Source organism: Varroa destructor, unplaced genomic scaffold (assembly GCF_002443255.2).
Source record: "Varroa destructor unplaced genomic scaffold, Vdes_3.0 BEIS01000001.1, whole genome shotgun sequence".
NCBI classification, from domain to species: Eukaryota; Metazoa; Arthropoda; class Arachnida; order Mesostigmata; family Varroidae; genus Varroa; species Varroa destructor.
This window is the reverse complement of record NW_019211454.1, coordinates 21,443,010-21,695,932: the sequence shown is the minus strand read 5'-3', so window position 1 is coordinate 21,695,932 and position 252,923 is coordinate 21,443,010. Positions and strand designations below refer to the sequence as shown.

The 252,923-nt window shown below is 38.4% G+C and overlaps 16 protein-coding genes, 7 long non-coding RNA genes and 2 other non-coding genes across 64 annotated transcripts in view; 17 read left to right on the top strand and 8 right to left on the bottom strand.

The window, feature by feature from the left end:
- Positions 1-1,147: 1,147 nt before the first annotated feature.
- On the top strand, positions 1,148-6,554 carry LOC111255253 (protein argonaute-4-like). Of its 2 annotated transcripts, none has more exons than XM_022817017.2 (4): positions 1,148-1,306; positions 2,333-4,150; positions 4,385-4,666; positions 4,947-6,554. In XM_022817017.2, exons 2-4 carry the CDS (start codon positions 2,338-2,340, stop codon positions 5,831-5,833), a joined length of 2,982 nt encoding a protein of 993 aa, XP_022672752.1. In that variant the 5' UTR covers positions 1,148-1,306; positions 2,333-2,337; the 3' UTR covers positions 5,834-6,554. The 2 variants fall into 2 exon arrangements, with proteins under 2 accessions (XP_022672752.1, XP_086831904.1); XM_086975778.1 differs by having other exon boundaries at positions 1,151-1,348.
- Positions 6,555-9,693: 3,139 nt separating this feature from the next.
- Positions 9,694-17,651, bottom strand: LOC147758376 (uncharacterized). The gene is made up of 3 exons (XR_015318093.1): positions 17,500-17,651; positions 15,942-16,064; positions 9,694-10,193 (listed from the first exon to the last, which is right to left on the bottom strand). It is a non-coding gene; the product is annotated as an uncharacterized LOC147758376 (long non-coding RNA).
- Positions 12,529-30,561, top strand: LOC111242797 (uncharacterized). Of its 6 annotated transcripts, none has more exons than XM_086976042.1 (11): positions 14,793-15,181; positions 16,783-16,881; positions 17,254-17,479; positions 18,330-18,488; positions 19,032-19,215; positions 21,440-21,613; positions 22,778-22,936; positions 23,257-23,377; positions 25,269-25,533; positions 26,152-27,244; positions 27,568-30,561. In XM_086976042.1, exons 3-11 carry the CDS (start codon positions 17,283-17,285, stop codon positions 27,607-27,609), a joined length of 2,394 nt encoding a protein of 797 aa, XP_086832168.1. In that variant the 5' UTR covers positions 14,793-15,181; positions 16,783-16,881; positions 17,254-17,282; the 3' UTR covers positions 27,610-30,561. The 6 variants fall into 6 exon arrangements, with proteins under 6 accessions (XP_086832315.1, XP_086832168.1, XP_086832365.1 ...); XM_086976078.1 differs by lacking the exon at positions 14,793-15,181 and adding an exon at positions 15,202-15,218; XM_086976189.1 differs by lacking the exons at positions 14,793-15,181; positions 16,783-16,881 and adding an exon at positions 12,529-12,549.
- Positions 30,562-32,661: 2,100 nt separating this feature from the next.
- LOC147758375 (uncharacterized) lies at positions 32,662-36,088 on the bottom strand. The gene is made up of 2 exons (XR_015318073.1): positions 35,817-36,088; positions 32,662-34,148 (listed from the first exon to the last, which is right to left on the bottom strand). It is a non-coding gene; the product is annotated as an uncharacterized LOC147758375 (long non-coding RNA).
- Positions 36,089-36,094: 6 nt separating this feature from the next.
- Positions 36,095-53,019, top strand: Pcl (polycomb protein Pcl). 2 transcript variants are annotated; one of them, XM_022810320.2, is made up of 10 exons: positions 38,657-38,988; positions 40,823-41,435; positions 45,063-45,410; positions 45,629-45,845; positions 46,034-46,226; positions 46,605-46,846; positions 47,064-47,251; positions 47,754-48,417; positions 48,574-48,786; positions 49,159-53,019. In XM_022810320.2, coding segments are annotated over exons 2-10 (2,556 nt in total). In that variant the 5' UTR covers positions 38,657-38,988; positions 40,823-41,433; the 3' UTR covers positions 49,648-53,019. The 2 variants fall into 2 exon arrangements, with proteins under 2 accessions (XP_022666058.1, XP_022666055.1); XM_022810323.2 differs by lacking the exons at positions 38,657-38,988; positions 40,823-41,435 and adding an exon at positions 36,095-38,048.
- A 2,500-nt stretch (positions 53,020-55,519) lies between these two features.
- Positions 55,520-55,591, top strand: TRNAE-UUC (transfer RNA glutamic acid (anticodon UUC)). Its single transcript has one exon. It is a non-coding gene; the product is annotated as a tRNA-Glu (tRNA).
- An 874-nt stretch (positions 55,592-56,465) lies between these two features.
- On the top strand, positions 56,466-56,537 carry TRNAE-UUC (transfer RNA glutamic acid (anticodon UUC)). Its single transcript has one exon. It is a non-coding gene; the product is annotated as a tRNA-Glu (tRNA).
- Positions 56,538-61,597: 5,060 nt separating this feature from the next.
- Positions 61,598-70,411, top strand: Ate1 (arginyltransferase 1). The gene is made up of 8 exons (XM_022787908.2): positions 61,598-61,903; positions 62,849-62,975; positions 63,212-63,486; positions 63,713-63,958; positions 65,740-65,921; positions 66,099-66,365; positions 66,721-66,841; positions 69,904-70,411. The coding sequence occupies exons 1-8, from the start codon at positions 61,792-61,794 to the stop codon at positions 70,092-70,094; spliced, it is 1,521 nt and encodes a 506-aa protein (XP_022643643.1). The 5' UTR covers positions 61,598-61,791; the 3' UTR covers positions 70,095-70,411.
- Positions 70,412-71,834: 1,423 nt separating this feature from the next.
- On the top strand, positions 71,835-87,154 carry LOC111255394 (ubiquitin-protein ligase E3A-like). Its single transcript, XM_022817325.2, has 20 exons — positions 71,835-72,217; positions 72,542-72,621; positions 74,011-74,140; positions 74,685-74,859; positions 75,149-75,261; positions 75,607-75,803; positions 76,622-76,690; positions 76,965-77,066; positions 77,304-77,459; positions 77,692-78,013; positions 78,487-78,597; positions 78,931-79,088; positions 79,209-79,335; positions 80,395-80,550; positions 80,720-80,881; positions 81,060-81,184; positions 84,067-84,198; positions 84,435-84,524; positions 84,797-84,882; positions 85,136-87,154. Exons 2-20 carry the CDS (start codon positions 72,571-72,573, stop codon positions 85,320-85,322), a joined length of 2,649 nt encoding a protein of 882 aa, XP_022673060.1. The 5' UTR covers positions 71,835-72,217; positions 72,542-72,570; the 3' UTR covers positions 85,323-87,154.
- Positions 87,155-91,958: 4,804 nt separating this feature from the next.
- LOC111255373 (uncharacterized) lies at positions 91,959-115,223 on the bottom strand. 8 transcript variants are annotated; one of them, XM_086979284.1, is made up of 24 exons: positions 114,451-115,209; positions 113,514-113,638; positions 112,103-112,680; positions 108,625-108,927; positions 106,050-106,243; positions 105,603-105,744; positions 104,905-104,994; positions 104,581-104,747; positions 104,041-104,288; positions 103,486-103,614; positions 102,775-103,205; positions 102,336-102,504; positions 101,914-102,084; positions 101,530-101,662; positions 101,181-101,277; positions 100,803-100,988; positions 99,162-99,459; positions 98,330-98,628; positions 96,121-96,412; positions 95,755-95,874; positions 94,594-94,695; positions 94,066-94,158; positions 93,569-93,751; positions 91,959-93,183 (listed from the first exon to the last, which is right to left on the bottom strand). In XM_086979284.1, exons 4-24 carry the CDS (start codon positions 108,753-108,755, stop codon positions 93,016-93,018), a joined length of 3,843 nt encoding a protein of 1,280 aa, XP_086835410.1. In that variant the 5' UTR covers positions 108,756-108,927; positions 112,103-112,680; positions 113,514-113,638; positions 114,451-115,209; the 3' UTR covers positions 91,959-93,015. The 8 variants fall into 8 exon arrangements, 6 of the variants coding, with proteins under 6 accessions (XP_086835410.1, XP_086835408.1, XP_086835414.1 ...); XM_086979282.1 differs by lacking the exon at positions 113,514-113,638; XM_086979288.1 differs by lacking the exons at positions 112,103-112,680; positions 113,514-113,638 and having other exon boundaries at positions 108,625-108,786; positions 114,451-115,210.
- Positions 99,359-101,068, top strand: LOC147758374 (uncharacterized). Its single transcript, XR_015320554.1, has 2 exons — positions 99,359-99,496; positions 99,749-101,068. It is a non-coding gene; the product is annotated as an uncharacterized LOC147758374 (long non-coding RNA).
- Positions 115,224-116,563: 1,340 nt separating the features above from the next.
- LOC111255470 (ATP synthase subunit d, mitochondrial-like) lies at positions 116,564-119,630 on the bottom strand. 3 transcript variants are annotated; one of them, XM_022817466.2, is made up of 5 exons: positions 119,490-119,630; positions 117,981-118,076; positions 117,410-117,547; positions 117,111-117,237; positions 116,564-117,016 (listed from the first exon to the last, which is right to left on the bottom strand). In XM_022817466.2, exons 2-5 carry the CDS (start codon positions 118,071-118,073, stop codon positions 116,838-116,840), a joined length of 537 nt encoding a protein of 178 aa, XP_022673201.1. In that variant the 5' UTR covers positions 118,074-118,076; positions 119,490-119,630; the 3' UTR covers positions 116,564-116,837. The 3 variants fall into 3 exon arrangements, with proteins under 3 accessions (XP_022673201.1, XP_086835574.1, XP_086835571.1); XM_086979448.1 differs by lacking the exon at positions 119,490-119,630 and adding an exon at positions 119,426-119,444; XM_086979445.1 differs by lacking the exon at positions 119,490-119,630 and adding an exon at positions 119,314-119,332.
- Positions 119,631-120,462: 832 nt separating this feature from the next.
- LOC111255469 (STING ER exit protein) lies at positions 120,463-123,221 on the top strand. The gene is made up of 6 exons (XM_022817465.2): positions 120,463-120,598; positions 120,764-120,878; positions 121,493-121,592; positions 121,920-122,120; positions 122,403-122,516; positions 123,055-123,221. The coding sequence occupies exons 1-6, from the start codon at positions 120,481-120,483 to the stop codon at positions 123,100-123,102; spliced, it is 696 nt and encodes a 231-aa protein (XP_022673200.1). The 5' UTR covers positions 120,463-120,480; the 3' UTR covers positions 123,103-123,221.
- Positions 123,222-127,629: 4,408 nt separating this feature from the next.
- MAPk-Ak2 (MAP kinase-activated protein kinase 2) lies at positions 127,630-164,547 on the top strand. 4 transcript variants are annotated; one of them, XM_022805787.2, is made up of 8 exons: positions 127,630-127,918; positions 156,343-156,507; positions 157,298-157,462; positions 157,707-157,916; positions 158,204-158,369; positions 161,957-162,104; positions 162,494-162,653; positions 162,896-164,547. In XM_022805787.2, exons 1-8 carry the CDS (start codon positions 127,871-127,873, stop codon positions 162,953-162,955), a joined length of 1,122 nt encoding a protein of 373 aa, XP_022661522.1. In that variant the 5' UTR covers positions 127,630-127,870; the 3' UTR covers positions 162,956-164,547. The 4 variants fall into 4 exon arrangements, with proteins under 4 accessions (XP_022661522.1, XP_022661532.1, XP_022661513.1 ...); XM_022805797.2 differs by lacking the exon at positions 127,630-127,918 and adding an exon at positions 131,433-133,443; XM_022805778.2 differs by lacking the exon at positions 127,630-127,918 and adding an exon at positions 150,554-151,102.
- A 583-nt stretch (positions 164,548-165,130) lies between these two features.
- On the bottom strand, positions 165,131-204,434 carry LOC111255547 (Golgi to ER traffic protein 4 homolog). Its single transcript, XM_022817623.2, has 9 exons — positions 204,222-204,434; positions 203,590-203,735; positions 170,945-171,437; positions 169,932-170,049; positions 169,718-169,823; positions 169,120-169,380; positions 168,667-168,776; positions 168,402-168,536; positions 165,131-167,988 (listed from the first exon to the last, which is right to left on the bottom strand). The coding sequence occupies exons 3-9, from the start codon at positions 171,055-171,057 to the stop codon at positions 167,743-167,745; spliced, it is 1,089 nt and encodes a 362-aa protein (XP_022673358.1). The 5' UTR covers positions 171,058-171,437; positions 203,590-203,735; positions 204,222-204,434; the 3' UTR covers positions 165,131-167,742.
- Positions 171,855-176,408, top strand: LOC147758373 (uncharacterized). Its single transcript, XR_015320555.1, has 3 exons — positions 171,855-172,392; positions 175,111-175,187; positions 176,107-176,408. It is a non-coding gene; the product is annotated as an uncharacterized LOC147758373 (long non-coding RNA).
- On the top strand, positions 176,787-185,911 carry LOC147758372 (uncharacterized). The gene is made up of 3 exons (XR_015320547.1): positions 176,787-177,147; positions 179,380-181,474; positions 182,090-185,911. It is a non-coding gene; the product is annotated as an uncharacterized LOC147758372 (long non-coding RNA).
- Positions 185,975-199,079, top strand: LOC111243348 (D-beta-hydroxybutyrate dehydrogenase, mitochondrial-like). Of its 2 annotated transcripts, XM_022788748.2 has the most exons (9): positions 185,978-186,626; positions 190,562-190,657; positions 191,691-191,808; positions 193,848-193,909; positions 195,154-195,310; positions 195,970-196,111; positions 196,285-196,458; positions 197,108-197,323; positions 198,815-199,079. In XM_022788748.2, the coding sequence occupies exons 1-9, from the start codon at positions 186,591-186,593 to the stop codon at positions 198,981-198,983; spliced, it is 1,170 nt and encodes a 389-aa protein (XP_022644483.1). In that variant the 5' UTR covers positions 185,978-186,590; the 3' UTR covers positions 198,984-199,079. The 2 variants fall into 2 exon arrangements, with proteins under 2 accessions (XP_086835483.1, XP_022644483.1); XM_086979357.1 differs by lacking the exon at positions 198,815-199,079 and having other exon boundaries at positions 185,975-186,626; positions 196,903-197,129.
- Positions 204,435-204,521: 87 nt separating the features above from the next.
- Positions 204,522-214,255, top strand: LOC111243351 (uncharacterized). Of its 2 annotated transcripts, XM_086979471.1 has the most exons (4): positions 204,522-204,696; positions 205,210-205,371; positions 206,618-206,751; positions 213,879-214,255. In XM_086979471.1, exons 1-3 carry the CDS (start codon positions 204,675-204,677, stop codon positions 206,749-206,751), a joined length of 318 nt encoding a protein of 105 aa, XP_086835597.1. In that variant the 5' UTR covers positions 204,522-204,674; the 3' UTR covers positions 213,879-214,255. The 2 variants fall into 2 exon arrangements, with proteins under 2 accessions (XP_086835597.1, XP_022644492.1); XM_022788757.2 differs by lacking the exon at positions 213,879-214,255 and having other exon boundaries at positions 206,618-208,071.
- LOC111243349 (E3 ubiquitin-protein ligase RNF4-like) lies at positions 210,841-221,109 on the bottom strand. 6 transcript variants are annotated; one of them, XM_022788751.2, is made up of 5 exons: positions 220,874-221,109; positions 215,272-215,511; positions 213,866-214,052; positions 213,319-213,464; positions 210,841-212,624 (listed from the first exon to the last, which is right to left on the bottom strand). In XM_022788751.2, exons 2-5 carry the CDS (start codon positions 215,461-215,463, stop codon positions 212,469-212,471), a joined length of 681 nt encoding a protein of 226 aa, XP_022644486.1. In that variant the 5' UTR covers positions 215,464-215,511; positions 220,874-221,109; the 3' UTR covers positions 210,841-212,468. The 6 variants fall into 6 exon arrangements, with proteins under 6 accessions (XP_022644486.1, XP_022644485.1, XP_022644490.1 ...); XM_022788750.2 differs by lacking the exon at positions 220,874-221,109 and adding an exon at positions 216,370-216,524; XM_022788755.2 differs by lacking the exon at positions 220,874-221,109 and adding an exon at positions 216,312-216,468 and having other exon boundaries at positions 213,866-214,049.
- On the top strand, positions 216,841-229,909 carry LOC111243347 (uncharacterized). 5 transcript variants are annotated; one of them, XM_086979324.1, is made up of 9 exons: positions 216,841-217,283; positions 217,665-217,748; positions 222,915-223,168; positions 224,257-224,361; positions 225,530-225,799; positions 226,300-226,434; positions 227,998-228,143; positions 228,513-228,671; positions 229,230-229,909. In XM_086979324.1, the coding sequence occupies exons 3-9, from the start codon at positions 222,946-222,948 to the stop codon at positions 229,407-229,409; spliced, it is 1,218 nt and encodes a 405-aa protein (XP_086835450.1). In that variant the 5' UTR covers positions 216,841-217,283; positions 217,665-217,748; positions 222,915-222,945; the 3' UTR covers positions 229,410-229,909. The 5 variants fall into 5 exon arrangements, with proteins under 5 accessions (XP_086835450.1, XP_022644481.1, XP_022644479.1 ...); XM_022788746.2 differs by having other exon boundaries at positions 222,774-223,168; XM_022788744.2 differs by lacking the exons at positions 216,841-217,283; positions 217,665-217,748 and adding an exon at positions 221,480-221,622 and having other exon boundaries at positions 222,774-223,168.
- A 1,724-nt stretch (positions 229,910-231,633) lies between these two features.
- Positions 231,634-252,923, bottom strand: part of LOC111247653 (uncharacterized) — an 82,158-nt gene continuing 60,868 nt past the window's right edge. For all 3 annotated transcript variants that reach the window (XR_015320552.1, XR_015320551.1, XR_015320553.1), the window contains one exon: positions 231,634-233,386. This is a non-coding gene — a long non-coding RNA (uncharacterized LOC111247653). The remainder of the gene's footprint in view (positions 233,387-252,923) is intronic.
- Positions 234,206-239,017, top strand: LOC111247627 (uncharacterized). 4 transcript variants are annotated; one of them, XM_022798834.2, is made up of 8 exons: positions 234,211-234,568; positions 235,478-235,514; positions 235,834-235,942; positions 236,123-236,232; positions 236,446-236,637; positions 236,871-237,032; positions 237,496-237,630; positions 238,303-239,017. In XM_022798834.2, the coding sequence occupies exons 4-8, from the start codon at positions 236,167-236,169 to the stop codon at positions 238,411-238,413; spliced, it is 666 nt and encodes a 221-aa protein (XP_022654569.1). In that variant the 5' UTR covers positions 234,211-234,568; positions 235,478-235,514; positions 235,834-235,942; positions 236,123-236,166; the 3' UTR covers positions 238,414-239,017. The 4 variants fall into 4 exon arrangements, with proteins under 4 accessions (XP_022654551.1, XP_022654546.1, XP_022654569.1 ...); XM_022798827.2 differs by having other exon boundaries at positions 235,455-235,514; XM_022798816.2 differs by lacking the exon at positions 235,478-235,514 and having other exon boundaries at positions 234,206-234,568; positions 236,446-236,631.
- LOC111247643 (uncharacterized) lies at positions 241,289-250,084 on the top strand. 5 transcript variants are annotated; one of them, XM_086979465.1, is made up of 6 exons: positions 241,289-242,082; positions 242,548-242,637; positions 243,264-243,374; positions 244,430-244,506; positions 247,818-247,919; positions 249,817-250,084. In XM_086979465.1, the coding sequence occupies exons 4-6, from the start codon at positions 244,430-244,432 to the stop codon at positions 249,983-249,985; spliced, it is 348 nt and encodes a 115-aa protein (XP_086835591.1). In that variant the 5' UTR covers positions 241,289-242,082; positions 242,548-242,637; positions 243,264-243,374; the 3' UTR covers positions 249,986-250,084. The 5 variants fall into 5 exon arrangements, with proteins under 5 accessions (XP_086835591.1, XP_086835579.1, XP_086835587.1 ...); XM_086979453.1 differs by lacking the exon at positions 247,818-247,919 and having other exon boundaries at positions 242,548-242,601; positions 244,430-244,540; XM_086979461.1 differs by lacking the exon at positions 247,818-247,919.
- The window catches only part of LOC147758371 (uncharacterized), an 8,100-nt gene continuing 7,948 nt past the window's right edge, over positions 252,772-252,923 (bottom strand). Inside the window, exon 2 of the long non-coding RNA XR_015320560.1 lies at positions 252,772-252,923. This exon is cut by the window's right edge and continues 2,168 nt beyond it. This is a non-coding gene — a long non-coding RNA (uncharacterized LOC147758371).

The window sequence follows — 252,923 nt, the reverse complement described above, 5'->3', positions numbered from 1 at the left end:
CTCAGCTAGTTTCGACTAAGCTGTATGCATTCTCTAGTAGTGTTTTTCTTCCAATTCCAAGGTGCCTCAGTATGTGACTAGGTAAGTGTTTCTGATAAAAGTAGCCTTGAGTTACGGTTTAGAGTATCCGCAGCCTGGTTATCTCACGTTTCCAGCTATTGTATGTATACATATGAGCGTGTCTAATAGTGCTTAGTCATCCCTGGTTACTGGTAGACCAGCCAATCAATTCCGACCAGGTTGCTACGCAGGACCACTTTCGACAAAGGTATACAGCGCTCCTGTGCTTGTGTGTGTGTGTGCGAAAGTGCTGATAAGCAACTTTCGGAAACCTAAAATACTTATGCATACAGTTTTTATACGAAATTTTCTTAAATGCTATATATATATATATATATATATATATATATATATATATATATACACCTATATATATATTCGTTCGTAATCCTTCTTTGTGAAAATGAGACTCTGCGTTCAGTAGCTTGTTTCTTCTATAATATAGTTTTATATAATTATATATATATATAATATATATAATTATAGTTGATAAATATTGACAACATATATTGCATAGCCACATATGTTATCACAGCAGCTTAAGCATACTAGATAGTCCAGCAAATAAATCTATGAACAACACATATCGAACTTTAACTTTATAAAAATAAGAACTTTCGTTATTTGTTTACGTATATCTACAACATTTGGCGTAGTAATGTTCCATGTTTCTTTGAAGATGATTCAATTCTACGAACAACATTAACACTTGTATTCTAATCTATTATACATTTTTCTATTTACCTATTACATGCATTTTTTAGATTAATTAATGCCCAAGTCTACTTGGGCAAGATATTTAACCTAATCCGTTTACAGAGAGTTTAGTCACCTAATGTGTCGCAGGGACGTAATGACTAACAAATAGGCTATGACTAATGTGTAGACAAGTTAGAATTAGCTAGTCCATGGGCCCGCCCAGCAGCAGTGGAATGGGCGAAAACCACTATGATCACAACCAGCCAGCCAGTTATTGTAGTAACACGTTTACAGCACTATAGAAAGGGCACTATGGTAAGGGAATATTAGATTAGCTCGGAACAGGAATATTAGATGAAAGCGTACTACTACTGGCTGAGCCAACAAACGAAAAAGAGGGTTATCGTGTACTGTGTGGGTTTTTTTTTATTTCGCTTTGAAACTCGATAGGTGGCGCCACGTTACGATTCAGCGGTTTGTTGCAGTTCAAGCGTCAGACTTCCCAAATAGGCATCTGGTGAGCGGAGCACGAAGCTACGTGGAACAAGTGAGTTAATGTGTTCACTATTTGCGTACGACAGATACGAACGTAAGTTAAGAGAAACATGCATTGTGATGCAGTAATTAGATGTTTCGACTGGATGTTCGAAAATTCTTATGAATAAGCGGAAAAACATGTTCTTTATTCTTTATGTATGTATGTAGCCGTAAAGAAGGTACTAGCAGCTGTAATCGGCTGATTGGCTTATGCCTCTATTTCTCTAACTGGGAAGTATAGCTATCTGGCTTCTTGAAGTTAATAACTGAGGCTTATCTATTACAATTGACACTACAAGCAGACTCACGTTTGGTACAACCAAGTGTGGTGCTCGTTTCCGTATAATCAAAGTCTGTGTGTAGTTAACCCTAGCGTCACTTTAAGCGAATGGCGTCCTGCGTGGGTCGTAAATTATAACATCTGCATTTCCAAATTGTGTTTGTGACAAAATACTCGGCTAAGGATATGATTAGTTTTACGTTAGGTAAAGCTAGACTTCGAGGGGGCAGTGGAACAGGGAGCAGTGGAATTTTTTGAGTGGCTCATTTATAAGATGGGTGTCAACAGCTGTAGCTCGTTTGACTTGTATTAGGCTTAAAAGGAACACATCGAAGGCTTAAAAGGAACACATCGATACTCTTCCAACGTTCCTTATTAGCGTGACCATGTAAAGACATGGCCGTTGCTTTATTGAGGATATAAGCTGATGGCGTCTGTGTTTTTCCATTTCAAAATTCATCTTTCGTATCGATACTTGTGTTCGTAGATCAGTCCTGTTCCAGCAATTCGAATGGCTGCGTCAATCGTAGCTGGTTCCAACAAATATCCGCAAATACGAAGTACTGTGTAAATAGATTTAGATCTTGTTAATGATAAACCCCGTTACAGACCTCTGTCAGATAACTATTTTTGTCTGACAGTATGTATAGCTGGTGGATCCCACAGTTCTCTTGGAACAACTGTATTACGCCTTATTGATAGCGTTACCATTAAAAACAAATACTGACGTTATTGGTCGATTTTCTCCTTTTACAGACAAAATGGCAAACGGCAGAGGTGGTGGTAGAGGCGGCGGTGATTTTCACAATGGCCAACGAGGAGGAGGAAGAGGAGGAGGAGGAGGAAGAGGAGGGGGAGGAGGAGCAAGCGGAGGAGGAAGAGGAGGGGGAGGAGGGAATAGCCGTGGGCGCGGGCGTGGGCGCGAAATGGCTCCGAGGCAAATGCGCCAACCGCAAGAACCTTCTGAAATATGGGCAGGCCCCAAAATGCCCAAAACACCGCCTGTTATCGAGCCTTTGGCTGAACCTTCTCCAAGACTACCGTCAAGCAATGAACTACAGTTGGAAATTCAGAAACCGAAAAGCCCAGGACAAGTAAATTGTGCACAAATCACGTGTTTAACTAATTGTTTTCAGCTCAGTTTGGGCTCTAACATTAGATCAGCGTTTTTTTACACGGTACAGATCGAGCAAATGAGTAAGTCGAAAAAAGCAGGTAACCAGAAAGGTTCGGCGAAAAAGAAGCCTGCTTCTATAACACAAGAACCCTCGACGGGCCCGAAAAAGCAGCGCAGACTTAGTCTTAAATTAAACAGGTCTATCTTCTCAAAAATACCACCAAGCGCATTTGATAACCAGATGCTTGCTTATGATAGCAAGCAGCGTGCGTGCGGCCTTAAAAGGCTACCCAATGACAGCCTGGTTTATCAGGTAGAGTGTGATGACAGGTTTTGGCAGGTGACGCTTACCTATGAAAAAGCGGTAAATCTAGCCGGACTTAAACCGGGTAAAAACTTTTCCATGGGTGAAGAGTTTGAAGAGTCAATGACAGCGTTAATGTACATGCTGAATTATATGCCATCACTGCATTTGACGCCACTTGGCAGAGGGTTTTATGGATTACCTGATGAGCAACCCACAGTAATTTCAGGTGGGTTTGAAGTTTGGAGTGGCTATAGAGCCCATATTTTAGCAGCAGAAGACAAATTGATTTTGAATACTAACCGCGCCATTACCGCGTTCATAAGACCCGGCTACCTTGTAGAGCGTATGGCCGATCTTTTAGGTGTTGCGAGAAATGACGTTCCCACAGCTCTGCATAGAAAACAAATTTTAGAACTGTCCAAAAAGCTTTCACGGTGCAAAGCAGAGCTTACGCATCTCAAAAGACCTAAACATATTACCATACAAAAAATTACCCTTGAGCCTGCAAGCAAAATTTCATTCAGAGATCATGAGAACAACCCTATCCTTGTGACAGATTACTTCAGCAAAACCTATGGTTGCTTGAAATATCCAAACTGGCCTTGTGCGGAGGTCGGTGTTCGAGAACCTAGATATTACCCGCTAGAGGTTTTGAAAATACTGAGCGGTAATTCCTACCACGGAGAACAATCACGTGATATGGTGCGCGACATAATACGTTTGGCGGCCATTCCTCCGCGCAATAGGCTGGAAGAAATTAAATTCACCACGCGCTCGTTGATAAGTCACAAAGAGATAAAGGATGAGTTCGGTATGCATATTGAACCTATCGAAATGACGATTCCTGGAAGAATTTTGCCCACACCGATACTTACAGCAGGAAACAAGAAAATTGTCGGAGTTAACCCTGGGGTTATCGATTTCAGAGACAGTATGTTCTTTAAAACATCCAAGATTGATCGGTGGACAGTAATTAACACCGATGAAAGGCAGACACAGGATACGTTGCAGTGCTTTGCCAGAGCATTTCAGAACCAAGGAAAAAAAAGCGGCGTACTGCTTGCAAATCCTGTGCAGCACAACAACGAATTTCCAACCATAAGCGACCGTCAGGTGCTGAAAAACATCATACAACAGATCATTAAGATGGGTGAGATTTGTGCATGGGTTCTCGATCTTAAGATAATTAATCTTAAAATATTGCAGTATTTAGAAATAAAACAATATAAATAAAACGGCACTGTACAGCTTTGCTCTTCAGTCAAATCAATACATTTAATTAGATATAGATTATTTTATGAGATATCGATTATGTAATCTAACCTTTCCATCTGATATTAGTTATTTATTGCCATCGTACTAACTTCTGTTCTCGCTTTTTAAGTTACTGTGAACAAGCTTGACTTCATCATATTTGTGATCAGTAATTACACTGGCGTTCACGCTGCGATCAAATCTACATGCGATGTTACCCTCGGGGTGTCATCTAAATGCGTAAAATCAGATACGATCGAAAAAATCATCAGAAATGATCGCCCTGGCCCTAACCAATGTCTGGTTAACATCCTTTATGGATTGAACCCCAAGTTTGAGGGTGAAAACGTCGTCGGGATCAACACAGAGTTCGCGTTCAAGATGCTGACGAGCACTCCGACGATCATAATTGGTGTGTGATATATGAACATTTGGATTCCACTATGCAGTACAATTATGGCAATGGCGTAATTTTACGATCCAATGATACTTAATCTACGTCTACGTGTATTCTACTAATGTCTAGAATTCTAAATCAATTGACCGTAAAGGTGAAGTACTGCTACATCGCAATAAGCACTATTTACTAGTTGGCAAACAAGATCTACAGACGTGTACAACCACGCATTGATTTGGATGTACGATGACCATTTGGGAGAAACAAAAGAATAAATTCTGGTATTGTTTTGCAGGCCTTGACGTTAACCATGGACAAACAAGAGTATGCGATGGATTACCGAAGCTACCATCCACGATTGGCATTGTTGGAACGCGCAACGTTAATGCCACTTTGTACACGGCTGTAATGTCTGCGCAGAAAAAGCCAGAGGGAACCAGAGATCGGGAAATCATTCAATCCGCAAATTTGAAACCTGCAATTAAACGATTATTTATATCCTTCTATCAAAAAACTGGCCGCAAACCGCAGAAAGTCATCATTTATCGTGACGGTGTGTCCAATGGCCAATTTAAGTCCATTTTATCTGTAGAGCTGAGGGCAATAATTGAGACCTTGGAAGAAATGAGTGACGACAATGGTGGCAAATATAGGCCAGCAATGACATTCGTTACTGTCCAGAAACGCCACGATGTGCGTTTATTCCCAAAACAGGTAACTGTTGATAACAAAGGTAGGGAAAAACAGAACCCCATACCAGGTACAGTTGTTGATAGCGTTCTGCCTTCGCGGCGCTGGTGGAACTTTTATCTTAATAGCCATGAGGGTATCCAAGGAACGAGCAAACCCGCGCACTACATTGTGCTTTTCGACGAGAACAATTTCACAAACGACCAGATGCAGTCGTTGTCGTACTACCTTTGTTACTTATATGGCAAGTGCCCTCGTGCCGTATCCATCCCAGCACCCATATATTACGCACATTTGGTGGCGTTCCGCGCCGCTGAAGTCGGTGCGTTCCAGCTGCACAGTAGCCCAGAGTATAGCCCGTTTGATGCCCGTAATTCTGCTGGCGCATCCGGAATTGGAGCCATACAAAGACAGGAACAGAAAATATTAGAACTATATCAGAATTCGATTGATGTTAAGCAAGGTTACGCTCAAAAAATGTTTTTCCTTTAAGTATGAGAAGAGAAAAGTATTGTTTCTAGAATCGACGAAGCAGTCGCGCGTGCAACAGGTACGTTGATGCGGTCATCTTTTGGCCACCTAAATTTATCTATATACATACCAACTTTTATTATGATTAGTCCGTTTCATACTAAGAATAGCTATTGCTTGCCATGTTCTATTCACATTGTGCATGCTGAAATATTCATATTTAATGGCAACTTGCTTGACATATATGGCAAACACATTAGGTATAGTTGAAGGAGCAAAGCAAAAACAAAAGAAAAGAAACAGATTAACATTTACGGTATTTTTAAACTAAAAGAAAAAAAAATTACCGGCGTAACCAATGCACTCTTGAATAGCATAAGGCCATTAAAGATAACAATTCTACAAAATCATGTGAATTATCTATAAAACTTATATGGCATAGGTCAACCGATTGTTGTCTTTCTCTGTTATTTTTAGCGGCCAATTTAGATTGCTACCTTAAAAAATACGCTAAAAAATAAGTAGCACCATAAAACTTTCAGGTAAAATAGCTTAATACACACATGCTATCGCCGCAAAGTTCGTTTCCGTGTAAAGAAGTTATCAAAAAATAATAAGGTGAACTTGTTTTTGTGTTACATCATTTACAGTAGTAGATCCACAACTAACCACCGCTAACAAATGAGTGAAAGAAATATAATAAAATATTTGCTGCGTACAGTTAACGCAAAATCGTGTGAAACTGACTTTTCTCGCCAATGAAAATAGTCTATCACTTCGACTATAGCCCTTTTTATACTACTCATATAAATATATAGTAGTTATAATAATGGGACAAACAGAAAAAATAATATTCAAGGGACCCGTGGAGGAGATAGTTGATAACAGCTCATAAACAAACGTAATGACGAAATTTTTCTAAATTATGCTAGAGGGTAATAGGTTATAGACTGTTGGTGATTTCGACTTTGGGGTAGCAGTTGGTAACGGACATAAGAGGGTAAAGTGCATGAGCAACGTATGAGAACGTAGGGGGTAAACCGTAAGCTTAGGAGCAGAAACGTTGTCTACAGTAATGGGGATATCGGGAAGAGTATGCAGGGATCCGCAAGGGGGGACAAGACACGCACAGGTAACTTTAAAGATGGCATGTAGGGTATCGTTTCGTGGAACTTAAATGGTTTGCTTCATTTCACAGCTATGGTTCCACGCCCACATGGTTACGTAGTACGAAATAAAAGGAACAACCAAGTAGTTCTAAATTAGGGCTAGTATTTTGAAGGACAGCGTAAATTAGTATTTTCAAGAACAGCGTAAGTTACAATGGGTTTTGAACATCTTGCTAATTACATAATATAGGCTAATTTTAGATCGCGGATCGTTTGCCAACGCCTTATTACATCAAATATTTGAGTCAAATATTGAACGTCTGGTCGAGGAGAAACGCTGCATCTTGTGAAGAATGATATCCAGTGTCTGAATCTAAACGCTGATGGTGAAACGTTGGGTATTCATAATCTTACGAACTCTTCAATACCGACATTTGATTAGAAAGGAGTGAATGTTTTGCCTAAGTTTCATGGTTTGCCTGCGGCGTTGACCGCAGTAGGTACTTCAGACAGCATTAATTTGATTGACATCAATATGCAGCCCATAATTATTACGATTTTCTAACGAAAATTGTTCAAAGAACCTATAATTTTAATGCGTTTGCCGAAAGTTTCCTTACTCAATAATACATGATCCAACTTATAAAAAACTTCGAGTTAGTTTTAGCGTTTTATTCTGATATTAGTTCTAAGTCGAAGTTATAATTTTCGACGTTGTAATCGCAGTACACGTGAAATTTTTAATAAACAAAACTTCTACCATTTATTTTATACGAACAGATAAAATTCGTATTCGCTTAGTAAGTTATCTGAAGTATCCTTTTAGCCGGTTTGGTCCTAAATTGATTACCAATGCACTTGAAATATCATTGTAACAGAATTTAGCGATTTAATCATGAGAAGATGATAACGAATATTAAGATGACTGAAAAAAAACCGCAGTCGCGTTGTAAGTCTTGAAAAAGGTCATATTCATCCTCTAGCCCAACTTAAAGTTGATAGCCAACCTATAGCGCTTGGAATCATTTATCAAATATAAATTTAAAGACTCTCTGTAGTTGCACTTGTTAATAAAGAGAGCTTACGCTTGGAAGTAAGTTTCTAATTATTATAGCGGCGCAGAATCGTAAATTGCGTGTATCGTTTTCGAAAAACTCTTGATTATACATTTTGTCATTTAGCAACGAATAGACTCTTAGGCTGAAGTGTACCAATCTATTCGCAAAGGGCAAGTATTGAGCGACGCAGTAGATTACTAGGGTTTCGAAATGAACTTATAATCAATAGAAACCTTCGACTATATGTTGATTCTAGCGAAGTGCTTGACATAATGGGTTCGTTGGTTTCAGTGGAGAGTGCAACGGCATTAAATGTTCACTGGATAAAAAAATTTAACAAGTCAATTTTTTGGCAAAAGAAATGGGCTCGTTGAAAAAAATCTATGCGGAATTCCATCTGAGATTTTTCTGGAACCCCATTTTGGGCTCTACTATTGTTTGCATGTTATTCAAGAGATAAAGTCGATAATAATTGGAAGCGATTAAAGCTCTAAATGCAGGTCAAAGATACAACGACGGTTTAAAACCATTGTAGCAAGCGATCCATGGAGTCCAAGGTGGGGTATTACTTATATTAATTCTAGGATGCTTCGATTGAAAATCCTGAGTTAAAATGAATTTGATATATTCTTTTACATTTCAAACAAAAAGCAATTTCCTGTTTATTTAGTATATATAGATATTTAGGAACCGAGATGTAGCTTAAAGTTGACTTTTGCTCGCGTATAAGAAATTATCTGCATTTAACATCAATTATAATCGACAGGGCCTTTAAAAATAAATGGCCTTATGTTTACGACCAGTCCTACAGAATATTAGTCCCATTAAAATTGGTTCATTAATTTCAGACACTTTGACTTAGTGAATCGTTTAACGTTTTAAGAAAACGGGGCAGTATTGAACAGGATCAACTGGAAGTCAGTTCTGATGACGAACTCTATCTTTGGAATATCTTTAAGTTTTGCATAGTGTATTCGGTTTGAAGTTAACAAATGCTATCGCAGTGGATAAGCTTTCAAATCACTACAGATTGCCAGTATAGACAGGGTAAATATACCTGTAATAGATTTCCTTCGAGAACAGGTATAGGCTATGATAAAATTTAAGCTAGATTGTGTACCGTACCACATGTATCTAATCGTCAGCCGGAACAAATGGCGTTATACCGCAGTATTACACAGCAAAGCAGATCATGCCTAGTTTTAGTTTTTCAAGTAACCTATATATGTTAATATACGCGGAAAGAAGTGATTATGTATATAGTCCGAATCTCTAAATATATGCTATAATAATTGTACATGACTGACTTCATGATCAAAATGTACCTCTACAAAATAAAGACTGTGAAGTCAACCGAAGTTCTCCGGGAAAACCCAAACCAAAAATATTTTTGAGCGTTATGAAAAAATCTTCCCTGATATTTACCTAATGAAGATTGAACGAAGTATTCTTATTATAGACATCATGTAGTCATAACAAAAACAGCACTTAATCTAATGGTTATTTTTGTGCTAATTAGCCGATTTCTCTTAACCTTTTCCTTAAATAATTAGTGATATAACGATTCGATTTGGCATTTGCTTACCTTGAAATAGTGTAAAAAATTAAATCATAAAATAAAATTAATTTTTAAATTGGATTAGAAGACAATTCCAAATACAGTTTTACGGCTTTAGCGCTGGAATAGCTGCTGAGTCGTATAGGCAATATGGAATATAAACCGGCTTAACTAAATAGGTTTTTAATGAGACCCCAAAATATCAATTAACAGTGAATCAATGAATAATGTACTGATATAGATAAATTGCCACTCATATAACCCAATCTAAGTCAGTTACGATAAAGATAATAAGGGACGACAGTGGATGGTTCGATACATAGCTTAACTTTTCGTCTTTTTTTTTGACACAGCGAACGCTTGAATTTATAACTTTATTTCTAGCAATAACAGTTATTTTGTGTAGTTACTGCCATGAAACGCTTCGTCTTACACAAGTTCTCGACTGAGCTCGATTTTGTTACCCTAGCATCATAGTCCAGTTAGATAAACTAATTAACAGTTCGCCGCTGCCCTACTTTAGTATGATGATCTAATTTTTTTATGGCCTATGAGGTATCTACCTTTTCGCAGATGCCCTTCAGCAAAAACCGCTCGTGTATATTGCTTCACATAGGGCTTCCTCGTGCGCTCTATCACTATGTGTAACCGAGCCCCTGGAAAATAGACGACCGAAAATATATACAGTTCATCCATTCGATTATTGAAGCCATGAAATTCAATGAAAGGCTCAGTAACGCCGATCGCCGTAGAATTACAAGTAATTGAACCATTATTCATTTCGAAAATATGACTTTATGGAGTAATTTATTATGACAACCTTTAAGTGCCTTACTGCGATATTATAAGTTTATGAATGCAGTATATTTGCACCGACATATAATTAATTTTAATCGAATTTGCTCACGTCTCTTGGGTCTTAACGCTTACCACATTATCTCTATAATAGCAACCCTATTCTTCTAGAAAAGGATAAACTGTTTTTGAACGTAGCTTACGCTTGCACGAGGTTTGTGCCTGAATTCATAGGCGTGGACCAGCAACCCCAGTTTACGGGTCGTACACAAATCAAGCAGTTCGAAAGAAACGCTCTCTCGCCGCAAAGTGGAAATGACCCTTCTAAACATGTGTAAATATATCAATATTCTGTGCCTCACAGACGAACCAGCAGTCAAAATTGTCATCAGCCGCAACAATTAAAGAATCTTTGTACCAAAAGGTTTCAGTGACACATACGGGATGCTAAAATACTTCACTTAGTTATAGGCAGAGGTTAGTGCGGAGAACCTATTTGAAGCTGTAGAAATCTTAAAGGGCAACCTAAATCGTCGAGAGCAGATTCATCAGTTAGTATCTGGCATTGTTAGATTAGCAGCTGTTTATCGGAATATATTGAACGATATAGGGTTGGCTATGAAAGCTCGAAATCATCAGAAAAATCTTTACGATGAGTTTGACGTAAAGATCTATTCAAAAGAACTAACAAATCTTACTAGAACATTTCCATGCCCAAAGCTAAGAGCGAGTAGAGACAATACCGTTTAAGTGATTCTCGACATCATAGATTTTCGGATTAAAATGTTCTTTTGGAACTCCTAGATTAGTCGATAGATTGACAAACATTAACGTCAAAAGTTATCACAGTGCAAAGATCTTTCAGCTTCACGAAATCAAAACAATTCAAGAGGAATCTCCAACAATGAATGGCAAATTATCTATGAAGATAGTTGAGGAGCAGATTATAGAAATGGGTGATTCTTGCATGGGGCTATCATATGACTGACAGTTTCTTTACACAGTCGACTGATGTTATGAAAACAACATTTTTTACGAATACTTCTTTCTAGAATTAATTTCCATTGTACTTCTTTAATATATACTTGTAACTTGTAACTATCGACTACAGACAAGTAGGTCGGTTACATTTTTACAAATGGACTCGTTATTTCTGTGCAGTTTCTTTAAATATGGATGCACGAAGTGTCTTACTTTACTTTACGTTTGAGGTACATGTGACGTTTATTTTGAAATACATTGTCCAGGTTGATTGTCAATTTTGGGGGCGAATGTGGCTGACTTCAAAGCGGAATCCGCTTTGCGACGCTCATCTAAATTTCGAGTCTTGTCATTGGTACTCGGTATTCGAATTTGGTTCTTCCGAGTTCGCGGATCATCTTGTGCATAAAAAAAAATAATGATGTTGAACTTACGTGCCGTCATGTCGTTACCTTTCATCAGAATGCAATGAGCTTTGAGTACAATGGTGGCGCTAATTACGTGATATTATTTACTTTACTCTTCAGGGAGACACGTAAATAGTGGGCAGGAAACGCCTATGCAAAAATGTTGTCAACTATCGGCATTGCAGGTACCCGTAATTTAAACATAACTTCTTGCACTGTTTGTGAATGTGGACCACAAAACGATCCAGACTTTAGTTCAAAAGTTAATTGTTGGACAGCTGTTAAAATGATTTTTCGTAGAAAAGGATGATCGTATACCGTGTCGAAAGGTCAATTCAATGCCGTACCAGCAAATGAAATAAAAACCACCACCGAGGTCTGTGAAAGTTTGTTCCGCGATAGCACTGATATGGATCTATACCTGATATACGATCACATTCATAATAAATTAGAATTGCCATGATACGAGCCTATTTCTGAAACAAGTAACTGTCAATAGCCGAGAACCTGTAAGCAAAACCCAATGGCAGTTCTAAAGTAGATCCTGTTTCTTGGCGGCTGAGGCGAGGCCTTTACACGGTAGAAATTACCACGTCTAGGGGTCCACGTTCTAAAGAAATATTGGACAATGAAAGTAGCATAGGTAGCCATGAGAGTTGGCGCAAGCGCATGTCGCCTGGAAATAGCTCCGCTCAGTGGCTATAAGCCACTGCTAGATTGTTTTTATCTGTTAGTGCGGTGCATGCTTGATTAATGGAGAACAGGTGGGCGAACGAGAATGCAGATTTCATGTGATGGTGTCTTTGCCGAAAACGTCACACGCCATAAAGTAAGTGGCTGGCTGACCAGAACCTTCTAATGTCTTTGTATTCATACAATCGTGCTAAACTGAAAATGGGACAGATACCACAAAACTATTATGCTAATTTCAATATTGTTGTATATATACACAAGTTTATGTGTACATAAAGAATGAAAAATTGTCCACCAAAGCCTGATGTACCCCCAAAACAGAACAGTTTGGTATCGAATCACGTTGCGTACAAGAGTCATGTTTTGTTTCGCACACATACACACAATAGAGTATGCTGTATTTAAGAATGCACGTTTCGGAGGTCTTTTGTATGTTATTGTATGGGTTTTCTTAATGTAAAAGTATAACGGACTTTTGAGGGCATGATCAGCAGAATTCACCTATAAATAATCAAACACACTAATCTTTATTTCAGAAAAAAAAACAGCGAAAATAATCGGAAACAAGCCTACAAAGTAATCGATTGGCAACCATTTATAAGCGTTGTGATTGAATCTTCTCAATACCAGAATCTGTAAAATATTTATTCTTATCGAAAGGCCCATTTATTTAATATGATGAGACGCAACCGTGTTCGCTTACTCGAATTGTTTCACTAGCTGATCTAATTGGTTCTCAAAGCGGACTACAACCGTCTACATTCGTTTAACGATAGCATCGCGAACTACAAACACTTTGGGGTTTCGAGAGAACGTCGTCAATGTGGTTTACTGTAGTCCTAAGGTTAGATTAGGCTAGATTAGAGAAGTCTTCGTAGCTGGCGCAAGGAGGGATTTGTGATGAATGTAGCCAACCGACTCTGCCTATCTCAAATGGAGTTCGCAAGACCAACTAGCTCAAAATCGGATCTTCAGTTGAAAGAACACTTAGCCTAGTACGTTCTCTTGACAATCTATGCATTTTTTCTTCCTCAATAGCAAGTCGCTTCAAACGAAGAACACGTAAAGCCATGAAGAAGTATGTAATACAAATTAAGTAGTACGACAGTATGTGGTTCTTGATATGAGATCGATTACATAGCACTTACGTCTAAGTATGCTAGAAGCAATAACTCTTAGGAACTTTACGACGAAATTTACTGATTACTAAGCACGAGTTTACAGTAAATCAACACGACTTATCTAATAGATGTTTTACAAACACCGTAATTTTTGCTAGTAACTATTTTGAATCGTTGACGTGTTTGTTGTCTCTAAGCTTACTTAACTTCGATTTCTTCTTTAGACATTCGATTACAGAGGACGATATAGGACAAAAAAGTTTCTATTTATAACAATAATTCACATAATAATAACAAGAAGCCAGCGTAAAAATGTTAGGCAAATCTGGTAAAGGTTTGAGATCAAATTGGTCCAAATTTATTATAACGAGCCGTTCTCTCTCTCTCTCTCTCTCTCTCTCTCACCCTCTCATAATTCTATTCACTCTATAAACATTTACTAACAGAGTGTTTCCGATAATCTTGAATGTAGAATGTAGCTTAATCCCATTAAGATGTTTTTGGGTTCATCTGATTCGGAGATGTACATTTTTGGCAAACCTATTTTCTAAAAAGCTCACAATTTAAGTCTTTGTCATGTTATGATGTTTTATTGTACCTTAAAGTACATGCATATTTTTAAAACAAGGCATTTAATAACATCAACAGGATTATAGCAACGTGTAAGATCACATTAAATCCTTAAGTGTTCCATTTGTTTAACATTTCATTAATACAATTTTCTGTATGCTTCAGACTTGCGGTATTGATTTTTTCTAAATTTATAAATAGAGAAAATTAAATTTCTCACGTTTTCTTATATGCACATTTACGGTATTTGTCTATCTAAAAATATAAAAGCTGCTGTATTTTGCTACTTGTTTAAAATAAGTTATTCAACAGTAGACACTATTTTCTCTGCATAAATGTATGCGCGTGGTCGTATAGTCTATCGAGCTTCGATTTTTCTCACGTCTAGTCTATCCAAAGCACGTAACGATACGTCTAGTATCGTCCGAATAGAAAATACGAGTTCACCACTAAATAGAGTATCACATCGTCTGCTTGAAGTAATGATTACTTGCGTGCATACATAACATGTATTTGATATGATCGTTTAGCCAAACGAACGTCGCGCGCATCTATCAGAGTTATCATATGACATATGAATGTCTGCTCTACACGCTTACAAAGGCGTGAAACAACTTCGGTAATCATAAGTTTCTCATACAGTTTCTGCTACTACGCTGAGAAGAGATATCGATGTTTGAATTCATTACTCAATTACTAATAATCCCTCGATGTTTCGCGCCCTCCTACACGTTCGACTCATACAAAATAGCCACTTCATCGTCCATTAGGCATGGTGAATTGCAGACAACAACAACATTTTCAATTCACCCACATCTGCAACAGCGGCTGCCGTATGGTGTCGTCGTTCAATGACCTTTGTAATGGTCAGCTAGTGGACGCAAGATCTGCCTTCGTCCGCCGGGGTATATGTGTGCACTTCTATAAGTATGCCTGAATATGTGCAAATGTTGTTGACACCTAGTATTCGACTTGTCGAATAGAGAGGGAACGAACTGAGCCAGCTCCCTTAGAGGCACAGAGTCGGTGTACCGGTGTCTTCCTATCGATCACTGCTTCCCTGAGAACACCGCGCATGTAAGTTTTCTCATTGTCTGTCGTCTGACTCCATTGCGTAAGTAGTATGCAAATATTTTTGATACGTTTTTATTTTGCCTGTCATTATCAAACAACCCAATATGGCTGTTATTACCGATTTTTTTTTTTACCAGTGCGTAAATCCCGTGCTTTGGTCTATTCGCTTGCTATAGCTTGATTTCACCTGTGTACGTCTGAGCAGCTGACGGCACTTTCTGACGAGTCACCGCTACGATTTATCCATTCGGATTATAGTTTCTCTAGCCGAAAAGTCATGATTCAGTGATAGGAAACTTTAGAAAAGGCTTGCCAGCGAATTTTCACGAATATCAAAAGGAATACAACCTAAAAGCGAACGTGATTTCTCTCTTTAGATCAATGTGTTTTATGGAGACAACTATCTCCACATTAAAGACTCCGTGACAGTCTAAATTTACTAGACGTTGACCATTGTGTCTCGATCCATGCGTACGGCAATATGTGTATTCAAGGATAGATAGGTCCTAAATGACTATGGCTGTTCAGGTCCTTTTTGTTCCACCTAGTTTCTTGAGTTCGTTGGATCACCTTTGTAGGGTCCATCTTTGTTGTTACAAGGTAAGCAGGCAATAACAGAAGTATGTCATGGAAAATTTACATATAGAATTCAAAATCATTGGCTTAATTTTATAAGAATCCTCTATAAATATAGCTTAGTGTCGTTTACTTTTGTGCGACGCAACGTTTGTATTCGGCTAGGAGAGTGACGAACTTTACTTACTATTATAGACGAATTTTTTGAAAATAATTTCGACTTTAGAGACACGTTGGTTCCGAAGAGCGCTTGATTCCATGATCGTCATCCAAATTACGGCCAAAACGCAGTAAAGTTGCCTTTAATTCCCTAAAGATACCGGAAATATCCTAGCTTAGGAAAGTGTCATTGTCATAGAGCTCGAATATTTGAGGTACTTACACTTATTTCTTTTATCGTAGACACCCTCAATTTTGCTGTGTAGGAGAAAATGTGTGACAACTCATTGTCTCGCCGATTTAATAATCTCTATTAATTTGATTGGCGATGAAATAGCATATCTTACACTCAAACAATTTTTACCTTTAACTTACAGAGAAGCCTTATTTGAGTTCACAATAAACTACCCGACTCTTTTTTTATGTTCGCGCATGTACACGTTTTATGGCACATGCTGCCAACGTGTCAATTACATGAGTGACTAACATTGTATATACAGTACATGAGTATCATGACAGGTTTGCACACACAAGACCATAGTTAATCCGAATTTGCACCACCATTAAGTACAACGCTTCAAAATGCATTACCGTAAACGAGTATCCATGACAAGAGTCCGCTGCTTTTCCAAGCCTACATCATGATATAGTTTTGATAGTAGTATCTCGTAACTGGGCAGTTATAGTAAGCTGGTAATATAAATGGTTGTGTTTATCCTACTGTGTGACTGCTATGAATATCAAAGTATTTTCATTACCACGAGTGGTCACGGGTTGTTTCAACATAAGAATTAAATTTTCTCATAATTAACATTCCTAACAAACCAACAAATACAGTGAAACTGAAGGCTAGAACCTCATGCCCTTAGGAGGATCTTCAACGTTATATTGGAACAATGTCGAATTCAGACACGGACGTGTGCTGTCGCCAAAATACTGATTACTCCGTCGTGTTGATTGCTGGCTAGGTGCGTGTTGTTATAAAATGCATTTGATGCTAAGCAATTGAGCAGACTCGCCTGCTGGGCCTGTATGCTATACGAATATAGGTACTTTTATTAAGTCAAGGTCGAAAAAACAACGAGCAAACATACTATTTACTTTCTAATGGGGACACTTTTGAAAAAGTAATCTTGCAAGTCAGAGTAGATTTAGCATGTTGTAATATTATCACAGATACAAATATAACAACTTTTTTATGTGTATGCGGATGTTCACATGGCGCGTATGTGGGTACATCTCAAAGCTTTGTTGCTTGATTTAGGCTATGTCCATTATTATGGAGGACAATGACGCGAACTTCTCTACTAACGGAAACGATGTAACCCCCTTTTTATCAGGTATAGGACAGTACCAGTTTTAGGGTCAGATGTCCCGTGATCAAATCGTAGCGTCAAAAGAACGCCACGGATCACACAATGGAGTAATGCCACACAATGGTCACCACTACACGAACCAAGGACATCACGGCATCAGTCACCATTCTCATTACAACAATAACAACCAGCATTCTAACAACGATATGAACGGCCACGGAAACCATCACAACGGAAATAGTAACAACAGGTAACAAACTACGAGCTCACCTATGCTTATTAGAAATTTTCCATTATCTACCACGGTCATTCCGTGCGAAATAGAATAGGAAACCGCGGACTGCGTCTCGTCGATAATATGCAGCACAGAATCAACCACCAGTCTCTTGATCGAAACACAACTGATTCTCGGCTTCTGAACTGAGAAGCTACAGGCTTGATATTGGGCAGTCGCCAAGGTTAGCCTTTCTAAGTGTGTGATGTATAACTACTACATGTGTAGATGACGTACGAACGAATCGCTTTGATTGTGGCCAACAGGCGTGCTTCCTCTTTCCAACAGGTCGCAGCTTAATTTAACTTTCACACAACTTCACACAGAAATAAGCGGGTTACATGCTTACACTAAACCCGCATTGCGTTATTTATTTATTTAAGGCTTTTTTTTTATCTTAGGTAGCTCGTTTTATGTTTATATTTGGTTTGACACTATATACAATGCTGTTCCTCGACGCGATAAAGCTTCCCTACTTCCAGAAATGAACTAGTGAAGGCCATACATAGCCGATTATTTTTCCGAACATAAGCCTCCAACTGGAAACAGGTCTGAGGATTTGAGGAAACGGAAAGCGGAGTGCACGTATTTCGGGTGATACGATTGAAGAGATGCGCCTTGATCTTTGTAAAGTAAAAAGATTCGAGTCGGAGTTGAGCTCGGCAGTGCAACTGCGACGTAATCCTTCCTGTTTCGTGTGAATTTTAGCATGGTCGACGAATAAAAGGTCCAAAGTGCTATTTCGGAAAATTAGCTGCCGTTAGACTCAATCGTTGTTGCATTATTAACACTACAAGTGAGGTCAGTGTTACTTGATCGGTTTCAGAAATCAGGCATGGGGTTTCAGAGCCCGGGGGGCCAATCGGCCCCGTCCTGATAACATTGGCTCGACGCAGAATATTTACCAATATCCTCACTGCGTTGCGCGTTTCGGTGGACTGCCATGGAAAAAACCAGAAAGACAATACAAACCTGGAGTTGAAGGGTATGTTATTTTTTGATAAAATTGTCAAACGAAATGTTAACCGTCCAGTTCGTTTCAAGGAAATTATTTCATGAAGCACTAATCCGACCTACTATCCCGGTCAAGTGTCTAGAGCTTAATTTAATATACAATTTTTAACATTGGCTCTAAAATCGTGTGTCCTTTCGTTTGTGCGTTTTCTAATATGCTCTCGCACCGTGTGACAATTACGGGCAGATAAATCGCTGTAATTAGACGAATGGAGCAGAAAAGAGTTTACTAGAAATCCTAATTGGTATTGCTCGCATGCTTAGTAAAAGCTAGAAATAGGCGCAGATTTGTATTCGAACCTAGACTACCTCACATATTCCGTAGGTTAGCAGGCAAACACTTCGACGTTTCTTTAAGAAGCATGACAAAGGTAGACCTATAGTACCAAGTGTTCAGTAAACTATATTGTGACTGCGTATACGAAAATATCGAGCATTGTGATCGATGCTTCTCAGGTATGATGAAATTAAGTGACGGATTTTAAGTGATCTTTTTTTTTCGTTTAATTCGCAGACTAACAGAAGAAATAGAAGACTTTTTCAAGTACATAACTCCCACTAGCGAAGAGCACGCAGCACGAGAGTCCATTGTCAATCAATTAAAGGAACTTATAACGGCGAAATGGCCAGAGGCGGAGCTTCATGTGTTCGGCAGTTTCCGGACAAATCTTTATTTGCCAACGGGGGACATCGATTTGGTTAGTATAATAGCTGGCAGTTGTGATAAGATGCTGTAGAGTCATATTCTAATACTGACCTGATAATAATAATAAATCATACGCAATAAATATCGATAAAAAAAATTCACTAGGACTAACATGAAATTAGAAATTCCTTTCTGCATCACTTTGTAATCGAGTAGGAAATATATATTATGCTGTTGAGAGCTATCGTATATAACTAGTCCAAGCACTAAACCAAGTATTAAATCATTTAAGTTAAAACAATGATTTTCCATATATTCCTCTCCTTATATCAAAGATAAGAAAGAGTAGACCTAGGGTCGGTGACCATAGGATGCAAAACATTGGACTTCATTTTCGGACTTTTTTTACAAGCATAATCCGGAATGCTAGACTCAATAGTGTCTTATTTTGATACCATGTTAAGATTTGAGCATTTTTCCTGTTGCCGAGATTTTGAAAAAAAAGACATTTACTAAGATGATTGTCTGCTGAGCAGTCAAAAATCTTCAGCTTCAGCTTCGGAATTTTTGCCACCGTAATTTTTGTAGCATAATGTCGGACGCTGTCGTGTGCTATTAGTTTTGTTCACTAAGCCTGGTTACCTGATGAAAGGTTTGTACATCATCTCCTACAACTGTTAGCAGATCATTTCAGCCGTACTCGACGAATGAAGACTGATAGACTCACAATTTTAGTATTATGGCGGATAAAACCTGTATTAAAGCACTAAACAGAGATCATAAGTCTGCTGTATCGTTCATTTTGCATTCGCTCGTAAATGTGATGACCGTTTGCGATAATCCTAAAAAAATCAATATTTCATGTTGAGAATTTGACACAGGTATGTGTCACTAACTTAAGAGCAAACAGAGGTGCAAGCAAGCATCTCTAAGTCTTTATTTCTTAGCTCGCTCGAATCATGTGGCGCCTAGTAGTCCCATAGTCTTACGTTAATACTCTGACCGAGCTGAACTGGTATAGCATTTTTACATATAGCAAAATTAAATGTTAATACTACAGCTCTAAAAATTTTCCATAGGGCCTTTTACGAATTTTATTTCAGTTTGTGGAAGATTTTTTTCCTCACATGTTTTGAACCAACGGCTCACGATGCTTTTAGGTAAATCCTTCATCTTATAGAAAGACTATATGGTGAACTCTTCCTTCCGGTGTAGTTCTGAAATGGAATATTTGTAAATTGCTCGAATTTGCTGATTATCCGTAGCTTACTGTAGTCTGTGAAAAAGCTAAGTGACCGTATTCACTCAGTCTCAGATTCCATGAAGTTCAGGTGTTTCGAAAACAAGGTATCGTGAGTATGGCGCCATTGTAAAACAACACCATTTAAAATATGAGATTGATATTTCATTAAGTTCGTGCACACCGACCTAATATACTCAATTATTGTTTGCTATTACCACACATGTGCTTATAGTATCTAATATAAATGTTTCTGCGATTTCTACGATAACTAACAAGAATTGGTAACAAGTTACTATTGTAAAGTTATTTGCTACAATTTTTTTTCGGTTAAGTGGAAAAATGGTGACTTTTGGCTTAAGTGGTTCATAGTAATAAAATATCCACCGTATCCTCGACATATGAATCATAGTCTCCGATTGTGTAAATACTTTTTTAAAATTCAAGAATAGCTCCTTGCTTCCATAAAGGGGTGTAATGTTAGTATGAGTAACTTATAGAAGGATTGATGGAATATGAATTAACTAGGCGTTCGATCGGATGAATATCCATTTAAGGACTAATTTTAATGAAGAATTGAGATATGAGGAGATATTTAAATCACAAAAACGTTTCAACAGGAGATGAGAATAGGAGATTTCAACGGAAATGATTGCTGAAGAGCGTAGGTTAAGATGCATGTACAAGTAAAAGATTTTTTCTTTTTGGATTTACAGTGGACAATTTTAAAATTAAGTTCAGTTTTTTTTTTTTAATAACAGATTACACGTTACTGTATTCCCTAGAACCTAATAAGGAGCTTGCTTGAGCATATATCCTAGCCAACATCTGGAACAGAGTAATAGAGTAAACGATTGACTAGATCATTGAATATATGTGATTGCTGTATTTAGATAAGCGCAGCAGGCCACGTTGGACATGACACGAATCATAGAATACGCCAATACGATAACTGCAGCATGATGGTAGAACTGTTGGACCGTTCCAATATGAGAACGGAATGATTATAATAGACTGTAACTTTGTCTTCCGTCAGGTCATCCAGGGTAGTTGGGGTGATATCCCGCCGCTGTTTGACCTCGAACGCTTCTTGGTGGAGCAAGGATTTTGCGAACGTTCTACTCTCCGAGTACTTGACAAGGCCACTGTACCACTGATCAAGTTCCGGGATAGAAAAACAGATATTGCCGTAGACATCTCCTTAAATCAGGTAAGTAATGGTCTCGTGGTATGCAAGTTCTGTTCCCAAAAACAACTTCAACGATTTTTCTTTTTTTTTTGGGGGGGGGGGGGGGGGTCTCTAAGCCCAAAAATACGGACTAAACGCCGAGGACTAGAGAAGAGAACATAACTATTGTTTAAAACTTGGACATGATCAAGCCGCTCTTCACGAATTCGATACCTCCTCGTGCCCCGCTAATAATCAGGAACAATGACATACATGACTTTGCAAATATCAGTCTATTAAGCTGGGCCATAAGTAATATCGCTGTCAGCTTAATTAATAATCCAAGAGGGCGCTTTTTCTTCTGTAAGTGTTCAATGTATGACATAGTATTGTACAGTATGTCATATTGTACAGCCTACGTCGAACTCAAGCTATAAAAATGCATTTCCTGTAAAAATGTACATTTCCGACATTTGTTTCTTTTTTTTTTTTCGCTTTTTGTCGGAGTCAAGCAGCTGCCGGTATGGCCCGGCATGTTTGTCCTCTGTGCGCTAGCAATTGCAGGTTAGTTTGCACATCTCAATAATGGCATCTTAAAAAAACAGATTGAACAGACAGCGCAAATCATCGTCATCCACGACAATGCCTGCAGAGGTCGCACATGGCAAAGGCCGTGAACCGTCGTGCAAACGGCGACGAATCACCACTACCTTTTCCAATCACTGGCCAGTTACATTAGCAATGGTACACTGTAATAGTAGAGCTTGCATTAATTCTAGCGGGCTAACTAACTTCCAGAACAATATAGTAAAATAACTGCAGCATGGCAATAGTATATTTTACGAGAAGAAGTCTCTAAAAATTGATCGATTTCTCCACGTCAGACCGCAGGATTCCAGCCGACAGTTCAAATAATGGGAAAAGGTCCTAAAAAGTAATAACGAATGCTCGGTAAATTAATTTGATGGTAAAAGTTAGATGGAATGCTGTCTTTTTTATTGAAGGGAAGACTACGTTGTGTATATTCTTTATATGTTACGGAACAAAGTGCATGCTGAGCTACGAAGTTTCAGCTTGATCAGATCGATCGATTTCCAGCTCAGTCATGACAACAACGCATCGTCTCTAACTGCAGGTTGTATAATCAACTATTCCACACAAATTGAGTTTATGATTCTATGTTGTACTGTATTGTTAACATTTTAGGTGAACTGTATTAAGGCGGCGGATTACATCTTGGATTCCACCAAACGCTTCCCTTGCCTTTCGCCGCTCACAATGGTGCTAAAACAATTTTTGAGTGAGCGTAACCTGAATGAAGTGTTCTTTGGCGGATTGTCAAGCTATAGCCTGGTCCTTATGATTGTGCGTAACTTAACAAATTATATTATACAAACGGACGAAGCTCACGGTTCTTTCGTCTATTAGAGGTTCTAACGTGTATAGAGTCGACGTATGTTACTTTATAGTTGGCATTTTGCCCTCTACCTTACAGTTGTAACTCTGTGTAGTGTAAAGTGCCAAGTCAGATCAAATTAATTCGCTTATCTCTCCGCAGTTTTACATACCCCCTTCTGCTATTTTTATAGCATTGCTTTCTTAGAAGGAAAACACCTTACCAATTGGCACTATGTTGGTTGTTTAAGAGTACTGTATTGTTCATTTATTCTTCGATTTTTTGTCAGATAACCTTCCTTCAAATTCACGAAAAGCAGGAGATGGTGACAAGTGAAAAACCTAATCTCGGCCAGCTTCTGTTGGACTTCCTATATTTTTTCGGCATAAAATTTGAATATGAGATCTTTGGTAAGTATTCTACTGAATGTAAAGTATATAAATATAGGCAAAATAAATATTCTTAGGCAGATTATATTTCATACATTTAGTCCTCACAATAATTCACCATGCGAAAACGCTGGCTTGGTTTGCCGCGATAATGGGAATTATCGAATTTAATCTAAAGTGTGTTAATATTTTAAAGCCAAAAATCACAATGATATATATAGTACGCGACAAATAAACTTATGTCTCAATCATAACGTCTTTTACTGCCGTTAAGCATTAGTGCGCGAGAACTACGATTAAATAAGAGAGACATCCAAGAAACAGCATACAGGGTTTATGCGAGAGAATCTTTCCAAACTGATAGAAACGATCGTTGCTAACGAAAAATTGCAGCTCAGAAAATAGTTAACGTTTTTTTTTATTGTGTGATAAAATAAGTTTAATATTGTTATAAGTAATTTTTTTTTAATTACGAAATACGTATTACTAAAGTAGTCCGGGTATTAGACTTAATTTGCAATCCTTTTGTTTTGTTTCACTGTAAAAGAAATCAGCCTTTATATCACGAACTCCACGATGCACTTGATCTCGATGTTTCGAAAAAACCTAATCAGCTTAATAGGACATATCACTTTTCAATCTTTTTAAATGACGGCCTATACATTGCCAGAATGGAAGAGGTTTGTCACTGGAAGCGGGAACAGCTTCCTGCTTGCAGGCAAGCGCGTTTATCTATACAGAAGATTGTGCATTCTCAATAATATTACGGATGTACGGGCATAATTTTCACACGTAGAGTGTACTTCCAATGACCTCTCTTAGCTGAAAATTTTTGAAGAGTTTTCGATCGTGCTGCATGGAATTTCATTTGAAATATTTAGTTCAACGTCCGAAGATTCAATTTGTCACATTGATTTTTAATCTTAGACTCTGAGATATAATCCACAAAGACAACGAACGGTGCTGTCCAAAATTCAATTGACGTATTCGTATCATTGACGAAACTAAGGAATCGCACCTGAATTACCTGGTTACGGAATCCTCTATAATTTGCTCCTGAACCTTACTTTAATTGGTACCGTTGTACTTGATTTTACTAGACGTATATGGAGTTTCGGAGCATTGCTTATTTACTCTTAAGTCTGAGCTCCTTCTTAAATTGAATGAATTTTTAAATTTTATCGACATGTGCGAATGTAACTCAGTCAGGAAAAAGGGACTGTACTTGGCTTCAAAGTCTACGGAACGGCTCATTCTAGCCTGCCAACGGTATAAATACGTCTCAATAAAAAATCATTCATTACAGGCTCTTTTTTATTTACTTAGCCGAACATCTATGTCCCTTATCAAATCAACTGAAAATATTGAATGAAATGTTTGACTCAAAAGTGTTCTTGCTAAAGAATTATGCTCGCTAAACTGCTGCTGAAGACCTACTGTAGGTTAACTTTCTCGACAATATAAGTATATGAATGCTTATGTTATTGACAAAAACACCCTTTTAGCTGATGCTTAAGGCATCGTCGGAAAGGCCTGTGCTAAAAACTTGACTCTGAAGCAGGCATCCTCGCGGACACAAGGTAACTTCAACAAAGTTTCCTAATCGGACATTTTTTTTGTTCCCTGTTTAGGTTACTTAATGGAAAAGTCTCAGCTACGTAACGGCAATAAAACGAAATTTCCAAAAACAGACTGACCTACAACGGAAGATATCTCTATGATATATTTTCATGGCTCCTTATCTTCATGTTGCTTGGCACAAATGTTGCGCTCTAAATAAGGCCTATCTTGAAAATGATCAAAATTATTTGGATGTTCAGACCAATATTTTGTTTTGTTTGCTACAGAAGTTCACGAAATGTGCAGTAAAATATTTCCGCACGATATTTGCCATACGCGCATTACATTTCAGGCCTTCGAGTTAAGCAAGGCGGTAAACTGGTCAAAAAGGAGGATCTGCGTCGTGACATGGTCTACGCTTTGGCTGGTGCGATAAACCCAGCTCAAGTGGGCATTAATCCCTCTCCGCAATGCATGCTCACCATTGAAGATCCTGTAACGCCTGGAAACGATGTCGCCAGAGCCTCGTACTCAGTAGGCACAATCAAAGAGGAGTTTAGGCTTGCTTATAATTATCTCCAGAAAGGCGTTATTGAAGAGCGGGACCCCACTCATAGGTACTCTTGGTGTTATCAGATATATTCTAACAGACCTGCTCATCAACCTCAAATGTATAGAAGATAGATAGACACCCTAGGTATAAAAGTCCGTAGGTTTTATATCCTAATAAATACATCTATACATTCGTAATTTCAAATAAATGTTTTTCGAGTTTTACGTTCGTTGTTGCCGTTAAGCGCTGTTCTATTTGTAGATCCAAACTGCTATAATCAATTTTATATGTAGAAGCCTCTCGCCAAAAACCAATAATATTTCTCATTTGCCATAGCTCGCACTTGGTCATCTATCACTGACCCTTAAAGGGTAGGAAGCTGGATCTTGTCTTTCACCAGGCCGGCGAATCATGGTCCGTCCCCCGTGTTCCTATACCAGGATGTTGCGCATGCTGTCAAAATGTACACAAATATTTTTTAGGCACACGAGATTAATATATAATAAATATATAGAAAACATCACCCAATTATACATAATGGAATGAATAGAACTTTCCGTGAGGTGTGAGAGAAATCCAAAAGCTTTGAAAAATTATGAATTTCTCCTCTGCAGGCGCCTACTTTATTGTACCTCGTGCTTTCTTAGTATTATTAATTACGCTCTGCAACTTGGCGTTACAGCATACTGGGTCGTATTATCCGAGTGACGGACCCGGTGGTATACCAGCGTCTTCGTATACGGCACTGCCAACGCAACCCTGACTTGCGCGCAGCAGCCAATAACAACAACAACGGCAACAACAACAACAGCTTCAATCAAGAAATAAAGGATATGAGTCTCACATACGATAACAATATTGCCACAGTGACAACCAGTAATAACGCTTACAGCAGGATGAACAGTACAGGTAATCATAAAAATGGTGGAAACAACAGATCGAATGGAGTGCATAATGGATGTTCGCCAGGGCGGAAATCTGGGGTAGGCCCAAATAAAAGACGAAATAACAGTGAAGTGGCACGCGAATCAAGTTCATCGGCAGTGATATCACCGCATGATAACATTGCAGCTGGTGGCGATAGCCATTCCACCGTCTGTTCGCCGTCCGGTACCTATCGCCGTCCCGCTACGCCAACGTGTGGCCCTAAGGACATCGCTTTGGCTACTAGTCACCATCACAGCAGGCAGAAAAATAAGGATCAAAATAAAAATCTGTCAAAAAACCACGCTGTCAGCGAAGATAGTGATCAAACCCAGGACGGTGCATCAGTAGTAGAACGGGCAAATGAGCGATTTACATCCGATTCAGCATTTGCCACAGAAGATTCGTCGAAAACAGCCTCGGCAGCTTCTGGGCCAACCACTAATAAAAAGACAAGCAAAGACCTTAGCAGCATTGGCAGTTTCGATATTCAAAACGGATGCGCTAACGAAAAAAAAAATGAAAAACGTTCATCTCACTCCGCCAGTAACAACAACGACAAGCAAAATATCTGCGCTTTCGCATCTTCAAACCAAACGGCTTTTGACAGTTTAACTTCTGATTCGTCATTAAATTGGATAAATGAGAGCACCGTCGCGACTGGCTGCGACTGTGACGGTAGTAGTATTACTATTACTGCTACTGGCGGGGTTAGTGAAAGCGTCAACAGAACCAATCACCACGCAGCATCAGGCGTCGACCATCAGTTATCCACAGGTCTTATACAACATTTGCAGCATCCGGTGGAAACCATCCGGCGTACGCAAGAAAATCACTTAGAAGAACAAGAGGTATGCATCAGCGATATATATGAACACATAGTACATTCACGACTTTCAAGGCTCACACATCCTTAATACAAATTAGAATTTATGTTTAATATTACTAAAATCTGTATATATGCTGTATTTAGGAAAAAATGATAACCAGCTGATATATGCAACAATTTATATATATAACAACATAACAACAAAAATACAACAACTTCACTGATTGCATTACACTTGGCCTAGCGGGGTAACTACATGTAGTTTCCTGTTCCCAATGGCCAAGTACGTAATACTGCTATAAGCGAACGTTTAATTTTTATATTGTCTGTGTCTGCGTGTTTCAGATCTTTGACAGAATTATTCTCGGCGATGTAGATGAGCCATAAGTAGTTTTGTGCCAGAAATCTGTGAACATTTCGCTCCGATGTGGCAGTTAAAATGACCTGAGTTTCTTTGTTCGTCTTTGCCGAGACATCGTCTGCCCTGCTTCCTGGTGATAACTTGTATATATGCTGTATATAGGACCTAGAAGGAACGCGTGATAAGGAAACCAGAATTGTTGTTCGGAATTCTCGACCTTTAAACTGAGATTATTCTAGTAGGCCTTACGGGGCACACGGTTCACGAGATGAACAAGAACTCTATTATTATTATTATTATTTGAATATTTTAGTACCTTGTTGCTGGGTAACGTTCTCTATTGATCTAACAATATTATACTATTAGGGACTATAAATGAGGACAAAAAAGGAAAAAAAAATAGAACCTAATACAGAATACGACCAAATATTGCAGACACATTTAGCTAGCGTACATAAATTGTGCCATTTATCTATGATAGGGATTTCTCCCGGAGGCACACAGACATTCGAAAAATAGGAGGTGAAGTGTAAAATGGTTCACTGGCCTCAAAAAAATAGATTTATTATATATTATATATTATTATGTGTGAAAAGCGCCGCTTCGATAAAGAGGTTGATTGCCTGCAGTGATACCCATGACATGTTCGTATTAGTGCATATGCACACATATAATACAAACAGATAATAGTAATACTAACGGAAACGAATCGTGCTTCAACAGAGATAGTTCTGAAGTGCTGACATAAGTTTACCAACACAAAAATAACGATTCCAAGTACAAACAAAAAAAAAAAGTAGAAAACGTCCTAAAACTCGTTTGACTCATTTTCGTATTGATATTTTTGATCTATTAATTACTTAGTTTCTTTCGAGAGTGTTCGAAGTACCCGTCGTTGTAAATTACAATATTCTGCTCCTAATTCACCTTAATGACCGTGCTTCTAGAGCAGAAAGTGTTCTGTAAGGAACTAAAGAGACGGTAAAATAATCGCGAAAGGTGATAGGTCGTACCGCCTAAAACAAAAACGTCCCCCAGTTACCCAGAACATCACCTCTATAAAAAGACATGTCTATATAAAGACGATTTACCCAACCGAAGAGATGAAAGATGTATCGAATGAGATACCCATGCTTCTATATTACGTCATGATTACCTCGATATTATTATTATTACTATTGTTATTTTTTCATGATAGGTTTGCAAAACAGATATATAGAACATACTTGGCTGGCGTACATAACACAAACGCGCAAAGGAACGAATCCTAATATTTTCAAACGGCGTCTGAACATAGACAACATGTCATTTGTCAGCTTCTCCTTTTCGCGCTTCTGTCAATAAAGACCGAGATTTATAAGCGGTTAAATGTTATTGCCGAATGGCAATTAGATGCATATATTAGATACCTCTGGCGGATCCCCCCTTTGAAGGTCATCGTCAGCAGTAAATGTACACTAAACAGGAAACGTATGCAGGGCTTATTGTTTGAATTGTCCAATAAGTGTATGGAAACCCGATGAATTTTTGGCTATATGCAGAGGTAGCTAGGAACAATTTTGCCATTCATCCACAAGCGACCTGTTAAAGTTATTATTGTTGTTGTTTCGTAATTCAGAGGTTGTGGACGAAGCTGAAAGGAGTTGGCCACAGCGAGCATGCTCGATACACAATTGGTGACAGCAAACACGGTGGTGACAATCATCTACCGATCTATGTAGCAGACTGTAAGGATAAATGTAATGAAACAACAATAGGCATAATAATTCTAACGCAAATGATAAAATTCGACGTGGCGGGACAAAAAGGAAGCAACACAGAATTCGAGCATTGGATATACGAACAACGACAAAGCACAGAGACTAAGCTTAAGCAGACATCGCTTTGTTGCTTTTATGCAACAACAATTAATACCCAGACATAAATATTATATGAAAAGTACACAGTCTTATTTATATAGTCAACATAAATGTATTGCTAGATAGAAAATATAAACAAATCTGAATAAGGTCAAAAGTAGTTCATCTGTAAGTTGTTATAATGAAAATCACAAGCGTTCGTCTAATGCTGGATGTACACGCTAAGAAACCCTGTCTTCCGAAAAGTTAGGATAAAGGCTCAACAACACTACTATCGCTCAATTAAATGATCCATTGTGCATCGAGAAATGTGTGCATTGAAACGTAATGCAAAACGCAGACGGCGCTTATATTCAGGTTAACTAGTGAACCATCATAATATTAACAGAGATTAACTCTCAGAGGTAACGTTCGAATACGACCACATCTAACAAAAATATAATGGCAATTCCATTAAAGCTATATGCATAATGATTTTCATACACTGTAACCACATACAATATAGTATCCGTGTCCTGTCTCTGGTGCACATGGGAAACAAACACGTCGTCGTAAACACGAATTTAACTATGGGTAGGCATAGCTTGAAATTAATGGCCGGTTAGCTGTGTGTAGATGGTGCGTGGTGATCTAACCGAACAACTCTAATCAACGTAAAACGAAAAAAACAGATACGCAGTCAGCGACACGAGTAATACCATATGCGCACACAATATTATATGGTTTCAATACTCTGTTGTTTAGCGAATAAAATACTGTTAGAGTGTGTAATGATCACAACAGGATTCGGAAAAGAGCGAACAAAATGTGGTGTTTGACGCGAATTTTCAGTCAAAGGTTTTCTGCGGATTTCATTAAAACAATTCCCCCATCCGCAGTTTTTCCTTACCTAATGAGTCCATCTTGCGAGAGCACAAAGCTAAGAGCAAACAGGAACAGGAAACGAATAAAACGGAACATAACTAGCACCAAGACACTTTGGGAGCAGTAGAGCTATAAGAAAATGCACTTGGTTGTGATTAAGTTGAAAGTGAAATAGAAACAGAAAGAACAGAGGTGAGGGATGTTAAAAACTACATGACGAGCTGCAATAAAATATCATCGGCAGATTTCATCGTAGATATCGTGCTTTTCTTTTGTCAAGTCGTTTGCTGTGTAGTTATTGAATTTATAAGATAATATTTATAAATTTTGTGCTCAGAGAGTTGCTTGTGAAGCACGGAATACTTGTTCAGTGTATTTCTGTACTAAATAAGCGTGTCATCAAGGTCAAACTTTGCATTTCTTTCTTAAGATCTCCTTCATTCTGGAAACTCTCCTCGAAGATAGGACAGATATTTTATGTATAAACACAGGGTAGCCGCACAAAATTCGGGTTTTTTTTTCGGGTGGTTTTCTGAGGTTTCGCGAATTAGTTCAGCTAAAGCATATGCCATGGGATGAAAATTCGTTACAAGGAAGATGTAAACTAACTCGCAGCTGTAATGAAAAACATGCGTTATTTTTGACATCTGAGCAAAGACCGGCTACAATCCACTCCCTGGACGCTGGGCAAACCCCAGCAGGATTATGTTTTTGCAAACGCGTGTGGCACCGCATATGAGTATGCGATTGCAAAGGAGTAGGAGCAGGTTCTGACACAGTTCAACGAGAAATCTATGATACATAAAATATATCGCGAATCCACGGTTAATCGATGTTGTCCAAAAGTGAATTTCTGATAACCTTTTCTGTTTCGGTCAGATCGCTGGCTAAGAATTTTTATCTCGGTACCATTACCATTGCTTCCTACAATAAAATACTCAATTCTTTCTGAATTATCGACAGTAATTATTTATTGCATATCCTATTGCACTAATTTGTTCACCAGTTTCTTGCACAACTTTCCGCACTCTGCGCACTGTTTCGCGCGCTCTTTTTTTCCTGACCAGTCACGTAGCGTCTGCTTGTTGCGGACAAATTTTACAAGGATCACTCGACACGGTGTAGTGAGAAATCTGGCGCGTAATTTAAAGCTGACGATACACACCATCTCTACCAAAAGACCAAAACCCCCATATAATTTTCTCCTTTTTTGTCTCCGGAATGAAGCACGGCCACTGCCACCGTTTCGTGAGGACCTGTAATGCAGTAAAGGTTCTGTCAGTCTTTCTGCTAATGACCTAATTTGATTGTTTTTAAGAGATGGAAGAAACAGTCCTGTCGTTCCACAACCCTCTGGAGCAATATATTGTGATTAAATCAGGAGAAAATCTTCATCCTAGAAGGATAATGCGAAAATCACTTAGGTTAATATTAATAATCATGATATAACGTAACCATAAAACTATAAGCAATAGCATTGCAAGAATTCTTTACGATTTGAACAATTCTTTACGAGTAAAGAATTGTTCAAAATGTGCACTGAACAGATTGGGGACAAAAAGTGGAAAATGATACGGGTTTTGGTCTCCTAGTAGAGATGGTGTGTATTGTCAGCTTTAAATTACGCGCCAGATTTCTCACCACACCATGTCGAGTGATCTTTGTAAAACTTGTCCGCGACAAGCAGACGCTACGTGACAGGTCAGGAAAAGAGGAGCGCGCGGAGCAGTGCGCAGAGTGCGGAATTTGTGCAAGAAACTGGTGAACAAATTAGTGCAATAGGATATGCAATAAATAATTACTGTCGATAATTCAGAAAGAATTGAGTATTTTATTGTAGGAAGCAATGGTAATGGTACCGAGATAAAAATTCTTAGCCAGCGAACTGACCGAAACAGAAAAGATTATCAGAAATTCACTTTTGGACAACATGGATTAACCGTGGATTCGCGATATATTTTATATATCATAGATTTCTCGTTGAACTGTGTCAGAACCTGCTCCTGCTCCTTTTGCAATCGCATACTCATATGCGGTGCCACACGCGTTTGCAAAAACATAATCCTGGTGGGGGTTGCCCAGCTTCCAGAGAGTGGATGGTAACCGGTCTTTGCTCACATGTCAAAAATAACGTATGTTTTTCATTACAGCTGCGAGTTTGTTTACATCTTCCTTGGAACGAGTTTTCATACCATGGCATCTGCTTTAGATGAACTAATTCGTGAAACCGCAGAAAACCACCCAAAAAAAAACCCAAATTTAGTGCGGCTACCTTGTATTTATACATAAAATATCTGTTCTAATCTTCGAAGAGGGTTTCCAGAACGAAGGAGATCTTAAGAAAGAAATGCAAAGTTTCATCTTGATGACACGTTTATTTAGTACAGAAATAAACTGAACATGCATTCCGTGCTTCACAAGCAACTCTCTTAGCGCAAAATTTATAAATATTATCTTATAAATTCAATGACTACACAGAAAACCACTCAACAAAACAAAAGCACGATATCTACGATGAAATCTGCCGGTGATATTTCATTGCAGCTCGTCATGTAGTTTTTAACATCCCTCACCTCCGTTCTTTCTGTTTCTATTTCACTTTCAATTTATTCACAACCAAGTGCATTTTCTTGTAGCTCTACTGCTCCCAAGGCGTCTTGGTGCTAGTTATGTTCCGTTTTATTCGTTTCCTGTTCCTGTTTGCCCTTAGCTTTGTGCTCTCGCAAGATTGACTCATTAGGTAAGGAAAAATTGCGGATGGGGGAATTGTTTTAATGAAATCCGCAGAAAACCTTTGACTGAAAAGTCTCGTCAAACACCACATTTTATTCGCTCTTTTCCGAATCCTTTTGTGATCATTACACACTCTAACAGTATTTTATTCGCTAAGCAACAGAATATTGAAACAATATAATATTGTGTGCGCATATGGTATCACTCGTGTCGCTGACTGCGTATCTGTTTTTTTCGTTTTACGTTGATTAGAGTTGTTCGGTTAGATCACCACGCACCATCTACACACGGCTAACCGGCCATTAATTTCAAGCTATGCCTACCCATAGTTAAATTCGTGTTTACGACGACGTGTTTGTTTCCCATGTGCACCAGACACAGGACACGGATACTATATTGTATGTGGTTACAGTGTATGAAAATCATTATGCATATAGCTTTAATGGAATTGCCATTATATTTTTGTTAGATGTGGTCGTATTCGAACGTTACCTCTGAGAGTTAATCTCTGTTAATATTATGATGGTTCACTAGTTAACCTGAATATAAGCGTCGTCTGCGTTTTGCATTACGTTTCAATGCACACATTTCTCGATGCACAATGGATCATTTAATTGAGCGATAGTAGTGTTGTTGAGCCTTTATCCTAACCTTTCGGAAGACAGGGTTTCCTAGGGTATACATCCAGCATTAGAGAACGCTTGTGATTTTCATTATAACAACTTACAGATGAACTACTTTTGACTTTATTGAGAATAAATCTATGTTGTCTATATAAATAAGGCCGTGTACTTTTCATATAGTATTTATGTCTGGATATTAATTGTTGCTGCATAAAGCAACAAAAGCGATGTCTGCTTAAGCATAGTCTCTGTGCTTTGTCGTTGTTCGTATATCCAATGTTCGAATTTTGTGTTGCTTCCTTTTTTGTCCCGTCACGTCGAATTTTATCATTTGCGTTAGAATTATTATGCCTATTGCTGTTTCATTACATTTATCCTTAAAAGTCTGCTTAGATCGATAGATGATTGTCACCCCCGTGTTTGCCGTCACCAACTGCGCACCGAGCATGCTCGCTGTGGCCAACTCCTTTCAGCTTCGTCCACAACCTATGAATTACGAAACAACAACAGTAATTACTTTAATAGGTCACTTATGGATGAATGGCAAAACTGTTCCTAGCTACCTCTGCATATAGCCAAAAATTCATCGAGTTTCCATACACTTATTGGTCAATTCAAGCAATAAGCACTGCATACGTTTCCTGTTCAGTGTACATTTACTGCTGACGATAACCTTCAAAGGGGGGATCCGCCAGAGGTATCTAATATATGCATCTAATTGCCATTCGGCAACAACATTTAACCGCCTATAAATCTCAGTCTTTATTGACAGAAGCGCAAAAAGGAGAAGCTGACAAATGACATGTACTCTATGTTCAGACGCCGTTTGAAAATATTAGGATTCATTCCTTCGCGCGTTTGTATTATGTACGCCAGCCAAGTATGTTCTATATATCTGTTTTGCAAACCTATCATGAAAAAATAACAATAGTAATAATAATAATATCGAGGTAATCATGACGTAATATAGAAGCATGGGTATCTCATTCGACACATTTTTTATCTCTTCGCGTGGGTAAATCGTCCTTATATAGACATGTCTTTTTATAGAGGTGAAGGTGATGTTCTGGGTAACTGGGGGACGTTTTTTTAGGCGTTACGACCTGTCACCTTTCGCGATTATTTTGCCGTCTCTTTAGTTCCTTACAGAACACTTTCTGCTCTAGAAGCACGGCCATTAAGGTGAATTAGGAGCAGAGTATTGGAATTTACAACGACGGGCACTTCGAACACTCTCGAAAGGAACTAAGTAATTAATAGATCAAAAATTTCAATACGAAAATGGGTCAAACGAGTTTTAGGACGTTTTCTACTTTTTTTTTTGTTTGTACTTGGAATCGTTATTTTTGTGTTGGTAATCTCAGTGCTTTAGAGCCTTTTCCTTTACCTAATAAATCCATAAGGAAGCAAGAATAGAGAAATAACACGAATAAAACGGAAACATAACTAACATCAAAACACTTGAATAAATTGAAAACAAAATAGAAACAGGAAGAAAAAAGGTAAGAGATCTTACAAGCCTTATGACGAGCTGCAATAAAATATCATCGCTAGATTTCGTGGTACATATCATGTTTTTCTTTTATTGAGTCGTGTCCTATGTAGTTATTAAATTTATAAAAAAAAAAGCATAAACTTTGCGCTAAGGGAGTTGATTGCCACAGATACTTTTTTTAATTTAAAGTACTTTTTCTCAATCTACTTTTACACGAAATAAATGGGTCGTGAAGGCCAAACTTTTCTTTCCTAAAATATCTTTCATTCTGGAAACCTTTTTCAAAGACTAAGAAAGATCTTTTGTGTATATACGCAGGGTAGCCGCACTGAATTCGCGTTTTTTTTTTTTGGCTGGGCCCTTACGGTTTCATGAATTGGTTCATCTGAAATTGGTATCCCTGAGTAAAATTCGTTCCAAGGAGGATGTAGATAACCTCGTAGGCGTGGTGGGAAATAGTGCGGCGTTTTTTGAATTTGAGCGAAGACCAGTCATCGTCAATTCTGGACCCCGAGTTAACCTTCACCAAGATTATAAAGATAGGGCTGCTCCAAATCGAACGTGTATGGCACTGCATATGAGTAGATGGTACCGAAAAAGCATAGGCGAGTTCCAGCACAACTATTAAAAATTTACGATAGACAAAAATTCGTACGAACCCCGATTTAATCGACGCCATCCGAAAATGGGTTTGAAAAAGAGGTTTATCTGACGTGAACTGGTGAATGTGAATTTTAACTTAAACAGGTAGATTACATTGCGCCGAGACCGGTGCCCAGTAGTTCTCAATTCTTTCCTCATACTTTATTTTCACCATCCGACTTTTCAATTAACAGTAAATCTAGGAACGTTAGATTTTTATTCTTCTGTATAAACTTGTCTACTATTTTCAACACAAGGTCTTCTTCTTAAGGATTCTTCTCGAAAATTCGAGGCAAGCATACTGTTCTATTTTGTCCTGATTCGCGGGTGACTAAAACGGCGCGGATTGGTGGCGCCATCTATCGAGCCGGCCAACGACTATCGCAGCACAACAAGCAAGATGGCGGTATCGTGCGGGTGAATGAACAAGAGAACACGACTATGCACACGACTGTTAGCAGCCGGCGGAGCGGGTGGAAGAATAGCAGTAGCACCATCACCAGCTTTCAGTGAATGAGTAAACTAGTGATTTAGCAAAAAGTGGTTGGCAAGGGCTGCTGCTTAAGCACCGCTAGTAAGAGGGAATTGAGAGATGTATATAAACATCATAGAGAAAGAAGTCCGCGGAAGCGGCTGAAGCAGAACAAAGTGAAGTGGGAAGGAAGAGGGCGATACTATTGCTGCTAATGCTGAGTGCCTGAATGACGGCTGACTTGCTCGCTAAGTGAGTGAGTGATTCGCGACGACGACGACGACGGTGGCGGCGGCGGCGGAAGGATGACGATGGGATCTGCTCCTACTGCTGCTGCTGCTGCTGGTTCAATTACCACGGCTTCTGTAGCTCTAGCTGTTGTACTTCAGGCCGCTATCGCTCTATATGCTACTGTTGTTTCCGTCGCAGGAGCGACGTTGTTGGGCTCAACCGCCAGCATCACCATCAGGAGCCCCACTGGAGCCGTCGGAGCCTCGGTCGGCCCCACCACTGCTGCTGCCACAACCGTCACGTTGCTGTGACACCAGCCGACCAAAAGAACAGCGACAGGCAAGAAGCAAATTACCCCACCACGGGCATCTCGAACTGACTCGAGGTCCACCACGAGCACGAGCGCAAGCAGCACCGCTGCCGGCGTATTCAGTATATCTTCGTAGTAAGAAAAGCGATTTCAATAGCGTGAAGTAGTGCTGGTGTTGTTAGAGAGTGTCTGCGTGAATGCGTGTACGTGTGGGTGTGCATGTGAGTGGTATCGAGCTGCAGAAGGTAAAGAAGTGCTTTTAGCTAATCGTTGAATGTTCGCCGTCGTCTTTTAAGTATGTGAGTTACAAACGCCGCTTTTTCTACCCGTCGTGGGGAACGGCCATAGTCGACGGCAGCATACAGCAGCGGCGGAGGTGAAGGCAGCAGCATCAATCAGTGGAGATTAATGATACTAATAATAATAACAATAATAACAATATTGATATCGCTACCAAAAAAAGGACTAGTAGCTGTAGGCCCCATAGGAACAGAAGCAGCAACAGAAACGATTGTTGTTGTTGTTGTTGTTGTTGTTGTTGTTGTAGTTGTAGTAGTAGTAGTAGTAGTAGTAGTTCCCTTCTTCTTATGTGCTACGCGCTATCGCTGCCACTGCGTGTGGCGGCATCCTTACCCCCTCCCGCTGCTGCTGCTGCTGCTTCCGCCGCCGTTGCTCCGTTGTGCTCTATGCCGTTGCCGTCGCTGTTCAAAACAAAGTCGAGTCATAAAATTAGTCAAAACTCGCCTCAACTTGTGATATTGGTGGGGTTCGTCGATCTCGTGGTGGAGTTCACCTCGGTGTGCAGGAATGACCGTGAGGGATGTGTAGATGAACGGGTCGTCGATGCAGATGGGACTCATAGAAGTAGCTGTGATGCCAACTATAGGCACGAAACTTACGGTGACAATTATGATGAAGACGAAGACGATGGTGAAGGTGGCGATGTTGTTGTTGTTGATGAGTGGCTTCAGTAGTGAAAATGATGATGTTGATAGAGGTGTGATGATGCGGAAGTGTGCACAACGGTGGTGTGTGCATGGTTGATGGGTCAAAACGGGAGGCGGCCGGGGAAAAAGAGTGCTCCTGTTGCTGCTGCTGGATAGGCGAAGACCGGCCAGCCGGACGAAGGACAGAATCGGCCTCTGGCCTGGAAGGCTCGACCGGTGTGCGCTTTCTTGGATGGTTGGTGCTGATGCGTGGTGACTACCACAGAGTGCTCTTCGCTTAAAGGAGCAGGTATGTCGTGATGGTGTTTATAGCCATAATTATAATACTGATTAGTGAAAGAGAGGACTAGTTTAGATTCCAATCGGATGAAAATCAGATCACGAGGTAATTTAAAGTTATCATAACGCCATATAAGAGGTGGGACCTATATCAGAAGCTGGTAAGATGCTGATCAAATTCTTCGTTTCCACCATAAGCTTACTTAACCGTTTTAGGGTAGTGAGCTATGTTAAGACGTTCCGGTCAAACAGATATAGCAACTATACCTAATATGTTTAAAAATACGTTCAATAAACACTGAACTGCTTTTTGCCTAGTCGATAGGACAAGGTAAACAGTGACAAGTTTTCTCTGCGCTTCTTTGAACGTTAGTCTACTATGGTGATACATTATTGATCGAATTGAATTGTCGTTGTTTGTTTGATGTTGCGGTAATCATGGCGTGCCAAACAATGGAGACCCCAGTACCGGCAATCACGTTCGATTGCAACGCTATATTTATAGCATACGCCGTTTACTGCTGAAGCATATTAAATATCTCGAATATTTCACCTGACTTTAAACAAAGGTTAATTATTGTTGGTTGTTTGATAGCCAGAAAAACGTTGACATTGACCATTCCAATTCGACGACAGTTTTTCTACTTTCCGAATCTATTCGTGCTTGAATTCGAGGTTCGCTTGCTAACGTTAGATGCGTTCAAAATATACTACTTTGTACGCCCTGGTTCAACGTCTCAACTCTTTAACTCGCTCACCCAGTCAGCGACGATGAACAACAACAACAGCAACATTCAATTAAAGGGCAGCATCGGCAGAGTTAATTGGTGCAATACCCGGTCAATGACATTGTTTGCGCCGTAAAGCTGGCTAGCTCCGTCACCTCTTTACGCGCTGACTGCCTCCCTGGTGACCGGGTTTGCCCACAACAAAGCAGCATACGATGAAATGCAAGTAGAAATTTTTTATTCAATAACGTTGACCCCATCGCCGTGTTCTTTTCGTCCCTGTTTTTACGATATTATATATATAGTTTCCAAACATGGCTTGCTGTTACGATTGTTTTAGTATTATTCCAATTTCTCTAATGCCGCTGCTGTATTTAGTGCTATTAGTGTACTGTAAAAATATGTATTTTTGTTCCTGTATGTGTGTGTGTGTGTATACTTGCATTGTTTGCCGTTCGCAGACAAACTCTTCGGTTCTTTGTGGCAGTTGTTGTTAAACTTCTGAGACATTGTTGTTGGTTTGCTGCTAACGCTGTTCTTTCAATCTTTTTGTGTGTCGAGAATAAAAACGGAAGAAACCTTGCCTGGGTACCGCTAAAAGAAAACGCGTCGATGGTACTCCATTACGCCTCGGTGGTTGCGAAAAAATTCTCTTGCTGGCCGGCAGCAATTTTCGGCTCTTTTCCTTTATCGTGTTGATGAAGGGCCGTGGATCTTAGCGAATATGCTGCTAAGATCAAAGTAATTTCAAACTGCGGATTGTCGGCTCAAACTGATAAGAATACAGCTATCTTTTCAATTATTACTTGAGCGTGTTATTACTGGTCTGCTATTGATTTCATGGATTATTAAGTTGCTTGATACACTGAGTTTGATGACGTTTGAACCATACGAGAAACTATCTCTTCTTTTGTCTATTGTGCTTTCATCTCGCGTTATCAGTCCGCACACTTACTATCTATATTAAATTACACATTTACAGATACATTTACTTTACTATTTCTTTCGATTTTTTGAGAAATCCTTCATACGTCATTTATCTGTTGATTATTAATTTCTGCGAACTATATTCCCGACCACATGGAATGCCACATGCTTCTCTATAAATCTTTTCTAAAAAATTGTTCCCCATCATGATTTCCTGAAGAAATTTGCATATATTACTGTTAATCAAGTACCGGGAAAAAAAGTACCTGATTTACTTTTTGACAACTTTTCCTCAGTTCAGAGTTCTACCTTAGGGCTTATAACATTTGTGAAAATCAGTTTGCGATACAATGAAATAATCAGGCACCGCAATCGCCCGCCGTGTATTGAAATTTCTGGCGTTGCATTCATGCCGTTTATGATATGTATTGCATCTATGCGATTCTGAGTTTTAAAACGGAAAAACCATTCGGATTGATGAAATGGCTCAACGCTAGTGAATTGCTGGTGCTGAGAATTGGGATTTTTGTAGGTCTTTCTAGAAGAAAAATTTTCGAGGTAATCTTTAAGGTTAAGCCGATCCACGGTTAGGACAGAATTTCGAGATCCAGCTGGCTCGTGCTTTCAAATGATCTAAGCCCTCATTAAAAGAACGTAGTTTGTAGCAACGATAATATAGTAATAATAGCAAATGAATAATAATAATAGTAACAGTATAGCAGGTAAGAGCACTTTGCTTGCACGCAGTCTACTGATAGCTGCCACTGTCCAACTCAACTGATTTGCTTGATTCTATGTCTCTTTTTTGTTGGAATAATTGGTTTGTCTCCTCACTAGAACAGAGATAACTTAAAAGGCTTTTGATAAATGAGATGCTTTATAGATATGTACAAATGAAGGCTAAAAAAAATTATAATGCGCTTTAGTAGTTGTCAACTGATCAAGATAGCTGTGGTTTTTTAATAGTCAAACTATAACTACACGTCCATATATCTGTGCATATAACATTCATCGAAGTGGTAGTTATGGCAGCTACTAAGATTGGTTTTGTTGCTTTGCCAACTTAGTTGTATTGCGTTAGGTTTTATTAGCGTGACTTTAACGGTTACTGTCTAATGTCACTGACTAGAGTCTCGGCGGCTGAGGTTGCCACGGCCAGAAGGACTGAGCAAAAGGCTGATTGCTGCCGCCGCTTTTGCTGCTAATGTTATCATCGATGCCGCCGCTGTCTTCATAAGCTCCCGCGTGTATAGATGTTCGCCTGTGTACGTGCGTTGTGTCTGTGTGACTGCGATCACTTTTGCGGAGTACTGGCAACCGCTGCGACGGCCGTTGACCCTTTGCAGCGGCTTAGTAGTGGTTGTCCTGTTTACTATTTCATACAAAGCAAACCAGCCAGCGAACGACCGGCAGTTACCTCTGCCGTCAGCAACGGCTGCCGCTCTACTGTTGCGACTATCATTACTACTGCTGGACAATATTATTAGTATAGGTAGCACTAGTTCTACAATTCTTCGCGCTACTATTGTCTGCCATAGTGGGCCAGAACCAGCAGTACAGAACGAACAACGATGTCCGCGTTAACAAACCGGCAAGAACTGTATTAATAGATTGTCAAGCTGAAAATAACTAAATCCGGTGGAATTTCCTTGAGTGCATCAATGCAATCAATAATAGTTAAACTTGTTAAATCATCTGCAACAGCAACACTTCCATGAAGTGGTTGACAGTTCGCCACTGATGTGAGTTCGTAAAATATAGTTCGTATGTATAGTAAAGGTGGCTTGGTGAGTGAGCTATTACGATAAGTGCTAATAAGGGAATAGAACGGAACAAAACGAGAGAACTTACATTGTCAGAACAAGCCCAACGTGCGTGTAAAGAGAGAGCAAAAGAAAATATTGATGACGATGTGAGTGTCACAGTTGACATCACACACGATGCTTGGCAACATAGATCACCGCTGTTCTTTGACAACAATAAACTAAGGATAGAATAAATAAAACAAAAAAATTGAAAGAAAGTGTTAGGTGAGCGGAGTGTAATGAATCCTTACGTTCTCTCTTAAACATTCCCACTTTCAAAGCAAAATAATACTCTTATATTCATTGCCTTGATTTTTCCGATTCTGATAATTATACATTGGCAGCGGCACAGTCACAAGAGTTTTTGCTTCCATTTTTATGGCTGGTGTAAAAATGTATAGCTTAGAAAGCTCATATTTAATGCATTTACTCACAAAGATACTTGAAATAAACCTAGATATATATTACTCAAAATAAGTTTTAATTATTTCAAGACTTAATAATGCTATTTTTCTTTCCATATTTGTTAGGAGACTTGTCAATTTTTAACCTGTTGTTATACCATACATCTTCAGTCCTTGGAATACATTGGGTTTTCAGAAGAGTGTTGACCATTTTAAATTGAAGAAAAATTTTTTTTGAAGAAAAAAGATTTAAAAGCCCAAATTCAAGAGAATGTTGTTTATATTTTAAAATAATATTACTAAACTAAATATGCGCCACATTGATCGATGACCTTCTTTATTTTTTTGGTAACACCATAATGTCAAGCTCCTGTGGAGTCCGCGCGAAAAAATGACAAATTATTTTTGTATTTCTACATTAAAATAGAATTAAGGCCGTAAGAAGGTAAATAGAATCAACCGGGCGACAGAAATTCACAATACGCGCTTCCGGTCTAACTAAACTCACAGAATCACCTTCTTTGACGTCAGTCTGGGTTTTGCCGCAGATTACGAAGCAGATTTTTCTTTTTTTTCTTATTTGCACATTATTGCCGCCTGTGATCCACTTTTCATCACCCTTGATAAACCAACTTAGAAATTACTCGATTTCATTGCATTTATTTAGAGCTTCACAAATGGAGTTATGATCGAGTAAATTCGTTTGCATCGATCCGTGTGGCATTCAAACATACTTTTACATGTAGCCAGCTTTCTTTAAATCGTTTAAAATTGTTATGTGGTGGATGTTTAGTTCCTTGGCGATACCATGGCTACTAAGTCTCGCCTAACTTCCGTAATAATTTTATCAACTTTTCTGTACTTGGTCGACCACTACGAGAGGCGCATTTCACAACGAAAGTTCGGACGAAATATCGTAGGAATTTAAGGAGTTCATCTAGGACACGCTGCGATATTCAGTAGGTTGTGATAACGGGAGAGCTCGATTAAGGGTCGAGGTCAATGAAAGTTTATTTCGTCCTGTTAAGATGAATGAATGCATTGCTATCTGCTATACATGAAGAAGCATTGTGCTAAAACTTTGCTTAGCATAATTTCTTGGCATAGTCAGGTTATTTTACTTGGATAGTATTACTTAGCAATTTACATTCTCTTTCCGCCTGTGCCAGATGTTCAACCCACACTCCCATTTCCACTTCACATTACAGCTTGTTCTGCTGAGCAGTGCCTTAAGGACTTTGCTTATTGGGGAAGTTTCCAGAAACGTCGTACCAGTAACTAACACGATCTTATTATAAGATCGTGTTAGTTACACAACATCATAGCAGTGCTATATAAGTAAGGTATAAGGAGCCTTTAATGAATATTTGCAATAAAGTTCAAAGTTATATGCCAGATGTGGGCTTTCGTTTCCTTTTGTATGCTGATATTCATCTTTATAAAAAGAGAGCTAGTATAAAGACTCTGTATAGTAAAAATAACTTAAAAGTACTATATAGGATTATTCGGCATCAAGATTGTTTTCATGCCGTTGAGCGGTGAGGAGATAGCTGAATACGAAGTGAAAGTCCTAGTAAGGATCCGTAATGTGCATTTAGTTAAGTACTGTCAGCGTCAACATAAAGTAAACATTTTCTTTAGAAAAACGGATTTCTGACATATTTGATCACTTTTCATTTACCAGACATATCAAGACATAAATGAGTAGCACTTTTTATCAAAATGAATAAATGTTTCGAGTTTTACGCCTGGCACCGTCATTAAGCGCTTCATCAGAGGGCCGCTTTCTAGCATACAACGAAGCGTGTTTACGACCGGATTCAAACCTCACTAAAATTAGCGCTGATTATAATAAGCTTGCTTGTGCACCGTCTTCTAAATATCCTTTAAAGATGGTTGTTATAGCAGTCAAGACTGAAATTGGTTTCGTATTAAGACTTCGTTGGATTGCATTAGACAAGAGTTGTATCTCTGTTTAGCGAGAGCTACGACTACTCCGATTAAATGGAATGATAAGAAGTTTTCATAAAAATTATGATTTTTTTCAAAATATAAGATGGTTGGTATAGGTAGGTTTTTGGTGGGCATGAAACAAACGACTGAGCCTGCTCGGTTATTTCTGCTCGCCATTAATTAGGAATGACATCCATTTAGGTGGCGCTAGAGCATCGGGTTCTGTAGATTTGGATTTATGAAGAAATCGGGGAATAACTAACATGACAGGTTGAAGTCTGTTGAAGCTGAATACACCTAAACTATAGTACAATGCATTAAAGTTAAGAGAATGATCAAGATGAGTAGTGTTATAGAGGCTAAACTCATGCAGTGCGATTATCTTGATTCTGTCATAGCAAATACTTGCACATGTATTGAGACAGCTACGTCGCCTCTGAGAGTTAAATTATTTTCGTGGTGAAATCTTTATGAAAATGGCCTTTGGCTTACGAGATTTAATTAATTTTTATCTTGGTTCATCTTTCGGAAAAGATCACAGAAGGAAATTTTATCAACAAGGTACCTTTTGCGGGAACTAACAAATAACTCCATAAGCTATTCAACGACGAAGGCAGTCACACAAGAAAAAAGGGACTATCGTAATTGAACAGGCGTCATAATCCATTATACCGTCATAATCAACCGATTTTCGGTAAAGCACTCGGTTCTCTAGTTGAACATAGCAAATATGTTTATCACAACATACCTCGCTGTAATCGAGGTTGATAAAAATCAATCGGTTCTTTTTTAAATGACTTTGTTGGTAATAATAAGGACAACGATGCTCCGATCTTTATTTTCAGTCAGAGTCAATTTCAAATCTGACTGGTCCGATTCACATTGGTGCTGTAAGTACTACGCTCACTATACTTATTCAGGCTCCCCGGGATAAAAGTTACATAGTTCATAATGAAGTCTCTATGTTCCCATTAAACTGGCGTGGTTTTGAGTACCAGATAGAGGAAGTATTTATTTCAATGCCGGTAGTGTTACAAACAATCCTTGAAGCATTTGGCAGGTATATCAGTATCCATAGCTTTCAGCCCAAAAATCTAAATATGTCTAAAAAGAACCGATTTATACATTTATAAATACAGTATATTGAGTTCACATATGGAACACCACTAGTAATTTTTTATATACACGAACTGCTACGTCGCTTCAGGTGTGGCCCACGACGCCAGATATTAAGAATGTCGATGGGGAGTTTGGGCAGTCGGGGTGCCGCTTTCCTCAAGGCTGCATTGGCGGCCGCGGGAGCAGGAGGCGGCAAAGGTAGCTCCGCAGGGGCATCTCGGTCGTCATCTGGACTAGAGCAAGGTCTTGTACCCGTCAAAGGTGGAAGCGCGCCGACAGGCAAGAGAAAACGCGGCCGGCCTCCAAATGCTGTGATCAATGGAACATCGCAACGAAGAGGTAGCCTTCACTCAAAGAACTCTATCACTACGGACAGTCCACGTAGTGAGAGCACCAAAAATTCGGATAGCGGTAGCGCTACGGAAGAAGACACGTGGTATGTTGATTTTTCTGTGCATCTATTCTAAATTTTTGGTTAAACCTGGAAATCGAATTTATTTTTATTTATTCGGCCACACTTAGTTTACTGGGCGCATTCAACTTCATTTGAAATAATTTTTAAGTGGCGCAAAGGGCTTTAATTGTTATCGCCTAAATTAAACCTTTTATTATAAAAACACTAATTGATCTTTTCGCTCTCACGTTGGATACTAGCTTTACCCTTCGTTTGGTGTTGCCCTGTTCGGCGTGCGGAGAATCATCAGTGGATGGGTCACAGCACGAGTCTTCACCATCTATTGTGGTAGTTTGCTGCGAGTGTCGTAAGGGCTTCCATCAAACATGTCACTTACCACGGATTCCCCAAGTATTCATTGACGACTCGAGCCGGCTTTGGAGGTGTAGGAGTTGTGTGCCTCAAGGATCCGTCAGGGTATATTATTACACTTTATCACATTTAATTATCATATTTAATCTAATATATTAGTTTCGTTAAGTTAATTAACAAAGGCTGTTAACACCAGTACATCGTTTAGAGTTACAGAAATGAACATTTTCTGCAATCAATCGAAGAGGATGTGTAATTATCTACGTGCTCTCTGCTGTTTATCATTTCAACAGAAAAGTGCTAAGAATTTTCGGGCAATCACTCGTGCTTTGTATCAGACTAGTCTGCCGTACTCGCCTTCGAAGTTAGGTTGGGATCCCGAACATACTCACAACACAAATAATCGATATTGCTACTGCGGGAAAGACGGCGTATGGAAAGAGAAGATGCTCCAATGCAGAACTTGCCTTCAATGGTTTCACCAAGGTAATGTAATTCTGTAAAAAAGAATAGAATCGTTTCTTGTATAGGAATGTTTTTTTAGCTATCTTTAGGAATTTTTGTATTTATTCTGGAGATTTCCTTCAGCTCTTCTTTATATTGTAGAATAAATACCATTTTGTTATAATCACTTCTAGGATAAGGATTATTTGAAGGAAAAGTGTTGTTCGCTCGGTGTAAAATTATACCACTTTCAACCAATATCAGTAATATGGGTTTCGGAAAATACGGTTCTTTATGGGGGCTGTACAGCAGAGTTTAGGGTTGTACCACGTGTAACTGTTATTATGTGCAGTGTATGTATAGTGAATAGAGGTGCGCACAGGATGAATGTCGGAGTTCGTTGTTTTTTTTTATCGACAGAGTGTGTTCGGTGCCTTGAGTGGCCACTGCTGCGCGGTGATCTCTTCTATAACTATCGTTGCTCGATCTGTACTCGTGGGCCCGAGTACTTACGACGACTGAGACTCTCCTGGGTAGACGTTGCGGATCTACTCATGTACCAGCTTCACCTTACTCAGCCAAACAAGGAGTTCTTTCAAACGCGGTCCGAAATTTTTCCATATCTCGATTCAATATGGAGTTTACTGCAGGTCCCTCATGAGGTGCGTCCGCTGGAACAAAACTATAACTTCATGACCTTGGCAAAATATGGCTGTACACGTATAAAAAATGTTTTATACATACCAATTGCGTAAAGCTGCTTCTAGAGGTCGAGCTGAATCGCAAAGTCTTGTATTGTCATAATTCTCTACCTCATGATAAATCCAATCGAATAGTTGACGTAGAAGGGTTTATGTGGAATTCTTGTTTCATTTACAGTTAGATGCGTGCAGTACGGAGGAACGCCATAGTCACGTGCTTTACTGTCTTCGTCACGTCCGCCAGAGGTTTCGTCCCGTGGCATTAGGAAACGGTGAAGGTCATGGTGGACCGGCGTTTGCATTAATTGACCCGCAAAGATTGCCCTCGTTATCCGCACAACATTGGCAGGTCATCCGGCAAAGTTTGTAAGTGCGAAAATAAATTGCTAGCTGAGGTTTTAATTTACATACTCATTTTTCTTGCACGTAAAGGTATTTCCAAGCGGTGAATTTTTTTCGATCACAGATGCGCTAGTGCAACTTACTGACAATGTAAACCTAGACATAACTGAGTGCATTTGCAAAGTTATATGATCGATATTTTCTGATACGTGTACGCTGCTATAAACTGTAGTAAAGGTATGTTTAATTGAAACTAAGCGGAAAAGCAGGATTTCTTAGTGTTCCGTGACTGAAACAACGCTACATTTAGTCAAGCGGATACTCTAATCACGTAAATATCCTGAGTAGGTCCATTCGCTGGTGCTGTAAAAGTGTATGCATTAAGAAAGGGCTATATCGCATAAAACTCACGTAAGAAACGATGAATGAAAATAAGTGCATCATTCCTAATGTCTGAAAAATTTGATCAAACTCACCCGTAGTAGTTCGGTTGGAATTAATTTTGTATTGATCTTTTTTATTGCAGACGCTATAGTCAACCTTCAGTGTTGGACAAAAGTGGGTCACCATCACGAGGGGCTCGCTCCGGACGTTCATCTCAAATGGATGATGAGATCTCGCTTTCGTCGACAATCACTTCGTCTTCAGCTACATCGATTGCTTCCAAAACAAACTTTGATGATCTCTTCGATAGCCTCACAAGACCGCAACAACGTGAAAGCCAAGAGCAGCAACAAGCGACACAAACGCACCAAACATTAAAACATGAAGACGATAACGACGGCGATGATGATGAACGCGATGAGGACGAGGATGAACCTGATGAGGATAGGCGACGCTGCGCGCGAAATAACACGTCTGTTACCCTAGGTGGCGACGACAATGATGATGACGATGATTACTATTCTGACGCTAATGAACCTGATCATTCAGCTGTCAATCTGGAGCACTGCCAAACGGAGGCGAATAATCTAAAACGAGAAATGATACTACCTGCAGAGGACTATGAATGTCGTAGCAGGATGGTGGATGTTCAGAGAGAAATGGGTGATAGCGGTGATCAGCCTGAAGAAGCTGAGGGGCTTGACGACGAGCCGATTCGGAATAAGCTCCGGCCACGAACTGCAGTACAAGAACAGAAGAAAAAGCGAAAACGACGGGGGAAAAAATTACAAACTGGGCCAGATGAGGTTTGTCGAAATTACGTCTTTCTTTACTTGAAGTGATTGTGGATTTATTAAAGTGATTTTTTCACCACCAAGCGCTACAACATTATCACTAATACTGTACTACAGGTCCCTGAGTGATGGAAAACTACAGCATTTAAAAATCGTCTATTTCTTCAGATAACTCCAGAATTGTTGGACGAGAAGGTGGAAGAGCTGGTAGTAACGGCCTCTCTAGCGCGGATACCTATACCTGAAAGTTTCTCAGGCATAAATAATCCTTTTTATGAAGATCCTGGAGGAACGTCGAGTCTTGGGTCTTTTGGTTTGCTTCACACTGAGCCCGGTCCTAGAACAACGGTCAAAAAAAGGGTGCTACAAGCAAGAGATCTGGTAAGTTCAGTTACAGAACCCTTACTCTATTACGGGTCGAAAGTACCTCGATTGGCAAAGCTATTTACAGTGTCTTGTACTTGAGTTTGATTGCCTTGGAAGTCACTATACCGTATCTGCAGCACATATCTAAGTGGATGTTATGATATTCTTGGAAATTCGAAAGATGAGAACTTTGTTTTGAAATCATGCTAGCAAAACTTTTTGAGAATATGACACGTTGCGAAAATGTTGCATGTGCTAAGAGATCATAGCAATTTTAAACCTAAATCCATTAGAACTCGTAAGCAATACAAATACACCAGTGTTTTTAGCAGAACTCTTCTAATCTCGCGGTTATGTTTCTGACTGCGCTCTATATTATTTATGTAGGTGATCACCAAGGATGGAAAAATTCGCTGCAAACGTCTCCGACGTAGACATTCAGCAAAACTGGCGCTCCTGAATGCTTCAGCGGCTGTCGCCGATATAAGCGAATCGTCGAATTCAAACTCAATATCAAATCCGTCTCTTAATATGGAAGCATCAGCACTGAACTCTGGGCCAGACACGACAATCGTACTTGAGACAGAAGCTGGGAACGTCGAAGAGATGACGAGCGTGTTCGCTTTCAAAAGCTCTATGGAACAACAACGGGAAACACCGACCAGAAGCAGTGGAAGGTCTGCTGCATTAAGTGAAACAGGAAGAAGTATTACAATGGATATGTACGAAGGCGAAGCTGATGGTGAGAATGAACACTGCCGAAGAGTGGTTGCTTTTGCGGGGGACACAAGTCTTATAAAAATAGCATTTGGCGAAGCGGTCCTTGCCTCTCGGGTGTTGAGGGGTGGCGTAATGGAGTTGCTCCTAAGACGATGAAGCTGAAGAATATAATTGTGCCGACTAAATAGCTGTTAATGGGATGGTGTTGAGTACCTGCATGGGCAGAAGCAAGGCCCAGAGTATCGATTTCTCTAAGAGACCAGGCGCCAAAGTGGTAACATGGTACAGCATTTTTGCTGACGTAAGTCTAAAGTAGTAATTAAAGGCGTAAAGTCAGACAAGCGCAGGTTAAGGCAATGAGTAACAATTTTAGTGGAAAATAATCTAAACAGTTTCTCTACGTTAGGCGCGACTAATGAACATAATTGTTTGGTTTCCTATAACTTCGAGATTAGGCTAACTAACTGGGTTATATATAGTCGCTCAAGTGGGTCCGGGTTATCAAATATATTGAAGAAACCGAAATTTTGGCTTCTATCAACAGCAAAATCGGGCAGAAAACTCGGGAGTGTTCTCGTTGTACCCAAACAAGGTCAAATGACTAATGCAAAGACAATGCAATTTAAAATATCCCTTCAAGTACTTTATTTGGTACTCTTTCTATCAAGATATTTTGTCCAGGTTTCGCATTTTGATCCCAATCTCTTCAATATTTAATTAATGGAAAAACGATATTACTCAAAGAGTAACTCATATTGAAACTGTCGATCGTCAACAATCCTGTTACGAACGTAATACATAAAAAGTTTACTTTAGCACCATGGGACAACAAAGTCATATGAATACTGCGTATTGATAGATCTTTTGAACATCGTCTCCAAATGCATTAACTTTATACGAGATGGCTTACCACTAGCACGAAACAAGCGCACCTATTGCAAGACATTTTATATGTATGTTGCAAAGTCCTGTTAGTAAATCCGTTGCACCAAACACTAAATCGTCGCGAAGTGTGGTTCTAGTTAAAGCCATGGAACTACAGCCTCTTTCTTTGTACCTCTGGCCTATTGTGGCCCAGCAACCATATTGGCTATATTTTCTTTCCGCAAATTTTTGCCTAAGGTGCTGCTAACAATACCACCACAATCCCGGCAACCATGGGAAGGAACACAGCATACTGTCTATGCTCAAATGTACCTAATGTGAACTATAATAGCTGTCTACTGGATATTTCGGCTGAATTTGGTTGAGCCAAGTTGTCCCCGAGAATAATACCTAACCGACTGCCTAGACGAATTTAATTAATTCCGCAAATGGGTTGTGAGCGTACCTCAAAGTGCACTCACTTTTTCCTGAAACGATCAGCTGGATACAATGACAAAAAAAAAATGAGAATGTATTCCGTAAGCTGCCTCGCATACCTTGCTTGTTGTGTACGAGGAACATAAGCGCAACCAATGTCTGTTGGATATATAGCAGCACAATATTGACTGATAGCCTGAATCGCTGCCACAACTTATCGAGATTATCGACATCTTATTGAATCACAAACATTTATAAATGTATGTATCTATATGGATAATATAGACTAAGTGGCAATTCAAACTAGAAATATATTTAGAACAGAGTGAATAGGGTGCCGTAACCCCTGTGCTGTCTTGCTTATAATGATGATATAACTATAAGATGAAACAGATTTAAAACAATATAAACTACAAGTGTTTTTTGTTGGGCAAAAAGAAGTCTTGTGTGGCTTAGAGATCACGAAGAGCAGCATATTTACGCGGACTATATTATTATATTATACATGAGGGTCAAATGCAACGTAATTATTTAGTACTTTTAAACTGAATCGCGCCAATCACTGACAATTTGTGATCTCAGTGAAGTTGCGCTCAAGAAAAGTACGCGAATAAAGCAGAGCCTAACGTGCTGTATTTATTTGTAAAATTTTACATAAATATATATAAAGTTTATGATGCAATCCACGTATTAGTATAATCATTTTTATGAACAACACTGCCATTCCGCATTGTATGCGACGACAACAACTACAACAACAACAAGCAGACTATAAAGGAAACATTGTCTACGATGCTTAGATCAGCCTGAGGTAGTCGAGAAGGTAGCAACGTGGACACTTACTCAACTATATATGATGTATGTACAATGAACAAGTCTTACAGAGCACATGAATGAAAACGGGGGAGGGCAGAAAAATATAGGAATGTTAACATTACCTGTATGATAAATGAACAACATGTATTAAATAATAATATTGAGTTACGTGTGCGTGCATGTTCGCGTATACGTCTGCGCTGCTTATTGGATGTGTATGTACGTATCTTGATGCATTTTCAAAATGTCGAAAAGTCGTCGGCACCATCCAAGTTTTTTGACAATAAGAATACGTTACAGTGTTTACTGTGGCGCGATTCTACTTTTTTCATTCAAAAGCTGATCGAATATAGATTGAAAATAGTTTCACATTAAAGGTAATTTTTGACCAACTGAAAACATTTACACGAAGTAGTGATTGATTTTAAATAATAGAGTTAAGGGTCTTGTTCAATGTGTAAATCAAGCGAAACTAACGTTATTACTTGACCTTCCGCAAACAGTGAAACGAAGTGGAGTCTAGTTGCCCATAGCTGCATACCGTACTAATGTAGCTATAATTTGAACTACATTGTAGCAGGTCTAGGCGGGCGTTACATAAGTACATGCACGTGTATTATTATCATTATTATTATTAGAAACCAATCTGTTGATGATTAAAGGAACGGCTTTTAACGATTTGAAAGTTAAGAGTTTTTGCTGGAGTTTACTAACCACGTATTCGTCCTGATCATGTGTGTTTATGTAAATACTGAAACAGATGAAAATATCCAGTATAAATATTAATTACACAAATATAAATATCTAAAAATATGTAATAGTAGTATGAAATGATTGGTCGAAATGAATGAATAAATAAATGATTGAAGAAGAACCTCTCAATGATGAAATATCGACGACATGAGCTAGAAAACAAAATGAAAAATGTGTCTCGCCCCCTCTCATTTTGAACAGATAAGAAGTTTCGTTCTGTGATCTCCGCTGAAGCGGTTCTATAAATTCACTTCCCTACAATAGATACTCCCCGAATATTGAATATTTTCCTGTGACCCAAACATACTTTTTTGTATTCCAGTTATTCTTTCTCCGGTTATAGAGACGGAACAACTTTGTATCAAATAAATTGAACGCGTTTTAGTTTTTCAAACTGTGTGAAATACTGCTCCGATTATTGACTTGACCTCGACCTAAATCTGCTACAGTTGACATTTTTCTTATACATGAAAAAGAAATTTTGACGACAGTTTATGGCATTTAGAATGATGGGAAAAAGTTGATGAGACTGCAACATGTTGCTGTGTACGAGTAGACGTTGACAGTGTGTGTATGAGCTACGTAATATAACTAGTGTAAAAAAAAAACTGGGAACTGATGTTTTGTACGACAATAAAAATGGCTGGTATAAGTTTATTTAACTGTTTTTCAATTTTGGATCAAGTATACTTTATACGGTTTAAACAATATAACATTAAAATTGTGTGAGTTATTAATATCAGGAGTTACCTCTAAATATGATTATTTCCTTTCCCTGTTAAAATCATATATTGAAAATATTACTCACAACGCACTAAGCCTTTAGGGAAAATAGAGATTTAAGCCTGTACAAAAAAAATAAAAAAGAAAAATGTCAGCAGATTTTCATAGAGCACTTTCACATATGAGAAATATATTTTTATATATATGCGCGAAGGTAAGTAAAGTACGCGGTTTATATATTTTAAATAAAATTATATTTAAAGTAATTGGTGAACTGGGTGTGTCCACTGGAGTCGCAAAAAGAGATAAAATTACCAATACATATCGGTGGCTAGTGGCTGGTGTAAAGTTGGGAACTTCAAACTAACTACACTGGTTTAGCGGTCACAGACGTTGCTCTTATTGTAATGGAACACTGCTCTGAAGTTTAAACAAACTGCTCAAATGTTCCCGGCTTCATATATTGATCATTAATGAAACTTACGATTACCTTTAATCGCTTCACATGAAAGAAAATTCGAAATATAAAAAATATCAATATCAATCTCAGCTTGAAAGAAACTGAAAGTTGGTCAATGTTCACTTTGAATCCCTGTGTCTCGTTGCGTCACTACTCTTAGTACATATATATATTTAGAATCTAAATAAATAGATTATATGCAAGGTAACAAATTCAAGCACAAGAAAATAAGGCCTTGTTCTTCTTCTTATTATTATTAGCGTTTAATTCCAGACTTTACATCTAAATATATTGATTAGCTTATGAATCTTATGCTGTTGAGATGCCTTCAATGATTCAACCGTTAATTTCTACTTCATTTTTGTAGCCCAGGGTGCTTGAGGCTTTGGCAAGTTATCTTTGGGCGTACCTCCGTAAATTAAATTTCTAATTATCGCATATCTGTTAAAGGAACGTCATAGTCGCCAGCGGCAGCAGCGAAATTGCAACAATGGATGGCGAGAAAACCAACAACGACACTGATTACAAAAAACTCAAGACATACTCCTATGAGTCTCTTTGCTGAATCAGAACACACCAAAAAAATCCTAAGTGGGATCGTACAACAGACATTGAATTTTACTAGTTTCCTAGCTCATCCTAGACTAGTAATAGCGTTAAAAATTAACTCTGCTGCATTAATCACGAAAGTTTACAAGTCATGATGGTAACCCAGTACTTTTAAAGTTAAAAAATCTAGGGCCCCGATTAACCAGCGGATAATTTAATGATTGTTTCTATTTTCATTTTCTTTAACTTAATCTTTAAAGCTTGTTGCCGAGTTTTATAACAGAAAAAGGATACATTTGTGAGTGAGACTCTAAAGATGGCCCGCTGTCTTACACTTCTGTCTTAACCCCATTATCTTAAACATGCAATTTGACCTGTTGAACATAATTTCGTTGTGAAAAGTGTGGCAGTAGAAAATTAGACTGTAAGTCTTCGTTAGTAGGAGTGCTTTATGTAAGCAATCATGGACTGATAGTGTAATACGTATGATTCCAGTATCGTTAGATCGTAGGACTTCTGTCTTTTCAGAAAGTTTGCCGTACGTGTTTGGATAATAAGTAATTTAGTTGAAAGAATTATTTAACAGATCTCTCCTTACTGCTCACGATATAAGCTGGTGGTTTAAAAATTATAAAGAGTATCTATAGTAATAATAAAGATTTAGAAAAGCTTAATAATGATAAATCTATATCACACAATACCATGAATATTTGATATATAACTGTTATTTTATTCATGAATATTAAGTGTTTTATATGATAATATCTTTATGTAAGTGTAGATGGATTTAAAAATTCAATTAAAAAAGTAATATGCTTATTGAAAGATTTTTTTATAAGTTCCTGCAACCTTTACATAATATAATAAATAATCACGACTCTGTACAAATTAGTATAATACCTTATTGTCATCATCCTTATTCATGATTGATTTACCTTTTCTTTCTATTTATCAGTCTGACGTTAATTCAATAACTTTATTAAAATATTCAATTACAATATAAATTTCTGCAATCTTGATAAATAATCATAAATCTATATTTATTCTTTACAAATAATACTTTAAAATGATATATATATATATAACATAAAAATCTAATGGCTATAAAAATATTACTTCTTACCGTGTATAATGTAGCACTATAACATCGTATTCGTACGAAACTTCCTTCTTACCTAATTTTCAAATGGGTCAAAAGGACCGAATATGTAAGGGTTACCTAATAATCATAACTATGGGTAAATATGTTAAATGAGTTACCATTTATGAACATCTTATTTCGATATCTATAAGTTAATTTGATTAGAAACATACAACACTTATTTGAGTAAAATAGTATTTATAAGTAAATATGATGGTATCATATTTACTTATTATTATTTATCTATCAAGTTATCTAATCATTATATATTCACCATGGCATCGTCCGATATGGTCTAGTGGTTAGGATTCCTGGTTTTCACCCAGGCGGCCCGGGTTCAATTCCCGGTATCGGAGATTTTGTATTTTAGGGTGTATTTGCCAACATGTCGAAATTCGGGTTTACCAGTAAAATCTCGACAGAAGAAGAATGCAAATAACCGCAACCTTCACAAAAAGCGGGTTGCTTATCGTACCTCTCGCGTATTTTCAGTTTGGTTTGAGGCTGGGTATCCACTTTATGATTAACGTTTAACTAAAAATTATAATATTATCAATACGCGCTGCGCGCATCTTTGCGTTACTTGGCACTAAGCCTAGGTATTACTAAGGCTTAAGGGCGTCAGCAATCTGATGGAATGCCTAACGGCAATACCCGGACCTAAAAATCGGTACATAGAGGTTTAAGTCCTACCATAATTAATTATGAGTTTTTTTCAGGCTATATTTAAACAAACACAGGTATCCCAACATAATGTTTTTGCATATACTAAAGTCTCATTCTTGAGGACCATGTTTATTCAATGTGATCTATGTTCACCTCAATATATATTCAGTTATTAACAAAATTGAAGAGAAACTGATCTTCTATGAAACGCTGCAATTAGAGCTAAATGATCGTTAACTTGCAAGATATTATTATCGATTATTACGATTCGCCTACGGAAGGTCTATATAAAGTTCCATTGGATCGTAGCGAACCTTATGGGCCTCTTTTTCACCTAATTTACAAATGATTCCATAAAATAATATAAGGGTCATCCAATAGTCCTAAGTATTAGTAAATATGTTAAATGACTTACCATTTACTAAAAGCCTAATCTCCATAAGTTGGTAAGTAAAACTTTATTTTTTTAGAAACGTACAACAGTTCATATAAGTAAAACAGGTTTAACGATAAATTTAGAGCCTACGTACGTTATCTACTACCGGAGTAACCCCTAGATCAACGTCCGATATGGTCTAGTGGCTAGGATTCCTGGTTTTCACCCAGGCGGCCCGGGTTCAATTCCCGGTATCGGAGATTTTTACGTTTCATGACATATTTGGTAACAAATTCCAATTTAGTAATGAAGTCTCAGCGAACCTCAACTTTCCCATTGATTTATCGAAAATGAATACCGAATATACCTTACGAAAAGTTCGAGGCAGAGTGGGGCAAATGAGGCCTCAGAGACAACGATGCGGGATACCCGATGCAGTGGTTCGGGTGACCACCCCGAAGCATTGTGATCATTATATCGATATAGCGAAATAAGCCGTGAGATAAAAGGTCCGAGAAAGAGTTAACGTACCACTAAAGCTTGAGAAGAACCTCTCAAGGTTAGCAACACATATCATAAAGCGATTTAGAGCACTGAGGTGGTTACCGGACAACTTGTCGTGGACATAAGATACCTGCCGTGTATTCTATAGGTAACCTCCCATATTCGATATCTGCTGTTACAAGTGCGGTATTATATTGCTACACTGGAATACAAAAATGAACGTTATGGATGAAATTGTTGGAAACACTGGTATACTGTGATTTCCGATGGGATTGCCAGGGCTTTCGATTCCCTTTTATGAAAGCCATAGGACGGCGTTATTCACCTTATAAGTATTGTAACTATACTAAATATTATCTAGCAAATACTTCAGTGAATCAGCTGAGAACACCGTTATGCGATTGATTAGTAACCTAGAAAATATAGCAACATTTACGACCGGTTTTAAACATTTCTATGTATATTTTATCGGACAAACTGTATCAGAGAACCCTAGATTTACTTTTGTTATAATTTTAGTATCTGTTAGTATTTACTATTACGGTAGTATGTGATAATCCAACCAATTTGTACTCGTTTTTATCACGAAACTGGAGACTTGTTATTGAAGTATAACAAGTTCGTACATGAACAACACGTTCACAAGGTTAACACGATTGGCTGTTCAAGAATTGAGTGCATTAGGAACTTCACTGCACAATATGAAGCGTAAATACCGAAAGCATTCACGTGTCTTATACACTTAAGGAAATACTCGTCAGATCAATTGCTAAGTATATGCTTGCTTGTTTTCATTAAAGATGTATACTATTAATACTATACAACTATAAATAAATATACTATGTATGCTAATAAACATGGGCCAAGACTGTTGCTTCGATCCTTGTAGCGCGCCTTCTCGAAAAAAAAAAACATGCGAAAGAAAGAACAGAGACGGCTGAGTCCAGTGTTCTCCACGTAGTAAATTGAGAGAAAGATATTGCACAAATGTGTACACTAGAATGGCCTTGGGATTGTTTTCTTTATCCCTTTTCTTTATCGGCCCTGATACCAGCTTTTAGCAATATATATGAGCAGATAAATTTAAAAGACGATTTATAAATAATGTACTTACTTAAAAAGCCATTTTCTGGAAACATTTCTAAATAACACCAGCAAAACGACTTAAAGTCTTATTACATATGGTCGGTCGTATTTGCTACGCCTGCGTTGGTGGCCCGGCACGTTAGTTGTGACTTTTTGTCGCGAGAGTATCTACTCACTACGAAATAAACTGTGGAGTACTAGGTTTTCGTGCCGACCTGAAGTATTGTTATCAGATGCTAAGCTACTAACAGGGAGAAGTCATCGAAAAATGGCTTACTTGGGCTCAACGACGAAGTAGTTTCGTGCCTACAACTCCTACAGGACAATACATGATCTTGCACGATTATACTATTTTAATATGATTTAAACGTCTAACGTACTGGACAGATAGCTTCAGTTATTCTTAAAAACATCTTGCGATTTTCTAAAGAGGTGATTATAACAAAAGAGTACTGTATTATGTAAACTATATGTATAAACGAAATGGAGTGCAGCTGACTCTCTCGGTTTAATGTGCGCTCTACGTTCCTGCCGTGGGCGAACAAACAAATACAAAAATAATACGGTAGCAGTAATAGTGCTAAGGAAATTATGAATTGTATAATTAGGGTTTGTTCTGAAGTGTATTTGTATTTTGCTCGATTTGCTTTCGGCGATTTGTGATGGTTCTTGTCACAAATAGCTTTTCCATAGCAAAGCATACCTTCCTCAACTTTTTCCTTTGCGATCAGCTTCATTACGGAGTTGCAACGAATAGCTGTTGAGCTTTTAGTTTCTTAGCAATAAATGAAATTTTATGATAAGGTATTATGCCTTGCATGTTACACTAGTTAACTAAAGATAACAGACAATATTACCACCCTGTGAGCCATTTCACACGGACTAGTCGATATGGATCCCTTTACAGATAACTACAGCGAGACAATCTCTCTATACAACTTAAATTCTTGCCTTATTTATACACGCGTTAATTTATACCGGAGCATTAGCTCAATTTCTTCTCTTATATGATCATCCAATATTTCCTTCAGTTTGTAAACTCTGTCACCGAATAGATTTAGGATGCAGCCTATGACTTCGGATGGCTCAAAGTATCGTTTCAATGCGGCCATCCATTTGACGCCTTTCTATTATCTAATTAATAATATGAGTTGCAGTATAGTCGGTCGACCAGGATCGTGTCACTTGAACTAAAAATACATCGAAAATGGGTTTCTGAGACCTTTGGGGGCACTGGGTAGCTTAGTCCGGCAGGTCTAACGTGTTGAAACCATATATAAGCTCGCAAGGCGTCCTCCAAAAATGTTAAAGGCGATGTGAGCAGAGTGTTGTCAGATCCTGCTTCTAACATTTCCTCGTATTATAAGAATGTGATAGCAACTCTGGTAAGGATATTTAACACCAGAGATTTGGTTAATCGTTTTTGTAGTGGTACTTGAACGTCATTTCCATCCCTACAGACACGGGCCACGTTAATACACTTATAACGTGTTTTTGCAGTTAATCCTATCGCTGAGATCTTGCAAAGATTAGGGTGTCGAAGTCTATTACAGCCGAAACCTTCCAGAGCCTCCCAAAATGTAGGTGTCCGCATTTTTTTCCGGCCGCGCGATTCCGACATCTAAATCGCTGACAACGATTGTTGGTTTTTCTCCGTTTCCGGGTCGACAGTACCTGACCAGTGTTTCTACCGTTTCATTGATGCCCTCTACCCCGGAAGGACAAGTATTAATAATAATATTGATTCTTGTTCCATCAATAAATCTCCAGTTATCTTTTGTGAGAACTGATTTTATTGTACCCAGACGCCGATTGCAGAATATAGGGGCATTGCCTTTCCTGGCGTGACCACTATAGCCGACATGAGTGACAGCGCCCACGTTGATGTCAGGGTTAGGGTATCGAGCGTCTTCAAAACATAACTAGGCAGTAGAAGTACTAGGCAAGTCTTTCAGAAGGAATGCTTTCGCAGTTTCCACTATCATCTTGGCTTTCAGCGTCTCCTGTCTCTGGCATATTCTTCGCTTGGCTTGTTTGGCTTTGTTCAAGCACTGGAGAACAAGTAACATGAGATTTGCTAAAGTGACCTCAAAAGGCTTGAAATAACGTGTTAGAAGGCTTTTTGCAACCTATTCAAAAATTCGCCGCCAGCGAGTTTGTGGTTGATCACTCGAGTGCATCGATTGGGCGAGCGTTACCGGCGGTATTCTATGGCTCCTATGAAGACCCCAGGAATAGCTTTTATGCGTCTTGAAGAATCTGGCCAGTTTTAGTCTTCATCGGTAAAGAATCTCTTCCTTGGTGGGCAGGCAAATATGCGCTTTCTCAGTTTAGAATAAATGAAGGTATGCGGCTTAACTATGGTTTTCATAATCTAAATTAATAGAAGTGAGGCTACAAAAATCGGTGCAGATATTCTGGCTGTTTGCGCCGACGTTGTGAAATGTCCGTATTGAATCCTAAAGGCAATCATACTCTTGGACTATCAACTGTAAAGATAACAGTCAGCAAATAGTACGTCGTACAGTTTTACGATTACACCTCTACTACAAAAAACGTATTCGGGTAAAGCATTATTATTATTTTGAAGTTGCAACGGTAATCTGAACATCCCTGTGTAGAATTGTATTGTGTTGTCACAGTCACATAAAACATGGTTGTGTAGGTTTTCAAGTGCCGCGTTTACGTAAAATTATGCTAGGGTAAGGATAATTTTTTTTTCTATTGCACTGAGGAAATGGCAAAACGCAGTACTTATTGTTAACTTGTAAAATGTTGATACTGTTTGAACTTTTTATCACCTCACGATACAGTTGCCTCAGATCTACTCGATCAACGTTTCACTCTGTACTCGTAACAGACATCTATGAAATGAGTTCAAGAATCGCGAGAGTTATCAGCACTAAACTGTTTCAGTAAGGTATTTCACTTAAAAGAAAAAGGTTTCGAGCGTGGCACATCCTTCCACCACTAATTTAGTTTTCCGTTATTCAAGTTGGGTAGATGGGAAACGCGTCATCGGCCTCTGTCAGAAGATAAACGCTAAAAGAAGGAAATAATCGTATTATATGTTCATAATTAGAAGGTTTATTTATAAGAAAGTTAACGGAAACGCATTTTATTGCCCACACGCATAGGATGACCCCTACTCCTTTTCCTATTGCTTTCGGACTGCTTAAGCATAATGTGATTAATATTAATAGTAAATCATTATCTTGTACAGAAATCAACCATGAAGGCAAATTTTAAAGTGTCGGAAAACTTTTCCCTTAAGACAATTGAGTATGTGATCATACTTATGAAAAAAATATCTAATAAAACGTAGGTAATTTAGTAAGCCAGTTTCATCTCGACAGCTTTTTATTCAAGTACAACATGAGTGTATTAATAAAACTTGTTTGTCTTAATTTTATTTTTACAGTGCTTACTTTTCGTGTGGTTTTCGTGAAATTACCATGATCTGCAATCATAATAGTCACTTCACTAATCCGCGAAGAGTGGTCCATGCAAGCTAAACTCTTAGATAGACTGTGGTCTTTTACTATGCCACCACATTGTTCTTTCGAGCTTCGTGTTCATTTCTATTGTCATGAAGCATTTCTTTAAATAATAGGTCCTTAACCCGAAATTATTGCTATTAGTATTAACGCAGCCCAAGTGCGCTCTGCTTAGAGCGGCCCACCCTAGTGAGATTGCTGCAGCACAACAACGTCCTCTCCCGTTGCAGACGACAGTGGCATCCGCACCACAATAGTGGCCTTTGTCGTCGAATATTTTATGTCTGACTGTGTTACTTTTAGCAAACTTTACTAATTGTGTTTTAATTATTCACTCTGAATACTTTGTAATTTGCAGAGTAGATAGTCCAGTTTTAGTCTTATGTTTCTAATCTGTGTTTTGTGGTGTTAGTAATTCGGTTCTCATATGAATTATTGTATACGAGCAATGTCCGGAATAGTTCAGTATTTCGCCGGTGAAGATGATAACGGGCACCGATGTGGATACTGCCGTGGATCTGTTTCAAATTTCAACAAAGGTATGCAAGTACGCTTAACGAATATACGAACGATATGCAATACGCTTCTTTACGTTAGACTGTCAGATGCGAAAAAAACATAATATCTATTTTGCAAAAAAGCATGCATGATTAAAAACAAGTAACGAATTATTAAAGCCATAAACTTAGTGTCAGCTTAAGACATTAATGCGACTAAATTAAAGTGATAATTCAGTTAACAATAAATAATCTGCTATGCTTTACTGTCCAGTTACTATGCTTACTCCTCCTAATACAACTAAACGTGGGCAGATGTTTATGTAGATTTGAAAATCAAATAGATTAAGTCGTGTAGCCAATATTATACGTGCAATATCTCTAGGATGGTATTGCATTTAGTATAGCAATTATTGTATTATTGTTTTTCACAGTTGATCCACTTGTTAACTGTGAAGGCATGTTACAGCATGAGAGCCGCCTAAAAAGCTTATCCACAATATATTAAATGTATAATTACCTCGGCTGCAACCTAAAATATCTTCTTTTAGTCGGCTTAGGTTAACTATAACTAACAACTTGAAATAGGAGTTCAAAAGTCGCAGGCGACAAGACAAAGATGTATAACAAACTTAAATTTAAAAAATCTTTACCGTTGAGTCTGTGTAGGAAAAAGAGTTCCCTGAATGAATGATATGTTCGCCAAGTTTCATGGTCATATTGTAGGAAGTGACCCTAGCATGGTCTGGAATAGGCCGCTTAATGATTTCAATATGAAAAGAGTGGATGGACTGTTGCTGGGAGCTATAGAACTGAGCAAAGAAATCTCACTTGTAGTGAACATTTTACTTAATGATTTTTTATGCTGCTTTATGCAATGAGTTTCCAAGCTGAAACTTTTTAAAGCACATATTTTATAGATTTTCATGAGATATGACGAAATTACCGTACGTATGACGCGTACCGACAAAATTTTCTTCTATACAGGTATGTGGGCGTACGTTCTTACACCGCAGCACTACCAAGACCTTATCGATCGTGGTTGGAGACGATCTGGGAAATACTGCTATAAGCCCTGTATGAAAAAGACTTGTTGCCCTCAGTACACAATCAGGTAGTGTATAACTTTACAGATTATTCAATTGTTAATAAGTATAAAAAACAAATTATGTATAATTAAAATTTTATATTGATATGAGGAATTTGCGCTCATTTCTATTGCTAAACAATTTTATGTTAACTTAAACGAGTGTAGAACATATTTGAAAGGAAGCTTCATGGGAAGGACTATAGGCTAAAATTAGCCATCTCAGTAATCGATGTCATTGCGAACCGAATTATCGATTACAGGTGCGACGCGTTATCGTTCAAGCCAACAAAATCACAAAAGAAAGTGATTAAAAAAATGCATCGCTTTCTGATGAATGGGCGACAAGACACAGGAAAAAACGTCGGTGATGCAAACGAAGCTTTTGAAGGTTCTCGCGTGTCCGGCGGAGATCCGAAAGGTGACACTGATAATGCTCAATTTGATGGTGACTACAGGGATTTGGAAGAACCCCAAATGAGCGGACGGGGTGTCGGTAGAATCAACGACAAAATAAAATACGACACGGAAATCATTGGTTGGTGTAAAACCCTAAGTATCAGTTCCTCTCTTCGCTTACGCTATTCGTGAGATTCAATATCACCGACTTCCATCTGTGGATAATAATTCTTTAAAATCGGTTTGTATATCATATTCATGGCAAGGGCAATGTTGAGGCTACACGTGAGAGACACACAGAGTGCATGCATAAAATTGGAGGGGCTAAGAAAATCTGTCTTATGTTACTACCACCACAACTTCAGATAGTCGTATGGCAGATCGGATGGAAGAGTCGAAACAAAGTCGGCCCGTTTGTTTATCTCAACCAGAGATAAATACAGGAAATATGTCGAAAACACCTAGCAGGCGAGGTCCGAGTCTAAAGAAAAAGGACCTACGAAGGCAGAAGAGGGCTGAAAAGCGGAAGGCGGGTGATCCCTCTACTAACGTAGAAAGCTCGCAACCCAAAAATCGTGAAAAGACGCTCGATGAATGGCTGACGTTACCACGTATGTAAATATGCGGATTCGTATTATTTTTGTTATGAGCACCGGAAGCAAGTAGTTACTAACACCAATGCATGGCGTATTAACCGAAACCGAATTCCAAGGGATCCAGTCGTGCAATGCCAATGACCCTTCTTTCTTGTCGTCCGTCACCTAAATTCACTCACTTGTGGCTCAGTTTTGCGATCACATTCTTCGAAAAGTGATCCAAGTGATTTTCCAAGAGAAATCTTCTTCTTTTTTCTTTTGTTTTGTTTTCAAAGTAAAAGTAATTTAACTACGATATATAAACAAATTCTATCTACTTTTTAGGATAGTAGCTTCTCTTTGCAATATTTATAAACATCTACCGCGCTTCACAATTTTTTTACTAACTGTCAATAACAACACTTAGGATTTTTTTGACTAGGATTTTTTCTAATTCGCTATTTCCAAATGTGTGGTTTAATGATGGCTTGGTAAAATGTTCCTAACTCAATAACGACCATTGTTAGAAGAATTCTTACAGACATAATTTTCATTGTTTTCGTCGGGTCTATCAATATTCTTCTAGACACGTTTGTTTAAGCGACGTCTTAAAGGGCGTGCGCCCTGAAAAAAATATTTTCGGGTTGGAGAAGCCGGACTTAGTTCATAAAACCTATATTCAAGTCGGTCGCAGCTTTCATACAGGCCCTTAATTATTCACTAGTCATTTTTGAGATATTCCTCCTCTAATCAATAAATCACTCATTAATAGTAGCCGTGAGTTAAACAATATTAATACGTTTAAAGTCGTAAAACGTATGTTAAATATGCACGTTATAAAAACATCTTGCATAATTAAGTTTTGGACTAATAGCAGGCTTGCGGTCCTAAAAATTCAATGGTTTAAAAAATATTATTCAAAACCTGTGAAAAAGCTAAATGTTAGGGCTCGTCTAAACGACCTAATTGTCAGCAGGACATCTCTTCTCTACTATAGCTGCTAAATTCCACACTATCATATAATATCGATTCTTTGGAGCATTTTGGTGAACTGTTAAGCCATTTAAATGTAAGTTTTATTGTTGGGGACGTTTCACTTTGCCTCACGGAAACATCCGTGAATTTTTCGTGAGGCAAAGTGAAAAAAACACTAAAAATAAAAACAACATTCGTGAACAAAAAAGGAAATTCCCAGTTTGAACAACATTTCTGAAAACAACCTGCCTCCGCTGTTATAAGTTTACGGTTTTGTTCTAAAAGGAACTGGCCCCCTTCTGGTACGAGCAATTAGCGGGTTAATGAACGCTCGTTACGACAGAATTTCTCTGGATTTAGAAGAAATATTCATGTATATATAAAATGAATCTTCATCTTCAAACTGTCCGGAAACTTTTGGGACAGAATGTCTAGACTGTATCGTAGAGCTGAGTCGATCCGTATGGTACGATTCTTTACTATCGGCGGTTTCATACACTATATATATAATTTGAACATTACTTGCTTTGGAGGATAGGATGAGATATTTTTTTATATATACCTTTGAAGAATTCGTATTCTTTAGTATCTAATAAATTTGTGTTTTTGTGTATTTCAAAGTGGAACAATCCTTCATATAAATTGTAATTGGTACCTAGTGCATGTTGTTATAACCTACTATTTTTTCTGCTTTCAAAAATTATATTCTCATTAGGCATTTTTTTGCTTTTATCCTCCTTGTTTAAAGGCAGCATATAAAGACTAATATTTCTACAAAGGTAGCTGATTGTGCGCATAATTATCTATCGTCGTTATTTATGTCACAATGCGTTCTATCTTAGATGGCAAACATAAACTGGAAATTCGCCTGGTACGAACAGCTCCATACAGCCAAGAGGCGAAGACTTCAGATGAGGCTAGTCATCTCGTTTACACTCTTTATCAGATGAAGGTCCACGATTCCACTCAAGAAAAATGCCGAAAGTCGGACTGGAAGCAATTTCTTATCGACAGCCCCCTATTAGTAAGTTCTGCTTTGCTTAGAGTTTCAGTATGAAGATTCATGTTAATAACGGCTGCTCACTTACAATAATGTTATTAATTTTGCTCTCATATGAGGTGTTCACACTATACCTGTAAGGTGGTGGAAAAGTTAGTATATGCATTGACATGGCTGGTTCTGTTTTTCGTTTCTTTGTAGCCGGGTGCAAATCATCTGCTGGGTTCGTTTCATCAACAGTATTGGCTGGATGGGCGTTTGATCGCTGTCGGGATTTTGGATCTTCTTCCATCATGTGTTTCGTCAGTTTACTTTTATTATGATCCAGAGTTTTCGTTTCTCTCGTTGGGTACATTTTCATCGCTATGTGAAATCAAGCTAACGCGTGATTTGAATCAGACGCTACCGACACTCAGATATTACTACATGGGGTTCTATATTCACAGTTGTCCCAAAATGCGCTACAAGGTAAGTACGTAAACACTATTATTCATGCACATGCATATAATGTACATAAACAGGGTCACTTCATTAGTTTTTTCGGTATCTATCATTAGTATCTATTATGAACATGGAGGCGGGTGGGAACAGCTAACTAAAATGGAGCCACAAGAGCCTTTGGTCTCAAAATATTGGAGCATTAAGAATAATTGAAGCTTTTTTGGTGGGAAAATTAATAATAGGAACGAAACGTTACATTAGTATATTAGGAGCATGGAAATAGATATGTTTATTAGAAATATTTTAGTACATAACAGCTTGCTTCCTTCTACGAACTGATTCCTATGTGTAGTGCGATTAAGCCTTAATTAATTTATTCTAGGGGAGGTTACCCAATTCTGACCTGTTATGCCCTGAAACATATACATGGCATCCGATTGCTCGCTGTCTTCCTATGCTGGAAACAAGCAAGTACGCGAGATTCGAACCAAATAAGACTCTGAGTAAGTATATTTTTCATATTGATATATACATACACAAGCGTTTCCTACAGGTATATCAAAAGATTCACGTGATTTTAATCAAAGTTTAAGCCGTGAATTTATTTGGCGATCAGTTGCGGGCTAGATGAACCCAGATGGGTGGAGCATGAGGTCGAGGACAACTGACAGTAGGGCGTTAAAAAAAACAGTAGTCTTGTAATAGACTCCTGAGACGCAAATAGCAGTAACAGTTGTTAATACTGATAGATCAATTTAAGCAAACGCAGAGTCTAGCCGCCATCGAAAGACTTATAATTGGCGAAAGCATGAAATCGATGCCTAATTTTTACTCTGAGGATTCTTCTGTAATAGAACGCCAGGCCGAGCTTTGAGCTTCAAGCCTTTAGGTTTTTTTTTGCTGAAGCAACACAGAGATGTTCTTGACCGTTTGAAAACCGGCTGCCATTTGTCATATCTTAATAACAAAAAAATGTATCGATCAGTTGGGTATGACAAAATCGAATACCGTTTTTCTTTAAAAATGTATTGACCTTTTGCGGCCATGCCTGGGCTAGATATTTGCTGTCGAACCGAACCAAACGGTCTCTGTGCACTGCTTTTACATATATCACTACATTTGCCGTATACGTATATTATAGTTTCATGTCGAAGGCTCCTGCCAAAGTTCTTTTTTACGAACAATAATCGGGAGACTTGTTGATATATTTCTAAGCCTATTTTCAGAATCGAATTTCCAAATCGATTCAACCTGTATCTTAAGAGAAAACTCAGCAGGCACACAATATATATATATATTACATAGAGTCTCACATCATATTGTTGCGTTTGATCGGCCGAACAAAACATTAATTGAACAAAAATAGCTCATCCAACTATCGTAACAATATGAGTTGCTCTGGATTCGAGGTCAGTCGAAAACGCACTCCGTTAACCGGGCCATCAAAATTGTTTCATGTATTGTTTAATGTGGTTTTAGGCGTAAAACACAACGGCTTTATTTAGAGGATATCCCACAAATTTCAAAAACCTTTAGTGTCGTTCTGTTTTTAGCACTCTGCTTAATATAATAATTTATTCAAACATATATATGTCGTTCAGTTTGAAGAAATGCAATCTAAGGTACTCTACGCCCTTATACTACAAGGGCGTAGCTACAGTTTAAAACTTGTCCACAAGTAGAATTACGCAAAGTCACAAAAGTAGTGCCGATACACTAGGGCCTCCATAGTTTCATAGCATGCAGCACCTTATTTATCACTCGTTAAAATATTCTCGACGATTTCAGTAAGCCAAGCAAAAACTGCTACGTCCATTTCAAGAATCCAAGTAACTATTTTGTTTTTTGATTGAGTAATACCCATTAAGCTGATCGTGTGAGGTGCCTTACTGCGTGACCGAGCGCGCATACCTTTCGTAGTACTGTTCTAGTAGTTTTAAAAGCCGAGAAGTGTGAGAAACTCTTGATCGAGTTTCGGCCGAAGAGAAACCTATAAGATAGTGTACTGCAGAAGCGTTTCCAAGAGCGCGTCAAGATGTCGCCGATTCTAAGGGATTAATACGCGTCACCTTTTTATTAGGATTTAGGCTTCCGTAGCAAACACATTAGTACGGTTCCATCATTTTTCTTTACTAGCACTACTAAGGAAAACTAGGAATACAATAATGGCGTTCGATGGTACTCTCTGTGAGCAATGCTCTACGTCTTGTTCGGTCACCTTGCTTGGTGCATGGGCTACGCTTTTTGTGTGGATGAATAAGAAGCTCGAGTCGCTTCTCAAATGTGTGGACCGTGAAGTCTATGCGAGACAAACCAGACAGTTAGCCGAATATACGCAAGAAACAACGTATAAACGGAGCGCTCAACCAGCTTCTCTAAGCATAGGTGAAGTACATCCTAATTTCGAAAAGGTAACACAGTTTCTTATGGATTCTGGGCAGTGAACTGTGTAGGCAGATTGAGTCTTGTACTTTCTAGGGTATGCCTGGCTTGTTGCCTACAAACTTATAAGCCATCAGGCGCTGTCGAAACAAGGACATGAAAAGTGCCATACGGATACAAAAAGCTGTCCATTTTTATTTTAGTCGAGGGCTGTTGCTCGCTCTTGCACTGGTTCACGCCTATGCGGATTTTCTGTTATTTTCCACTGAAGCTTATTAAAATTTCTAGTTCAGGAAGGAAATCATTGCCCATGAGAAATTATAGTACTGAAGGTTTTTGATAGCTATGAGCAACTCCGATGAGGTGCCGATGTGTTGCTGCGGAGACTGACCTGCAGTTTTGAGCACCCGGGTAAGCGATGTGAATTGCAACAGCTGCAATTCCGTTAACAAATATTTTCTACTTCGTTAAATTCTCATTATGCAAATCGAACTCATACGCAAGACCAACTCAGGCTAGCAGGAAATGCTGTCTTAGTGTGGAATCGTCATATGCTTTTTTTGTGCAAGCACATAAGCCAACGGGATCCTTCGACGCCGTTTCACGGTGATCAGGCGAAAACTCTGTTCTACATAGTGTCCTATACCGGATGCCATAGCCAGATGCAACTGCTCATTACGCTACCCGAAGGCAGTTTTTCGGATCCATCTTGCCAGACATTAGAAGCACTAAGGTTAACATTTCTGCCGTATTTACGTGCCCTTGGAGCGAACCCTTACAGGGCGTCTGTGAATTAGCCATGTTTACAATGCTTGCAATACTTTTTCGTCACATCCTTTTAGCTCTCACAATTGGCGGTATCTCTCCCAGGTGAAAGCCGACGTATTAATCCTATCACAGCCGTTAAGTAAAGTAACACACAGGTACTGCTAGCGGAAAAGTGACAATAGAATCCGTTCACCGCACGCTAATATGTGCCCAAGTCGCAAATAAATTATAATATTCGCAAAGGACGTAACCAGTAACCCGTTTCGTAGCAATTACATATACGTATATATTAGATCGTACCTTGACGGTAAGAATAAGAAACTAACAGACAGCACAAGAAAATTACTAATCATCAAAAGTGTTTGTTGTTTGACATTTACTAAATGTAAAGTGTATCTAAAATGCGTTTTTGCAGGAGACCCGTTAATCCCATCTTCGATAACGCAGACTTCTATACTTTACGAACAAACCGGGATGACTGTAACCGAGTATTTTAAGCGCAAAAAAGTTAGTCATCGCGAACATCAGCAGATCAAAGAGTACTGCGAGCTCGTAGGGTCAAAGTTAATGAAAGAACTTTACCTTCTTCGATTACCTACGGACTAGATATATTATGCATTTTAAGAATTATCGAAATTTTCAAGTCCTACACTTGTGCACTGGGATGTAGTCAGCAGTTAAAAAGATTTTCGGTCATTGGACGACCATCGGCCTATATTGCCTCATCGCTTCAGGCTTTGGAGTCGCTTGGACGTCACCGCCATGGAAACCGTGAGATGGGCGCGTGAAACGGATTAATAGTTAACTACGGACTATATAATAAGCTAGGATTGGATATTAGGCTACGCCTATTTGCGGGTGGTTACACCGTAAGCTACTCCAGTTATTAGCTTATACAATAAATTCAAAAATGTTATTTGTGAGCCGAAATTTCTTGATTTTCGTCGAAAACGCTTAGATTTATTTTGTCTTTAAAATTTTAGTAAGGGAATGCCTTACAGTAGGGAATTTTTATTATGTAGTAAGTGAAATGATAAATGAAGAAGAGTAGGATCACAAGAATCGTGCATTTTCAACCACTTCCTACGCGCTCCATGCTTCGACTATCTGAGCAATATTCAAAGCACCTCGAAAATATGCTTTATATATTGAATTTATAAATACTGCTCGCTTACTTCATACAAATAGTATCTAAACCGGATAAAACATTGCTCATCGTAAAGCAAGGTACAGGCCTGTTTCTGGAGGTCGGTAAAATTGTTTGTCTTAATACTCCATTATAGGTCCTTAGTGTGTAAGGCGCTATGAAGGTTAATACGTAGTTGTCATATCATTGCCTGCTCTTTTCTATTATATTGTATATCTACCCTCGTCTTAATATAAAAAATGTAATCTCAACGTCACTACATAATTCATAGATCCTATTATATCTAATCGATAGCGACGATGAAATCAATTCCCGAGCTATTATAAAAACGCAAAGCGCATTAGGACACTAACTGATAAATATGACGAATTTCAGTCGACTGCAGGTAGTAGTGTGCACGAATTTCAATTTTCTTCTTTCATGATGAATGTGAAGGTATTAAATACAAATATTCTATAGTCAAAAGCTAACAGTTCTGAAATATTTAACATTTTCAGGAATGCACGATTTGTTATTAATTAAATATGCCAAATAGTGCATACGCTAGGCAACAAAGGCTACTAGGTATAGTCAGTATATAATAATGAAAAGAGGACCCTGAAAAGTATGTCAACTTAATTAAAAGCCAAATTGAAGACATTAATTAGAGCAAGTTATAGACTGTTTCACATTATCGTGAACCATAAGCGAGTCGGTTTGAATGGTTAAGTTTTCAACTGCAAGATCATAGCATTGACTTTAGGACGTCATGTACCTATACAGTAAAAGATGCCTTAGACAGAGTGACTATAAACATATCTAATAACCATTATTCACAATTGATAGATGTTTTTTGCAAATGAACAGGAAAATGCCTCAAAGACCCGAGTGCGCTAGTTTATCTACGTGAATTCTAATTTTAATTTTATTAGTCATACTGAGCGTGGGTCTTTGTAAAGTAGTCTGATTTATGTCAAATTATAAATAGCAAGCACATTTTGAATCGTAGACAGCGACTGTGAGTTTTATTTACGTTTATGCTACAAGTGATAGAAGAGTTGGGCATCTTAATTATAAGAATTTCCTCAATTAATCTAATAAGTCGCAAATTTTAAACTAAAAACGTATTCCAATTGTGCGGGCCAATTTTATTTCGAGTTGTTCCCTCTTCCTTCTCTTTCCCGCTGCCTACTAGATAAATAAAAATGCGTCCATCCGTCCAGTTGCTAGTCCGGCTCGAAAGGCTGCCCTCGATGATGTGTGGTCTTCCCTGTTGGTTGTGGTCCAAAACAGATGATCTTTTCCCGATGCAGGAGGCAAAGAGTGTGTTCCCTAAGGCACTCATCCTGCAGCAGGCAAACACGGGAGCCATTGTAAAAACTAAGACGCATATTCACGATTTGCCAACGTGTTTGATCGTTATGTGAGAACAATTGTGAGTGCAACTGCCTGTGCACACGGAAACAAATAATAAGAGAAAGCTGTCGTGACAGAAAGTTAGATAAGAACTGATTCGGACTTGCTGCACTGTCAAAGGAACCGGCGCCTAGATGGCTCTCAAAATTTTGTAGAAGGATATCCGCGGCCTTAGCGGGAAGTCAAGGTAATAGACTACGCAATCAGTAGTTCCACATGAACAGATATTTCCAAGTCTATCGACAGGTTTAACACCCTTATAAAATCGCAAGCTGACTCGCTCTAAATGACAATGTGTACCGGAGTAATAATTATACGTATTTTTGGGTCTTATAATGTGATAGTTGAAATTGTAAACAGCAGTCATTTTTGCAATGAATAATGCTCGTGCTTAGCCATTGACGATCAAGCTATATCATGTACCTTACTAAAAAAATGGCATTTTACGATAAAATGGTTAGTATAGTATTTGAATATAAATAGAGGACGTTCTCTGGTTTCATTTTTTCAGTCTCGATTTAAGAAGATAAAGGCTGTGAAATGAGTCATAATAGACGTGATGATGCAGTCCCTAATAGCGATTCGCCAAGGGTAAGTACCTCCCGTTGTTGAACTGTTTAACATGATACTTCTAAAAAATGCTACACTGCGCATTTGAGAAAATTCTTTACTCATGTAAAGGCTTTTTTTCGTCTTCGACTCTTCATAGTTATATTAGTTAATTGTTTCCTGATTTAACGAAATAGAATGGGCGAATCTGAGCGTGGCAGTTAAAGACCGACTGCGCTGAAACACTGCGTATCGTCGTCGGGCTTTCTTGGCCAACAACAACCTGTTTTCTAGCAAGATATAGATGAAAACGGCGTCCGCTACAGTCCCTAAGATCTTCTTTCTACCATGAAACGTTTCTTCGGGGTCTCTTTGTTAACGTACTTAATTTTGAGACTTACTCAGTTTCTAGCACAAACCGCCTGACACGCCGACAAGTTACAGAACTTGAAGGCGACAAATTAAGGTTATCTACTAAATCCTTCGCATCTGCGATAAGATCGATAATTAAGTATTTTTGTCAACAACGTCATTTTCCATGCCGTAATAACAAAGAAAAAATTGATATATTATGGATAGTGTCTATGATCTCCTTTAGGTCGACTTATCTGGCATTTTACCGTCCTGTTAACCTTACTGAAATCACAGCTCCTTTAAGCTGTTCACTATTCACTTCCGGGTAAAGTTGACTTGTGTCTTGTCCTTTATTAACCGCACGGGTAAGGCAAGTTGTTTACGTCTGCAACTCAGCAAAATACTCAATAATCCCACTTTTCGCACATGATTTTTTTCTTTTTTACCTGAATTTTCGGATTTTTTTTAATCAGTTATGAATACATTATACTCTGTAGGAATACATAAATATTATAAGCTATATTCCGAGTAATTGATACTTGACAGCTTAAATTTTGCTTTGTTCAAAGCTTTTTCACTAGCTCTTCGTCATAATATTTTAAGAAAACCGTATGAATTATTCATCTGGACCAGTTCGTGTATGTTTTTAGAAGTGTACAATATGTAAACTACGAGTTTTCTTTGCGTTAAAAGATGAATTAGTCCGTATGGCACCCAGCTTTCAGTTAACAAAGACTGTCTACTCTCATATGAGTATACCACATCGATTGTATTGTAATTTGTATTGTAACTGGCAGCAGCTAAAATTTTGTTACGAATTCTTCACTGGTAATCTATGAACATTCATATACGATTAGATTTAACTTAATCACTGTGACCTACATTTAGATTGGTACTTTGCACCTAATATCATTGTTGCACCACAGTGCACTGATTGCAACCATTACTCGTTCTAACTTTAATAAGCGTAATTTTACGTTTACAACATTAACATTTTTTTCTCGATTGTGGACTTCTATCTACGTACTGCCGGATGATCTTGTAATAATAGCTTTTGGCATTAAATTCAAACTTCAGGATTCTGCAGGCGGTATACTACTGGGAATCCGTGATGAAGGGTATGCCTTTCTCACGGAAGAAGCTGTTGCACAGATAGCAAGACGAGCCGAGACTACCGAATCGTTTTCAGAACTTATACGAACTTTAGGTAAATAAATATAAAAATAATAAAAAAACTTTCAAACACTTACAGCCAATATTATTGCAAATTAAATTATGATGCTACAGGTTGGAACAATGAGATCATCAATCAAGAGGTATAGACAGAATCAAAAAAAGACAAAAAAATATTACTTTATCTTTGTATTTTGAGAAACCATATTTTATATATAAGCGTTCTTCACGGATGAGTGTGAAAAGTGGCTAATTTTATTCAAATATTTTTATTTTTGGTTCATTAATTAAATATTTTAAAATATACTAATCTAATTTTATGTATGTATGTATGTATAACGTAATTTTATGTCGCACGATTTATAGACCATATATTTTAGTAAATTGAAAAAATTTTGTAAAAAATAAATGAATAAATCGTCTAAAATCTAAAAATAAAATCTATAAATATATATAACTATAATGAATGGAAGGTGCTTGTTAATAATAACTATTTTATTGTATCTTCTTAGATGCAGCCCTGTAGTGAACGATAATTTAGCTTTACGTAACTGCCTTGCTCCTTCTTTACATGACAGGACGGATTTATTCGGATTATTGTGCATTGAAACAGTCCTTTCAACGACCTCTGCCTACGAGATCTTCCTTGACAAATTTATGTTCAGAGGATTTGGCTGGCGCTGGTAAAGAGGCCATTCGGGCACAAACTGAAGATGAAAAGGACGTCGATTCATCTGAACCTTCACGTCGGAGGTTTGTGATATAAACGGTTAATAGTAATGCTTCATTTCGTTTCCGCGTGCGTTATGATTCATGTCTCACTGTTTTACATCGATATCTGCTGCGACAGCACGTCATTTTGACTGTCTAAACGTTTCGACCACTCGTGTAATTTCTCTCTTACTAAGTAGCAGCATGTTGAATTAAACCTGGGCCTATGACCCTGAAACCATATATTGTTAACGTTATTTTTGAATCGCGCTTGGCACCCTAAATGAGAAATAAATTTTCATTTTTAAATTTCAACTTCATATTTTTCTAGAGAATCGCTTACATCGATCGGATCTGATTTGGAAGACGCTGTTCTAGAGCAAACGGTCGATGTTGAAGCTGTCCGGAGAAGCTATGATATCCTCTTTAAACTCAAGGATAAGGGTAAATGTTCTTGTGATTAAGGTTTACATGTTTTACGTTTATATGCATTCATTCAAAACTACCTGTAACATACCATGCTGTACCAAAAAAGCAGATTCAGTATCTCCTTCTGATCCAGTTAGTGTATACTGCTTTTATTGAAAAACATCATTTTTTGTAGAGGACTATTTTGACAATAATGGCAAAGTAGGAAAAACACTTTTGGACTCAACAAATCACGCTGCATTGAAGACAATCAGTAATTTTTAAGACAACAATTATAAATCAACGCATTCTACTTGCCACTCGCGTTTAATGAAAAGCCACTGAATTCGATCATTTATTTCTTTTTATGTGTTCTTGCAGATGGCAGTATACCGGCAGTGCGTCCACTGACAAATACGCTGCCTTCTTTCTGTCAGTCCCTGGAGTTAGATCTCCGCACCGGTCGGGTGTCTCCAACAGAACCAGGATTTTCATCCATGATAATCCTCCTGCTCGAATTACCAATGCTTGAGATTCCAGCCCTTGCCAATGTGTTACCCGATCTCTGCAGTCTCATAGTTAGTATATTTTGGAATCATAAAATGTGCTTTCTTGATTAATGATAAAAAGTCTGGGATTATTTAGTAGTTGGTATTGAGTAAAGGGAAATATTTTTTTATGATCCTAATATATTTTGTGCAATATTGATTAAAACATATAGTATAGCAATGTCAAAATAGCCAAACTTCTGTTAGTGAAATAAAAATAACGAGAGCAGTAATCACTGGTATCATGCTGTATTTCAAAAGAAAAGTATTTCTTATGTGCAAGTTCAGATCACATACCTAGAAACCTATACGCGTAATATATTCCACTTTTTATGCATTTTTCACGTAAACATATTTTTTATTCCTTCATATTTAGCCATTCCAACAGATCTTATACGGCCGGTTACTCAAATTATTCGTGTATGAATGAACATACTAGGATAGATGGAAGTAGTAATAAACTGGAATAATAGCTACATACCTGTATCTGCACTGCCGTATAACAATCGGACTAAACAAGCATCAGGACTGTGAGTTCTTTATGCATATTGAATTTTTATACCATGTTCGTGTTTGGCACTTGAACTTAATGTATTCAAGGGCTTCGGCGACTCGTGTTATGAAGCCACTGAGCCCTTTTTATAGTTTGTGTAATGTCATGATTAGAATTCAAATTACAGGGCTTTACAATACACAGACATCAAGAGGCAGCCGTAAAGATTAAAAATGAATATACGACAGTTATCTAAAGTATGATTTGTGAAATACTGGTGCAATAGTTTTCGAAGTGGTTTCTAACAAACACTTAGTGACAAGTTATAACTAACGGCTACAAAACTTAATTTCAGGTGAAGTTACCTATTCCTGCTCAAGCTAAATTAGCAAGAATACTAGCGGTTGTATGGCGTGATTCACCGGTTTGTATTATTCCTGTGTGGAAGACACACATATTTAGATATAATCTCATTGAGGGGGTTTGGGGTGCTGAGAGTTTCACCTTCAATGAAACAAGATTTTTTTAGGGAAACAACACATACTGGATGATGTAATTAGTAAAGAGGTATGCATTTTCAATCTCAAGACGTAGTATTTTGGTTATGGGAAATTAAGCGATGGGACAAAACACATACCAAACGTAACGAAATTATTCAAGTGACTGCATGAGTTTCACTTTTTCTGGTATTCTTACAGAGTCGTTTTCAGCAGCTTGTGTATACAGTTCAACAGCTAATAACGACAAGATCACTAGGAGCAGTATTCCGGGTGGACTACATAACAAGCGAAGACCAAGTTGTTAGTACTTAACTTCAGCTATTATTAGAAACTAATTAATCGACTGGAACATTCCATAGGAGGAGTAGCGTACGAGCCTCGAATAAAAACCTTGTCGTGCTAGTATTTAAGTACCGAACAATGCATGCCTACCTTTTATAGTCCCAGCAGCGTAACTACTCATTTCAGCAGCCGTTCTCATCAAAACTAACCTTAGTTCGATAAACGAATTTATTTGTTCGGTCGCTTCGTCTCAAGATCTGCGACGCCACGCGTTTCCTGCGTGTTCTCTTTGCTGTGGATTTGTTAGCCGGAGATATGGAACCTAAGCTGAGCTTGCCCTCTGCGTCGTCTGGTCCTTTGAGGTCTGACGCAGACACTCTAGCTGACGGTTCTGTGGGAAATAGTGAACAGGTAAAAACATATCACAAACCGATGCCGCAATTAAAAATATACTAAAGCAGAAGCAATAGATTTATCAATTTTATGGATAAATATAATCTTATCTCTAGAACTAATGAAATCTCAATACAGCTTTGTCGTGCATTAATTTTACGTTTATTCATTTAAGTCACTTAACTAACACACCTCATTGTATACGTAAGAATAAAGCCTCGGTAATTTCTGGGATTTGCGTTTTTCATAGGATGCCCTTCTGCTGGTGGCCGGTCTTGAGCTTGAAGAGTCGGAAGAAGCGTCAGAAGATGAAATGCTTTCATCTCGAGAGGCTGGCGCAGATGCCCAAGGTAGTGCGTCTGCTGTCGGGGAGATAGTTTTAAACGGGACAGCAGAAAGATTAGCGCAAGCCGGACCAGTTCAAACTTCAAACGAAGCCAAACGGAGACGAAGAGGGGCTCCTGTTTCACGGGTCAACGGTAGTAATAGCGGCAGATCGGCAAAAGGTGGCCAAGGCGCTCAAAGTCACTATAGCACTTTCAGTCAGTCGGATCCGCTATTATCAGAGTTAGGTATGGAAAAGGCAAAAAAAGGCCGATTTGTTTGATGACTCTATAAGGAGTCACAAGTCACACGCTTCTATTTTCTAATCTTTCTGTATTTCGCAGTCATATATGTATATATCATAATATGATGAGCTCAATCACTATGACTTATATATTATGTTGCTTAGCTGGTTGCCGTGAGTAATATCGCGACATACGAACAATACAACTATCGATGTTACAAATTTATATTCTCATCTGAGCACGAATCACAAAGGTTAACCAAAAGAGTAAGTATCACCAAAGTGCACAGCACGTTCAGGTTAGGACAATTCTTTCTTAGAATCTTTGATTAGTGGGGACTCGAGTGTGCGGTCCTGCATAAATTGAACACCACAGATAACACTGCCACTTGTAAAATCAGTTTTTAGTATTGAGCTTTCTTAGCTTAAATATTCTAACTCAGCTTTGAAGCAAACTGTGATCGACTTGTTACTCAGGCATCGATGTGTTGGATTGCCGGAAGCCTCTAATCGACCTCGATGAATTCTATAATGAATTGCTTTCGGAACTACTCAGTATCGAGCACGACTACAACAACTATCGCGAAGGTACGTGATTTTAATACCAAACGAGCGAGCAAACTCATCGCAATATATTTAGTGTATGTATATATGTATGTGTTCAGTCTCCATTTGTCAGAGTTTTTACGATATCTTTACCTGGATACCTAAACAGGCTCACGTATTGTATAGTTTGATTCTACGATTCGATAAATAAGGGATATATGTTACCTTACGTATTATTGTTTGATGCCATTCTAACACCTGAGACTCGAGAAAAATGGATAAGGAGCCTGTTATGTGTTACCAAGGGTAATTAGCCAGACGATAAAGAAAACAAAAACTAATTGTAGTTCTGTTCGAAATGTTTCGTTTACACAGGGGCTCGAACAGATAAATTTTCGTTTTTGTCTTGTCCGTTCGTGCTGACTCCGACAGCACGGATCCAAGCTCTATATTTGGACAACCGCATGAAGATGAACGACCACAGAGCACTCGATTTCTTTTCAGCTCTCATGCACGGCGATGAATTGAATCCGGTAACTGGCTTCAATTCTTTTTTTTTTGAATTCTAAAGAACGTCTTAAGCTGGCGATTCTGAGGTTACATTACCTAGCAAAATGATATAAAGAGATAATTTTTTATATGTCGTCGTTTAGGTCCTTAAGCTTCAAGTTCGTCGTGATCATATCATTGAGGATGCGCTTAATAATCTACAACTTAATGCACTCGATAACCCTGGAAATCTTAAGAAGCAACTTGTCGTCGAATTTGAGGGAGAACAGGGTACGATAGTGCAGCTATATTCCCAAACGAATTTTATAAACTATATTCATGATATACTCTGCATTTCCATTTGTATTTTGCATGTGTATTATAATCCTCTTTCATAATATACAATTTGTGAGGTTCGCCTTCATGTACGTTTTTCAGAAAAGGTAGTGCGGTTTTACTGTAGGCCCATTGCGTCATTTCTGAAATGATGGTTGTTATGAACTATCACGAAGTATTTCCAAGCACAGCTCGTGATTGCCAGAAAGCTGATGTGTGTACTATAGGGAACTGAGCCACTTTGTAAAACTGCGTCGTTTGTTGCCTTGTAGCCATCCTGTAAGGTCCGAATATATTTTTAAGATAAGAAATAGCTTTCTTTGAAAGGTTTTAGGTTTTTCATCCAATATGCTTGTTCGTGATTTTCCCCTCTTTTTCTAATTTCTATTGACTACAAAACCCCGTGTCGAGACCTTCATATGACAACTTTGTATTGAAATTTTTTGGCCATTGTGAACTTTAGGCATCGTGAAACAAGAGCCATCCAACTAAGCCCGAATTATCATGTGATATTCGTATATGACGTTTCTTTTAAAATATGCCTGTATTTATTATTTACACAAGTGTATTTCTTTTTAATTGATACAAATTGAACTTTAAATGTGAGGTTCTGAGATTGTATGTTATATATATATATATATATATATATATATATATATATATATATATATAACGTACTGAAGAAAACTAAAAAAAAGCTTACTTTATTTGATCATTTTATATAATAAGCGATAACAATGCCATTACCAATATTGGATCGTAGTGATGATTATTTCAGTGCTATACCAGCGTGATCTAACTTTGGTCTGGTAACTTATAAATAAGTTATGAATCAGACATGGGATATATAAAAACTAACTTTAGCCTACATGTTTCATGTATTTCGTAAAATCTTGGCCATGAGAACTTTTGTCAACGACTCAGCTTGTAGGCAAATTTTGCCAGTAAGCAAAAATGTTTGAGTCAAATTTCGCGATGGTCTCGCATAATAATTATATCATAAATTCTTCACAGGCGTAGACGAGGGTGGCGTTTCGAAGGAGTTTTTCCAGTTGGTCGTGGAACAACTATTTAATCCAGATTTCGGAATGTTCACACTTGATGAGGAGACACGAAGTTACTGGTTTAATCCAACTTCGTTCGAAGCCGATGCTCAGTTTGGCCTTATTGGTACGTTTGTAAATAGCACCTATCAACATGATCGCTTATGTAAACGAAGTTCTATCAGTGAGTTTAATAAACATGGAGAAATGTTTCGTTCTCTATGATAACTTTATCATTTTGTCGTTGAATTGTTTATTTGAAGGCTTTAAATACCTTATTTTCTCGCTCGTTACAGGCATCATTCTCGGATTGGCTATCTATAATAATGTCATTCTGGATATCCGGCTTCCGATGGTGGTATACCGGAAGTTGTTTGGTGCTCGAGGAACCTACAGAGACCTAATCGATTATGATCCTAGTCTTGCCAAGGGTCTTCATCAAATGCTAGTTTATAATGGTTAGTGCTTGAGAAGGTGCATCGGTTGCAGTTTTTACTATCAAATCATTGAAGGGGTACAATTTATGGATTGGTTTTCCTATGGCAGACATTAAAACCTGGCCCTTAGCTTTGTGCTACTATCATGCGTAGACGTTCGTTCATGAACTAACACGTTTTCTATCCTCCCTCTGACTAGAACCGAACATTACGGATGTGTTCTGTCAAACGTTCCAAGTAACTTATAAAGATGTGTTTGGTGCCACGCTTACCCATGACCTTCGACCGAATGGAGATAGCATCGTCGTTGATCACACAAACAAGGTAACAAAAAAGATTATGTGGTAATAACAGACAGAGTTAGTATAAAGACAGAGGACGTAAAGACAGATGGTTACGTACCACTGGAAGGTTCCTTGCTATCGATGTTTTATTCGGGTCCCAAAATATTCCAGTTATTTTAATCTTCTTCCATGAAGGTCAATAGGCCATCGAAACGGCCCGGGATAAGTGTGAATTGTACGGCGAGGACTTTATAACTGACAGTGCTACTCAAACGCGCCTTGTGAGCAGCATCTGAGTATAGCTTTAAAAAATAGCATCTTCTACCTAAAGAGCGGTTTCCACTCGATTTTCTGCGCTGGAATGCGCTGAGTCTTTTTTCGTGAAGTATAAGAGGGGCCAATAAGGGGTGTTAGAGGAGCCAATATCTCTTAGTTAAGGAGTGCTCACCGTATATAGAACCAACCGATTACATCGTTTCCGTAGCTCTTCGGCATTGTAAGTGCCTTCTTCCGTAAATTTTTTCATCCGATATGCCTGTGTTTGGAAACCAAAAATAAGGTTCAATTTGTAATACAAGCGAAACAATTGCAACGAGATTGTACAACAAATAGAGCCTTTCCCCATATATAACATGGGGTTCATCAGTTAAGTCATAATAAGAAAGCCGCACGTAAAGGCCAATAGAACTTCCATTACTATATACATCTGTATTTGTAGATATTCGTACATGTATAGGAACTTAGTACACAGAATGCTCCCAGGTCGAGCAGGAAGAATGTAGCAAAATGAACGCAACAGCACAGTTTATGTATGACACTGCTTTTAAATTAGACAAACAATTTAAGTCCTTCAGGTACGATGAATACCATTTTCGATATCCGAGACAGAAGTTCAACTTATCCAATTACGTAAGGTCTAAATACTCAGTTTTACTCATAGGTTTCTCATTCACTGTTATTTACACAATCTTGTATGTATAAAAAAAAAAACTAATTTGACTTGGGAATAAGACAGAAAACGCGATTGAACAAGAAGCAATATCCGTGAAAAAGAAAGTTTCTCTTTTTGATGCTATGCGACTTCCTTTGAAGAACGCTTCTATTGAGAGCCATTAAAGTGTAACGGCTGTCCTTATGAGGTCAGCTCCTTATCCAAGGGCATACTTAAATATTCTGAGTTATTCTCTCTCGTGAGTAAGTGTTCCATTTTGTATTTCTTCGAATAAATTAAATATACAGGCATTCAACCATAAATAAGTATACACTTGAATTCGTCACCTGAGATCGCCCAAGAGTAATGCCATTCATGTATTCCATTCTGTATTAGCTTTTGCGTGTTCGGTAGCGATTCCTTACCTACATGGCATTTTATAGTGGGTTTTACAGTAGCAATATTGCTCGCTTCTCTACGGTCTATTTGCATGCTTAGTGCAGCTATGTCAACTATTATGTTCAAGCCCTGGTAGAATGGGGTTAATTCCTTTATTTCATAATATGTACAGTTTTTACTTGGCAGAAAAGAGATCAATAAGATATAGATCTGATTTTTGGCGTGTTTTATTGACAGTAGTTTTAGACAGTGTATGAATATGGATATGAACATGGATAACCGCTGTACCTGGTCTTTAAATCACTTACATCTTCGAGCAAAATGTATCGACTCTGAAATGACCGAGTTCGTTAAAGATTATGCTCTAGGTCAACCTATGCATTAACCGCTCTCAAGCGTCTCATTGAAGCGCGGCAAAACGTCGGTGCCAGATAAGTGAGGAAGTTCATGCGGCTTTTTCCTAGAAAAATCAGGCTTTCTACCGGTAGCAGAGAAGATGAACGCATACCCGCAGCAAAAAACCGCTAACCAAAATTTGTCCCAGTCGTCGTCGCTCTGCATAGCATATATATACTGTTAAGCTTAGCGAGAGGTTTGTCGGGTGGTCACGAATGTTGTGATTCGAAACGGGTACTGCTTGATGAAAGCCATAGCCGAAAACAGTGCTTCGTCATCGGAATATTAGTGAGTGTCAGTTATTGTCAAATAACTTTGTATGGAGTGCATCGCACCAAAATTCAAAACTGCATTTTTTTTTTACCCTGAAATCGATGATCTCTGATAACCATTCGGCTCCAAAAAAAAAATTGCCATGAGGCAAGGTGGAATATTCTGAATAAAAATCAGATTGAAGGGGTTCGGAAGTTCACCAACACGTAAAAAAGCCATTTCTTATGATCCGTAATATTTAAAACAGAATTTAGCGACTGTTTTCGTGAATATTGATCCTTAATTGGGTCATCCAAATAAGGTCTCATGGTTAGCCTATTTAAGAGTTGCAGCTCCATTTTGCACCTCTCAAGCTTATTAGCCATTTCCAGCCTTTGCGATTTTGGGACGTTTGGATTGTAACTAGCTCAGAAAATACTTCCGGTAGATTGTTTATATAGAGTATACGTAAACGATACCTTATTGAGTCCTCGCGTACCAATATCGCTTGACGCACAAGTGCTATAAAAGGAGTTACCTATGTATCACAAAAAAAGATCCTTTAAAAATGACCAGTGAGCGGTTTAGCCCCGAAGTAAGATGTTTATTTTCGTCTAGGTGGTTTTAGTAATAGTCTACACAGAAGAATCGTAATTTAATTTATCCATATACATATATATATATATGGAGAGAGAGAAAAGAGGAGGGATAGATTCTCATTTTGCGAACCTTTTTTTCTATTGTTTCTTTGTAAATAAAATCGAATTTATTAGAGAACATTTTATGGCAATACAATATAGCTATTGTGTAGATGGGCTTTTGAAGTTCCTCTTTTCCTAATCAATCTGTAATCAATAGATATTCGTTTCTGATAAAATGTATTCATGATGAAAAGGAGATAAATAACAGAAAAGTAATTATCGTCATGTTTGTCTTCATTCCAGGTGGAGTTTGTGGAACTTTACGCTGACTTTCTACTTAATCGATCTATCGAAAGGCAATTTAATGCGTTCCGACGAGGATTTGAAATGGTGACTAAGGACAGTCCTCTGACCAAGTGGTTCCGGCCTGAAGAAGTAAGCTAGCAACTAATAGCAGAGGATTCGATGAGTCCATGTGTATATGCCATCCTGTCATATAATGTAGAAGTATTTGTAAGATTTTACTAGAAGGAAAATCCACTTGCGCAACTTATTCAAAAGTAGAGTGATGATATTCTATCTCGATTATTTGAGCTTTGATTTGTCAATTATCTGATGAATTTAAGTACAGTAAGAGCATTTTGGTTTTTGAATGGTTTGAATGAATTTAGGTTGAACTTCTAGTGTGCGGTCAACAAGATTTTGATGTCAACGGTCTTCAGCAAAGCTGTGAATATGACGGTTATCAGCCTGATTCTGAGGTGATATACACCATTCTAAAAATTTTAGTAGCACTGTATTATTGTACAAATTGTTGTGTAAAATCGCAATGACTAAGGCTTTGGGCGTTTACCAATAGAGTACTTCAACATATAGATTTAACATATAGATACAAAAAAATGTGTATCTGCAGTAACCCAGCTACGTCACGTCTTCTTTCTCAAAGATAGAGTAAGATAAACACTACTGTGTGTTCTTTGCCATATACGAGTCTTACCAGCTAATCTACTGGTTTTTGTATGGGTTATTTTAGGTTATTCGATGGTTCTGGGAAGTTGTTCATGAGATGGCCGATGATGAACAAAAACTTCTGCTTCAGTTCACTACAGGAAGTGACCGGTATGCTTACCCGTGGCTTCACGAAATGCGTTAACTTCTTTGACTTCTTAGAGTAAAATGATGGGTTGATCAAACATATTCATTCCCGATTCAGACATCTACCGATCGAGCAACCATATATATGTACTAGTAGCTGGTACTATGAGGTTTGTTCTTCGGAAGCTTATCCTTTTCACTACTTAACTAAATTATTCATCAAATATATCAGGGTGAATTACTGTAGCAGAAAAGATGTGCATCTTCATAATTTCAGAGTGCCCGTGGGTGGCCTTGCCAAGTTGCGAATGTCTATTAATCGAAATGGCCCAGATTCCGACCGTCTACCATCGGCCCATACATGCTACAACGTGCTGCTTTTGCCCGAATATTCCAGTAAGGAGAAATTACGGGAACGACTACATAAAGCTATCACCTACTGCAAAGGATTTGGCCTCATGTAGGCATTACTGACGAAACGAAAACTGCGAAATATATGACCCATTCACGCCTAATGCAAATGATCATATCAAAGACTATACGGAAGATAATGAAAACAAAGCTATTGCTATATCATGCTGTCCGCACGACGAAGTATATCCAAAATGGATCGTCAAACAAAATACGGTGCCGCGCACCCTTCTGTTGTAACTTAGGTAGTGTTATAAAAGATTGTAGGCAGATCTATGGATCAGAGTAATGTCGACTCACGTAACATAACGGCACAGGCTACGAAGATAACGGGTGATTCATAGCCACTGGTGGAAAGGTTCATAGAGAATACGCTGTAGTAGTCAATATGGTGTACGATACAGATTACTCTAACGCAAGTTACCATGTTAAAGGAAAAAGAAAACACGACAAGTGAAACTTTAAAGTTGTTTGCTAGTGAATGGTGAAGAAATCGGATGATTATCTAATCCCGACAGTAGCTGTCGATTGATGGGCAACACGCGACGCTTATGTGAACCATTTTCTACAAGCCTCAACAAAGTGGACAAATTTTTTATGCATGGACATAACTCAATTATCGATTTGTTATTTAGGTAACTCCATGTCATTAAAAGATAGCACGCCTATCATTAACATGTCTGTTGTGTTTGTTTTTAAAGTATCTACCGAGACTAGAATTTTTGTAATTCTAAGTATCATTACAGGGTTGTAGGATTATTCAATATAAGATTTCTTTATGGGAAAGGAGAGTACAACCAGCGTACATGTGTCTATTGATTATTTCTAAAAAAACAAAAAAAAACAAAGCACGAATTAAAGTTTATTTGCTATATGTGTATGGTGAAAGCAAACGCCCGTCACTAATTAGACTTTATCGCACCTGCAGATTTTAGAGCCAGCTGCTGAAGAGTTTGTTTTTGTAGCACTTACAATCAATGAAGAAGCTAGTCTGTAATTACTGCGGTTTATTGTGATGTTTTGCTATACTTCGTCGATGATTTAGTCTGATTATTAACGTATAAGGGTAAATCAAGCTTCGCCCTTACCTTCAAAATGAAACAGTTTATGCCGGTTCAACAGCTCTTCATTGTTTCATGTCGTTACTTTTATCCCTTCCTTTTATAAACTTTGTTTTTTCGACACCCAAAAGCATTACAATCAATTGATCTTTGTATTGTGTTCAACAGATATAGCCTTTCACTATAGCGAACAATGAAGGAGCCTTCCGTTACCAACTGCTGTTCAGGATAAAAGAAATTACTGCTGAATTATTTTCGATGATCTCAACGATTTAAAATTTCGCAGACAGTGCTAAAAGAGAGTACGCACTGTATACTGGTCGAGTTAAAAATTGATTATTGATATTTCATTGATTTAGGAAGACGTTTTATTGTGAACAGTACTAAACAAGAAAACCGGCACTTAATTTGAATATTGTTAGTGACGATTGAAGTAAGAGATACAATATGTACCGGTTATGGCTAAGCACTGGTGCCGAGCTTTCCATGGTTAAATTTATGGAAAATCAAACGATCAAGACGTATAAAAGCCTTTCGTTGCTGAGAAGTTTTAGTGGAAGTGTGGCGTCTTATGTTTTACCATGGCAAAAGACGCGTCTTTCTCCCATTGTTTACATGCCTTTAACGGAGCAATAGGACTCAACACTGCGATGAAGTGTAGCAACAACTACGAATAAACGTGTAAGAAATGTCTTCATGCAGGCAGTGTTAAACGAAATATTAGCGTATAGCTTGTTATCTTAATAGCCCAAGAGCATATGTGCTGATAATCACGCTGGCTTACTAAATAGAAATAAAAAGACCTGACGATCTAAAAAAGACAATGCGAAACCTGTAATAATTTTATGCGATAACAGAAAAACCGTTGCCTAAACTTAATACCCATTTAAATCAAACATTCAGAACAATTTCGCCATGCACATATGAAACATATCCTGTAGACATCCAATCGATAATAAGCTTCGTTTGCCCAAATATTCATTTATTGGGCCACACTTTGCAGATGCCCAACATTTGTATAACTTCTCACATGAAACCACTTGCAAGCAGCTATCGGTCACATTTCTCTCTTTTCGAATTTGCGAATATTATGATGACAAATGTTCGCGAACTGAATATTGTGCCTGTTGCTGTTTTGGCATATACTTGAATATTTCATCAGACTTGACGGGAAATTGTTGAGTAAATTTATGCAGTTACTTAAGAAGAAGTTTTTATCGTAATACAAGTAGCGACCTGCTCAGAAATTTCCAAACGGGTAGAAAAGACTGAACTATTAGAATTTATTCAGTAATACCACAAATTAATCTCGTTCGCAACATTTATACGAGAGATCACAAGATGCAGCAATAGTAAAAGTAGAAGAAAAAAATTGCCGAAAAACTTTTACGGGCCACGATGTTAGGCCCATTTCTACTTCGATTTGCAATTTTGCAACGATAGTACAATTTTACATCACTAAATTTTTTCAAATTGATCCTGTGAAGATAAGGTTTATGGATGCTGTGTAATAAAAAGTAATAATCGAAAAGATCCAGTAAATTTAGACATCTATTTTATAAGATGGCTTCTGGATTTCGTTCGACTCTTTCAATTCATATGAAGGTATACAGATGAACGGACCTTTGTTACTTCAAACCTTGGGATATAAGCCTAAACAACGTTGCTTTTTAATATCCAGAAATAGTAATAACAATCTATAATTACATACAACACTCTTTTTTCATATGCGTGCTAGTTATTTTAAATACGCTCAAAGCACTGTGAGGTTAGTTCTGTTGCTGTTGTTGTTCGAGAAAGTGTTTTCAAAAATTTCACAAGGGTTCCTGAAAAGTTTACGATTATTTACGCTTAGCTACGCAAGATTGATTATATTTCATGTATCTATACCTGCATCTATTCGTGTAGCTCTAGTATTTTGTCTCTCTGAACAAATAGACCTAATCACCCACTAATTGTTTGTGTTGTTGATATGGTGGGGCAACTGATACAGTTTCTAGAATGTGTACAGAATAAGCGTAAATCATGTTGACTCCCTAAGTTGTGTTTAACGACAGTAGACGTCAAATGAGAAACATTTAGGTTTTGTGACTATGATCGTAGGGTCACATTAGGTCGATATGTTTATCAGTACGTAATAGTCCATGTGATGTAGGGTTTTGCGTCCCGGATGAAATACCGTCAGTCCGATGCTCACGCTTCAACTAAGAATTCTGTTCACACAAATCAGTGTAACAATTTTATCGTGGACTTCAATGAGAAGATTGAATCACCGAGCTAAAATGTTCATTGTGGCCTAATGCTTAAGACGGTATCGTACACTACACCGTATGCAGGCTGTAATTTCCAAGAGCTTTTTGCACCGTCTTGAGAAAACGTTTGAAGCAGCTCTGTTTGTATTGATTGCTTCACGTTTTAGTTACTCAAGAGCCTGTAGTATCTAAGAACACACTAGCGAATTCCATCACCCCGATTTTTCGCCGGTTGAAGACTTCCTATGGCCGAGACTGATTAAGCTTGATGTAAGCAAACGACACAATTATTGTGAAAGAAGTTGCCAAAACCTGCTTTCCCATTCCATACCGCATCTGCCTTGTTCATGCTATATGAGGCTGGGTTCTTTCCTGTACAATTTTTCTAAAGCAGAATTTTCAGAACGAGGCCTTCCATAAGTGGAGAGCTAAGCAAGCATAGGTGATAAGAAATGTTAGTCGTTTCGTTCAATATATGGAAAAAAGGTTGGTGGAAAATGTGTTACATTTTGATCCTGTTCAGAAGTTCCGAAATAATTACCCTGAATAGTATATATATTTAAACACGAATGACGAGCATTACCGTTTGTGATAATGTCCTGACGTTATGCCTATTGACACGACAAACCGGTGCCATTTACCCTTCCCCCAAACCTGATACACAGTAACTAGAATGACCCTTAACAGTTATGATTGACGCTATGACTATTCGCTTCTATATCGCTCGTACTGTCAAACTTATAAAATCGAAAAATGTTCTATATTTTATATTTTTCGTGTTGCTGTTGAGTGTGCACGCCCGATCAGGTTATTTTCTACGTAAGGAAACTTGATATACGTATTTGTCCCGTAGTGGTCCCTTGTATTGAGTTTCCTTTAATCAATGCACATAGCTCTAGACTTGCAGGGTAGTTACGCGAATTAGATGCCGGAAATTAGCAAAGATGTACTTGTTTCTTTACAATAATGGTAAGATCTTAACGCCAGTTCCTCGCTTGAGCTGCGTGAATATCACTTGACCTCCTTCCTGTTAAAATTCCTAATTAGTCATCATAGTGGGACAAACGATGTTGTCCATCGTGGGATCAGTCGTGCCAATACATTTCTATGATGGAAAATTCCACTGTATCTTGTAAGCGGTTTCGCCAAGGATTAGTCATAAAACGGGTCCTAGAAGAATCAAATTTCTCCTTAAAAGTCCTTATAGGCACATGTTGTTGATATACCCATGACAAAGTTGAATCAACAATTTTCTGCACTCAACGTACATTTACTGTCTTTAAACTTACGAAGTTCCGCCACGAAATTTTGAAATTGGCAGCCATCGGGTGAACTGTGGCCTTACATGGACCTGTGTGTACGCGATTTCTATTTAAACGACCTGTCATCATTATTTTATATTGCTAGATATGAATCCTCTACTTCGCCAAAAACGCTACTTTGTACTTTTGGCTAATTGCTTTATTACAAAATATGAAAAATGATTAACAACGTTGTTTTATTCTATTGCCTAACTAGAGAAGAGTAATTACATGAGCCTTATATGCTTCTATTATGTGCCAAGGCTACGGCATTTCTAAGCACCCCTTGATGGAAGTAGATCGCTGATTTTATCGTTGTTACAGAACCAGTCAGATAAACTTACCTTCCACAGAAACTAGATCATCTTTATTACGTACAAGGTTAGCTAGTGCAACTATTTAAACGCCCCCAAAGTGCTGTTCGTAACGATAGCTTGATTTCCTGCAGATGTGTAATACTAAACGATGTCCATAATGTATATCAGTGTACTGCTGAACAGTGCGTTGTCGTTATCTTGTGATGCCTTCAGTTGCTGCTATTGTGTATGATTGTTCTCATTATCATTTTTGTGGCACAGATTTAAGCTCTTGTTCCCGCCAAAAAATCCGCCGAGATGAATCTTGCTGGATATATTATCTAAGGTTTCTTCAACTTAACCAAACGGCATAGTATCCAATCTATCAACGTTAGATTTTGAACCAACGAAGGTTGCGTGTTTATGGACACTATGACAACCCACCCATAACTACAGAATAAGAAGCGTTTCTGCGCATTGCGTTGTTTATAGTATCTAGGTTACGTATGCGAAATCCCTATTGTATCCTCGGAAATAGTGTGTGTGTGTGTGTGTGTGTGTGTGTGTGTGTGTGTGTGTCTGTGCGTGCGTGTATCAGCTCATTCGGATGAACAAAAGTTAATTTCGTATCTCATATCTGAAATGGTTAATTGTTTATAAGCTTCAAGCAGGTGCTGACAAAAGGGCGGATAACTATAATGATTGGTGTAAGTTCCTATTTGAACTTTACTCTTGATTTGTACATAGGTTAAACATATTCCTGTACATTTTTTTCAGGTTCAATTATGTATGACGTGGATGTAGGTCAGCTTTTATCCATAGACTAGAATGATTACAAGACTATACTAAAAGATCATAGAAATTGTAATGATCCATGTAAGATCAAGCGCGGGAACTGCTTATTACTGCAAAGGGTAATGGGGTAAGATGTAAACATTAATTGACATAGAAAGTTGACAATGTTGCAGGCTAAAAAAGTAACCTTAAATATAATAAAGGTTTGTAGCAAAAAATGGAGTTTACGTTTTTTTCTAGACAACTAATAACAATAATAGTTGCCCATTATTTTTCAGATCTGTTAAGGAAAAGTCAAAACAATGTAGCCTGTGCGAAACCACCAATCACAAATGTTTACACTGCCGCTTTGAATATTAATACGCCTTTTTGTGACTGACACCAATATTTTCCGAAAACTTATTAATGCGCATTAAGAGTTGCTAAAAACCTGCTAGTTCGAGAATAAATATGGTCTAATTATGGATATTCTAAATAATTGTTCAATTTGAACCCTAATTGTCTTTATTTCAAATGCTAGTACGCATCAAGCGTTCTGTTTATGCAAAATGAATAAATCTATCCATGATACACTCTTCCACTGCTTCAATATAATCTGTTAGAGCGATGTTTGACAAATGCGAATCGACTTGTCTACATCAACTGATCACTTACCATGTAAGTTGAGCATATTGGTGCAAAGTTAACTCAATATTAGAGCCTAACATCGCATTTCGTTTTTAGTAGATAAATGATATTTTAATTAATTGACTTACACAACATTTAGATCATCAGAGAGTCATGTTCACTGCCAACTTAAATGATGGAAGCATTAATAACTTGAATGCATAAAACACGTGGCTCCAAGGGGCCACTTAATTAAATCAGTGCCCTTCTAATGCCTGAACTCTAGCGAATTCTACCTTTTTGATTAACCTGTATCTAATTTTTTAATATCTATGACAAAGAACAATATATCGAAGATGGTGACACCATAAACAAAAGTTATAAAAATCATCGATTTTCTTATTAAAGACCCACATCACAAAACGATATTTATCTATAACAGTTGACTTCACAGTGCTTTTTACTCCGCTAATTGCTAATCTTCTCGTTTCATCCATTGATAACATTGCACTCATTATTATCATACTTAAAATCGTACATAACTATATATATATATGTTTAGTTTTATTAATATAAACATACCCCTTCTTTCCGATAAAATATTGCATATCTTAAAGTTCGTTTTCGTTACATTTGTGCATGTCAAATATTGCATTATAATGTGCTTGTGCATATTTATGTTTACCTTTATTTGTATAGTAACGCCGTAGTCGACGCTGCGGGCGATATAAACCATAAGGGATGATCACGACAATAATATCATAGTATTTATCATATGCAGCGATCATAGACTACTTAATATTGCAGACGAATTACAAGTCTTCATGTTGGCAACTTAAAAAGAACCGCTTCAGATGTAATAAAAGTCTCTTTAATATCTCTATTGTTTCGCCAAGGTTTCTCAATATTTGTGATCAGAGAAAGGAATGAATTAGTACATAATGTCGACTCATATGATTTTTAATGAGCACGTATGATTTGGAGCCTACGGTTCGGCTGGAAATATAATAGAATTGGCACTACATTGCCGCCTGATAAATCAAGATATGGCCCGATATGGAGAATTGCAAACTGTTAAATTTCACATCTGATTATTATGCGCAATTCTATGAACGGCAAGGAAAATTTTGGTTCTCCAGACCTACGCCTCGTATGATCTTTCATCCGAGCAAAGGTGGTACCTCTTGAGCGGATACGACCAGAGACGTAAGTACGTACGCAGTAGTGAAAATAGTTGAGCCATAAAAATTTATGTTGAACACATAATACGCCGGTGTCATTTTCGGTACGCTATAATTAGAGGATATTGTACTTAAATTGCTGTCTGTTGCTTAATGTCATTAATACTCTTTTTTCTCGCGCTCGTGTTCTTTCTATTTATTTATTCGTTAATCTAACTTCGCCTTCGTTTTTTATCAGCAGTCATTTTCGTCGTCTACGAAGGCTTAGGTTGCAGAATCTGCATGAAGAGGCTGAGCTCTGTAGATACTCTGCCAACGCCCCTATGAATGGACATCTTGTTTCGGCAGAAGCGGACGAGTTCGCCAGCTAAATCGCCACACAACCATCCACGTTCCATCGCCTTCGAACACACATCACCCAGCTGAAAAATAGACGATAATGTATGTAGATAGATAGCTTTTTAAAATAAAATACCTCAATAATTAATCACGTTGAAAATCATACAACGTTCGAATATAGCAAGCCGGAATCCTTAGTAGCTTAGGTAGAAAAAATGATGGTTCGGATCTTGGATTTGACAACTTCACAGTCATCAGTTGAAGACTACAGGTAATTTTGCGCACTACCATGATATGCCGGGACCATAAGAAGTATCCATTTCCATTGTTGAATGCAGTAAATCTACATTGAATATAAGTTAAAATTAAAGATACGTTGTTTTTTTTCGTCTGCAGCTAAGCATTAGGTAAATTGTGAAAAACTGAATTAGTTTCAATAGCGTTTTAGCTTAAGCAGCTCGTTCTTACGTGCTGTAGCCTGGACTCCCCATGAGTATAAATAACGAGATGTGGTAATCCAGCGACAGACGCCGCGAGCCACAACGACAGCGCTTCCAGTTGAGCGTCCGTCTCCGACTCGGCGTCAGCTGTCCAGCGAGTACACGCAACTGGAAGCATTCCGCTTGGTCCTTCGGCCAACGACGGGGAGATCTGGAAAAAAACAGGCCGCACTCTTCTAAAGCAGAAAGGCCATTTTTCAAAAATGTGAAAGAAACTACGCTCTCTTACCATAACACGCGCCGGCCAATTTAGCGGTTTCCGACAATGTCACTTTTATTGACAGCAGGGTATCTCGAACGTATTCAGTTGGGTTGCTAGTAATTGCCCTCCATAGCAGACAATCATGTTTCTTCACTGTTGTGCTGAATAATAATAAAAAATATAGCCATAGTATAATATTTAATAATTTCAGATTGCACGGAGGCAATAAATTAAATGATGCAACTACGGTGTGTTAGGGATACCTTTTGGTTGAGTTCATTGTTCCGTTGCATTTCATGAATCCGAGAAGAATCCTGGCTTTCGGTCAACGAACGTGGCCTATTCTCCACTCTTACCTAGAGGGGACAAAATGGCACAACACGATTCCTTTACGTCTGTAGGTGATGTCCAGCTTTACTAACGATGGTTTCATTGTACTTTGTTAGATTTTGTACGAAAAAGAATTGTTTTTTAATATCTCGCTTTGGATTAGTTATTACTGCTATGCAAAACCACATATCGTAAGGTATAAAGTACAAATGGAATTAGGTTATTGCTCTTGCTTACGCATGTAAACAATGACTGTATAATCATTATGCATATTCTTTTTATTCATCATAAACTATGTTTGTTTGGAGCTAATATATTCTGTTGATCATCTGTCTTTTGTTGTGTAATTATACTAGGCCTCAGCTTCGGGCCATGACAAATAGATTTAACCGCATATTCAATATTTAGTATACTACATAATAGTGTTACATCATCATTCCAAACTCTTTAAGTTTATATACCACGCGTTTGATGTAGTCGAGGTCTTCTTTGGTGAGTGCGTGTCTGGAGGCCATATCGCATTCAGCGCTTGGGCTCCGCTTTTTTCGAATTCTGAATTTTGCCTATTGGACAGAAGACAAACGTTTCAATAAATCAAAGGAGATAAACAAGTGCAAGATGTTTTATATAAACTGTGTATACACGGATCATTCAATGAAGGATCGGTGCTAATAGTATGACGCTTAGCTAGTCATACCTTATACTCTTACCTACTAGATTTAAAATTATCATAAAAATAGAGTAGTTTGTCGGCGATTTGGTTTTCTGTTTGAGAGAAATGGTAGTATGACGTTCCCTTCACTGCATATTATACTTAGAACATAAACATTGATGGGACAACTTCTTTTACTTATAACAGGCATATCCAGTAGATTGCGAGCAAACCCACGGTCATCTTCGGCTGAGTTTTATATTGAAGATAAGTATTCTTTCGTTAGAAAAAAAATTGAAGACGAATTTCTGCTTTATTTTTGAGGGAATCGCATAGTAAACGACACCAACGAAATTTTTTAGTTTTAGTGGCATCCCTTTTTCCAAAAAAAAAAAGATACTTTTACGACGTATGGCGTGTACGTGAGGTTTTCGTGATATTTTCTTGAAAAAAAATTTCGTGAAAATTTCTTCCCTAACGATCTGATTGGAATGATCTTCAGAAAGACACTTTTGGATAGTGTCGATTAACTCTCGAGTACTATTTCTTTCTCTAACCTTAATTGTTCCTTGTGCTATGCTGAAACAGTACGCTTTTGCGATGTTGTACATAGTCAATTTGGGGTAGCTTGAAAAGTTTGGTGCGGGCTTGTCCCACATATTGAAATTGGAGAATAGCTAATTTTCGCTTAAACAGTGAAGGCAACATACTGTTTTCCATAATAATGATGTTGTTCTTTTTTCTTGTAATGAGGATAGTGGATGAACAGATACCCGTTACAACATATGATGCGACAAAATTTCCCCGAAATTTGCTGGACCATTCTTTATATGAAGAGTGTGCATATATGATGATAATGGTCCAAAGGAATTGTATACTTGACTACTATTAACAACTCAAAATCACAATGAAAGTTTAAAAAAGCCTTTGAAGGAAAACTGAAAGGAAAAGGTGTGCTTGTTCCGCTTACCTTAAAGGGGACCGGAAGGTTTGGGTTGACTCCGTCAAATGAATATGCCTTTGGCACAGGCCTTCCCCCTATGCAGATTGATAGAACCGAATTTCGAAGTCGACAACCACTTAGATCCGCCTGAAGAAACACAGAATAATAGGAAAATTACATTCAACGACATAGATAGGTTGACTGTAAACCGCTACTTTCATGAGACAATTTATATTCTTGCTTGTACAGCTTAAATTTGCGAAACGTTTACATGGCGTAATTCGATCAATGTATCTAGATATAAATGTGTACACATGAAATTTATAATCTATACGCTTAACTCACGGACGACGCTTCCAGAAAAGCTTAATGCAAACTAAAGTTCGTCCTCACCGTCAAATATATACATACGCGTGTTAAAGCTGTAGGCGGTATGCAATGGCCGTCGGCTGGGGCGGAACCGTCAGAGCGATTGATGCTACTTTTTGTTCGATTTGCGCGAAGATCACCTGTAGCAGTTGTAAAACAGCTGGCAGCTGCGCTTAGAGACAGATAAGGCTCCGAATTGGCTCTCCGAAAAAGAAGCGGCGAACAGAGCGGATGAAGTGGGTTGAGCATTGGACTCAACAGTTCTGGGTCCTCGACAATGTCTTCCATTGAACTTCCACAGCAGGAACTACACTCACTAAACGTGCAGCAGAAAGTATCAACGCGTACGCAAAAATAAGGAAAAATCTAAGCGATTCAATTGAAATAATATATTTCCGTGCTTAATACTTAGCGTTTCATGCGAACGCAATTGTATTGAATTGAGTAGTTAAAGTTGCTCGCAAACACTTTCAGTCTCTCAGTAAACGTTGCTTGCTTCAACCGAATGCATATATACTACATAATTTTTACTTATTTGCAGAGAGAAAAGGCTATGTAAGTGAATTAATACAAGCAAATCTATAATTATGCGTAGATTTATTGCTGCGTTCTAGAACGAATACTCGTACTCGTTCAGCTGGCATAGGGGAACTGGGCTTTGGGCAGGATGAATACTGATTCTGCCGTCATTCGCGGAATGAATGCACTGAATTCATTATAGAAGTTATACATATCGTAAGCTTTGTAGATAGATCGTATTAGGTATGTATGTGTTCGGGTACGTAGACGTCTAGCTAAACTCTGACCTGCCGTTAAGTTTTCAAGTGAACGCAGTCGTGCCTATCTCTCAACAAGTGGACTTCATTGGCTAGGTATTGAAGCAGCGTTTAATATCTATCCTGAACAGAAATGTCCCGGCAGCTAAGTAGACTACCGTGTTTCATGCGTTCCCAGCGCCTGCTTTTGATATGTACAACACACACTGGTACAACAAAAAGATAAAATTGCAGATAAATTTGATGCTTCCGCTAGACGCAATCTAGCGGTCGAATACTTTCAGAGGTATATTGAAAAATAAACTTCATAGAATTAATAGTTTATCGTTACTAGAGTCTTTCCGGATACCTTATAAGTGGGTCAAAAGCATATGTCTATAGTTAGTTAAGAACCCCTTGAAAACTACGGTTTATGAACTTTAGTTTATATCCTAACTGCATGAACTTGTTAGACCCAGTAAAAAATCGTCATCACCTGCCCTTCATTATGTTCTGGTTCTGATAAATTATGAATGGTTCTTAAAATGTATTATTTGTATTATTAACAATGTACTCAGATGATATAACGACAGCTGTCTGAGAAGACAAAACTGGTTTTATATTAAGGTAATTGCCATTACTTGTTGAAAAACGAGAGTCCGTTCTGACAAAATTTTCTAAAGACTGAAAGTAAATTAGTGTTATGTTTCCTCTTTCGAAATGAAACGTTATCATTATCAAATTAATGAATTTTTAATCACTATAGAACGCAAACTTGCGATTTTTCTAGAAATTTAACTATATGTATATGAAAATCTTAATTGATTTTAGTAGACTTCATTGAATCAGATTTTGCCATATATAACAAAACTTAATTGCCTTGTTTAAGTATACCAATACAAATTTTTAAATATACACTTTTTGCTTCAATCTTTAAACATAACTCATTCTACTAAGACGGATTTTTAAAAAATCGATAAGGACCTGCAGTAAGGTAGGTGTGGTTTCCAAACGCTGGAGAACAATTTTGCACCGTTTTTTTGCAATAAAAGATCACTTACTTTTCGATTTTATATTTTTTTTAATATTTTTTTCTATTCTAGAGTATTTGTTTGCTTCATATGACAGACTTTCCTCTCGGTGAATTTTAGGACAAAAGCAACAGGTATAAAAGCGCCGATTTATGCCAAATTCTACAGAATTTTGAACTGAGGAGCAGTATCAGATATAGCTTAAAAGCTTAGGAAAATGTACGCAATAAGTGTCTCTAGCCCTGTAATGAACTCGCCGCATCTTCAATAAGGAAGACCGCTGTAAACCATGTTGTTCAGAGGGCAAAAAGAGTTCCGTAAATCTGTCTAAAAATCATTGTGATTAACAGGTCTCGATAATAAGTTGAAATAGTGAAATAATGGCAATAGGCTTTTGTCATAAGCCTATTGCCATTATCAGTTTTTTCTTACCAAAAGAGGCTTTACCTTGAGTGTCTCCGGTCGAGCGATCGATGAGTGTGTGAGCGGCTTTTGCTAGATTGACCCTGAGTCACCCTGAGGCCACCTAGCTGACGGTGGTAGCGCCGACCTCCGCCTTTAAGGCGGCCTCCATTTGTGCAAGTGCAGTTATTAGAGGCCGAATCTACGCTCATAAACTGTGAATTACCACGCTCAGCCCTCTCCCGATAAAACAAGCGACCTGCACTAGATGCAATGTCAGAGTCCGAACGACGAGAACATCCCGATCGCTGTTCTAAGACAAAGCCTGCGCTGCCCGCAGAGTCCTGAAAGAAAAAAAAATATAAAGAAGAGAAAACTTGCCGCTCTTAGTTCTTCTAATCATGCTCTAAGTTTTCATCTATATCTATCTGAAAAGGGTGCATATCTCTGCCCCGGTATATACGACGCGGTATCAAGTCACACTTGCTGCTCGATTCATCAAACCGTGATAAATCAAGAGAATTGAAATCCAAATTGAGGACGCCTTGAATCGATCGCTAGATGAAGCAAAAATAATGAACAAATTCATTCAAGAGTAGGTAAAAATAACTAAACCATAAAAACATCAGTAACCGCCTTCTAGTTAACAAATCTGAATAAAAAGCCGTAATGGAATTTGAATTGAAAGAACACGTGAGAATAGGTAAAACTTCAGAGATCGAATCAAGAAGGTTACCAGCTAATTAGTCAAGTTACATTTAGTTACTAGTTGACAAATAGTGCACTGAAATTGAAAAAAAAGAAAAACCTTTGACCTGAATCACACCTAGCGTAAAGGAATACGCGATAGGATGCAAATGTACTATAATGTATTTACCTCTCGTAACAGATGTCTGCCAGGCCCTAACGGTTCTTTGGGATAGTCAACGGAAGACTGCAGAATCAATGGACCCTCCAGCTCAGAGTCAAATGTTCGACTCGACCGAGAATAGGCTGTTCGCCAACTCTTCTTTTTGTGAAGGCTTCTAACCTGTTGCCCAGTTGCTCCTTGCCCCATAGTCTTCGATACTTTATCTGGAAGAGCACGATCTTCATCATCTTCTTCGAATGACTCTTCCGCAGTGAAGTAATCGTCCTCCGCAGACACCTGACGACTGCAACGTTTAGATAATGTTCTGCGAAAAGAGAACCGTTAATCAGATCGTTCGTCAGGTACGTGTATCTAAGGTAAATATTACCATTAAATAGACAAATATGTTCATGCTTCTAATAGAAAAAAAAACGTTGTGATATTGCAATTGAGGTCAAAAACAACAGAATAGAAGTTGTCCCCAGTGTCGGGTGTTTGAAGATCCAGCTAGACCTAGCCATGAAGGACACAATGAGTATGAAAAACATAATAGCTAAAACTACGAAAGTATCAACAGATCTATCAAAAACAATGCTCAACGTCTGTCGTTTCAGGGGTGAAAAGAGAAAACTGCGGATAACGGCTGGGGAATCAATCGTTCTGTTTGAAACCTCAGTTCAGATGAGCCCGCACTTAACTTAAAATCTCAATCTATAGGAGGCTTTCTGAAGGTGCTTAACTCTGACCCTGAAAGTTTCACAAGCGTACCGAACTGTAGTACGCTGGGAGGCCTCGTACTAGCAGAAACTATCCCAGGGCATCGATCTAAAAGCTATAAAATGACAGGAGGCCCGTGTGGATCCGGCAGCAGGCGCAAGGACAAACTCTTTAAGCGACTAAGAAGACGAATAGCTTGTTATTTCCTTCCACGCTCCCGGAGCAGCTGTGGGGGAGATCATTATGGACTGGCTGGAAAGTTGGAATGTGAACGTATTTCCTAACGCTGGTGCTCACAGCGTACGAGCAGGTCCAGCACTATCTGCGCCGAATAAGGGAGGCCTCCTTCGAACGTGCTTGCATAGACAAAACAAGTAAAGGACGACGCATTTCACACTCTGCCGCCATGTAAGGCGCTGGAACTCACTAGAATGAGCTTATCTTGTACCAAGGTAAAAGGATCTTGATAGGAAGGCTGAGGGGTCACATAAACTACATATGCATACTTCGAGGGTGCTGGCGCAGGATGGATAAGTTAGCCGAAAAGATCTCTACAGAAAAGAAGTGCTGACCGAAATGGCGAGGCCAATAGTGGAGAAAGATGATGCTAACATGCCGATTTCGCAAGCAAATGAAAGAGCTACAACCCACTTCGTCAAGAATTTGAGCGTTAGGAAGCCCGGTTAGGGCGGTGTCCGCCCACAGTGCTAATGACACATATTACTCCCTCCTGCCCATCTATAGTACTCTCAAAAGAGAATCCGGGTCGATTTAGAATGAACTGTAGTAGCAAAACCGAGAAGCTGTGGGTCTAAACGGCTTCGTCTTCAACCGTTGAGGCTGAGCCCCACACTCGTCGTACGTGAAACTTTGCTTTGGTTGTGTCCAGTCGTACGCAAAATAGTAGTACGCGAACTCTTCTCAGGAAAAAAATCGTGCATAATAGACTACGTTTTAAATGATGAGGCCCGCGACGTTTTGGATAGTGAACGGTGAAGCTGGCAATTCGTATGAGTGCTGTCATGCATTCCATCTTGACTTCCATGACCCTGTGCTTTACGCGAGGGGCGGTATGCAAGAGTGCGTTGTTCCCCCGAATCCGTCCTAAACGAGCCCCTAGAATCCTCAGACTGGAGACTGTAAAAAGCAAAATATTATCAGTGAAAATTTTGTAATAGTCGAAGATCAACATTAAAATAGTTCAACTACTAAATCAATCAATGTTTCTTTGTTTTCTTACGTTCGGTCGGAGTGTACTCTCAACGCCTTAAGAGTATAACGTCAAGCAATTTCTGTATTACGATCTACTATGCCGTGCGCCATTATTACCTTGGTATGCGTCTTGGTGAGGAAACTGGAGGCGCAGAGAGAACCACCTGAGCGCGAGACATCAAAGTCAGGCTAGGAGGTCGCTTACCAATGTAGCCTGAAAGGAATGCATATTACTTTCACGATACAATTTATCTTCATTACCTGCAAATTTACTACAAAGGTGATTTCACTCCTGCAACCTTAATAGAACCTAAGGACTTTTGTTTTCTCTAGTCTACAATACTGAGAATAGAGGTATTAAAGAAAATTTGCTTTGCAGGCGTCTTTCCGCCGTGCCACCACACGTTAGCTCATTTTCTCGTGTGCGTCTTAGGCTTTCAATTAGAAAAATGTAAACTTCACTTACCCGGAAACACTGTGGTACTGGCGGAATTCGCCACTTTTTCTTCCAATGGCTGTACTTGAGGAGGAGATCTAGGCAGCATTAGCGGCTGGCCTACGGGTCGATTGAGCAGGGTTGCTTCGGAGTCGTCGGCGCCCTGAAGAAAATGCAACCTTTCCATTTAACAGGGCACTCAATGGTAGGTAAAGAGCTTTTCATTTACCATCATTTAAAAATCAAATAAAGAAAGAATCGTGAGATTTCACTACGAACTTGAATGCACCGCTTCAAAGATGATTAGTAACACCGATAACCTTAGACCTTCTGTAGAATTAGTCCAAAATCCTGTGAGAGCTGAAGCCGATGATTAATTTGTAAGTAGATAAACCTTTTAGGTAGTTATCTTACCGTACTGGTTGACCCACTAACGGTCCTCTTCCTTGGTCTGGGCGAGGGATGTTTCGGTAAGTTGAGCAATGCTTGAGTTTGTAAAAGATTATATGTGAGCAGGTGACGAGGAACACCGATTCCCGTCCCGCTGCCATTACGGACACAGGGTCTGTTGCCGCTTACCACCATCTGTCACATTAATTATCCAGTATCCGCAAAAATCAATTACGAGTAATGTAAACGAATACAATAAAAAAATTTTTACCTATTTTGTTTACTGTCTATATATGATCACCAGGCCTAGCGAGCGTTGTAACAAATTCTTCACTATGACGACATTACGAAAACAATACCTCAAGCTTAAGTTAACAAATATGACGATACAAGCACCACACGTTGCGGATGTTAAGATTATGCCTATAAAAAAGCAGGACAAATACCTTATTGGAATGTTGTTGGCGGCTTTCTCCGTTCTCTTCAGCCTCGTGACTATCTTCATCGGAGGGGGGCAGGGAAAACGAGGATGAGGTTGAACTTTGTGCGAAAACGGGAGACGGCGGCCGCTTGCTAACAGACGCCGACTCCGACGCCAATATGCATTCCGAACATCTAAAAATGAAAAAACAAATATGATATAAACAGACAATTTAACAATACGCTTAGGACTCTGACATTTAGTCATCCGAAAAAATATAATAGTTTTTCTTCCTATTCAGTGTTGGCACTCACTAGGGCAAATACAGGCAAAATAGTTGTTAATCATCGCTTGCTTTAATGATGGCATATAGCTGGTCCTTTTTTGCCTAAATTCTACATCATTTAGTTAATATTTTTCAAATGGAATTATAACGGCAATTTTCAGTCCGTGATTTTACTTACTTCACGGAGGTTCCAGCAAACTCGATTTTATCGGACATATCACCGATAACACCCTGCGTGAAAGGTGAGCTCTGACTACTTTTGTCGGGCGAGCTCCCTCCAGCCAAAGTCAGTGGAGAAAGGATATGCGGACATTTGTGGATACTGCTGCTACCCACAGATTGATTTTCACATTGAAGGCGTTGTTTCAGGTGTCCACTATCAGTCGTTTGAAGACCTGAGCTCCGCGTTTCTCCGACACTATAAAAAGTTGTGTGCGGCCCCATTTGTAACTGCTGAGCAGGACTCTGTTGGAAAGACAAAGTAGGTAACGGGGACGGTGTGGTCCACCGTGGTTGCCCTCCGGAGCATTGAGGGGCTACCACTTCCGTCGTTGTCGTTCGGTCACCAACTGAATCTTGGTTCACACCACTGCTAGCACTTCGGGTAGCCTAAAAAAGGACTCGCGTCAGACCATGCCATCTCAGATGAGAATATTTTTCATTTGATCAAATATTTTTTTATTCTACATGCTTCGAAATATACGTGTTACTTATGCACAATAAAACGTACTTGTTGTGTTAGGCTTAACTAACGGTACTTTATAATGTGCGTGTTATTGCACTTGCTATTTAAGAGCCAGTTATAACTGCGCTCTATTAAACTTCCGAAATGATGTATAGTGTATGAGTGAAGTTAAATTCGGACTTGCTTATGGTGCGACTGACTTACTTGTTGGAAAGCATTAAGGCACTTATTGAGGTTATAAATTAGCGTCTCATCAAGATATTGTCTGTAGAGAAATTCTCGATCAAATGTCATGACATCTAGAAGTCCTAAAAGTCCCAATTCCTCGCATGACTGCAACGTATGCACAGAAATTGTTATTCTAGGTTATACACATCGACATATAAAGAAAGAAACTAATAAGATGGACAATTTCGCTGATACTAAAGACAGCCATAATATAATAATAATAAAGGTAAGTCAGACCGCCATTGCTTGCACTACAATTTTTTAACGTTTGTTGAACTAATAATCCACTACAGTTTCATCTAAAAGAATGTCTTTAACTGTTACATCTTTACTGTTTTGAGTCACATCTTTAACAGTTATTTCTGAGCACCTTCTATCTGCTCTACAAAGTAATATTCTGAGGCAAAGTTTAATATAGTTCTCTACAATTATATATTATTATATCGCTTGTAGCCCAATAGATTACCTTCATTGACTCGTTTACTGAATTATGCAGATTTCATATATAGAGAGACTATAGAATTAACTCACGTTAAGACGATATTCTTCCGACGGAAGAAGAGGAATACCCCTGTGAGATGTCGACTTCTGGATAAGGTGGGTCGTTTCCAGTTTTCCAGGAGTTGATGCCTTGGATGACCCGCCTAATGTTTGTTTGAGCTTGCTTTGTACCCTTAGAAGTCGTAACCCCTCTACTACGAGGACTTCATTCTCCTTCAGCGCCTCACAAAACAGTTGCAGCACAGAAAGTTCGGGATGTTCCAAAAGGAACTCGTTTTCTATAATTCAAGTCGAATAATTTCTTTTTATTATGATCGCCCTAAACTTACCTGTAGGTGTCCAGCAAACATATATTATGAAATCAGCTGCTATGGCCATGTGTATCCAAATTACAAGCTATGATACTTGGCTAGATGTCCTTGGAGAGTACGCTATTCTAGACGTAGCTATAAGACATGGTAGCACCAGAAAATAATCGTACAACCTTCTGTCTTTCAATTTTCAAAGGAAGGGGGTGGTGGGTCCCTATATACAAATACAATCAAAATGTTGTGCATTTCTAAAACTTACCAGCACATTTGACATGTTTAAGGACAGCAAGATTTGCGTTCACAGGCAGTACACGGTAAAGATACGGCTCTGCGTCGTCCATTGAGGCAACGTGACGTACCGTTAAAGGACAAAGAGGGGCTGTTCCACATACCCATTCCGTGAGCGGTGGACAGCGCACCAGAATACTGTAATAAACGTAGCTCTTTTAAAGAGGGGAGAGAGGTCACGGTTGAATTAGACCGCCAATCATAAAACAAACAAGATTCGGCTAAGTAAAAAAAGTTATCTCTAAATTACTAGGAGGTTTATGCTTGTTTTAGTTGACCTATATATCTCGCTTACCGTCTAGTTACGCGAATATAACCGTCCATTTGGCTGCGTACTTCTTTGAAGTACCGCAGCAGGTTGGTTAGAAACCGCTTGTGTTGATCTCTGAAAAAACAGGATAGACAATATAGTGTAACTTATACATTTCTAGCCTATCAACAAAAAAACAAGGCGTCAATACATTTCCGTCATCAATCACCTTTGTCAATGCTTTAAAAATATATATATATATATATATATATACACATATATATATATACATCCTTTATTTTAAATTCTGTGTGGAATCTTTCATCTGCTTCTCTATTACCAGGCTTTGCTGGTAACGATACGCGTCTTTTTAAAAACGCATATTGTTATTAGCAAATTAGTTATTAGTTGAATTATTATTAGTAGGTTTTTTTTACTGAAAAAGTAGTCAAAACGTAGGTGTTAACGTTATGGGGATGGTTCTTAAGAACTCAATTTCATTATTCTAATTATCTAGTAGCTATTATTGCTTCAGCGCTCTTAGAATCTTCTATTTCATAGGGACATGAAAGGCAGTTTGTCCCATGCTGAGATTCTGCCGTATGAAATAAAGTTTAATGTCAGTACCGGACGTAAAGCTCGGAACATTTATTCTATAAAGGCATGGTGTACTTCAGTACAGGTAAGTTGAGATGAAGTTTAGAATTATTCGTTTCCGAGTGTCAATAATTGCCAGTACTCACGATGTGAGGTATCTGTAGGTGGAACATCGATTGAAGTCCTGCAAGGTGGGGTGACTTCGAAGGGTTCGCAGAGGGAACGTGGAAAGTAACGAATGTGCCAGTAGTGAGGCCACAAATTCGCGGGAAAGATTCCATGAGCCCTCTGAATTATATCAAAATGACACATTCATCATACACAGATCCGCAGATTCTTTGTTATTTGTGCATAAAAAAGCATAGTTCAATGTTATATCTTTATAACGGATTTAAACTGCTAAAATCTGCTGCAAACATAGTTTAACGATATATTCCTGCGAAGGTACTAAGAAAGCTGATAATTCATTCCTGATAATTAATATTTCCAATTATATTTTATTGGTATTACTCGTCCTTAACAGAGACAGTAGCCGAAGTCGCCAAAAATAAAATGGTCGTTTATTAAGATGCCCTCTGTTATCGTTGGCGTACCTTCTGCTTGCAGTGAATAGATAAAATGTTGTGGGCGACAGTCCTCGATTCTTCGGGCGAAGTCGACGACGGTAGGCAGAATAACATTAAGTAGTTGTGAGGTGTCTTCAAAATCTTCGAGGAATGCTTCGCACAAGTCAAACCGCATCTCGTCCTCAGATGCGCGGTCTTCATCCACCTGCTCCACAGCGGCGCTATTATAATATCAAGGAAATCGCCAGATTAGTTATGGTAGCAGGCTTGCTTATAGCTTCAGTCGGCCTCACTTTATCTCTTTTTCGAGACATTTGCTACTATTTTTTTTCTTCTGTGGCTTACTTGATCGATCGTTTCGCAACTGTACGTATCGGCAATAGTCTCAAATAACTAGTTACTAACGCGCGGGGTTCTACAGGGTTTTATCCTAGACATGTTCACATTTATATGGATGCCCTGCCTTCTACATCTAGCCTCGAAAAAATAGATTGTATGTTGTGTGCTTAGCGGACGATACTTTTTTAAGTACATTATCGTTTTTTACGCGCTCTAAGCATTGAACCACCGTATGTACAGTCCAAAGTAATGCCATTCGGACGATCTTTGAATTATTAAGGTTCGCTCAATCATGGCTTTCTTACTGTTTGACAGTTGTATATGTTGTATGCAAGCCTGTTGCCCGACGCACAAATCAATATAGGGGTCCATGTGAACGAAACTACATCCTATTTCCATCACCACTAGCCTTGTAGATATTCTATCAAAGGTGACCTTGAGACGTCACTAGTTCAATAAACTGAACGCAGAAACTTCATAATGAATTCTTTTAGCTATAAAAATCTTGAATCCTCTGGCACTCTTTATCCTTGCTTGAAAATGGAAAAGTATTCCACTTAGAGTTACTGAGATTTAGTTACAGAGTGGTTGACGTTAATGTTGTTCGTTGCTTTCACACAATAGATCTATCACACGAAACTTCTACGTTATTCTCGGTTGATCTTAATATTTGCAGACTGATGCGGTTTTTAGCCTTTTATATTTGAGCAAAATCGATTTAAATCGTGGAAAAATCAGAAATATATCATGTGTTTAGAAGGCTAGGTCCTATGTGAGTACAAGGCCTACAAGTCGTTAACTGCTCTTATAAAGCATTTGACACTACAATTTAGTCCCGTACTTAAGCTCATTAGCTCGCCAGGTGATAATTGCGGTTGAAGGTTAAATACGATCCAGTGAAGTTAAACGTGGCTTTTATTGATTCGGTTAGGTTCTTTAGTATTTTTAATAGGTTTGCCATTTTATGGATTACATATACGACATGGAGTAACCACCTCGCAACAAAATCAATAAATAATATACGAATATTGCGTAATAATATTGATCGGCTTCAGAATTTATTGCATGACGATGTCTTTTTCAGTCTATAGATAAAATAGTTCAAACGACTTACGAATTTTCCACAAGTCGGAGAAAACATTCCACACACTAGAATACGAAACAATTTTCTTACATATCAATCAAACGAATTGGGGGGGGGGGCAAAAGGGGTCACCAAAATTGAAAAAAATATATTTATTAACTTAAGAGAGCCTCGAACATTTACAAAATACTTTGCTTTTAAATATGTCGCTCTGGATGATGGCCATAATTCGAGCAAGATGAGCATTTTCAAAATATCACACCTTCAGAATAACTACCGAAAAACACTGCAAAAAAATGATTTTACTATTATCTAAAGTTAGGGTCACATCGCATGGCATACCTTCATCATTTGCATGACGTTCGTTGGCTAAATCATTGAGCTTGACCCTGAAGAGGTTGTTTTAGGGGTTGTTTAACTCTATACTACTTCAGGAGCTCCGTAGTAGTCTTGGTTCAAAGGAATAATAATAAGGCCCAAGTGGGCACTTACGGCTTACCAACACTAAAGACAATTACGTGAATTATATTCCAAAAGATTCAGGCTGATCACGCATGGCAATTCCTATGAGGCAAAAGTCTGTTTGATGCGGATCTACAAAAATCTATTAGAGGTATGCCTATTGCCATATGATGACCTCGGCGCTCATGCGTAAAATACTAAACATCAATTAGAAGATACCTATAGGGTATTTTTTAATGGACAACCTGTTCTGCTATCAGGAGTCATGCTGTTATAGTTGTTGCTGATCTGAATTCCGGTGCACACATTTCACCGAAAATATTTAGGGCCTTCACTGGCAACATAATCTTTAGTAATTTTGTAGATGGAAATGTTGTATAGAAATTTCTTAATATCATATGCTCTGTACTGCCCTTATGTTCTAAAAAATCCCATACATGCTCTTGAAAAAGAACAATTCAGACGGTTATGTATCTGCTAAACAGTAATGTTTCCTTGGCAGCGACGTGTTCAGCGGCTGCTGCGTTTTCAGGCCATAGTAATATGCAGGACCCAGGTTTCACAATGATTTTACCACGCGTAATCATATCTTTGCTGAATCGTGTACTTCACTTCTTAATTCTTCAACAAAGGTGCGTTTTAATTAAATTAAATCATCTGGATGGACGTTTGTTATTAAACTACATATTAATTATTTAGGTTATTCGACAGACGAACCTGCATATGCGGTAGATACTTCGCAGGACGCTGATCACCTGCGCTACGTCACGACTCCTTCGCAACGCCGATATTTGCGCCTGCACCTCTGGCCAGAACGGCAACTCGCACGGCAGTAGCACATGTGCCATTGAATGGCCGCCACGCCAACCGGAAGTTGAGCTAAAATCACCGCAATGCCATTTCGTTACCTGTATTGCATCTCGTTAGAGGCCAGTACTAAAGCCGCGTCATGAAGGCAGATCCCTGAAAGATCTCCACATCAGGTTGTACCCGTACCTGCATGTATCAAGCATCAGCCCCCTACAAGAAACCAATATAGTCATTATTATATCGCGCCAAGTAATAATAATAAAAGATTACATTTATTTTATATGCTAATTTGTCAATAGTATTTATAGGAGGAAATGCTTCACTAATTTATTTATATAGGTCAGCTTTAAAACTTAAAAATATATTATTACCCTGAATTACCGCTATCCTGCATAATACTTGATTTAAATCAGCTATGCGGGTAGGTATTTCCCTAATAAAACGTTTTGAATCAATCATTTAATTAGTTAATTTATTCAATAAGGCGAATTGTGCAAAATGATTCAAGAATGAAAAATCTAGCCCGTTTATTCTTATTTACTCTACCGTTTAGTTCGACACGGCGTGTGCCAGCTTAGCAGGCAAAATATTGATTATGTACTCTAGCAATACAATTTCATTCAATGTCTTATATATATAACAGTAATTAATGTGCGAGCTATTTTAAAGAAGATAAATTATGGTATCTTGTTACGTTTTATTCTAAATTACAAGCCATTTAAATGCCATTAGAACGTATTGAAGCAATCGTTGTATACTTGATCATCTTCATTCACATTCAAAAATAAATTTATCTCCTTTTAAATTTATGGTGGGAAATCTCTTGAAAAAATAATTTCTTAAAAAACTTTCCATGCTTTGCTAAATTTAATTAGAACCGTACTGCAGGGCCACCGTTTGGCGCTACCGTTAACAAGGAGAACATTACGATAGGCGATGTTACGAAACAATGACTATCGTAACATACCTCACGTCTAGTGAAGTAAATTATATATGTGATGATAACTAGGACAATACATTACAGGGAAAAAAACAACAACAATGCGTCATTGGATAGACATCGACGGCCGAAAATTGTTGAATCAAACGAAAGCTCCTATTTAGTCAGTCGCGGAAGATTACCGACTATAAAACGTGAAGTGCTTCTGCCTGTTTTCGGGCCGCGATGGCCACTGAGATGGTCGTTGTAACAACTCATCTGTGTAACTCGTACAGCGATACAGATATACGGCGGTAAACGTATAAATGCAATAACCTGCATGTACAAACTAATGACGACAGTGAATTGCTGAGATTTAATATGACTGTTCCAAGTTACCCAGATACCCAAATTCGCTATTTTCACGTAGGAAACCATACAACGGTTTCATCACGTTGTGAGCTTTCCGTTGACTCCACGGTCTTCAACATAAGGGGCTAACGACTGCTAAATCTTGTCAGTACGAAATTATATTGTAGTAGCACATTAGCATGTTAATTTCTACCTCTCGTGACGGAGAAACCTTCATTACCATTAATTCTAAAGAATTTAGATATTAGACTCGAGGCTTAACACACCTGTAGTACATTACAGAATAGTGTTGCAAGATGGCCCTCAAAGCCGAAACATAAAATTAAATTCAGCTACTGCAAATAATCTTTTCTTTGACTTATTTCAATGTATGTCAATGCTATGTCTCTGACTTGTTGGCATATCAAATTTTGTGAGTTTCATAATTAAAGGGAGCCAAACAACTCATCAAACTATAAATCTAGCATAGTCACTTTTACTAAAGTAGCTCTGACTCAGAACGACCAAACAACTGTACAATCTTTCGGTGTTCACTAGATTTTGCACTACCACTACGTCATCCGCTTACCCAGTTTGGGAAAGCATCGCGTTGAGATTCGACAATAAGCTCGAGGATGTAAGCAAGTGTAACAGAAGCATAAAGCTACATAGGCAGCATCGTGGAGAACTAGATTGCTACCACAAGCTGCAACCTCTGCTGTGTAATGTAATCGAGCTAAATCATGAATGATACTTGGACATATAATAATATATATATATATGTACTGGTATATACGGAGCCTGCACGTATCGTAATCTTTGTTTCAATGCATAACTATGCTATATAGATCCCAAAAAAGCTTACCAGTTTAGCGTATGCGTGTGCCGTGTGTATATTGCTTAGAGAGGCATGTGTATGTATCATACTATATATCATGGGTATGTGTGTGTTTACTTGTGTAAATGTTTTTGCCATTAAAACGGTCAAGCGACAGTCTTTCCTTCTATTTCGCTAGCGTTCGCATTGAAGTGGTAAGCACGTGCTCTTTGCCGAACGTATGAGTGGAACACTATCACCACTTGGGTTACCGCTGTGGCTGCAGCTACTGCTTGCAAACGTTGTCCTGCCGTTTCTGAAGAGTTCCCACAGCAATAATGACAATATGACGGCAGCCCTTGTCATGCAGACAAATCTATTAAAACGCATGGAGGATTTGTGATGCTAGTACTATGCGTATGCTTTATCGACTCTCTATAGGTTTATTCTGTATTAAGAGCGCCACTATTGAGGTGGCCAGTTGAATAGGCTAAACCACAGACAAGGATTAGGCTAAGGTTCACTATAGTCGTATATATGCTATCGTGCAATCGAGAATAGACCTTCCCGCTGAGAAACTCTTTGCCCCGATCAGCCTCGACGCACGGGCCATTTATTCAGCAGTGCTACCCGCTTCATGACGGCTATGGACCGGCACTTCAAACTTCGCTGCAATGTGTCTAAGCAACTGAGTCTCCTTCGGTCCTAGCTGGTCTAATGCAGCCCGGGTCTGTTTTAGCTGTAATAGTTGCGCCTACGACTGTTGTTGGGTGTGCTCTCTTGCTGATGCTTTTATATCCCGGCGACAACAACATTTTTTTTTACTATGACTACGACTATGCATTTCTGATTTCCCGCTGTTCACTACTTGCTGCTGTCTGCCACTCCTCACGTCCTAAGCACTCAAAGGCGAGTTTTGCCACCCTATATATATTGGATTGCCAGAAGGATATGATGAGAAAAAATATTATTTTCGAGGCAAAGTTTAAACAAATATTTTTATTTATAAAAATGTATTTAGAAAGTTATCATTTAAATAAATACACGTGCTTTTGCCTATCACGATAACCTTCTACTATCTTCTAGTTATACCATAAAACAAACCGCATTGAACTTTCGTAGTTTTTAAACGAAAAAAAGTGCAAGCGACTTGTGCATCCCTCCACTGAAACTAAGTTAATATTATCAAGGAACCTATAAAGAAACAAAACAGATGATAATTTAACAGTGAAGCGCCAGGGCTATACGGCTGATGTATCAAAATGTCCCATTCAAGCTCTCTCACGGAAGATTTTTACCTGATAACTGAAAGTGTACGTGGTCTGGCGTGGTAGTGGTGAAAGACGACGCCCCTTCTATTCTTTAGTTTGGTCAATTTTTTTCAATGTTTTATTGTAATCTTGTGAGTTGTTCAGTAATGTGCGAATCAATCGTTTTGCCGGGGGCAGCAACTTATAATGCACGATTCCTTTAGGATCTCACTAAACACATTCAATCCATTTTTGTCATTAGTCTGGACTGCGCACAGATTGTGGACCACATTTTACTTTATAATTTGCCTATCTTTGTCGTACGTGATCCATTTTTCATTACTCGTGATCAATGATCTTAGAAAGGGCTCGACCCCGCCCTGTGCTGTAAAGTATCGCAGATAAAAATACGATTTGCATCGATTCGAGTCGATTCACCCAAACTCTTTTGTCTAGCCAGCTTTTTCTGAATTTTCCAAAACTGTTTTGTGGTAAGTTTAATGTTTAGCTCCTTGGCGATGTCGTAGCTACTCATGTGTCGTCCCTGCTCAACGTCCGCAATAATCTCGTCAACTTTTTCTGTAATTGGTCGACCACTGCGTAGAACATCTTTAATATAGAAATTTCTGGAACAAAAACGATAGGACAATCTTTAGACCTTTTCCGCACGGACAGCAAACATTTTTTCATACCCCTGGCCACCGTGTGTGTTTTTATCATAATAAAATTGTAAAATATAGTGAATGTGCTCTGCATATTTATTATTATTATCAACAATTTTAGCACATTTACTATTGCCAAATATCAGTTTTTAAACGACACCAACGCCGATCCGACACGAGTCTCATTTCCTATGCTAAGTGACTTTAAAGCTATCGAGTCAGAAAAAAAAATCAACACTTTTTTGACAATTAGCAACCCACATAGAATAAAAGTGCGATGGAATTGGTAAATAAAATTGAAACATGTCAGTGCTGTTCCCTTTTGCCCTTTGCCCATTTACTCGCACCCTGACTGACCTAAATGTAATTACACACATGAACATTAAATAGAACGAAGAATCCAAATCTACAATAATAATACTAATTATAATAAAGCACAGTATTCATTAACTGACAAGATCTAGGTGTATTGGTATTAGGAAGTATACTTGCACCGGGCTTTTTGCCCATCGTTTTTGTCGACCTAGTTTCAATGTAGTTTATATATAATACGTCTATCTTAAAGTTGCACACTCAGCGCGCGCTTGTGCAGCAAATAGGAACGATAGCATTTCATCGCGCTTCTTAATCTAGCGACTGTCTAAGCGCTGGCCCTTCTATGCTAGATATGCTAAAACAAAGAATTTTATTTTCCAGTAGGGATTCTGCTACACGAAGAGTGGCTAAATAACTACATCTCTTAGGGAAATAAGTTGTTATCTCTAGAAAAACTTAACAACACATGAAATAATTGATACCAATCGTAACGCAGGCTGTGTTGCAGATGATTCAGCTACCCTACATTCGTAGGTAGCGTTTTGGTTTCTTTGTCCCAATAATGTAAGTCGTTCGCGCTCCATGGAAATTATAATGAAGTGATACCCTGTAGCATACAGAAATGTGCCACAGTCGTAGAGTACGTGCCAGTTTTAGGCACGAACACAAACTTCGTCACCTCATCGCAACTATTAATTGTTCAGGAAATAAATTCATGCTAGTCCCTCTCGCGCATTACATAAGAGTAGAGCCAATTACAATGTTAGAAATATCTTTACGCATAGCTTTTGGTAAAAATCCAGTGCTACTGATGTCAAATATCTTCTTTATTAGTTATTCGTTAATTAATAATCCGTTGTTTCAAAAATTTCATTACCCACATAATCTAGACATCTCGTATCCATAGTATTTATGCAAAAAACAAAGGATAGGTTCTCCGGATCAACGAGTCGTTCAAATAATGCTTCACGTGCCATGTAACAACACAACTAAGGACTGCAAGATCTCTTGTACTGAAGGTACTGTTCAGATTGACGCTTCACCTTCAATGGTAATCTTTTTTATTCATCAAGCGAAAACCAACCTCGAACATCATCCTAAAAACTAATTGTGGCCATTGTAAGCTGGCCATAGCTTACTAATATGGTAAGCATTACTTTTTTGCTGATAGGCGATGTTTAGCTACAAGGGTTTTTCTTTACGTTGGAAAGTTTGACAATGAAAAACAATTTTTCTTAGCAGCTCCCATAATCATTCTGGCATAATCTGGAGATCCTCCGCATAATGAACAATTGTGAAGAAACTGGTTTTAAGAGAAATTCTAGAGTAACCGAACGGTAATCCTATCAGCGCGGTAAATACGGTTTATTTGATACAACGAACAGCAATCTATATGCATTCTGTCTACTTTCCACTTACCATTATGTTTCTCTTGGCGACGTTAGAATATACTCGCTTGCAGATTACCCGCGTCGGCAAGTAGCATGAGTATTCTGAATGGATATTTGTATCAAGATTTCACGCACAGTCGATGATATTTACTATATTAGATTTGCAGCTCTTCGTAGATAGCGGCTCTATGTGTTACGCGTACGTAAAAGTAATCACCATCAATAGAATGGGAAAGAACGAAACGCCGCTAATCAGGTGGATTAATCGTTTACGTAGCACATGATTCATTGATTTAGTGATTTCGTACTGAGTTATAGCAGCATTAGCGTTTGGTGTAGCTGTCCCGAAATCCCTAGCCGCACCAAAAGGGTCCATTAACCAACATTCACTAGAGAAACGAATAACAATTATGAATTGCCATATCACAGCCTGCTTGTGTCTGTGGGTGAATTCTATTAGTGTTTTTTTTGCGAATGAAACTATATTGGACGACAAATAAATTCTCTTTGTCGTCTAAGTTTCGAGTACTCGTTGTGTTTATCTTAACGGTGGTAGTAGTGGCTCTGTGGTGATCGCGGTAAGTAAGTGAGTGCCAGTCGAGGTGTAAGATAGCTAGCAAAGGTTACAAATGTTTGCCAGTCATTTCCCTTGTATGCTACTGTGCTGATATTATTATGCAGAAAAGAACTGGAGTTCTTGAGGGCCGTATGAGAAAGAGGCAAACAACGACCTCTGTTCCAGCTCGCATAGCAGACGCGTTGCCTATGGAAAGGGTACCACAATAACAGCCGACCCTTCATTCTGAGGCCGTGGATTGCGAATACAGGAAGGGAAGCTGGGCAGATATTGAACCTGCTCACTGTTCGATATTGATGAGAGGTCTGCAAGCAGACGACACAGGGTTCCGCCCTTCGTTACTTTCCCTCATTAGGCTCTCCAATACGCTTTAAGTTTATTATCATATGAGTTAGCCTGAAAGAACCCATGCTAAACTGCAGCTACCCGTTGTGGAACGGCATCTACACTTTTGTATACGATGCTGGGCTGAACGGCTCAGCCGTGCAGTAACATAGCTAAACACGGTCAGACAGAAAACCATCTATTTAATAATCTTACAGATGCTTTTTCTTTTGCCGGTTCCTTCGGGTAATGTAATGAATGTTTCGGGTTTCATAACCGCTCCGTAAGACGTTAGTTATTACTTCAGACGACTGATTTCCAGCACGAAGGGAGGTGTGTTTACGCTTCGATTTGAACCCAAAACACCTTATGTACCCTTAGGTTGCATAGGTAAATACGTTGCCACTGGATTTTCATGGGGACCATCCTTCGAGTCTTGTTCCCTGTTAAATACTCAGACACCGTATCTTCTACGCTGTGAGTTGAGCGGCCACCCCCTTCACAACCGCATCGGTCTACCACGAAGATGAGACCGAATATAACAAATATGTATGTATATATATATATATATATATATGCAATCTTCAAAAGCACAAGATGAAGAAAAGTTCTTAAAAATCATGCTTTACCTCCTTAATTCAAAATTGTCGTTAGCTAAATCAAAATAGGAACATGTGCCCTGAAATACATAATGGGTCTTAAAAGCAAAACATTACATACGTTTTTCCACAAATGGTTTTGGTTTAAGTAAGCACAAAGCGTTTGCGGAGGTAGGACAACGACATTGGTAATTCTCTCAATTTCTCCTGCTGAAAGCATGCAGCGTAGTATCGAAGTGCACTAGCATACATATGTACCCCCATATTACTATTCAGTTTGTACTACAATGTTTAACTTACCTAGATGTTAAAAATCAGATATGGTGATAGCGTACTCGAAACTCTTGGTGAGTTATGATAATAATAATATAATCTATATAATATAGCTATTATAATAATAACTAATATAATATAATATAAAAGCAAGAACAAAAAGAGGTCAAAGCGGTGAAGCGATCATTTTACGTTATATTTACGTGTACATATTGTAAGATACCATTTAGGTCTAATGTTAATGAAACCTAATATCGTTAGGAACAGCATTAAGGGTTAAAATGATTGACTTGATAGTTCAAGTGAAAATTAAAATAACGAGATATTTGGACGTAATATTCTACTAACGATCTAATAAAACAAAGACGTTTTATGATTTCTATAACTGTACTTTATTTTCCTTACCTATATCGAATATGTTCGTTGGTATTATAGTTATCATTTTATTAGAGCGATAAAATCTTTCACACGGTTTTAATTCGTTTTCATTGTTTTCTTTAGGTTGTTACCTCATTATGCTTATCCTGATAGGCTAAAACAATTTCACGGCTCAAACTGACTAATGCTCAATCGTTTGTGCGTTCCCGCCCGTACAGTCGGTATCGCAGTCTGTATATCATATAAACTTTCTTAGTACGCTCATTAATGCTTCTTAGTCAATCTAGCTTTGAGTTCTTCTAGACCCTCAGCAACCTCCTCCTGGAACTTTTCTGTGTGCGGCCAGAATGTAGGCTTGTCAGGTCTAAATCCCCTTTCTGGGTAAGCCAACCAATAGTCCTCCATGGTCATGTGCTCCAAAGGAATCATTTTCTTCATTACGGCTACAATCGCACATAAAAATTCACAGTGTATTAGTTTCTATTTAAAATTATATAAATCAAGAACTCTAAACCCTTATCATCATATAAGACTCACCAATGCGCTCCTGATGGGATTGGATCCTAAGCTTCGACTCTGCGATGTCCTGCTTTGCCTGTTCATTTGCGCGTTTCGTTTCAGCTTCGATCTGCTGTATACTCTCTGCATCAGTCGGGTAAGGGATCTGATGAAAAGCCATACGGTACTAAGAATTAATGACGAATAGCCCATATGTGTTAACTTGAGAAACCTTACAGTGGCTAAGCAGAACGAAACATATAATGCTTGTATAAAATATATGTAGTGCTCACTATCTCGTGAGCCGACAGTACCACAACTATTTACACACCGCTCACCTTTAGCGCTTTGTACTTCTGCTCAAACTCGTCGACCAGCGCAGTATTGGGTAGACGTTTCCGATAGACCGAAAAGTCAATTTGGGGAAGATTCTCCGGAAGAGCGTACATGTTACGCAGGTAGGTTTCGCTTTTGGCCTTCGGAACATTATTGAACGTTTTAGGATATATATGAGCAACGTCACATTAGTAGTTACGATCATCCGCTTCTGTATAATAATTATTGATCTCAGAGATATAATCTTGATAATTATCGATTTTGGTCACCATCGTACAATGTGCTTGCGAATAGTTATAAAAAAAAAATTAAAAATACCAACACAACATTAAGCTAACAGTAAAATTAGTTCTATCAGTTACTATAATATTTTTAACACCGACAACTTAGGACGGTCACAACAATAGCATTTCTCTAGATTAAGTCGCAAGTTAAAAAAAGATGTATCACATAAAACAACCTAGTATTAAACTTAATTCTATTTTCAATTGAGTAAATCGTCCTAAAAGAACTCGTATATGATATGATTATTTGAAAACAAAAGATCATACACACAACGTGCACATGTCTCACCTTAAACGTCTGGAAGTTCGCAAGCTCGTCTTTAGGAATGTACTCCAAGAATTTGCCCCAGTCAATGGCGCTCTTTGCGATGCGACGAGCCATTTTCTTTATAATGAAACGGAAATAAGGATTTAAAATAGATATGCGTGAGACAAACTGTGAGTGATATAATTGAAAATAACGGTTACTGTGAAGGTGTTTATGTAGCTGAATAAAAAAACAAACATTCACGCTCATTTAGACCGATGGTCACATTTCTACAGGATAAGAGAACACTATTACATAACACCTTAGTAAGCTTTGGATACTAAGTTTATTTCGCTGCCATTATTTTCATTTTCTCACATTACCGACATGTCTACTAAGCCCAGGGATGTTTTAACTGGCCTTTGTGTTCAAGCCGAGTAGTACCTTCAGCATGAAACGTACATTCATATATTATATAAATAAACATATCATTAAAATAGCAAGCCAGGTAAATAGTAATAATAGTAACAAAAACAAAAAGAGGAAGAAGGAGAAGGAGAAGAACACGTTGCACTCATATAATGTTGCATTTGACTAAAGGTGAAACGTTGGCAAAACGGTTACAGTTGTCTTTGGGGTGTACGGCATACAAATTCATACTCTACACCGCATGTCAATATTTTTGGGCATGATAATTTTCACTGATTTGTAGTAAAAAACTTAAAGGCGTCATTTATATTTCTCAACTGCATGCTAATTGCACAAATTTTGTATACAGCTTTACAGGATAGTGTGATCACAGTGTCAAGGGTTTAAAAAAAACCTTGAACTGGTCGTTGGTAGTGAGCGACAATCTGTGGGTGAAATCCAGATGGTTACGAAAAACAGGCCATAATATATAATATTCCAGTGGACATTACATACAAATCGATCATGAAACTAACTGGTCCAGGGTAAAATCAGCATTTCCATAAGTGCGACTTCTACTGCGCCTTATCAAATCGGCCCGTTAGAACTGATCAATCTATAAATAACCTAGATGCATTATAAACTTTGGGATAAATGAATACCTGGTTGATAATTGATCTAGATCATACGAATACCGAACTCTAGATCTTGACAATGGCATTATTATTAATTATAATATTATTAGCATTATCATCACTTCTATTTCACTTCTAAAAATTAGGTGTTATTATTAATAGCCAACTTGCCACAATTCTAGTTATAGTGTGCTATGTTATGCCATTATTATAAAAATCCATGGAACTCAACCTAAATTAGTATTAACTTGCTAACATACAGGCCACAGATGGTTTAAATTTTAGTACATATCAGAGTATTATATGAAAAAAGTAGGCAGAAAGAATGTTGCCTTTTCTCTTAGCGCCCACTTGCTAGAAGCGCTATTAATGCATGTTTTTCATAATGAACGTTCTCTAATCTCCTTTAGACACAGCTTATATGATTACGTCTATGAGATGAACCTATTATAGATGCCATCTACTCATCTAATCTTGAAAACATTATGTAAAAGTCAAAGTCACTCACTTAACTGTGGACGAGCAAGGTGAACTTATGTTCCAAGGGTTTCACGCTGCGTCGGATTCTACCAGGTACACAGACAGACAGCCTTTAAGGTAGACATCAACGTACGCGACCCAGAAATCAGTAAAGCCGGGTCTTTATTGTTAGGTTAAATTTATCTACAGAAGTTGCCAAATATACTTAACATATATTTATTGAGCCTAATACAAAAATACTATTCAGTATTCTAGAGGTAATGATACTCTCAAAAGAGAGTTCGAATGTATACGAAGTGTTTGTGGCCTGTTGTTCTGAGATAGCTTCTAACAGTCCTGATGTCAACAAGCAGATGCGGCTTGCCCTCATTCTTCATATGTCTATGAAACAACGCTTAAAAAATGTGTTCCTGATTTTGACGGACGTATTGTTGTGGAGAGGAATATATCATTTGCAAAGTTTTTGCCCGTTATTGTGTGAATCTCTTAACATGTTTTATCCTGGTCAGTGTGCTGGTTACCGAAGTTGCTCAATGCAATCAGGCTTATTATGGACGCAATTGTTATAGGCAACAAGCCTACGCCAAAGCTACAGTTCGAGTAAATCGTTCATTTCCATGCGATTTATATATTTATATTTCTTTAGTCAAATAGGTCATTCTTTTTCAAAATTTTTTGTCAAAGAAATTTAGTCAAGTGTTGCTCGTGTGAAATTATTTAAATTATTAAACCAGCAACGTATACTCTGTTAAAGCTCTCTGAATAAATATGAGTGTGAAATAACTTATTATACGGGGAGATAAATATGTGCCACTGCAACTCACGCACATTCATATTCAATTACGTGTTTCATTCGATTTCCAGTAACGTTAATGACATTTACTACAAAGCTTGCGTTATTAAATAGAAAAGAATGTTACTCGATTTTTTTTATTATTTTCAGGCTTTTGGTCTTGCTTGTAATACTGGCACACTTCGGAGTTGTGGCATAGAAGTACTTGATCGTTCCAATTACCAAAATGCCGAAAGTGGTCTCCCGTTCTATTGTGGTGACAGATTCCCGTGATCAGGAAGAGGTGGTGGAGAAGCCGCTTAATGTTTTCTATTGTCACTGCGGGGCAATCGCATTGATTCTTGGTTAGTAAGTACCGTTAACTCTAACTACTTAAACATTTACAATTTGAGGATTTCCCTCGCTTTAATTTTGCAACGATTAGGTAATAATAAAAAGTATGAACGGAAAAATAATCAACAACAATGTAAATATCTAACGCCAATATCCATTATGAATTCGTTGCCTAGATTGCGCGCTGGAAAAACTTCCTCTACGGCCTCGAGACGGAGCGCGAATCATTGATGCCTCGAAACACGCACACAAGCTTAACTGTGTTCCCGATGAAACAGTGTACCTTAAGTGGTAGTGAATTTCTTACGAGTTATTTAAATTATTTTGATTATTGGGTTTCCTTCATCTTACATTATGTACGCGCACGTCGGAAGTTGTTATTGGAATTTATTCAAGATGCTAGTAAACATGTATTCAGGTATAATATTGTAAATCGAACCTGGATTTCTTCAAAAGGAGCAGGATTTGTTCAGCGATCGAATGTCTCACCAGTTCTGTTAAATACTAGTATTGCAAGTTGCAAAATCAAAATGTGATTAAAACTTGATCAATAATTAACACTCGATAAATTAGAAATAACCTGGTTATTTCTTAAATATCACATCTTTACAGCTTCATTAAATTGTGCCGAATGCAATGAATGTATCCTATTATTTTTTGTTATACTCCGTTCTGTAAATTATGCTTTTAAGCTGAACTCTTTTTACCCTGCTAATAGTATTTAGCTTCAAATAGTATTATATGGCCACGTATATATGTAGATAAAAGTGCTTATTTAATAAAAGCAATTAGTGCTTATGAAGGCTCATATTGGAAATAGGTTGGTACTGGGATGCTTACTTGTATGATAATACAAAACGAGTCTTACTAACTATTCTGGTACGCGTGTTTCCTTGCAATAACAGGGCCGAAGGAATCGAGGTTCAGTTCCGTCGGCGATGTGCGAAGTGTTCGCTGCCACTTCTGTATTCACACAAGGGTTCTTCGAACGTATTTATATTCAAGGTGAAACTAATTCAACTTCAATGATTCAAGTTTTTCGTAAGCTCGATTAGTAGTTCGATTCTAAGTGACACCCTCCACGAAGTAGCTTAGGAGCAAGTCCAGTTAGTGCCAAAACTTCATCGTACTGCCGCATCGATTGGTTACTTGTTCTACTACATTCTCAATAGAAGATATATGTATAGTCGTCGCCATTGCGTCAGAGCCTGCGTGTCGGCTAATGACATGTTGTTATTACAAGTTCTTAACTCTATAATAATAATAATAATAGTATTAATAATGAAAGATATTGCTTTTTTATGCCAATGCAATTTCTACGAATGTTGTCAGGGTGTTCTGACTCGAACGGCAAATGCGGTAGCAGCTGTCTCAGCAACAACAGTGGCATCAAATCAAGCGGCGTTAGGCGCGAAAGAAGAAAACGAAGGCGCTGAGGATAAGGTACTCGTGACAAAGCATACGAAACACATGGGAAAGTTTAGTTCGGTCACTGTTTCAACGATCGAAGACGAAGAAGATGAAATCGAAGAGGTACAGACTTAGCATAGTCTTACAAAGCTGACATGTTTGAATTATCACTATTATATCCTTGTCATCGACGGCAAAAACAATTACCGCTTAGACAATATCTGTTACCTAGATTCATAAAAAAAAAATTCTTTTAAAACATCATAAGCCTTTAATATTATATAATTGTGACGGACGCCTAAAATAAGAAGGTGAAATAATGCAGCGTTGGGTCGTAGCCCGAAATCAATGGATCTTCAGAACTGTAGAAAATATGTACATTAATTTAGTTAATTACTTTTGTAGCGCGAGGTGGCTGATTCATATGCTTCCAATGCGCGTATTATCGAGAAGCAATTGCAACGTAAAGCTGTGCCTGGACTGGCAGCGAAAAGGAAAGGCGAGGAAGACAACTTCTCGGTAGGTGCTCTACTTATCGCTGTATTTATTTCTTACCTGTTTAGTGAAAAAAACATTTAGTAAATTTAGTTACATTGTAAAATATCTTCCTCTTCGGGAAACTTTTGATTCCAAGTCAGTCTATTTCGACCGGTAAGTAGTAAGATTACGCCCTTTAATTGGCTCAATTAGTCACAGTTGTTTTCCTAAAATTTATTGATGTTCCATTTGTAAATTAAAGGTGTCCCGAGAAAGCTTTCAAATGATAAACTTTGGCTCTCTCAATAAAACTAATACGCTTTACGAGAAAATATACCGCACCTACACCCTTGCCGAATTCCGGTTGCAGGGTGAAACCGTTGTTTGTCTAAAAGACAATTGAAAATTTATTTAACTAGTTTAAAAAATGGAAATACTTTTGACTGGGAAGCATAATACAGCCTTCATTTATTTCAAATCAAGCCAGAGTAGCATTTGTAAAATAAAGGCATAGTAAGTATTTTAAATTATTTAAATAGTAGTCTTTTAATCAATTAATTAAATCGTTTTTGGATTCTAGGAGACTGTTGAGAAAAAGAAGCCACGAGGAACGTTACTTAATCTTTGAATTAAAACATGAACTGTTTTGAATGTCGGATATGGCAGCTCGACTGAAAATATCATCAATTCCATATATTCTGCATATATACCTGTAAATAAAAATGTGTTATTGAGTGTGTCTTGTGACCCTCTGGTCGTTGCGTGTTAGTTAGAGCTAGTTTAGTCGTCAAAAGAAACAAAAATTGAACAAGTAGCAGTTCATGAGATTTATCTAACAATAAGGAACGTTACCATATCGTTTCCCTACTGTTAAATTTCAACTTAAGGTTGATACATCGTTATCGCTAGATGGCTAATGCAGCCTTGCTTATTTGAAATTAATAGTAAAACAATTCCCCCAAAGTTAGATGTTGTTCTTGAGGTAACGTACTTTGAGAACGCGTAAAGGTCTGAGTTTGAAATTGGACGTTGGCCTTCCCCGCTTCGTGCTGCAAAAGGTCAGAGCAAAGCAATATAAACATAGCTCCAATTTGCTTGATGATAAAATTGACCTGTGGGTTAAATGCCTATCTAGATCTAGTCTGTGCCCGTAGCAACATCCAGAGTATTTTACTGTTGATAGTAAAGATAGTAAATCGCTCGGCTCCTCTAGATGATAAAACGTATGACGAAACAGCCTTACTAACATGTCCAAAATCTAAGGTGTTCAGATACGCAGATTAGCCGCTATGATGAAATAAACAAATAAGTGCTTCGAGTTTCGGTCCAGTACTATCGCTAAGAACACTGGTGCTTCAAATGATTAATGGTCCATTCTAGCGCGACAGGAACCGTGCGCCTTGCCACGTCTTCAACCTAAACATTTTTACAAAGAGTCCCAAAACCATTACGCGGCATTACATGCTACGAACTGCAGCACCTGTGCCTTCCAGGCGGCGTCGACACTTTAAACAAGGGCATATCAATGACCTAATCATACGTATCATACGTGTATCACTGATTTCCAAAATGTAGTTTAATATCTTTAGGTATAAAATAAACTGCTAAACCAGTAAATTTCCTTGACAAAGGTTGTTCGTCATAAAGTGCTGTTGTTAAACAAAGCCGAGCTGCAAATAAAAAGTGAAATCGCTACAGCCGGTAATAAAAATGTTTTTCCTTATTTGCTCAATAGTAAAACACCTGCGAGATCCCGTTTCTATTAATAATATCCTTATATTTTTGATCACGACCTCATTTCATCATTCTAGCCAAACTCTTCGACGGATTTGATTATCATAATTTATTTACACATTTGTCAGCTACGTATAGAAATTATACAGCTAATATTAATAATAATTATTATTTGTATATTATACTAATAATAATTATGTACAATTCAAAAAATGTTTGGCTTTAATAAGAAATTTTTAACCGAATGTTGTATTTTGTAATCGTGCGCAAATTTACTTCGTAAGGTCTACAACTACTGAACTGTTCAATTTAATATTTACACGAAAAGGAAAAACACCAGTTACCACTTTATTCATAATAAAGTAATTAATTAGAAATGGGTGTCCAACAGTGACTAACAATCCTCTAAACTTTTTTAATGTCTAGACTGTTTGATACCAAAAAAAGTGGCGATTCTTCCTTAGACCTAATAGGTATACCTCTTTGGGACACTGGTTCGTTTTATTTTCTATGAACTGATTTGAAATATGGCGTCACAAATCGTGTTTAACGACTTCAGAAACCTATATTTTCAATAGAGCTTTTTCCTTGGCGTAGCCGTGAGTCACACGGAATATCCCTGTTTTATCAACGGAGTGCTGCTTTGCTGACAGGACATATCGCTAGGACAGAGCTTGAAGTAGAATACTAGGAATAGTAGGACTCTCAGCTTCTACTCTTTATATTCTGAATTGATAAGAAATCAAAGAAATGTTTTCATACGGTTAATCTGTTCGACCTTTACCGAATTGTCAGCACCGGCTGACGCGATGTATACAAAGTGCACTGGCGAAATGAATGTCCGGCTTAACTTAGCTGAAGTGTTGTAATGCATTAGAGGAGACAAAAAGGTAGCAAATTTAATCCTGTGACTGGTACAAATATATATATATATATATATATATATATATATATATATATGCTACTTCATTTAAGCGATAAGAGGCTATTTTATAGCCTATAACATATTTTGTATGTTAATTGTGTGCCATGAATCGATGCGTATTTAAATTTGCATGCACCAACAGGTTGGCATGCTTTTCAACTACTGATACGATTTAATAATTAACATATATATAGCGAAGTGTGTAATTTGCTGGGTCGGCACATAGTTGTTTGTTGCCTTGTCTAAAACATAGGTGTTATTCGTTATACGTATAGAGATCGAATCATTTGCTAAACATCTTTTCTTTGTTTCTCTCTTATATATCTATATAAAGTATCTTTGTTATACTAGTTTAACTAGTACGTACAAATTACAGCTCCATATAGCATTAAATCAGTGAGACTGCTCGATAATCGAGGGTATGGAACATCTCGAGCAAATACTGTTGTATCCTCAGAGACTACTAGATATAACGTTTCTTTCCATCTAACATTCCTGTTACTCACGAGACTTAAAGTCAGCTTTCCCGTAGGACTAATCGATAGCTACTTAAAGAAGCATTTGATTTTGAATCGCGCATTGTTGGAATCGATGTGTGGGAGTTATAAATGCTACAAGGCGGCTGAAGTTTCTGTTCGCTTCAGCCTTTATTTGAAAACGGGACTAGACAATTCATCACTAGTGCAAGTCGACATATAAACGTATACTCTGAGTGACCAGAATCTAGCTGATAAAGTGAATGGACATGGGAAATGTTGACATCACTAAAGGACTAAGTTCAATCTGACCCATATCAGCAGATCTACTGCTTGGCCGTAGAATAATTGCATTTTAAGTCTGTCGAGCTGCTGGATTGGTCTCCGACCCGTTCACTCCGTCGATTTCCCCGCTAAGGTAAAATCTGTTTGTTTTAGAGGAGGTTACTGTTAGGATTTAACCTTCATGTTTGTCCAAGTTTTTATGCTGCAGCCCACCGCCGTAGCCACGATTACTGAGTAAAAAGGGGCAGAGGCAAACACAACAAGCCGGATGGAAAGGCCGACTTAAAACTGTTGAGTTTCCGACAAACACTTCTTATTTCGCGCTTGCTAGATTAAGGAATAACTGCTGCGACTATTCATCTGACCAACATTGTCGATTTCTAGAAATCACAATCACTTTGGCTACTAGAGACCCAAGTTGTTAATTTTAAAAACGGATTTGAAATCTTTTCCCACGTTCAATTAACTGAAGGGCATTTACTTTTTCAATGATATTCAAATAAAAAATCTACCAGTATAAAGCGTTCAGGTGTTAGATTGAATTACTTGACTCAATATTATATGATTAAATTTATAATCGATTCTGAGAGAGAGAGAGAGAGACACAGATGCAGAAGTGAGATCCATTGGCGTCTTATAACTGGCGCCTGTGTATTGTTTTTTACTGTTAGTTTAACACACCTGTTTTTCTACGTTACGTTGTGACCGGAAACCATTGCTAACTGATCTGATTTTTATTACTCGGCAGTACGGGATGGTCAATATATTGCAAGTAAACGATAGTTCTTCATTTATCGGTAACGTAGAGACGATGATGATCATTTGAGTCAACATGAAAGCAATTAGGACCTGTCCGTGTGGTTTAGTTAACTGAATGATTTTAGGCGATTTCTGCCACGGAAATAGAAACGTGGCCGATTCGAATTCGACAAGTTTTCTATAGTTGGCTTGAGCCAGTTGCTTCATGCAGAATCTGAACAATGGCTTTAGGTAGCGGTCTTTCTGTAACAGAATTTTCTTGTCTGTCTTTGGAAACAATTAGGCAGTTAGATAAGACCAGTACAGTCTGAGCTAAGTTAGTTTGAAATACAACGTAATATGTTCGTACGTTGGACCGTTCCTGATGTAGTTGCCTTCATGTTGTTGGTGCCGTACTCTTACGGTGCTAAGTGAACCGCTCACGGTGAAACGGGCAGTGTGGGATTTCAGTGTAGCAGATGTAACAGCACATGACGCTGCGCTACCACATGATGAAACCGGTAGTATAGATGATCGTACAATGGAAAGTCACAATTAGCAACCAGCGCCGACAAGTTATGATAGGTTTTCATTTGTCACCAGCGTTTATACTTATTTGATAGGTAGAATCTGATTAAGAAGTCTGCGGAGCGATTCAGTCGTTGTTGGCCGTCGAGTTTCGGTGTACAATTTGCAGTGCCAGCAAGGTACATAAATCTTCTAAAGGAAAAAGCCGACTGCGTAAGAAGCGCATTGATTAATTCTTTTATAATGAGAGGCTGATGCTGTACACTGTGTCAGACAATTTTGGTGATTTGATTACAATGGTTAGATCGGAAGCACTCACTAGGCATATGAACACAATTACTGGCTTCGATGCCTCACTCACTGTAGAGGTGCCTTCAAGCAGTACAAGCGTTTGTATGAGGATTTCAAACATGTGGTGGATACCCACACGGCACATAGTGACGAAGCAGGTGATACCATCGAAATGTGACATAGTGCCCTATGTGAAGCTATGGTCGGAGTTGGGAAGTGTTGCTCGTAATACATTAATGAAATTTTGGATTATCCGTGGGTCAGTTCCGTGCATACAGTGAGACGAAAATAATGTTGAATCGTAGACGAAGTGATGCGACAGGAGTTCAGTGATGATTATTAGAGTAGTGCTACATAAACACAGATTAGTCATTCCCATCAATATAGCCGACTGAAAAAAGGAGACAGTAGCAAGCCCGATGTCTTGGATAAAACTTGTGGATTCATGGTTCCTACAGCCGAAAGAGGTGAGTTATGCACCGTACAAAGTTACTGTTCGGAGATTTCTGGCAGATTACTATACAGTCAGCGATGAAAAAAATCGTTTACGGCAACTTGATGTAAAAGAACTGGTACTTTTTGCATGAAACCGTTTGCATGAAGATTGCCTACAATCTTCAGTGATTTTGAAAGCATTGAGCATGACAACCGTATTTAGCAAGATAATTTAACAAAACCGTACAAGCTAGTAGCCTATAACAAAACCTAGTGTCTAGGGCGTTTTAGCTGTGCGTTATCGAGAAATATGCATTACTGTAAATACCTTGAGGATCATTTTTATCCTAGACATTAAAGGTTCCATGTTCGATCAGGTTTTTTATTTAGCTTAAGTGGTACAACACTTCAAATGTGGAGATATCAAAATTATAGTTAGAGTCGGGTTTGAAGTTCTGGGTCTGGAAAAAGCTAAACGCGACCCAAACTCTTTTTGTGCAAAGTTAACGATGGGCAATTTGAAGTGAATAAATTACAATACCGCCAGTTCGGGCAGATTGTGGTCAAAACGTGAAAATGTTTTTTAAAAAGCGAAAGCTAAAGCCGGAGGTAAACAACGAACAAAGAAACTGTTCTTTGTGGAACAAGTGGAATTAACGAAAATTACTTTTTCACGAGCTTCTCAGGTAACCAATGTGTTAGCTCAATTTAGTATCACGCACAGCTTAATCACTTACGTTAAAATATCGAAGAAATGCGTACAGCAATGGTAAGTAGGGAGCGAGTCATGTTTTATCATGATGACAACGTCAACTCTTACACATCTCAGTGACCTGCAAAAGTTGCACGGATTTACATGGGTTATGCTGTTTAATGCCGACCTTACCAATCTCAATTTCGATTTTTTCCGACACCTGCAGAACTTCCTTGATTGGATGATCAAAAAATGATCAATTTACCACAAATAGTGACAATGAATACTGGAAGAATGGAATAGAAAAGCTGACAGCGGCCAATATTCATTGACTGAAACTGTCTTTTAGGTGAAAATTGTTTTTTATTGAAATTAGCTACGGTTCTGGAGCGAACTTATGGCACGGCCTAATATGAATGTATATGCATTCCGTTAACAAAATCAAGAGCTGTATTTCAGTTGAACCACCTTGGATGTAGATGCGCTTGAACAGGCCTGGAATCTAAGTCCTTATCGAAAGTATGCCTAACTAGAAAAAGAAGTCAATTACATAATGCCTTTAAAAAGTGTGTGATATTATAGAAGAAAGAGGCTTTGAGTTGGAAGGCTATTAACGGCCATTAGAAATAGCGTTTTTCGACCTTAAACCAAAAGTGAATATCTGTGATTTTACCAGGCATTAACCCGAAGTTTTAAAATAAACAACTGATGAGACTGTGAAAAAAACTTTAAAATTCAAGTGTATTTTTAGGAAAATACTCGAACGAGCAGATTGTGAGAACACAAAATATTTATTGACTACTTGATCTTTTCACATTTTCTAATCAATTATTGTTATTTAAGCAACTTGTTAGATCAGATAAAACCAATATGTGGCATTCTTTTGGCTGTGGGCGCCAAAAGTGTTATGAAGGGTATCACGGATGGAAGTTACTACTACAGGAAGGAATGCTCCACTCTGTAAGCATTTTTTGGTGCCTCCTTGTACCAGGTCTTACAATCTGAAATCCCGAATAAACCACTGTGTCATTTAGATTAGCCTACGTCGAAGGCCTGAGTGGAGTTGAGTTGGGTGGAGGTGAGTTTTTAAATCTGATTTTGATGCTAAGAATGGCTTCAGGCACTGGGTGGCTTCCATTATGACAAAAAGGGTATCTATGCGTGATTTTGAACATATGAGACCTGACGTATCCACTACGGCAGATATGTCCTTTTATCTGTGTTCGCTCCATAGAAGAGAGTCATTTAGAACACGTAAATCTAACAGGTTAGACATTCACTCAGCAATTCATACTCTGCTAAGATAAGGGTGCCCTATTCACTTTTAGCATTACAATACAAATATCCGGAACGTGTTTGTTGCTATAGACGGTTGCATGCAGTGAGATCTTATTTACAGTGAAATGTTAAATAACCATGTTAACTCTGTGATCCGCTACACGCCATGTAACGTCCAGTGAACGCATGGGTAGCCCACTACAATATCTATGAGCCTTCTCATCGATATAGCAAGCGAAATGCTTCTTTGTCCCAGGGTAAATTCAGTCGTCCCACGTTATGTAAACAGATCATGGCCGAATTGTGCGGACTGGAATGGAATTTGTACCGATGGATACAAGCTTGAGTCGCTATGGTTCACTTCGCCATTGAGGTGCAACGCGATTGGCTTCCTCTAGTGAATAGGCAACATTCCTGAACTCTGTGGAACTGCACCCGGAATTATTTACTCCATAAGCATTTACCAAAAAAAATACATGGATCAATAGACCTCACGCGATAGTCGTCCACTTCCCAGGCATTTTAGCCGCTTGCAACTATTAATAAAGATTCTATGCTTGCCATATTCATGTCGTCGAAATTGTGAGTTGTGCCATTAGTTTGGCAGAACACGTCACGCTAAGTCAGGAACTTAGACATAAGTCAAAGGGTTTGGTGGATCCGGATTCACTAAGAGTATACTGTTTTATCCAGCTGATCAGGTCATTGTGATCACCCTTTCTCCGTGATATAGTTAAATATGAGACATACATATGTGGATTTTTGTGGATATGAATATCTACACATACACGCACTCAGCCATACGGCTCCCCACAGATACGAACGTAGGGGTCGTGGTAATTGTTATTGCCCAGGTAAGGTTATAAGCAAGATCCACGATCTCATTGCAACATACACGTCAATATCTGTGTTTAAGATAATTATTTATTCTACTTCAACTATGTATGAGGAACTTACTGGGCAATACAGATACTACTTTGGTGCTGGCTAAAGATTGTTATATCCAACAATGGCTGAAAGTATAAAGGTAAAAAAAGTAAATCCGATAGTGTTTCGCGCTCGTTCACTGGTGTTCGCCAGTGCGTCGCCGCCAAACGTCTTAAAATATTAGATTTTTTTTTGTGGAATATACCTTAGTTGTTTAAATATAGATCTGTTCACTTTACTTGACTTTTTCCTGTTTAGACAATTCCGTACCCTTTGATGCGAATTATGCGCCACCGGAAGCTAAAAGAGAACCGAGCTGTTGGTCCTATGAGAAGTTACAATTTCAAAGGAAACAGCTTTATCTCAGTTATGATAAGAAATGTGTTTTAATCATATCGTGACATATGTTAGTAAAGCCAACACAGGCAAAGGGTGAGTTGTCCAAGCGCTATAAGTGGATGTTCCACTTTATTGTGCCGTATTGTAGCATCATATTCCCTCTTCCCGGAGGCCACCGCCATATAGAGCCTCCCTTCTATTTAGTTGTCCCCCTCACAAGAGCGACGGTTCGTCGCCGCCTCAACAATGAGTCTCGCATTGTCACTAAGCTTCTATCGCCACTGCGACTGCTACTGGCATCGCCAATCACCGAACCAACAGACATACAGACGGACACGCGAACGACGGCGCCGAACGTGAGCGTTGGCTGAACGGCTATCCACAGAATAGCACAGGCAAAAGGAGTAAGCGTAAAGGAACTGATTAATTAGTAGTGAGTGAGTGGACGATTCTAATGGCCCTATGAAGAATGCCTGCGCTGGCGTTGTGGATGAACGCAGTTTACCACTCCTGCGCGTCATCAAGCAAGCAAACCAGCCGCTGGTTTTGCTACAGCGGTTACTATTTAGACGACCTATCGTCTGTTGTATCTATATTTCGCAAAGAGTTGCCCAGAACTATGTTTCTATAGCGCTGATTCGATTGCGATTAGCCTGAGTGCCGCCATTTGTACTGTTATGAGCGCACTGCGCTTCTTAAGCATATGAGACTTATGGCGATCCCTACAGCGATTTGAGGATTCGTATTTGATTGCGCTGTCTTTTGAACTGCTCGACCTTCTCTAGTATCCACCACTTTGCCCAGCACCTCCTCAATATCTGGTATAGAGTAAGCAATAGTTAGTGCTATTGCTGTTATGTGCGGAACGCACGGCGCACATCGCGACCCAGCGCGGGGAGCATAGAAAATCGAACGGTATAGCACAGGACGGCGCAGAGCAGGATGAATCTGTGCTAGCAGCAAAGCCAATCACCGTCTGCCCGCTGCCCATTGGCGCAAGCAGCGCCGTCGTTAGGGTCGCTACCATCGCTACTATTATTGCTGCTAAGGCTACTGGTCATCCCCATCACCATTGAGCCTCCATAGACACCCAGAAATATCTTTTACCCTGTCTTACCTGCCTCTCGCCAAGTTGTCTTTCAGACGACCCAGCGAAACCTGCCCGAAAGCCTGTCGACCGGTTCGATATAAGCAGGCTTGCTTTCTTAGCGTCCAGCAGGAAAAATCGCACTAGCAGAAATATCCATATGTAGTATCAGGCAAAACGTTATGTCTATTGACAGTGCAATTCTCGAGCGACCAATTCGATAGCCCCGAAACGTTCGAGGCGGATCCGTTAAAATACTGCCATAACCGTCAGCAGTATTCTTCTTTTTCCTGCCTGCCGCTACTGCCTGTTCTTTCCTCTACCTTCTTGCGCTTAGTTTTCCTAGGGATCATCATCATTATCACCAGCAGCATGAAGCAGCGGCACTAGTTGTTAATGACAACACGGCGTCAGCCTGTGCGAACGGAATATCATTCATCACTGCATATTTGTATCGACTATTTATTTTATAGTAGCATTGTTGGTTACCCATGGCTCCTGTTGCTATCGCCGATCCCCTGCTATCGTGCCTGTGACCAATACCGAAGTGCAAGGGCTGCGACGGCCCCAGCGCTGAAAGACACAGAAGCCAAAGAAAGTCTGCAATCATTGCTGATGGTGTAACTTGTTGTGGTAATCATATCGTACCGTGTGTGTGTGTGTTTGTTTATCTGCCCGTAAACGAGCAGAGGGGTTTTACCGTCAACGCTTGTTCTAGCCTCAGCTGCCCGTCTGGATGCAAAACTATCTCTGACCAGAAAAGGGAGACGGATGTGGTACATAACACGCGTTTGTTGCGGCCATCGTACAGAAATAGGTTTTGACCAACGCAAACTTCTGCTGTATCTGTGCAGGCGTTTATACGGCTAGCAGAAGATGTTTTTAATAACCAATGACTATTTTATGAACTAGGTGCAGATGTGATTGTTCTACAGGAGTCTATGCGTCATCACAGTTGAAACATTATTAACTATTGTATATATACGTTAGATGGATTACCGTTTCAGAGATCGTTCTTGGGGACGAATGTAACGAGTGTGCGTTAAGTATCGCCAATAAGTGTTCGATTATAGTTGAGAAAGAATGGTCGATAGTAAGTAGTTCCCTAGTATTGCAAGTTGACTTGAGTAGTGTTAAGAAGGTTCGTTGTGGACATATACAAACTATTCGTTGTGTAATAACGCGTTGCGGTGTTTCGCGGATACAACCATTTTTCTCCTGTATAATAATAAGTGAGTGCTCTTATCTTATACAATGGTCACTTATAGTTCTGTGTTCGCTTCATGGCATCGTCGTGTTAGTTGTCATGGGTTGTTTTCACTGGCACTAATTATATGATTTATCATTTTATATAATAATTATATATACGTATAATTATATATAACGTACGCACTAGTAAACAGCTATCTTGGCCACGGAATAGACTAGATGTCGCGTACAAAGGACGGTCAAGAATAGACAACGAGTGATCGCAATTTTTATCTATTATACTATATTACTTAGGTCGGTTACTTTTGGCGGGTTACTTTGATTCTGCTCGGATATCTGTATGACTGTAGAAAGTTTTTTAACGAAGTTAAATTGAATATAGACGATCCTGTTCTTCTTTTGGGACGTCAAAGCTTTCGCTGAATTAAAAACCAATTCCTTCAGTAGTGCACTCCATATAATTATTTGTGTCAGCCGTGTTTTTAGGCCAGGTGTGTAATGGGATTTTTATGAACCACAAATGTGGGCCGTACAAGCGCATGATTCAAGCAAAGAGCCATTTGTTTGTCGATGGATGTAATTCAACCGACTGACTATAGTACTTTCGTTTGCTTTTTAAGTCATTAGCATTATGTTAAGGACACTATTACTTTCTTGCCATTTATCGATCAGATTTGTTTAAGAAAAAAAATTATTAAGTTAGTCAATTTTCCTCAAGAAGAAATAGAAACTGTTTGGTTTTTAACACGTGTCTCAGGAAGAGCCACTAACTAAGCCAGATCTACGCCGTTATGCATACACACACACACACGCACACACACAGATACGCCCAATTATGCTTACTGTTTTTCGAAGTAAGATATTGTTCCAGTGGCTGATGATGATGAGCGCGGTCTGCAGCCTTTGCAGTTATACACCGCTATATGGGTAAATACATAATAATGAAGTAAACGGCTGAAGTCGGATAAGATAGGCTTGTAAGCGTTTGGGATAATATAGAGATGCTAGGAGGCCTGACGCTATCTACCTAGAGAAAATAATAGTAGCACATCCAATTTTTCGATCCCTATATGACTGGGACGGGCGAGCTTGTCCATCGTCTTGACGTCAGCGAAAGCAAAAGAAGATGTAACTCAATATCTAAACAAGGCCAAAAATGGTCCAACGAATGCCGTAGATATCCGACGAGTCTCTTTTAACGAATAGTTGTTATTAACTAATTCTTCTATAGTGTTAAGTTTGGCAAACTGACATGTTTGCACGTATATGCAAGCACATATAAGCCAATATATATAGAGATCACAATGTGGCATTTGCTTTAGGAGTGCACGTTATTCATCGATAGATATGTATTGGAGTGGTATTGAGATCTGTTAGTGCGCGATGGATACCCATAAACATTCGTTATGATTATCCAATAGTTTTTCTCTAGTTAAAACAAACCGACGACCGATTGGGTCTGTGTGGAAGCGGCAGCCCAGCGAATCAATGCGCTAGTACTAATAGCATTAGGAAGATAACGACTTTGCTTGACTACAAAACGAGCGTAGTGTGACTGCTATCGTTGCAAAGGCAACGGTGACAAGGAAGAGGTTTTAGTGGGACCACCGTAGCTAACCGCTGAGTGCGTTGAAGTTATCGGCCAAAACCTTCGCTAGTATACCTAAAAGTTTTTTATTGAAGCTCATTAGTTGATACTTTTGACTCTAGAAAAAAAAAAACCTACTTCTCAATTTCACACAAATCAACTAAATATTATAATCATGTACATGTCAGAATGTAATATGTCTTACCATGTGAGTTGACCAACGATTCCTGGCTGCTGTAGCCATAATACAACGATCAATAGCGGTTTTCGCGATTGTTTAATCATTTCAAAGTAATTTCGAAAATGTATTTCGCAATATGGTATTATGTGGGGTCTATTCTACGGCGTGGAACATAGAATCATTTTTACGTTACGTTTGCTCCTAAAAAGCGTAGACATAGATTTTGTTCTTCAGTAAATAATATTCAAACAATAATAATAGTAATAAAAAAATATTTGTTCGTACAGCTAGAGCCCAGTTTTGTTCAGTAAAATCGGATTATATCTTAATTTATTATTATGATTATCTCACCTACTTTAAAGAGGATCTAATAAGGGAAATTATCTATTTCTCTCGATCAAAACGCTTGAACACATCGTTTTCCCAATAAAATGTCCCTATTGTGTTCCTGCTGCTTTTTGGAATAATCCGATTGACAATAGGCAATTTTTACCACATAGGGACATCGATAATAATGCCGCTGTACTTATTCAATATAACCACAATCGATCATAAGTACGGCTTCGATTCGATCTTTAAACTACTAGTGGGTCAACTTCGAAGTATTTCTGCCATAACTTACAAAGAACTTTTTCTATAGTAATCAAGCGTACAACAATATTGGACGTAAACTCGTTAAAGTATCGCCGAACTACGCTACACACGACAGATTCCGACAGAATTTAGTTTCGGAGCGACAACAGGCCCAGGACCTCAAAAATGCAAGGGTTCAAAACAATTAAAAGAGCCAAAAGGTACAACATGAAGGACAGCAACAAAAAAGACGAAGACGAATTAACCGGCAGAGAATATTTCCTCTTTTGCAAAACGAAAAAAACTAAGCGTAATAAAAATGGCTAGAAGCCGTTTGGATTAAGATTATTTTAAACTTCTTAAACCTAAACCGTATTAAGGAACTTCTCGTTTCCCTTATGGAAATCTTCTTCAGATGCTTCAGAAGCCACGTGAAAATTGGTAATAGCCTCGACCGTCAATTTCGGCCAAGTATATATGTATGTATGTATGTATGTATGTGTGTATATGCACACGACTAATACGAACTTTTCTTGATTCTGGGCTAGGGAAAGCTGTTGTGTACATGAGTATGCATAGGGATATACGGGTGTACTATGTGCATGCAGGTCGTGGTAAATGGGTTAAATTATCATCATTATTATTAGAAGAAATCGTTCATTTTGGTAGACTTCCGTACGAAATTGCCATTATAGGTTTCCATAGCAAGGAAATCCAGTGACACTTATTATTTTGCCACTTTGCTATATGAGGCCTTTTTTTCGGTGGATTACAACCTGATCGTTAGTTTTTTTAACTTCACGATAATCCCACGTAAAACTTTGCGTTTTGTGTGGGTTCGTAGGACATGGACGCCATATGTTCGGACATAGAAAAACAAATTAAGGTACTATACAGCGTGGCATAGAACAACTTCACTTAACGGCTAACTTTGTACCAGATAGAACCTAAAGCCCGGAGGACCCCAATAATATGCGCGTAGAAATTGCAAAAGATAGCCGACAACAACAACAATGCCCAAGACACGAATTATTTACATTGTCGATATGGGAGGACGTTCCAAAGTTAGTTGGACTGTATCGTGCTGGCTAAATAACATACTGCAAATTTGGACGCTGATATTGATGTAGCGCCTTCAAGGTTGCGATAATCCTTCTTCATTAATACTATCACAGAGACGATATTATTTTAGACCTGCATACAGTTTTTAAATTACGCCCTTAGTAATCACTTTTTTGATCCTAGGACTGATATGCAGGACTTTTCCTGTTTTCTCCACGGACATTAATTAAATTGAGCCTGTTATTTAAATTAATCTAAAAATACCCATTGTTTACCTTAAGAACTAAATGTTTTGAGTTTCACATTCGGAACTACCATTAGACATTTCATCAAAGAGTGTGTCTATCAAGTGTTTATTTGATATCTGGAAGCGTGTCGACGTCCGGATTCAAATTCGGGTTCTTAACTTAACGGAAACGCGTTACCCACTAATCTACCACGGGGAAAAATGCTTCTTTCTAGAATAACTGCAGATCCAACACTTATTTTTTTTTAAATTTTTTTATTTATTAGTTTGACGAATCAGTAACGGAAATAAAGTACATTTCATCCTAAAAACTGCGGCATAGTATGAGTCGAAGTCTGGGGCTGTCGCCAGCTAGGTCACAATAGGTAAATGGCCAAATACCGTCAGGAGTAAGGCTGCGTTCGAAAAAAGTCTTTATTTTTGTTTTACTTTGTTCAGTCGTACTGCAAATCATAGGGCAATAGGATCCAATATCCTCTAACCCATGAGTTTCATCTGGATTACCACAGGCGAACATGAGGATTTTCTGCATGATCTGTCACAATTACATTACTATTATCTCAATCAATTCTATGTCCGCCGAACCTATTATAAAGTGGTCCTCAAGAACCAGCTAAAAACGCTAGTTGTGACCTAAATGTGGTGACTTTCTTTAGAAATACCCAAATAAGAATGCCAGAAGCACGTGAACCTTCAGGGCGTCCTACAATGGTTTGGGTAACAACCTGAAAGGATCTGGAAGCCTTTTTTATAATTATCATAATTCTTTTACATCTTGCACCGTTATCGCAATAAAGCAAATTTCAATTATCATCTAGGTATAGTGTAGTTAACCGTCAAGGACAATTTGTAGTTAATGTCCTTTAATTAATCAGGCAGCATTTAAGTACACCTAATTTGCAGACAGGGCACGTATTGTAGTAAAAATCCTTGAAACTATTAAAAGAGATAAGAAGAGATTTATAAGAGGCATAACTTGTCTGTGGTACATCTGTTGCTGTACATTAAACACCTCTGACCACAAAAACTCGTCAGTATGTCAGTAGCATTAAGGCAGGTATTAGCAAGACGACACTGACATATATACATATATATATGTCAGTGTCGTCTTGGCAATACCTGTTTTTTTTATATATATAAATATATATATATATATATATATATATATATATATATATACAGGAAGACGGCCATTTGGTCGAAAGCAACTTCAAAGTAACGCTTTACAACAAGTTTTCAAAAAACAAGTTTACAAAATCGTTCTTTATTACAAACTTTTTTTATATTTTACAATACACCAGAAATACAATGGGTTCCCTGAGCTTTTTTCATCGCACTTATTTGCTTGGTTCAGTTATTGATCATTTACTCACATATATCTGCTGAGTCTCTCTAAAATGGCGGCAAGTATCTTTCCTCAGTTTGTTTACCATTGATGGATTCTCCTAGTACCCTCTGCTTTCTAGGAACTCCCATAAAAGATATCGAGCGGAGTTATGTCACCTGATCTAAGGAAACTATTCGACATCACTACGCCTGGAGATCAGCTGTATGCTGAAATGCTCCTTTAATAATACGATTACATTATTAAATACGTGAAATAAAGCGAACAATTGTTTTAGAAAATATCTGACGAACCTTTTTCTGCCAATCTGGTCAGCATAGAGCTTGAGCTTGTCTCCTGGTAGGAAACAGAGTCTACAATTTCGTCAAAAAAAGAACCAGTGATTCCTGAGGCCCCCATCCCCCGCTTGCCAATGGTTTTCTCAAGATGTAAGTTGCTCAGCAGGAGACTTCTCAGTTTACGGACGGTGAACATAATTATAGAATATAACTGCCATTTTAAGGATAGGGCCATTTAGGGCAGAAGAAAAACTGGGTAAAGCGACTGCAATGAAACAAAGGACTTTAACTTATTAATCCAGAATTTATTATAATTCGCAACAAAAAAGTATCCGTTTTAAATTGTTTCTTGTTATTGTCTAAGTTGCTTTCGACTAAATGGCGATTTCGCTACATAAAGTTGTAACACAAAGATAGTTTTTTAATGTTTCCTTTCCCCTGTTTACTCATTTCCTTATACCATTTTTTCTATTTATTCATTCATATACTTATAGCATTCAAAAGTTGTCTCTCTTCTGTAAAGGTTTATTGTCTTTTTGTTGTATATAGGTTTCGTTACCTAACCTAACCTATCTAAATTGGCCGTTCGCTGTTGCGAAGAAACCTGCCGATGTAGCATCCCCATAACTGGTCGAATAACTTGCGAACTTTATCTTAGAAGGATGAGCACTGAATCTTAAGTAAATTAAACGCAACGATTCTTGACATTGCAGTCATATGACTTTGAAGAATCTTAGATTTATATACTTGGAAATCAGAAGTCTGGAGATTCTATACACTGAGATTAGAAGGAAGAAATTAGTGCTTCTCATTGTTTGTCAACATATCGCCCACCACCGTGACTTCCCGGTGTTAATGACGAATTCCCTCACAGAATTGTAATGGCTAATAACAAGCAATGTCTCCACCTATATCTACGTACATCTACGCTTTGTGATGTGTCCCTAATAAGGTCAATTTGACTTTTTATAGTATGCGTAAGTATTTTTGAATTAAAATAAACAGTTTTATGCCTTGGTAGTATTTCGGGAACGAAATCTATCCTTATTTGATATGGCGTTTGTAAATATACCCTGTCAAGAAGAAGACAAAAGCCTTGCGCCACTGGAATAACGCTTGTAACACCATTCTGTATACTACAAACATCTATATTTATTAATAACAAAACAAACAGCCAAATAAAAACCTCTGTTTTTGGTAGTGTTTAGGCAGCACTCAATGGGTTAGCCGATAATCAACTTTTATCAACCGCTGCGTCTACTACGAATCGGTGAAAGGTAGACTCGATTCACGGAATTTGCTAGGCGTCGATTTTCGGCCTTTATCGACGTGTTGATTCTGTGCCCACTATGCTACTGATTACGCAAGCCACGCCGACTTTACTTAGGTGCGTCCGATCACCGGAGTCTAAAAGTCGGCGGAAGTTTAATTCCGTAGCCATTGAATCTTGGCGGCCTGAAACGCTCCGCTTATGTCTATTGCTTATTCCGGCGATCAACTAGGTTACTACCTGACGCCACTACCGAAACTAACGGTCACAACGATGTTTTTGAGCGATCGGTGCTCCAACTGCCCCATTCTAATCAGCAATCTGGCGGGTGGCATCGTCGTTCCCACTGACAACTCGAAAACACTAGACCTTAGGTCGAAGACTAACTATACATTAGCTATCGGCTAAGCTTTTCATATCGAACGATGGAATTTCACGTCGAGAAAATAAAGGTTTCAGATAAAAGGTAGGTACATCTTTAACATTCATCCTCCTTTGCTTTTTCCGGAATCAAAAGGGACCGGACAGCTATAAGGAGTTTGCAAAGTTCAAAGTCAGAATTTTGCACCCATAAAGCATCCAAGATCAATAAAAACCCGTAAATGCAAACAACTCAACAATTAGCTAAGAAGCTAGACAGCGTATATTCGACCGTTGTCAGGCATCTTAAATGTATGTAATCGTATTAGAAATTAAGACTCTGGGTGCGCCACAGACTGGGCGAAGTACACAAAGACTTCCAGGGTCTCGCCCAGCACACGCAGTCGCCATGGTAGGTTATATAAAATTATTATCGGTAACGAGAAATGGCGCCTCTACGTCTACATGAAGCAGAAAAAGTAATGGGTAACTCCGAAAGATACGCCTAACCCTAGAGTTAAGCCGGATCTCTATTTAAAAAAAGACTCCTCTCCAGGTACAGGTATACTCAGATATATATATATATATATATATATTATATATATATATATATCTAAGTATACAAGTATACTCTCCAAACTTCAGTCCGATGGATTATCATTCTCCTTGATCACTAACGAATTTGATTTTTTACTGTATAGTGGACAGTGGATAGGGTCTTAAAAAGTGGTTGGATGAGTTGTTCAATGCGAAACCTGAAAACCTGCAGCGTGAGAGGTTAAATAAATTAGATGATATATGGGAAAAAATGCAGAGAGTGATGGCAAATCGCAGTAATTTCCTACCAGAATTCGATCGAAACGCTGCGTTTTAGTTAAATGGACACCCTGAAATGACTTGTGTAATATCAAAGACCATATAGGAAGCAAACGTTGAAAACCTACAAATCTTTAGAAGAACGAGTTTTAACACAGTTGGAGAGCCCAGCGGCCCCCGAATAAAAACTGGACTTTGTCTCACTTATTTGTTTTCAAGGATTCCGTGTCGTTTCAGAGCTAGGCGTACATAAATAACTTACTAAACCTTTTATAATTGCCAGAATGCTTCTATGTTTATTGTAACGTGTCCTAGTATCGTACCTTATGTTAGTTGATGGTGACGCTATGAGAATACCGCGTTCCAGCGTTCACAGATGCGTGACCATCACATCGATCAAACTGGTTAACGGAATTAAAATTGGTAACAAGCATGCAGCTAGGTTTTTAGCATGTCTGCTTCGAACCTCAACCCTTATATAGACACATAAGGGTTTCCTAAAACTAAAGTACAAGGGCTTCATTAGTTTAATATCCTCTGTGTAGGGAAAGGAGCAGCTGACTTTTGCTATCAGATCCGTTTAATGACGAATTTTCGGGGGTTTTACGTTCAGTAACAAAGGGAGGTTGGAGTTTATTGAAAGTAGGTTTCTGCGATACGTTTCGCGTGCTTATAACTATCTATATTTAATTTATAAACTATTTTTTTTTAATAATCTATCAATATGAAAAATGTATGATTCTTTTTTCCTGTTCGGACGACCTTACTGCTATGACCACTGGAAAATACCGAGCGGCTTTTGAGAAGCGGGTAAACATTTCCTTTGAACTGTTGTTCCGTGCGCTCAATACGTTCTGTCGATGTAGTAAAAATCACTTGTCTATTTTTCGAATTTCCATACATTTAGACACTAATTAAGCAAAACACATTATTTACAAAGGCTACTAGTGCACGGAGCTCTTACGAGTAAACTATTCTCGCGAATTAACCAAGCATGACTATTCTTCACGTGTCAGGCTCTGGTGTTCCTTTCCGCTAAACACCTTTTCACGCAAAAAACGTAATCAGTTTGCATCCGGACAGAATATTTGTCTATTCAAAAAACGTCGATCCGACAGTCTGACGGGCTCTTCCATCAATCTGTTATCAATCAGTCGTCTGCTTACCTTAGCCAAGCGACCTTTGGCGAACTGTGACAACAACCGCGTCGTGTGTAAGGACCAAGAGAGCGTATTAAATCTAACACCAAATGTCTGACAAACCGACACGATCAGGACATTTTACAATTAAATGCACGAACCGCAGTCGTCTATAACGTTTAGTAGTTAAGATTAGTTGAGCTGTAATGAGAAGTATAGCCACATTACGCTGTTTAACGAGGAGCAAGGATACGTTTCTCCCTAGAAGTACAAAGTTTGCGGAATGAGTTGAAAGTTTTATAGAGAGAATTCTACGAGAAAATCTCCTAGTCACTCTCTATAAACTACCACACCTAATTTTACTTGCTCTGCGTTAATATCCACTTGAGCTAAATTGACCTAGAGCATTTAATGCTAACGGAAGGGCTTACTTTTATTGGTTGTACGTTAGCTGGCGTACCGTTTCGCCTGCGAATGTGTACCCGTAGTGATTAAATTATAGCAATAAGCTCGTAATAACGGAACTCTTGATGCCTGATTTTTTTTGTGATAATTTTAATAAATTTATTTTTTTTCGAGCTCCTAGGTCCGGGTCATCGAATCGATTAACAATCAACTGAAATTTTATTAGGGTGAGCATTCGGGTCAAACTAATACGAAAATGTCCGACAGAAATAATCGTATTTTTCAGGTTAATTAACACCGTGACCGCGTTTGCTTCACTAACGCAGAGCTATTTGGCTTCGATATAGTTCCCAACATGATATGATGGCTTACGTCTCATAGAAATGGTGCCGATACGCGGCTTTAACGGCCAGCCGCTTGGAATTTACTGGCTGGCGGGTTTCTGAAACAAAGTGCACCGATCTGAAGAGCTGATCAATAACCACCTCGAATGTTAGAGTCGAAAAGGCTGAAGTTGATTAATTCCAGGGTCCTCAGATAGACTAAACGCTGATTCTGGTTAAATACAATAGATACGGCCTGAATGCAGAGTTCGATGTTATTACATTGAGATATATTATAGCCAGCTAATTTAAGCAGGACGTAAATATATACGATCGTTAGCTGGCTTGCAGCAGACAACATCTAGAAACAATAAACAACAATTTTACTTTGAAAAAATTACCTACCAATTTTAAGATAAGCTCTAACAGAGTTCTAGTTCTGTAGCATTGATTTAAGCTCTGGTTCATTGTGGTAGCCGTTTATTTCTATTGCTGCCATGCTGAGACGGTCAGTTTTGCATGCCACTCCATCCACTGCTGGCAGGCCCTTTACGTATTAGGTTTAAAAGGGCCCGCTGCTCGGTCACGCACACATAAACACACTCAAACGGGATCAGCGGCAGCACCACCAATCTTTGAAGTTAAATGGCAGCTGACGGCTTTCGAGTCCGAGTGTGAGAGCTTTTCGAACGAACGCTATAGGTAGACTGTGACAAAATTTGACAAAAGTGACTTACGAAATAGTCATCTTAAATTGTTTGTGACGAGGCTTATTCATGCTCAATCTCCAATTAATGGCAGCCCTGTTTGTTTTACGCCTTCCCCATTTATGCCGTCATGGCCAGCTCCTGCGATAGAATGGTTACTCAGCGTTAAGATAAAGCTATCATCTATTGTAAAGATGTTCGTGTGTTCACTGTAACATTAGCGTTTGGAAGAATTACTGTTAACGGTAACAAAATACACCTTTTTGTTGTGTCAAATTTTGCTCCTCACTTAGAGCCACGATTACCGATAATAATAAAAATATCGTGCCGATTTATCTGTAGCTACTTAGCTTCTCTTAACTAGAACGCAAAATGATCTGAGGTTTAGCTTATATTAAAATGTAGGTGCTGCAAAACATGTTTTACTGACGGTGTTTATTGCGAAATAATCGTATTGTCAATATATAAATTTCCTAGTTTTTCAGCTTGTATGCCTAGATTTACACTTTACTCAGGTCCTCAGTCGTTACCTTATCGTTGATCGTTATTTTTAATTATGGTGTCATGCGTAGGCCTCTCTCAACAGGAATTAGGACCCTTTCGAAGACTGAGTACCATTGCTCTAAAAAACACAAGCCGCTCCGGTCAGTTATCATCTACCGCGCTGGGTCAAGTCTTCGAAGAGTTACCAGGGTTTTATCAATAGACTGTCCTGTTACAAACTGTATCTGTGCCTTCTGTGTACGTAAGAATGACTGCAGCAAAGACAGAGTTTTCTTAGATGGAAAAATTTGTTTTTACCCATATTTGGTAGTGCACCGTTAATCCCTATCCTTAAAATATTTCATACCTACAGTACATAGATGTGGCCAAAAATACTCAATTGCCCTTCTAAATAAGTAAATTATATTTGATTAGTTTGTAAAATTCTAAAAATCTGTAGTTTGCTGAGGCAGGCGATCAGTATCAGTCTCAGGTTCCTCATACGATTATACCGTTAACATTCATCTTTCAACCTCAATTATTTCGGATATGCCCTTCAAATAATACGTAACCTCTTTTGGTAACTTCCAAAGGGATAATTAAACAGCCTTCTTGAAACGCGAATAAATCGGTTCCGCGGGGTCTATAAGGACGACTTGTATAATGGAGAACTTTTTACATTCATTGTGTACAATTTTCGTAATTAAAGAGATATAGAGAACTGTCGAAGATGTTAATTCGGTGGTAACCGGCTTCTTCTTCCCAGTAGGCGTCCACAGATAAAGAAAAAGCATAAAACTGGCATAAAAGCATAACATAAAGATCGTGTTGACTTCGTGTCTAATCTTTTCCTTCTGATTTCTATTTGTGAAATCGATTATAAGCGCGTTTTCAATTAGATAATTTGAAACTTTGTGTGTGTTTGTTAATTTTCCACCATGTTGAAACTTGTTTTTGTTCTATGCGAAATGTTTTTCGTCGTTAAAATATCGTACTCGCATGTCACCTTAATTTACTCGTTTCGACTAAAGCTTGGGCAAATACAAACGATACATTTTATACAACTGAAAGAGCTTATTGAACAGTCTCAACAAGGACAAAATGATATCTAATCACAATTGGAGCTTACAAGCACTAATGGGGAGTAGCTGTACACTGGCGATATTCAAATATCTCGAAACGGAGTCTTCTAACTACGGGAGACGACAGGCGTCCCCTGCGCTCACCAACTATACGACAAGACGCACGATTGAGAAAATGACGGTCGAATATTGAGAGTGTAAATAATAGATACAACTTCAAAAGTAGCTTTCAATCTGAGAGCACAGATCGAAATGAATTGATAGAATGAAATTGGTGAACTAAACAGGTTAAGGCTGACTGCTGATTAAAATCAAGTGTCGGGGAGACAATGCTTTAGCTGGGTGCTTCGTTCGACCGTACCACAGCGCGATGCATGCGTATGCTGATGCGCAAAGTGATACGTTTTGAAGTGATAGTTCCAATGAATTCATAATAACTAAAAACAACTTTATTTAAGAAAATGCTATTCTTTGTTACTGTGGGCTTGGAACAGGTGCACGCGAACAACTTTTGCATCAATTTTCTGCACCACATATACTATGCGCACTATAAAAAAGAAGTTAAAACGTTTAAATTTATTCGCCATTTCTGATAAAGGTTTGAGACTTCATCACAAGTGTGGCTTAACAACAAAATACCTAGATGCATCACCGTGCTCGTGAAAACCCGGTCTACTCTATAGTCTATGGTGGCACGCATGCAGGGCGAAGAGAATGACGATATGTATGCTTAGCCGGCTCGTTGTTCCTCATCGCACCCGAAACAGAGGTACCGCATCGATCTCCGAATTTTTGCTTCCAGTCCCCAGCGTTCCGTTGCCATGAGCTCAAAACGCCGATGTAGACCTTCGGACAGCACTGCTGAATCGGTTCCGCGCGGCGATTCTCGGGTCACTAAGCGTAGCCCTAGTACTCTTTTGAGGAATGAGGTTTTGACGCTATTTAATTGCTCGAGGTTCTCTACCGTAAGATCTTGCGCATATTCCGTATGTTGTCATGGGAGCTACTTTGAGGTCGAACAAGCCAAGGGCGTTTGCGAGGGACAAGCGACGGCGGCGTCATCGTCTATTTCATGTGCGCGGCGGAACTTCTACTGTTTGCGGAAAAGAGCAACTCCAAATACGGTAACACAGGCGAGAGATGAGCTGATGGGGTACAAGGTGTCAGTGGCCTCCTTTTCTAAATTTCACCACCTCTGTATTGATCAAGGTTACGGTCGCTTCCAGATCTGGTACTGCTGCATTGAGATGGACTAGGGTTTGCTACAATTGGGAACTGTTTGATCCGTTGTAAAGCTGACTTCGACTGACTTTCACGACCTTTCTGTTTCATCAAATAGCAAGACGGAAAAATTCGAGTTTAGAATTAGATTGTTTAGGGCTTAGATTGTTTTTTTGGTCGGGCCAGAAGCTGGAATTCCGTCGCAACGAGACAATTGAGCATATTTATAGAGGCAAGCACCTCGGCCAAGCTTTTCCCTGGGCTCCCGAGTCGAAGGGTGCCTTGAAGTCGGCGAACGCCGCATATTGCGCGACGTGGGCTGTGCTCCTATATCGTCAACCAGAAGAATCCTGCATGCCGTTTCTGTCACGTATTTCCTCCGGAATCCATGCTACTCCGTTGGGGTGGCGTGTACGCTCTTTCCAGTCCCTTAGCTAGCAGGTCGGGTAGCAGCTTATAATAAACATCTTTCTTTGCTGTTCCCCGCTAGGCTAACGACGCGCTTGAGTTGTCCCTTTCCTCTTCGCTGCTGAAATGATACCAGCATGTAGAGTTTTAATGAACAGTGCCGTCCAGTACGCCGTTCATTGGCAGAACAACGGTGCATCTAATGTGCTGTAGTATAGACTGGAGAATTTCAATCAGATGCTGCACATAAAGCTCGTCATTCATTACGTCAAGTACCGAGGGAGCTTTGTGGGTGCGTTCTAGGCGCTTTCTTGCATCTAGGCGTTGCAAAGCATTAGACAGTCCGCGCAAATGCCACTGTCTATAGGTATCGCAAGATCTGTCGTCATTTGTAGGAGAGTGCGAACGCTTGTGCCCATGTTTTCCGTCCAGTGACTTTATACTATGCCTGATATTCTATGATGGAATGTATCGATAATTTCCTGTATGTTTTAGGAAAGCCGGTGTCGAGGTGGGATTGAAACTGTTCACGGTTCGACTGTTCGGTTTGGTGCTGTTAACAGTGATTTCAGTCGGCTATGATGATCGCTGGAACCTTCGGCTCTGATTCCGCATGAGCTACTTGGGTCTGCCGTTCAAATCCTATCGTGCTATTCATATCAGTGGTTCTTCGGTGGACATTGTCTGGCCTCAGCTTTTCTCGATGGTAAAAATTCTGACGCCCAAAAAGGCTTTGTGCTCCCAGGAATATTTTCGAAAATCCCTTTAGTCATCATACGTATGTTATCCACTCCCTATGCCCGGGCACGATAGAACAAAGAGTGGAACAAGCAAAAATTTCACAATGGCACGATATGCTGCTTTGCAGGGGTAGTCGAAAGGGGGAATGAAAAGCACATGTACTTCTGACCAATGTCACAGAAATAACTGGGAGGCACTGAACGATAATAATGCTCTAGTTGGATACTCTGCTGGAACGAATTATTTTAGACGTTCACATCAAATTAATATACGTGTGCTAATGGGCTATATCTAGTACGCTTTTGACAGATCTCTCATCAAAAGACACTTCCTTGGTCTATTTAAAAATAATGGAAAATGGTGGGCATTTTTAATGTCGGGGACTTCTGTGAAATCGTAAGCTTAAAACAAGCGCAGTTAAACATGTTTGAGCAGCTTGAATAACTTGATGTCTTTCTAGCATTTCCGCTACACACAAAGTATAGAGCAAAAGCTAAGACATTTACATGAGGTCAAAGTGACGTCATCCGCCGCGAGTTACTGCAACGAAGCACACAAATGGAAAATCAAAAGGGCTTATTTGTAAAATCCGTAAAGGACAATGCGTCATTTACGAAAATTCGTTTATGCCACAGACAAGAGACAAAGAGAAATAGAACACCGAGACTATACCTCACCACTGTAACATCCATGTGTGCAGTACTCTCAAAGAAAAATTTAGCATTGAGTAAGCAAACGTTTCCGCGCTAACGCTTCACACATTATTGAGTTTAATCTAAAATATCCGCTCGCCCACGTTAAATGTCCGCATACCCTTTTCTTTTTCATGTACATATGTAAAAGCTGCCTTCTGCTTTCCTATAGTAGGTCAAAGAACGGTTTTTAAACTCTCGTGAAAGGAAAGACATCTACCTGCTCAGACGTACGCTGCAGTGGCTCTTCACTGCACCATGTACGAACATTTGAACCACCACAACGATTCTAATAGTCGATTTCGTTCATGTAGAGACGTACATAATCTGTTGTATAATAATTATTGTTACTCTTGTTCATTCGATGACAAGGGTATTGTTGAAATCATAGATGATTTTAAAGTGAATCTCAACGATTTTCCTGCTCTTACGACTGTATCATGTAAACTAGAAGATTATGGGACTACGAAAGAACCTCTCCGGACTCTAAGAGCCAGAATCGTACAATTGGGATCGTGATTGTGTTAAACATTTTCTGGATGGGTCGTAATACCGGAGCGTGCAATTAACAATATGGCCTATTGAAAGTGAAGGATTATTTGCCTCTGTCATCAGGAAGGAAGAAAAATAAATGTCGAACACGGTGCACAACGTACCAAGGAAAACAGGTGGTTCTAGCCAGACTACAAAAAACCAACCTGTAACGACTTCTCAGCTGCGTCAAAAAATGGAAAAGCGTGAAGTCACTGTATTCATGAAGACCCTTTGGCGTCGCATCGAGATCTTTTTTTATGTGGGTTTAGCTGTTTTAAACAGGCAAAATGCCCCGGCTAAACTGGGCACAGAAGAATGTGTATTTCAAATAGGCTGGACAGTTCCGAAGTTGAACAGTTGGGGAAGGAGAATGGGGCTATTTTCTAAATAATTCGGATTTTTGTAATTTTCGTTAGTAACGCTGAGCATGTCTATAGGGGTTCCGGCAAAAGATTTCATGAAGCCTGTGTGATTCAGCAAGCCAACCCTCTGGGCCATAATTTCCGATGTAGGAACTTTACATCTCGTTAGTAAGATTATCTAGACACGACTATGCGGTGAGGTAAAAAAAGACAAAATCTGCCTTTGGTATAAGAATAAGGTCCAGATAAGAATTAGGTGCTCATGTACGTCAAATCCCTATGCCGTATGGCAAAGTGTGTTTCTGAGTTGTTTCGCTTTAGTAATATGATGGTTCTGGCATGGCTTGGAAATTCTGCCATATGGAATCCGATTGAAAATACATGACATTGTGTGAAGAGGTGGATCAGGGCTGGATGGAAGATCACGAACATCCTCACAACTGAACAATACAGTTCTAAGTACGGGTTCAGGACCCGGACGCAATGCAGAGGGCGTGAAAGTGCACTCCGGAGGGTGCCGAACCGGTTTACAGCAGAGATCGCAGCCAGTGCTAGGGGAACAATAACTAGCCTCGATGTTTATCCAGCGTAGTCCCAGAGTGCTTCCCTAGCGATACTGTCGTCATGTACGTTCTCATTAGTTGGCAGGGAGAGGTTTTTCATAGAACAAAAAACTACATGTAGATGTCTAGTTTGGGTACATGTAGATATCTTCGATCAAACTTGACAATCTGTGTAATTTGTAGGTGACCTTATTTAATTGGCTAGTGACTGCATGGTTTAATTTGTATGAAAATACTGCTGATAGGTAAGTTCTGCGTCTGATCTTTTTAACAATAGACGCTTCTTGTATGTATACCTGCGGGCACTTGAAGTGATCGTTTCGAGGTTCTTTCTACCTCTTCGCATTGGAAATCTCTGTTGTTCAGGAGAGAAGCAAACTAATACAAGCCTAGTAGCGTATGGAAGCGTGGAGGGCGATACACATCAGAATACCTCGAAAGCCGACTGCGCATGACTTTTCTATAAACTAGATGTGGGCTAGAATAGTGTTATTGTTTTATGGCTTTATGAATTGTACCACAAGTGGCCGAAATAGTTGTCAACTCGATCTAAAGAAGAATGCATTTAGCTCCCTTCCAGGCTTCTCGTTTGTGTAAGCCGGCACTGGGTAACACTTAGCTTAGCTTCACAAGAGCTAGGACTACAACGGAGTTGGTCAATCCTGATAGAAGTGGAAAGGGGACATAGCGAGTGAATTACAGCACGAGAGGACCGTCATCCCTGGAAAGAGATACGGCACCAAATTGTGAGACGCCGGAACAGTTAGTTGAAACACTACAGTGAACGAGCGTGACGCGGTCCAAAACATCGAGATCAGGCTGCGGGTGAGCCTGAGTGGGCTGTCGTCAATGTAACGGCAATTGCGTAAGAGAAACAGCCTGAGTACGCGGCTGATTCTACCCAGTAAACATTCCTTCTCTTTTCTAGTGCGTCACAAATAGAAACACATCGCAAAAGCATATACGAAGTGCAATTAGTGGCAGCAAAAGACGAACTCTGTTAACAATAACTGGTGCCTTTAGCAACAGCAATTTGCGGAAGTGTCGCGCGATCGTTCAGGAAATTACCTCGAGTCGGTTGAATTTCTGGATTTGAAAGGCTTAACGTAAATACAACAGTGTTAACACAGAGATCTTCTGCTGTACGCTAGGCCAAATTTTTGTGTCAACCTGGTAGTCATGCTGGAGGGCACCCAAATACGCGCAAAACCACCAAGGCCTCCCAGTGGAGACGCTGCGAAAGATAAAAAGGATAGCAAAAAAAAAAGTGGAATGAGACAGAAACTTCTTAAGTTATTCAAGGTAGAGTGCGTATGACATATGGTTAGAACTAGGTTTGCGAATCGTCGAAAAATAGTATAACCTTGATTTTCTTGGAAAGACCGTCATTGGTTGGCAGGGTGATTGTTGTTATGCCATCCAGATAATTTGAACATCCTTCTTCTAAATATATTTTCTCTTTTGAATACAACATTGCGTTATAGCTACATTGCCAATCTAACTAGGCGAAATAAACGAGAGCCTATACATGACAGACCTAACATCCACAACCTGCGCCATATTTTTAGCCTTACTTAAATATTTATCATTATTTTTTGTTTAGATTATTGAATCAATGAGAGTTCCTCGAATAGGCTGAGCTGGTTATTTTACCAAGCGTATTAATTCGAACGAAGGCTGATTGTGACGCGGAATGAGTATATTATACCACTGCGAGCTCAGCGTTTCCCTAAGCTCAGCCTAATCTTTTAATAGGCCAATCTACGGCAAACAATTAGATCATTGTAATTATCAGCTATTACGACAATGGCCGCAAATGTGCACAGCGAAAAAAAAAAGGGTAGCTACAGCTTTCCGCTAGTGCGTCTAATCAGTTCAACAAAGCTCTGCGGTTTTAAGATGCCGGTGGTCACGGCATGTCAATGCAGTGATCGACCGCAATGGTTTTGTAAATGCCTTACTTATCGGCCACACTCAATGCTAAGTCTGCAGGTGTGAACCAATCCAGTCGTGCCGATACCGTACTAATGACAATCTGCTTAACGCAGTAGTAAATCGTTGAGGATTTATAATGAAACGTAAGTAAGTCTGTCCTTGGAAGACGAGTTTTATGTGTTTCAATTTTCAATGTCATTTTGCTCAACGATATCATCTAGAGGAAACGTTTAAAGATGAACTACCGCGCCAGTTAGAGCAAAGCAAGCCGACGTTTGTCCCTACCGCGCTCAGATTAGCACAATGGCTGACATAACGATGACGCCGGCGAAGACTTAGTCAAAAGGACGCTTACGCACCAAAGAAACGTTCGCAAGCACCTACAAGGAATGGTACATTTGCCCACGGTGTTTATGAACTAGATCTAGGATTATTGCAACAGAATGTTCAAACTAACGACGTACTTATCTTGTAGCACCTCTACCAGCCCGGCGTCGAGTTGGCAACGCCAATCGAGCTTGCTGGCTAGTACTCATAAAGATAGGATTATGCCGTTTGTCGGCAAAAGTTTCGTAGTAGTAGTACAGTAGCACTCACAGTATCAATAGTAACATTAACTTGAAAACAGCGGACTTGAATGTACGATTCTGTCAACGTTGAACAACGCACTACGTCTAGTGCGATAGATCCGGCTTAAGGCTTTTACGTACGGTAGTTAAGCCGTTAAGCATTATTTCACACAACTGGTTCCTAGCGCACAGCGCGGTGTATCTACACCTGCCTCGTAAGGCAGGTGTAGATAAGATAGGATAAAGGCAGCCAAATATCCCTGAACGAAGTAAACACCAAGCTATTGCATTACCACAGAGACGGCATCTTGGGGTGATAGATCGGGGCGGCTGCTTCTTCTATAATAGGACCAAATGGATCAGTATATATATATATATATATATATATATTAATAATGTAAGAGTTCGATTATATGAAAACTGCATGTGATTCAATCATGTCAATCAATAATGGCTATCGCGTTCAGTGTAATTAGCGTTGAACTGGATATTCATTGTCCGGAGCAGTGTCAAAACAATTATTCGAGCGCTTCCTGCTTCCAGGTTTCTTAAGTTCTTGCCGTGCTCTCAGACCTTTCTTCGTTCAGGTCTTTATGAACCCCTTTGGAAAATAAGTATCACGTAAGGCTCGTTTTTCGGTGCAGTGATATTCATCTAGTGTAGATATTGATGGGTTTACGTCCGCTTGAGCATCAAGTCTTTTGGCACATTCGTTCTGATTCGGCTATTACACAGAATGAGTTATTCTGCTCCTCGTTTCGGTCCGTACTCATACACAGGCTGTACTGAATTAGACCTGGCTTCAAGGCTTTCGTGTTGCTAATTTTTTGCCACTTTCTGTCTGTAATAACAGCACAGAGTCAGTTTTCCGATAGGTCCTAGTGTAAACTATTGTTTCAAAAAACACAATTCAGAAGGGGGCTTTTTTAGCTCATCATCCTACCCGTGTCGGGCAATGAACTTTATTGCCCAAAACAAAGCGCGCTATCTACGATACTTGCCGTTGCGCCATGGCTTTACACGATACGATTGTACGATAAAGCAAATGGAACACTTGTTTCTCATGCAAATTGCTTAAGTCTTCAGCTTTTAACCAGTTACGATTTATTTATCCACAATGACGGTGTCGTACCGTAACTGGCGTAGCGATGAGTTGCAAAAGACACACAGTGGTCGTTTTTTTTTTTATTCGTTCTAGAACATGGATCGTCAACTCGGCATTATTATCATTAATGTAGCTCTATTACGTAGCCATATGGGGAAGCAATTGCCTCCTCACATCTCCATTAGGCCCTTTATGGCGAACGATAGGCTAGACTTCGAATGGAAGTACGAAACAGCTAGGCTGTGCTCAAAAGTCTGCATTCAAAAGATCTGTACGTGCGAAGAAACTAACAGGAAACAAAAGAGAAATTGATAAGCGGTCAGAATGTTTGCTTTAAAGTCAAACGCTTATATGACAAGCATCTCGGTGCGACTTGCCACTGCGCTCTGTAATAGTAGTAAGCCTGATGCAATGTGATTGCATACCAGGTTATCAGTAGCATAATTATGGCCGGTAACGCTACTAGAAACAATCCATAGATTATCATACGCGAGGAACAGCGCAAAAGATTGATGCAGTACTTTAGACCACGTTTCTCCTGAAATCCATACGCTGATACTAAAACAGGCAAGCCTGTTATTGGGTATTATTGCGGTGGAGGACCTACGGTTACTGTTGGCCGTCTCATACGGCCATCTACTCGTGGCCCGAGTCACGAATAAGGATGATGATGATGGTGACAACCATGCTTGGCTTTTTAGTCATATATCACAGTAATAATTAATGATTCTTGTATTATGAACGCCAGTGCTGCAGGTAAATAGATCATTAGCTCTCTTAAAGCTCCTTCGGTACGACCTCTTTCGAGGCATATATAAGTCGAAACTAAGTATTTCGTTGTCCAAAACACTGCTGACCTAAAACGGGAGAAATCATTCTAACAGAAGGTCTAGCTAGCTGCACAGTAATCATAACTCTTAAGTGACGCATCTATTTAACCTGAAAAGGGTCTATTTTATAGCACGGTCATAGTCCGTGGGTTCGATTATCTGTCCGAAATATATCATTTTTGACTAAACTCAAACATCTCACTATATTATATAGTGCCTGTAGAGAAACCATTGGCTCCTGGATTAGCTACTGCAGCATCCAGCTAGCAATATCACAGACGTTCTGCTTGGATTACGTTGTTAGGCCCACGTTCAAAATAAACATTTTTCACCTATTTTAGAACAGTCTTCCCTCTGGTTGACATTTGCTTGTCTATTTAGAAGAGCTGTGTAACCGGTTTTTATATGTATCCATATCGCCTTGCAGAGAGGTTTTCGCATTTAGGAACTGATAACAGAATGCCTTGTATATTTGTCGAATATGTCGTCTACTAATACTACATTAACAAATCACGTAACAAATATATGGTTTGCACGCAGTATCATGCAACAATATAGCTATGCCTGCACGAAGCATTCTACAGAACGCTTTCTGAGTCATTCACTATAAATCGTATTGGTTCGCGTATGTATTACTACGCGAACCAATACAATTTATAATAAGATAAGCTTGGATGAATCTATTGACGCACATACAACATTATACTCAAATATGAACTCCGACATTTTCCACAATTCGCCATCACTAACGCTAGGTAAGCTACATATAACATGTATATAATACATTTTAATGTGCTTCAAGCGAATGTTTGTTTTGCAGCGAACGATACATTCGAAGTTGTCCGAAGACATACAGTCGAAATTAGATACGTCATTAGTACATTTACTCGTTTATAGCTGATTCGGACAATATATCCAGGTGGCACTAGCAGTTTGTGTCCATACAACAAAACACGCCTACAGCACCTAATCTGTATAAGTCGCATCTATTTCTCGTACATGAACCTTGTCAAACGAATTAAATCAAACTATAACCAAATCAATTAAAGCGCAAAAAGATAGCGGAATAATTAGAAAAACGCTACTAGCTCAGTTTCGTTGCACGTCTATCCCCCAGTTACTGTATTGTGTTATTATTGTTTAATGGAAGTACCAGAGATGAACGTGGCGACACGCAACGAGTAGTTTTTATACACATACGTGCTAAAACATCTGTCGAAAGGATAATTTAACAGCAAAACATAAGTACTTAGCTTGCGTGAAAAGGACTGGAGTAACCATTTTGTATATATTGTGGTACTGCGATCACGGTTCAAGGTCTGTTTCCCTGTCAATGCCACATCCTCTCTCTTATGCTCGTTATTTGGTACGTTCGTTTCGATATGTTCATTTCGTTCCAGGTTCAGCAGAGAGGTCAGCAAAGCATGCTCTGCTTCATCGCTAACTGTGTATGTGTGTTAGCGTTCGTGGAGAATGGATGAAAAGTAGAAGCATGGGGACAGTGTTCTAGGCTAGCCTAACGGTATTCTTCTATCGAAATGCACATACGTCCATTTCTTCCGGTTCAACAACATACAATTACATAGACTAACATGCTATTGGATAGCCGCTGTAGGAGTAAAGGCTGCAACCACACACGCGCAGCGATACAGGGCCGCTCAGAGGCGAGCTTTCATCGACCTTTTAACTGCCCTAGCGACTTCGAGGCAAGCCCGAGGCGATAGTCGGTGCAGGGTGTGAAGCACTTTAGAAACACGAAGGCCGATAGCTAATGTTGTATATAAATGCGTTTAAGCGCTCTCAAATGCGAACACCAAAACTTTGTTATGAAAAGGACACGCTTGCCACTTATTAGTAGAATCGTATTTTAGACAGATGACGATTATTTACAGTGTGAAAGGTGTAAAAAACGCATCGTTGCGAGAAACTGCAGGAAAGCGCGTAAACCGCGTTTTCTGTGGAGGCGTCGGAGATTCTGTGTTTATTATTATATGTGGATTCCAGATATCCTCTCCTTGTTTGTATTCAGTGAACGAGTATGTTATATTAATAGTTATAATAGGATAGAGTAACATTGTATTGGTATACTTTCGTTTGTTTTAGCCGACATCGAACACGATGGAGCCTACCGCGCCAGCTCTGCCGTTCACAAAGAAAACCCCATTCACCGACGAATACCGAATCGGTGACCGATCACTTGGCTTCGGTATCAACGGCAAAGTTATGGAGTGCACGCACAAACAAACGGGAAAGGTGTACGCCCTGAAGGTACCTGCCGAGGAGGTTTTTGACGCAGGAGCATCTTTGAGAGATCATATGTAACAAAAACCGCGTCACGAATAGCCGTTTCGAGTCTGATCACCACTTCTTCTTGTTACACTAGCAAAAACTTAGTTTTGTCGGTACTTAGAAACCTATCAATTGGAGTATGGGTGTTTTTTTTGTGGACTATTTTGCAATTTTTACTATTTTTATATAAGCAAGGCGCTGACATTTGATACCGTTATTCAGTAGCATTAGTTGATTTCTGCTATTCATACAAAACATTTTCTGGGCTGGTTCTCGAAGGCCGAAAGTCCCTTAAAGCTTTCGGTTCTAAAGATATTTTGGAGTCTGTAATTACGGATTCCGTGAAGCGGGCTCGCTTAGTCTCGTGGCCATAAAACCTAGTACGAATGTATATCCTTGCATTGGCATTCCTTGTTAGTACTCAAGAAAAATATGCTATTCTCATTCTTAAGAGGAATTATTATTAGTTGTTCACTTAAATCTATGATTATTTTATATTGAGAAAGGAAGACTTATGCATGCAGCATCATTCAGGCTTTTCTCGCTCGCGAATGGATCGATCGCTTAGACTATATGGCCTGTTTACGACTTCTTCATTACTATCACTGCGCCACTTTGATTAACAACTCAATACACTTTTAGGCATCATATTGAAAGGGCAGCACGCACATCCGAGCTGGGTCTCTTATTCTACTAACGGCTTGTAAAATTTACTAGGTTTCCTGAAGTGTTTTGAATGTTTCATTCCATTGTGCTCTGGTATTTACAGGTTTTAAAAGATTGCGCAAAAGCGCGCCGTGAGGTCGGACTACATCAGAGAGCATCCGCGTGTCCCTACATCGTTCGGACTCACGAAGTTTTTGAAAACGTCTATGCGGGACATAGCTGTCTTCTTGTAGTAATGGAGTGCATGCGCGGTGGAGAGCTATTTATGGTTGGTTGTATTGTTTACTAGTAGATCATGAACCCTTTTCCTCACTGGCCTTGTTTCACAAAAAGTATTTCACAATCGTGCACTCTTTCTACTGAAAATTGCAACAAATTTTCTTCCATCTCGTTTTCTTCTGTTTTAATTTCTATGATTTTACTAGAATATTTAAAGAAGCTCTTTGTCTGAACGAAGCTCCTTAGTAGACAGACTTTAATCTAGTTAATCAACATTCTCTTCCATACAACAGCACATTCAAAAACGCGGGGAGCAGGCATTTACAGAACGTGAAGCGGCTGAAATAATGCACCAGATCTGCCAGGCGTTAGCATTCTTACATCGAATGAACATTGCTCACAGAGACCTGAAACCCGAAAATCTTCTGTATGCGGACGAGACGGGGGGACGGTTAAAACTCACCGATTTCGGCTTCGCTAAAGAAGTTGAACCTGCAAAAAAGGTTGCTAGTCGGTAGAAATGCTCTTAAAATTAATACTTTAACTAGGTGTCCTTGTGGCTAACATTTGAATAGAAAATCAAATTTCACCTTTTCCCCAACTTGACGTTCAATGATTCGATTGACATTCCACCTGTCCACGAGTGAAACACGTAAAGCGACCTAAAATATCTCAAAAAAAAAAAACTAAAACCCATATGTAATCGGTAGAATATTGACAAAGGGTATTGTTCTCCTCGATCATCTTATCCTTCACGCATGTAAATATGTACACTTCGTTCTCTATTCAGGACCTACAAACGCCGTGCTATACCCCGTACTACGTCGCCCCAGAAGTGCTCGGCCCTGAGAAGTATGACATGTCCTGCGATATGTGGTCGCTTGGTGTTATAATGTATATTTTACTTTGTGGATTTCCGCCATTCTACTCGAACCATGGGCTTGCGATCAGTCCAGGTAGGTTTCAATATTATATATTATAGATTAAGTCAAATGCATAGTACGAACGGATGTTTATTTATGTGTGCACGAAAATACAAAACGTTAAAATTTCCTGTACGGAAGGCAACATTGTCGTTCTGCGTGCCATGTTCATGCTGACCAAACGTGTATATATGTCAAGCAATTGTGCAACAAACCGCCGGATACGAACCATTTCTTTTTCTCCCTGAATTTAACGTTTTTACAAATGCAACAGAAATTATTACTTCCCATACCACAAAACATTAAAAATTCACCAAGCGTTCAAAGGATATAAAACTGTAGGCATAATCCAGTGCCCGAAGAGTGACGATGACCCAACAGTAACATCGTTTGGTGTGATCGGTTAGCATACCATCAAATCCTTATTACCGAAATGTCAGCGGTACAATGAGTTACTCTTATATAAGCAGTGATAGGGCTCGAATGACTGAAGGTGGCAATCAATTTTTTTGACGTACGAGTCCACTCTGGAAAAATACACTAGGGCAATACTTGTCTTTACTTGCCTTTGTTTGCCCAAACGTCTTCTGCACCAACTCTTAGGAAACCGGCACTGTCTTTTCTTAATAGAACGCTGATAGAGCACGAGTCATCTACCGGTTAAATAATTGCCGATAGACATTTGGTAGGTAGATGCAGAGTATCCCGCCCTTCAAACGATTTGCTCTACAGGGCACTGCCAGTGTGAAGCAAACAAATTTTACAGTGCTACCATTCCATTGAGCAGGAAAAATTCTAACGACAAGATTGCAGCTGACCCTTCTGCTAGATAGCGTAGTCATGTGCTCTCGCGTTTCTGTTCTGTCCAGACATATCTAGGTTAACTTCTGTGACAGTTTTTCTGACCAAAGATATCACCGTCATCATTATGGTTATTACCTCTTCCCTGTCTTCGTTACTGTTAAGATGCAGAATCTACAAGCTATAAGATTTTAAAGTATGTTTCAATCCTAAGCTGTAGATTTATGTGCCACAACTGTGCTAGGTTATGTTCATAGTATCACAGTTGAATAACGTTTATCGTATCAGTTTAAAATAATAATAAATGGATACGGAGTATTAAAAGGTAGAAATGCTCAATTTTTTTCTCACATCAATGCCGCTATCTTTGCGCTACTGATTATCCGTCCGGGTATCTATCTAGGTAAATACTTCCGTTCAATCACACCTGTCGTGTGGAATATGTTATGAACAAAACTTGAACCCGCGACCCCGCAGTGCGATAAACGGTTAGAAAACAGACATTATACAATTCGCTGCACTTATTGTTTAAGTATTGCTCATCCAAATCAACTGAGAATTTCTGGAATATAATTTGTTTCCATAGTACGAGATCACGTATTCGATTGGCTAACTTATAACACCGTCCTTTCTGATGATAAGGTTTCAACAAACAGAAACTTGGTGTCGATGACACCCAGTCTTGTTTCGTAATCAATGGATGGATGCAATCTAAACCAATCAATGCGTACATATCAATATGTAGATAAACTTCAAGCCTATCAGTAGCTGCACCGTAGTTGTATTATTATTAACAGGCAGTTCGCCAAATAATTATATATTATATTAGCTATTATAGCCTCACCTGTTCCACGCATAGCCTACGTAAGCCTACAGATGCCACGGATATTGTTTGTCTATGTACCGAGACGCGTGCGTGTGTCTATATCTGATTCCTCCATTTAGACTTAAACGTATACAGGCACGTAGATGATGCTGAAAACGACCGTATGGTATTGTTTCTGGTAAAGATAGATACTGGTAGTCCAAATATGGAGGCCGCGATCATAGACCAGACGTAGCGTACTAGTGTTGGTTGAGATGGCATCAGCTAAGGGTGCTATGATCACAGTTCTCAGTGACTAGTATTCTTGTACGATGAGATATCTACACGCAACATGTCTTATATTACGCCCATGATGTTGTCAATATTGCAATGGGTGACTCCGGTGGACATCAAGGCACGACAAGGCGGCCACTTGTAAACAGACATCCAGCGCTAATTATTATGAGCTAGCAGCTACTCGTGATTATGATGCTTACTTTCGATGAATGGACGCCTATCAATGCAACCAAAGGCAGCCATAACAGTAATCGTAGCGGTAGCGGTGCTCTCCTCTCTGGGTGTCCTAGTTGGCAGTGATAGCAACCGGCAGCCTTTTTGAACTGTGTGCGTACGCATCTATACGAAGCAAGCTAGATACACAAACACTACTGGCCATGCACATATTTGTTACACATGTATTATTTTGTGTAGTAGCTAGTTAAGGTTAGGCGCCAGGTGGCGCTTGTTCGATTACCGTCTAGAATATCAGTCTACACTGCTAGGAATGAACACTGGGAAAATGACGCAGCTTTAGATTCTCATGTCGTACAATATACAACGCATTCTAACTAAGCTAACTCTTAACACCTTTTTCGGGTTTGTTAGATTCGCGCCAGATGGATTCGAAACAATGTCCAAATAAGCGGAATTGGAGATTTCAGTTCTGCAGTCGACAGTTGGCGTATAATAGCTTTTCTAGCAAAAAAGCGAAAGAATTTTAGCTCTTAACATCATCACGACGCAGTCTGTTTTATTGGTCGGACACTTCGTTCATCAAAAGAGGCAAACGATTATATGCGATATAATATTGTATGTAATAGAAAAAGTGTTGAAAAATCTGCCTACATTTCAACAAGCTGTGTAGTGATAGAAGTATCGTTGAAACCATTTGCTACCCTTCTGACATTACGATATCGTTCGTTTAGCAATGCAGTTGCACGTACGCGTAGCTAATTTCTGTTCTTGCAGACTCAACAAAGACACTTCATTTGGTCGCTTCAAGACACTACGGACAGAGCGCCAAAAAACCGCTGCTAGATTCACCCCACGATCGTAGTCGAAGAGTGTGTATTTTCTGATATCTAGGATTGTACCCAAACGAAAAAAAAACCCCCGAGTTACAAAGCCTTGCTAGTACGAGGTCTCACTATGGATGTTTTATATTACACACGAATGGTCGGTGACAATTTTTCTGAAAATTTATTGTGTTGTAGTACGTCATGCGATTCGCATCTTCGACCGAATATGGTAAATAAAACGTAGGTTTTAGTGTGCAGTGACATTGAAAGTCATCTGTCTAGCTATCTGCAATCAAATCTATTACTAACATTTCTTTCTGTACAGTGAGTTTATTGTCATAGTTTTCCTGAGATTATGGTCAGCTTTGCTATCCGCCCTATATATAGTTGTTTAGCGAACTGGCCAAAAAAGAATTCGTTTTTTCTTGTATCGTTGGTATGACCTATGTGAATGAATCTGAGGTAATTACCAGAATTATGCTCTAGAGCTGATAGATCTATTCTTAAGCGACGTTATTACTATAACTCGACACGTCTGTTATATAACAATGAACTGGTTAGAAAATATGAGATATGCATTTACATTCAGACTAAAGTGGTCGATGACAAATAGCACGAAAAAAGAAGCTAGATAAAAGTATCGTTTCAGAATTGATACTATGTCTTATTATCAATGCGAAATGTGGCTGGTAACTGAATATAATTGGTTTATATAGGCATGAAGAAACGAATTCGAGCCGGACAGTATGAGTTTCCGAATCCCGAGTGGGCAGCAGTTTCGAACGAAGCCAAAGACATTATTCGGCATTTGCTCCACACTGATCCCGCGAAAAGGCTCGATATTGAAACGCTTCTAGGCCATCGGTATATTATCAATATATTGATTGAGTTTTGTAGAATCTTTGTGTAGAAAGAATACGTATGCAATTATTTAAAATCAAAATTTCTTCCGTAACTCTATAGGCATTTATCTAACGACGTTGCCTCAACTTAGTAATTAAACTATTCGTAATTAAACTGGCATAAATTTGTAGCAGATACAATATCCGGAATGAACTTGCTAGGCAGATGATTGGATTCTGGTTACTAACGATTACTGAACGAATAGAACCATATCTTACTGAAACCTTCAGGACACTCAGAATACTGGAATAGACATCATAAATATATTGTACTATACTTGGAGTCCATCATTAAAAACGCTCGTTTGGCCGCTCTTACAATGATCTATTTTGGACTGCACCTTTATTTAGGTGGATATCACAGTGTCACCAAGTGCCGCAAACACCTTTAATGTCTGTTCAAATTTTACGAGAAGAAGCTGCCAATGGTGGCTGGGAAGAAGTCCAAGACGAAATGAATAACGCGCTTGCTTCAATGCGAGTTGATCGGGAAGATGCATTAACACTCAAAGTAAGGAAACACTACTCTATGCCTTCGCATATACCCGCTTTATCATATAGTTTGTTTAAAAATGTATTTTATCTTGTCGTTAATTGATTATCATTCTAATTTAAATTTGCACAACATCATTCCTGTTCTACGGCGTGTTTATTCAATTTTTTAAAGTTTTTATTATTTTAAATATTATTTATATACGATGTGCCATATCGTCTCAGTAACATCTATATCTTAGTTGATGTTTTTTTTCGCAGGCCCTCAAGGAGTCGAACAACAAACTCCTACAAAAGAGGAATAAAGCTGGTCTACCATGAGTAATCACCAATCGAATGGCTAGAGAAAATGTATTTTTTCATTCGGGATTCTGTATTGTATTTTACGATCTGCAACAATAATAGGCACCGTACAATACAACAACCGAACCAAGCAATTGAAACACAACGCAACGAGGATTAGCACATGAAGTATATTCGATGGCATTCGCTTAGAATGGGTATTATGGAAAATGGTACATCAGAGGGCGGAGTTTTGTTACTCCAACAGCGATTGTATTGTAGTAAAAAGCGCGATATTTATTATTGCCGTCGGATTCAAAACGAACTTAGAACTACACGCCGCAATCTATATATTCGGCAAATACTATCAACTATTATGCTACGTTATAAAAAACTTTTCAGATCCAAATTTAAATACAGATCTAACATCTTAAATTGACTAATAAACCAGAAAAAAAAGATTGTGCATACCTCTAAAGTCGTAAAAACAGCTTTACTTTTATGGAGCTGCATTGTTTTACTACATTAATTATAATTCGGATACAAGTTGACGAAGTTATTCGTGTAAAATTACAATCAACGGTCGAATATTCCGTCTCAACCGGTCATCAATTTAAGGACTCTGCAGTGGAGTGAGGGCAATGCTCGCAGAGACACAATTATCGAGGACCAAAATTAGCGTACATGAATGTGTCTGCCATGCAAACTAGCTACTCACAAAGCTTTAAGGCTATATATGAATGACGCGAGTTATAAACAAAGTTTCACATTAAAAGCTTCTTGAAATTTGTGCTCAAAAGGTGTTCTTGACACACGTTGTCTACATTGATTTCAAAAAGAACTATTAAATTTAACGTCCGGTAGCCCATGAAGTCATGTGTTGATCTTGTTAATATCTTGCAATAAAGAACGCAACTCTAAATCAGAACGGAAAATCTGACATGTAACATGAAACGATAGCTTAACGCATCAGTCGTATAAAACATTAATAACGAAGCAAAACATTGTATACAACAAAGAATTCCGAGCCAATGTTGTTGTGGTTGCCGCCGTCACCAGTTTGCGTTGGAGGTACGAGTGCCAGACTGTGCAGTTTGTTAAAGCATACCAGCCAAAATAATAGAATGAGCAATGTACTATGTATCTGGCAAAATACTTAATACGTTAATGTTATAGGTAAACCGATAAGGATAATCTTGTACCTCTGAGTAGCAATTATTGATGTTTGTAGTAGGTTTTTCTATATCGTTGCGTGGCTGATTGAATGAAGTATGAAAAGGATTGATGTAGTACATGTTTAGCCAAGAACAGGTTGGTTGTCAAGAAGAGTCAGTAGTGTAATATATATTCGTAAATAAAGTGATATAATTAAATCTACGACTGAATGGATGTCGAGTGCTTTCCGTAAGCAGAACAAATGCATTTCATTTGTTTACAGTCAGCACATGATAAGATCCCGTGGTAAGCCATATTTATAATACATACATGTGCACGATAAAAGTTTGCCATCCAAACAACGGGTGCCATTTGGAAAAGTGTTGAATTTCTTTGTTATAACAACTTTCCTAAGACTATTTCAAAATATGCATACAGATAAAAGCAAGTTAATAAATTTGTTTGCTATCAATTCACCGCATGACTGTTTTCTTTCTACTTATTCAAAATGTATAAACTCAGATCCATGAAGCGTTTGTAATAGCAACTTCATTAAGTATAAAAAAATCCTATCTTCTTAGTTATTACTGCAGGCCTAACAACGAGTGACGTTTTTTTGCATACTGTTTTTCAAACAGATAAAAACCGGGTTTTTTTTGGTAGCGGTAAATTCTTTCTTAGACAATAAGACGTGGGATCCATTCCTTAATTACCAAGTTGATATACGAAACGTAATAAATCACCGTGAGATCCCATGGACCATAGATTATAGTACTTCTTCTCTGCTCTTAATTAGCCGCCACAAGGATCTTCTTCTATCTTGTTTTGCCTTCATAGTTTGATTACTAGGGTCAAAGCAAAGGCCTCTGAAGCCTCTATTAGACAGCTTAATTGCAGTATCTCGTACACGCTTTATTGCTTGATAACTGGGAAGTTGCACGCTACTTGGCAATGAATAAAATGGTCGATAAACATTAACCCAAATTACCCGTTTAGACCTAGCATCTTTCGCGCTATTATCACTTCGCCAAAATTATATCTAAAAGAATGCGGAACATATTTGCATAGCAAACGAGAAGAACAGGCAATTTATTCAATAACCAGTGTTTATTATCATTACTATTATGTGGTTGGTTCTATCCGCCCTTACTCTTTCTTACCTTTCTACTGGACATCACAGATGCTTCAAATATACCTAGTTTATCTCGATGTAGATACCCGCCGGCTACAAGTCAGCAGATCTGGACGAGGACGTGTAATGTTACAGATAGATAACAATAATAATTTATGAAATAATTATATTAGAATCATTATTAATGGCTGTTTGGTAGCAAGTTCCACTAGGTTGGATGCAAAGAAACATTTGTATAGTCTGTCTGCCAACAACCAAGAGTCCCGCTTTGGCGAGAACAAACAATCGATGAAAATAAACCATCTTGTTACTTAAACAAAAGGCGTTCTTCTTAATCAACTACAAGATTGTGAATACTCGAACCAAGTCGTTAATTACTGAAAGAAATTCGTATTTGAAACCTTACTACTAGTGTACCCTAGCAGTACCTAAATGGCATTACTAGTACAAGAAGAGGCTCGCTATTCTCTGAGTTATGTTTGGCTCAAGGTAAGAACACAATATCCTATGGTGCATTCAAAACAGGTTAGCTGAGATACAACAGTGACAAGCATAGTCATACGCTTTAATAAAGAACTTCCTCTGTCGAAAGCTTCTCTTGTGCACTTGCAAAAAAATCAAACGATATATATGTTAACCCAAATGTACATGTGAAAACCAAAATTCTGTAAATTACAGTTCTCAAATAATCGAAGTCCATCTATGCATCCAGCGCCGTAGGTCATCAACATAAATGATGCCAACAAATAAAGTTGGAATAGATTAGTTTGCAATAATGAAGTTTTGGCTTATTTCAAATGTTTCCATGCCGTCCTCGTACAGTTATCAAGAAATTATGCGTCATTTATACTCGAGTGCTGTAACCCATAGTGATTCAAAAGCTAATAGATGATACCAAAAGGCGTTTACCGTATTGTCAAGCTAAACCCTAAAGTAGTTTTTTACCCCACGATTTATCTCTGAATTAATAAGAATATTTTAATCACTGTTAATCGGCGTTATCACGGTATTTTATATAAATTATTCTTTCTTTTGTTTACCCTCAGTGCTTATGCGCTGTTTTGTCGTTTATATCGCATGAATGTGAATCCTATCGTACAGAAGTATCAACCAGGTCCGCACAAGTAACAACAACAATAGCAACTTAGTGTAGGAATATTGCCTCCTCTCCATTTTAGTGATCCCGTTGATTTCTCGCGCATTTGACATGCGATTCGCTCATCAACTAATTGTATCGTTTAGACCTAGCATCTTTCGCGCTATTATCACTTCGCCAACTAAACAATAAAAGATTGTAGGGAACGAAGAATAGCTTGTACCACGTCATGTGGGCTCCATAAAATTGAAGTCTGGAAGAAAGGTAATGAATTAATTATAGGCGGCTGCTATGTTTCTGAAAAAACTGACGTAAATCTAACAACAAAAAAGCTTTGTAGTCATTCATTAAATGACAGTGCACACAGTGAAATAGATAATTACGGAAGTGACCCGTATACTACGTTTAAGCGATAATAGAATCGCATATTGAATACTTAGAAGAACATACGTAAGTCGATTAATTAAAATACTTGCGCTGGTATACGACAGCTGCGGATTTGTTTCAATCTGAGTCAAGCTCAATCCATTACTATAGAGATTTGTTAATACAGGTGAAGACGTTATTATGTTTCGCTCACTTGCGTTAATGTTTATCACGTTGACTTTCGACGAAAACTCTGTTCTTTTACAAGAATCCCTTATTATTTTTTACAATTTTGCCCCAGCCAACCGTAGTCCAATGATACTGACATTATCATAATTTTTTTAGCGAAAAGTAATAACATATTAATCCGCCGTTGTTGTGGACGCTCGGACGCTTGGCTCGTCCTTTAATGCCAGCCAAGTAAAGTAGAATCCATGATCCGACACCCAGTCTACTAGACAGACGGTTATCAAAGAGGAATGGAGAATGCTGTAGAAAAAATCGCAAGGTTACAATTTTAATATGGCAGAACAAATTCCATTTTTAGAAGCTTGTTGTCGGTAAGTCTGTCAATGGCCCAGTCGCCTTCTAACAGACATGTATATTATACCCCGCAGCCTGACTCAGCAGTATTTATATAAACAATATAGAAATCTGATTAAATAGAGAAGAACGTTGTAATTAACAACAATTAATTGTTCTGCTATAGGTTAACTAGTTAGTTATCACTAATGGGAAACCAATTTGTCTAGTGCTTCTTGTTTATTTATATGCGCTTCAATAAAAGGTGTCCTTTTCCTCTGTCATTATAGGGTCCCACGGGCTAAATAGTACTTAATTTCGTGCTACCACGACATTTTTGCTATTGTTTTCTGAAGTCAAGTTGGAGGAAAGCCATTATCATGTATGATATATCTTATCTTTTCTAGTAATCTTATTTTTCATCTCCGTAGACCCGTTGGTAATGGCTTCATTATCAAAGCTCCTCGTCATGAATTCTGAGTACAATTAGTCGTCGTAACAAGGAACAATGAATGTTGGCGATGCCCGCTTAAAAAATTCCTATATCTTTCCAATCTAGTCAACGTCCTCAGTAGAGATACTCAGTTCCTCGTCTTCGTCCATATCATCGCCTAGGCCAGCCATTAACTGGTTAATCATATTACCCAAAAATCCCCCACCAAACATTCCACTAGTTTCTCGTCCGTGCGAGGGCTGTTTTCCGAAGAATATCTGACCGATCTTTTCTAAATACAGCCGATAAGTTGGATCTCTATCGAGCGAACTTCGATACTTGTCACATAATAGCGTAAATATAGCCAGCTGGAAATCAGAGAAAACAATATCAAAGTTAGAGTGGAGTGTATAATATATCTATGTATGTATAAATATTCATATGAAAATGTTATGTCACCAATTTATATACTGAAGTCGCTTCCTCTCTGTGGCAGAACGAGATAGAGTAATGCTGACTTTTATGACGATCATACATAGGTTCGTTCCTGCCTCAATTCATGAATTCGCATATATAATAGTTGCCGCGTATTTGAGTCGACAATCGACTGCCATTATGTTAAAACGCTAATTCTGTATTGTTCAACATCAAACAATATTTTTCCACTGGTAAACACATATGATAATTCGATTAAACGAGGCACAACTTTCTAGACTACCAGCAAATATGAGTGTTAAAGGAATTCGTCAATCCATCCTCGGTTGACTGATATGCTCAATACCTTAGCTCGGCTTTCGACGGCGAGAAGTAAAAACCAGAGGAAGTTAAGTAGTGGTAACGCAAATGGAGGCGCGCCTTGAACAGCCGGGTGGCCACGCGTGTACACAAGGAATGCAACGGTGGCTGTTTGCTGATTCTGGAAACCAGAGAGATGAAGCTCGGTGAGCTTTTTTTTGGCTAGGACAAAAACTCGCGAAATAACAGCCTACCGCTTGATACTAGATAGCTTAATTAGACGGCAGGGTGTGATGCCAGGCCTAACTCACCTTTAAACACAAAAACTGAAGAACGGCTTGGGCAATGAAGAGATCCACTTCAGAGCGATATCCTCGGCTTGTATGGAACTCCACCAGCATTCGCGCGAAATTTGTCCCATCTAAATCCGAAGGTAAAGCATTTGTTACCTTCAGCATTTGAGCGACAGCTGAAGCGGAACTTTTTTGCTTATGATGAAAGAAACTTAAACATTTTTTGGGTTATAAAAGCAAGAAAAACTTCCATGCGTTTCGATAGGATAAAATACCTGGGCTACCGCTTGTTTGAGATTTTGAAAGCAAGTAGGTTTTTCAGAAAAATTTCAAGGACGTTTTGCGTTTATATATAGCTAACACTCCACTGGCATCGCAACGAGTTTTTTTAATATAATTACTCTCCAATGGCATTATCCAATTATTATTAATTATATATTATTATTAAATTGACCATAGTACCCGATCTACCTGTCGAATGTATAAAATGATATCGAGCATCGGAAAAATTTTTTTCCTGCCAAAAGTTAATTGCGAGGAGGCGATGTAGGTCTGGATGGCCAAATGAGCAGCCTTTTCGCGGAGTTGCCGATACTGAAGGCGAAGCTGCATTCATAACACTCAAAGATTCTGTATTTCTGTTTGATGATACCCGGTCGTTGCCCCGCATGGTCTCGAGCACCGTACCGGCTTCAGTTGGCGCCCAAGCTGACGAGTACTCGATGCACTTTACTAAAATGTTGTTAAAGGCAAACGATAATGTCAATTCCACATTCGAGCTGACTATTTAAAAAAAAGCCTTTTATGCTATATTTTTATTTAGTTGAAAACGGAAACATTATACGTTCAATACAAGGACAGAGAAATGCTTCGGTTAAATTCTGTAGTATTGTTTTTACTACAACAATTTTTCTATTATGTATACGGAGACTAACAACCAAAATTATAAACAAGCCATAAGTACACCGATCTAACTAATCTGAACAACCTGAAGTATTGATTCAAACTTTATATAAATAGGCAAATATAAATATTCGTGATATAAGTGTCCTACAAAAGTACTTCTTACCAGTAAAGGCCATTCTTTCCGGGCTATGTGCTTTCATCATGGAATGTAGTTTAGCAAGTCTCTGGATGACATCTGCGCTCGCGGGAATTTTACCTTTATTTAGAACCTATAATTTACAAATAATCCAAATAAGAAAATGTTAGGTTTACCGCTACGTCATGTATAACCATTCTGGTTAAGATTAAACATTTTTAGATTCTAATTCAAGATTTACCTCAACAAAAAGCGATGCAAGGTCAGCGCCCGAGTTCAGCTCTCCGTTGACAAGCAATTTTTCTGAACCTTCAAACATGACATCCGCACTTTGAGACCATTTCAGCTGCCGACTTAACCTGAAAATGAAAACATCTATGTTCCTATTACCCTGCTTAATTATTTGACGAAATATCACATGCACGATGTTAATAATATTATTCATCACGCGTGAACCCAAGACGTGACTAACAAAGATAAATCTTGTCTCTCGCGATAAATTCAATAATTCTTCACTTAAACAATAATATTCGACCATATATTTACATTAGCCTTTTAGATTTTTCTAAAGAGTGACAAAAATATCTTCATCTTCGTCTGATTGTAAATTCCGTTATACCAGAGATAGAATTTTGGTATAAATACACACAGTTTGGGAGCATACACTCTTCCTACTTTCTTGTAGATATAAACAACACGTTTTTCAATAATAGTTTATTAAAACAGAGCTTTACCTCCCACATTATTATGTATCAGTAGGCATAAAAATAGTGATATAAAATCTACGAAGCGAAAACTTATAATGAGTGAGCTAAATAGTTTGGAGTTCTTATTCGCCTAACGTGTTTCGGTTCAACATACGCACATACGCATACAAATGATATCTCTTCTGCAGTAAATTGCGATATATATAATTTTAGTACGTTACGAAATTTATAGTAAGTTGAATTTTATATATGGTTGTGAATTAAGTTAATGACACCGCCTTACTGAAGACAGCTATAAAAAGACAACAAGAAGGTTTGAAGAATGGAATAACTATAAAACTCACAGTAGACCCGCACACTGTTAGTCGTTGGTCTAAGAAATTAAAATTCACAATAACCTAAATGGCCGTTACCGTGGTTGCATAAAATTACAACTTGTGAGTGACTAGAAACAAGTTACTTTCATCAGTGCTATTATGTCATAATGTTGCCTATGACAGCTATAATGAACCGTCAGCCAACGGGTAAAAAATGGATCTCATCTCACCTGAAGTATAAGGTTCGATACATTTGATGAGCATGGTAGAAGTCACGGTCCTTTAAACATTGTTCCAATTTCACACGGACCCGCTCGAGGCCTTGCTCTCCGCGGGCCGCCATTTCACATGCACACAATTAGATAGAACGAGATTAGGCGTCCAGCTGTCCAGTGAATGGCACACTTTTGCTGATAAATCCACTCCCTTTTGAGTTTTGCCGTTTCTTCCGCAACAAGACAATAGCCGACTATCAACTCGCACACATCAGTCTTCAATTCTTCGTATTCGGATAAAAACATTCGACCAGAGCAGACGACAAGTGCAGTGGCGCAGACGTAACAGTCGTTTGTTTACGATGTCGCCTTGACTCGCTCCGCCATACTTGATTTACTCGGATTAGACATGGCGCCTTTTGCTTGAATCAACTGTACCGATTTCGCGTGTACTCGTTTGCGAGGGCAAACGGGATTCATATTGTTCTCGTTGGTAACGGTGGTTAACCTGATAAGCGTTAGCATTTAATTGCACAGATACCTAACTGCAGTACCGGGCATAAAACTAAAAAAAAAGTACTTCTTCGCATTTCGCGTATAGTCAACGACTAATATTTAATTGAATAGTGTAGAAGTGTCACGCATTTAAAAAACACATATCGTTCAACTACTTTGTGACACTTCCGAATATGAAGTACAAGAGAGGCTGGTCAAAGACTATTTATAACTAAAACTATTTGTAAGAGATAACCATATATATCACCAAATGATATATAAGAGATAACACTATTTTCAACTAAGTATTTTTAGAAAGATAACAATTTGGCGTCTAAAAAATCTATCATTGAGATAAAGTGTGAAACAGTGTTTTGAAATGATTATTCCGACTAAATAATGAACTAGGGGCGTTAACTAGAGTATTACTGGTAAATTCCTTGCCAAATTAATGATACTGCAGTGTGACTCTTTCCGTCTCTTTATTTTCAATCGAACCCGCACTATCATGGTATGTTGGCCCATTTATACAGCAATAAAAAATACCGCAAAAAGTCCAAAAAATGGGCAACCTGGTTCAATATATGGACCTGTCACGGTAATGAACCCTGGCTTATTAGATGACTCCTACTAAGAAAGGACCTTCGTGGAAAGGATAAAACTTCTTAATTTCTAAGATTTTTCCTCTCATATATAATAGCAAATTTATTGTAGCAACTACCGTGATAAATTATTAGAGTATATTTTTCCAACGTAATGTTAATAAACTAAATATACTCTAACATATTTTACTAACATGTAGGTTCAAAGAGAGGTTTCGATTTAGTGTCTACCAAAATGCGAAGCTTTGGTCTTCTTATCTTTGTAAACATGTACGGATCAACTGCACTTTGGCTTGGTTAATCCTGGATAAAGCGAACTTTTCGGAGTAGTGAGGATATTAGAATTAGAAGGCCCTTATCTATCATGTGTGTGTGTTGAGAATTTTGAAATTATCTCGATTTCTTCATTTATTGCTATTTTAACTGATGCGTGCGTTTTTAACAGGTGGGCCTGAGTAGTGCGTTCAGCCCTCGGTGGTGCTGTGAAAACTAATTTCTGTTCAAACCCTAAAAGCAAAGGGCGGTCTAGGTTCGAAACCGGGCGCAGATTCGATTCGTTTTGTGCTCGGAGCAAGCCTCTGAAGCCATGATTAACGGCAATGTAAAAAAAATAGTACTCAAAACAATTAGGGGTGAGGGTTCTGTAACATTGGTTAAGATTCGGTGCGATTTTGGATGCATCTCCCATAGAGTTTCTCACTGTGAAGTAATAAGCGAAAACATACCATTTTGTACTATTTATTTGGAAAGGTCGATATTAAGAATTCAGGTATATCTACCTTTGTATATATAAGATTCGGTCATATCCCATCCAAAACTCGCACAAAAATTAGTGGCATCAAACAATTATTTTTGTTAAACCATATGATACTTCCAGATGTGTTAGGGTTTATAGAAGAAAATCATATTATTTTTTATATTTTCCCAGACATATTAGTTTCACTGTAGTAAATTGCCATCCGACGAAGTAACAGATAAAAGTACTAGAACTCATGAACAGACCTTCATTTACGGGTACGGTAATTTGGGGTTAACTTGCCAATCTCAATCAATTGCCAAGTAAATATGGACTTACTTTATAGATAATATCAGCTTACAATTCCTGTTTTCTGAGAGATTTAAGGTTACCGTTTTAAGTTCATTTTGCTGTTCTGTGGGCTTTGCGTAACACTTTGTTAGCCTTATTTCGTTCGAGCCGTGTCGATACCGTAGACTGAATCCATCCTACGCCTTCTGAGCCTAAGTTATAATAAATTTAAAAATACCTCCCTTTAGAAGCTAATTAAGTATTCTTGTACTTATATTGCAAATATAATCGCAAGCTTTTTGCAATCGGAGCAATGCTGTATTTATTTTAGTCCGTTTACACTTCGCACACAATTTTTGGGTCGGCCGATATATGATTTGACAACTGATGAGCAGTCGAGGCCGAAAGCAGGAGTTCATCCTTGCTGTACTTAACCCTCATCCTGTATCCTATCTCATAAGTGTCTGTAAGGGTCATAAATGTTGACCAAACCCTGAATATGCTTTTATTCTGCTGTGACTATTTTTCAAGATATGAGCATCATCTTAAAAAACCCCAGCGATTCGTTTCTGTGAGCCTAATCGGTATATTACTGTAGATGGTCACGTTATTTAGCCTGAGTCTCTGTTGTAAAGCCGTAATAATAAAAGTACGTAGAAGACATAGCCTGAACTTCTGTTATTCATTGTGCTATAACGACCCTACAGATTAATTTTTACACGGTATTTTTATTAAATATTAAAGTCGAGCTTAGTTATTTTCTTACATGTCCCTGGCGGATAAGGTTTCTGTAGTCGCGCCTTTCTATTTAAAAACTATTTTTAACTGAATAAATGTGTTAATTTATTAAATAAAATTAATTCATTTTTTTATCGGCTTGTCTGCATGATCTTATGTGGTTGAATACTCAAGTTCAACTGCAGATAAAATAAAGGTGAAGAACTTTATTTAATCCTACACCTTTCTTAAATTAATCTTGTTTATAGGGGTACGTTTAACCGAGAAGGAATTTTAAAAAGTGATTAGCTAAGTTAATAACAACATTGTTCAAGGCGATTTGTCAACAGTATCTGAAATAACCTTAGATTCCGTGCCCAATCGAAACATGCATTGATGTTCTAAGAAAAAGTAAGTAATATTATTAAAAATCTGCTATAAATAAAAGCCACAGGTAAATTTTTTTAAAATATTGCTCAAAATGGTGTGAAAACTAAACACTATTCATATTCGGAAGACGAGGATTTAAATTTGTTTAAGCGCATAGTCTTTTATTCAATGGTTCCCCCTATTCTCTGTTTTGACGCTGTTTGGAGAAACAGAGAGACACATAAACAATTGTTCGAGAAATGGCATTAAGCAAATGAAGAAGCGTAACTGAATATCAGTGGTGTCTATAATGTATGTATTATATTGGGATCAGTTGCTATTATCTGGCAACATTTGAGAACTTACCGTTAAACCACCTCTATGGATAGGAGAATATATAGACACTGTAATGTATGCATTGGGACATTTAAAAAAAAAGCGTTCCTGTATTTTATATGTGAGTACGAGCGTACATATAATAACATGGTGTCACTAGCGATCGCAAAATGTGTTACAACGTCATTATTATCTAGCCACTTTTTTGCATTACTCCACCGTTACACTGTCATTTCAGTTAATTGTCTTGCAAGTATGCATAACTTAGATTTCTTATAGCCATCGCTATAACATCGCTACTACGGCCTTATAGACCATAAGTGTTCTTCGTGTCCTATTAAATGATGAAGAAACCAACAGCTAGGACTACTGGGGCAAATATAAGAAAAGTAACTAGTTATAGAATATCCATTTACTAATAAAGCGTAGGCTTTAACTTACAATCACAAACGACTGTGTGACGAAGGCAAGATCTCCATTTCACTTTCGGATTTTTAAAGCATTTTTAGACTTTTTGAGAGTTGGCAGAATATCAAACTCTGATCAAAATGAGAACAGAGGGCAAAATGTGCTATATTATGCCAAAACAAACAAAGTAAATAAATTCGTTAATTAACGTTTTTTCCCTCCCCCAGGTTCATTACTGCTACGCTGAAAGTGCGTTACCAGTACGTTAACTAAACCTATTTTGTGCGGCACGATGTTTCGTAAGGTAAGGGGATAATATTGAGCTCATAACACATGAAAAGCTAGAAAGGTTTTATATATACAAAGAAAGAGCACTGTATCAGCGTCCGCAAAATATTGGTAAAAAACCATCAGCTTGATCAAAAAAAAAACGGAAATATCTATATAGAGGTAGGCACGAATCAAGGCGAGTTCAAATGATTTTTATCAAATGACAAATTGCCCGAAATCGATGGCTAAATTTCGAAATGTACGTCTTTTCTTAGCCATTTCGAATTGAAAAATGTTCCTAAAACAATTGTCTTGTAATTTCTAATGATTTAATAGAATTTTGAAATGGAACAGAAATAATGTGTTCGCAGAAGCCAAGATTGAGGTTGGGGATCACTATCATGTGATACGAGCTGCGGTACGAACACCAAATATTATTGTCGTTGACAAACTCGACGACAACAAAAGACAATGAAAGAATATTACCTTAGAAGTAGGTAATTTGAATTGACGATAGATTACCTAAGCAGGCACACATTTACGAAGGTCAAAGGAGAAAGAATCTGCCTAGCATGAATACAAAGAGTCAGCTTTATCCAGTTATTAGACAACAATGTTGTCTTACTCCAGCGGCGGTTAATGGCAAAAGGGGTTAAGACATTTGCCTTTAATTAAGAATATATTTAATTATTGATAGCAATATTGAAATTAGAATTTCTACCGACGCCTCGTGAAATGGCTTGTAAGATCCTCTGACTACCTAGGAACTTAACCTGTGTAAGTCTCAATAAAGGCTAAATCTTTTCCAGGTGACAACAAGGCATATATTTTTTAAATAATCAAGCGCTATTATTGAACTTATATGTTCTATATAGGAACGATTACAAAAAATAATACATACCATGATGCGTTTGGCGTCTTTAATTATTAAAGGATTAACATATCATTTTCAGGTGGCCATTTTTGAGCAAACTACTAAGATGTCGCTCTAAAGACGCGTACTCTCAGGACGTTCCGTCAAAGGATTTGTATTGACCTTTTTCCCTTCCCTAAGAAAAACAGTTGCGTGTTGCATGTATAGTGCGTTAACCCGTGTGATGAAATCGGAGAAATTTCCATGTCCTTTCTATAAAGCGCTGATCAAATCATAGCGTCTGATCAAATCATGGCGTATTAAAGTTCGCTATCAAAACATAAATTAATTTTATTTTTTTCCGCGTTTCTTGTGTAATTACTCAATAAATTGTTTATAATCTCTCGCTATTTATTTCTCAATTGAGTCTTTTCTGCTTTTTGTTTGAACAGAAGCATGAACGAGCCAAGCCCGTAAGGATTTAATGCACATCCTATGTGTTTCCTAGATACAGGAACTAGTGCGTTTTAGCTGCACCATTTGCTTGCATCACAGCATACTTGGCTGTGCTGCTTTTTCTATACGGCCCCTTACTGCACTGAGTGGATCTGACATTGCCTATATTCCTAACGAACGGACCTTTTTAAAGAGAAAATATAAAAAAAAATATCAAATAAAATAAGGGAATATTTTTTAGCTACAACTTCACAAATGGTATCCTGAAGCGTACAGCTCTAAAAAACCATTGTACACCAAAGCGCATATTAAAGACTACATTGATTTGCTGCTTACGCAATTTCACATCACGGCTTGCAAAAACATTTTATATATCCGTGACGCTCTGTCGTGAATAGGAAACGACGAAACCTGCCATCGATTTAACTATTCTAAACCTGAGAGAGGTATTTGCTGGTTGCCCTTGGAAACTGTAATCTCCTTTGAAGTTAGTGGCTTTGCAGATTCTGATTTGAAGCAATTCCCTACGTCCTTTTCATCCATACTGAGTCCAATTAAACGTATTACTCAGCATAAGACTACAACTAGCTGGTGAATTGATTTTCTGCTTAGCTAGAACTAACAGTTTGCTGAGGTGACCAATATTCAACGATAAAGAATCTGTCCTGCCTAAGTGCTACACAAGGTAGGTCTGTCTTCATAACTAACAAGTGACATCTGCACGCCCCTATAAGCGCGCTTAGTAAAGCAAACAGGCCAACCTTTTTTGTTGCACTATTCTGTTTTGCCCTATTGTATACAAGCATTACATAGCAAAGTAACCGCCAAAGAAAGGCCAAGCTTTTTGTTGACGCTGTTATCATGCATTGTTGGGCCATTTCGGCAAAACTCACAAAGTATGTATGATATATCATATAGATATATATGATAACCACAATTATTCTTAAATTCAATTTTACGCCCATTGTACATAGTTCGAAAAAAACAGCCTTTTAATATGAACTGTTCACATATTATCAACAGTTGTTGAAGAAATTTTTGAAGATTTGGTTAATTCAAATAGTCTCAGCTTTAGTAATGCAAATAGATCGATAGATTAAATAGATAAAAAAAAATCAGCTTCGCGAATCTATCGCACAGGAGCGCGACGGATGGACAAGTAGGCACAGTATTTTAGAGTAAGGATAGATTTAAAAACAATAACGATTTGTTTTTAAGGAGATGAAATCTCCAATTACGTCACGTGTTTAGATTTTGTAGTAAGGAAAATGATTGCCGTACCCGATAATATTAACATTTTCAAGTCTTTCTTTCAAGACTTTCTTGTTTTTTGTTGGTTACGAATGGAACAGGTTTTCAGATTATAGCAAAATTCTTCTTCACAGTCAACACTTGGTTATACTACGACAAACTTAAATATTCACGCAATATCTAGTTAATCAGTCATGACTGAGACAGACACACTACAACTCAACGCTCCAAGTCTTGCAGACAACAAACGGCTTCTCCTGTATAAGAAAGCTCTTTGAATTCTCTTTTCTGCTGATTTTCTATAATCGACGACCTTACAAGCTTACGTACTCTTTTCTGAGAGACCAAAGCAGGTAGGTTCATAATGTTGAACTTCCTGGTTAAGGCAAATTTGCTGAAGTTTGTTCTTCAAGGATCCGATAATCTGGATAGTGCGTATTGTCGACGTCCAAACAGCCTCTTCGATATCGGCTGTCCTTGCAATACACGGTTATAATAAAGTTCACCCAATTAATAGCGATCTAATTCTCAGAAGTAGCCCACTGTCACGGTTAGTGAGCTCATGTGTTGTTTATTAAATATTACATTTGCGATGGTATATCTAAATTCATGGCGAAGTTATATTGAAGACTCGACAAGCTGAGACAAGTTACTACTGAGTATCAAGAAAAAATAAGACCTGGAATAGGCAATCAACATCGTAACCACCAACTCATTATAACTCATAGAATGATGCACTTAATAATTCTCAATTAGTGATTTCCTTAATGTTGAGCAGAAAGATGGACGAAGAACAGAACAAACATTGTGAAGACTTATACAGATAAGGGTGTCTCAACTAGACTACCTTTTAGTTAGGCGTCTTTTTATATTCATTTTTGCGCGAATAATTTTAGTGACTCATGCAAAAGTAAAACTATGGAGATGAACATTTTCTTAATGAACATAAATCTAGATGAAACGCCTCATTACTAATGTACTAATAATAAATTCATAGCGTAATTAAGATCTGTATTTATTTACGAAATTTTGGCTTGTTTTTTACTTATCTACAAATTCCTTGGTCTTTGTTTTAACGTGGTATCAATCGGCAGCACCTTGTCTTAACAATCAAAGGCTGAATAATTTGATAATCACGTTCATTGGGCACACCTTCAGTATCGAAATATCACGCAAATTTAAAAGAAGCCAGAAATGACAATTTTAAATACGTTTACATTCATAGATGGAGCAGCCTAAATAGAAGTTTTAAGTGGCAGAGAAATTTAAGGAGGATCATTAAAGAGATATGTACATACTACTCTATTAGAACAATGGTTTTCATAGCGTATATTTTGTTGTCAGCTTTTAGCTGGCCGAAATTTGCAAAATAAGGAAACATGGATTGAAGTGATGTTCAGTTGTCAATCAATCGGCATAAGAACAATCTGTCGCTCTTAAAAATAGCCACGATGTTTTTATTATGAAACAAATATTTAAATAGTATACAATAGTGGATGTCCCCCTACTATCGAACTGGCTTGTGACGGAATTTCGAATGTAGAGGACCTTCCGATTAACGTAGAACTTGTCGCATATACTGACCATCTCCCAACTGCCATGACGTTTAGAACACTACATTATCTAAGACAGGCCAAATAACACCCTTGCCAAAATTGCTTTACAGATTAACTACAAGGATCTGGCGGTGTATCCATTCAAAAGCAAAGCCATTCTCCTAATAAGCAAGGAAAAAGCCGCAATATTGTCCTATTTTTTAACGCAGAGCACAAATATGTAGTTCACATTGCCAGATACCTTGGAGTAATGCTGGGCAAAGGAGTCAGAGACATGGATCACGTCAGCTAATTGAATGCCAAACATCTGCGACCGCTTTAGTACTCGCAGACACCGTTCCGTAGGCCTTTATGGTAACCTAAAAGTCGACGATCAAAGAGAGAAGGAAGCCTCCACGATGGTTCAATGGAAAAATGGAACAAGATCTTAAGCGGACACCCATCTGCGACGGTAAGAAGTATCATCCCTTTTATCACCATAAGGACTGACAGCCCAGAGGGCCATAGGACAGAAACATTTTAAAGCTTGCCTGCATCGCGAATAGACTGCACCGTTTTCTTTTTGCATGCACTGTGACCGTGGCGAAAAGAACTACCTTACGCACACGCTAGCACACTGGCTGGCGTTAGGCGCTGTTAGCAGATTTATCAATAAGAAAGTGCAGCAGGAGTTCAGGGAATTTTCAGTTCATAACGGGCACGAGAACAATGGGAACTACTACTAAAGAATTCCTAAAAAGAAGATTAAGGTAAAAAACTAACGGCTAATCAGACCTGTTAGAACGGGGGTAGTTAAAGACGTAACAAATATCCCGGGTTCACAGAGAGCATATCAAATGCAGGCTCGTCTCGCGAAGTAGGGAACTGGACTAAGAAAATCCCGATCCACTAGTCTGATGGTTCCAGCCGTTACCTCTAGTACTATATTAATACAAATAAATGACGATTCAGAACGGTTTCAAGTGAAAAATAAGAGGAATTGTAAACTACAGTATAATGGCATCGGCAAAAACAAGTGTGACCGCAAGCATCGAGTTCTAGAATTGGCTTGCATGTTCAGTGATGCTGTCCAATCGTATATAAAGCCCCTTAAAAAATAAACGTCGCTCTCATATTATCAAAAGCTGAACGCTCTCCAAGGCAGTGGAAAGCGCCGTCCTTTTTTCTCAACATACGCCTATGTTGTCATAGTCAGTTTTCTCACTAGACACAGTTCTAAATAATGTGATATGTTTTTTGTATTTTCCTGACGATGTTCTCATTCCAATGAGCCAAAAGCGAATTTACAAGGACGATTCCTATATCGTCTGTCCCCTCTGGGCACTATAGGTATTGCTAGCCAAGTCTTAGGCAATAGTTGATGTCTGCGGACTCAATAAGGCAGTCGGAGTAACCTCAGGCTAACTGAAAATGTTTTCCTGCCAAATGACACGATATCGTGGCGCTTTAGAGGTACAGGCCAACGCCTGTTTTAAAAGTTTTTATCGGATACATTTTGCAAGCTTGCAGAATGAAAGTTTGGCTATGTAAAAAGATCCTAGATCCATAGTAAATGTGGATAGGTGAAAATTACACACACCAGCTAAACAACTTAACTGAGTTTGAATCAATGTAATTTCTACCCTCATTTAGAAAAGGGCCTTCATGGCGTGCATAAAGCTAGTGAAGATCCTTAGAACTTTCTAGGTCTTTACAGGGCGGAAATGGCAGAGCTAGCAATTTCACGGTTCACTTTCATTATGACCTATGTGTCTGGTAACGGCGACATTCGCAATCAGTTGTAACGCGACGATGACGTTGTGATAAGCGCTTTGTGTCTCTTGGGATGCTTTTCAGTGACGCAAACGATCTAACAATAAAGATGATTTCATTTGCTGCTGCAGAACAAACTAGCGAAACGAATCCTGTCATTATAAGAGGGAAGTGCCTGCGAAAAAAAACTTACGAGAGATAACATTTCGTTTGGAGTTAACGTAATTTTGTTTAATTAGTTCTCACTGTAACAGCGTTTAAACTTACCTTTACTCTGCAGCCACAGTTTACATATATAGATAACCACAGGCAGAACGACGCTGGATTATATCAAGTCGGAAGTATGAATGGTGTCACTTCAAGCTCAAAAAGAAAAGTGTTTTTCTTTAGCCGCCCCCAGGCTTCGTGACAAAGTACATGGATGCCTCAAGGATATTTCTCGCATCTGTGATAGTCCGTATAGTGGTTAGAGCAACGTCTAGCTTGTTTCTATTTTTACTACGGAAGCCTGTATATCATTAATTGAATTCCACGTAGATTTCCGTCTTTTAAGAGCGTTCCAACTAGGGCTAAAGAGTTTCATTCTGTTTATTCATAATGCAAACATGTATGCTTATTATATACGTCTTAATGAGCAGTAGACCTTTTATGACTAATGATTTTTCATACTGCTACAAATGGTAAATTTTTGAGTATTACGGGCACACTTCGGCGTTTACTAAAACATTTTCGTTAAATTGTACGTTGTATAAAGTGGAATTCGATGTAATTTTTTTTTATTTATTTATTTATCTATTACGCATAATAGTATAAAACCTGTATACACATTTCTAGCTACCTACATATCGCCATGTGCTATACCATAATTTCGTACCTTGTAATTTTAACTCGATCTGTCCATATACACGCCCAGGTTTGGCCTATTCCTCATTTATTTTGCTTGGTTGACTCATTCCAACTCTACTAAACACATGCATGCATCAAAATATTGCCAACCGCCAAAAAGCGAAAAAAAAATCGTTAAAAATTTCTGAAAAATATAGAAAAAATAGGTGTTGCCATTTTCAGAGAGTTTTTCGACGCTCTACGTGTTTGCCTTCAAGAGGCCATAAGGAACCTGAGGATATCCGTTTCATCGACTTCGCTCGTCTTCGTGTTCTACCTTGAATGTTCCGCTATGAAGAAGATAAACCAAATTTAAGCTCAGCATAAGAATATATGGTTCTCAGTGTTAACCGATCAGAGTAAGCCGCACACTATACCGCCTTGGAGCTTTGTCAGAGTAACTGGGGCACAGAAAAAGATGTGCTAATATGAAACAGGATGGTAATGAGAGTGAAGGAGTATAGGGAAATCCTTATGAGCTGATGAGAGGTACTGCATTGAAACTCAATTTTACATAAGCACACGGAATATACCAACAAAACATCACAGAAACTGAACGCCGTATACCTAAATATATTTCGAAGTTCGAAATAACATAACCTGTGTTGTAATGATGCCTACTCTCGTAATAGTGCTATAAAAAAAAAATTGTTGAACGACTACATAGGCTAATAACGGTAATCTTTTTCTACTAGAGTAATGAATTCCGTACCTGGTCTGCGTAGCGTCTCTCCTATATTGCGCTTTATTATGGACCTAGTTCTAATTTTACAATATTTGGGTACACGATTTGTCTTTTCGCAGTCATGAAACTCTAAGAGATACGTGTTTTGTGCAAAAAAAAATAACATTAAGGGTTTCTGGGTGTGTCTCAGACGCAGCAGACGAATATCCACGCGTGATGTATTCCTAGAGGCACTAACGCTGTGCGACACCTTTAGGCTGCGTTCATGACGAATGCATTTTTAAAGTACAATAACTACGGCACGGAAAATTGATTATTTTTATTTCCCTCCATCTAGACCAGAACCTTGGCAGATGTGATAAATATTTTGTAAAACCTACATAATCGCGATAGAGTTCAATCCGCCGTAAAAACGGCATGTAGAATGTAGAAAAACGGAACAAGCATTTTTGAAGGTTTACGTTCCACTGAACATTATAATAGGCATACTATTACACCTAATACCAATATTAGAAGCCCGTTTGCCTTTTAAACCCGCTTAGTAGACTCAAATTTTCTGCAGGGTAAAAAGTTCGATTGTGCTGTTCACGATTATGGAGCTTTACGTAACTTAACGTTAGCGCCCCTTGGTTCTGTATCAGCTTACGCCAAATGATCGACCTACCGCTTCACACAGTAGCTAATAGTCTACGTTAATTTAAAAATTTCAAACTTTATTAGATAATATATAGTGACGTTCTTGTACATAGTTAGATATTATTATTATAGCTGGAAACAATAGGTTCCAAAGATCCATTACAGAATGAAAACTCTAAACGACACAAGTGTATCATAAAATTAAAGATCACACAGCTTAGATTGAGATGTTAGGTCTTTGAAGATGATTGATTGGCATAGAAGAATTACCAGCTTAACACAAAATTACCATCTACATTTAAAGTTGTATAGGGCCGATAAATACTAATGGCCCTTTACTGTATCGACAAAATGATTGTTTTGAATTAAACGGGTTGTTGGTTGGGTGCAAATATGAATGAAAGTAATCAATTAAGGAAGACTCCCATTATAAAATCGAATATATATAAAAAATATATATTCGATTTTTCGTGTTGTAACATTTATATTAATAGACAACCGGTTCCTTTTGCTCAACTTAGAGATGTAATGATGATAATAATAGTAATATAGTCTTCATCGTAAATATCTTTTATTACCCTATTTTACAGTTGTTGTCTATAGCAGGATTTTGGCAAAAGAAAATTCCGAGCACCGGAACAACAAGCTATGCTTTATTTACATTGTGACAGATGAGCTCATTATATAGGCATAAATTGCGAGAGCGATTAAGCTATCTGTCTCACGCGATCAAGCAAAAGCTTGCAATATGTTTGACGAAATGCTATAAAGACAGTTGGTGTTTAGTAGATACGTAAGAATACCGATCAAATTCGATCGAATATACACCAACTAATACCTCTATTTTGATCTTTGGATTAAAGCACACTTATAGAAAAGTATAAACATGAAAAGCGTAACAACATTGCAAAATGGTACAGCTAGAAAATGATCATAAACAAGAAAATGTACATCTTGTTGTTGGGATACGGAACACCACAGACTAATTCTCGAAGGTTGTCTATGACACCTCAACCTATGCGGGTGAATACCCTTAAATATTCATCACTTGTCACTATTTACCGACCTACTGACATTGTCTTTAAAAGAAGTTTATGTCAAAATAAATGTAATAATGACGTCCGTTACTGAAACAAATAATCATATATATAGTAAGAAAAATCCGTCTGGACCTGCGCACCAGTTCTAGGTAACTATAGCCCTTTACGGAACTGCAACTGCTGGCAATACCCGACAGCTTGGCTTTCTCTTTTCATCGCAACTCCCGATCTATAGGGTCGACGTTTATATGTCAGACAAATGAGTCGTACCAAAGTCCTACGTTCTGTTATCACCCCACGCGAACACGATTTTTTGGTAAAGAAACATCGATATAAACCAAACGGAACGAATTTCACGTTTGCTCTCCTCATCCACTAAACCATTTCAGGCGCATCTTGGCCTTCCAGTAGGTCAATCGTAGTATTTTGTATATGTAAAATATGTCCTTGTATTTTATCTTTGAAGGTTCATATAGAATAGAAAAAAATGATGACAGATTATTATACGAATCCATTGTGAATTGATAGAAAATTTGAAAAAAAAATCATATGAACTGTGCATATATTACACAGTAGTTTCAACAATGGCCATTTCTATAAGAATGGCACTCGTCAAGGGTCGGAATAGCTCTATATGCTCTATACTCAGACGATTCTTTATTGCGTAGTTTAGCCGTCCCGCTTGTTCAGTATCGTGAACGCTAGGCGAGACAAACTTTGTATGTGCAAAAAAAATAATTCGATTGATCCTTCAGTTACCACTTACTTATCGTATGCCTGCCAAAAAGAAGTGGTTCGAAATTGGAAGAATACCTGCGAGCGACCATTGCTTATATCATTAGTATTATTATATAACATATTATATAACATTGGTGGAATGGCATATAGGATTACTACAAGGTATTTCAGATGGAATTGTACCAAGCTATATTAAACTAGTGACCAAAACTGGATGTTTACATTATTGACAGTTTTTTAGTCGGATTTCGCTTGATATAGGTTGCGGTTGTATACGGTTGCTAAATTTTCTGCAACAACAACAAAATAAGCTGGCACCATGATGTGCCTTAATACGAATTTTTCCTATTTTCTCACATAGCAAGACCCTTCATATGAATAGGAAACTTTTATATTTTTTACAATATCTACATTAAAGTGTTGAATTATATTAAATTGAAAAATCGTTTCATACATTGTAATAGTATGCTATTGTAGTATGTCCATCCAATACGTTCAAGTATAAATATGTGCCTAACCAACAAACTGTTATTGTTATTATTTAAACGAAGAGTTCGAATTGGTTACACTTACTGGTTACACCTATCGTTAAGCAATAAGAATGAGCGTTTAAATTAAATTGAAAATTGCAAGTTTTAAATAAAATTGTTACATAAAATATTGTTATCCCATGAAAAGGACGTCATTAACACGTAAATTCTTGATCAAGTCAGTGAGCTGAATTCTGTGAGGTTTACATAGTAATAAAATTGCAGCCAGATACCTATATTTTATATATTGTCTATAGATTTCCTACGATTAGGAAGACTGCTGCCAGTTACCACGACGGCTGCGAGCAACAGCGGATGACGGCATCCGACCGGAGTTCTTAAATGAAGCGTCCTCCTTTCCGTCGGGTATCCTTTCCCCATCAATACGAAGGCTCCTGAAGCCATAGAATTCGACCGTAAGTAACTGGTCTTCAAGCAGGAATCGCAAAAACGGGTCTAGCCAAATTTACCTACAACAGAGCTATTTTCAACCAGTGTGTAGATCACACCAGTCGCGCTTGCGGTGCTTGTGTTCGTTCTGTATTTCGACAATGTGATAAGTAGAAAAAATTCTGTGTGAAGCCGACCTGAATTCGAAACAAGCGCTGCTTCTTTGCGTTCACGATTGAAAAGATTTTCCGTTACTGTTATAGACCAAGATATAGGGGCTCCATAAATATAGAGCTGTCCTACAGACGCTCTTCATGCTTACGGACGAGGCAGCGAATAACGGTGGTAAAATCTGGCAAGACGTATCATCGTTGAGGCATTCATAGAAGATTATATCGTATAGCTTTAAAGCCATGTATGGTATCTGACTAGTTTGAGTACTAACAAAGTTATTCTGCAAAGTGTCAGACTGTCGTGAGGTGAAGAGTGGATTACGTAAATATTCAGAATACGCAACATACATATAGTATCAAATAAGAACGAAGACCAAATTCAGTGGATGTATATCGTTGTCGTGCATCAAACGTCATTGCATTTAAAGAGAATGTTCATATTATGATTATTACTTCCGATCATCATTTTTGTGTGAATGCAATTCACGAACAATGCATCCCGTTCTATGTAAAGCCCAGAATGGACTGGTAAGTTATCAACGCTAAGCTTAACGCTAGAGGCTCACTTCCGGATTATTAAAATATCTAACTTAGGGATAACCGTCTTGTATGTAGCAATCTTTCTAAAACCTTTTGGATTTAAGAAAGCCCATTGCTAGCCCGCCGCTGTATATAAATAGTTTTGTCGTTTTAGAGCAATTAAGCGAGCATCATACAAGTTTCTCATCCACCGTATCTCCTTCATTTATAGTTAGCAGAAAAATAAACGACGACTTGCACTTATTGTACACTGTAATAATTACACTCTTTACTAACTCGCTTAGTCCAGCTACACTCCATTAACTTACAGGGTCTTACCAGACGAACGGGGGCGTTTGGCGCGTGTTATTTTCTCTTATAGGGTAAACTACGATCTTATGTCATAAGGGATTGATATTATCTTTCTTGCCTAAAACGAGTATATCTGCCTTTATCCTAAAAGAGCAGGTGCGGGTTCATAAGCTATCGCCTATAGAAAGAAAAGTGTTCTTAATTAGCGACGGATTTACATCTAGTCATCAAAAATGGCGCCTAAAAAAGGCGCCAACATGTAAAAAATCGGTGTAGAACGAGAAATAAAGATGACACAAAGCGAACAGTTCACACATTAATTACTATTTAAAAGCCAAAATTAGCTTTTTTTTTTTATTAGGATGAGTAAACAAAAATCCTTAATTACATTTTAGAGATTTTTACAGCTTAATTTCATATAAATTACAACGAACAGTGATCCTCGACAATTATAACTAAACGACGCTTTGTCAGCTAGAACTATAAAAGAAAAAAGCATAAATATATGTATATATATTTTCATAAAGCAATGAGCTTTTATATTGGTAGGGTATGCAAGTATATATCCAAGTTGATATTACTATTGCAATGCTGATGATACCTTGAAAAAGAAGAATGATCCAAAGTCGCTGGCACGTGCCTTGGGCTCCAAAATTTGATCAGTGAGAAAACGACGCTTATGATGGCCTCGAATCTCTAATTCCTGACTCAACTGTCTCTGCAGAAGCAAGATCCGTTCGTGGTCTTTCGTGCCTCACATTATCAGCGAGCGAGTCAGTCCCTTGACCTTTAAATCAATATCCTCAGTGTTATCTTCATCAACAAGACGTGTCGTCCGATATTTGAAATATTACACTATCGTCCCGGTAAACTTGAAATAAACACTATTCTAAGCTACAGCGATCACCCTTTGCAAACCGCGAACGCTGCTGTGCTTATCGCTCGACGTCTGTTTAACCGACGCAAAAAAAGGAGTGTGAGATGAAATATAAACATTTGGCATGTCCTACACCATTGCCTTCCTGACTCTTTCCTCGATGTGGGCTTTTCTTCGCAACTCTTTCTTCTTTGGATTTCCCGTACGCATAACAATCATTATACAACCATTATACAAAACGTGTAGAATCTCGTTTTTCTTCATGCAAGCCTTGAACAGGCCGTTGCAGCAATGGGCAAACACCATCGGCATCTAGATTCTGTCTGGTCTGAATGCGTTCTGGCTCGATCATTCGAGATTTTCAAACAGCTGGCATGAGTTTTTGCAAGGCAGTTCGACTGGAATCGTATTTTTAAGCTCAAGGATCTCTCTGCAGTGGTTTTGGAAGACTTCTGATTTAACCGAGCAAATTTGATCTTGTGGGTCTACAACGTTGAAGCTCAACATAACGTTTCGCAGAGTTCCTCCTAAGATTTTAGGCTCTCGTTCCTTTTTTAATAAATTTCACATTCTTGAGGCGAGACTTATAGGATGTCGATCTTTTTTCGCCACAAACGGTTCGACGTATTGTTGATTTTTCCTTTACCCCTTCCCGAAGGTGAAATGTGCTGTGGAACATCTTAGGTTCTACCATGTCCGACTAGGTGAGGCTATTTTAGGATTTTCAGGCTCTACCCCCAAAAAGCTTGTTAGCGCTCAACTGTCTGCCTTCGAGTTATCGTTTCTGAAGCGGTGTATCCTTGTAAACATAATGCGATTTTCATCTTGATAGCAACATAATATTCACTAGGAGAAAAATTTTCTATATAGCACATTCTCCTTGCCGTGGCTGGAAATCTCATGAATTCTAAGACGCTCGGCACTTCTGAGTCAGTGACAGTCTACAAATTAAATGATCCCAAAATTTCTTGACGATTATTCGGCCAAAATTTCGTCTCTAACTTTTGGACTATTTATGAGAATCATTGGCGTTCGACCACTTCCAGATCGCGTAGTAAACTTTGTTACAGGTGATCGTACATACGTTGCAATTATGCTGACCCCTAATCCGTCACCCTTAATTACTACGTAATTCTCTTCCGTATGTAATTACGTTATCGTAGCTAGGCTATAGCTGCAGAAAACAGTAATGTCACCGCGTGATAAACAGCGCTGCAGAGGTTGGCCGGGCTATATGCGGCGTAGAAGTTCAAAAGTGTAATACAGTTTGAATTTCTGTCGATACTAAAACATCATCGATTTATTGGACGGCGGTAGCAGGTGATGCAAGTACAAACAGCGAAGTGCTTTTGCAGTTACTTTACACTATAGGGATGTTTGTTTAGGGTTTCTTCCGTCTGGGTGTTCGTTCCTTGGAGAACTTCTACGATAGACTGTTCTGTTCTTTTGTTCTTTGCTGACTTCGAAGCCTGTGGAGCAACACCGGTCGCATCGCTCAGGTATCTTGTGATTCATGTCTTTAAGGAATAGGTTTTTAACTTTTGTTGACATTCAACTCCAATGTCGAGGTGGAGCTAGATTTTTCCGTTAAGTGTCCATTTATTGGTTTGGCGGAGAGACGAGGCAGGTCGGCTGCTTCTTTTAAGTTACCTGTTTTTCTCTACACCACACTGAACATTTGACAGAGATCCTCAGTCGCAGCATTTGTGAATGGTGACAAAGTAATCTAATTGATATTCATTAGGGCCTTGAATGCTTTATAAACAACTTGATCAGTCCTATATATATATATATATACACGTTTAAAAAATGCTTATGTTGTTTATTTTTCTTGCCAATAGGCTTAACAAAGTGAATTTTTTCATTCGTGATATCTAGTAATAACTGACCAGCCCGCTCTTGTATGTGGCTTACAGATTTCTGTCTCATATAAAGCCTTGCTGTCATCCTATCTTCCATGGCTCGTTTTTTGTGATTTAGAATTCGACGTTGGTCGTTTGAACAACCAATTTGTTAGAATTACAGTATCTACTTGTGTTTTTCGTGACGAGTACTCAAGCGATTCAAGTTGTTTTCATAGCGAAACTTTAGTAATCGTTGTGTTTCACGATGGAGCCAGTAATACACTTGAACGATTATACAATTTTTGTAGCTGTCAAGGGTCTCGAAATATTTACCATCTTCGTTTGTCTGACGGCAGACGGCGGATATACCTAGTAAACTCATTAGGCACTTGTTGAAATTTAAAGTTTGCTCAGTAATAAAATCATAGTGATCTATATGATCAGCGGCGTTTAGAACACGTGCCGCTGTCATTTTCACTATCACTACTTGACAAGTAGATCTTTCGGAGGATGTAAAGAATCAAAATTATTGTGACTGGTATCGTGAGAAATTGCGTTATTTAACCCAACCGTTAGCTACTAGAATTTCAATGGTCACTGTTAAGGGTTAGCTAAGGTGAAAAAGGGGTCCGACTAGAAAGTGTACAAAAGTTCAGATGCGTCGCACATCGTACACAGATCCAATATGCGGACTCTACGACAACATGACAATGGCACATATTCAAATAGACATCTGTAACATACCATATACCATGTGCCCAGGCAGAAGTGCCTTAAAAGTGACGAATGTTGTAGCTTGCCAAGGATACCGACCACTCAAGGGAAACGAAGTGTACGCCCTCTAGCTGTCTTTCGCGAAAATGTCTGTGTGATATTGGAGAATTAATATCGCTGGCTTTAAATATTTACAGGTTGCAGTTTTGCAAGAGTTCCGTGCCTATTGGATTTCCCTACTTGTGCTAATAGTCTTGGCGCAACAGCTGCCTCACCTGTCAGCCGTCCTACAGGTTAGCTCGGTCCAACACAAACATATAGCATTATTTCCACATTTTCGCGCTGGGTAGTGAAATAGAAGCAGCGTGTATCATTCCATCGGTACGAAGCACTAAACTCATTTGAGACAGCTGCTTTAACTAACATTTAATTTTAACGAATATCAACAATCGCCGACTGATCCCGCCAGTATCAGCATCGGAAGCTATTAACTTATTCAAAACGCTTAAGAAGTAATTTAACTTCATCGCACGTATTTTATTGGCGATGTACTACTTACAGTCATTATAAAAACAACGCATTTTTCAGTTGTGTCTAGGAAAAGTAATTCTCAATGGCACTATCGGATTTATTGATCTTAGCCATTGTAAATAGATATATACTTTCTTTTATAAATTAATATCGATACTTATTGGTATTACTGTGTAGGTTCATATTCGTAAAAGATACAGAGCATGTGTGCATTTTGTAACCTATAGAAATAATACGCAACACCATGGACGTTTTGGAGGATCACATATTACTTAGGTAGTAGTGCACAAAACAAACGGTTGATTTTCTGTATGTATACCTCCTTGCAAATAAAAATAAGCAATTTATTATTACTCGGATAGCCAACTAATAAACTGATCTACAGCAATAAGACTTAACCTTTAGAAAAATCTAATTGTTCCATGAATGCGGGAGTGGACGACCCGACGGACGTGGCGGTCGATCAGATATGTATATAGCGCTGCCTGAATTCAGTATCAGTCAAGAAAGTGTGACAGCCAATAACCGCGCGTCGCTTTTGTTGATATTGTTTTTCCGCTTGGCAATTGATGAATAGTATAGAAGTGTTCATCAAGGCTCGGACACGATAATCGACAGACCGTTTTCAGGACTAACGACATAGGAATTGACACGGAATAGGATCGTCGATGTGTCTACTTATAGGTGATTTAGAACAACAGATTTAGCATATTTTAGCCATTGTTATAACTGCTGTTAGGTTAACAAATTTAATTAATTAACGCAATCCATACGAATGACTCTGTATTCGATCAGGCGGCTGGATTTGGAGGTGCTCTTATAGTAGCAGCCGTTATATCTGGATGGCTTGCAACAGAGCTGTTCCTTAGAGGGCCTCGTATAAAATCGAAGGGGAAGGCCGTCCTTATTACAGGTATTGCATTATTTTCTCTAATATGTCACTTGGTTCATTTATCGAATTTTTCATTCGTTTTTGTCGATTTAATTTAAAAGCTAACATTTTTTAATATGCGTATATATATGCAACCCTTTAGCCTGATATTTGCTTTTCAAACACGGACATGCTGTCTATGCTAGTTACAAGATCTTTTTCTAACCAAAAAATAAAAAACCTTTAAAAGCTTCAGGATTACAATCATTTTGTGGAAGCACATTAAATTTATAAAGCGTAGTGAATCACTTCAGTGGTATGTGTATATGTCTCTCAATGAAATACCTAACATTCGAGTTGAGATCCTTTTTTGTTCGACAACTCTATTTCAATGGCTCTGATCGCGTGCGTCATAAAATTCTACCTGGTCCCTGCTTTTTGTGGCGGTCGGTATGTTCGATGAAATATGAATTAGTTTGCGGTTATGGCTTTTTGCCGGTATCAAAGAATAGCACGAAAAATTAAGATGTCTACTACTTGTACGGCGCAAACTCTACATTAAGGGGATATTGGTTTATCTGACAATTATTCTTCTTCCAAAAAGAGTCTCGAAGACTCAAGGTAATCATTATAAAATTCAAAAAATTGAGTGAATGCGTCATTTAGGTCCAATATGTTATTTTTGAACTTAGCAAATTACCCTAGAGCAGTACTCTCAGTTAGGAAGTGTTTGCCAAATACGCTACATCTATCGCGGGTCTTTTTGACTTCATACGAAGAGTCGGGTACACGCCATACGTTTCCGCCCCGCTACTCCTTCTTAGCGAAAGCTCATGATAACCTTGTTTAACAAAGACAGTTTTTTAACATTGGATGTGGTATCTCGCAAGCCTGCTTATTTCTAAATGATCTCTCAACGTGGCTCGTGCAGGAACTCTTTTGCGAGCTCTCTATACGTGATCAGGCGGCTCTTTAGCATGAAGTATATTTTTTTATTATTTGATCCGTCTTAATTATGATCGATCGTCTAGAATAAAGGTTCTTTTTTTTTTTTTTATAAAACTTCGATACTATTTTTGCGGACTTGATGTCATGTCTACCATAGAACATAATATATAGTTTTTAATGCTTCATTTTCGTTATAAAAAAAAAAAAAAACTAAATATGGTCGCAAATCGTTCACGTTAGAGTGCTTGCGAAACACAATAATCTAAAATTTGGCTTTTGAATAGCTAACAGGGAAGCAAAGTTTAGTTACGAATCAGACTTTAGCTTTTGCCAATACATTTTAAAGCCAATAATATGTGTGCCTATAAGAAATATATACATATGTTCATTAACCTAATCAGATCGGCTGTCGAGTAGATGTTGCTGATATTGAAACAGCGGTTTTAAGCTTTTTCAACCTCATATGTACAGGGTGAGACATTAAAGTTCTAGTAAACTCGGCCAGCTGTTCGTCGTAGCGGGCATCCATTCATCCGCTATTTTCGGTACCAAAAAGGCAACTTCCTTTTAGGACAAAACAATAAGCTCGTCATAGCGAAAACAATGCGTCGTATTTGAAATTTAAAGGAAAACCAGTTTTTCTCAAGCATTTCAAGTTCTTGGCAATTCTGAGTCCCACATTTTAGGATTTTGGGCCCGCTATCACCCTAAAATTTACAAAGTGTGTAGTATATTTGAGCCAAGTTTTAACGAGTCTACGCTTATGAATGTTTAATATTTATGCGCACTTAGTATTAAAAAGCTATTCGCGGACTGAAAAAATAATACTTTGAGCATTACTGGTTAATATTTTGGGTCCCAGATAGAAGCTGTAATACCTTTGAATGCTAGTCATATTGAAGAAACGTAATTATCAGGAATGACACTTATAGCATAGGCGAACTAAGTTATCTGGTCTTCGACATCTTCGAACAACTCAAAAGAAGGACTTGTTACATTTAGCAACTTAATAAAATGCCATATAAATTTTATTCGAGTTGTTGGCCAGTACATTGTAATAGTGGTTGTAATTCTACAATGTCGTATATATAAATTATGCTTAATCTATTATTGTTATATTACGTCATCAACAGGATGTGATACAGGTTTCGGACATCGGCTGGCTATGCGTCTTGCGATAAGAGAAGATTTTCAGGTGAGCTTCACTTAAAAGAAGCTTTCGAAGGAGGTAACAACGCACTGCTAGAAAAATACGGATCGTTTAGGTACCTTCTAACGGATTCTCTTAAGTAGAGTAAGATTTAGAAAGTTATACTACAAATGACCCAAAGAACAAGCTGCAAACCTTATACTTAATCCCCAGCCAATGAAACATAGTCGTACAAGCGTAAACGTTTAGTGCATATTGTTGTGAATGGTTAAAAATGTATTATTTCAAGCCAAAACAGGAGCGAATATTTTCTATATTTTAACACAGTATGAAAAAAACTAAATATGCCTACATTTGACCGATGGGCTTTTGTCATTTTTATAGGGCGAATCCATTAATATGTCTTAATCCGATTTCCCTCAATTTTCTCCGGGCACCTAAAGATGTGCGTTATTTGATATTGTCGTGCTAGATAATGAGTTATATAATAACTCATTATTATTATAATTGATAATGATATTGTGAGCTAGATAATAGTTTAGATTGATTTTTGGCTTGTTGCAATCTTTTTAGCTATTGAGTTATATACCACAGCAAAGCAGCTTTTCGCGCACGACTTTTTTGCAATCTTATCAAGCATCTAGCATCACCTTCCTCTCTATCGGTCCGGGATAGGCCACCAGCTAACGAGCATTATTTTTTGCGCATTTTCTTCAGCAGGACTGGCCTCATTGTTTACGGGCCTAGTACTACAGTGATAAAGCTGTTGAATATGACAAACATCTTACCTATCCTCAAGGCGATCTACCTTAAGTTTGACTAGAAGCACTCTCATAATTTGAAAACATCTACTACCGCCATCTACTATCTTAGTCTTTGACGTCAACGCCAACTCGACGCAACTTGTATTACCTGAGATACTTGAGACTGTAAAACGGTCTACTTAGAAAAAGCGTCGCTTCTATTTCCACAACTTAACATATTGATGCAAACTGTGCGAAATAAATAAAAGAAATAAAATTATCGAACAATTTACACAAGCTTGTTATTTCCAATTAATTATTGACCAACTCATGTAGATGACAAGTCCACGTATAGTAGCGGTAGCAGAAGCAGAATATATGACTGAATACGTGAAAAATTCCGTGTTTTTCCACAGATTTGCGATTAATTTTGTTTTCCCTAAGCGTTTGCTTTTTCGATCGATCCAGAACAGTATAGCCTCAGATCGGTATTAGCCCCTTGTACAAGTACTGGCACAACGTTTTGTTGCTATTGATTCGTTTCAGGTATTTGCAGGTTGTCTTCAGCCGGATTCCGATGGCGCACAGCGGCTGCGTTTGATAGTGACTGATGACAAACTTCATGTAATTCCGCTTGATGTCACCAACGCTGAACAAATACAAGATGCATTACGCTACGTCAAGGCCAACCTCAATGGAAATCGTTAGTGTTGTGTCGTTATAGTTAATTGATCCGATGGAGATCGATAGTATTTCGAAATGTCACTCTATCGGTTGATATGATTGGACAAACCTTAGGCTTACGGCACTCTCACTGAGACAGCTTCTTTTTGCCTTTAGAAGATTCCAAGCTAGCATTCCAAACATAAATTATCTTGGCCTCTTTATGATATTTATCGAAAATTTGTTTACATCGTTCGGATGAGTGAAAGATAAGTGATAATTAGGTCGATGCAGCATTTAAGTGATATGACGGAGCGGAAAAAAGGCAGCAGCATACTAAGATAGGACCGCAGAATTTTTAAGAACAGAAAATGACTTCATTACGGACACAAAATAATTTTCTTTCTCAGTCCCTCGCCAGCAATATTAATCCTGTTACTTCGTAAGTGATCATTTGCTGAAGGCTTGCTTTATGCTGCTTCAAATAATGGACTTTTTAATTTAATTTTTAATTGCCCAAACAGCTGAGCTTTCTCAATAGAGTTTCCAAGCGTCAATCAAGAAACGAAACAGTGCACCATTTAACACGATGACCTTCAAACGCGTCATTACCCTTAAGCATCTTCCTTACGAAATAATAGCGTAGCGCGGCAGTTAGGAGTTAACAAATATTACAAAGACACATTATTTCTTTCGCAGAACTCTGGTCGGTGATAGCAAATGCTGGCGTGAACATATTCCTAGAGTTTGAGTGGATCCCTATTAAAGACATTGAATTCCTGTTCGACGTCAACGTGATGGGAGTAGTTCGTGTATCTAAGACCTTTTTGCCTCTCCTAAGGTAAGCAACGCAGTAATCTGCTGAAAATTTTTTCTAATTAATTTCCATTACAGCCAGCTTGGCAGCTAAATAGCTCCCTAAAACTTTATCAATATGTGATCTTCCGTTAGACCTAATCATACGATCTGAGCCCTATTCACTTTTTTTCTGCCTTTCCATCTTCTATGCCGCAGAAATTCGCGAGGTCGTTTGGTGCTTGTCGCTAGTTATGCGGGCCGCATCGCGAGCAGTTCTATTGTACCCTACTCGATGACAAAAGCGGCCGTGATAGCCATGGCTGATGGGCTGCGCAGGGAAATGGCTAAATGGGGTCTTCATGTCGCCACCGTTGAACCATTCTACTATAGGTAAATTACAATTTCATTTGTAATTTAAATCCGTTTAAATTGATTTTTTAATCAATCATATAGTGTAAAGTGAGTTTTTTCTGACATACTCACGACCACAAAAACGGCCTGAATATGACTATAATGTTTACAAAGGATCATGTATAGGTTACAAAAGCTACATCTAATACGATACGGTCAATCATCAACAAAGATTTCATTAGTACATAGTGATTTGAAGAGAAATTTTATTATATGAAAAATCCGTTTCTGCCTGGATTCACCGATTCCGATGGTGAATCCAATTCATGTGAATCATGGATCTGATCTTCGGTACGTAATAAGGCTTAATTAGAATTTTTCGAACGAAAGGGCAGGTTCATTTGCATTTTATGTGTAACCTAAATAAAGCGTTCTAATTGTCGACTCGTTTTCCGGGCATACCGTTTCCGCCTCGATCGCAAGGAGCCTCTTAGCAGCATCCTCAATGGCATCAGTAGATAAAAATACAAAGTAGCGGAATAAGAGGATATTCCTAAGAACGAGGAATCGTTCTTAGGAATATCCTCTTCCACCTCACTGTGATGAGTCTGCCAGTTTATTGGTCACACCGTATATCAGCAACGGTCATACGATAAGCATTTCGGCTCTCATTTCCTACGTCTTCCAGAACTGCAATAAATTTTAACGAGTCGCAACAAGACATGATGAGTCGATTCAAAAGAGACGTTCCGCTGCAGATACAACAAGAATATGGCGACTATCCCGCTCAAGCTTTTCAGTGGATACTGTCCTGCCTCAGACGGGTTTCAAGGGCGAACGTTGATGAGGTTGTCGATCAAATGGTAAATGCTGTCACTGATCGGGAACCCAAGAGACATTATAGGTTAGTATTTGGACAAAGGTAATGTCCGCGACCTCAGAGAACCATAGGAGCTATTTCGACAGCAACCAAATGCGTCAATTTTGCCTCGTGTTGATATTACTGTTCTTTGCCCTTACCTCCTCTTATTTATATTCAAAGGTTAATAGCGCTTTTAGCCTTTGAATAAGCTACGTAAACAAGAGAAGATAATAATATATATATATATATATATATATATATATATAATACTGTGCAGGGACAATAACAACGTTTGAATAAAAGAGCAGAAACAACCATTGTTGAGTGAAGATTGGGGTAGATAAGGTTCAGCATTATGTCGTGCGCATTGTAGGAAGTTACATTGACATGTAAGATCTATTTGGATTCAATGTTGGCAACTTCAAAATCAACCTCAGTCGTTTTTCAAGAAGCAGGATATATGCCGTACGTTAGCTAGTTAACAACGAGGTTACTAGGACATGCATTGCAGCCGAACACTGAATTACCAGAACGGGGTTATAAGGAGTGCACGAAGATGACGGGGCCATTGATACAGAGTAAAAAATTGAAAATTAAGGAGATACGATTCTTGTAATTGAATAAGACCAACACGACAACTGAACTGATACAACAGGATCTCAAAAGATGACGCCAATAAAAGTACTGGTCTGCAATTAGGCAGTCGTTTGTCGGGCTGACATTTACATCAATGACGTATTAGAGTCTGCTGATACGGTAGTAGTAGTAAAACTGTTCAAAATATTCCTCATTATTCAAAATAAAACGTGTACGTGGAATAGGACAATTGAAATGGGATGAATGTTGCTAATGGGGGAAATGGAATTCCTGTATGAGGGTAGCCGCTATAGAATAATGCAACTGGTACCGCGGAATAGTAGCAACTGTTTGCGCAACGACGTAAACATGTCGAGTTATCGTTTTCTGCTCATATTAGAACAGGCAGATGTAGTAAACTTAAGATGGTAACAAGTTAGTGTGAACGGGATCGCAATGGGAGAAGTGCTAATGTATAAAATAGTTAACATTAGGCTGCGTGTGTAGCATCAACAAGCCATTTCAATCAACAGGTTCTTCTAGCGTACCACGAAAAGTCTGTGTCTCTCAGTGTCAGTCAAATAGAGGTGTCGAATTGGGTTTTGTTAGTGTGTGATTAAAAAATGGGCGGGTAGGTTTCATCCTAAGGTAAGCTGCATGTTAAATGAAACAAATTGAGTGGGTACTCTTTCTCAAAATTAATTTCTTTTTTGTATAGTTAATTTAGGAATGTTACAAAATTAGGAAAAAAATTTAGGAAAGAAAACAGTGGATTTTAAAAGGAATGTCTAAGTTTCCAGCTTTTTTATAATATGGCTGTAAAACAATTGTTATTCTTGTCAAAACGGTAGAAAGTAGACTCGCTACATGCCGTCGACGACCACGTTAAGTTATTATTATCTTATTAGGTGAACGACCGCTGTGGAAAAACTAAATGTGATTTCACTGTTTTTCTAGGTGTGATGGCTTTCTGAACTGGCTGCTTTCATCAGCATTATTCGTCTTGCCTTCGGTGGCTCAGGATATTGCCGTGTCCTTTTTTGAACCTAACTTCCGCGCGAATGAGAAAAGCGGACTCCTTTTGGAAATAGGCGCACCGTCTGTCACAAAAATTGATGATGGATAATATATTAAAATGATTGAAAAGAAAAATGTGGTGAAATGTGTATTTAACACAAAAAATTCTATTCCCGAATAAAATTTATCGGATGGTGTAAAGAGATTTTTAGTATCTATACTATTACTATCTACGGCTACGGGCTCAACCTAGCTGCAAGCTAGAAAAGACTGCTGCCACGGTGCTTACACACGGTGTCCTCACAGCGAAGGGAAATATAAATTTTATATAAAATGTGTTTTTTTGGCTTTAACACTGAAATTCTAATGTCACAATAGGATAGTGGAATCATGAACGGAATAATTTCTCCTCGGCTTCGCTGACGCATTTTTCTTTTTTGCCGAAATTTTCAATCATTGCTTGGCATGATTATCGCTGAATATGAACGATGCAGCGCCTACTTTTCTTCTTTACGGCTTGGTTTTTGGGGGCTTGTTGGCATAGGCTGCTGACCTCAAATACCCCACAAAAAGAAATCTAATCATGTTAAATCGTACGATCTAGGCAACCAATTCAAATGCCAGTAATGCCGTTATTTCATAGAATGTTTGAAGGAATCGTCGTCCTGGAAGCACATGGTTCTGAAGTCCATAATATCAGAGGCATAAAAAATTTATCGTGGCTCAACAGCGTTCACTGTTGACTGTTTGTTCATGTGTAGCAACGTTTCTGAATACGGCTAGTCTAGTTATGTCTTCAATGCCAAGTCTTCGTCACTCAATATGAGGCAGTTTTGCTAATCGCAGCTTCATCGCTGAACTGAAGGTCTGTCTGTGAATCCATTGTCGTGTCGAATAACTCATAAGACTGTTAATTTATATAGACTTCAGCTAGTATTAATGATATAAATATTATTATTACAGCTGCTAGTTAAAGCACTAGCAGCCTGCCGATCAGTCTTCGACAAATGGCCTACTGCTTCACATGTTGGTGGCAGCGATGGAGCCCGCGTTCAACTAAACCTGCGGAGGCTACCAGCCATCGTTAGAAACCGCAGGTTAAATCCCCGCGGGAGGCAGGCCAATTGAGGGGAAGATCACTGCAGAAGACCAGCTCTCGAAGCGGCTGAGAGTACCGGAAGTGGCATGAAATTATTTTCTATGTAGTCGCCAGTCGTACCCGCGTAGCTGAAAAAGGTATGAAGGAAGGACCCGTATCGAAAGAAAGAGGCGTGACCGACAAGGAAGACCAGACGTGTGCCGTATCTCCGACGAAAAGCAAGTAGCCATATTACTGCACGGTCGCCAGATCTGGACCGTAAACGCTAAACGGAGAGAAAGCATCGGGTATAAAGGTATTACAACAATCGACGAAAGTGCGAAGCCGCCAGGATCGTTCGAGCACTATGGCGGTGGCTAGACAGGAGATGGCGTTTTAAAACACAGTATCATTGATCATTCCGAAGAGCGCAGCCTCACGGAAGACACGCGAAGGGCAAGAACCCCGCACGGACGAAGGCACTCTTACGCTTGATAAGAAACGAACGACATTATTTTTAATTAATAAAATATCGAAGTCCTAAGTTAAAGGAGGTCGTTTAGTACACTTACTATCACCACTGATTATTATTGCTAAAAAAATTCTGAATAATTTAAATACATCATAAAATTAATTTAATTGTCATAAATAAAAGTGGTAACCCAAGTAGGTACAGGCTAGCCAACCGCTTCGTTGCTGAGAGAATCCTGCATAGAGATGACGGTCTATTGTTAAAGATTTAAATAAGAGAAAGATTTAGTAGGTAATCCACGGGGTAAAAAATTATAATAGCACGTCGTTCTTCACAATCAAAGGGCCCAGAAGCATATTAGTTTTCGGTTTAACATGTGGCTTCATCTATGTAATGCTTCAAACTACGTCGTCTAGCATGCAATGTACTATACAAAAAAAAAATATAAACTCTCGTTCTCTTCATGGAATTGCAGTTCTTACAGGGTTCACGGTCCTGCGAAAATTTATTTTTAAAAAAAGCATCATATGACATCTTGAAGCACATCTTTTATTATAATTATAGTAATACAATTAAGCCTTGTTTATTTTTTACCAAGGGGTATACGTAAAAACGTGGAAGATTTTTTAGCTTATAAGAATTTAAGTTTTCTTTTTTATCAGATGTGATAGTAGTGTCGGTACGAACAATGTTGCCGATATGTTTGAGAAATGCTGATTATTTTGTTTTTTTTTTCAAACTCTACAAGATAGCCAAATAAATTAATCGGGATGTTGGAAAACGGATTAGTTAGAACGATGCAACTGCAACGGCCTATCGAGATTAGATCAACGTTTCTGTTGGAAAACATGAATAAGCGTAGAAGAGACTTGCCGAAAATGGCTCATAGAATCACTCTACTAACATAGCGAGACTGCTGACAAAGTCATCGGGGACATTTGAGTACGGGTTAAGAGATAACAAACTGACCGAATAACATTTTAGGTTGGGCCTAACACAGATCATTATATTAGAATATGCTGATACGTTCCAATAGAACGCATGTTAATAACAAATCGATGAAATTCGAGTTACTGTTACAAAATAACTACATCGAAATTACGATACTGCCGCTAAAGGAGTTCGAGAAAATTCTGACCGGATGATTGATCCTCCGGCGAACTCTAAACCAACTATTCCTACTTTCATTAGGTAACAATCCAACTATGGTTTATATTAGTCTAGATCTAACGCGGACCGGATTCATTCACATATAAATAGGTAACGAAATAACTTGAAACGCGTTTAAGCGGCCAGGAAAACTTAATTTAGGATAGATTATGAAATTGTTCAATTAATTAAACAAACGACAAAACAGACACGGGGCGAAGCCCCTAAAGGCAGTCTAGTGTATCCATCTGCTCGTTAGAACTGGTTCGTGTATGTTCAATTAGGCAGATTTTTTTTCTGGATTACTATATAATTTCATTCTAGAAACTTCTGTGTAGAAAATCAACACTATTTTATATATAAAATAATCAAAATAGCCCGTTCGCAGATCATTTCGACATCATGTCAATCGTGTCGCTACCTGCATACGTTCCACTGTACTACATTAGATAGCAATGGCTGTAATCGTAAGCTATGCTTAGGTCCGAGCAAAAAACCGCACTGCGATAAAGCGCGCACCATGGCTGAGTGTTGAGGGTAAAAAGCAGACAAATAGTTTTAGTTATACAGGAGATATCTAAAGGGATATTATAATAATACATAAACAGTAGCCGTCATTTAATCAAACCACAACGTGTACTCCAATTCTAGTAACGATTTTACTAATTATGTATTCACCATTTTATCTACGATCTTGTCCGGTATCTCAGGTTTTTCCTCGCCAGGAATTCTCAGATCTGGTGCTAAGGAACTGCTCCAGTTAGCCCGTTGGATTATCTCCATGGGCAAGTATCGGTTACTGATTCAATTTGCCCATTACTGTTCGCCCTATGCCGGGTCAACTGTTGAAGGTCAAGGAAAAGCCCTATCTCCTCAAGGATTTCACCCAGTCTATGGCACACGCAAGCGCTAGATTTTTGCCAAACGTCTATACGTACAAAATGCATCTTCAAGGTGAACAGTAGCTGATGTATAATGAACGCGTCGTTTTACGGCAGGTATTTAGCTGGTATTTGGTTTGCCTAGAAAACCCTGGACCCCTTGAGATTTGGTTCGTACGTGATTTAAGCTTGCAGAGATAGCTAGTAGATTAACTAGTTACTTGTGTTGCCCTTATTGTCTCCAATACTTTCTTCTTAACCATTGTGTTCCTTTTCAGTTCCTATTGTGCAGCAGAACTACAAATATGCCGACTGAAGTCTCGGAGACCAGCTCCGATGAATTCAATAGGGCGTCAGTTGCAATGTAAGCTAATCCACCAGTGTGCACCAACATACGCTTATCAGCGAAAGTGCCTTCTCTTTCCTAAGCAGGTGACTGTCGAAGATCTTATGTCCCGCCTTGAACCGGGCCATGTTGTATGTCAGTTCTGCTCTGAGCCTGTTGATCCGCGATTATTGGGGTTACGTCTTTGACCGCAGTTTCCAGCCTTCCCCACGGAACTGCGTCTTACTCCGTTTACTAAGCCTCGATGCTTGCACATCTCAGCTTGTTTAGACGAGTAATCTTTCCGTAGCGTTCGCCGTTTATCAACCTGGGGGCTCCAAGGAATAATTTTCATCAGAACGAAGCCGCAGAAATATTCACAGTCCTGCACACTTTTATTCAGGATTTCTGACAACAGTCTGGTATTTGTAGCTTATTTTAACAGCCAACTAATGAGTTGTCCGCCATCCGAGATTCTCACCGATTGCAAATGGCCCGCCGGAGCGAGATACACCTTTCAGGTCGAAGATTCTATTTTTCAGTTAGTAAACTCCTTCAAACAGTTCTTTCAGTTGCAGGGTTTCCGCTGTACACGGCATATATAGCCCAGCTTGCTTAGGTGGCTTTTGATTGCGGCGAAAGGCCAAATAGAGTAAATGTCAAAAAGAATTTTTTTTACCAACGTAAAAATCTATCCACTGCAGAATGAAAATACAACGATGTTTAAAAGGAAAGGAATGATGCATAACAGTAAACAACATTGGAGAGTTAAATTGATGGCAGCGCCGGGGCACGCCACATGCAACTTACTACTATTGTCCATGATGTCGACATTTCGTACGATTGATGGTTTCCGATTCAATATCAGCATATAGTCTTGCGACGGTGTCGGTTTATTTTAAATGTTAATATATGATAACATGTAACGATGCGGAATCGCAGATTTTTCGAAGAGTCTGTAAGGCAAGGTGTGTTTGTCCTTGTTAACTTTGACACGGCAGGAGCAATTCGCTAAATAAAAACGGTAACGTATACTTAGTTTATCATCTGTTCCACCTAAAAGCTGGAATCCTCTATATCAAAACGGCTTTTTGGACAGTACGGAAGCAGCAGAAACATTTTTTAAATTACAGACTATAGACCATTGTGATAAGTACGCGTCATTTGCACCGTTTATCTTTCATATAAACCTCGATTACAATGCTTTTCTGAAATCAGTGAATACACCACTTACCTAAATACGGATTTAAGCGACTCAGACTATCAATGTAAGACTACCGATGAAGAAGCTCTTCGAATTTCGTTTTAACAAAATATGTACTCAAACCTAAAATGAATCGGACTAGACAATAAATATTACTCTAGCTATCCGGAAGGCGAAGCACGTAAGGCAAAATTAAAATATCTTACGATTATCCAATAACTAATAACGACACCTGTACCTTTTCACCACGATGATTAGCACCAACATTCAAGCTGAATCATTGATTATGCAGGCCACACGCAATGTTTCAAGTGGGTGGCACTGCTTGTTGGCAGAAACTCTAGTGACAATAGTTTAGCTACCGACTGCCTCTTTTTAAATCCTCATTGAATATTTCTGTGATCAACAATGACGAGATTATTATTAATGTTGCCTGCTCTTTCGCAGCCACTTAACGTTGCTGTTGCTAGAGGCGCTGTTGCCTCCCCTGCTTCGTTGGCCTTTCACATTCGACACTCTCGTCCCTTTCCGACGTCACCGTATGCTCGACCTGTTGTTTACGGCTAAAAGAACCGATGCATACACTAAAATGAGGCAGCTGTAGTTCAACCAGACCGATACTCCTACGACCAGTGGTAACTGCGATAGTGAACTTCTTCAGTTCTATTGCAACAGTTGACAAGATACAAAAATGAAGCTCGCCGTTCACTGTTGTAAGTACTTCTATTCAAACATTATTATATGCTAACGTGTCTTATAATGCACTCACTTTCGTTGATGCTGACCAGGGCAGACACTCATTCTGAGCAAAACTTAGCCACGTTACCTAGTACGTATGTACTTTTAAGCATCTGATCTCACGACTGTTAATTAGCAGCGTAAATTTAAAAAATACGAGCTTTCAGATTAGAAATATTTAGCAAATTACGTCAGTAGGGAAAAACGTAACTTATTCCTCTGTGTGCCAGCAGCTAAAAAATTTGGAACGCGTGTGTTGTATACCTCCCCGATCAAACAGCATCAAACAGCTAATGCCTGCTTGCAAGTAAACATGTTACTGCGTCATCACCAAGGGACGTTCGGCACCAAAAGTAGACACACACTGCATATCGTATTTTATGGCGTTAGATAAATACACCCAATAATACTCTAGTAAAATCATAGAAGTAATGTTATCACAATATATTGTCACTAATTTCCCCTGTCTGTGGCTCTCGGAAATTTAGTGACTGTCGCTGTTGCTTTTGTACTGACTGTGGACTCAGCGTCCCGATTCAGTGATGAGCGTTGCTATGATACAAAAGCAGTTTGCGCTTTGGAAGAGCTAAGGAAGTTGTGCTCTTACACTCGCTGGCATTGTCGGGATCTCGGTTTTGAAGTTAAGACTGGTAAGTAAAATCTAGACTAAATCTATTAGGCAAAATGTACCTAAATATAGGATCGTGTCATCAACTATAGAAGAGCAAGCGGTGCACTTAAATCTTGCGGTTCGTTGACTTGAATCTAAGGCTTGCTCTTCCCGCTATTAGTTGGATATTTAATTACTTCTTGCATACGTTGTTATGACTATGTTAGATAAACATGAAGGTGGTGCATGTACCTTACCATATTTCTACCAAGCTGTCCTTCCAAGTGGCATTTGCACAGAACGAATCCGAAAACGTCGATAAATCCTCAGTGTAAGAAAGCAACACTTTGCTGAACTGACGAAATCTCGTGATTACCTATCTGGTCTATTTCATCTTCCAACATATACTTCCGCCAATAGAAGGGTGTTCAGAATGCTAGTAATTATTCGTGAATTGTGAGAGTGATGATAATTGGTTCATTGGAGGAGCTTACCTCTTATGTGATGATGTCGCCATGCTTTTTAATCATCCAGTTTTATCTACTTGTCCGAATTAGGTCTTCGTGAGTTTAGGCCAATGAAGGCTCTGTTTTCAGCTGAGCGATAGACTGATACTTTAATTGCAAACTCTTTGGAGCTTCTGTTTGCAGCAATATCATGACTTAATTCAAATTTGATACCACTTGACAGTGGCCAGCTCGAGTTCGATTTTTATCGTTAGAGCTAGATCGATCCAACTGTTGATTATTTATATATGATCTAGCATTAAAATTATTTTAAGATTCAAAGGTGATACTAGACACTTGAGTGTGAATTACCTGCGCTCCCTTTAAATTATTCATGCGTGATCGAACTCCAGATTTTTATCTACATGTAAGCATATTTTTATTGCTTTATTGCTTCAAAAAATGGGACATAGTTTCTCAGCCTTATAGAACTGTGACTCGAGCTCACACGTACATATCGTTTCGCACTGAAAGAGGTGTAGCTTCGTGTTTCCGCGTCGTCAATCGTGTTAACACAATTCTAAAAGCGCACATGATTGTTTTGTTTGATTTAATTACAATGATCCGTAAAGACCACGGTTTTAGTAATATTCTTCAATTATCTTCTACGAAATAAAATGTTTTTTTTTTTTTTATAATATATAGAAAAGTGCAGAAAATGTCAAGATGCATAATTCTATCATTGTGTCACACCAGGTGTAACACGTGTCGTAATACTACTTACGGTTAATTCTAACCCAACTACGATCCTGTGCACTGTACTTTGTTCATATTTTTCAGATAACATGTACCCTCACATCACCGGCGACTGTGATAAGAGGGGCCCTACTGATTTCTGTCGGACTGCAGAGAAAGCCAAGGAGTGCAAAGCTGACAAGGAATTCTGCAACGAAATAGGCTATTGGCTTTTCTAGGTAAAAACAAAGTTTACATTTTATAACGACAATAAATTTGTGCTTTGATATCTCCTACATCAACAATAGTTGATACTTCCGACAACAATGCTACTTTAGTGCTATATACACGCAGCCATAAACCTAGTGCTGGTATAACGAGTCCAGACCGTTTATACAAGTGGTACCTCGCAACCCCAAAATCATAAAAACACGGTCTTTAGGAGTTAAGGTTCCGCTTCAATGCTAAACCAACATACAGCCATATCGCTTCATCTATGAAGGTATCTTACTCGAGAAGACTACGTTTATGCTGTATATGAGGCGAAGCTACATACTAGATTAGCTATCCAATCTGGAAAAATGGAAACACAGCTCCAGCGAATTTTAAGATGTTTTTTTAAGAGAAAATAGTTAACTTAACAAGTTATCGGAAGGCACCTTTTTTAGGATATTTCTGTGCATCTTTTTCAAACGACTATAGCAAAAGAAACACTTTGTACCTAAAGCAACATAGACTAAGTTGTTTTTTAAAAACATAGCGCCTTATCTCACTTACGTATTTACGTACCTGTGAAGATTCATCATATGAAGGATAAAGGAAAGTCATCATGGATGATGAATATTATTATTCAGCGATACGTCAGTTATTGCAGGCATTGATCCACGATAGTATCATAGTTTAAAACCTTTTGTTGAGATCTTTCACGAGTCTGCCATCTGCTGGCGCGTATTCTGGCCATTGCTATTATTCCCGACCTATTTGATTGAGACCGCTGAATGAGAGAAAGGACGGTTATTTGATAACTTGAGTTTAAGTTAGGACTATTTATTACGTATGTAGTTGTACTTCAGCAATTTCTGACAGAAATGTATAAGATTATTAAAGCTATGGAAAGTGTTAACAAGAAACGCTGATCAGCCCGAATCGTAACGTGTGTGTAGATAATCGTGCTTTCAAGGCTAAAGGCTAAGTTACCCCTTTGCATTTTGCGTTGTGCATGTACATTCAACCACTATCAAAACCACTCATATGTAGAAAGTACGTCATTTGAGTATGATGTGTTGGCTTCAAGAGAGGGTCTCAGCGTTTTTTGACAGCACTTTCTAGAACTAATCCATTATTGACCGCAATCCTTACACATAGTGTACAAAACTGTGCGCAAATAATTGATTAGAAGGGTTCCAGAAAAATACTGATGTAATACTAAAAAAAGCTCATGATTCTAACGGGCAGCTATATAAGTATCGGTAACTAAAATTACACTGCTAACCTAACCGTATATCACATGAAAGGCGTTTACCGGAAAATAAATATTGGCAATATTTGTTGGCTGTAAATCTCGTCTATTTTGTCAAGCGTCGTATTCCGAAGCTAGCAGTTGGTCAAATAACACCATTGAAAATTATCTAACTCACTGCTTTGACTGGCAGATCTATGCTCGTGTATCGCCTCTCGGAGGCTTCATAAAACAAGAGCTTCATCCTCTCAATTTAAAAAAGATCTTGTTTACGTTTCTTGTGGAATCTTCTCAAAACAAGGGGTGTTTCGCAGGCTATTGCGATTCTTTGAAAATGCAAAAATGTCCTGGCCAGGTAAAGAAGGTACGGCTAAAGGTCTACTAAACCCACCGCACGACGACTTATTGTAAAATCGAATAAACGTGTTTATCAGTCCCTTTATAAATACCATGTACTCATATTTCTAGCGCTCACTAGTTGGTGCAGTACAAAAGCTACAGTTTGCCATGACAAAATGATGGCTTGTAATAGTACCGAAGTTTTCTTGTTCAACCAAGCGGTCGATATTTGTTCTAATTATATTTTTGTCTTTTACACGCTGCTTGCTGTGAATATGGTGCCACGCAATCAGAGAACAGCTGCTTGGGTGTCCCTAGTATCTACTATTCCCGTCTACATAGCGCCTACTGTTGAGCATCATATTAGTTATCAGTTAGTAAGCTCAAAGATCTCAGCCATTTCATGTTCGGTCTTAGTTTAGGACAGGCAGCACAGGCAATCTGAGGACTTTTTCACAAAAAAGCCCCAAGCCAGCTTTACGATGTGACCACTTAATTAAATTAAGCTGAAATTTTCCAAACTGAGCCTACGAATGCAATTTAAGCCTACTAGTACTTCTAGCACAAAAAACTCCAACATTTATTCTTTACAAAAGTCGATTTTCTCAGTTTTTTAGCCTAAATGGATTGACATTCTCTGGCACGGGAAGCCTCATATATCTCATGAAATATCACACTACGTAAAACCCGTCTTATACATCCGCAGGCGCTTCCCTGGCAAGTGATCTTGTTCAATAATTTTAGCGGTCTGGCATTCTCTTCGACAACTTTCTAAAATTTCTACCCCCTATAACGTTACCATGGATGTTTTATAGTGCAATAGATCGCTATTCGCCCAGCCAGATGCTTTAAAAACTCCGTAAAGGTAACTTTCTTGACAATTTCGTTGAAATTAAAAGAAATAATTTACGTAGTGATATGTCCATAAGTGCTTCGGAACCAACTACTCTTGACACTATGAGTAGCTGCACTCATGACGGGCGGCAAGATCAGCCCCGAAGAGTTTACCCTTTGTCGTTATATTGTAGTCACTTCACAGGCTCCATCGATAAAAAAGGCTTCGCATCATATGCATATATTTGTAATTTAGTATCGCCATACTCTGTTGTTCTATTGGTGGAAGTTAGGTTCACACGGTCAGTGATATGCCATAGTTAGAGACCAATATAGCACTGTATTTCAAGTAACTACATATAGAAGCATGGTGCATCCGAGGAACGGTTCGATCAATACTGCACATCCGTGAATACGATATTTCAATTACAATATTCAACATCCCAAAGAATGTCTTTCATCATTAATAGATAACACTTTTACAGCTTCAGGTCGCTCTTCTGGAAGTTTAGATCAACCCCATTGTTAGATTGTATTGAGGTGCATTCTCTTACCAAGAGATGCGTGAGACATCAAGTTATTGCTGAACTTATATGTTCAGAAATTTCTGAGCCGAATCCTGCCATCCTATACTCTATTAAGCGTCGTATCCGCTTTGCAAAATATAAATAATTAGCCTTATTTGTAAGGTCCACTACAGTCCATAAATTCGCTGCTTGCCAGTTCAGTCAATCGTAATTAATTGTGAATAATGAAAAGACATGACTTACCTAATATAAAATATATAAAAATAGAAATATATCGAAAAAATATATATCTTATTAATCGTTGCGAAAGAATTCCCTTATAGCCCATCACAGATTATCACTAGATAAAGCGATTTGAAGGGATAAGTAAAGTTCCCAGGTGAAGACGTTTACAATGGTGATACTATGACTTTCGTCCTTCAGTGAAAAAATTTAAACATCAATACGAAAATACGTAGTATGAGAAGCACAGTAAAACCGTTTAATGTAAGAAATTTCAGAAGAGGGAAGTTCAGTTCATGTTTAATGGACCAGGAACGTGATTTTTGGGCTTTTTCGCCCTGTAACTGGCCCTCTCTAAAGTTATTTTTAGAAACTCACTTGAATACGTAACACGGGTTTGAAATAAGCAAGATGGAGAAAGCCAGTACAAATAAGTCCCCGTGATAGTTCTGTGGTGATGTGTTTGCTTACGGATTTTAAGAAAATCTCTGAAATGTAGGTTCTAGCCAGGGAGTAAACAACTCATTTCGAGCTTTAATCGTTATTTATTTAAAACTCAATGCACACAAATAAAGTAAAAAATGTCCTCAGAATAAAGTCACCTTCAGATTATACAACTAACGGTTTATAAAGTTCAATGTAGTTTATTGGGATTCAAAAGGACATTGGATTATTATTCTAGTAGATATCTAGTAAGCTTTATTGTGTATTATAAAATGAAAATAAAAGTTATAATATAAAAATTCCTTTTTTCTTTTTTGTCTTTCATCTTGACCAAGGTCTCACTCTATAGCACCTTTGGCACGCTAGCAGAACACCATTTTTGTGCGCTTTTCAAAAGACAAACTAAATCCCTTATTGTTACATGGCATTATGTGATTCTGGTAATGACGCACGACTCGTTACGAATTCGAAACCCCTATCAGAAAAAATAATGCGCAACGAAATCACTGTTCTCATGATTGTGTAGCCATTTGACTCACTAACGTAGTTTATTTCATGTTTACTAATTTCCGGCCTCAATTTACAGATGCAATAAACATGTGAGAATAACTCTTCGCGGAAGCTGAACGCTTCATGAATATCGCTTCCAAATAGAATTTTGCTTACTCAACAGGCGTTAATCTATTCAGTCTCTTTGTTAAAGTGCACATAAATGCAATGTATAGATTGAAACTAAACTTAGCATTAGGAAAGTATATGAGAGCCTCAGTCCCCACTACAACTACCCATTTTGCTAATGATATTATTACTATTAATATTACAGAGTGTTTGCCAAGGTAATATAACAGATCATTTTGCTATGTCCGAAACATCTTCATGCTCCCAGCTAAACTAAACAGCCTCAAATCAACTTCCTGAATACATATCATACACATTTCTCCATATTTTAACATTCTAGCATATTCTGTACATATATTACAATTGTTCGTATTTGCTTGTTGGTTTGTTATGGTGCGTTACCATCTGTGTACGCTGCCATGGAGTAGCACTGGACTAACAGTCACTCTGATTAGAAAGTAATCTCCATTTATAATTATTGCTTCCATTTCGTAATTGTTGGCCTATTGATGCTCACTCTTCTATATCGTCAGAAAGCTCTTCCAGTAGCGTTCAAACCTGTTTATTCATCCTTATCACAAAATTTTTCATTGAATTCGGGTGACTTATACGGACCCATTTTCCCTCATGCGACAATTTCTATATTTCATAATGTAAAAACACTATCTGAAGTAAAAAAAATGGGAGAGTAAACGAAGATAAATCGGACCCGATTAAAAGGTAAAATGCGAGATCAAAAAATGACACATTTTTTACGAAAAATAACAAAGTTCTTTGGGAAAAATAAAACATTTTAAATGTGGCCAGAAGACAACGAACATAAAATAATAAACAATGACATAACAACGACAAACATAAGAAATACATGTCATATCGTTCTCTTTTATTTTTCTTTTTTCTCAATGAATATCACTAATTTAGCAGAAATCGGCTTTTAGTCCGTTTTTCTCCATACTTTTTTTATCTTTTAATCGGCTTTAGTTTGTTCTCTTTAAGACATGTTTTTTTTTTAAACTTAAGTATGGTTTTTATTTTATGAAATATTGAAATTGTTACACTTTGAAAAGGGGTGCATCTGCAAAGCCCGAACCCCATGTAAAATTCATCTATGATATGGACAAAATGCCGGCAGTAAAACTTTCTAAGGATAACAAAAAAAATTACAGAACAGAAGCGAAAAATAAAACCGGATATTACTTTCTGAACAATCTAATATGATGGCAATCAGCGTGCAACCCGTCCTTACAGATATCGCACGTATGATCACATACATCATTATCATCGTCGCTAGCGGAATCACTTAAGCCTTTATTCTCACTAAACTCGTACAGAGTACCCTTATCAAATGGAGGAGGAGGCGGAGGGGAGAAGAGGGTGCTTCATTTGTCTCACTGTTGCAAAATCAGCTAGAAAAATTTTGAGTTTGATTTTAATTTTTCCAAATTCTACATGTTGTATGAATACTTAAATGTTTACCACTAGCGGCCGTTTAATTATGGTAAAGCTGTACGGCCTAAAAAAACAGCGCCTTGAAAGGTGTTTTTCCGCGTAATGCACGGCGACACTTAGGACAAGACTTGGCCGTTTTTAAAGTCTCTTCTATACATTTTCTGCAGAATACGTGCGAACACGCTGATATGACAACAGCGCTAACATTCTGCGTCTGCAACTGAAGGATAGAAAAAATGAACAAAAACACATTTATGATGAAGTATTGTCTATAAGGTCAATTTTACGCAAATGTTCACCGTAACCTATTAGAGTACTAACATGCTGGTACATAAACGGGTAAAATCATAATAATCGTACAAAATAGAATTCCGCATTTTCACCGCTAATTCGTTTCGACATTGTACGTCAATGATGACCTAGCAGTTTTCAAAGGTTAATACCGTAAATAGGGAAAATAAGTGAATGATTAATTGCATATATGCGGAATGTAATAACGAAATGTCAAAAGGCAAGTCGGAAACGCACACCAAATATATTCATATTTCTAAAAGAAATATTGTGACAGTATACACACTTAATGAAACAAAGGCATAGAAAAGATATTGCAGTACTCCACTTAATAGATGCATTCATAAAACAAGCTACTAGATGAGGTTTGCCCTCTTAGCCAACCAAACAAAAACCACTTCAATCTTCTACAATAACAGAAAAACGCTAACGCAGCAGCTGGGGTGGCGTGCAGAAGCTGGCCTACAAGGTAGAACATAAGAAGAGAGAGTAGTTGTACTAGAACGCCCGCAAGCTGGATGACATACAAATACAAGGGAGCAAATTTTTTGCACCGTTTATAAGCGGTAATTTCCTAAGTGTCAATGCGGCAGCGAAGACCTTTACACTTAACAGAAACTCACCTTAGCATATGTCTCTAAGCAGATAGGACAAAATAATGAGGCCGTTTCGTCTTCTTTGCTTTGAGAACTTTTCTGTTTTTTTGACGGAATCTGCACGTTCGCTAAATCGTCATCGTCAGTTACTACCTCAACCTCACGACTTTGGGCTGAAAAATAAGCCAAAGGTTCTTTTAGATTTAGTGAAATAAATCCAAAGCTACAGTAACCCATACAGGTGTCACCAATAATCATTATATCATATGTATAACGATGATCATATGCCCCAATCGATTTATAATAGAAATAGGGAAATGCCACGTTCTGCATGAGTTTTGCACTTTACCTAAGACTATTGCATACAAAGAAAGCAAAGAATATGGCTGATACGAAAAGAAAAACAGGTACATTGCTAACTGTTTTTTAAAATAACCTTAGCGAATATCTTTTGGAGCCCGAATTGTTCCAGATTTTAAACTTGTTAAGTTTAAGACAAATGGTATATGACCAGCCCCATTGTCATAGTGAAATAGTGATTACTTTACGGTAGAAACTGAGATGTTGCATCTACCATGTTTCGCCAGGTCTACCGAGAAGCGCATTACGTGCTGTTGTCTGCCCATCCGTGTCGGAGGCTGTGGCGTCGTCCGCCGACACTCATAGAGAACCTCAACATCAGAGCCCGCAGCGATGCCGTTTGATGCCGATGAGGATGAAGTACTGGCAACTGACTCCATGTGGGGCTGTGGCGGACTCTGCTATATAAAATAGAAAATATTCGCATCATGCACTAGACCTCGTAAGAACTCAGGTTTTGAACGTAGTCGTTTTAGCAATATATATTGATCCTCATATAACTTTGATCCGCGGACAATCTGTTTCGAATCCCTGAGGGGCGTATTGTACCTAAAATAGTCTCTGTAGAAATACAGTAATAAAGATTTGTAAAAAAAATTCGTTATTTCCTGTTCTCACTTGATTTTATAATTTTTTCCACTAAGGTCCATTCTTTCAATCAGCATTTAGCTTGCTAAGACAGCAAACTGCCATTAAGATCATTCGGCCAATTATTGCGGACTCGTAATGGCATAGGGAGAACTGAGTTTCAAGACTCCACAGTAATAAATTTCACAACGATTAACTGAACAAATCTGTCTATATAGTATAGTATATGTAAAATTAGTCCAACTACATCACAGGCGATGTTGCTAATTCAGAAATATTTTTTAATAAAGGATTTTTAGCTCGACAATAAACCCGCGGTGTCAGATGGTTTCAGTGAAGCTGGAACATTTTAAGCATAAACACTATCAGAGGATGAAATTTTGTTTACCGGTATTTTCGCAAAGAGATTAAATGAAATTTTGGTTGGTATGTCGGGTCAGTACGTCACCGTATAAAAACATAACGATAGATTATGTACTAAACTATTAACATATAGCTCTGATTCATATTATTTCAATTAGCGTTGGTGCATAAATAGGTCGTAATACGTTTCAGCGCCTCGCCTCAAATTCATGCGATCAGTTTGGTTGGATTCAAAGTCTTTCCCGATGAGTATTTTAGAAAAATTAATGCTATGACAAAGTCTGCTCTGTTAAGTACTTTCTGAAGAAATCTATACAATGCGAAATATATCCTCTTAGGAATTATGCACTGTGAATTAATTTTTAAGTCGATTCAAGGATACGTTTATTAAGCAATGAGATGCTATTAACATTAAAACAACCCAGGCAGTAAAAATGACAGGTCATTGACCATAACATAAGCGATTTGTTGTTTCTCGGTCCTGGAAATATTCAGTCTCTTTCCGTTATCGACGCCAGCTTTATCAGATACTTTCCGATTCACCAGAGAAGCGCAACGCGTCTCTGCTAATGATGCCACTGATCTTAAATCTGCACAGGAGATCGGTTATTACCTATATAAATGGCCTATCTAAATAAGATATTCGTGCTACTATAAAATAACGCATACTGTTATAGTCACTGCAGTCAGATCGATGTAAGTGCCCCCACGTAATTCATTCGATCGATGTAACGGCTTCCTTCTGCTCGCGGTAGTGGTACGAGTAGAAGTCGAAGTAGGGACTGCACTACCACCATCATTCGTAAGATCGACTACTTCAGGCGTCGCTGGCCGTTGATTCGTTGTTGGATGTTCGGACATTTTCTGCTCTCGGTGGACAAAAAAACTCGTGCTTACAACACCTCACACCTAAACTCAGAGTCATCAACCGAACACAATCAGTTCTTCCGCGTCCACAAATTCGATACGCATTGTAAAATAGAGCTATAGTGCGACCTCGCGTTACCGATCAAAAATTATTCTGACTACATTATTACACCGGTAAATACCATACTCCTAAGATAGCTGAAACCGCGATCAGCTGGTGCTGTTGGTGCTCTTTTCCAATTGCTCGTGTATGTTTACATACTATATTTCAATAATATACTTGATGTGAGTCCACTGTTGGAAGTTGTCACTGAAGACTGAGGGTTGGACACGGTTTAGAACCTGTAAAAAATTCTTTTGACGGAGACTCATATCCGAAAAAAATTGAATCATGCTTGACACTTGCTTATTTTGTTTACTCGTATTTACCGTAGTACTTGTTGCAAAACTTCAATGGTAGAAATGGTGCGTACTATTGACGGATCAATTATACTGATTAAACCTCAACATCACTTGCTCGATTTTGACTTACTCAAAAATTGAATCAAGCTACATTTCGTCTTAAGTCGGAGTCTATCATATTCTGTTTTTCACAACCATTGTAGAGCAACTTAAGTTTTATGAAATTGGGTAATGTGATATATTCTAATCTATTAACTGCGATACGAACAACTTGAACTAGCAGTAACAATACTTCACAAAGTCATTGCATGGGCATACAGGAAAATACCTAACCTAAACAAATACTTTGGTTTCATAACAAAAGCTCTGAAAGTTTGCTTAACACTGAAAAAAGTAAGTATCCAAATGAAATAAAATATACTAAGCGTTTTAAGGCGCACCAGATAGTTCACTACACTATTATCCTTTCCAAAGAAAACTTTAGCACGTTTTGCGCACCATTAGCGAAATCAAGTTTACAAAGAGCCTCGACTTTAAGGACAGTGACAACAGCGACCCAACCGGTTATTCAAGATCTGAAAACACGGCCTGTGGAAAGCACAAAAGCGTTGATGACAACACTACGATACGGCTGGATACTGAAAGGAGCAGATATTCACAAACGGAAAATATAAAGAGAGGGAGAGCGAGAGATAAAGGAATCGGCTGGCGTCGATGAGCTTGGCGGCATCGAATACCAATACTTGTGGAAACCAAAGCTAAACGCCGACTCTGAAATTCTGATTTTTCAACAAGTCGCAAAACAAGTACAAGAATTTAGAAACCAAATACTCTATGGTGGGGAGAATACAGCATGGGGAGGCTGTAATCGACATTCCGCTGAAATTGTAATTAAACCAGGCGCTAAGCAGTAATCATGCTTCTACCTATCAACGGTTTCTATTTGTTTACAGTTCACAATGTGTGCTAATGCGTGCCCTTTATAACTCGTGCCATGCTATAACTTTTAACCTTGACAAAAAAAAGCGCACCTTTTTGTTCTCATTTAAAACTTCCATCTTTGAAGCCCTAGTTCAATAAAAAATTCTGCTCAGAGCATAATGAAACTACAATAGAAAATATTTTCGAACGGTATATAAAACTAAGCAATTCATGAAAATATAACAAAGCAAAGGAGCCATTACTGAAGTTTCAATCTAATACGTACTGTTAGAAAATAACTGTTAAGCGCCAACGTAACATAAATCGGCACTGACCTAGTTTTTCGAACTCCTAGAGAGCACCCCAATAACCCCTGGTTTCGATTATACTCGCGGTGACCCTAGAGGCGCTTGTGTAGTACAGAATTGAATCCGCGAGTATTGCAAATGATCTTTTGTACGTGCCGCTTATTTTCATTGGCAAGCCCCACTGTGAGTGAATCTGGACCACTTTTAGTCTCTAACGCTTTGCGTGATTTCGTATTTTCGAGATAACTCAAGAAATCTGAGGCATTCGAGAAGTCTATGAATCTGTTGACGCTGAACACGGGCTACTTTCATATGCCTATGAAGCAGTCAGGATACCAGTTAGTGTAGCATGTGAAATCAGAGGCCGATTGGTTATAATTATCCGCCAATACCGATTGTCTCAATATCCTTCTTTTAACTCAGTAAATCATATCTGAGAACATCTAGTAAACTTCTGAAATATGAAAAATCATACGTTTCAACAACAAAACGGAAGTTATTTTACTAACGGTCAAATTATATTGTATTTATTAAGACACTAACATTAACCTCTTTTCTGTTTAGAAAAACGACGTGATCACGTTACCGCGTTTCATAACAATAAAGAGTGACTACGACGGACTGCTCTTAATCTGCTTCGAAGTTTAGGTAGATATCCTTCTCTTTACTTACTGTGTGTGTGTGTACATTGTATACAAATATCTGATTTTTAAACTAAATCACAGCTATTTATAGAGCGAAACAATCATCACCAGATACATTTCTACTATTTTTTATTTAAATGGTAAAACGTTTATGAAAACAATTGTTATTTGCTATTATTATGCTTGTTTGGAATTCTACCCGACTCGGAACTCGAATGTTGGGAAGGCAAGTAGATATGAAATAAAAGCTCTCCTCTTATTATTAGATTACTAAAGAAACTGCAAAAAGATCGTATAAAAAGTTCGCTTCGTTATAAGTAATCTAATGTAAGTAAAAGTTTTGGTAAACAAGTTTATACCATTCAAAACGGTTTTCTAGAGCAAAGGGATTAATTTCTTGTGGCCAGGTAGAAATTGTCAGAGACGCAGTGTGGGATCAGGATCCGATTGATTATCCTTAAAACAATTTTTTAGCTTACCAAGATGAAATCTATCCTACACCACAATTTTAGTAGTAATAGAATAGCCTAGAAATTATTGGGTAACGTTCTAGTAACAAATGGAATATGTCAGCAATAAATGGCTGCCTTTGATTTATTCTATTTAGTGTCGACTGCCCGTATTTCGTATCGATATATTTGATCCGCAAACCTCTTGATTACGATAAACGTGTGGTGTTATTTGTGATATTTGTAGCTTTTCCCCGAAAATAAAAACGAAAAATACTTTAACTACAACAATTATCGAAATAGTGTGATATTCTCAAAATTGAAGATAATCAGCAATAATATAATGCTGTGGTTATTACACGACAACCAGAAAATTTTACGTTAGAATTTTTAAGCACTGCAAATCAACCCGTTGCTCATGAATGTGTAGTCAATTTAAAGAGAACTCTACGAACGGTAGTACTTAATGGAGCAATTTCTATCTATCAATCTAGCCATTAGCATGTTCGCTGTTGATTACGTACAAAAATTTCTGTCCAAGTTATATTAAAGCTTGCGTTTTAACTAACAATTTTTTACTAACAGTTAATCAATAGTTTACAAGAGATTTAACCTCGGAACGTTTATACGTTCTACGGAATGTATTAAGTCGTAAGTTTTCCGTGGATATCAATATATAAAAACGAAGTGTACAGCGAATAGATCATGTTTGTGCCGCTACCAGTGCATCGTCACCACAATTGGTAACAAGGACAAATTAGTGAAACCGAATTGTCAAAAAGCTAGTTGTTGATACGAAGTGATTGCCCTACCACAGAACGTAGTGGAAATTTTAACAGTAGGTAGAGAGAACTTCGTTGCCAACGAAACTGTGATTTATTGGCTGCTAGAAACCTGGGTAATGGGTCAGGGCCTTGAAGAGAGAGTTCGTTTATGGCTGGATGCATTAGGGCGGTTTAAACTCAGTTTTTACATCCGGTTTGGAGACGCTGTGGGCGCGAAGTAACATCGGAGGAGTCAAAGCTCGCATATTCGAGGAGGGAAGAGCCTCCTCTCCTGAATCTGAGGAGGTCGTGAAATTTTGTACGCGTTTACCTCGGGAACACGGTGAACCAGCGCTGTAGCATGACTTCACAGCGATTGGGAAGCTTGCACGTGAGTAAGGCAACGCTTATTGGGAAGCTTGCACGTGAGTAAGGCAACGCTTGAAAATAAGCTGAAATCAAGCCGTCGATAATTAACGGGCGTGCGTAGCGAAGCGTCTATGTTTGCAATAGGCGCTTTGAAGTTAAGGATCCCAGCGCTAAATCCTGGACGTGTCAGAGAGAACATTGCGCTGTTGCGAATTGCGCGAGTAAAAGCTGCAATTGCGGTTTGCCACTCCGAACACGCAGGGATTCAAAGAACTATAGAACATGTATTAAAGCGCTTCTACATTAGCTTTGTGGCTTATTCCCTTGAGATAACAAAAGTTGTGGTGACTCGGTGTTCGAAGTTTAAGGGACCAAACGCACATCTCCCGTATTCAACAGAATTGGTACTTTCTAACAGCTGCGTACACGGAAGGCTCAACGGGGACTGTTTTAGCGGAGATGTACAGCATCTGGGAGGTTTAGCCCTTTTGAGTACTCTAGGGTGCGGAATGATAGATCGTATTTTGGGACCTATAACGAGAGTAGCGCGGCGTAAGTTTAGGTTTTTTTTCAGCAGAATTGCTGAAAAAAAATGTAAAACGTTGCATCTGTGGTAGTATAGATGTGTAGGTACTTGGTTGAGTACAAAATTGTATCTGACTGTCTGTTGTTTTCTTAGCTCAGATCCGTTCCATCCCGCGTTTGATATTTCATGTGCTTTGTTCGTCTGTGATGAAATTTAACTAAAAGATGTATGAATCGATATGTACTATTTATTAATTCAATAGTATTTTCGAATCTGAGAACTGCGCCGGGCTGGTGAGTCTCCGCATTAGTTTGGTCGCATGCTGGCCGTATGGCACGTAGTGGTGTACGGCGTAGACGCATTTGGTTTCGAACTGCGAGCCACCAGTCTGATGGAGTGCCTAACCTACCTATCGATAATGCTCGCTATGATAGGCAAACTCGCGATCGTCGCAGTGCCGGCCGCATGATAGTCGACATCGGGACCAGTATAGGATTTTAAATTTTCTGCGTTTAAGCTATAGTGAATTCCACAGAGCACGTGGATAAAAATAAAATACAAAAATCGAAAAAATTATACGTAAGTTGACCGTTATTCTTTATACAACCTGCATAAAAATAAAACCTTGCCTGTTGTAAAAATTACGGCGTGTGAAATGTGGTTATTTTTATCAGTATTAACCTGGGCTAGTAGTTCAATATTAATACTTCTTACACAATCAATATTATCATTATGCTACAACAATCAATATTATCATTATGCTACAGTAGGCATTCCACTTCTATTTTTTTGTCTCATGTGGTTTGTGGAAGTGGCTTTTAATTAGACGCAAAAAAATTGAAACCTAGTATTTATTGGTCCACCATCGGGTGAGAATTCGCAGATACTGCCCCAATACCATGCGAGAAGCGGCCGGTACTGCCACTATTGTGAAACTCTATGGCCCTATTAATATTACATATTTAACTCGCTTGCTTGTATGAGAAAATGTTGTAATTTAGGATAAGAAAATACGGGTTACCTTTACACCAATAACCTGTCGGCCTAAATTAACATGTACGTCGATCTCAAAATCTGCCCGTCCAATGCTTCTTCAGGTCCAAAGGTCTCTTAGCTACCCGACGAGTTTTTATAAGCATATTAACCTTCATTATCATTGTCATTCTCTGCCATTAGTCCAGATACGGATCTGCGAAAGAGATCCAGCGTTACTCGAGAACTGAGTTACAGGTGTGCATGTTTCGAGTCTTACGCCCGATACGAGGTCTAAGGTTGCCTCAAGCAGACATATCGTAACGTCGAATTAAGTCTAATTAATGGTCTTTTCCTGAGTTAATATGTTTAAATAGTTATAACATTTCACCATAAATTTGCAACCAATTAAGCTGTTGAAGTTTCCCGCTTACTATTTTTACCTCCGCAGCCGTCCCGAGCAGAAGATTGTTAATAAGCGGATCTACGAAGGAACGGACTATGGCTACGGACAGTTCTATGTATGTTATCCAACTTCAGGTTACTGTTACAGTAACGTTTCTTAATTTAAAGTAACGACAACGCCCTTGCCACTCTTTAAAAATACAACTGGTATCCATTTTATAATGGTTACTATAGTTTATCAGGTGGCGGCAGCTACACTGACCACAAGCTCTATAGTTGTTCCGCGCCTTAATGTGGTTGTTGACATCTGGGTTGAGGCGATTTCAGGCCAAGCAAATTTTTGTGATATATCTTGAATAGTGTCGAGGTCTGCGTTATTCTAGCCGGGTTCTGGTGAGTTCTCTAATTTTCTAAAGACTAGCACAGTTCTAGGAAGATTCGAATGTTGTGAAGTAGTGGTCTTCAGTTCATTCACGGTGCCAAATGAACGCATTGAACGCATTCATTAAGTCACAGCAATAGAAACCAGGACCGTGTGTTGAGCGTCCATTCATTCATGAAGGAATCATCCATCGTAGAACCATCGCGTTGGAACGCGCTTTCATTACTCAAATAAATGCATTGATCGCTATTGGGATCCCCGACATTTACACATTGAATGCAATTGACTGCCCATTCTTTCAGCGGCGGCGTGGCGCAAGGCTTAAATTGACGATGGTTTTTAATTGATCGGTAGAAGGGCAGAACATTAGTACGAATGAACATTTTGTCGCGCTGTTGTGACCAGACCTTTAGATCACTGAACATGATTTTCTGGTGGAGGATGAATAGATGGATGCAACAATAACCAATAAACTATACAATGCCTTCACTACAAATATTTTGTCTATAGATTAATCAATATTAACTGTTGTTAATTTGCTTGGCGAAATTTTATGAACACCTATAACACCTTTGAACATCACCTATATAGACGGTAAGACGCTACTTACGAGTCAATTCAAAAATACTGAATCGTACGCCTTGCCAATTGTGCTTTGCCGGGTTGCATACTGCCGGACAGTAGTACCTAAACATAAACAGCAGCCATGAAACGGATACGCTATGAAATGCGTTAGGCATTGCGATGGTGCAAAAAAAAATAATTGCGAGCCTAGCTGGAAAAAAATCATTAACATTGTATCATACGGTGTTGTTTCCATTGTGTTGTAATTGTTTATTTTTATGGCTAAATAACTTTAAATAGAAACACTGGTAAACCATGTTCCATAATTGTTACCCTGCAACGCCTGAAAAAAAGTTAACGAGGATATAATTGAATTAATTATATTTTAAGTAACTTCTCTTATCGGGTCAATTTTTCATATGTGTATGGTCGAATATTCAATTATTGTGTAATATTGTTGGAAAAATAAAGCCATGGTGGTTGTTGACAAATAAAATATAATAAAAATGTATAGTTTACATTTTTTTACTTACTGTACTAATGTACACAATTTACTAATATAAGAAATCAGTAACAGGACTCTCGCAACTTCTGTTAGTCGTTGACGACTTTTCCAGATAATTCGCAAGGCTTTTAAGCTACCATCGATCAGGCCTTAAGCGTGAAATCCCTAAAAATTGGCTTCTTTTAAACTAAAACTTAAAAAGTAATACCTAGCTGATTAATCGAAACCGTGCAGGCCGTTAGGTCATTCCTCAATATCGAGCCATATGGAGACAGCGGGAACTAGCACAAGTGCTGGCACCAGCGGCGGTGCTGTAGATCCTCACGGGTCATCAGTTGCAGACCGTCTGACCTCCAATACAGAGAACGACTATGGAGATGAGGACTACGATGATTATGAAGATATAGAGTTCCATAATACACCCGAACCTGAGGGAGTTCAACATCATCACGACAAACCAGTTACCGCTGCCCCTGTCATAACTAGAAGTAAGTTTTGTGCTATATGTGTTACTTCCTAGTTGCAAACGTGGAAAACTCGTATCGATAGAAACAAAAAAGCGCTAATACACAAACAAACAAGAAACGAGTCAAAAATATAGGCGCTTCTTTTTTTGTTTGCTAAGAAAGTTCATAATAAGCGCAGACTGCAAAAGGTACCACTCACCACCTTGTATTTTTCTAGTGGGAAGATACTTAACCGATGATTTGGGTCAATCATTGCTAACGCCCTTTTATGTATACACAGATGTTACTGACCCGTCAATTGGCATCGATCATAGTGCAAAAAATAGACTCAACCTGTCGGTGAAAGCCAGTTTTTTCGCTTTTAATAATATAATGGTAGTAATAATACTAGTATTTTATCACATACATTAATTCTACATCACTGCAAAGTGTCGCGACAATCTCATATAATGCATATTAAAATGAAAGCGTTTTGATGAAAAATGAGTATTTTTAATATTAGAACAATTTAATTAAGTAGTATATGTTTATTGTCTTATTGTAGTTATTTCAGCCAAGTTATGCTATAGTGAATAATTTGGCGATTATGTATGATTATGTCACAAGGTCTCTAAGGGAGAAGTGAGACGAAGTGATTCTACGGTACAACCCTTAAAGAATTTGTTTTGACAAAAGCAAACTACTGCTTATAGGGGAACACCATTATGTCATCATAACTTACGTGACGCACTACCTATTTGATATATGTTAATTAAGTTTACGGTTATTCATCAACCGTTTTAAATCACAGCATTTTGTAAATCGAATTCTCATTTTGCGACATATAAGACGTGTCCGTACAAAAACAGGATAAGACCCCGGTGTGTATATTTGTTAGAGTTGAAATTTAGATACTAAGCTACATATAAATTTATAAAATAAATCAAAAAGGGAAAATTATGCTGCTTATAACTTTGACGCATCGGGCGTCGGAATAAGCCTATAGAAATTAACTGAAGAAGCGCGCGATTGTTGGGGTTGGAGAAAATAGTATATTAAGGTTAAAAACGTCTTTGTCTAGTATATATATTTTGTTGTTATAAAGTTTTGTTGGTGTTTTTTTTGTGTAGGTGGTCAGGGTGGTACAACAAGGCCCTTGATTTTACGCGTTGTCAAGGAAGTTACTGAGAGTGAAGATGGTGATAAACCTGTCAAGCAAGAAGTGGTCCTAAAACGTAAGTAATACAACTGAGCACAGTTGCAAGACTAGCCACTACTACTGTGCCGGGAGTCACACCACTTGAACTCGTATCTCCGTGATGAATAAGAAACTTCAGTTTATCCCGTAATATGGCGATGGCTTTCCACGAGGGATATCTCCGTGTCAATTAACGAAAGGGAAGCCAGATAATCTAATTATCCATTTAGAGTAAGAATTTCTTAGCTAGATAATGAAATCGCTTATAAATTAGTTTGCTAGATATCAAGCGACACCATTCTTGCCTAGCGTAAAATTCATCAAATAATGTACTTGCGCAGATAAGTTAAATGTCATATGGCGTGAACCCTTATGAAAAATTGAAAAAAGGCGCTCATTTCAGATTATTTGCGAATAAAGGAATTGTGAAAAAAAGGATTTTTAAACAACCAGTTTAATGGAATGATTGCTGAGGCGACTGGGCTTAGTAGGAGGTTTCAAAGAAGTCCTTTGTAGACTGTACTACCAAAAGGATCAGTGAAAGTTTAAACGGAGGTATTGGACCGTGTGCGCTCAACCCGCACTTATAACCAGATAATATTAGTTCTAATCGGGTAGTTGACTTCACGAACCGAACCAAATTGCATAGGGCTCATTAGTGTTATGAACTTGCCTATGAAGGGTTACCTAAATAGAATTAGCATTCGAAATGATCAGACCCAAATAGCAGGAACGCGATTACAAGAAAAAGCCTGTGTTTACGCTTTGATCATTGCTCTTGAAGCACCCAAGGTTTTGACGATTAGAAAAAGCAATCAGGAATTATTTTAGCAAAGGGTATTGTCTATATAACAAAAGGATGCCAAGTATTCAAGACGAATAAGTAACAGTAAAACCCAAAGACGGTGAACAATTCTGAGAAGGGGAAGAATACTTTTAGGTATACCGTTCAAACAACGCGCACAGTTCAAAGTTCAGAGATTTATTATATGTATCGATTTTATTGATATTTTTTCAGTTGTAACACTCGAAGCGAAATTTAATCCTACTTTTATGAAAAGTAAGCTACATAATTGTGTATTAGTGTTAGTAGGTAACTTACTTTTCATGCAATCCCCCTATTAATTAGTAATAATAACTTGTAATTGTTAATGATAACTTAGATTTTGCATGTCGTCTTTGCAATATCGGTATTTTACTTGTAGCCGTGATGCCCGAATTTGAAACAATTCTTGAGTATGAGTGTGCCGAGGAGCTTGAAGAAGGCCCTTCCGAGGAGGAGGCTCGTAAGGAGGCTAGTCGGATTTCCCAGGACCTACTTAACGGTTTAGTAGTATATTATGTAAGACCCGGTGGGCAAGGTAGCTCGTCCGGGCAGGAATCTCACATGGGACTTAATCGAGGAGGCACGCAAGCGGGGACAGCCGGACCCGGCTTACGAATAACCGAATCCAGTGACTCTGAAGTCCTTCTAGGTAACTTCGAAAGCAACTAAATTCATTTTAGTCTATTAGTCAATATCTTCAATCTTATTCATGTACCTATTTGTTACCTGGATTATGTAGTAACATCGAAATAAAAAAACCCTTCAGAGCCATTTTATTCATATAACGTTGATTATTAGTCGTACGCAATGAACGAAGTAAATTTGTTTTTTTACCTCTTTTCAGGAAAAACTTATTTTGAAAAAAAAATGGCCTTGCTTAGTAATTGCCCTTTGATAATAAGTATGTGTTGAGTTTGTTTTGTCATGTGCGAAACAAACACATTTGTATGTAAATATTTTTAGTGGAGTTAGTCATGTTTTTCCCAGAGCCATATTTCAAACAGTGTGCTCAAATTAACCTTATTGTGTATTACAGGAGCTTCAATAAATTTGACTTAAAATTTGGTACTATCATGAAAAAGCTGATTCTCTACGAATAACCAAGAAGTAAAAGGTATATATATATAACATTTTGGCGTACTGTTACAGGTCAAGAAGGTTTGGAATCAACGGATCCCAGATCGCCCGTAGGCGCCCAACAACCTCTTCTTGATGATGATGAAGACAGCTATGACAAAAAAGCGAAATATGTATGCCACCTCTGCAAACTTCACTTTTCAGCTGGTAAATATTTATCAAGACGTTCTAGTAAGCGTAACTTGATGTACCAATCTATTGATTTCTCTCTTAAAGACGAAGAACACATAGATGTATGATATGGTCACTAGATACGGATGTGAATAAACGCCGCTTGATGTTATCTATAATTATATATTATATATATAGCCAAATACAATCTCAGAACTTATTATGGTTATTTAGTTCATGTGAAGGAAGATAGTTAGCTTTCGTACTTACTTAAGCTAGAGAACGCCCGGGGGGCGGGAGGGGAGCAAGAACTACAGGCTAGTGAAATTATAGGAACAACAACAACAGCCAAGAATTCTGCGTATTTAATGTTATGAAAGAAAAAGTTAAACGGATTTGAACTCGGATTGACAGCATAGTTGCTCACTATAGACTATAATCTGAGTTGTTTTTGTGAGCTCAGCCTGGCACTGGTTCCTGCAGAGAACGTTTCAGCAGATTTAGAAGCGATCTGCTAAAAATGAACAAGTAATCATAGATACGATATCGTAAATTGTACTCAAACGTTGCGCATTGAGAGTCATCAAAGTTGCCAATGTTGATATATACCGACTAATTATCGCGCTAGTTTGAAACGATGCTATCTTAGAAAAGACTGGTTATGGTGAAGATAAAAACTTTATTCTTAAACGACAGCGAATTCTTAACAATCTTCTTCTATTTCAAAACTAAGTTGAGGAAATTTAAGTTTTAGAACTACTCTGCTCGCAAAAGTTATAATTTCAGATAACTATTTCCTATATAAGCCTCTCAAGCAGCATCCATTTTTAGTGGCGATCAGACAACACGTAAGATATGCAGGTATCTGCAGCAAACCCTGGTTTGAATCCGAATATATGTTTAGTTAAGACGGAATATAAATACGAGATAGGATACGTTACGTATGTGTGTTCGACAACTTGTATTTGGTGAATATATGCTTTATTATAAGCATTTCTTTGGAATTTACACTTTGTGTAAATATATATCAAACGTCTTTTAGCATTTGTCTTATCTACAGAAAGATAGAGACTACTACTACTGCTACTAGGGATTTATAGATCAACCTATCATATTGAAGTCAACTATATTTCCATAGGAAGATAATTTCATCCTATAATTTTCCGTACTCATGCCGAATAGGGTCATTATTATATACGAGTTTTCACTGTTGTTAGAGGATATCGTTGATTTTTACGACTATATTTTCATCAACTGAAACCAACAATGACACAACTTCGTTTTCTGGTGTACGAAGGATGCTGTGCTTACATGACCTAATATCTGTCTTCTAATTCTGGTAAATCTGATCTGGTGGTTTAGATGGTAAATATGTATTATTCTGAACGTATTGTCATATATAAGCAAGTATCCCTTGTTCAGATTGCAACTTTGGGAAAATGGTCACCATGTCATTTTATAGGTCTGTTAAAGAAATCGTGAATACGCCCAGGAAGATCTTTTAGTGGAGGGGCGAGTCCTTAACACTATACCTAAAAGGTGATTCCGAGGAGATGGTTACGCAGTAAAAGTAGCTGAAGGCATTTAATTTCATTTCAGGAGCGGAACATCGATACCACATGCGAACGTTTCACAATGCAACAGCTGCAAGACCTTGTCCTATTTGCTCAAAACCATTTTACAACACAACTGACTTGCGGAATCATGTTATGGCGCATAAAGGTGTTAAACCCTATAAATGCCAGGTAGGTGACTACATTTTTATTACAGTAAGACTTTTTAGCTCAGGTTACGCGTATCACGCGCGATGTTGTGTACGTACAAAGGAAATGTTACCAGCAAAGCATAAAAGCAACTGTATTAATTAGTTGGACAATAGATACATTAGAGATAATCCTAGCTTTTAACACAATAGCAGCTCACACGAACAGCGAAAGGAACGAAGAACAGAGACCGCCGGGGTATTTTTGACTTCAATAACAAGACGGTACTATTACTAGTGTAAGTTATAGTACCAGCGAGTAGATCGCTATTTAAACTCTGTTTATAAAGGCTTGTATATTATTGCCTTTCTAGGTGTGGTAAATAAATCGTGTTTCATTATTTTGTTTCAGATCTGTGGGCACGCATTTACCGTTAAGTCGAATTTAACAAATCACCAGTTGCGTCACGGCCCGCTCGAATACGAATGTCAGATATGCGGGAAAAGGCTTGCACAACCGGCCAGCCTAAAGAAACACCTTAAATCACACGCTGGGAATAAACCGTTCCAGGCATGTAATACAATAGCTGACCATCTTCTTAGTTTACTTAATATAGTTAAGTATGCGTATTACTTCGGTTGCAGTGCTAAGCAGTTTGGTAAGCTCTAGTGACCTATAACCATTAACATATACCACGTTGACTAAGCGATATTATAATACAGCGGTTTAATTGAAAATATATTTTTAGTAGGAATGTATACATTATCTTATGTTTTTAGCATTATTTTGAAAATATCTTAGCTAGACGTGGCTTATTATTAGTACTGAACCACCGTGTCAATACTACTTAGATCTGAACCACGGATCTACGATTTATAAAGTCAGTGGTTTGATCAGCATGCTTCTCATAAGCCCTTCGAACCTGAAACTAGTAGCAAAAAGCGGCACTTGTTTACATTTACTGAAATGGAACCCAAAAAAATTACGTGAAGTGTATAATATTTAGTGTCAATTTTGTGATACTTTAAGCTTAATTTTATATTTCATTATCGTTGTTTGTTGGTTAAACTGAATGGCAGTATATAATAATAATAAACTTTCCACTGTATTTTTTATCTCGTTTTTTAGTGCGCACTATGCGACAAGCGATTTCTGCAACGAGGCGATTTGACCCGCCATCAACTAGTGCACAACGGCCAGCGGGACTTTACGTGCGATTTGTGTGAAAAACAATTCTCACTAAAAGCTAACCTCCAAACACATCGTAGAAAAGTACACGGGCAAGACAGCATGATTCTTATGCAGTGAAGTTCGGCTCGACTTCAGCTTGTTTCGGTCATCATAGCATTTTATTTATGGTAGAGCTTATATATATGTATATATATATGTATATATATATATATATATAAATGAGTGGACTATACCCTTACTTTGTTTCTCAACACGCATACATTAAAGGGAGATCACTAGACCCTGCCGAAGTTATATAGAGACATCCAAGTTCCTTGTTTCGCGCAATAGTGCTAAACATATCTTCCATTAAAAATAATTGCTGCAATTATTTAGCTTGTATCAGGTAGGGACGGAAAGATAATTATCTTTCCGTTTATTCCCGTTGGACTCAAGTGACCCATAGGCAAGCAATAGATGTATATTTGAGTGGAAGCTTGGTTGGCTTAGAGTTGTTGAATTAGGCAATTGTGTGAGACAACTGAACACGTGCATAAACAACTTTGTGAATATAACCAATAATGATGTTAGTATTACGAGTTGAAAATAAATACTGTATATAAATATATAATAAGTAATTAATCGTGTACTTATCTATGTAATGTATACGTTGAACATTAAAGCAGTGCAAATAATTAAAACTCAGGCGCCTGTTCTTATCCGTTTAAATTTTAAAAGTTAACTTATTATACGCCACCATTTCTAATAAAAAAGCTGTTAGTTTGGAACGTGTATGATTATATGGAAAAGATCAAACTGCTTATCTCTGCGGCATATGCAGCAAAACTTGCACATGGCCACCTGAGTCGACAGATCTAAAGGGCGCAGCAGCTGCATAAGTTAGGTCAAAATCGAAAGTGGAAAGAAAACAGAGTTCGTTTGCTTTTGTTTGAGATTCTCTGTTAGGCGAACGAACCATTCAAAATTAGTCTTATTTTCCCGGTCCATTGCATCGTACACTACCCGCACCTGGTTAATTATATACAACCAATGCACCTATCCCATAGCTGAACTGGCTTCCCCAGATGACGGGTTAAAGCATAAACTTCATTTTCTCATGCTAATATCGGATGTCTCTATTTTAATGCTCTTTTTTTTTGTAAAATCAGAGGTTCATTATTTACTCTCCTAATGTTCGGTAAATAGTCGTGATATTGTTATAGTATCAAGAATATACTTAAACTAGGACGTTACAGACTATGGACTTGTAATCAAGGGGCATATATATATATGTATATGCAGGTGGCTGCATTTGGACACATTTTGTCACGGGACCTATCATGGACGACTAATATGATCGTATAAGTTCACAGATTTAAGTTTTATTACATCGCTATCAAACTTCGTGTTATCAAAAGCCTATATTTATACAAAAAAAATAGGGATTGGTTATTTTGACTTGGCACAATAGCAACAGGTGCACAAGAAGTGCAGGCAGTTTTCGTATAGAAATTAATGCACATTTCGAAGTTGTGCTGTGAACATCGTTTTAGATTCACTGTAAATATGTGTTTATTAATTGATATTTTTAATAACAATGAACCTTTAAAGTTTGTACGTGTAAATATGTATTGTTACATATAATAACTAATACTAATAGTGGTAATGCTTGTACCCAATGCGAGTGTATTTATTTTGTGGCTTTATCAGTATCCTTCATCAATAATTTTTCGTCAATGCGTAGACAGGAACACCATATTTTTTAAAGGACCGTGGTCAGAGAAGACAATCCTTCCAAATTATTCTCTAAATAATAGTCTATTCCAAGCTGTTGTCGAACATATCTTGTTTGTAAGTTATGTACTTTGAAATCTAATTTTAACTGGAGGTTCTTTTTCAATTGATCCTTTATTTAGTTGGCTTATCCTATCACTCAATCATGCCATCGAACATTCTTCCTGATTCGCTTGTTCTGGTACGCGCATTAGAAGAGGTGTAAGAAGAAACAAATATCGACCCGATATCTGCTGAGCTGCCAAAAAGTGGGAACAAAGCTCCCTTACAGAGTATATCTAGATAATATATTATGTGTATTTTTCAAATATTTTAAATTTTTTTCCACGGAAGTGAATTTTATATTAGCCTCTATAACATTTTGATTAGAAATTAGTTGAAAGGGTCATTCAGAAACAGTTGAGAACGCTTTTTTATCCACTTTTGAAAAGTAATGTGATAGTAGGTTAGAATAACGACAGTTCGGCGGCCATACAGTTATGAAGTTAGGATTACAAATTTGGCGCAGCACTTGTTTGGCTGTTTAGTACGGTTTATTTGATCTATGTAGAGAAAAAAAGGCTAACTATTTATAATATAGGTAACGTCGAACAGCGATTGGCTATTTATTATAATAGCTGTAACTTGATAGCTTCTTGCACAATATAGTTTAAACACAGTTTTTCATGCAACACACGCTGGACATACTCATTCACGTAACGCGCTTGTTCAACCAACACAGGCTTCACATCTGTACGATTGATGATTTCCTAGCGCGGGGAATGCACGCGGTCGCATCGTCGTTTGTAAACGATGGTGTGGCCTTGTTTTCGAACGTGGAAAAGGACAAAAAAGTAACTGGCCTCGTTTTACAACCGACCGAATCAACATTGCGTTTTGGGTGAACCTTTTTGGATGCTACGAACGAAAATTATCGCCTAATCGGCTCCATCTTCCCCGTTAACCAAAACTCTAGGGACCCACAAAGGATCCGTCTCCGCTTGGGGGATGCCCAGACCCGCGCCTAGACTTTTAGTAATATATATATTATACACATGCAAGTATTTATACAATGGAATAGACTTTTACAAACTTCGACCGTTTTCTTTTCGATAATCTAGCTTCTCTGTTTTGATAGTCATAACATAAATCACTGCTATGTACGTTACCATATGACGATAAAAATTATTCAAATTACCTTCGCTCAGTAAATACACACACTGATTAAAACAAAGTTGATAGTTGAAATCGGTCTTTTAATGGCAGTAACTAGTGAATTGCTGTTTTCACCTTAAAATGATGGAACTTTGAAGTATATTAGTAATGCTGTGAAATTATATAGTTAATTTTACAAAAGTTAATGTTACGTTTTTCGCATAAGAGATTTTCCATTTTGATATCAAAAACAGTATGAAGCAGCATGAGAGAACCCCAACATATTTTAAACAGGTAGATATAGGGGCTATCGTTGAAATGTGTACCTTGAAATAAACTTCGACTTATATTTTCAGTGCTATCGACAACTATTCAGACACTGCTTTAAAAAACATTTTGTTAAAAACATGGGCCACTTTGGCTAAAGCATATCTTGTTCCTTTTTAATATCTCGCTAGTAGCGGGTAAAATGATGTAAAATTCCGAATAGTATTAAGGGCCACCGGATTTCATTGCGTCAGTAGAATTCGTTCACACTACGATGCTCGAACTTCATGAGTCAATTTGTTCCTCTATCACTCCAGAGCGTAGAAGCCGTCCAGTATACCGAACGGTGGATGTCTGGAACAGATTTGATTTTTTCGCATGTTTCGCCTATCCTTGCTACGCAAAAAAAAACAAATAAATATGTATGTATATTAAAAATTAATTTATGAAAATAAAGAGTCAATCCTGTATCTGCGTCTGCGAGGGCGTTGTAGTGGCCTTTTGATTGGCTGCTTGCAGTCAAAACTTTTTTAATAGGTGAAAGCGTTTCGTCTAGAATAGAGTGCTACTTTCCGCGAACACATCGGGCAGCAAAATCAATGTTGTAAAAGTGCTGGAAACGGTTTTTGAGGACGGCGCGCAAGTCCTCCTTTGCGGTTGTTACTGGTCTGATATGTACTGACATCAACTATATGGATGCTCAATAGTTGTAAGAGCCATCTATATCGTAGTATTATATGTTTATCCTTTGAGTAGCCGCTTTATTTTACTTCTCTCTAGAGGTAATATGAACGTAAGCACACGTTCGTGTCATGCTGGAAGCCTTCCGTCTGAAGCAACGGTCAACGGCAGTGCCGCACGTAACACTCAAGACGCCTCTACCGGTATATTGCCGTTTGTTCAACACGAGAATCTATCCTCTGTAATCAAACGTAACTTTAATTAGACTAAAAAGCTATGTGAAAGAAAGTTCAAGTTGTCTGTTGTTTACCACACTTTTCAAATAGAAATTTATTAGAGGCGGGCTTTGGAATCGTCTAACGCTCTCTCAGATTCCAATAGAGGATTATGCGAATTTAACTAACGATAAAGAATCCATCATTACGCTAAAAATACCAATTAGTATTTTTACCGCGAGGAGTTGTTTATAACAATGAGGTAGAAGTTTAAAGGTGGGAACTTTTATGGCATCGAAGTTTTCCATTCTACGAGCGGGTACAATAAGGTATAAAAATCTTTAGAAATATGGGTGCCCTTTCATTAGATCTAAGCTTCTAAATACGTTTAGATCTAATCTCTTTAGTACGTTTTAGCTTGAAATAATGAAAATCACATGTTCCATAAGAGCCTAAAAGTTTCATTGGTAGCGTTAAAACGCTGCTTGGATCAATGGACGCATAGGGAAATTACTACACCGTCGGCTAGTCATTTTCGATGTTTTTTCTTGTTGAGAAACGCAATGGTACAATAAAAAGTACCGATCGAAAATCAAACATATCTTTATGTTTGTTTTCCGTGTATGCTCTACATTACAATGCATAGATGCTTTATTCTCGATAAGGGCGTAACGAAGTCATTAATTTAGTGAAGTACAAAAGTGAATAGAGAATACGATTGTCTTTAATTAAAAATAGGGCTGAGATTAGCATATGGTGACGCATTCTACGTCGTGCAGCACTAACAGCAACAGTAACAACACAGATCACAACTGCACCAACGTACGTGATCACTGCATATGCGTGCTTTAGTGAGCGGCCTAAATTAGTAGTGCCATAATGTCGCATTGAATTGTTGCTTTTGCTTTTCTCTCGACACTTCACTGCGCCTCCTTGTCCAGCGGCTGTTGCTGATGCTGCCGTCCAGCGTCTGGCTGCGTTCGTCCCTTTGTTTCTACTGCCCTGTCGAGATTGATCATCGACGTCGTCCTGCTTGAGTCGAAAAGTATTCGTTGTTGTTATTGTTGTTGTTACTGCTCAATGGAATCCTGTAGTACTGTTGTTTCTTTTGCCAAGGTTTAATTAGAGTCACCTTCAGCCTTCTACCTTGTGCTGCACAGCTCCGCCGACGCCCTCCCACCGATTCCGTAATAATTGGCAGTAATGGTAGGTGGTCTGCGCCTGGGCTGATGTACGCCGATTCGTTGTGTGCAGATTACAGTGCATTGTAAGCCCGTAGGTGCCTGATTATCCGGAAACATATTGTTTAAAAGAATAATCCTGCGATGTCCTGTTTACATTTTCATTTCTCTTTTACGCGCGTTGCTTTTTCTAGTGCGCCAATGTCTACTATCTGCCGGAAAAAGCTCCTGCTCTATAAGGCAGTGGCTTGTCTGATAGATGAACAGACTATGGCCTACATTGATTGTTGTAACGCGACATGTTGAAGAATTGTTTTTGGCGCCAGCGGTACACTCGTTCTTCTTTGCGTGTCAACATAGAATGTTTATACCGAGTATTACTAAATATGAATCATATTATTACAATGACCCAATTTCTCCATTGCTGTTTCAATTATTAAACGTTCCACTTTGATTATCCCAAATATAATGCATTTATTGATTCTCTATAAATGTATCGTAATTTCTCTCAAAATCAATACATAATAATTTCAGCTTATTCTATTAAAATCCACAAAGAAAAATTAAATAATATTTTTATGAAAGCTTTTTATTTATATTTTTATGTCGGCATTTTAATGAAAGCGATGACACTGCGTTATGCTATGCCCCTCTTAAATATTAAACATAATATAAAGTGAAGGTCATGCAGCAGTCGACTCGTTGTTCCAAACAGTTTGGCTATTTCGTCTCTATAGAAGACATATTACCAGATAGCATTTACCTATAGCAAAAAATAGCTAGTAATGGCTACCCGCAAATGAATGTGCTATGAGGAGTTTTTCAATCTTAGACCATGGTAACTGCCTCGAGCCGCACTGGGCAGCCTGTTTATAAACGTGAACGTTGATTTCGTATGTCTAACTGTTTAGTGGTCATGATTAATTATGCATAGCATACTTCAACTTTGAGGGACTACTTCCATTGTTAAGGTAAGACATTGTGGACAACTTCTTTCATATACGGTATTTCGTCTTTTTCATATCATATAGAGATATTGAAGTTTGCTTTTTTCTTCGCATAAAACGACAACTTATGCAATTTGGAGTCGTCACAACGAATTGCTTTTTGTCAAACACGTTGATTAATTAGCCGTTAGTAATTACTGTTAGCATTCAGCCAACTGGAGGAGACTGAACAGAGCAAGAGTGATACCCATCTGAGTAAAAGCTATACGTGCAAAAACTACGTGTCCTACCATTTTATTTTATAGGATACTGTTATTCATGCTCAAGCTTGTGATCATTACAGACTCATAGACACTCAATTCAGCTTATTGCACCAGCCGCAACCTTCTCGCAGGAAATCATCGCGGACACTGTGCGATTTCTGCAGGAAGATGAGTTTCATCTTCCTGATGGTAAGAACTAAACGTCATCCCCCTGTTTATGCTCTATCATACAATATAATATCTTACTAGTCTTCGCTATGACGGCTCCTGCCACGTATGCGTGGGTTCGTCCGATGCGAAGCGTTGAAATTTCACGAAAAATTGCTGAGTTGTTAACGTGAACCTTATAATTCGGGCATGATCTATTAGATCCGGATAAACTCGACGATTTCCATGATGAAAAGCTGCGACAAATGGATGCTATAGCCAACGAATTTCAATCGCTTAACGATCTGGCTAACGAGCTCATCGATCTTAAGGTAATGACGGATGGCAACATTCACCGGCTGCTAACCGGTCTCTTTATCAATATATTGTATATAAAAAAAGTAGAACTAGGAACTTGGGATCTTGTGACGTAGCGGCAAATCAATACATGCCTGCTATGATAAACGAGCTCATTTAACTAGTAAAGTAATAAGTCGACTACAGTATGTTTAAGAGATGACATAACATTGCATTTTGCTTAACAGGTGAACGAGCTTTTACTAAAAACAACAGACGTGCTTAATGAGACAGATTTAGATTATCGCAGGCAAGTAGCTGATTTAGAGGCTCAATGCCAGCGACGCATTGACTCTGCTGGAGCGCGTCTCACACTGCGTCTCAGGTCGATTCGTGAACTTGGACGCGCCAACGAACTCCTTGAGCTTTTGCAGGTAGAGGTAATGTATAATGTCATGCCGATTTGTAGTATTGAAATAACGAAAATAATCAGCTCATCACTTGCGTCCGTGATAAGAACATCGAGATGATTCCTTATGCTTTTGTAGGTTGTTGCTGATGGCCATCCATGATAACTGAGCGGAAACTTAGGAAAAACGTTGATAGACTCACACTCTAATTTAACCATTAGCAAAAAACCGTAATTTGACTAATCAATACACATACATTGCAGCACGCCAAAGCTCGTGCACGTCAGGAGGTTCTCTGCAATATCTACACAGAACTCGAAAAGACGCTTTCTGAACGCATGCTCAATAAATTGTCGGAGCTACGTCGCGCGCAACGAAGGGCGTTCAAAAGACGTTTGGCTTTTGGGGATGGAGAAGTGCAAGAGGTGTAGTACTTACAACATGGAGAAACTGCACCAGATCTGGTTCTTCCGATTATTTTTATAAAGTCAATTTGGTATCAAATTGGCCTGGTCAGCGTTGAAAGTTGTCTAGACACTTCTATACAATAGCGGCTCGATGCCTAACATATGTACACTTCGCAGTGCCCAGAAAGCAGACGTGAAACTTAATTCATATATGTAGGCATGTTGGCGACTAATTATGATATTTGGAAGTTATGCTACCTTAATTTCCAAACACTCGAACAAGACGAATCACGAAGTTAAGCTAACGGGTGTGGAATGTAGAGGCCTTATTATATGTGATGATTTATATTAGTGCGGGTTCTTCGCAATCTTTTCTGTTACACATGTAAGCCTTGTTATTATTTATCTGTTATTTAGGGAGATATGAGCAGCACTTAATCTTCTGTTTGATTTTCTCCTCCTTTGACATTGACATCCTCAGGACACAGATAGTGTCACCGACACTGATAGTGTAGCGTTTCGCCCAGCTAAAAGGCCGCAGGGTGTTGCCTGCCCCTATATCGTATACACTCTTCGACCGCATGAGATTGAAGAAGACCTGCGAGCGATTCAACAGGTTCGTCAAACAGAACCTATACCACGGGTACATAAAACCATTTTCGTTTTGATGACATTCGTTTAAGGACCAAAAATTTCAACAAATGAAAGTCAATTTCAGAGAAGTACGCATGGTACGACATTGTCTCACTTCTATTATTATTGCTCTGCCTACTATTTTTTAACTCGTCGATTGAGTGTTCATGGTAATGATTCTAGGCCACAGCCTAGCCGTTATGCGGCTGTCGTCTATTTATTGGCTCGGGCAGATACCTGACTTCTAATCGTTATAATGTATGATAGCATAACTATTTCAATGTGCTTGGAGTCATTATTTTCTCTGAATACAGTGTCGACTCGAAAGAAATTTTACTTAGTTATACGGGCTACCTTACGTAATTGAGCGTTCGAGATGCTTATTCTTCGTAGCTCGTAGTGAATCGTTCGCTAACTGTTTCGAACCCTGTTTACTGTGGCATTATGATGCTTCAAAAGCGTCTCTTTCTGTTACTTGTGTGAATATAACAGAACAAACTTCCAAAGTCCAGCATCTTCATTTCAGTCTGACGTTGGGGGTTTCTTCACAAAGTGGAAACTAATGCTTTTCGTCACAAAGCCAAACGCTTGTTTGGAGCCACGTATGTCACCCAAATGACTTATGCTTTTCTTTGCCATTCATGAATTATTTCAGAGTTTTCTTTGCCAGCCTTCGGTATCTACGATCGACCTCTATCCCAAGAGTGACCCCGTATTGCAGGCTGATTGCAAAGAGGTGAAGGACGTGAGCTCCGACTTAGAGTAATCATGACCAATGACGACTGTGCTGACTAACGCAAATCGTCGCCTATTCAACATATTCGAATAAAATACGACTTTATCGAAGGATTTTCAACCTCGACAGTACGTGTGCATGCAAAATAGTACGGTGGTGTAATTTTCGGAGAAGTGTAGCGCGGACGTCCCGGCGGGGCTGAAGCACTGAAGCTTCTAAATCGGTCGAAAATGACGGCATCAACAATGGCCTGAAGTTAAATTTTGACTGGTGGCTTAAATGTTGCGTAAATGTGTTGGTATACATGTGGTTCTGAGCTTAGGTGGAGATGGTACGATTGTTATTATTATTATTATTATTATTAATATAAAAATTAGTTAACGAGGCACTGGCTGGAGAATTCGCTGTGATTGAAGCTATGTAATTTAATGTGTTTGGTTCAGATATTATATGAAGCAAGCACACATATGAGTCTGTCATTCAACAGATGAACGAACAAAAAATAGACGAAGCCACAAGGCGAATACAGACAAGTAAACAGATGAACCCACATTGAAAAGTGCATTGACTACAGAAAAGGATATGCGAGTATATATTTCTCTACAATAAATGTATTTGTTTTAGCCGCCAACAAGCGTGCACTTACTTGCCATTCCCAACAGAAGCTAACTTAGCCAATGAGTAGTACTTTAATAGAGCAAAAACAGCCTTTCTTGCTATTTATCACCCTAATGGATGTAATTTTTGCTGCTGTTTTGCAAGCTCGAAGTAGGCTACAATCAATGCAAACGATTTTCCTAACCTTTTCATGTCATAAGCTAATTTTCGTTCCATTATGGGCTTCAATGCAAAAGGTCCGGTGGCATCGCTCTAGGAAGTTCTAAAGTTTGTTCAGGACCTTGTTACACAATATTGGCTAATGCACCGAAAAAATACGAAATCAATACCAATGGCCTAATCAATGGCCTATAGGCCAACGGTATCGATCTAGTAGGTAGTGAATCAATAAAAATAATTATAGCTATTTAACCATACTGAAAAACCATACATATACCAAAATGTATTTGTTCTGTGTCATTTTCGGTTCATAAAAATTGGTTCAAAATTGTAAAACTTTTTCGTTTTTCCCCTTTTCTTTTTTTTTTTTTGTAAGACATCTGTAATAATCTTCTGCGAATAGTAAATTACCATCGACGAAATTATTACCTTCCTGCTTATAGGTCCTTTATGAACAATTTCGCCATTGCAGTCTGTAAAAACATACATACTGTACATAAAAGTGAGCATTCAAAAATCAATGCTGTTACCAAAACCAAAGATACACTATGTGGGACCTGAAATGTTTTGTCTGATCTTCTTTAATTCGTTTCTATTTATAGTAAATTATACTACTTGCGTTTTTATCGCCTTTCGTTTTATTATACAGCACTTTTCATCTCGAAAGGAAAACGACACGGACAAACATGTTAAAGTAACTTTATACTCGAGCATAATACGGTGAGGCTTGAAGGCCCTTCAGCACTCTCACCAACCTGTTAAATTAGTCGGAGGCAAGCGGACCTTGTCAGATCAATACGGAACAGTGAAGCTCGTGGCGCGCAGAGGAAGAAGCAGTCGAATTAGTGTAATTCAAAGAGTACAAGGGGAGTACTGCATAGTGCCAAAAAATATATTCTGAGATTTAGTTGTATAAACAAAAATAGAAACAGAATAGGGCGAACAATGAAACTCTTTGAACATCACTGGAAAACAGACTAACTGATAACGCAGAGTTCTGAGCAATGTAGGACTTGTATCGGCCTATTAGCACCGGTGCCGCTCAATCGTTCATGTTGAGTTTCCTTTTCTATCAATTTCAAGAAAAACGTGGCTACATGCGGCTAGAATCTCACGGTGTTCACTTGTTTACAATTCTATTGAACCCAATAATTAGAGCCGTTTGGGATGAACTAACACAGCTTGAAAAACTTGGGAGGATGACGTTTACAGTGACCAATAGCGTAACAAAGAATCTGATAACGGTCTTATACGCTGAAAACATCTAAAAGAACGCCCCTTTCTTGTACGAAGTTGAGCTCACTATAATGCTAGTACCCGTAATTCCGTTGAAGCCTTCCGGTCAAAGAAAAAGGGAAGTCAACAGCGCGCCGAAGTGGCCATTTAGTTCTGGAGTTCATTCTAATTAAGGCAATCCGGTACACTTCGGAAGTCAACTCACGTCTGTATGCGTTATTTGATGGGCTGGGTGAGGTTTTTCATTTTGCTTCACATGACAAACTTACTCAGGCTGGTGCGCCTGAACATGTTACAGCTGGTCTTAGAATACTTCCATAAAATTCGATGGGATTGGCCATGATGTATAGTACAGACAGGCTTTACTCAGAAACGTACTTCCCTGACCCCAAAAACCTTGTACCCGCTTTCTCCCTGATCCCAATGCTATTCTCCACCTTTATGGCACAGCTAACTCGAATCGAGCAGGATTCAAAATAGTGAGAATACAAGGTATTAGTATAACGTCTAAGTTTCAAACGCAACAGAGCACGGGCGCTAGACTGGCAGCATACTATAATACCTCCAATACTAGGCCTCAAGAAAAATTCCCAAGGAAATGAGGAGTTGTGTTACTGTCAGATCGGATTCGCGACGCCCAAACCAAACAAATGAGGGGTTTTTTATTCTTTTGTATTATGATATCTATGAACAACTTTACGGAGACGATTAGAAACATTTTAGGAGTGATTTTTGAATAACTCGCAAGCCACGCCTTCTTTCCTGAGAGATTCAGCTCTCAAACTATTTGATACACATTTACGGCTTCGTTTGGTATACAGAGACTTCCCATATGGACGTTCTCCGTCATGAAAGCAAATGTAGACAGAGTATGTTCCGTACACTTCAAGTACGTTCCAAATCTAAATACGTATTTTTAATACGGTACAAGCGTCTGACGCTCCCTTAGCTAATACACCGCTGATTATCGAAAAGGAGATTCGATTTTGACAGGGAGCTTTCGCAATAAGTTCCTGCGCAAGAACTGATGTAAATATTATCGTATCCACCGTATTTGCTTATCCCTAGCTGGATGCAGCTGATCAAATTAAATATGATCACGCCACTACAGCCATACTTAGATTACCTTATATGGCTCACGAGTGTAAAAAGACAAACGACTCAAGCATATATAAATGATTTTTAAAAAGTAGGCAGCTTATGTGCGTGTGACTTCAAGCTGATATTCAGCTATCTTCCCGTATGAAAGAATCACCGCATTCATTTTTCAGATCCTAAAGGCTGCTTGTAAAGGTCCTACTGGGCTGGGATGACGTTAGAGTATCCATATCAGCAGCTATTGACCTTTTAACTTCTTGCTTTTTTCGTAAGTTTGTTTGTGACTATCTGTTGACGTTAACATCTGAATGAATGGTAGTAGTCTTGTCTGTTACCGAACCAAATAAACGTTTCGATTCCGTGTCCGTTGTGTCAAGTCGCACCGTCGAACGTGTATTAATCCGCCAGCTTTAGGCTCGTACGCCTTACGTTAAAAAAAGTGCACGTAAAAAGTATGATACGTACGGTAAAAAGATGCAAAGATAATGAGAAGACGGGGAAATTTTGCTATAAACAAGATCATCCTTTTCTACAAATCATCAGCAACGCATCGTTAAAAGAGTTCGTAGGATCTACAGTGGTTAGTAGGTAAGTCATTTTTACAGAGCTGTCTAATGAATGAAAGCATCGAAGGAAGAGGAAAGCAGCGTGAAGCAGTTTGGCACTGATGCATAGATGGTCGTGCTTTCCTTGTGTCTTTTCTATTTCATTTATAGATAGAAATCTAATCTTCTGTAGGCGACCATGTGGCTATTGAGTAGCGCTATCAATATGCGATGACAGTGCACGGAAAACTACCGCTTGAAATACAAGGAAAATCCGTAAACTAGGTAGAGAATAATCGATGGCTATGCGTTGTGCCCATTGATTTGTTTTACTAACAGCTTTAAGAAGAAAAAGAGAGTTTGCGAAAGGCGGTTTGCGAAGATGCTTCCTCCATTAGTCTTCCGTACCGATGCTACTATTAACGTTTTTATTTTAATAATTACATTCCATTACCGCGAAATGTCCGTTTTACGATCACGGCGTAATCTATTCGGGATATGAGTTCAGCCTCAACCAATGTGGATTTGGACGTTTACGTGCGAAGGCGTTTGTACCTTTGTAGTGAGTATTCAAACGTCCGTGGAAAGACAACAGGAGGTGAGAGCAGCAGACCAGTAAAAAAAAAAAAAAATATATATATATATATATATATATTGGTAGACAGGTAGAAATATAGTTAAAATAGTATCGTTTGCGTATGATTTGACCGTTCAGAGAAAATGTAATGTTCTTTTTACTTAAGCACTAGTTCTTTTGGCTAACACTGTAAAGATGTTAGAATGTACCGAGGACCGATCAAACCACTCTAAGTTTATAGTTAACTTTTTTAGGTCACAATCGCATTTCAACCAAGTGACAGTTTTGTTTAATATATAGTTGACTATGTGTTAAAAGTTTTAGCCCATTAACTGAAACCTAGTCATCTGAACGTACTTCAGCAAGCAACTTAGATAAAGTTCTTTTTCGAAGAACCTCTCCATACATAAGCAACACATTCCTCAAACTAGCTGAAATACGCCCAGTTAACACATACAGCTGATCAGTTACTTCTTAAGTCAACAGACAGTCTCATAAAAACAGGCAAATAAGCTATACGTGGCTTATGGAAAGGTTAATTAGAGGATTTCTTACGTTAGTTCTTTATGTTATGTGTTTTTTTGATATTTACACTTCAAGCGTTCGTTCAAACCAATGCGAGAATGAAAAAGATACTTTTATTTTAGGACGGAGCTGTTCATGTATCAGTTATCACCGGTACCACCGGGTGATTCTATCGGTGATAAGATCGGACCTCTCCCTCGCCATGGAGCGATCACTCTTGATGGAAATCGAAGGTAAATTCGAAAGTGTACTTCAGCCCGACCGACAACGTTCTTGTCCAGTGGGCCCAACGCGTGTGACAAATGAGGGATATTTGGATATAGTAATGTTTTCGAAAATGCATGCCTCGACTTTATCGCGCTCACGAAAAAATCACTAAAAATACAGCTTGGTCCAGTGGTTGAACCGCAATGAGAAATTACTTGTTTCTTTTTCCCTACTCCACTTTTGCTGCTTTGAAGCTATGAAGGTCTATAGCTTCAATGCGCTTGTGCAATGAATGCTTTGAAGCAAGATTCCATAGGTATATCTGTTTGTATGGAACTGTATTCGAATTCACTTCGTTTGAGGTTACATAATTGAAAACTGAGTGAAAAAATTTGGAATATTATACTGATTGCAGCTTTTGTTAGCCCGGTTGAACGAACCTTGTTAAAGTTCAGATGGGGTATTTATTGAGGCTTGGCCCACGCAGCTTTATATATTGACTGAAGAGGACATTGAAGGTAAACACACTCACTGTTAAACGAGGTGGATTATCCACAGTTACCTATGGAAATTTTATATATATATATATATATATATATATATATATGTATATATATAGATGTATTAGAACCATAGATTTATCGTATCGCTTCTGTAGAAACAGCAGATACAGTATGGACTTGCCGTTGTTTACCTTTTACAGGCATTTATTTTCGAAAGTGTTGAAACGAATGTGCATATAAAATTTTTACACGAAACTAATATTTTTTGAAAATTGCATTGTATTAAAAATTCTTTTTTTTTTTTTTGAGCATTTTCGTTAAATGCTGGCTGTCGCGGAATTACGGACTGTGATAATCTGCAGTAGCTGTTCGAAAACAGGTGTCGCTTCTACGAGTCTACCGGACGTTACCGTTATCACAACAAATTAGAATAATATAGAAAAATTACTTAATTTACTCAACTTAATTTCGAAACGGGGCACACTAAACAGGGCAGAAAATCCCAAAAATTTAAAATTAATAGTCACCTAACGCATACGCTTATACGCATTAATGTGTGCAATAACAACTATTTACAGATGGGGTCACAGTTTAGGACGGCATCCTGGCGAAGGCCACGTGGAAGCGATCGAGATAATTGGCTGGATAGCAAGATGTATGATCTATATTGGAATAAAGGAGATGGCTGTGTACGAGCTAAGTACTCACAGTATAGCCTCCAGAAGTGCAGAACTGGCAAATCTGTTTCAGCAATTACTAATTTTAAATTCTGAGAGAGCTTCAACAACCGTATGTAGCCCGATGTCTAGCTACGATATGTAGAGGTCAATATCCACCTATCAGGTTAGGTACAGGTATATTTATTGCAAAACGGTTACTATTATAGAGCGGAATTCTATGAGGCAAAATTCCACCACGTACCAAAAAATAAAATACACACGCAGTACGTAAAGTACATTTTAGAAATAAACAAATCTTCATGAAGCGATTAGTATTTTAAATATCAGGACATGTTGCGTTCCAGTTCTGACAACTTTGAGCCAATGCTGCCAACGTTTGGTTCCTCTGGAAAACGTTCATGTATGTAGAGATATATGAGGAAAAGACGTTATGTTTGCCTTTGATCGGGATCCTAAAGTAATTGAAATAGACGATATAGTTACCCGGCTTTCACATCATACTTGCGCTTTTTGAGGTGTTTCCTAACAATGATGCTGTATGCCGTGCGTATGATATGCACGAGCGCGATGTTTTTCTCAATGGCACTCTGTGTAGGTAGGTATGTTTTATGATCGGGGTTTGAGGAATTGAAGTTCGTCATTTCTGAAATTTCCACAACGATTAGGAATTACTCGTGATCTATTGTATGCCAGGCGTCCGAAATTAAATGACAAATGTGACGATGTCGTCACATTTCGAACACAGGTATCGTGTACTCACATGTTACCTGACTCTAAAAATAGACACATTTGGTCATAGCAGGCATCTGTTTATCTATTATTCTTAGTAATTCTTTTTTCAACAGTTTCGTAGATTCATTACGGGGGAAGCAAGAGGTTTGTGTTTCAAAGATCAACTATTGTCTAATGCTTTCGCGGCAGTCGAACCCCCTACCGTGGCTAGCCAAGACCAATGGTCGACGTTCGTGATAGTTCGTTTGACGCAAGTCCGCTAAACGAATCTACACATCCCGTCCTATCGTCTGCTACTGTATACTGTTTTTAATATTATCCTACATTTTATCTAGTGCATAGTAATGTGTGTTGCCACTGCTTTCACAGATTGTCGCGATGCGCACCGCGGAACGTTAACTATTGTTGCTACGAACACCGCAATTTTATTTTTTGCGTATGTTTCGTATTGATTTGAAGAAGTGCCACAAACGGTCATCTCTCGTTATCCCGTTATTCGAAACTGGTGGCTTTTCTTATCTATCTAGAAAGTATCTACTGCTCTAAAACGGTTTGCCACTACTATTTATAGAGTAATCGATGTGTCGCGTAAACATCTTGTGGAAGAAGTCCTTCCTAAGCAAAATATTTATTTTAAAATCCACTTCTAAACAGACGGCAGCAATTTCGTTCTAGAACCCCCTTGAAAATATAAATGTATTTTAGTACAATATCATACACCTTATTAAGGGTTGTATCGTCGCTTAGAGCAGTTAGTGAACAGCGTACGCGTTCTAAATACCAGCTTGTTTCTACATGAATAACGGTGTTACTACTACATTTACTCAGTATTACATTGATTTATTCCGTCTCGCCAGAATTTTTAGCTCTGTAGTTGAAGAAGTCATTGAACTAGTTTCTACGATGATCAAACGCGCCCTTAAACACTTCATTCGTCAGCGGCCAGAAACGATGTCAGTCAGTAGGTGCAATGTCCAGACATTTCGGCGTCTACCCAAACAGCTTGCGCAAGGCGAGCTTTATCTTGTGTGGTTTGCCATAATCCTGGAGAGAGATAACTGTGTTTTATCTATTGACCAAAGTCAGTGCAGCTAACCCATATACAGATGTCTGTTGTTTTTCAGGCACTTCCCTGCGTAAGTTTCATTCCTTCAGTTCAATAAAACTCAAATGATGATTTAGTTCAGCTCTGTGGCGTAGACGTACCTATGTATTCCTTCCTTTGCTACATTTCGATGTGGAAACACCTTTCTGGCTACCGGCGGCAAATCTGGATGGAAACCTACCATTGTGGTTGCGTATTGGTTAGGGCCGAAGGGGAAATGTAATAAGGAGCTGGGTTGTTCCGCGTCCCGATTATAGGGCACTCAAGTTCCTGATTTCTAGTAAAACCCATAGATCAAGATGACTGACAATATCTGCTCGGCCAATCTATAGATTGCTTGAAGGCTATGTTCTTTCGGAAACGGCTATAGTCGGTTTGTTAACGTATAAGTAATGATTTATTACCGCCAAAGCAGCGACCATCGGCTTCAACACGAAACAGGACACAACTACAAACTGTTTGTCGAAAACTGCGTGAAGTGTACACAACCAACCCGCTACATACACTGACTACTTAGCAAACCACGCGGACCGTAAGGCACAAACACACTCATCAGTGACGTAGCAAGCAATCAGAGGCTGTCCTGAGGTGACTGATATTAATATAAAACCATATAATATATGAATATTAATCGAGTTTTTTCCTCAACATAGATAAATATCGTCCATAGATCTTAGATAAGTATAGGAACAAAAAAAGCCGTAAAATGTCCTTAGTAATTGGTAAATCAAAACCGTCAAATTGACTCAGGAAAGGACGACTATTTGTTCGACTGTAGCTAAAAGACGTTGCTTCAATGGCTTGCTAATACTGTGCTTCCCTTAGCCTTCTTCCCAATGACATACAAATTTCCGCCGCTGAACCTGAGCTAAAAACACGAAACCATACAGGGTGAGCAATCCAAATACCCGCTCATTTAATTTTTTTTTTTACAAAAATTGTCCAGACGACGAGCAGAGAAATTTTGCCCAATTGTAAATAAACCTGAGGCAACAAATACTCGTTTATAGTAGTTTTGAGTTCAGCTTGCCACAATCATGTCATCATACCGTAGTTTTCAAAAATTTACCAATGGCTTACCACATAAAACATCTGCTGAATGGGCAGACCTAATCGCTTTCAAACCTGTAAAAACGGAGTATACTTACAAAGTCTTGTGACAGTAACAAAGTCTTGTGAAAATACTTATATCGTCTCGGTTTTTTTTCTGCTAAAGCTTGGAAAATCCGAATTCTTAATCTTCGTTTGCGAAGGCTCACACTGATATAACGTCAAGTGAGATTGCGGAAGTAAGGGAACCTTCAAGCAGGATGAACATTTAACAGAAAATTACTACACTCATTGTGGCCCAGCCAGATGTGTGGACGTTCTAAAGGTTATCTAACACATATACGCAGTCTGAAACTGTCCTCATACAGAAAATTTATGTTGCCAATTTTTCTCTATTAGGATCACTATTAGTCACGCAGTGGGCTACAGCAGCCGACATAACTTTACTCGCATGGTGAACAAGCTTCGAACAGCGTCTGAAGCTGGCCTGCTTAAACCGAGGTAAGCAAAACCTCACGGACGGTTTTCAACGCTTTCATAAGAATAGAATCCTGGCTCCCGAAATTTACCGGTGCGGCCTTAAGCATTTTATCAAAGAAAGCGTATTTGGGCCTGACAGAACGGCCTTTATGCCTTATGTGTTTGCAGTATCGCCTTTCGCATCATACGGCAGCACTGCCACCCCACAGGTGCGCTTACGTTACGTGCTGTTACGAACAGCTATATACAGGAAAAATCTAACTTCTATGGCATTGTTTCCGATAACGATGTCCCGAAGGGTTTTGTTCCGTGCAGAGATAGTGTCATAGCAGGCGTTAATTCTAGTAATCATTGGTAATGGGACCGGACTAGCAAAAGGTACGTGCAGTGAACGCTTTTCATCTCGTACTGTGGTAGTTCGTCTACTGATGGCTTCCTTCATTGACCTACTGATTTCAGCGAAGCGAGCTTCAAACTACTGAGTAATTGTCTATGCGTGTGGGGTGTACGCCTGTTGATCTCCTACTGCGAACTTCGGGAGAACGTCGTTTCAGTGATTTTCTACTTTGGCAGTGTGCATTCTCTATTAATGTCTTCGAAAAGCGGTGTCTTCCTTCTGTTAACATCTGCAGCATTACCGCAGCTCTACTAAGCTTCCAAATTCAACGGCCTGTACTCACTTTGAGTACAGGCCGTTGCTCCAATCTGTTTACCTTTTTGATGTTGTGATAGGACAATATCTTTAGGACGTGCTGTTTCAATATTTAGCTGCAGACCTTGCATCTCCAGATTTAGCGCCTTACATATTATTTAGCTCACTACTAGGCACAGGCACCTGATAGGCGCCTCAGGAACCTACTTACCTTGAAAAATTGTGAATTAGCTAGCACAATTTGAATACGCAAAGTGAGACAAAGCTCACTTATCTATATATATGTACGTTGTAACGAAGTGGCTTAGTTTTGCTGTTGGTTGTAGGAGCTGTGCCTCGAAGTATGTTTCTAAACCTTTCCATGGTCTCCTCGTGGCGCTTACCCAGCGTTATTGTCACGCCATGTAATAAGTGGTTGGTACGGTTGGCCATTTTCGACGCAAATCGAGGTTTTCATTCTGGGCGTGCAGCAACAGGCGCTCTCGACAGACTCCCCACAACGATAACAGCTGTTTACCCCGTCCAATAAAGTCAATGTTCGCCTTCTTTCAGCACGGTTTGCGGATCCGTGGCCAATGGGAATGGACGTATATTCATAATCCTCCTCTGCGAGCCGACATACGTTGCATGCGGCTCAGGTGCTCTAGCCTATACGTTTCTGACCAGAAAAATTTAAAAAAAAAGCAAGCGCGCTGTCAGCTGTTATACGGTTCTGTTAACCTTTAGACGGCGCCGATGACATGCTGAAAAAAAAACATGGTTTCGGATGATTTTGGAAGGGCATCCCCTTCGATAGTGTGCTATTTTTGAAGGTTACCCGATTTTCCCCGCATATATTACCTAGACCCCTAGAAGAAATCCTAGGGCCATTAAATTATCTGTGGTACTTTATTAATCTATAGCACGTATTTCTGCGAAAATGTTGTTCCATTTGTGTCGTGATGAAATACAAAACGCACGACGATAGACCTTGCTTTTCGATACTTATAAAAGCTTCATATATATATAATGGTGTCATTTGATGTACGCTAAGCATCGTTTTTCGACGCTCTTTGGAGCATCCAGGAATCTTAGTTAAAATGTTTACGAAATAGGAAATGACTGGCACGAGTCGATCTGTTTTTCCCTTGTTTATTTGCTAATGAAGAATTGCCAAAAAAAATGATCTGGATACGCATAAAACAAAGATTTAATATTTTTACACTATCCATTATACCTTTTGAAAATATTCTACACGTAGTTGTGTTCTTCCTATAATTATTTCAGCCTTATATTACAAACTCCAGCGGATTGGATCCTTCATCGGATACTTCATCAGGTATTTGGACAATGGACGAGTGAAGAAGGAGCGAGAACTTCTACTGGCTACTGCTTGGGCCGAATTGCACCACAGAAAATATTATCGACTTCAAATGCCAAAAAGAGTCGACTGTAGAGGCTCCGAAGAATCATATTAATCCCCAATTTGTCTTCTTTAAAAACTAGCCGTGGTTCAAACGAGAGTTTTGTTATAATAAACGTTCTTGCTGCTATACGTAGCGTTTACTTTCTATTACATAAAATATTCAAAAGGATAAAATAGTAATATCAACAGATACAACCGTTAAGCATAAGTGCTATGTTGCTGAAATACTCTCAGGCTCGTTTTGTGCACAGGATCTCTTTTTGTATGTTTCTACTAGTTTCAGTAGGGAATTACCTTCAAAATACGAGTGATTTTAGAACATCGATTTGATCTGAAACCATTGTTTAGATATACGTTTGATACATGTGTAGACGAGTACGGGAAATTTCTCAGCAGCTGCGATCAGCAAATATAGAAGATACTGTTAAGGGTGGGAACCAGCTGTTGCAAATGTAGGATCCTAAAGTCGCGTTCGTCTGCTAGTTTCCTTCGATGCTGCGTAAAAGGTTCGCGTTGAATGATTCTACGTAACGACCGAGTGTTGAACAACGCTCAAAGAACTACAAACCGCACTACGCCTGGAACAATACTAGAATTACAGTGTGAGAGTACCACAAGCTTATTGAGAAAAAATCGGCATCCGCTGGAATCGATCATGCTTGTCGTACTTATATCGACAAAGAAGAAAACAAATATGTATATTTCTTTCTTTTTTCTGTTAAGCGGCCCAGACTATTTAAAGTACATTAGCTGTGATCCGTTGTCGTACTTTGTTGTCTTTCTGTGATACGTTTGGCTACGACATGCTGTTCGTCCCGGAAGGTCAAATTTATGTGTATTTCTCTAAATATTCAAGTACGGTATACGTGTTATTTGCATTTTACCGTTATAAGGCAAAGGCTTACATTGCGGAAACTCTTCAGCTTCAAGGTTTTTCGGCAAAATGCGGCTGAAGCAGGTGAGGCGAAAAGTTTATTTTACTTCGTACTAGGAGACTTGTAGCAATCCATCTCTCGATTTCTGCGACTGCGCCGTTTCTGTTCCTGCGTGTAAACGTTCAATGGAAACTCCAACGATGCTAAGAACGACAGCATAGAGCGCTTTGTTTGCATCTTCGAAAACCAGATATTCATTTAGTGACATTGGCATTAAATTCAATTTGCCCTTACGTCGCGGCATTATATAGTGTACTTGTTTAATCACAGCCTTCGTTTCTTTTGTCATACTACAAAAAGAAAAACTCGGGAGGAATTCAGTGCCATGGTCTCCTGGCAGAGACAGTACCTAACAGAACCTTTGTCGAAACGTATATGTAAGGACCCATTTATTATGATCGAATTACATGCAATTCCGATATCGAGTAGTGACTTTACCAACATAAGACAATAAATAAATTAGTTTACTAAAAAAGAGCTGTAGAACGAGTATATCAGAACATCGTTATCGGACAATACACACAAGCGTAGATTGAGTTTGTTTAAACTTTCATGGTGGTAACTAAGCTTTCGATGGCGGGCGATTTCAAGGGAAAATTTCGTGTACTGCTCTCACACCTCAGTGAACCGATGACTGTACTGATGCACTTAATTAATCGCAGTCTTTTTATCTATAGCGAGTAAATTTTTAGTTTCGTTATGCAGACCTTAGCCCACCGCAGCCATTGGAGGGTTCCAATGGCCTAAATGCTTTATCCATCGTTTTCCCATTGCAGTTTATACACTGCTCGAAAAAAAGGTCTGATTTCGATTTAGGAATCAACAGTGCACTTACACTACCTCACTAATTTACCGCAGCTTTATATAATCAGCAGTTATTCTCGCGATATTAGCCTCCAAATAATGGAAACGGTACTTTAGAATCTGTTATCCTGCTAGTCTATCAACAAGTAACTTCACATTTATACGTTGCTGTCTCGTATTGCGCTTAATTCGCTTTCCCGTTAAAATTTCCATTCGATCGTCGGCTCAAATCGTTACCTCACAACTTCCGGCTCCGTAGTTTCTTGAACAGTACTGCACGAGCTTCCACTTAAAGTTTTCATTTCAGTAACAAACCCAGAAGCCCTCATAGAACTGCCTGTAAGCCGTTTTAAGGGCCATACACAGGCATACTAAGTGATACACTCGGTCATCATCGGTTAGGGCCTTTACCTGTGCGGGACGATGCCTCGGTGTTTGTTTCAACGGTGCATGCAACGGTGATGCTTTCAAACGAAGATGTTATTGGTCTCGGTTTATAACCAATCAAGTTTCGCTACACTTTTCACGAAGGTGGCCTTAAAAACTACACCCTGTTTATGCTCTCTAACAGAGCCTTTCAGGCTAGATTCAGTTGCCGCCTAAAATCCTTAATTAGCACATTTTATTAATAAACGTATTCTATTTTACATTTACAGAAGCAAAACGACAATACTAATAGGCGAATTAAATATATAACAACGCCTGCTATTGAATATCTATCGATCTTCACCCCTCCTCTTGACGTAAGAGAAATTGTATGCTAAAAAATTGTTAAACGAATCATTGGCGTCACCCGATGTCAGCATCACTCCTGTAAGCCAGATACTTAAGGATGAAAAATGTGGTAATGTGAGGCAGGCATTACGCAAATTACTTTCAAATTGGTGAAGAGACCTAATAATGTAGTGGTCCAAAATGTACAACATTATTTCTGGTGTATTTCCTAACTATGAATGTGAATCTCGCCCGTTCCTGAGGTGAGATATAGTGTGCCATCATTTAGTGGAAATGTTGCAGGATGTTGTCAAAAGTGTTGCCAGGACAGCTGTCGAGCGATGCTATTCGGTGGACTCACAATGTTTCCTATGCTAGTATTGTTTTGGTATTTGAGCTGGCATATAATAGCTATACCCATGACCATGGCTGAAAGCAACGTAGAGTTAGCTGTGATTTGAGACAGGTTCTTTAGAACAAAGGAGAACATCTATGGTTCGGTTTTATGGATAGTC

Bases quoted from the DNA above. Each gene is read 5' to 3' on its own strand.
- LOC111243348 (XM_022788748.2), top strand. From the start codon at position 186,591: ATGCATCCCGTTCTATGTAAAGCCCAGAATGGACTG. The intron at 190,658-191,690 runs GTTAGCTCGGTC...GTATTCGATCAG, and splicing joins ACCTGTCAGCCGTCCTACAG to GCGGCTGGATTTGGAGGTGC. The intron at 196,459-197,107 runs GTAAATTACAAT...TACGTCTTCCAG, and splicing joins GTTGAACCATTCTACTATAG to AACTGCAATAAATTTTAACG.
- Pcl (XM_022810320.2), top strand. The intron at 46,847-47,063 runs GTGCGTCCGCTG...TTTCATTTACAG, and splicing joins TACTGCAGGTCCCTCATGAG to TTAGATGCGTGCAGTACGGA. The intron at 47,252-47,753 runs GTAAGTGCGAAA...TTTTTATTGCAG, and splicing joins CAGGTCATCCGGCAAAGTTT to ACGCTATAGTCAACCTTCAG.
- LOC111255373 (XM_086979288.1), bottom strand. From the start codon at position 108,755: ATGGCACATGTGCTACTGCCGTGCGAGTTGCCGTTCTGGCCAGAGGTG. The intron at 100,989-101,180 runs GTAATAATGGCG...TGCTTTTTACAG, and splicing joins TCACCAAGACGCATACCAAG to TCTCCAGTCTGAGGATTCTA. The intron at 99,460-100,802 runs GTAGTCTATTAT...CTCTTTTCGCAG, and splicing joins CGGGCCTCATCATTTAAAAC to AACATTATCTAAACGTTGCA.
- LOC111255470 (XM_022817466.2), bottom strand. From the start codon at position 118,073: ATGGCTCGTCGCATCGCAAAGAGCGCCATTGACTGGGGCAAATTCTTG. The intron at 117,548-117,980 runs GTGAGACATGTG...AATGTTCCGAAG, and splicing joins CGAACTTCCAGACGTTTAAG to GCCAAAAGCGAAACCTACCT. The intron at 117,238-117,409 runs GTGAGCGGTGTG...GCTTTTCATCAG, and splicing joins AGAAGTACAAAGCGCTAAAG to ATCCCTTACCCGACTGATGC.
- Ate1 (XM_022787908.2), top strand. From the start codon at position 61,792: ATGAATTATTGTATACGAGCAATGTCCGGAATAGTTCAGTATTTCGCC. The intron at 65,922-66,098 runs GTAAGTTCTGCT...GTTTCTTTGTAG, and splicing joins TTATCGACAGCCCCCTATTA to CCGGGTGCAAATCATCTGCT. The intron at 66,366-66,720 runs GTAAGTACGTAA...AATTTATTCTAG, and splicing joins GTCCCAAAATGCGCTACAAG to GGGAGGTTACCCAATTCTGA.
- LOC111247643 (XM_086979453.1), top strand. From the start codon at position 243,277: ATGTATCAGTTATCACCGGTACCACCGGGTGATTCTATCGGTGATAAG. The intron at 243,375-244,429 runs GTAAATTCGAAA...AACTATTTACAG, and splicing joins ACTCTTGATGGAAATCGAAG to ATGGGGTCACAGTTTAGGAC. The intron at 244,541-249,816 runs GTACGAGCTAAG...TAATTATTTCAG, and splicing joins GGAATAAAGGAGATGGCTGT to CCTTATATTACAAACTCCAG.
- LOC111242797 (XM_086976189.1), top strand. From the start codon at position 17,283: ATGTCCCGTGATCAAATCGTAGCGTCAAAAGAACGCCACGGATCACAC. The intron at 21,614-22,777 runs GTAAGTAATGGT...TTAACATTTTAG, and splicing joins TAGACATCTCCTTAAATCAG to GTGAACTGTATTAAGGCGGC. The intron at 27,245-27,567 runs GTATGCATCAGC...TGCGTGTTTCAG, and splicing joins ATCACTTAGAAGAACAAGAG to ATCTTTGACAGAATTATTCT.
- LOC111243351 (XM_086979471.1), top strand. From the start codon at position 204,675: ATGAAGCTCGCCGTTCACTGTT. The intron at 204,697-205,209 runs GTAAGTACTTCT...TCGGAAATTTAG, and splicing joins GAAGCTCGCCGTTCACTGTT to TGACTGTCGCTGTTGCTTTT. The intron at 205,372-206,617 runs GTAAGTAAAATC...CATATTTTTCAG, and splicing joins CGGTTTTGAAGTTAAGACTG to ATAACATGTACCCTCACATC.
- LOC111247627 (XM_022798811.2), top strand. The intron at 236,638-236,870 runs GTAATGTATAAT...CATACATTGCAG, and splicing joins TTGAGCTTTTGCAGGTAGAG to CACGCCAAAGCTCGTGCACG. The intron at 237,631-238,302 runs GTTCGTCAAACA...GAATTATTTCAG, and splicing joins ACCTGCGAGCGATTCAACAG to AGTTTTCTTTGCCAGCCTTC.
- MAPk-Ak2 (XM_022805778.2), top strand. From the start codon at position 150,980: ATGCTGGAGGGCACCCAAATACGCGCAAAACCACCAAGGCCTCCCAGT. The intron at 157,463-157,706 runs GTTGGTTGTATT...TCCATACAACAG, and splicing joins GCGGTGGAGAGCTATTTATG to CACATTCAAAAACGCGGGGA. The intron at 158,370-161,956 runs GTAGGTTTCAAT...TGGTTTATATAG, and splicing joins TGGGCTTGCGATCAGTCCAG to GCATGAAGAAACGAATTCGA.
- LOC111255253 (XM_086975778.1), top strand. From the start codon at position 1,315: ATGTGTTCACTATTTGCGTACGACAGATACGAAC. The intron at 1,349-2,332 runs GTAAGTTAAGAG...CTCCTTTTACAG, and splicing joins TGCGTACGACAGATACGAAC to ACAAAATGGCAAACGGCAGA. The intron at 4,151-4,384 runs GTGAGATTTGTG...TCGCTTTTTAAG, and splicing joins ACAACAGATCATTAAGATGG to TTACTGTGAACAAGCTTGAC.
- LOC111255394 (XM_022817325.2), top strand. From the start codon at position 72,571: ATGAGTCATAATAGACGTGATGATGCAGTCCCTAATAGCGATTCGCCA. The intron at 80,551-80,719 runs GTACGTTTGTAA...CGCTCGTTACAG, and splicing joins TGCTCAGTTTGGCCTTATTG to GCATCATTCTCGGATTGGCT. The intron at 84,525-84,796 runs GTGATATACACC...GGGTTATTTTAG, and splicing joins GTTATCAGCCTGATTCTGAG to GTTATTCGATGGTTCTGGGA.
- LOC111243347 (XM_086979324.1), top strand. From the start codon at position 222,946: ATGGAGACAGCGGGAACTAGCACAAGTGCTGGCACCAGCGGCGGTGCT. The intron at 224,362-225,529 runs GTAAGTAATACA...TTTTACTTGTAG, and splicing joins GCAAGAAGTGGTCCTAAAAC to CCGTGATGCCCGAATTTGAA. The intron at 226,435-227,997 runs GTAAATATTTAT...ATTTCATTTCAG, and splicing joins CAAACTTCACTTTTCAGCTG to GAGCGGAACATCGATACCAC.
- LOC111255547 (XM_022817623.2), bottom strand. From the start codon at position 171,057: ATGGCGGCCCGCGGAGAGCAAGGCCTCGAGCGGGTCCGTGTGAAATTG. The intron at 170,050-170,944 runs GTGAGATGAGAT...TTTCATTTTCAG, and splicing joins TATCGAACCTTATACTTCAG to GTTAAGTCGGCAGCTGAAAT. The intron at 169,824-169,931 runs GTAAATCTTGAA...TGTAAATTATAG, and splicing joins TTGCATCGCTTTTTGTTGAG to GTTCTAAATAAAGGTAAAAT.
- LOC111255469 (XM_022817465.2), top strand. From the start codon at position 120,481: ATGCCGAAAGTGGTCTCCCGTTCTATTGTGGTGACAGATTCCCGTGAT. The intron at 120,599-120,763 runs GTTAGTAAGTAC...TTCGTTGCCTAG, and splicing joins GGCAATCGCATTGATTCTTG to ATTGCGCGCTGGAAAAACTT. The intron at 121,593-121,919 runs GTGAAACTAATT...GAATGTTGTCAG, and splicing joins CGAACGTATTTATATTCAAG to GGTGTTCTGACTCGAACGGC.
- LOC111243349 (XM_022788751.2), bottom strand. From the start codon at position 215,463: ATGTCCGAACATCCAACAACGAATCAACGGCCAGCGACGCCTGAAGTA. The intron at 214,053-215,271 runs GTATGCGTTATT...TATTTTATATAG, and splicing joins TGACTGCAGTGACTATAACA to CAGAGTCCGCCACAGCCCCA. The intron at 213,465-213,865 runs GTAGATGCAACA...CTTATTTTTCAG, and splicing joins GGTAGACCTGGCGAAACATG to CCCAAAGTCGTGAGGTTGAG.